Source organism: Rhinolophus ferrumequinum, chromosome 17 (assembly GCF_004115265.2).
Source record: "Rhinolophus ferrumequinum isolate MPI-CBG mRhiFer1 chromosome 17, mRhiFer1_v1.p, whole genome shotgun sequence".
NCBI classification, from domain to species: domain Eukaryota; kingdom Metazoa; phylum Chordata; class Mammalia; order Chiroptera; family Rhinolophidae; genus Rhinolophus; species Rhinolophus ferrumequinum.
The window spans coordinates 15414112-15702469 of NC_046300.1; the positions used below are offsets into that span (position 1 = coordinate 15414112).

A 288358-nucleotide genomic window follows, 5' to 3' on the forward strand; every position below is an offset into this window, starting at 1 on the left:
AGATATACAATTCTGTACATTATCTATATCTCATTTTTATAATAAAGTTTTTAAAAATGTTTTTGTTTTTTGGAAAAAGGATTCAGTTTTCTATCTTCAAAGTAGATAGACTATATATCGGTAAGGTCTTCTACTGCTCTATTTGGCTTTGGTCCAGCAGACTTCTGTTGGGTGATATGACTAGGACAGGACGAGACAGGGCTTTCTATAGCCTATGGCTTAGAGTAGGTTCCACTTTTGCCTGGGTCTAAGATGCCACTGTTATTATACATACATCAGAAGAGTTAGTATTAAAAAGACTGACAATAGCAAGTATGGGTGAGAAATAGGGCTTCTGGAACTCTTAAACACTACTGGTAGTAAATTGTGTGTAAATTAATATAAACACTTTGGAAAATTCTTTGGCAGTACTTTGTGACAAAATTTCTACTCTAGGTGTATACCCAACAGAAATGTGCACACATATGTACTAAAATCAGTGCAAAATATGTTTATAACAGTATTATTCATAGTAGCTCCAAGCTGCAAACAACTCAGAAGTCCATCCACATTAGAACGGATACATAAATTGTGACATATTCATTCATTCAGTGGAATACTACACAGAAATAAAAATGAATTATCAACACACAGCAATGTGGATAAATCTCACAATGTTGAGCTAAAGAAGCCAGACCCTAAAGAATATTTTCGGTGTAATTCCATTTACATGAAATTAAACCACAAGCAAACTAATGTCTGGGGGCAGAAGTCATGATATTTGTTGCTCTTGGTTGCAAAGAGGGATTTCTGACTGGGGGAGCCACGAGGGTGGTTTCTGCATGCTGGTAATGTATTTCTGAATCTGGGTGGTGAATAAATGGGTGTATTCTTTTCTGATGAGCCTGTATAAGCATAATTTTGAAGTCCTCTAGACATTTGCTATAGTTCATTTGAAAAGATTATTAAAAAAAAAATTGGCAGCTATATGTGTTGGGTTTTTGCTGACCTGAGATAATCAGCCTTCTTTGTCAAATCTTCTGACTCTTACCTTTTCCTTGCTTAAGGGACTGAGGAAGCAGAGGAATCTTTGTTCATAATCCAAGGTAGTTGAGAATGGATGATGTGGTCACATATATTAGGTTGGTCAAAAGTAATTGTGGTTTAAAAGGTTAAAAATTTCAAAAACTGCAACTGCGTTTGCACCAAGCTAATAAAATAAATGGCCCCTTCTCTCTTCTTGGTAGGTCTGGGAGGTACCATGTAACCCAGGCCAAGAGGGCCAGGTTGTGATCAGGTGGCCTGATTGACAATTGGATGGACCTACAGAACAAGTAGAAGCCTTTGTCTCAGGAGCAGCAAGACAGTCCAAAGGGGCGTGGCTGAAGGTCTACTTGGTGAGCACAGATCAGAAATGGGAGATGAAGCCAGCAAGTCAGGAGCCAGGCAGAGCAGGGATGGAGCTGGGCAAGGATGGAGGTGAAGCCTGAGAGTGAGGGGTACTGCCTCCTGTAGGTGCAAGGTTTGGTGAATGGAGAAGAGCTGAGTATAGGGAGCAGGGAACAAGAACCTGACCTAGTGAAACCTTCCATATTTTAATCCTGCAAATGGTCTTATGGATATTTGCTCCAAGCTCAAGCTTCAAAATGGATAAAAACAAGTGCATAAGAGTTGCAGCATGCATGTTGTCCATTAAATGGGACACCTGGAGGTTAGCTGTCTTCTTTCAGAAATGAAAATAAAGGTTTTCTGGCAAGGTGTTTATACTAACTGCTACCTATGGTGCAGTTAGAGCTTAAAATAGCACAAGGTACTATCGGGGGTTGTGGGGGTGTTGTGTTGAAGTTTATTGTCTTTGAATTATTGTTGGGGCCACAGTAAAACACAAGGAGGGAATGTTTTGCAAAAACTGGGAAGTTATAAAGTCTTTTTTATTTCAGAACAATTTGGTTGTGCTAAAATGTCAATTAAATCAGCAGATGGTTAGCTATTCTTTACAAGTTCAATGACATAATTAAAAAGACTGACAAATTCTACGTACATTTATTCCATTTCTTCATTTAGAGACACGTCTTTCAAGTCAATTTTATAACCTTTTACCTGCTGCTCCCCATACCCTCTCCCTCATAATCCTGGCAGTGAAATAGCCTTGGGGTCCGGGGTACTGGCACGATTTCATGTCGTTTCTTCTGGTTCATCTGGATTGTTATCTCAGCTTTTGAAACTGATGGATGATATATTTTTTAATAGTATTGAAAAGGAAAGATGTGAGAACAGTAAACTTGTCCAAAGCCACTCAGGTAGGGGTTGGGAAAGCTAGAACTGGAATTCAGATTTTCTTGTAGCCGCCAAGGGCTTACTCACTGCGTGGGATCGACATGAGGTCTTGCTCATGAGGTCTTGGTGCTTAAATCATTGAATCACAGAAAAGCATTCAACAGTCACGAGGCAAGTCAGACATGGACAGGACACACTAACAGGAGCCAGTGTGACGTATTTATTGGTGTTTAGACCTAATCTGGAGATAGCAAGAAAGCAATAGAAGCTCTTATCTCTGACAGAGGCACTGCAGGGCAGGCCAACAAATTATGATAGAGACAGAAACAACAAGGGACACTGGTCTGTCTGGGTCTCTTTTTATTTATTCTTGACAAATATGATTTATGAATTCTGGTTCTTTTGTCCCATTATAGAATGAAGCTATCTGCTTTCTGCCCTGACACCATAATTTTGTTCTAAGCCCTTCTGTGTATTTGTATGCATTTCCGGGCACATTTGTTAACCTGCTTGTCAGTTCCATAAATCATTATAGATAAGCAAATCCTTCTCCTAACCTTTTGAAAAGATAACATGACCAATCTTTTCTGAACATATTTGTGCCAGGCTTGCTCTGGGGAGATAAATGCGGCCTGCCTTGATGGTGCATCACTAAATAGTAGCATGATTTATGAGGGGGGTGGGGCTTGTTTGTTGTAGCTTACCCAAAAAGAATTTTCAAATGTCTTCTTGGAAGAACCATAGTGAGTTTTAAGGAGACAGTAAAGAGTTTTGACAAAGACCTGTATTCAGGATTTCTGCACTGATTTGTATACACCAAGGTGAGGCAGAATGTGAAATTTTTAGTACGGTACCTTCAATTATCTAGATATTCTTTTTGAGGGATATGAACCTTGTTTATGTTTTTTTCTGTATATTTACATAGATTCCACCATCGAGGTCTCAACCAAGAAGCCTCCTTCCAGCCTTCTTCCAGCTCCTAAAGATACATATATGCAGTCTGCTAGAACGAAGGGAATTTTACTAAGATACAGAGTAGCAATGGAATGTATACCAATGGATAGGGACCGTAGCATAACCATGATATTTCACAGCTAAAGAAAGGATGCATCAATAGAAAAGCACATCCAGCATACGCATCAGAGAAGGAAAATGTAGTATGATTGAGACACAGGAGTTAAGCAGGGATGAGTTTTAATCCCGGTTTGTCAATGGAGTGAACTTGGGCTCTATTGGGAACCGATATTAAGTTCACCTGTTTGGCTGTCTTGTAAAATGAGGATAAGGTGTACCTCAGAGTGTTGTCAGGATTAAAAGAGACATTATCCTGGCTTTCAGTGAAGCTTTTTTTTTCTCTGCGTGGTATGGAGAATTGGAATGATCATATCTACGCCTCAGTGTATAGTCCATGATTATCCTTATTCCCTGCACAGCCTCTCTTTTATTATTTTACTCATTGCCCAGTTTATCTCCTGTTCCCAATCCTGTTTTCTGCTATCAACATGTACCCGCTCCAGGGGAAAGTTGGAGGGGTCTGCAGCATGGTGTTCAATCATCTGACCCACTGCTCTGTGCTCATGAGCTGGAGAGCAGAGCTTCAGCTCCCAGGGCTGTCTTTTTATTTTAGCTCAATCTGCAGCATCTACAGAATTCCCAGATGCTATTCTTCACTGTTGGCAGAAAGAAGTTGAGACCTTGTTTCAGGAAAAACAATCAGTCAATCAATCAATCAATCAAACAAACAAACAGACAAACACATACATGCTTTTCTTTGTTTCCCTTTTCCTTTTCAGGGGACATCATGGGATTTTGTTTGTATATTTGGTAAGCATGCACTTATTCCATTCATGTAGATCTGCAATATATATACATATTTTTATTATGCCCATTTTTTTTTTCTTTTTGCTGTTGGAATAAGGAGAGCCCTATCTAACTTTGACCTTTACCCCTAGTTCTTGCTGTCCTTGGTCCTGTTCTAAATCCATGTAGGTTCTGCCTGAATTCTCTTTGGAGGCAGATGTGTCTAATTCCTAGCCCACTTCATCCTGGGTCCCTCAGCAGGGAAAACAATTTTTTTTTTTAAAAATCACCATTAACTTTTTTTTTCTTAAACAAATGGAGTTTATGACAATCTTTAGTTCCCATTATCTACTGCTGGTAAAGCAAACTGGGCTTTCCTTTTGGGGCCCCTTGCCTCACCAGACTGTCAGTAGCCCTTCTCTTCTTTTCTTTCATTTTTTTTGTCATTGAGGCATTTTATTTGTGCATATGCGTTACATCCCTAGAAAAAGAATCCCAGGATTTTCCCTCCTGTGTGTTTTCATCTTGCTTCTTCATGGTCCATGATGCCCGCTGAGGTTGTCAGTACAATGAAACCACATTGGCGGGATGGGAGCAGGTTGTTCCGCCATTTTTCTAGATCTTTGCGTTGCACATCAAATATGGGACTGATCACTCCACACTTGTTTAACTTGCCCGTGAGGTTCACAACGGTTTTCCCAGCTCTTTGATCACCAATGATTTCCAATTCGCCAATGTAACCATGTCTCATCATCACAATTAGAAAACCGGACGATGACCTTGGAACATGGCCTAATAAGAACCTGGCATTTGCCTCTCTTCTCGGCATTGTTGATGCTCTTGAGAGCATCAGCCAGGACATTCATGTGCACCATTATGGCCGCCCGGAAAGATGGCGGAAAGAGCCCCCTTCTCTTCTTCTAGGATTGTTTTCTTGGAGTTGCAAGATGCAATTTGATGTAGAAAGATCCTGAGGGAGTTGGGAGTTTTGAGGGCTGGAGGTACAGCATCCTGATTGCCATACCACCAGCAAGAACAGGAGCAGAGTTTTATTGTGTAAACCTTGAGGCTATTAACACCTCAAGTTTCATAATTTGGTTAATTTTAATTATAGCTTGTACCCTATAAAATGATCCTTGTTATAACTTTAATTCTGTTTAATTTGATTTTTATATTACCACCATGGGTTTTTTTTCCTTTATTAAATTTTTTTCTTGTCAATAGTTTAAGAAATCCTTATGTGCAAGATGCAGTTGGGTTTATTTTTTAATCCAAACAGAATTTTCCCCTTTTGATAGGGGAATTTAATTCACATTATTTTTGTTCTAATGGAAATATTTAGCCTTTTGACAACTTTCTCATCTATTTACTTGTCTACATATTTTCTTTCCTTTTAATTTTCCCAGTCACTCGTTAAATGTACATTATGCTTTCAGTTTTGCTCTTATTGTTTAATGTTTTCTGAAACATTAATCTCTATTTCTCAAATTTTTAAATTTGAAATCAACTTGATTAAAGGTTCTCCTTGTCATTCTTGGGATTAAGATGGTTTATATTGCCCTCTTCCATCACCATGCCATTTCCTGATCTTTGATACCCTAATTTGGGATTATAAATCTGGACTATTATTACCATTGAATATTTTTCTTTGTATTACATATCTGTAGGTTTGATTCTGTTCTTTCTGAACATCAAAACAGAATTCAATTCTGACCTTCTGTTTTTATTACTTGCACCATTTTTTTCAACGACTTCTTCATTTTTTCCAGTGAGTTTTTAATTTCAGCCCCCAACCTAACAACCCACTGGTTTCCCAACACAATACACTGGGAAGGGTCAATATTGCTGGGTGACCTGATCACTTTAGCCTCCCTCTTTGTAAAAAGAGAAAGATGGTGTATTTGCAGAGTCCTTTGCTTTGTTTGTACAGACTGCTTTTTCTCTCACTATTAAAAACACAGCTGGGCTGTGGGGTGAAGGACTGTTTTACCCTTAAAGCCCAGAACACGCCTGTGTTTGTTCTGGAGTCTCTTCCTGGGAACTATCAGAGTGGTGTCTGGGAGGCCACAGCACTTCTGGTTGTGATTAGACTTGCTATGCTAGAAACAAATCGAGGGCTGGGCCCAGGCTGGCTCTAAGAAGCTGCTGTTGGAGGAGGGAAAGTCTCGCATTCACACTCCTGGGATGACTCGTCAGAAACCTCATGCTCTGATCTCCCGTCTGGTATCCCAGGTCTACCTGATGATCGTCCTCCCAACCCTTAGGTTTCGGTCAGCTTTGCTCAGGCCTTTGTATTTTCCTTCAGATTTAGTGTCATCACACAGAGGAATTTGGATGGCTCCTGAAGTCTTGGGTCAAGATCATATTTAAACTGTAAGACTTGGCTTTAAGCCCCTTCAATGTGAGTCTATTCTGTCTGGAGCTGACTTTTCAAGCTGCTGTCCACCAGCCACCAAGTGGCTCAATGTCAGTCCTTCCTGTCTGAACAGAGTTCCTCTCTGCTTCCTGGTATGTGGTCATCCCGGCACCACCCCTCTTAGCCCGGAATTCTTTTCTGGGCATGAACGTTTAGCAATGGAAACAGAACAACCTTAACCAGTGGCTCAAACTTTCATTCTTCTTCTGTGTGTATGATCACATCATGCTTTTCTCCCACTGTAGATTAGTTCAGATCCCACCTATGAGTCAATATTTGGTGGCTGGGGAGTCAACATTTACAAACATGGTAATACCCAGGGGAATCATGTATACAGAGTGCTGGGAGGGAGGAGGGGAAGTTCGATGAAGAAGGGGAGTGGTCATTGTCATATCATCCTATCGATCATTATAGTGGGGATACTTAGGCAGGCAGGAGAACAGATGCTGGCTAGGTACTAGTCAGCTTTTGCTACAGTAGCAAACAACCTAATTCTCAACAGAGTAAAACCAAACACTTATTTCCTTTTGACATTAAATGAAGGCTATGAATTGGCTGTGATTCTGGAGGGCTTTCCTGGGTTCAAGACATTTTCTCATTCCAGACCTCAGGCTGAAGGAGCAGCCTCTATTTGCTGCTGTTCTGCTTGAAGAAGGCAAGAATGCAAGAGACCATAATGAAGGGAGTGAGCACGTTTAGGTTTTTGCTTACAAATGGCAAATACGTTTCTCCACATTCTACTGACCCACTCCAGTCATGTGGCCAGAGGGTCAGTGGGGTGGCCTGGAAAATGCTCAAAGTCACATAGCAAAAGCTGTGGATGAATGATTCACATCAATCATCGTAGGGGAGGGAGCAGGAGGTGAGAGTGAATGGGAGTGAGGGCAGGACATCACATGCAGACTCCGCTTTTAAGGAACTTAGCATTTAAGGAAATGGAGATGTGGTAAATTGTAAGGGGGAGTGGTAGATCAAGTTTTTTTTGTTTTTGTTTTTGTTTATTTTTTTAATGGAGGAGACACTTCTACATAGAAGTCTAAGAGAAAACACAAGGAGGATATTGTGAAATAATTTAATGCTTTTAGCCTACATTCTTTGAGAGGTTACTCTGTGTGGCCACTTTACATTTGCCATCTTATCAGTCTTCAACAGCTTATGAGTCAGGTACCAGTATTACCTTTGTTTTACCAATGAGGACAGCGATGCTGATGTTATATAACTTGCTTAGTCACGGAGCAAGCAGAGTAGTAGATGGACTATAGAGCCTTGGTTTGTATCTTATTTACTAAATGAAGATGATAAAAACATGTCCTTCTCTACTATGCTCTCCCCCTACAACCCTCCCCACCCCCGTCCCACTGCTCCACCATCCAAGAAATCCAATATGCATTTAGGTGGCATGTCCTGGAGTAGGTGGCAAATGTTTGAGTCACTGAGTGGCACAGGGCGAGATCATTCTGCTCATAGGGTACATTTCGCCCTCCTAACTGACTCCAGGTTTCCTATAAGTATCGGGCAGCTTTGCAATGAATGCACTGGGCCTTTGGTAAGGCTTTCTGCTTCTCTGCTAGATGTCTAGATGGGGCCAAAGCAGCCAGAACTCTTGACGATTGCATCCAGATGTTGCCTTTAGTTGGAAAATAAACAGAGTCTACCTCAGCCTGTCTCTGGATTCAACAAAAGAAGTTTTGCATTTAGTGTACTTCTTGGTGGATTTGCTGACAAATTTCTTTTTATTTAGGGCCAAATGTTCTGAAAGCAGAGCCTGCATTGTATTTGCCAAACATGCATAAGAACACAAACAAAACTCATGTTTGCAAGCCCCAAATAAGTGCTTCTTATGCCATAAGTGCCTTTAGGAAACCATCCAGCACCCCAGTGTGTAAGCTTTCTGAACAATTCTCCATAATTGTGTATGCAAAGGATGTATAGTCACAATCGTGTGAATGCCTTTAATTCCCTTTGATTACATGGTACTCTCTGTTCTACCTTCTTGAAGTGAGGGTTCTTTATATACCAATGGTTTCCTCAATTTCTTGTAGGTTCCTGTGGAGTGGAATTTTGTACAATGAAATTTTCTAATTGGAGCTGGGGTAAAAGGAAAGGGAGGAGAAATGGAAAAGGACACCAAGTTCTGAACAAATAAAAGAAAAATCCAAGTGTAAGTTGTTATATCCCACTGTTCTTCTCCCAAACAGCTCTGTGGGAAGAATAGCATTGGTACCTCAGCCAAATTCCCTCTGGGTGGTGGACAGGCTTAAACAGCATCTGGTACTTCTTGGAGTCTTGTTGGGTAAAGTTAAAACGGTCCAACCATAGGTAAGACAGAGGAACATGTGGGGGAAGCATAGTTCATACTTTTCATTCATGCCTCGTGGTTCCCAATATCCATCCTCACCATCTATGCTGGGGATGGAGGTGAACAAGACTTGTGAGGGAGTCTGGTCATCAGATGGTGGTTGTCCATATGGGACTGTGGATGGAGGCTGATGAGAATCTCCAGGATCAGACAACTGTTATTTCACACTAGCTGACAAGGAGATAGGTTGGCTGCTGGCAGTTTGTTGTCCTTATCACAAGAAAGTGACAAGGATAACAACTTAGCACCATTGTGGTTTATTCAAACCTCTTAATTCTGGTGTCACAAGGCTTAGCTGATTCAAACTCAGGCTGTAGTTTTCAAATTCTCCATTTCACTCTCTCTATTCTACCAGGGTTGTCTTCCTCTCTCCCCAGTGCTTGGTGTCTTTTAATATTATCTTTCAGACAGAGAAAGTTGCTCTACAAGAATGTATTTCTACCTTTCTGATCTGTGTTCTGGCCCATGGCTTCTTTTGATTAGTATTTGAGTGTTTGTATTTTTTGTTTGGGTTCTGCAGTGGATAAATCCAACCCAGCTGTTTGGACTTGGGGAATGAAGTTCAGAGTGTAGGAGTGAGGAACATAAATATATGCCATTTATTGAGATGCTCACACAATGAGACAAACACTGCATTTGGGGCCTCCTGAAACATTTTTTTCCCCTCCAACAGATATGCAAGGCACTAGTATTGTTTCATTTTAACCAATGGGAAGACTATGGTGAGAGTATCAGTAACTTCAAGACCTTGGAATGCAACAGGATATGTCTCCATATACTCCAAAAGATATACTCCAAAAGATGTATTTTTTTTTTTTGTATTGTAATAAAAGCCTAACTTATTGTGGATTGCCAGGGTCTGTTTTCCTGTCCCATTTTCCCTTGGATCCCCATTTTCCCTCGTCCCCATTGCTCAGTGACAAGTCTTAGTGCGGTCCTCTAGCATATCAAAAACAGATCTGAAACCTATGTAATTTTACCAATAGTTGTCACCCTAATAAACTTTAATTAAAAAAAGAAGAAACTGTATTATGCCTATTACTTGTGCATTCAAAATATCGAAGATTGAAAATAAGCAAAAAAAAAAGAAAAAAAAAAGGCAGATCTGATAGTGATAATTTTTACTGCTGCATTGTTGCTACTGTCTCTCCGGTTGGATGCATTTTGGAAATGTGGTTTTGGAGGCTGGTTCCAGAGATGCTGTTTCTAAAGGGCCTTTATAGGAGCGTAAAGGTGCTAGAACAAGGTTTGCCAGTGTTGCTGTTTACAGAATTTTTCTAGACAAAAATGAGGCCAACTAAGAGTACTCTGCAAAGGGACTGTGATCCACCCCGTCACCCCTGCCCCAACCCAGGGACCCTACTTTGGACTGGTGTATCCATCTGCCCAGCTTCTGTGAATTTCAGTGGTACTGGCTCACAGCTGGAAAGCTGGCCTTGGCTGAGGGAAGCTACTGGGCTTGAAGAGCTGCAGAAGTGACTAATACTGGAGTGAAAGATCCTTTACTTTCAGAAAGAACATCTCTAGGGTGTGGATTTTACCCCGTAGACCCTCTGTAGATCAGGACAAGGCCAGTCCATACCTGAGACCACATCCTTGTTCAGGCTCCACCCCTTGCCCTACCCTGCTACCTTCCTTCCTTCACAGGTTTCTCCTGAGAATACGTTCCCAGGAAACCATGTATACCAGATTCTTGTCTCAGGCTCTGCTTCTATGGACATTGACCTAACATAGGCTGCTTGCCTGTTTGGTCTACTCTGAGCACAATCTTGAATGCCATAGCTGAGCAAGGTCTCTTAATCCAACAGTCATGCCTAATAGTAGCCTCTGGAGGACTTATTTAATGGATTTTAGGAGACATTAAAAAGACTATTTGAGAACAACTGAAACCACTTATTGAATAAAAACCATACAAACTTTTCAAAAAAGTTCATTTGCACTTAAATTCATGCAACAGCTATGGATTCTTTGTAATGGGGCTCATATACTAATTTCTAAATCCCTTTTCACTTAAACTTTGGTTAGAATCCTTGACCAGATAGATCTTCCCAATGATAAATGCCGTATGGTTTCACTTATATGTGGAATCTAAGAAAACAAAACGAAGAGAATATTCTCTCTTGTCATCTAGTCTGGACTTTCTTTTCTTTCTTTGTCCATGTTCTCCTGAGGGTAAATTGCTCCTCTTGGCCCACACCATTTTTGTCCTTGGCAGGTATGCAAGGGAAGCAAAGTTTTTGTATCAGAATGTTGAGTCTCACTTTCTCCTTACATACTTGTTTGAAGTTCATTTTATATATCGTCAAGTTATTGGAAAAATGCTTAGCGCTAAATCCTTATTGTTGGGGACAAGTTTCCTTCTCTGCTTTGGGGACCTTTGCTGTCTATCTGAAGACTGCAGCCATGTGCTGCAGCGTTGTCGGTTTGTTCTGCATTACACCTGCCTTTTTTTCTGAAATGATCCTGGCGAGAGTCTGAGCTGCAAAGCATCCCTTTTAGGGTTGAATCAGGGCACCATGACCATCCTTGTTATGACATCACTAAACATCATTCTTATTGCACATTAGAGGGTCCAACTATTGAACTACTTCGTGTCTGATATACTTAGAGTAAATGATTTAGTCTGGTACATATTTTTTGAAGTTTGTAGGTTTCTGAGCATGTTGCCCTTTTATGTTTTAAGTCAGTTTTCTTTCTGGATTCGTCTTGCTGATTCTTCAAATACTTAAAGGAAGGGAAGAGATGAGGATAGGAAATTAATATCTATTCTATCTACTTTCCTGATATAGGAAAGCAATCACTGAGCTAGGCAATGGGCTGGTAAAGATTTTCTTATTTGCAAGATCTCTTCATCCTCCCAAACCCAATAAGCCTTTCCCACTGACATGCCTTCGCTCCCACCAATCCCTCTGCCTGAATGCTTTAAGCTCTTCTTTCTACTTAGCTGTGTCTCATCCATATTTTAAGTTCACGTCTCACTATCCTCAGGAAGTCTTTTCTAAGCGTTCTTGTATCACTTCAGCCTCTTTTGAACTCCTCCAGCATTATCTATATAAAAATAGCAAATAGATGTCATTGCATATGTCTACTCTGAGTGATTGGCGGTAGCTCCCAGGTCTAGTGTGTTGAGAAGATATTAAAATGAGGCTTCATCCAGGCTCATTGGGCAAAGGAGGTATGAATAGCAATGTCAGCCATGGATATCAGTAATGGGGTGGCCCGATGTTTGCCATACTTGTTCCATGCCCCTCATTGATAATTTTATACTTCCTGCTTTGTTTTTTTAGTTATCTCTTAGAAACATTATCTTTCCCTCCAGAGAGATTTTGCACTTACCTAAGAAGAGGACTGTATGCTTCTCGGTAGCCACAGAGTTTAGTTTCTGGCACATAGAATGTTTTCATTATAATGAACCATTAATGATCTGTGCTAGATTAATAACATCTGTAAACCCCTACGGCTTCACTGTCCCCCAGATAGATAAGACCTACTCCTGGGCATTCTCTTGACTATTTAACCCACAATAAGGTAGAAAGTATCAATTTAAGAATTACAGGCATGAAACATGGTTTTACAAAGTTGGAAGAATGAAGATGAGATTCCAATTGATCCAGAAACATCATTAACACATACTCATTTGCCAGTGGGGATGTTAAAAAACATATTGTTCCCATTGCAAAAAAAATGATTTGCGAAAGAAAACCGCTAATTGAAGTGAACTTAAAACTCAAACTGGATCCTTTCATGGAAAACTAATTATGAAGTACATCTTTATTAAATCCGTGGCTACAAACATGTAAAACTCACCAGACAAGGAACATATTTCCTCATTAAGTATAAATCCTAGGAGGGTTTCCATCATTGCTTCAGAGAAAAGACAAAGAGAAATATAGTCAAAATCTGAAGTTATTAAATAACATAGATCAAGGGTCAATCGTTTCCTTATTTAATTTTTCAGTTCCTGAAGTTTGTGAGGTAACATATAGGTGGTTGCTTCTTTGGGGGTGTATAAGTAGAGTGGGTCATATCACCGAGGCTTAGACAGTAAAGCTTGGTTTGTATGTAATTGACGAAATATCAGAGAATTGTGAGACAGCCACAAGCATTTGATCACCTAGTGGAAAGTATAGAAATTATCTGAGGGTAATTTTCAAACTCACTCAACAGCTCAAGAAGCTCAAGAAGGCATAAAGATTGCTTTTGAGAATGACACTCTCCAGTGAAGGAACTAGCAAACACTACAGTTTGATACAGTCCAAAAGGTACACATGTTAAGTGTGTCATAGTTGTCAAGCATTGTGCCCCACACTGCATGCCTTATGAAGATGAATAGATACAAAATAATTAGAGAGGGGATGAGTGTCACAATTACGTAATTATGGATTCAGGCTGGCACTGGGACTAATTGTAGGAGTCCAAGGAGGTTGCTGACCTTTTCTGAGCTTCAGCTTCATCATCTAATGATACTGATTTCAAGTGCTGTTGTATGAACTAGGTGAGATGACATGAGGTAGATCTAAAGATAGTTGAGAGAAAGAGAAGTTGCTTAAATAAGCCTTAGATGGGAAGCTATTGTTCACTGTGGGAAGCTAGACTATGAGATATGGTATGGCTATCCTTCTTGACACTAGTCAGGGTTCTCCAGGGTAACCAAACCAATAGGAGACATATCTATCTATCTATCTATCTATCTATCTATCTATCTATCTATCTATCTATCTATCTATCTATCTATCTATCATCTATCTACCTACCTATCTACCTACCTACCTATCATTTACCTCACACTGATACACCAGCGTACATACATACATACATACATACATACATACATACAACCTTAGTAAAATCTTATTTATGGATAGGAAAACAAGGCTCCAGTTTGTTAATGGTAGACGTGGAAAGGGAACTCGTTCTTTCTGCCCTTTCCTCCTCAATAACCTCCTTCTTTCCCCTCAACCCAGATTGTTCTCACTTCTGGCTTGGATATTCTATAATCTTAGTTCAAAGTTAAAGTAAATTAAACATGCAGCTATATTTCTGTTTATGGTAATATGGCAAATAAGTTACTTCTATTTTAGGAAGTCTAAATGAAGGCAAATACATACAAATAGGAACACAGAGTGATTTTACATCTATGGATACAGCCATCTTTTAAAGGCAAGAAAAGAGAAATCGTCACTTACAGCACAGAAAATGTTCTTAAATTGTATATTACAACTTCTAGGAAGGAAAACAGAAATGTGATCTGTTTACTGGATCTTAATTTCTATGTAGCTTTAAACTGTTTTGGAAAAGTAAACTTTCAAAAGCCAACAGCAGGAAAGACATTTTTCTGCGTTCACTACCTAGGTTATATGGTTACACCTTTTGGAAGAATCAGATGGTATTACAGTGGTGGGTGAGTTTTATCTGAATTGCTGAAAATTGTCATAAAGCTTTATTTTTAAAACACCCATTTTATTTCCTCTGAATATATATAATGTTGCATAGTAATCCTTGACAAAATGCTTATAGAAGACTAATTTTTTAAAAATTAAAATTTATTGGGGTGACGTCAACAAAACTACATAGGTTTCAAGTGTACAATTCTGTAATACATCATCTATATATTCCATTATATGTTCATCACCCAGAGTCAGTTCTCCTTCCATCACCATATATTTGACCCCCTTTACCCTCGTCTACCATCCCCCTCCCATCTTACCCTCTGGTAACCACTAAACTGTTGTCTGTGTCTATGAAGTTTTTGTTTCTTTATTTGTTTGTCTTGTTCCTTTGTTGCCTAGAAGATTCATTTTAAATGATTAATAATTATGTTATATGCATTGAACTTCTACTATGACATATATTTTGGAGTACCTTGGGGGAGATTCCAAATTAATAAAAAAGAGTTAGGTATTATTGTAAGTGTTATCATGATATGAATTCATACTTTTCCTTCATTGGTTACATTAGTAATGAAATAGAGGAAATCAGCCTTTTTCTAAGCATCTGGAATATTTTGTAATTCTTCCAAAGGAGCAGATAATTGACCCTTTTTAAGAGGAGTTAAGGATATTTCAGGAATGTAAGAAGAAAAAAAGGAAAAACACCTAAACGTTTTGAATTTTTGTCTTCACTACTGGACAAGCTCATGTGCATAATTGTAAGATGATAAAGTCATTCATAGTAGAGATGTATACTGCTGGGTTCCTTTAGGCCAGGGAGTGAGTTATGAGACACCTATTTTTTCCATTTCACCTGTTAGTTTTCATAATGATTGGTTAATTCTTAATGAAATTCTGGGTTGATTGGAGAGAAATGAGGATATGGGCAGTGGACAAAAATAACCCTTTAGCTGTGGTGATGCCGTTGTGGTGGTGGTGGGGTCAGTGAGGAGTCCTTACAACTTCAGAACAGGGTGATCCTCTGAGGGATACAAGTAAAACTAACTGGGTTTGTACGAGGTCAGACAATGAAGTTCACGAACTCATCCTAGAAAAAGTGCTGCATACCTCATTGCTCAATATCAGCATGGTCAACTTCGAAGTACTCCTCTTGGGAAGCTATGCACTGATGCCAGCACCTAGTCCACACTTCAAAGCAATTTTGGAACTCTTTTTCTGGAATGGCCATCAGAGCTGTCACCGCATTACCCTTGATGTCCTGAATATCATCAAAATGTCTTCCTTTCAATATTTCCTTTATCTTCGGGTAAAGAAAGAAGTCACTGGGGGCCAGATCAGGTGAGTAGGGAGGGTGTTCCAATACAGTGATTCATTTACTGGCTAAAAACTCCCTCACAGACAGTGCCCTGTGAGCTGGTGCATTGTCGTGATGCAAGAGCTATAAATTATTGGCGAAAAGTTCAGGTTGTTTTTGTCTGTCTTTTCCATGCAGCATTTTCAGCACTTCCAAATAGTAAACTTGGTTAACTATTTGTCCAGTTGGTTCAAATTCATAATGAATAATCCCTCTGATATCAAAATGCTTAGCAACATTGTTGCAACAACTTCATGAACTTGTCTGACGTCATACGTAGTGAGCTCTCCACAAGTGTCAGTTTAAATGTTGGCGGATCTGCCACTATTAACAGACTGAAAGAGACACTAAGGGAGCAGAAGAGTATCTGTGAAGTCTAGAAAGGGGGTCATAAGCAAAAATGTTTGTCATAAGCTTTGTCACAAGCACCAGTGTTCTAGTCCTCTTGGCCGCCATATTGGTCTTGGGGGACGGGAGCATCAGACATTTGGATCTGCCACAAACTCTTTTCCCTACTTTTTTGTGTGTACACAAGTTTATGATTATAATTTATACTGCCATGTGAATTTGCCTGTGTAGGAAGATGTGTCTATCTGTGAATATGAGCATTAATTTTTTTAGCAGTCACCATTTATAGAATGCCTACAATTGTGCCAGCAGTATGTCAAGCATTTAATATACATTATCCTAATTTATCTCACATTAGCCTTATGAGGTTGGTTTTTTGACTGTCCCCATTTCACAGATGTGGACCTCAACGTTCAGAGAAGTCAAATCACTGTCCAGAATCATACTTTTGTTAGGGGCAGGGCTAAAAGTTGAACTCAGGTCTGTTAATATTCAAAGTTACTTTCTGAGTTCTTCACAGAGGAAAGAGTACTTCTGATACTCTTGGTAGTCTGTTTTTTCATTGTAAAGTAATTATCCTAATTGTTTCTCAGATGCTAGACAAGTTGATTAGTCTGAGTGAGTCCATGAGAGACTGATCAACTCGAGGCTAGGACAAAGCTGATTTCTGGATCTGAAAAGCTAAGACATTGGGTCTAGACAGGTGATCCCACTAAACTCTTCACCTGCTCCAGCCTCCATCTTTACCAGAAGAAATCCCAGCCTCGCCCACTCTAGTTTTAACATCACACACCTCGAGAGGGGAGCTACAGCAGGCAAGGAAGAAAATCACCATGGGAGAGTGTCATGAGCAGGATGTGATTACCAAAAAAGCAGTCTCACACATGTTTGTGTCTTTCCACAATGTCAGACTTTATTAGAATAAAGCCATGGATCTATTGCTACTGACTTGGTTTACCACAGACATTAACCAAAGCTCCAGCCAGAGGATAGCCTCCAACAGTTGAAGTAGAGAGGTTTCACACAAGAAGATCACACATGCTTGCAAGCAATAGGGTTAGACAAAGGCAAACAAAGTCTTATGAGAAGAAGGATGAGAGAGGGAGAGTCCTGTGTTCAGTGAGAGTCCCTATGGCGCTGGGGTGCATAGCATAGTGTCAGGCATTAATCAGGCCGGGCTGTTGAGATGGTCAGGAGGCAGGGCTTCAAGTGCTTGGTCTGGGACAAGTGCAAATGTGGCTGTCAGCTGTCAGTGAAGGCCTGAGCAATAAGCTGTCAGAGAGCTCTGATTTTATGCTCAAGACTAGGTGCGGTGCACCCATCTGCAGTCTGATAAAGCTCATCTGCAGTCCGATGAAGCAGTCAAGATGGTCACACCGCACCCTGTGTCTGGAGTTATCTGGTTAGAGCGATCACTGGGTATTCCTTTCACGTGATGCTCTGGCATGACTGTCACTTTGTGACTGACGTAACTATCAGAGTCATAATTAATGCTCTATACAGAGAGTGTTTGTTTTGTAAGAAAAAATTTTTTATTTATCCTCAAATTCCCAAAAGCTTCAAGTTCGTAGTGTAACTATTTACTTTTAGAGATTTTACAATCCATGCCGCAAAGCAGAATACTTTTATTTTAAAATGGATAATGCTAAAGCATGTCCTTGCATAAGTTTCTGATGTCTAGGCTCTCTGTATTTAATGGGTGTAAATATAAATGGTTTATTTTGAGCAATTAGAGCACTGGTCAAAGGTTCTGGATTGTCAGCCTTCAGGTTTCAAAGTGCCCTGTTGAGCTGCATGGGAATTTGAATGGCCTCTCTTCTGCCTGGAGCACACTGCCTCTGTTCTGAGAGCTGGACTGCCTTGCAATTTTCCAAGCATTGTGCCCTTGCTGGTGAATGATCAGCTCAGCCAATTGTTGGTCTGAGGCAAAATTATTTTTCTTTTCACTGAGCAGTATTTGGCACACAGAGGGCACCCAATAAATACTGGTTTAAAGAATGAGAGACCAGAAGTCTCAGGAGAACAGAGAAAGTGGAGGAGAGGAAATAATATAAGAAATGAAAATAAAACATTTATTTGGCTGTAGAAAGGCACAGGTTTTCCGACTGTAATTTCCTACCTGGTGCTAAGAAATATAAATTTCATCTAGTCAGAGTCTGGTAAAATTTTATACCTTTAAGTGGAAAGAGAAAATCCTAAAACCTCTGAGAGAAAAAAAAATACTAAGGAATTAAAAAATTAGACTGACATCAGGTTTTGCACTAAGAACACTAAGTGCTAAAAAAAATTTCTGTAGTGGTCATTATTGGGACAAGTAGTGAAATTTAAATAACTGATGGTTAGATAATAGAATTATGTCAATGTTTAATTTCCTGATCTTGATAATAGTACAGTAATTATATAAGTTTTTTCAGGAAATCCACACTGAAATATCTAGGGATGAACTAACATATTATCTATAATTTATTCTCAAATGGATATAAAATAAAAATAAACAAATGCAACAAAATATTAACTGGTGAATATATGTAAAGGATGTATAGAAGTTTTCTGTATCATCATTGCAAATTTTTGTAATTTTAAAATATTATCAAAATTAAAAGTTAAAAATTCTGTTGAAAGAATGTATTTTGAATTCAAAATGCTGTTATCAGAAACTAATATCAATTAGTTGTGAGGGAAGATTAAGACATTGTCCAAAACCAAATCATAACATTTGCCATCCTCTATGAAATACTTAGTGATATTAGGTCAATGAAATTAAAATATCTAAGACAGAGACTTGAAAACTATACAACACTAGTGAAAGAAATCAAAGATGATATAAGTAAATGGAGAAACTTACTATGTTCATGGATTGGCAGAGTCAACATAGTAAAGATGTAAATTCTCTTGAAACTGATATACGGTTTTAATGAAATTCTTATCAAAATACCAGACATTTTTTTTTATAGATATAGACAAGCTTATTCTAAAATTTATATTGGTATGAACTAGAATGGCTGAAACAATTTTGAAAAAGCAGAATAGAGTGATAAAAACAAGTCTACCCAATTCCATGACTTATTCAATAGCTACATTAGTCAATACAGTGGAGTGTTGACCAAGGGATAAACAGATCAATGGAAGAGAACAGAGAACTCAGAACTAGAACCACACAAGTGTGCCCAACTACTTATAACAAAAGTAATTCAATGGAGCAAAGATAGTATTTCCAACAAACAATGCTGGAACATTTGTATAGAGAAAGAAATTAACCTCAACTTAAGTATTACATCTTATGTAAACATTAACTGAAAATGGAACATGCAAAATGTAAAATTATAAAACTTTTAGAAAAGCATGAAGAAAATCTTTGGGATCGAAGGCTGGGCAAAGAGTTCTTAGGGTTGACATCAATAGCATGATACAGAAAAGGAAAAACTGAAAAATTGGACATTATCAAAATTAAAAGCTTTACCTGTAAAGGACTATGTTAAGAGAATGAAAAGACAAGGTACAAGCTGGGAGAAAATATTTGCAAATCACATATCCAGTAAAGGACGAGGATCCAAAATATATAAAGAATTCTCAAAAACTCAGCAGTAAAAAAGCAAACAATTTAATTAGAATATGGGCAAAAGATTTGAAGAGGTATTTCATTGAAGAGGATATACAGATGGCAAATAAACACATGAAGAGATGTTCAACATCATTAGCTATTAGGGAAGTGACAATAAAAACCACAATGAAATATCACTAGATACCTATCAGGATGGTTAAAATAAAAATAGAGACTACACCAAATGATGACAAGGATACAGAGAAACTCTGTCACTCATATGTTGTGAATGGGACTGTAAATGGTACAACCACTCTGGGAAACAATTAGACAGTTTCTTAAAAAACTAAAAATGCAACTACCATATGACCCATCAATTACATTCCATGGTATTTATCCTAGAGAAATAAAAACATGGTCACAGAAAAGTCTGTACAAGGATGTTTATAAAGGTGTTATTCATGATAGACAAAAACTGGAAATAATTCACACGTCTTTCAACGGACGAATTGTAAACAAACTGCAGTACACCCATACCACAGAACACTACTCAGCAATGAAAAGGGACATTATTGACATTGACACACATAATAACTGGAATGGATCTCCAGTGGATTATGCTCATTGAAAAAAACTAGTCCCTAAAGGTTACATACTCTATGATTCCATTTATATAACATTATCTAGATGGCGAAATATGGAAATGGACAACAGATTAGTGGTTGCTAGGAGTTAAGGCAGCCATGGGGAGCTGGAGGGAAGTGAGTGTGGGATCCTTGTACGATAGAAATGTTTTCTCTCTTGACTCTTGTCTATGTCAACATTCTGGTTGTGATATTGTACTATGATTTTGTGAGCTATTACCACGGGGGAGAACTGGATAAAAAGTACATGGGACTTGTCTGCATTATTTCTCACAACTGCATGTGAGTCCATAGTTATCTCAAAATAAAAAGTTTAATTTAAAAAAACCCTCAAAAAAGTAATATTGGAAATTTTAGCTAGGCCAATCTAAGTTGGAAAAACAGACTCAAGGTAATGGCTCAAAGACAGCAGAAGTTAATGTCTCATTCATGTAACAGTCCCAGGTGGGTTCTTACCCACAGGATAATTTGGAAATGTAGTTCCATCTGTTTTTGATCACCATCCACCAGGGGCTTGTTAATGATTGAGAGTGGGTCACCATATCCAGGGGAATTCTAGTGGGAGGAGAAAGGATGCATGGAGGTGGCCCACCATTTCTCAAAAGCCTTGACCTGGAAGTGGCTCACATTTTTGCTAATATTCTGTAGCAAATATGGCCACATCTAGGTCTGCAGAGGACTGGGCAATGTAGTCTTTGTGGAGAGAGCAGCTTCTGAGATGCAAGGATGGATGGGATGAATATATTTTACTGCAAAGGTTTGTGCCCAAAATCTAAAAAAATCCAAGCAATTTGTAAGAATACAAAAGAAGAAAATGAATGTCCTGACGTTATGGTTCTGTTCTTCCTACCCCGAGAGGTCATCACGGCCAGTGGTTTCTAGTATTTCATTCCAGATTTTTTCTAGGGGTATGTAATCATAAGTAAATAGACCCCCACAGAGAGACTGACCAAAATGAGTGCATGTTCAATATAGCATCAGGCTTTCTCTTTTTACTTACTAATATTTCTTTCCATTGTTCTCTTTGTTTCTGTTTTTCCTCCCAGCCCTTGACACACACACAAACACACACACACACACACACACACACACACACACACACACACACGGTTTTGATTTTTTAAACATGCATTATATTTCATAGTAGAGATATACTGTATTGTTTATTTATATTGCTATAGAACCATTCCTTTTTGCCCTATAGATAGACTGTTTCCAATTTTATGCTATATATAGTAATACTTAAACAACTTTGGGGCAAAAGCTGTTTCTCCATTTAGTATGTTTCCATTTATCAGACTCAGAAATAGAGTTTCTAGGTCTAAGATCACTGGGTTCAAGGCCTTCAGATTTCATTTTTTCACTCTTGCCTCTTTTTAAGATGTCTTCATAAATTTCTCGTCAGCTAAGATTTTCTCTGCAATGGTTTACCGAATATACTGAGGCCAAAAGTCAAGTTTTATTCCTGTATCTGGTTTGAATTTTATTGTTTATTTCTTGGTGTTTGTGACTGTCATATTGGTATGTATGTGGAAAAATAGACACAAGACCTCATCTCATTCTTGGAAAATTGCAGGTTCCCATTCCCAGAGGAACATGGGATGGAGGGGGAGATTTTTCAGTAAAAGGCGGATCTCTGGATCTGTTATCCCTGATTCTGTTCTCAGGATTTGTTGAGGTCATTCATACATGCAGTTCATGTTTGTTGACTTAGCAAAAATTTTTTTATCCCCTTCACCTTTTCCCCCCTTTAAAAAAAAATTTCAATTACAAGTTGATATTCAATGTTATTTTATATTAAGTTCAGGTGTAGAGCATAATGGTTAGACATTTATGTAACTTAAGAAGTGATCCCCCTGACTAGTCTAGTACCCACCTAGCACTATACATAGTTATTACCATGTCATTGAACTTATTCTCTATACTTTACATCCCATCACTATGTTGTAACTACTAATGTGTACTTCTTAATCCCTTTACTCTTTTCACCCAGGCTCCAACCCCTCCCATCTATGTCCCCAACAAATCCAGTACTCATCTGATACCATACTAAGTTATTACAATATTATCGACTATATTCCTTTTGCTATACCCTACATCCCCATGATTATTGTGTAACAAACAATTTGTACTTCTTAATCCCTTTCCCTTTTTTCATCCACACCACCAACCATCCTCCCATCTGGCAGCCATCAAAATGTTCTCTGTATCTATGAGTTTGTTAATTTTGTTGTTTAGATTCCAAATATAAGTGAAATCACATCGCATATGTCTTTCTTTGTCTGATATACTCCACTCAACACAATGTTCTCCAGGTTCATCCATGCTGCCACAGATGGCAAGAACCCATTCCCTTCCATGGTTGAGCAATATTTAATTTTATATATATTGATGGACACCTAGACTACCTCCACACCTTGGCCATTGTAAACAATGCTGCAATGAACATATGAATGCCCATATCTCCTCGAAGTAGCACTCTTAATTACTTCAGATAAATACTTTGAAGTGGGATTACTGGGTACTTCATTGTCTCTTGTTATAGCCTTTGTTTTAAAGTTTGTTTTGTCTGGTATAAGTCTACCCCAGCATTTTTTTGTTTCCATTTTCATGAAATATCTTTTCCCCATCCTTTTATTTTCTGTCTGTGTGTGTCTTTCAATCTTAAATGAGTCTCTTGTAGGCAGCATATGTAAGGGTTTTGTTTTCTTATCCATTCAGCCCTTCTATGTCTTTTGAATAGAGCATTTAATCCATTTCCAGTGAAAATAGTTGTTGATAAATATGTAGCTTTTGCCATTTTATTATTCATAATTTTTTTTTTTTCGTCTTAAAGAAGTCTCTCTAAGATTCCTTGTAATACTGGTTTGGTGGTGATGAACTCTTTTAGCTTTTTCTTGTCTGGGAAGCTCTTTATCTGTCCTTTGATTTTAAATGATAGCTTCACTGGGTAGAGTAGTCTTGGTTGTAGGTCCTTGCTTTTCATAACATTGAATATTTTGTGCCAATGCCTTCTGGCCTGCAAAGCTTTTGTTGAGAAATCAGCTGACGGTCTTATGGGAGCTCCTTTATAAGTTACTAGTTGCCTTTCTCTTGCTACTTTCATGATTCTCTTTGTCTTTAACCTTTGCCATTTTAATTATAATGTGTCTTGGTGTGGGCCTGTTTGAGTTCATCTTGTTTGGGACTCTCTGCATTTCCTGGACTTGTATGTCTATTTCCTTTGCCACATTAAAATAGTTTTCAGTCATTATTTCTTCAAATAGGTTCCCAATTCCTTGTTTTCTCTCTTCTCCTTCTGGTACCCCTATAATGTGAATGCTGTTACACTATTGTCCCAGAGGTCTCTTAAACTCTCCTCATTTTTTTTGGATTCTTTTTTCTTTTATCTGTTCTGATTGTGTGTTTTTTCTGCTACCTTGTCTTCCAAATCACTGATTCAGTCCTCTGCTTCATCTAATTTGTTGGTGATTCCTTCTATTGCATTCTTCATCTCATTTATTGTATTCTTCACTTCTTACTGATTCTTTTATATGGTTTTGAGGTCCTTTTTTTATGCTTGCTATCTCTTTGTTGAAATTCTCATTAAGTTCCTTGAGCATCTTTATAACCATTGCTTTGAACTCTGTATTTGGTAGGTTGCTTGCCTCCATTTTGTTTAGTTCTTTTTCTGTAGTTTTCTCCTGTTCTTATATTTGGGACTCATTTTTTTTTCTGTTTTCTCATCTTGGCTGTCTCTCTTTGTTTGTTTCTATGTATTAGTTAGACTGCTCTGTCTCCCAGACTTGGCTAGGTGGCCTTATGCAGTGGGTGCCCTATGGGGCCCTGGCAGTCTCCCTGGTCACTTGCTCTGGGTGCTTCAGGAGTGTCCCTTATTGTAAGTTATAGACAAGCCTTGATTCCTATTGGCATTTCAGGGTGAGATTGATCCTCAGGCTGATTGGCTGTGGGGTTTGGCCACATCCACAGCTTATGAACAGCTGTGTGTGGGAGTTCACCACACAGAGCAGGATTTGCCTCAGAAGGCTCTGGTGTCTGCTGAGACCACTCTTTGGGTGTGCCACTTGTAGGGCTATTTGGGTGGTGCTCTGCTGTGGTCTGAAGCCAACCTCCAAGTATGTTGGTTCTGGGGCCTCCTGGGAGGGGCTGTGATGCAGGTCCAGGTCATCTGCTGCCTGTTACTCGCTGGGGGCTAACCTGGTAGGAGCTACAAAGTGATCTGCAGCTGTTTGTTGCTTGTTCTAAACCTGGAGGCATGTGGGAGAGGCCGTGCTTCAAACTGAAGACATCTGCCACCAGTACTGAGCTTGGGGTAACTCTACAAAAAGCCCAGACACCCCACAGCCTCCTCTTTTAAGGTTCAGCTGCTCATAAAGCCTCATTCAGTATGCAAGTTGGGTGAGGCAGGGTCTCAGGGAGTCACTAGAGTGGGAAGAGTTGTGGTCACCAGGTTAATGTAAATTCTGGTTTGGTGCCAGTGATGAGCCTGGAGTGACTCAGCAAAAGTCTCAGAGCACACCAAGTTGCTCTGAGTTGCTGCCCACCTGAAGCTTGCCAGACTCTGATAGTTTTCCAACAAAGAGTGCAATGTGGGCAGGGCTTGCTGCTTCTGGAGAAAGGAGAAAGTGCCCTCAGCATTGTGGGAGTTGTCTGGGGCAAGGTCCCAGCTGAGCTCACCAGACCAATTGAGATTCTATTTGGCCGGTGGAGGAGGGCTCAACACAGGAAAGATGGCACCTGCCTAGCAGTTTCATGGAGGAAGGACCCCACACAGGGAAAATGATGACTATCTTCCAGCCCTTGTCCTGAAGCCACTCACCTCAGTCTGCCCCCCATATGTCTCCAACACCCCTGAGTCAGAATCCCTCCACCAGAGCCCAAGGTGAGTGCCTACGAGTGAGTGAGTCTGTGCACAGGCCATTTAAGGGGACGTCTGGGTTTCCTGCAGCCTTCTGTTCCACTTGGATGGTCGGAATACCCATTGTTTTTCACAGCCAGATGGGCTCTTCTTCCTGGCACCAGTATTCCAGCCTGGAGAGTTTGGTGTGGGGCTGGGTCCCTTGCTTCTCCAGGGTGTGGGGGACCTCTGTGGCAGTGATATCCCTCCTGATTCTCTACAGTCACATGGAGCTTTAGGGTCCATTTCACACCTCTGCTTCTCCTACCAGTCTCAGTATGGCTTCTTCTTTATATTTTTAGTCATAGGACTTCTGTTCCGCTAGACTTCAGATGGTTCTTCAGGTTGATTGTTCTATAATTTAGTTGTAATTTTAATGTATTCACAGAAGGACACAGGCACAATGTTTACCTATTCTGCCATCTTGGATCTCTCTGTAGCCTTAGCAAACTTTCACAGAACTTAGCCGTTACTTTCTGGGTGACTACTTCTCTTGAGTTCACAGGTCCAGACACTATACCGAGTTTCTGGCTCTGCCCAGCTTCAGATGCTTGGCTTGGAGTTAGTAAGATCTTCTCCTCTCTTAGTTCTATACCTATCATTAGCTTCATATTAAAACTTTTTATTGCTCAGTCAATCCCACCAACAATCCTGATGCTCTCCTTCTGGTTCTTCTCTTGTGGGAAGTCTGTATATATTTTTCTCCCTTGTCTCCATGGTTTATGACCTGGCCACTTCTCTCTTTATAAAAGCATCTGGACTGTTTTTTTTTTTTTTTTTTTCCTGTGGGAGTTTACTTCTCTCTCAAAAGATTTCACAAGGTTCTGCTCTACTCCTCCAATACCCTTTCTTGGCTGATTTTCTTAGTTTCCCCTCTTGCCTTCCCTGTCTTGTCTCTTTCCCATCTGGTCTCTGTCCTCCTGTGTGCTTTATGCTTGGTTGCCTCTATTTTACTATTAGATGGTAGTAGGGTATGTTTTCTGGCAGCCCCCAATGGGAGATGGAAGAGGTCTGGTTAGCAAAAGGGGCTGATGAAGCACTGTTGGGAAGGCAGTCTAGAGAAATGAGCATACAGTCTGGAGCCAGAGTAGTATGGTCACACTTGTGTGTGTGTGTGGGTGCATACATGTGTAGTAGACAACAGAAAGCTAGTAAAGGAAACAGAAAAGAAAATCTTAGATAGTTAAAGGAAAGAAATCAAGAAAAATATAAGGCGCTTTAAAGAGGTCCAGAAGAAGAAGGAAGGAGGAAAGTTTTCTGAAGATATTAAAAAGTGTCGAGAACACTCTCTATTCTTACAAAAATAAGCGGTGAAGGCAGAAGCCAAACTACATTTAATTAAGGACAAAATTGGAAAAGAGTTGAAACTCAGGCTCTGGAATCAAATTGTCGGTGTTCAAATCCCAGCATCAACATACACTAGCTAAGTGACAAAGGACCGTCTCCTTGTTTCTCAAGTTTTTTAATCTGTGAAATAGGGATAATAATAGTGCCTATCTCCTAGGACTTTTGTGTGGATTAAATGAAACAATACATGTATTTTACTCGGTCGTCTATCAGAAAAGAAGAACTACTCTAAGTAATATAGAAAACCAAATTTATTATAAGGATTAGTCCCTGCAATTATAGAAACTGGAGGAGGAATTAATGCTGGATGTTGTCTCTTCATGTGCCATTGAGTCTAAAGCAACATTATGTTAACCAAGTCAGCAGTTAAATAAGAAAGCTGGGTGTGGTTGAGAGCAAAGACAAACTGGAACCCATGAGGATGAACTGACACACACATCTGTCTTGCTCCACCTGCAAACTCAGTGCTGTGGCTGACATGCAGGAGAAACTGGTGCCCTTCACCAAGATGCCATACCTGCACATGGAGTAGTTGCAGGTAGAGACAGATCAGGAGATGGAGGAACTGATAGTGACAATGTGAGCCAGCTGCCATAGTGCCTTGTGCCTCATGCTGACCTTCCAGATTTCAAGTCTCACTCAAAATTTCTCTTGTGACCTGCACTGACGTGGAGCCATTCGGGGAAGGGAATTCTGGGAGATGTAGTTCCAGTTTAGCTATGTTGTCACAGTGAAAATCCTACAAAACCACCATACCATGTTAAAGACAGGGTGAATAGTAAATGATGATAATAAATGTTAACTAATGGTATGCTTTAATTAAGGGTCCACTGGAGGTGTATGTTTGAGGTACAGGGAATTACTATGTGAGATAGAAATCCTTCTGCTTCTTCCTGTACTAGTTATTGACACTGTCTCAACTTGGCAGGTTGGTCCTTCGCCCTCTCGCAGCTGTGATAAGAGCACTTTTCCCCTCCTAATGCATAAAAGTCTCCCTTCTTAGCTCTTTTCGAGTAATATTTTCCTCCTGAGAAGAGGCTTATTGCAACTACAGGAACTTTGCTCAAAATGGGAAGTTGGTGTTTTCTATGACAAGTGCCGTAACTGCTCACCTTTGGAGTTCTGGCTTATCTGCTTGTGCTGACATCACTGACTCAGACTCTTTACCCGATTAGGGCAACCCTCTCCCTCAATACCTGCCCCACCAGGTCCCGTAACCTTCCCAGCCTTATTAGGAGAATAGTAGGCTGTTTTTTTTCAAGAAACCACAACCATACTCTGGAGATCCCTGCTGACACTCCATGCATTCCCAGGAAACACTGGTCTTCATGTATAAACTAAATGTGTACATAAGGAGTGAAGAATCTGTAACAAGCCCTCTGATTTATCCCTTCCATGCTTCAGTTTATTTGTATGGAAGATAAGGTTGTCAGCCACCTTCCTCAAAAGGATATTCTGAGGTTTCACATTGGTGACTTGACATTTATTAACCAGGGTCATATGAAAGCCTTGATTTAATCTCCGGAAAAATGCCTTGAGTGTTTCACACATAAGGACCATATAAGCATAAAGAATTTTTCCCATAGCTCTTAAAGGAGGTGGCGGTCAGTCAACATGGGTGTGGGCCAATCCTTGGTGTATTCTGTTTACAGTTGTGTTCAGACAATTTAAGTGGAGAATCAGGAGATCAGTATATACTACTCTGGTTTATTAGCTATTAACTATTCACATACTGAACAATATTTACCATATGATAGCATAGACTCCTTTTAATCAACAGCTTACAATAGGGCAACAGCCTCTTAATAGGATAATACCACTTTTGGGATACAAGAGTAAAAATTTTACAGCTTTCTATGTGCCAGTCACTACATCATGCCATTTCATATAAATATCTCCTTTAATTCTCTCGCAATTCTTCCAGTAGATAGTAATATCTCCAAGGCTCAGTAATTTGTTGAAGGCCACAGGCTAGTAAGGAACTAAATCAGGGTTTCCAACCTTGGTTGTTTATATTAAAAAAAAAATCCATGCTCTTTTTACTATATTATAAAACACTCATAGTTGCCTTCTAGGTCGACAGCTAGCTTGTTAAGCATTTACTTTTTATGTTCTTTTTGTGATAAGGTGGTAATATAAGTAAAGATAAAACAATCTTTTAAGGACAGTAGTTGTTATATTTTAGAGAACACAATTATATTAGTAGTATACCTAGATTTATAAAAGAGCAAATAATGCTGTCACGTTTTTTGTGCCTTTATGAAACAGATTATACTCCTTGGAAGAAGGTTGTATAAGTGGGATCAATAACAGCTGAATTCTTGTGAAGGGAAGGCCAAATACATCCAGTTCTGAAGGAAGCTCCAGGGAACTGAAGAATACAAATGTTGAAGAGAATCCAGAAGTATCATTAAAAAAAAAGCCTACTTGTGCAGTAAAATCATGGTGTCCCAGATCATTCCATTTCTGCTGTTCGGTTGGGGGTGTAATTTCTATTTCTCCAAGAGTCAACTATCACCAAGAATCCCTCATGATTCATTGTCTGTGATGTGATGGAAAAGTGACTTTCTAAAAGTAGTCTATTTGCTGTAATTATGGGAATCTCAAATCAGCAACCCAATAAAAATTATTTTGTGTTCAGCAGGAAAGGAAGATGTTAATAAACAAATGAACACGCATTTCACCCCACCAGTAGTCAGCTGAAGAGCTGAAATAGTGAAACTTTCAGAAGTAGGTATTAAAAAGATGACATGAATCCAGGGAAGAGACATTCTCAGCTCGGCCATGTTGCACAATTGAGAGTGTTTGAAGAAATGTCCTGAGATGCTGACAGTGGAGCTGTGTCCTCTAGGGAAGGAACCAGTGCAAGAGCCTGGAGGGAGAAAGAGAAAGAGGCTTGTTGCTGCTCAGATGTTTAGTTCTAGATGGAGGCTTTCCATGGTGACCAAAGGTTGTATTGTTATTATTTATAATTTTAATGGTCATCTAAATCCTTCTACAGAGAATGGGTCTTGTAAGAAGGAAGACCTTTTACCCTGTGGAGCATTTTGGTGCATTTGGATGTGCAAAGTGAGTGAAGAAGCTGGAGAGAAATACTTTTTTCCTTTAAAAGAATGAGGCAAGTTTAGAGCTCCTGGGGGTACGGTGGGAGGGAGAAGAGAGAGGCAGGGAAGAAGAGGGGGGTGGCAGTGTGTTGGTGGAAAGTCATATGCTAGGACTCCTCCTGGACTTCTTTCTGACATCGTCAGGGCAAGTCTACTAAACTCAGCACATGATTTACGGGAGCGGATTTCTCATAAACAATGGTGAGAAGGCCGAGTTTCGCATCCAGCCTGAGACAGTGCAGAAACAGAAACAGCTTGTGGGGGAATAAGAAGAGGGAGGCAAAGGGGTGCCAGGAGAACATAAGTCTTTGGAAATTTCTAGAGATTTGATGGAGGCTTAATTAATTAATTAGAGATTGGAGTTTATAAATAGATAACATGATTAAAACATAGTAACCAGAAGTGGCTACATAGTTTTATTTTTTTAAATTTATTTTTTCAGCTTTACTGAGATACAAATGACAAATAAAATTGTAAGATATTTCAAGTGTACATTGTGATGATTTGATATTCGTATACATTGTGAAAGGATTCTGCCCATCTAGTTAATGGACATATACATCACCTCACATATTTATCTTTTTTTTTCATAATCTTTTGGTGAGAACATTTAAGTTATACTCGCTTAGTATATTTCAATTATACGATAGTGTTATCAGCTATAGTCACCCAATTATATATTAGATCCTCAGACCTTACTTATCTTATAGCTGAAGGTTTGTACACTTATACCAACCTCTTCCTATTTTCCTCATCCCCCTAGCCCCTGGCAATAATTTTTCTACTAAGTGTTTGATTTATAAAAATATTCCACATATAAGAGATACCATGCAGTATTTGTCTTTCTCTGTTTGACTTATTTCACTTAGCATGCCTTCAAGATCCATCCATGTTGTTGCAAATGGCAGGATTTTCTTCTTTCTCATTGGTGAATAATAATATTCCATTGTATGTATGTGTGTAAAAAGCTCCTTTATCCATTCATTTGTTGACAGATCCTTAAGTTGTTTCCATATCTCAGCTATTTTGAATAATGCTTCAATGAACATGGGCGTGCACATATCTCTTTGATATCCTGTTTTCATTTTCTTTGGACATATACCCAGAAGTAGAATTGCTGGATCACATGGTAGTTCTATTTTTAAATTTTGAGGAACCTTCAACTGTTTATAATAGTGGCTTCACTAATTTACATGGAGGCTTTAGACTTTTTCAGGCCATGGACTAGACACTCCTAAGTAACCCTCTGTAGATTTCAAGGGTTAAAAAACAAACAAACCTAGATGGCACCTCTGTTTGGGAGAAGAATTCAGTTTAATCCCCAAACCAGTTATTGAACATTCACTGTTAGCAGAGAACTGTGCTGAGTACACACGGGAAATAGAGAGATTCAGCTGAACATTCCACAAATGTGTGTTGCTGAAACTATGAAAAAGATCAGTCCCTCCCTTTAAGTTGCTTATAATCAAGTAAGAGAGAAGGACAAGCAAGCACCTGGTTTACAAAGCAGAATGAGGTAGAAAGTCCTGGCAGGGCTTAGACAGCCAGAGAGCAGTCGGTTACAGTGAGAAGTAGGTTCAGAGAGGTTATTCTCACCTCGTGCATGATGTACACTTATAGAGATGTTTTATTGAGTGCTTATGATATATAACATGACTTATGCTAAGATCTTTCTATTTGATTCTCTAAACAACCCAGTGAAATGGGCATTATTTGGCATTTATTTTATGGCTGGGGAAATGGCCTGTAAGTTCACACCGGGGGGTGAGTGGTGAGTCAGACTGGAACCCAGCTAGCCTGAATGCAGAGCTCACACCTGTCACTACACTGCACGGGGGCTGGGACAATTTGTGGGAACATCTGGGCAAAAGGCTCACAGTGCCTCCTTCTTGATGCTAAGGCAAGTCTTATAGTTAATCTAAGTCAACAGACTTATCCAATGCAATTTATTTTTAACATCATTCATAGCTTGAGACTTAAAAGTCATAAAATGCAAACAATTCCCATTCTTTTCCCCCATACCCCACCTGACCTGAGCTGTCTCCAGAAACAAAGATGCAGAGGGGTAGATGCACAAAGGGGCCTTGTGGAGGTAGCCCTGTCATCAAATGCCCTTTAAGCTGTTTTTCTGGAGGTGGTGATGATGGATCTGTAACATCACACCCTCGCCTTGTGACTGGGATTGGAGCTGCATTCCCTGCCAAGGAACAGGACAAAACCATGTCTCTAGTCCAGGTCTTGACCTTGATCGCTATCTTGGTGGGCTTTGCTGATTGATTGAACCTGCTATAGGCAAAGGCCATGGTCATCTGTTGCCATGACCTGGATTTGCTAAGAGGTGGGAGAGTGTGCTGGTTATGACAGATGGGGCCGGGGAGTTTTCTGATGATGCCAGTACTCCGTGGTACTCTGAACTTATCCCAAAAGGTAGTGATTTCTTTCTGCATGGCAATCCAGCATGGCATTCTGGCCTCGAGGAGTTTAGAGGCTACTTACTGAAATAAATTTAAAAAATTACCTCCAGTTAAACATGAAATGTAGATGTCAGTTGAGTGGTTCTCAGGGCTATGTAGTTTTAGAGCCGCTGAGCTTGGTCTGGGGCCACCAGAGGAGACCTCCCTTGCAGGGGCTGGGCTGTCTTCTGTAGACCTGAGGAGCCACTGAGGGGTTTGAGAAAGGAGCCAACAGGAGCAAAGCGATGCTGTAGGAAGACGATTCTGGCTTTGAGGTGTGTGCCAAAGAGCCGCCTCCAAAAAAGGCTTTGCAACGGTGGAGGAGCTGTGAGCACACAGTGCCAGGGTAATGCTGCCAAGCAGGCTGGCAGACCTCGCTGTGCTGCCATGGGTCCCTTCTTGTTGCCCTATATGGCTGTAGACTCTGCCCCTCAGGCACAGGTCTCCCTCTTTTCTAGCAGGCTCCCTCTCTTGTTCCTAAGAGTGTCTTCCCTTCTGTTTCAGCTCTCCCAATGTCAACCGTTTCCTCTGCAACCCCTACAGAATATTGATTTCACCCACAGTGCATGCCATCCCATGAGCCTCTTCTTCGGTATTTTCATCTATCCGAATCACCCCAAGTGTGTTATAGTCTCCTTGTTTCTAACAGTCCTCTCTTGATTAGACCTCTTTTCCCCATGCTTTGTAAGTGACTTATTGCTGTGCAACGATTGATCTGTCTTGAAATAGAAGTATAAAGTGCATTTGAAAGATGAATTGCAGCCAGGGGTGGCAATGCTTATCATCTAACCATCTCCTTATCATTGCACCAGAGCTCATCTCTCAGTCTGTTCCCATATCACACAAAGCCAGAGGTCACTGAGACCCAAATTCACCCTTCCCCTCTAGAAGAAACAGAAATTGGGAGGAGGAAATAGATCATTTACATTATCTACTGAGGCTATGAAATGTACAAGATAGAAGAGAAGTGTTATTTCCTTAAGAGAGCTGGGTTATTTCTGTAGGGTCTGAGTTGCAGTCTTCAGTGGTGGTGGTGATAGGTCAGTGGAAGAGGAAAGGGTTAAAGAGAGCGGTGTATGGGAGACGCCTTCCTGAGACCTAGGCAATCAGACTTTGCTTCTTGTGTATAAAATGAGAAAGGAGTAGCTTTGAAATCACAGAACAAATAGCTTCTTAAATCTCTATCAGGGCCCAGTAGGAATTCCATCTGAGAATGTGGGTGTGCCTGCATGCACCCCTTGGATGCCGTCCTACGGACCAAACTGAGGCATCTTTTTTCACTTCCCTCATCCCCAGAAGCTGGCGCAGTCTATTATTTCCCAAGGAAGGAAATAATAGTTTTGCAGCTGGTTACACATCACTACCATGCTATTGGATATTTCCTATTCTCTTTGCTTAGCTTTTTCTGAGTTTTGGAGCTGAGTTTCTTTGTTCCTAGTCTATGTTTGCAGGCTTCTGTCCTTCTTGGCAATATTTTTAAGACACAACCACATGGTTCAGTTAGATTTCTCCTGTCATCTTTCCACCTTCCCAAGTGGCAGCGTGACGCTGTTTCCTATTGGTGCTGTAACAAATGATACAAACTTACTGGCTTAAACAAGACAAATTTATTGTCTTACAGTCATGGAGGTAAGAAGTCCTAAATGGGTCTCATTGGACTAGGTCCCATAGGCTCTCTTGCTGCGGTCAAGCTTGCAGACTCCATCAGCAACACAAAAATCCTGCAGGTAACAGGACACATCTTCCCTAAAAGTCACGTTAGCATCAATCTGTTGTTACTTCAGCTGGTCCTTTTGAGGGTCTCACATTCCAAACTAAAGTCTCTCAAAATATTTTGTCCTTCAGCGGACACAGATGTCTCCCGGAGGTTCTGAGAAATATAGCCTGCTCGGTATGGCTACTGTGCTAATGATTCTTCACTGACAGCTGCTGCCCCATCCCGCCCCCTACCCAGGGTTGCCCGGGAATCTCATCTGAGTCCAGCTCTGCTTCCCACGACTGCCCTCCTGGCCGAGTCCTTACACCCTCACTGTTCCACTCTCGTTTCCACAGAGTATATGGTACTACCCCTCAGATGGCTGTTCTTTCTGTGAGGACAAGTAAAATTTCTTGGGCCCGAAAGCCCACAGAGTCCTTTATTTCCATCACTGGCTCAAGAAGATTTGCCTTGTACTGCTTCATTGCATTAAATTTTATGGTTTTAGTATTACATGTCTGCAAGAGTTATGGATTCTATGGAACTGATTTCTGAATATGTAAGGTTTTAACTTTTTTCTCTATGATTGAAAGGAGAAGAAACAACTTTGCAGCACTCGGGGTAAGCAGTTTCATGTTTCTGATCTCTCTATAGCATAAAGTCTCTTGTGAGGTCCATCGTGAATATGACAGGAATCTGACCCAAATCATAAGATGTCTGTGATTTTTTTTAAACACTTGTTCCTTCTGCTGTGAAGAAGTCTGTGTATGTGTTTCCATTTTGATGATGTTTTAACTTTTATTAACCTATACATTTTTTTTTCTGGGTTCCTAAACTTCAGGATTGATGTGGGATAGACAAGGTCTTACCTGGATGGCTCACTGTCCTTGGGCAATTTCTCTGGAGATAAGATATGAACCTAAATCTTCTTTGAGATGAGATATAGCACAGATAAACAAGCAACCTCCTCCTTCTATCCCTACACCACGCCCTCAGCCAAACCCACCTCCTCCTCCTCACCAACTCCTCTACCTTCCACCTAATCTTTTACCAATACTGCTAATATTGCTCAAATATTCAACACTATAACATGAAGGGAATACACTGTTGGAAACATACTAAAAAATTAAAAAGAATTACCTCACTGCCACAAAATCTAACTCTACAGAAATATCCTCATCTCCACAAAATATTCTCCTTTATAATCCATAAATTCTAGTGAAACTAAAATGTTTCAGGTATTGGAGAAATTATAAAAGAGAGTTCTGAAAAGCTACCTGACACTTCCAATCTAAAATTGCCTTTTTGGAAAGTGAGAACATTTTGGGCATGAGACCTTTGAAGTTTAGTAGACCCAGTTCCTAGTGGAATCAGCATAGATACAATATATTCTTGAGGTTCATTGTTCTTTGTTGTAGCACTAATCATACATTTTCAGTATTCTTGTTTACAATCTTTCTCAATAGACTCCAACAAATATTTGTTGATTTCACTGCAAAAATAACAGCCATAGTAATGACCAAAGGAAAACCTGTGGTTTAAAACCAGAAGCTTATGGTGCACTGTGTCCAGATGTAGAGTCTTAGGTGTGAATACATTTCATCAGTTCATTGTGTAATTTTTTGGTCCTTACCAGTCTTGTAGGTAGCACACCCTGAAGTTGTGATGTGATTCCACCTAACAGTGATTGCTGATTTCATTGAAAATTTTCTCTCCGTCAAAATTCCTTGACCTAATGTTGAAAATTTCCAGGAATATTTTTGGAACCTCTTCACTTAAAAGTGGTTCCTTTACAGTTCTCTCCAGGGTATTATAGAGAATGTTGATTTAAGAAATGACCTTAGTGATTCATCCTAAATGTGAAAGGGGAACCTGTGGTGGACAGCATTGGATGTCATTTTCTTCCTCCAATGGCTTGCACTAAGGAAGTAATTGGAGGTCCTTGCAAAGTGTCTCTCATTTCAGGCCCTCTGTTGCTTGCTTTTGGCTTCCTTGTCTTTGAGAGAACACCTTAATAAAAATATTAAGGTGCAAAAATAAATGAGAACACAGATGACCTGAATACTTTAAACATTTATTTAGTAGATACATATTGAACTTTATACACTGCAGACATGACTTTTCCACCAGCATCCATTAAACATTTATAAAGATTACTTATATATTAGAGAAAAAAAATAAAATGACAATCCCTCAAAGCAAAAACCACATGGACCATATTTTCTGACTACAATACATAACAGTTTTAATCACACACACACACACACACACACACACACACACACACACACACAAATCTAAGAGAAAAATCAAAACAGTAATTACAGAGTATTTAGAAATGAACAAAAATAGGAACACTTTAATATGGTCAAAGCTGAACTCAGAAGAAAGGTCATAACCTTGGATGATTTTTTTACCCTTAAAAAGAATGAAAGTAAATGAATTAAGCACATAATTTTCAAAAACCTGGTTTAAAAGGAGAAGTTAGACAAAGAAAAATATTTTCATGCATAGAAAAAAATGGGATTAGGCGAGTAATCTGAGAGGCCGAGTAAATGAGGCCAGTGGAGGAAATCTAAAAATGATCTACCATTCTTCTTGGAAATAGGTATTGTACTTTTCCAGGGTATATACTTTTCCAGGATGTCAGTACATCCTGACTTCCATGAAGACATGGAAGATATTCAGTAGCTGTTTAAACTTGATGATGAGATAATAAAAAAAAAATCTGCCATTTTTTCATTTTAAAAGAGGAATATAAAATAAATTGCTATTATCTTAAAATTTCAAAGTATATTTAAAAGTTTCTACTACCCACAGGAAGATTGAGGATTATTTAAAACTCCTTATTGGAAACTGAGAAAAAAATAAAAATAAGGGTAAAAAACTACAGGTGTTGTACAAAACACACAAAGAATGGCAACTGAGCAGAATCTAAAAGGCAATTACAGGATGTCATCAAACTAGTTTTAGTTTTTTGTTTGAATTGTTTACAAGTTTTTGTTTTGGGATCAATCTGTTGAACACACCTGCTCATTCAGTTTTCTGGGGATGTTATTTTGGGCAATGCTGAACCTTCTTTTATTCCCAGATTTATACCAGCCTATGCCTTGCTGGTCAGTATCAGAGCAATATAAAGCTTCTCTTCCTCCTGAAACTTGGGGACCCAGATCCCACTTTCTCCTACTCCCTACAGACTCAGATTCCAGAGTAGATTGTCTTACAGCCTTAGTTTTTACTATAATTGTACAATTTTGTGCTTTTTAGTTTTTCATAGACATTTTAATGACAGAATTTTTTTGTATCATCTCATCAAACCTATTAGGGGGGTACAATATTATACGAAGTTTCTCTACTGCAGCATCCTCCAAACTATGTTCCTTGGAATGTTATAATTGATGTTCATAGGTGTTTCCTGGTTCTAAACCCCCCTTTACAGATTCACCATGAATATTAGGAAATTAAAGGCTTAGAGAAGTCCAGAGTGAAGAAGTATGGTTCACATTTAAAAATCTGAGTTTCTATTTAAGCACACAGCATTTTTTTCACAGCTGCCTGGGCCTGGCGCTAGGCTGGGGTTGACCAGTAGACTTCCTCCCTTGCTCTCTTCTCCTTGGAGCAGCCAGTGACCTGACCAACTTTTGGACTTCTGTGGTGTTTTTCTTGCCTTTTACCGGTACTTGGCACCAGGCTATTTACATATGTTGTGATCTTCCCACTGATTTTAATTTTCTCTCTAATAGCAAAGAGGATTAACTCTAATAAGCTCCTACCATGTGCCACCTCACTGGTTTGCTTTAAATATGTAACCCAGATGCTTGACTCTTCCTCTTGATGGAGGAGTGTGTGTGTGTGTGTGTGTGTGTGTGTGTGTGTGTGTGTGTGTGGTGTGTAGAGTTGAGGGCAAAAGTGGTCTGTGCAATCCACCTTACTATTAGCCCCTGGACATCTACACATTGGCTCTCTTTGCAGCCCCACTGCCCACACTAACGGTGCCTCAGATATCTGCTAGTGATGGAGGTGAAAGAAGTTCTATTCTTCACCTTCTGGAGCCCTGAGGAAGGTTCAAACAGTTCTTTATTTCAAATTCACCATGACAGAATCCAAGTCCTCCGGCCTTGGTGGTGAAGTGTCGGGCACAGCTCCCCTGGTTTAGTTACATATTCACTATCCCTCCGCTGGAGGCAGGGGCAGGTGGGAGGGGGTACAAGGCTGCTCCCTCACATGGACACTGTGCCACCCGACCCCTTTGTTCTCATATTGGCACTTTCCTTCTCTGTCCCCTCATCAGAGTCTGTCTCCAGAGGCCTTCATCTCATCCCCATTCTGAAACTGTGGCCCTTCTTCCAGCCATTTCTTGAGTCTTAGAAACCTTCAAGACTTTAGTAGGTCAGACTATCCTCATTCTTGCCATTTCTGTAGACAGGCAGGAGGAGAAGAAATGGTTGGTTTCTCTCTCTCTCTTTCTCTCAGCATCTGTGGCAATTTGCGCTCTGAGGAACAGTTGCCTTTTTCTCTGATATCTGGATGACTCCAGATCTTGAAGGCACGCTAGATATCTTTCATGTGGAGGGTCACTTGATGTTTGCAAAAATGTTTGGGTCTCATTGTGCAGAAAGAATATTTTTTCTCCTTTCTACCATTGGCTCAAATGACAAAGTTCCTGTTCCAGTTATCTATTTCTGTATAAGAAATCACTCCAAAACTTTGTGACTTAAAAATGAAACCGAACCATATTTATCTTGCTCATAAATCTATAACCTGGGCAGGGTTCTCAGCAGGACCCACTGCTTCTCTGTGATGTCAGCTGAAGAAATGGGTGGTCTCTCTACTGGGCCTCTCCTGCATGGTGGCTTCAGAATAGATCAATTTATGTGGTGGTGACTCAGGGTTCCAAAGGTCAGTGTTCCAAGAGATCAAAGCAGAAGCTGCAAGGACTCTTTTGACCTAGCCTCAGAGGTCACGCGGTATCACTTCTGCTGTATTCTATTGGTCACATAAGACCAGCCCTGATTCAATACGGCAGAGGGCTACACACAGGCAAGAATATCCAGAGGCGGGGATCACTGGGGGCCCTTGGAGGCTGGCTCCCACAGCCGCCCCCTATTCAACTGCAACAGACAAACTGATTTTTTAAAATGTAAATTCAATTTTCATAGCACGTGACAACACCGTACCTAAGAGCTTCAGTGGATATTCCACCAGGAAGAAGAAATCGGAACACATATTTTCTATGCTACTTCCAGCCACTGTGTTGTTTTTTTATTAAATGGAATATTGAATTAGAGGCAAAGAGCATCTGTAGTCCGGCATTCCGTTTTACAGAACGGCAGTCATGTCATGGTATCCCCCGTGGCTTTCAAAGAATCCTTCTGATTCTGTACACTCAGTTTTGCACATTATATCAGAGAGGGAGGAAATTCAGATGCTGGCTTTAAAATGAGAGTAAGGCATCCAAACTACTGTGAAACCAGCAGCCATCCCTTTCCAGCTCCCAACTTCCTGCTGAGCAGCAACAAAAGAAATAAACGAGACTAACGATGCTTTGGTTTGGGAAATGGTGCTCACATGCACAGGATGCATCCACTTAAGTCTTTTAAAAACCAATTGTTCTAATGAGTTTATTGCTCTGTAACAAAATAAATCAAACGGACACTGATTCCAAGGTCATCGTGACACTGATTCCAAGGTCATAGTGAATTGAAGTTTAACCACATTAAAGACTAATAGGATGCAAGTTTGAACAAGGAGAAAGGCATCACAGTATCTTGCATTCTTGTAAACATTAGTACAAGTACAGAATAATAGAGACTCCCCTAGTTAACGCTAAATAGGCCCCAAGTTCCTCCGCTTTCAGAGGCTGAAGCACAAAGGATTCTTTCCCATTTACATCTGCTATGGTAAAATATACTGCCCTAAAGAAGAATGGATTGCAATTTGGCTACGTTTCTCATAAGATGCTGTTGGTTCTCCTCCAGGTTTCTGGTTCTCTGGGAGGTGGACTCAGCCTACAAGAGGGAGTGCTGCAGGATGGCACGAGGGAAAAATGCGGGCCCTAGTACAGAAGATATAAAATGGAAGTGAAACATATCACTGAGGCTTTGGGCCACACTCTCTTCCCCAGCTCCATCTCCTTGGGAAAAGGACTGCATTACTGAAAGGGCTGTATATCCTTCAATAAGTAACGGGGTAAGTAACCTTACCCCTACTCTGTCCTTTGTCTCTATGCCTTGTGTCCTGCTCTGTCACCTCTGTTGGTCACTAGAGCAGTAGGGGGGAACTCCCTGTCGGCCACCTTTGGACAGACCAGGTCTTTGCAGTTGGTCTGCAAAGTGTCACCACATCAACTTAGCTCTCACATCTAATGTACATCACCAGGATTTCTTCGGAGGACAGAAGAGACAGCACAAACACAAAGTGAGGGGCCCCGAGGTGAGCCCTGGAATGTTGGGGACTAGGAAGTATGACTTCCTGATGCTCACAGAGAGACTGCTTGGGGTCTCAAATGTAACGATGCTCATTGGTTGGTACTGAGGACAAAGGTCTGGAACCAGAATCACATTTGTCTACATGGATCTGAACCTCACCCTGGGGCCACACTGCAAACTGGAGTCCACTCCAGCAGGTTAACTTAGGCCACATGGGCAGGGACGGAGTTGAGTCCTGGGAGACAGCTGTGGTTACCACCCTGCTGCTGCCACCAGGTAGGATTCTCGCTCGGCCAGAGACTCTTTCAGCCACATCCCCACCTTGGGCAGCCTGGATATGCTGTGCAATGGACCCTCTGTCTTGTGGCTATTTCTCCACAGCCTCAGGCCCTTGAGTCTTGTCTCACTGTTTCCTGGGTGGCTGGGTCAGTGTGACAGCTCCTCTTGGTTGACACAGTGTGAGATGAGGCATTGCAGCAGAGCTTGCTTATTGCAAGAGGAGGAGGGGCCAGCAATCAGACGTTTTCTAGGACATCCAGGGGGACGAGGCCTCTCTTCTTTCCACTGAGGACTCTGATAAAGCCATCTTGTTCTTCTTCAGAAGTCAGGCAGATCTGAATGCCAAGGAAGAAAAAAAACCAAAGTGTGAATAAGAAAGAAGCTAGAACCTGCAGCATGAATCCCTGCTGACTAAGGTCAGCAGAATATCAAATTGGAAAAGGGAGAGCAGTGTCAGGGTGGGAAATTTTGACTCTGTGAGAAAAAGTTTTGGTAAAAAGATAGGCAGAACCCTGGGTTTGGAAATAGGTCCAGTCATTGAATGTTTTCTGAGATCCAGCTTGACGAAAGAGGATCAAGGAAAGCTTGAGAATCTACCATCTCAGGAAGCCGTGGCAGAGTGGAAACTTTCCCTTTCATTTGGAGGTAGAATGGAAAGATCAGAAGATTAGTCTGGGTAGAAAAGGGTGGAAGTGAGGGAGAACCAGAGGAACTCCTTTGGGCAATGAAGGGGGTGACCAACTTGCATTAGTTTGCTTGGGACTTCCTCAATTTTGGCACTGCAAGTCCAACATCCTGGGAAATCCCTCATTCCCAAACAAACTGGATGTTTGATTATCCTAGCAAATATTTTACTCATCAGGCCAAGTCAGAGATAACTCAGTAGTCTATGGACCCTCAATTCCCTCCTTTTTGCTTTTACTCATTCATTCGGCACATTTTCATTGGGTGCCTACTACGTATGTGCTAGTAACCATTCCAGAAGCTGGGAAAGTAGTGGAAAAAAAAAAAAAAAGACAGATCGCTGTTCTCATACAGCTGATTGAGCAGACCTGGGAAGACATTTCATTGAGTAATTTTATGTGTGATGAATGCAAGGGTCATGGTATTTTGATCACTGATTATTCAGTGACCAACACTTAGCAACCTGACAATATACACAATTAATATTTTTTGAATGAATTAATGAGTGAAGAAAAGGGTGCCAATGTAACAATTATGGCAATCTTATCTAGCCTAGGGGGTAAGACAAATATCCCTGAAGAAGTGACATTTAAGCAAAGAGAGGGGAGTATTGTGGGAGGGAGGGAAAAGTGAGTAGAAAATGAACAAATTCCAGTGTCAAGAGATTGTGCCACTTTAGAGTGACTAGCTAGAGCAGTAGTTAGAACGGTGGATGGAGGTGGTGAATAGTGTCAGATAAAGCCAAAAATGCTGGCAGGGCTCAGAATGTGCAGGAAACCCATGGTAAGCCCTGCTAAGTCCCGTAGCTGATGTTCTAGACCTGTCTCATTGATTGGAACTGGGTCACAAGCCACGCAGCCAACCAGCAAGGAGAATAAGACCAATTCAATCAATTCAGTTAGGATTTACTTAAATTATGGAAAGCAGAGATGGACAAGAGAATGAAAATCAAGGCTCTGTAGTACGGGAAAAGCACAAAAATGACTATTGGTATCCACAAACAGTTGGGTGTTAAAGGATTTTAAGTGGAAGAAAGAGATCGATTTCTTTAAAGTAGTTCTTTATTCTTTCTTTTCTTCTTCCCTCATCTCCCCTCTTCTCTTCTTCTCTTGTTACCTATTGTCATTCTTTCCTTTCTCCTGTCTCCTCTCCTTTCCTTCCTTCCTTGCTCTCCTCCTCCCTCTCTCTTTTCAGACAGAAGACTTCCAAAGGCTGAACCAATTTTCTTCCCACTGCTGACCAGTCCTGACCTGTGCACTCAGCTTGCTAACAACAGTGTAGACCTGACTTGGGTGCATCACGTGTGTAGCAGTGGTGAGCTGAGCATTTCAATGCCAAGGTGGGTGCAGTCTATACAGAACAGAAGCACCCCACATATTCAGCACTCCATCTTCAGCCAGCCCAGTGCTTACCTGGCTATCAAGCCCAGCTACACTCAGCTCCTTAGCATTACTCAGAGACTTTGCTTTCCTAATAGGAAACATAAAAGTTATGGTTTTCTATCGTAAAAGCCTTACCCCATTTCTTGCCCTATGTCCCAGAGCCTAGACTCTTTGCTGGGTTGCAGGTTCAACTTGGTAGTTAAACACTCAGCTTTAAATTTTTGGTCTTTTCGTGTTAATTAGAGTTGTTGTTGTTGTTATTATTACTTTAATACCACTCATCCATATTTCTGCTCTGGTGTCTGCATTTATAGCTCTACCACCCTCCTGCTTTCACACCCCCTAGTGTTTAAAGACTATGGGAGCGGACTGGATTTTCCACACTCCTGTCTCTACTTGATATCTGGTTGCTGACCCACTCACTGGTACTCCCTTTCTTCTCCTGTATTGCTCCAAATTCTGCTACCTGACAGTGAAGTGCCCCTATTGTCTCAGTCCCATTTTGCTCCTATTTGGCTAAAGTCCTACAGTCTAACCAACTTGGGGGAGCACGTGTACTATTAACATCAAAGGTTGTCCTCTGCGTTGCCTCCAAACTCCTTAGCATTCCAATGTGCTGCCACTTATAAAAGATAAGCAATCATTTTATTTAAAAAATGATATATATTTTTCTTGCCTATCACTTCTGGACTGAGTCTTTCCCTCAAAATACCCATGAAAAGACAGGGGGTTGGAGGTGGAGAAGAAAGGTCATAACATTAATGCCGAGACTGAAGGCAATTCCACCAGCGGACTGGAATTTCCATAAGACCTTTGGAGTTGAACTCATTGATGACTGAAGCAAGTTGTGCTGCTAGATTAAGGATAAAAAGAAGAGAATTCCCCCTCTAAGGTCTGTCCCAGGCTCAGAGATTCAGCATCTGTCCAGATCAGAAAACCGGCCAGCCATTTCTCTTTTACTATGGGCTCTACTTTCTGATGTAGCCAAAATATACTTTTTCCTTCTCACACTACCCTCTTTCCAACCAATGCCTCTCTTTCTACATCTATTAGCAGACTGTTGTCCTCCAAGAAAGATAAATGACAGGAAGTAGGGCAAATTAGAAATGGCACAAATGTTTCCTGGAGGCAAGTCCCCAGCACATAAAACACAGTGGATGGGAATGGAGACAGAAAGACTGTGGGAGGTCTCGCAAGAAGGCGAAAGTAGTTTTTCATGAACTGCAGGAATTTAGAACGCTGGGGGCAAGAGCAATGATGATGAAAGGAAATCCTAACTCAGCCCAGCAGACCGAAGTATGATGAATGCCTCTTAGATTCCAGAAGTTACTATGAGCCAGGCATAACTACCTGTGCCTCCAACCAAGCACCTCTGAAGACACGGGAGTGGACCCTGAGCTGGACCCACCCTGATCCACTCATCTTTTCATCTGGGAAACCTCAGCTCTGCACCGATCACTCCTCGTCCTAGGATAAGTAAATCGCTTGAGGCAGACACTGTTGGTTGATATCAATAGTCATTTCTGCTCTTCTTCCCTTGCAGCAGAGCCCTGGCTTTGTTCTGTTGTCGATCCCTATGCTACATGACTCAGGAAAATCCTAATGGTCCCAGTCTGTTTCCATTCTTCTTGCTAGTGATTCTCTTAGTGCTTCCCATGGGACTTAGTTTCAGCCAATGAACCAGGATGGGAGGTGTGTTTTCCTCTTCAAAGAGATAGACTAGGAAGAAAATCTTTCCTTATCTGGAAGGGATTCTTGGTGTAGCTGCAGTCATCTGTGACCATGAAGGGAGGTGGCTAATATTTCAAAATGGCAGAGCTGAAGAGTGGAAGAATCTGGATCCCTGACTATGGGATCAAGCTGCTGAATTACAAATTGAAGAACTTGCTTGTAACCAGAACTTTTATTATAGGAGTAAAAAACTACCATTTGAAGTTGATTCAATTGGAAGATTAGTTCAAAGTGCATTAGTTCACTATTGCTGTTATAACAAATTACCACAAATGTAGTGATTGTAAACAACACAGTTCTATAGGTCTGATGTCTGGTGGGCTCAGCTAGTTTTCTCTGCTTTGGGTTTCACAAGATCAAAATCAAGAAGTCAACAAGGTACTATTATTATAATTATTATTTTTGCATTTCTCTAGGAGATAATTCAGTTCCAGGCTTATTTAGGTCATTGTCAAATTCAGTTCCTTGTGATTGTAGGACTAAGGTCCCTGTCTCCTTGCTGGCTGTCATCCAGGGATCATTTTCAGCTTCCAGAAGTCACCTGCATTCCCTAACTTGCGGTCCTTCCTGTACCTTCAAACCCAATAAGGGTGAGAGGAGTCCTTTTCACATTTAATCTCTCTGTGATCTACTCTTCTGCCTCATCTCTCTTCTACCCTCTTCTGCTGCATCTCTCTGACACCAGCCAGATACATTTACTGTTTTTAAGGGCTCAAGTGATTCGCTAGGCCAACCTTGACAATTTAGGATATTTCCTGTCACAGAGTCTATAACCGTAATCACATCTGTAAGTCCATTTTCCATGAAATCTGGATTTGTTTTCTTTGGCTGCTATAACAAATTAGCACAAATTTAGTGGCTTGAGACAGCGCAAATTTATTATCTTGCAGTTCTGAAGATCAGAAATTCTAAAATGAAGGTGTTGTCCAGGCTGCATTTCTTCTGGAGACTTTAAGAATCTGTTTCCTTGCCTTCAGCTTCTAGAGGCCACTTTCATTCCTTGGCTCCTGACACCTTCCTTCATCTTCGAGGCCAGCAGCATAACATCTTCAAATCTCTCTCTGATCTCTGCTTCCATCCTCACATTCATTTCTCTGACTCTGACCCTCTTGTCTTTCTCTTATAAGGACTCCTGTGATTACACTGGGCTCACCTGGATAATACAGGAGAATCTCCCATCTCAAGATCCTTAACCATATCTGCAGAATCCCTTTTGCCATGTAAGGTAACATATTCAAAGTTTGGGGATTAGATCATGAGGCTGTTATTCTGCTTGCCACAAGACGAATGGATCAAGACTATTAATATAAAACATTAAAAATATTGGAGAAAATATGTGCCTATAAGTGAAAGAATAATTTTCAGATATATTGAATGAAGTAGGTTAAAAGGAGGACTTGGCCTCAATGTTTTGAGAGAATTTCTTGAGGTGAAGAGTGATGTAATGAGATGCAAAGAGAACATGCTGCAGAGGAAAGGAGGCTGATCGAGAAGAAAACACTACAAGGCAATAAGTACTAAGTTAAAATAATTATTTCTTCACGTAGGTTGTTAATCTCTTTCTTTCTTTCTTCTTCTTTTGGTACCCCTATGACACAAATGTTATTATGCTTAATGTTGTCCTGGAGGTCTCTTAAACTCTCTCTTTTTTTTTTTTTTTTTGATTCTTTTTTCTTTTTGCTGTTCTAATCAGGTGTTTCTGCTACCTTATCTTACAAATTGCTGATTCAATCTAGTGCTTCATCTAGTCTCCTGGTGATTCCTTCTAGTGCATTCTTTGTTTCAGATATTGTATTCTTCACTTCTGACTGGTTCATTTTTATGGTTTCTATGTCCTTTTTTATGCTTGGTATCTCTTTGTTGAAATTCTCACTAAGTTCCTTGAGCATCTTTCCTTATAACTATTGTTTTGAATTCTGTATCTGGTAGGTTGCTTGCCTCCATTTTGTTTAGTTCTTTTTCTGGGGTTTTCTCCTGTTATTTCATTTGGGATGTATTTCTTTGTTTTCTTGTTTTGGATGCCTCTCTGTTTGTTTCTACGTATTAGCTAGATCTGCTATGTTCCCCATTCTTGGTCAGGTGGCCTTATGTAGTATGTGCCCAGTGGGGTCCAGAGGCACAGTCTACAGTCTCCCTGGTAACTTGTACCGGGTGTTCCAGGAGTATTCCTTGTGTGGGTTGTGTGTGCCTTCCTGTTATAATTGAGCCTTGGTTGCTATTAGCATGTCAGTGGGTGAGATTGACCCTCAGGTTGATTGGCTGTGGGGTTTGGCCACATCCACAGCTTACATGCTGCTATGCAGGGGGCTTACCCCACTGAATGGTATTTGCCCCCCAGGCTGTGGTGCTTGTTGAGACCACATTTTGGATGTGCCACTTGTGGGGCTAATCGGGCTATGCTCTGAAGCCAACCTCCAAGTATGTTGGTTCTGGGGCCTTTTGCTAGGGGCTCTGGTGCAGGCCCAGGTCACCCATTGCCTGTGACTGTTCATGGCTACCTGGTAGGAGCTGCAAAGTGACCTGCAGTTGTTTGCTGCCTGTGCTAAACCTGGAGGTGCATGGGAGAGGTCATGCTATGAACCGAGGACATTTGCCACCAGTACTGGGCCTGGGGTAGCTCTGCAAAGAGCCAGGAGACCCCAAGGCCTGCTGCCACCTGCCAGCTCCGTTAAGGTTCAGCCACTGATAGAGCCTTGTACGATATGAAAGTTGGATAAGTCAGGGTCTCAGGGAATCACTAGAGTGGGAAGAGTTGTGGTCAGCAGGTTAATATAAATTTTGGTTTGGTGCCAGTCTGAGCCTGGAGCTACTCAGCAAAAGTCTCAGAGCACACCAAGGCCAGTCGCTGCCTGTTGGGGGCCTGCCGGACTCTGACAGTTTTCCAAGAAAGAGTGCAATGTGGGCAGGGCTGGCTGCACCTGGAGAAAATGCCTCTGGCATTGGGGAAGTTGTGGGTGTCTCGGTTTCCGTGAGTCAGCAGGGTGGAGCCTAGGAGCTCACCAGGCCAATGAAATTCAGATTTGGCCATGGTGGGGGCGGACTCAACACAGAAAAGATGGCAGCCGCTGCTGGCTGCATGGGAGAAGGACCTCACACAGGGAAAAGGCCGACTGTATTCCAGTCCCTCCCTTGAAGCCACACACCTCAGTCTGCCCCTTGTATGTCTCCGACTCTTCCTGAGTCACCGTCCCTTCACTGGAGCCCAAGGTGAGTGCCTGCGAGCGAGTGAGTCTTGTGCATGGGCCGTTTAAGAGGACGTCTGGGTTTCCCGCGGTCTTCCATCCCACCCGGATGGTTGGAATCCCCGCTGTTTTTCACAGCCAGATGTTGTGGCTTGTTGTGGCTTGTCTTCTTGCCACCATACTCCGGGCTTGGGAGCCTGGTGTGTGGGGCTGGGGTTCCTTGCTCCTTTAGGGGTGCTGGAATCTTCATGACCAAGATATCCCTCCTGATTCCCAAATGCCAAATGGAGGTTTGGGGCCTGTTCTGTGTCTCCGCCCCTCCTACCAGTCTCGATGTGGCTTCTTTGTTATAGTTTTAGTCATAGGACTTCTGTTTGGCTTGACTTCAGGAGGTTCTCCAGGTTGATTGTTCTATAATTTAGTTGTAATTTTAATGTGTTCATGGAAGGATGCAGGCACAGTGTTTATCTACTCCACCATCTTGCATTTCTCTTAAAAACTGTGTTTTCATAAGCATTCAGTGATTAAGTTAAAAAAATAGTTTGGGAAACTAAATAGAATATGATATCAAAATATGAATTAGATGAAAGTTTAGTAGGAAATATGTTGATAATAGCTTGATGGTTGAATTACCTGTGATCTTTATTTACATTTTTCTACTTTTGGGGTTATTTTCCAATTTTCTCCACAATAAATGCAGTTCAATTTTATAATCTAAAAATAATTTATTTTTTTTCTTTAAAGATGGATAGAACACAAACGATAAATAAAAACAGTTCTATAGGGATGACATAACTCTAGGATGAAAAGTATTTAAAAATACTTTATGATATTTAAAGTTGATTTATAAAGACATTTTTAAAATTTCAAAAGTGCAGAAAACATACTCATGTCAGTGCAGACTCTAGTTGTGTTCACAACAAAAGGGTAACTTAATTCTATTTGGTGACAAGGCTTCTGTGAAAAAATAATACAATAACTGAGACAAATTAATCCCAAAGGCAGAAATGTGATTTAATCAAAGAGATGCATTGCATTTATTTTCAGAATCAAATTTCTTCTATTTCCTTGCTAACGACCATTTGTTTATATTTTTAGAGTTATAAATATCATATTGGCTATTTTCTTATGCTTACTAGGTAATTTTAGGTGGCATTGGCCATTGCAGATGAATTCTCCATTAGGCTTTACTCTGAACGGTGATGGCAGCAAGGGAAATGAGCTTGCTAAGCACCCGTGTTGGCCAGGCACTGTGGGGCTTTACACAGGTGATGACATTTGACTCTCACCTCCAAATCAAGAAGGAGATGCTGGGGCTTTACACAGATGATGACATTTTACCCTCATCTCCAAATCAAGGAGCTGCTACTACACAGATTTTACAGATGAGAATATTGATATTCACAGGTAACTTTGCCAAAATCCCACAGGCTAGAGATCCATTTCTGTGTGACACTAGAATCCATGTTCTTGCTACTACATTATACTTCCCTCAATTAACAAGCATGTTTTGAAATTTTACACTTAAAGTAATTTAGGATACTAAAGGGAAACAAATTTTGAATTTTTTTCTCAATAATAGATTTTTAAAATGTAAATGTTCTTTCAAGTGGGTGACATTTTTCAAAAATTGGTTATCACATAATGGCAAAGATTGAAAATAGAAATTTGTGTAGCAGTAAAGAGATTTTAGTGGCTTTTGTTGACCAGTATGCGATTGGAAATAAAAATGCCTTCAGTTCTTACAAAACTGTTAGGTTGGTGCAAAAGTAATTCCAGTTTAAAAGGTTAAAAATAATTGCAAAAACTGCAATTACTTTTGCATCAACCTTCTACTACAGGACTTCAAGTGAGGTAATAAAAGTGAAGGTCACTCTCAAAGTTTCACTTTGCTCACAACACCTGAGAGTTTGTAAAAGAGACTGATACTCTGCCTTTATCCTGAGGGGTTCTGTTTCAGCAGGTCTCAGGTGGAGTCAAGAATTTTCATTTTCAGCAAGACCCCAGGTGATTCTGATTCAGGGGGTCCAAAGATCATGCCTTAATATACATGAGGCTGGACAAATATCTGGGGTTATGGCACTTTCCTAAGGAATTCTGGTCAGATCACGTAGTTCCAAGTTCAGGCTGAAAAGCGATGTTGTGTCTTGAGCATGTCTAATTGAAGAGGCTGGGTTGTCTGGCTTTCCCCTCACCCTGCCGATTGTTAGTTCCACTGTGAGAGTGGAAAATGCAGGTGTAAACCCATTCCCAGAAAATGTTTATTTTGGGAAATATGGCCAAGAAATTGATAGAAGTCATTGAACAGATGTTTTGCTTCTGGAAATTGATCAACTTGAGCAGACTTTAATTTGCCTTCTGGTTTCATTGATTTGTATTTTAATAGCATAAAAACAATGTTTAATCTCAAACAGGAAGAGCAAGATTATTCTGAGAAAAAAAATCAAACATCCTGGCAAAATTATTTAATAACACTTTGCCAAAAAAAGATGAACATCCTTCCCAAACTTATTTCATTCCAAAGACTTTCCAAATTTTTGGAACAGGAAGGATACAGCTGGGTAAACTTGGAGAAGTTTGAAACACTGGCATGGAATCCAGCTGGGAAACATGCTCATTTGCTTTGTTGGCGTATGTGTGGCATTAGAGATGGGGTCTTAGTCTGATCAGGATGAGTCCATTGCCTGGAATCAAGAATGACTCAGGAGGGTGCCCACATGAGCAAGAACTCATTTTTAAGGCGCCCTCTGGTCCTAGGGCACTTGCCTTTATGACATGTGCCTTCCCTGGGAACCGAACTAAATAAATGGTGCTGTACTGTTCAGAGTTTGTTTCACATTGTCCAGGGCGCGTGGCTCAGTGAAAGGTATTGATTTGGAGCTTGCAGACCTATGTTTAAGTCTGGTCACTTAGCAGGTTTTTGCCTTCTTGAGCAAGGCACGTGACCTCTGTGAGCCTTTGTTTCCTCATTTATAAAATATAAATAGTGACTAACCTATAAAATTCATAGGGCATATATGGAACCTCGAATAAAATGTATATAAGCTTTATAAATATTGTATAATATATATGTATGACATTTAAAAATAATAGTAGTGGTAACACTGATAACAATTGTTAGTTATTGTGACAATGTCTAAGAGAATTTTAATCTGTTCTTTCATTCTGTGTGAACCAGAGATTGGAGATAAAAGGTTCTCTCTCATGAAGCAGATGTAAAAACAGGGCATCATAATCCAAAAAGGAATAGCTGTGAGAGTTTTGCACATATTATTGTGGGAGACAGCGTGGTTTATACAATCTGTCAGGGATACAGGGTGTGGTGGGGTCCCCCAGAGGTACTGTTGTTAAGGGGAGTCCCTCAGATGCCACTGGTCTTTATAGGCAGATGATGGCTTCTGTTATCTCTAGGGAGCACATGGGCAAGCAATGTGTTGGACAAACACCAGCTCTAGGGAAAATGAGCAATTTTGGGCAGAAAATGAAGGAGCAGGAGATCTTAAGCAAGGTGTATTTCATGCTGGCACATTGACGGCTTTTGATCTCTTTAAACATACTTGTACTTATATATTCTGTTCACAAGGGACCAGGTAAAGGAGAGGTTGTGTAATTTTTCAAAATGCAGTCTGTCCTAAAATCGGCATACCTTGTAAGCTGTTTTTATAAGTAGGAAGAATGCAGATTTCAAGTAAAACTGTGAAACCAGAGAGCCCCGTGACCCATTTTCCTAAGGATATAAGAGATTTTAATAACCCCAAACCACTAGATGGCATACACCTCTGGAGGATACTTGCATTTCTATAAGCAACAGCTACTGCAATTAGATGCAGTAACGGTGGGATGTGGTGGTGATGGTGGTGGTGGTGGTGTGTGTTTGTGTTTATGCCTGTGGGCATGTGCAAGATCGAGGCCCAGGAAAAATCGCAGCAATCCTGTGTACATTTCCACTAACTGATTCAAAAGACTGAGTATTTTTAACTTCGCTTCTTTTAAAATTTAGTTTTTAAAAATTTACACTATGAAAGTAATTTACATGGAAAGAAAAAAGCCATTAAACAAATCTTCCATTTTTTTTCTGTTTTCCTTCATGTTCGTATTAATTTTTTTACCACTATTGTATCATTAATGTTTAACTTACTCCTTTACTGTTTATAAAACCATCATGTAAGATGGTGATACAGTATTTGAAGATCTCTATCCTCTTGCCTAGGTCTGTCCTCAGTTCTCCAGAGAGAGGAGGTCTGACTGGACATGTCCCAGCAGGGCTTTATCATCATCTGTTAAAGCATCTCCTTTCTGGTCCTGCCTGGAAGGTCATCAGGCCATCTTGTCTCCTGTGCCAGTTTTGTCACATTCCTTCCTGATCTCTCGTTCTCCTATGGGCCATCTGGTGCTGTAGGATCCTGAGATTCAGACAGGCCTGTGGTGTGGTGGCAGTGGTGGGGTTGTGGTGAGGAGCCCATCTGGTTCCCTATGTTTCTAATAATAAAGGGCATCAGACCCCATTTTCCTCTCTCCCTTTGTATTTACCTTGGGAGAGTGGTGAGTGGGATCTGGGTCTGAATTCCAGCATTCTGTCCATAATACTGTCACAACACCATCAAAACTGCCCTGGTTCCTAACACTAGCCACTATAGAAAGTATCATGTTATTGTTGACTTACTCACCCCATTGTGCAAATTTTCTTATTCTCACCATATGGACACCACTGTGACAATTATTATCTGTTTTTGCATAAAGTTTCCCCCTCCCTGCCATATTTTAGATTATTTTCTTTGCTACATTATAGATAATGAAATTTATTCATTCATGAGGTGGAACAATTTCATGGCTCTTAATACATGGCAACAAATCACTAGACAAAATGAGTGAACTAATGTATCCTAGCATTTATAAACATGCCAATTTCACTGACTCCATCCCCAGCCTTTGTTGTAATGTATAGGAAAAATTATATTCCAAATTATTTATCTCTCATATTTCGTAACTTTTACTTACTTGAATGTAAAGGGAGGGGAAATTTAAGATTTTTAAAAGCTGTTCCTCTGCATTATAATTTTAAAAAAGATTTTTCTTTTAGAGATTCTTTTGAATAGCCATAAAAAGATAAATCATTATTTTTTGAGGATATATTTGTTAGTTTGAAAGCGATTAAGTCATTTGGAGCCAAGTGTGGCATATAAAATGGTTGATCAAGTTGGGTAAACAATTTTGAAAAAAGTTATAAATCAGATAAAATTATAAAGTAATGGCTGATTTTCTTGTGGGACTTGGAAACTGTCTTTGAAGGCAATTCCCAAACCGACAATCAAGATGTGTTTTGAGCAACTCTACTGAGGAAGGAGAGTATTAAAATCATTAGTGCAATTTTCATTTTGTATTTCTTTGTAGGGTGAGCCTCATCATTTTAAACCAGAGGTATTGATTGCCTCAGAAAATATCAGAATTGTTGTATTATGAATGCAGATAGAAGCAGTGGCAAGCTTTTGACTTCCAACATGGGAAATTTGAGTTAACTGAGACTTTATTAGGAGAGAAAATAAATTTCTAATGTCTAATTTCCTAAAACATCCCCAAGTATATTAACAGCAATCTTAGAGGTCTGAGTATCTGAGGGTATTTTAGTCTGAAGTGAGGATACTGGACATGACATGAAGGGAGTTGTAGTTCGAGACGGGGTAGGAGGAAAACCTCCCTCTGCTGGAAGAAGACAAAGAGAGGCAGAACAAGACAAAAGCTGAGCTGTGCGTGTCTTCTTACCTCTTTGCCTCTGTCAACATTCCAGGAGTGAGATGGGAGTGCCTAAAGCAAGGAAGTGAAGGCATATACTTACAGAGTGTTCATGCCTCACTTCTCAGGGAATTGACGTCACCATAATGAACTTCACATTTAACATGACAGTGGCACAAGATGGCACCAGACACCTCTACATGAGGTGTAGGGGGAATATCTAAGACATGGACCTGAGGTAGTTCCTAGTTATGGAGTGGTGTGAAGGTGTCATGGTTTCCAGTGTGCAGGCAGAAGCTTGGATAAGGAAACCTGAGAGGGGTCTTTGTGACTGAAGGCAAATGCAGTGAACTGTGGAACACAGTGTCAAATAGCAACAAAATATTCCCAAGAGACCAGGAAAAATTAACCATACATTAGTGGAGGTCAGCACAGAGCCCAAACTGGAGCAGCTGCTCACATCAGAGACCAGCAGTCCTCAGAGAAAAGGATGGAGACTAGATATCCTCACCCTCCTGCCATGATACGTACATTTCCTCTTGTAAACAGATATTACCAAGTGAGCTTCTTAACTTTTTAGTTTTACATGTTTAGATCCTACTACACTAATATTATTGGAGTAAGCATATCTTTTCTCAAAGTGAATACTTTGAATGTGACCCTACTCATTGAGAAATATATGTAGTGCTATGTTTGTTAAAATGACTCCTACCCTATTTTGGTCATACTTGGTATATGTTGTATACTTTACTCACCTGGTTCTCTTTCAGTGTTATCTGCCCCTGTTCCTTACACCCAATGAAGGTTCTAACACATCTAAAAATCTTCTCATTTTGTTGTACTCTCTGAACAAAGTTGGCTGGAAAGAAGCCAATCCTGTCTTGAATTTTCCCCTGAAAGGAAAAAGGAGGCATGCATCCACAATTGTAGCATTCATTGTAATTATAGTAACCAAATGATTTTTTTTCTTAAAGAAAGAGAAACACTTACTTTCCACCAGTCTTCATTGGAGTCCTCTAGAAGAGTAATCATGTCTCCCGGTCTAAAAAAGAGTGAATGAGTTGGGTGGGAAAGTCAAGAGGGGAGAAAAGAAAAAACGGTATTTAAAAGTTGGAAGTAATAGTTTTTCATTTATACAAACAGTACTAAAATAAATAGAAATAAAATTAGCATGACTACACCAGTTCTTCATGCCCAGAAAAAATAATTTTGTTAGATATTGAAACTAAGTGTGGTTTCTATGCTGTATTAAAAAAATAATCCTTAGTTTTATTTTTATACATAGATGATCATATTTGCATTGTAAAAAAACTCCAAAATTTGGAAGTTGATAAGTTTCAGGTGCTAGTTGCCCTTTGTAGTTTGCCCTACGATCCTCCTCCCATTGCTCAGAGGGGACCAGTGTTAATGGTTTCCTGTCTCTCCTTCTAGACCCTTTCAATGCGCTTACATGTAGATATATACAGGTAATTTGATTTTTCTTTTCTTAAATATTGACATCTAGAGTTAGTCATTATTTTTATCATTATCTATGTTTTCTCAGTATCTTTTTGAAAGCTGTATCCTTTTGCTTAGCTCCACTTTCCAGGCCTGCCACCTTTTGCGTTGCTATAATTTGGAACTTTACTCTAGACATGTGTGTGTGTGTGTGTGTGTGTGTGTGTGTGTGTGTGATCTTTCATCAAGAATTACTTGGGTTTAACTGAAGATTTACATGTTTTTGTTGATGTGGTGGTTATTTGCCACTTCTCGATTTTCACATCCACATGTGAAAATGAGTGTTTTGAGTGTTTGGATGTGCGTTTTAATTCCTTCTACTCAGCCCTTGCTGGAGCTTTTACAATCTGAAGACTCATGTTATTTTCAACCTAGGAAAATTTTTAACTATGGTTTTTACCGTTTTTTCCCACTCATTTTCTCTCTTCTTTCTTTCTAGAACTTTCAGTCAACACATGCTGGACTTTCTGAATCAATTATCCACACCTTTTGTCTTTCTTACACATTTCCTAACATTTTTCTCCATCGAAGTTCTTAAAATTTTTCTCAATGTTATCTTTCTGATCACTTATTTTGTGTTTAGGCTCGTCTCTTCTATCATTTAATACATCTAATAGATGCCCCTGGTTCCTTACTCCCAATGAAGGTTCTAACACTCCTTTTTAAGAATTTTTAAGAAAAAAATAAATTTCCAAGGGTTCTTTATTATTTTCTAAAGTTTCCTTTTCATATTTGCTGCTTTCTGTTATGGATGCAATATTATAATGGATTTTTTTCTTTTCTTTTTTTTTTGGGAGGGCACAGCTCACCGTGGCCCATGCGGGGCTCGAACCTGCAACGTTGGTGCTAACAGCACCACGCTCTAAACAACTGAGCTAACTGGCCATCCCCTTATAATGGATCCTTCTGAGGATATTATTATATTTTTTAAAACAATATTTCTTCTCTTTATTGAATTCTTTATTTCCTCTAGGATTAGTTGGCTTATTCTTTACCTTATCACTTCTCCTTCTTATCAATGGATTTTCTCCAACATCTGTGTTTCTTGGTTGTTTCTTTATAGTATTTACTGGAAATAGAGGTAGTTGTGGGTAGCTGGGTGAGTTTCTTTGTGATTACATACATCTGTGTCTGTAATGGCTCTCTCTCCCAAGTGTGAGGGCTAATTTCAGGCCCTGTTTAAGAGAGCAGGGTATGTCCGTCGATATATCTCATTTTTGGATGCATGAATAGGAGGCAAGCTGTCTGGGGGCCTCCTACCTCTACTCCAATGGCTAAAAGAATGAGGGCTTTCTTAACGTTGGTGAGGGAGAAGATAAGCTTGTTTTCCTGCTGAGTAGAGCCACCTTTCCCTTCCCCCAATGCTCTCAAGAAGGTCTGGAGGTCCAGAGTTATCTAAGCACAGTTCTTATTCTTGCTCAGACTTCTGTGCTCACACAGGAGCCCTCCTTAGGCATGGGTTCCCTTTCTTTCAAGTACAGGTATTGATTGAATTCTGGAGTCGAACAACATTGCTGCCAAACATCACTGCTCATTGTAAGCACTGATGTGATGCTATATCTACAGGTAGGACTCAGTATCAGCTATATATTGCTATGACAATGCTGTGTAACAAATAGCCACAAAACCTCAATGGCTCAATCCCATGCTTGGGTGCTGGCTTGCTGTTGGCTGAGATGACCGGGGTGACTTTGCTCTTTCCCATGGTTCTCATACCCCGGAAGGCTAGTTTGGATATTCATGGCAATGCCAGAGTTTCAAGAATAGCAAATGGAAACAGGCAACACAGAAAGCCCCTAAGCCCTTGGCTCAGAACTACATTGTCACTTCTGCCTCATTTTATTGGGCAAAGCCAGTCAAGAGGCCAGTCCAGACTCAAGGGATGGGGTAACAGGCACCACCTCTGTGGTGAGAGGAACTGCAAAGTCTCACGGCAAAGGGCATGAATACAGGGAAGGGCAAAGAATTGGGCTATAATGCAATCAAGCCATCAGAGACACCTCATGCTCTTCTATGAATCTGCTGTGAGTTCAGTATCTCTGTATGTGCTCTTACTTCTAAAGTTTTTTTTTTTTATTTTTCCCCTGAGTACTCTGGTCTCTGCTCATCTTCATTTTTCTCAACTCGATTCTATTTGTTGTAGTCTGCCAGGAAACTCTCAGGATTTGGGGGTCTCTGATAGTATTATTTCTTGTTTTCTGGTACTGTTATGGACGTATTCTTTAAAAAATATATGTATTTTCTGACATTTTAAGGGACTAAAGCAAGAGGGGAAGTAGATTTGTGTGCTCATTTTGCTCTTCTGATTCAATCTCCTCTGCTGTCATTTTCAATTCTCAGTTAATATCTATCTTCGTAGGGGATTCCAAATATAACAGGCTTGTTGCACCTGAAACATTAAACACAACTGGCATTTGGGTATTCCAGCAGTCACAGTTTCATGCTGATGCCACAGAAAGTGAGATGGCTGAAAATCACTCTTTTCCCAGGTGAGGGATTTAATTAAGCAGCAAGGATGAAAGTCAATGCAGAAAAATCTGTCTAGCTCCAGCAGATTTTATTTAACCTAATAACCTAACAAACCATGTGTTGGTATCAACTACAAAGACTTCACAGGTGGTTTGGTAGCAATCGTTCAGTAGGGAATAAAGCTGGAGATTAGGGGAGGCACCTTTTCCTAAGTGTGCAAAAGGCTGCTGCCTGAACCCAACCTCTATTTTTCTAGTCTAGATAGAGACTCACTTTTTCCTGTGCCCAGAAGTGGACAGTCCCTGAGTCCATGGCCCATGTTAACTAAACCACACAGTAGAATAAGGCAATCCCTGAAATACAAGCTATAATTTTATGAGAACCACCAGGCATACTCCTGACAGCGTGATAGAGATTCTGTTCCTGAAAAAGAGCTCCGCCAGCATCAGAAAGTGGTTTGGTGAGCAAGGGGAGTTACATTCATCCAATGTGTTCTTTTTATATTTTAAATGTACCTACTCATTTAACACATATTCTAGGATGCTGACTCTGAAAGAGCCATTTTTCCAGGCACTGGGTATGCTCTGGTGGATAAAGTCCTCACTGAGGCTAATATTCTAGTGAGAAAGTTGCATAATAAACAAGCAAGATTATAATAAAACAATAAATACATAATGTGTATATGTTGTGAATTGTCTTAAGGGCAATGAAGGAATTAAACCGGATGCAGTCATAAAGAAGAGTAGATGCCTGACAGTAGTCAATGCTCTAACCATCTTATGGAGACAGTGAATGTCTCCTTTTCACTGGAGGGAGGAACTTGCTCTAGGGCAGCCCTTGAATCCAAGACAGCAGCTGTCTAACATTTGGGTCAGCCTGTGGATTTGTGCTGCCCCACACCCCTGCCTGGCATCAGCCGTCAATCTCAGCATTCTTTCCCCCTGAGCCTGCACTCAGACTTAGAATGAGTCCTTTTTAACACTGGGCCCCAGGCGGTGGATCTGAGGAGGCATGCAAGATAAAACCACTCTGTGTAATACAATGTTTTACATTTATTTTTTTAAATGTGTTTTGACCCAGTTTTTAAATTCTGGCTAGAGGCTGCTCAGTTCCCCTTAAGCAGCTGGTTAAATCAATACCCCAACCCCTTCCCTTTGGGCTCTAAAACTCCAGGCCACTAGGCACCACCAGCTCCAGCCCTAACTGCTCCGAGGGCCAGGTACCAGACAACTAGGGACAGCCCTTATGCCCTGGAGCCAGGGAAATGATCCCAGTTAACTAATTCACGGGGAGCCTGGGAAACCCAGCTAAGCCCAGCTGTTGGCCACACCTGAGCTGCCCCTAGAGCTCCCGCTTGCTGTTATGTGACTCCCAGAGGCCCATGTGGCCTTGTGTGGCAGGCCTTCACTCTCAACTGGGAGTTCTCTTCTCAAACCAGTTCTCCACTTAGTTCTTTTCTCTCCCCCGTGGTGTTGGGGTGCTATGTCCTGCCATCAAAGAACTAAATCCAAACATTCTGCCCACCTGCTCTTCATAGGGAGTGCCTTGCCATTGCTTCCCAAGGAATGGAGGCCTAATGCCTACAATTCTCCTTCCTCTCATTGGTCCTAGGATGGACATTGCTGGTGTATTGACACCCTGCCTCCAATTGTTTCATACTTCTGGGCTGACCAGGACCCATTCCACGGAACAATTTTTTCTTAGTTCCGGTATCACACTCCAAATGTGTTCAGAGAAAGCCCTGCTCTGGTCTAACAGCTATTCTCTTTTTTACAGGTAACTTGATGATCCTGCTCCATTATGTGTAGATTTTATAATTTAACTCCTTATTTCTAAAGTCATGGGGATGAACTTGTCAGGCCCTCAAATACTTATAAAAGGTTCCCTTTGCTTAATTCAATCAGTGCGTCCTAAGTTCAGGTACAAATTCTGCTTGAACTGGAACTCAGAATTATATAGCATGATACAAAGAATAACACAATTCATAAACAATGGAAGCATCCGTTTCTTATTTGTTGCAGATAGATCAGAGTGCCACAGATGGCCTGTTTTTGTTTGCTCAGTAAAATTTGTATTGGGCCCAGAAGAAGATTTTCAGTTTGGTTATATCATGGTTTTACAGAAAGTCTTGAACTATTGAGGGAACTATGAGCTATCAACAAAAGTAGGAATAAAATAACGAAAGCTAACTACAGAATTGTGGTTTAATCTGTGAGCGTGCCTGTGTGTTTATGTGGTTCTGCATGTTGCTATCTGGGTTCATTTTCAGCACTCTTTTGCTTCTCTCATTTCTCAATTTTCCGCTTAGACATAAGAGCCCATCTCTTCTCCCACCAGGTGAACTGGTTTCAGGGACTCGGAGAGCACCGTGTGCACTGATGATATGAATGATGCAAGTGGAGCCGAGCCAGCTAGAGGGAACTCTTCTGCAAGGTGTTAGGAAGGTGCCTTGGTATTTTGTGGGTCGGAGCTCCGGGAGGGTGGAGTGTGAGTTGTCCGGAGGTCCCCCCTTGCCCAGCCTCTCTCCATTCCCCATGTAGAGCACAGAGTCCTAGGACTGGAGACCCTGACACCTCCTGATGAGGTCACTGCTTCTGAGAAATACCGTCCCCATTGTCTGGGATAACCTGAGACCTCACACTGGTCCTCTTTTGGAAGACATGGTCAAGGCAGGATGCCCTGGGCCTTCTATGCTTTCGTAATGGTTGGGATATACCGCATATTTTGGAAAACAAAGGATATTTGTCTTTCTTTACCCCTTCATCTCTGCCTATGGAGACGAAGAAAATTATATGACATTCAAGTATTTCTTGAATGCTTATGACATATTAGATTTTGAGTGTGCACCAAGTGTACAGAGATGAATAAATTTTTCTAAGCATCAGTTGTCTTATCTGAAGGTGAAGATAATAATTGAATCCACCTCATCAATAGTTTTGAGGACTAAGTGAGGTGATACTTATAAAGAAATGTAGATAAGCCCATAACAGATGGTGGCTATTGTGGTGAAAACATCATTACTGCCCTCAAGATGTTGATAATCTTAAAGGGGAAAGCCATGTAAACTGGTAATTTATAATAAGTGTCATCGTTGAATGAGAAGAAATAGGCCTGGGGGCACAAACAAGTGTGGACCTGAAACAAAAATCCCAAACATATGTGCCTTTTTAAGACTCAGCTACCTCATTTATATTTGTGTAATTATAAACCATGCACAACAAATACATAATGAACTATATTTACTTTGCAAAGCTGCTGTGTGGATTAAATGAGACTACATACGTGGAAGTCTTTAGCACTGTGACTGATATACAATAAGGGTTTACAAATTACATTTCCTCCTAAAAATATAAATCTTCATTTGGAAATTAGAAGATCTAGTGATTACTACCTTTTAATTGAGTGCCCTCTTAGGTGTTTGGAAGGGACAGTTAGTTAATGAAATAGTCTTGTAAGTGGCCCCTGACACTGTCCTTGGGTATGATTCAGAGCTTCTGGAAAGCTTTTTCCCTCTCTTTTACATTCCGCATCTCTCTTGCCCCTCCACTCCAGGTGTGGCAAGGCCTGGGGGCTGGAGCTAATATGCTACCACCCAGGGGCTGATTGCAATGTAGAGGCTGGAAGGATTGAGGAGGGCAGCCAAATAGCCTGGAGCAGAACAACAATGTTCACTGAGTGATGTGAGCATGACATGTTGCATTTTCATGCAAGAAAGAAGGTTCAGAGAGCCTTCACAGTAATACGCAGGGGTTAAATCCACTTCTAACACCCTTAGATCAAGCTGCCTCTTGTACTACCCAAGCCTTGTGAGAACTCATCAGAACTCGCCATTTTAATCTGCAAGTACTTTGAGATATCTTTAATATTTCTCACCCTTTCCCATTCATTAAGCAAAAAGAACCCCCAAGGAAGCTTACAGCAACCATCCTCACTCAGCCAAAATAGATGTCCTAGAAAAACCAGGCTAAGGGGAACAGAAGAAGCAGCCAGCCAAACTGGTCCATTAATTTTAAATCTACTGCTTAATTTTTCACTAGACCTATTTTTCAATTTCCGTAATCCTGGTATAGAGCCATTTAGTCTGAGAACATGGGTAGGTAACAAGGAACTCTTGAACTACACAATTTGATTTTGTCTTAAGCCTGGTATCCATAAGACTGCCAGCACTTTCCCACATTAAAAGACTAGCTCAGAGAAAAAGCATTCAGCTAAAGGGAAATTTGGATGGGATTTGGTAAATTTTCCTGAACTGTCGTGGATCACGCTCTCCAGGACCTAATTGAAAGAGGCATTTGAGTGAGAGGGAGGCTGCTAAACACATTAGTGACATTTGGGAAGATCTGGGTTCCTTGACACAGTGCAGCATCAGAACATAATATGCATCAGAGACTTCCCTCAAATAGCCTTAATTGCATTTTGATGTCCTGGTGACTGTGAAGATTATTTTTAAATCAAATTGGTGCATTAGAATTACATTTAGTTTTAATTAAGTTGATGCATTTGCCAAGCAGTAATGTACTTAGAGAATGGAAACAAGACACCCAGGGAGTCTTATTCTGGCTGACTCTGTCTCAAGGGCTCTTCTCTTCTTATTTTATGGAGGGTGTATAAAACCTTACAGAGTGAGGGACATCATCACGTAAGTTATAGCCAAAAATCCAGTGTGGACCATATACTGAGTATCGGCACTGCGAATCAGAACACTCGCATTCTGGTTGGGGCTATGCCACTGGCCCACTGAGTATCTTTGGATAAGTCACAGTTGTTCTCAAATCTGACAGATAGTCAGAATCCAGAGGAACATTTAACATATAGATTTCCAAATGGGATTTGACTCTCTAGACCTGAGTGGAGCCCAGGAATCTCTATTTTAATAATACTCTCCAGCAGATTCTTATGGCTTCTAACAAGTATTAACCATCTTCACCACAGTTTTCTCCTCTGTAAAATACTACTTGCTCGGATAACCCAACAGATTTGCCAAAAGAATTCAAGGGGATGTCAGAGAAAATTGTGAAAGACTTTGAAATGGGCAAATAAGATTATTGATCTGGGTTTCTAACTCACCTTTCCAGGTCACCTCCCCCTTTCAATGTCTGAGCTGTTATTTTACATTTCCACAAGTTGTAGAAAACTGATGATACGTACAAGTGACTCTTGTCCATAGAAATGCAAGTGAATTGTGTCTGGTGGAATCTAATGAATCATTACCTGGTGAATACTGACCACTTTTGCATGAATCTGTAAATTCATACCAGCACTCGTCATTACCTACATACACGCGGTGCTTGAATTCTCCTTTGAATCAAATGTGATACATTACTGATTCTCTCATTAATTAATGAGTCTAGTAAAATTCTGACATGTGTACATTTTATATTTGTATAAGAGTCATGATTTTACTTTAATTTTTAAAAATTATCCTTGAACGAGAGTGACTTTTCATTAACTCATTCTATAGGATACAAGCTTCCTGGTCTTACAAATACGCTTAACAATCTTAACAGACTTGTAAGAAGTGATGTGAGTGGCAACAGGGGATAAATTAATACATTGTCTGATCCTGCTGATTAAAATATAATTGTCAACCTTATCAGAGAGGAAACCTACCACAATCAAGGTAGGATAGAAAGTTTGGGGTAAGAGGAAGATAAGTGGACTTATAGCTTGCCTCCCTGGGTTACAGCCCTGAGTCTCTACTTTCTACCTGTGAGTTCTCAGTCCTGGTTCTTCTACCTTATCCCCTAAAGGGTAAAGAACCATAAATTTTCTCATTTGAATATGAACAAAACACTAGATGCTTTAAGTTTTACGGAATTTTAAGATAGTCTTTCCAGAATGAAGCTGGAGTGAATGTGGTTATCTCAATATGCTCCTGCTCCTGCAATGAATTTGCACCACCTCTTTTGTAATGGAGTTTGCATGTGCCCCCCATTTGGTACCTCTTAAAGTAATTCTCTTGTTCAGCTATTTTACCTATTCTTCCCTTATCCTTCCTTCATTGGAGAGAGAGAATGACTGCTCACTCACCAAGCTGCACAAGCACCCATGTCCCCTTTCCTGGCTTGGCTGTGACGTCACCTCCTTGCAAAGCCTTCTCTGACTTCCCAAGGCTGCTTGGACGCCCCCGTGAGGTGCTGTAGCAGCATCCTGGATTCTCTCCTGACCCCAAGATCTCACGCTGAAGTGTACCTTCTCGTTTCCTCTTATGCCAGCCCCCAGCCTATGACCACCTGAGCTTTTTGAGGACAGGCTCTATCCGTTGTTCACCCAGCAGAGAGTAGATGTTCATTCATGACATGATGAGCGGCGGATAGATGAAACACATCCTGGAAACAGCCATACAAGGGTTAAAATCAGTTTTAACTCGATTTCCAATGGTGCTTTGAAAAAATCAGAAAGAGATGAATTCAGCCCATCTCATCTGCAGAGGTTCTTGTGAATTTTAGCTAATGAGACAACTGGTTGCCTGGTTTCATTCAGACTCACCCATGGAAAGAATCTGAGACTCACTGCTTCCAAGAGAGAGTCTGGTGATTCAAGAATCTAAATCTTAATTTCGGGTTATAAAAGAAGACAGGTTTTTCTTTAAAGCCCCCCAAAATTATGTGTACTGACTCACATTGAAATAACAGTTGATATGTATCCTAGAATTTAATACATTGAAAAAGCAGTTCCGCTTTTCCTCTCTTGCCTCATAAGATTTGTGTCACTTCTCTCCCTCTTGTTCCTCCCCCGCCCTCCATAATGAAACATGGCTACTACATAAATCTGTTTGGGGAGGACTAATAAAAATGAAAATGTCTTAGATGTGGGAAACCAACGTAGATTCTTTGGAATAGGCATTATATGGTCACTAAAATATGCATTTGATCCTTTAAGTCTTTTATTTACCCTTTTTAAAGATTTTTATTAAAATATAGCTAACATACAATATTATATTAGTTTCAGTGTACATGGTAGTTATTCAACACTACCCACCTGGCCCTGCAGTTATTACCATATTATTGGTTTAATTCCCTATGCTAAAGAAATGATCACCATGATAAATTCAGCAACCATCTGACACCATACCACGCTATCATAATATTATTGACTGTATTCCCTATGCTGTATATTACATCCCCAAGACTTTTTTGTTTTATACCTGGAACTTTGAACCACTTATTCCTCTTTATCTTTTCCCCCATTAAAATTTTTTTCAATTACAGGTGACATTCAATATTATATTAATTTCAGGTGTACAGCATAGTAGTTAGACATTCATATAATTTATGAAGTGATCCCCCTGACTAGTACCCACCTGGCACTATACATAGTTATTACCATATTATTTACTATATTCCCTATGCTTTACTTTACATCCCCATGACTATTTTATAATTACCAATTTGTATTTCTTAATTCCTTCCCCTTTTTCACCCTTCCTCATCCCTCTCCCATCTGGCGATCATCAAAGTGTTCTCTGTATCTATGAGTCTGTTTCTGTTTCGTTTGTTTGTTTGTGTATTTTGTTCTTTAGATTCCACTTACACGTGAAATCATATGACATTTATCTTTCACTATCTGACTTCACTACACTCAGCACAATACCTTCTAGGTCCATCCATGTTGTCTCAGTTAGCAAGATTTCATTCTGTTTTATGGCGAAGTAATATTCCATTGTATATATGTACCACCTCTTCTTTATCCATTCATCCATTCAGGGACACCCAGGTTGCTTTCATATATTGGCTATTGTAAATAATGCTTCAATGAACATATGGATGAACATGTCCCCTCAAAGTAGTGTTTTGGGTTTCTTCAGATGAATACCCAGAAGTGGGATTGCTAGGTCTTTCTTTGTCTCTTGTTATAGTCTTTGCTTTAAAGTCTATTTTGTCTGGTATAAATCTTGCTACCCACACTTTTTGTTTGTTTGTTTCCATTTTCATGAAATATCTTTTTCATCCCTTTACTTTCATTCTGTGTTTGTCTTTCGATCTGAAGTGAGTCTCTTGTAGGCAGCGTATGTAAGAGTCTTGTTTTCTTGTCCATTCAGTTCCCCTATCTTTTGATTGGAGCATTTAATCCATTTACATTGAAAGTAATTATTGATAGGTATGTAGTTATTGCCATTTTATTATTCATATTCATTTTTTTTCCATCTTAAAGAAGTCCCTCTAAGATTCCTTGTAATACTGGTTTAGTGGTAATGAACTCCTTTAGCTTTTTCTTGTCTGGGAAGATTTTTATCTGTTCTTGGATTCTAAGCTTTGCTGGATAGAGCAATCCTGGTTGCAGGTCCTTGCTTTTCATCACTTTGAATATTTTGTGCAAATCCCTTCTGGCCTGGAAAGTTTCTGTTGAGAAATCAGCTGTCAGTCTCATGGGAGCTCCCTTGTAGGTAACTAATTGCTTTTCTTTTGCTGCTTTTTTAAGATTCTCTCTTTGTTTTTAACCTTTGGTATTTTAATTATAGTGTGTCTTGGTGTGGGCCTCTTTGGGTTCATCTTGTTTGGGACTCTGCACTTCTTGGGCTTCTATATCTATTTCCTTCACCAGGTTAGGGAAGTTTCCAGTCATTATTTCTTCACATAGGTTTTCATTTCCTTGCTCTTTTTCTTCTCCTTCTGGTACCCCTATAATGTGAATGTGAGTATATTTTATGTTGTTCCAGAAGCTCCTTAAACTGTCCTCATTTTTTTGGAATCTTTTTTCTTTTTGCTATTCTGATTGGGTTTTTCTGCTACCTTATCTTCTAAATCACTGATTCGATCCTCTGCTTCACCTAATCTGCTGTTGATACCCTGTAATGTATTCTTCATTTCAGTTATTGTATTGTTTATTTCTGACTGGTTCTTTTTTATGCTTTCTATCTCCATTTTTATGTCTTCTATCTCTTTGTTGATGTTTCCCCTGATATCATTGAGCATCCTTATAAACTGTTTTTGGAACTCTGCATTTGTTGGATTGCTTGTCTTCATTTTGTTTAGTTCTTTTTCTGGAGCTTTGTTCTGTTTTTTTATTTGAGATGTGTTTCTTTGTTGCTCCATTTTGGCTGCCTCCATGTGTTTGTTTCTACGTAATAGGTAGGGTTGCTATGTCTCCTGGTCTTAGTAGAGTGGTCTTATGTAGTAGGTGTCCTGGCGGGCCCAGTGTCACAGTCCCTTGGTCGCCAGAGCCAGGAGTTCCAGGTGTGTCCCTTGTGTGGGTTGTATATGTCCTCCTATTGTAGTTGAGCCTTAGTTGCTATTTGTACATCAATGGGATGAATTGACCCTTGGGCTCATTGGTTGTGAGGACTGGCTTTTACTATAGTGACAGAGCTGTTGTGCAGGGACTGACCTTATGGAGAAGGATTTGCTTTAGCAGGGCTCTGGTATCTGCTCAGTCAGCCCTTTGGGTGTGTCATCCTTGGATAAGGCTGGGTGATATTCTAGCTTGGTTCAAAGCTAGCCACAGGGCATGCCAGACTCAGGGTCACCTAGGAGACCTGCTGCTGGCCAAATTCAGCTGAAGTCTATGCCCTTCCCAGGGCCACCTGGCATGAGTCACAGAGCAATTTGCAGATGGCTGCTACCTGCTCTGTGCTTGGAGGTGCCTTGAGAGGGAAATCTGGGAACCTAGGCCAGCTGTCCTTAGTGCTGGGATTGGCGCTGCTCAGACTGAGATATGGGACATGCAGAAGCCAGATGCTGCTTGTTTGGGTTTTGTGAACCTTTGAGAGACTTTAGGAAAGTCTGTAGCATGAGCCAAGGCAGGTGGTTTGTATTAAAGCCACTGGAAGTCGCTTGGGTGGGCTCAAAAGTTAGGTGAGGCATGGTCTCAGAATCACCAGGGCTGAGCCAATTGTGCTAAGCTGGCTGATGGAGACTCAGATATGGCAGCTGCCTGTGACTGCACGCTGGGAAAGGGGAGAGCTTAACAAAAAAAACAATGGCTCCACCAGCTCCTCCGTCTAGGAGAAAACTGCCCCTCCAGCCCTTGTCTTGAAGCCAGACATCTCAGTTTCCCCCATATGTCCCTGTCACTTCTCCAGCTGCTGCCCCAGTGCTATCTCAGAGTCAGCAATTCTGTAAGCGAGTAAGTCCATGCTCAGTCCCTTTAAGAGGAACGCCTGGGACTCCAGCTGCCCTCTGTCTCACTCAGCCACAATCTCTGCTGGTTTTCACAACCAAAAATTATGGAGACTTCACTCCCTGGCACTGGAACCCTGGCTGGGGTGCCTGGTGTGGCTTTGGGACCCCTTGCTCCTTTGTGGGCAACCTCCTCAGCCGAGATATCCCTACGATTTTTAATGGTCACATGCGGGTGTGGGACCAGCCTGTTCTGCATCTCTGCCCCTCCTACCAGTCTCAAGGTGGCTTCTTCTGTATGTCCTTAGTTGTAAGGCTTCAGTTCAGCTAGACTTCAAGTGATTCTTAAAGATGGTTGCTTTGTAGTTTAGTTGTAATTTGATGTGGTCATGAGAGAAGGTAAGCACAGCATTTACCTGGTACATCATCTTGACCGGAACTCTTTCTTTTATTTACTCTTGATCCTATATTTCAGTCTCTCTGTGATGTTTTATGGGTTTGTGTTTACTTGGAGTTATTTACATCTGCTGATTATTTACATGATACATCAACTCAGCAAAAAGCCATAAAAAATTAGTCTTATTGATTTTTAAAAGATGTCTTGGTATGAATAATAAATGATGGCTCTGAGACTATTTGCAGACTACTGAACCCCAAAACAGTGAGGATAATGGGACTGGTTATATTGTTAATATGGAGGGCAGGATTTACTTTCTTCAAAAAGCTAAGCGTGTATTATTAAGTTCTTGTTAATAATTGTGTGTGTGTGTGTGTGTATGAATGAATGTGTACTTGAGTGTGCATGAGTATGTGTGTGTGTGCATGTGAGTGTGAGTGTGTGACTGTGTGGTCATGGAGCTCTGAGTGTGAGTGTGTGAGAGTGTATGTGCACATGTAAGTGCATCACACACACATACTCACCCACTTGGCCAAGAGGATGATTTGACACATGGCCAATGTGAATGCACACTGTGGTATATAATGATAATGATATCAGTGCTGATTATAGTGGGGTTCTCCAATTTACATGTCAAGTAGCGTTGTAAAGGGCCTTGCTTGTGAATTAAGCTGGCAGTCCAGAAAGTGTAATTTTCCAAACTCTTTAAAAAACAACTTGGTAATAAGGGTTATTGGTGGAAATTGTTAGAGACCCTTAATTACAGAAGGTCATCTACTTACTATACAAGCTCATTACACTCAGAGGAACCTGAGTGGCTCTCTAATGCTTCCAGACTGCAAATCATCAGTAATAATTAGAGATCCCACCCATGATGGCCTCACATACTTCATGTCAGTGGTAAAATTCCATGCCTATGGCGTGTCATGTCAGCAACTGCAAAACCTACTTAGAAGATTAAGGACAGAGTATCACAGCCTCCTTGCCTCTGAACCAATTAGATAAAATCTCATTGGATGTGCTCATAGGCCAAAGAGAGCCTTTGTGTTTTCTCTACTAAATATCCTTAGGGTAGTGTTAATGAGGTTGCTCGGAAGACTAGGAAATAAAACATATTGTGAAAGGATGCAAATTCTGAAGAGAAGGTATCTAAAATATACTGTGCACCTCGCTTTGTACAGGACATGAAATTCCACATTTCATTTACATTATCTTGTTAAATGAAATATTAAATGAAATATCCTCCCTAGGATTGAAAAAACTGAGGCTCCATGAGATCAGTTTGCTCAAATTGGTGCAGCTAGTGAGGATCAGAACTGGAAGGAAGGTCAGGTCTATGTGGCTCCCAGATATTGCTCTTTTCTGTCCTGCTACCTGTTCTTTCCTATCTCTGCCCGTGACGGTGGAAAGATAGGGCATTATCATGAGATGTGAGCTCCTGAAGTTTGGAAAGGTAACGGTTAATGAATTTACAAAGGAAGTTTATTTTGCACTGAAACTGTAGCAAAACAGACTGTGTGGAGCCTTTGTCGTTAGACAGCATTTGGAGACTAATGAGAACCACAGCACTTCTAAGAGGAGTACTTAGCGCCTTAAGAATAAGGGGGCAGCACCTGGCTTCTCATCTCTGCGGCTCATTCCTCCACCCTCAACAGTGAGTGCTCAGTAAAGAGGTACCGTAGCAGGGATTCTTGCAAATTGTCTTAAACCCTTTGTTCTTTATGAATACAACCATGGGCTAATTTGGTCTCCTTTTCTATAATTTCTTCTTGACCAATAGTTTCATCATGGGGAGAAGGTGCTTCTCTAGGAAACAGTTCCTGGCTAACCCCTCTGAGCTTGGTTTGCTTCCTCTGTTACAGTTTCCATTATATCATCATGTACTTGATGTGCCCACTAATTGTAGATGTCAGGCACAGCATTAGTTCCTTTCATCTCCACAATATTCATTTGTTCATTCATTAAATATCTATTAAGCATCTACTATATTTCGAGAACTGTACTACACAGATATCAAGGTTAGCAATTATGGATTTGTTCTCAGGAAGGTGAACCAAAGAATTCCAGAAATACATAAATCTAAGTTGAGAAAAGTGCTTTAAAGGAAAGAAACATGGCGTCATGAAAGTATATAACAGAGAAAACTCAGATTGTGGGTATCAGGAAAGGCTGCATCAAGAAAGCAAAACCTGAGCTGGGATATAGTGTGTTCATGATAATCACTGGAATTGTGTGTGTGTGTGTGTGTGTGTGTGTGTGTGAGTGTGTGTTGTGATGATAGTGGTGTTGGGTGGATAGGAGGGTGGGAGAAGGGAGGAGCAGACTGCAGGAAGAAAAATCCCTTGGCAGGTGGTAGTGGGGTCCTTCTGCGGAAGGAAAGAGGTTATTGTGGGTAGAGCAGAGAGGTGAGAACACAAAGTAGAGATGTCATCAGGGATGAGACCGTATGGATTCGGGAGGTCCCTGAAAATATTCTGGTCTTTACACATGGGAACTGGGAGGACACTGGATAGTTTTAAGCAAAGATATATTTGTCATGAGCAGACCTAAAGCAGGCATAATGATTATGTTCTTTTACAAGAGAACAAGCAAAGGCTCGGATGAGCTTCATAGGGGAGGGGTCGTACAGCTAGTAAGAGGCCTAACTTGGACTCAAACCCATGTCAAGTGATGCCCACACTTTTTTTCTTAAACATGTAGTGAACCCTTGTTGATATGATCATTCTCTTTCTCTCATTTCTCAAATCTGTAAAGGAAGCATCTACTTCTGGAGGATGAATAGAACTGATTGGACCTAACATTAGTAAGCTCCTACTCTGTACCAGATATTGTTATCTTATTTAATCACAGCCAACCTATCGGGGCAGGCCTTGTATTCCTATTTTCCAGATAAGAAAAAGGAGGTTCAGAAAGTGAGGTAATGTGCTCTATTGTTAGAAAGTAGAGTAGCTGGCATTTGAATCCATTTTATCTGACTCCATAGTGTAGACAACCCCCAGTACACCGTCCTGTCACCTTAGAGTCCTCTCCACTCAACATGGATGAGGAGGGAAGAGTGGGAGGCAAGAGTAGAAACACAGAGTCCAGGTAGGGCCTGCTATACCAACCCAGGAGAGAGGTGAAGGTTAGGATGGCTACAGTAGATTTGAGGCAAAGACAACCAGCAGGACTTGAACAGTAAATACCGTTTGAGCACAAGGCAAAGGGAAGCCTCTGGTGGCTGGCTTGAAGCCTGGGCAGATGGTGACTTCACCGTGGGGAGCAGGTTTGTGGGAGGGACTGTGGAGCTGCTGCGTGCCATGCACTCCTAGAGTAGGCAGGTAGGGATGTGTATCTGGAAGTCGATAGAGAGATCTGGACTGCTGGCTGTTGGCAGAAAATCTTTCCTGATTACTAAGCAGGTATGTAACAAATGCTTGCTGAAGCGGTGATTCATCTGCTCTGATCTCTGACGGTTGGTTTCGCCAGTGGGGCCTTCTTTGCCCTCAAGCTCACATTCCTAACACCCCCTGTACTCTCACGTTCTTTGTTCTCTTTCCTGAAGACAATGCCCAGCGGGCGCCCCTGGATCAGAATGCAGGTGGATAAGAATGGTATTTTGTTAAAAGGGATTCTTTTCTACCTTATGGTTTAAGGAGAAAACAATAATTCACAAAGTCCCAGTTCCTCATTCAAGGAATTTCACCAAATCCCCAAAGCACGGCCTTACACATTCTAAATCAAGTGCCTGGCTTTTAAAATGGGATCCTACAATCTCTTGGCAAAAGAAAAAAAAATGTAAGTACAATTTATCACTCCAATCTCGCAGTCTATGTAATGCAGACACTTCACTCCTGGGAACGAACAGTCCTGTGTGCTTTGCAGCAGCCTGTAAACGTTTGATGCGGGCCTGACAACTCGACTTTTAATGGCCTGCAACTGACTAAAATAAGCACAAAAAGTTACGACGGCCACCAGGCAGCTAGACATCATTCCTCAGCAGCCCAATAACATTCTATGTTTAGCTGGATTTTTTTTTTTTCACCTGATCACTTCAATATAAAATTCTCATATAAAATGGTGGGACTCACACACTAAGTAATTGTTACAATTTAAATTTGAGACTCCCAAATGATAATCTGAAGAAGGGAGAATATACTGTATTTATTGCAAAGTAAATACCGGGATTGCCAATAAATTACATACACATGACTTGTATTCATCTTTTGTTATCGGTATATCTTGAGTATTACAATTTTAATACAGTTTTTTTTCTTTCTTAAAATGTGTGTATTCATTTTTGGCATCCTCTGTACATGGCACCCTTGTCTTCGTCAACAGAGAGGTAATTGTGGCCCATCAGCTGAAGGCAGAGCACCACCCCAGTGAATTCTAGGTGGGCTCTAACCTTCAAGGCTTGTTACATCTCTGACCGACTCGGGCTTCACTTGGTAAACGCCTTCTCCTCCTGCACGGATGCCAGACTGTTCAGGTAGCATTTACAATTCCAACCAGTGACTTCAGCATGGCAATTCTTACACAATGATAGAGAAAACTCAGATGTACAAAAGCAGAAATGGAAGGAGATGTGGTGTAGACCCTGAACCCTGCTCTGGACAGGCCCAAGAGTCACTTGGAAGCAGACCCTAGAGGAATACTGAAGCACAGCTGCCCTTGGGTGTGAGCCAGGAGGAGATACCAGACTCTGGCAGGATACACACATCTGCCATCGAGGCTGCAGCATGATGGGCAGTGAGCTGCTGAAGTTGACCCAATGGCTATGGAACCAGGAAAAGAGGGTCTGACTGGAACTTTTTTGGTAGCTCTCTCTTTTTAATGGGTTTTGGGGAAAGTGGAAGAGGAGAGGCAGATTTCACTGAGGTGGGGAACCATATCCTAGCAAGTGTGAGAGGGGCCATGCCTGGGAAATATCACAAGCCTGAGGATGTGGAGAAGCCCAGGTAGCCCCAGGGTGGAGAGACAAGTCCTTCCGGAAATGATCTGAAGGGAATGACTGGTGACTGGTAACTCAGCCTGCATGGCATTCAGACAAGTGGAGTCCACCCCTAGATGGAGGGTATTTCACTAACGCTCTGACATTTCAGTAGTTTTCAGTGCTAATTTATCTTTCCACTCTCATCATATTTGGAAAGAACAAATCTCCAAGGGCCCATTTGACTGGAAAAGTAGCCCCTTCTATCTTGCGCTAGGACTGGAAAACACCAATGCCTTTTCCTCGGATTACTTATGTTTTGGGGAGATGACTCAAAGAAAGGAGTAAAGCCTTTTCTTCGAGATAGGCCAGTAAACACCATATTATAAAAATTGTAACAACTACCAGTTACTGACTGTTTGTAATGGCCAGGCACTGTGCTGTAGGCTTTATGAACATTATTCATTTCATCCTCACAAATACCCGAGAGGGGAGAGGTCATTATTATTCTTTTATGCATCAGGAAATCAGTGTAGTGAGATATTTCTAAATTGCTTAAGATCACACAAATGTGAATGCAGGATTGACTCCAGCTTAACTACCCTTGAAACATGAGGAACCTAAACTGTGGTCAAGAGAAAGGTTCAGATTTCCTAAGTATCCCAAAGCTCACCTAAACCTCCTCCTGTGTCATTTACCATCAGTGGGATGGGTCCTACCTCAGGGTGTGAGCCAGGAGGAGGTACCAGTCTCCAGCAGGAGAAGCAAACAGTTTTAGTTTGAGTCTTCAATCAATGTTAATTTGGGTATTCAATACATTTTTTGATTTTTATTAGACATCCGAGGATGCCAAGTGCATTTGATGCTCAACTTGCATGAAAACTCCCATTAGCAGTTCTGTAGACGATGTGCTGAAACAGTGCTTCTTAAAGCATGGCTCCAGATCAGCAGCATCAGAACCACCTGTAGACCAGTTAGAAATGCAAATTCTCAAGCCCCACCCCAGATCTGCTGAATCAGACACTCCAGGGATTGGTTCCAGCAACGTATGTGTTAACCAGCCCTGCAGGTGATTTGATGCACTCTAAAGCCCGAGAATCACTGCTCTGAAGCATGAGAAGGTAGTACAAATTGAATTTTTTTTTTCACATGGAAACACACAGACTTAAAATATTTCTTTCTTTCTTTCATTCATTCTTTTCTTTTTCTTTAAAACATGTTTTTACCTCATTTCCAAATCTTCATTCTCCTGTGGTACAAATTTATACAAGGCAACGTAGGTGTTCATCTGTAATGGGTCTTTGGAAAGAAGTCCCTGAAAGAGAAAATAAAAGAAAAATGAGAGAAGGAAGGAAGAAGAAATGGAGAGAAGCCAGGGCGAAAAAAAAAAGAAAAAAGGAAATGGAGAATTAAAGCAATGTAATCCAGTGTATGGCTCTTAAGTGTTAAAATATCTAACCATTATTAAACACTGTGTTTCAACCACAGGTTTATTTTTAATTTCTTAGCTGAGTTTGATTTCATTGCAAACCATTGGAAAACAATCATGTGGAAGTCTTTGCCAGAGATACTATAGTTTTCTTCAAATCACTTTTTTTTTTTTGATATAGTTGTTCATGAAAGGTTACATGGGGTTAGCCCCAGGAATGAGAATATTCTCTCTATACAAAGAGTGGTGTGTGAGTTGAAGTAAACAACTTCCTAATATTGACTTTTCATTACTTAGCCTAAAATTTGGTATCTAGCATATCACAGGGGACCAGGTATATTCATCTGGCAATTAGTTCATTCACATTGTGGAAAAAAAACGTAGATTTGGGCATCAGGCTTATTTAGTTTATATCATGGAATCATCATCTAACTGAAACCTTGCAATAATTATAATAAAAGTTACCATTTTTGATAGCAGTCTGTTACATGTATTAGCATACTCAAACCTCACAATTGCCCCATGAGGTAGATTCTATTGTCCCTAATTTGTAGACTATACAAAAGTCTTACAAGTATTATAGAAATACTAGCTATTATTGTGAACCAAATAAATGTAACTATATAAATGTCTATACTTTATAATACATGCAGTAAATTAAAAATTATGTAACATAACAAAATTATGGAATATTACGTATCATGTAAATTAGGTATTATACATTCCATACATTTGTATAATATGTAATATATGTATATATACATAATATACAATTATATGCATATATATTATATGATATATAATTGTATAATATTTTAAAATGCATAATGATAATAAATATATTATATACATGTATATATATATGTTTTATATATATATATATAAAACATAAACAAAAGTTGCACAGGACCATATCTTTTTTATCTATGATTCACTCTGCTATCCAAAGCTCACGTACCTTATGCTATATATTTTTATTCTATTCTACTCTATTCTATTCTATTCTGTTCTGTTCTACTCTTTATATAAATGAACATAAAATATATAACTATATACTTATATACTATAAAATAATTGTAACAGATTATGTAATTATATAATTTACACACTATAGGGTATATACCAACTTCTATGGCACTAATATAATGGAAACAAAAAGTGTACAATACAATACTTATCTTTTTTACCTTTGATATATCTTTTATATTAGATATTCCTATTTTACTCCATGTTATCTATTCTATGGCAAATCATGCTACATTACTGCATTCTATGCTCTAAAAATGCTGGCCTGGGACCCACTGCATTGATACATGACCCACGTGGATGGTGACCTGCAATATGATCTAAGGACCCTGTCTGGTTTGCCTTGTGTGACATCCATAAATACCTGGTGGTTTATGTTCTTTGCTTGGTCTCTGAAGTCGTCAGTGCCATTTTCTGGATACGTAAACACTGAAGGAGACAAGAGAAAGTGGGAGCTTTATGAATCCAGTCACTGTATTTTGTAAACATGCCTGAAAAATGTGGCTTTATTTATTCCCTGTCCCGTAGCTTCTACTTCATTTCTCACTGCCTTTTCCTTGTCCTCAGTGACCCAGCTGTCATGTCGCTTTCCACGTCATCCCTGCCTCCCCATGCAGCATTCTGAACCACCGTCTCTGCCTGCACACACCCTCTACATGCCTCCATCTAGCACACATCCTCTTGAATGCTTGGCAATTGTGTGTTCACAACTTTGTCTCCTTTGGCAGAGCTCTTCTCATGAGCAGAAACCACGTCATTCATCTTTGTTAAATGTATTGAATGCTTTGTTAATTGGATGGAAGGGGAGGTATGGCCCAATTTAATTGTATTTGAATTACTTTTTCTAAATACCAGATTCTTTTATCTATTTTCAATATGTTGATTCTAGTTTATTAATGGTATCTATATTCTAGTTTGCCGATTAGAGCTTTAGTTTTAAACTTCAAAATATTTCCTTGATCTCATATTATCAACCCATTGAGGCTGTTACTTGGAATAAAAAATAAAATCGTGTTTCTGATTTAGTTTGTTCTTGGGATGTATAATTCTCTTCCTTTTGCATTTAAGTAGCCGCTCTGTTGCTTTTGATAAAGAACACGGCTTCTCAAAATGGGCAGGAGTTTTCACTGTCCACACACAATGGTGGGAGGTCCCTGATGGGTATGAGAGCCCTGCCTTAGCTACTTTCATTAACCAAGTCTGCCCCAGTGACCAACGTCATGGCCTTATTCTCAACAGGTGTATCCTCCTTAAACACAAATGTGGCAAATGCGTCCAAGTTTATACAATACAGTTATGCTTTCTAAACTAACCTACCAGTTAGATGACTTGATATTTACAAATGACACATTGCAGCTTTATTCTCCCCTTCGGTCTCCCTTGAGATTATCGAGGATCTATCAGTCGAGGAAGAGGAACACACCACAGAAAGCTCTATAACCTATTTCAGTTAGTACATTGACAATCTTCCCTTGTCCTTAAAATGGACTCAATAACTGTGATGTAGAAAACACACTTCAGAACAAGAGCCCTTGTAAATGTACCGTTGCTTAGTACACATCAATTCTCCACAGGTAATAGTTCCAGAGCGTGTGGACGCAATTCCATTATCCCTAAGAAGTCAGTAAGCGGTCATTGGAGGAGCTCTGGTTTGCAAGTAAGTGGAAAATGCAAATCTGATCCCACGGACCTTGTCTGCTTCAATATTTGGCCACTCAACTTAAGAGTTTAAAATGAGCAAGGCCAGCAAAACTTTTCTCTGGTATTATGTGATTACCTGAAATCCTGGTGTAAATACTTGATTCCTTAGTTATAAAACTCTGTACTTCTAAAAGAACATTGAATATTTCAGTGAAAACACGCAAAGAGAATCTTCCTGGAAAATTCTTGATTGGAGCTAAAAAGGGGGATGACATAAGATGCATATAAAATGATTAGTTTGGACTGGTTTTACAATTTTGTAATTTCACATTATTTCAGCTTTTTGTTGAATATCCATTAGGCATCTGGTTCGAACTGTGTATCATTTTTGTGAACTCCACTAAAAATTATTTAAAGTGACCCCAAATGTGTTTTCAGCTATATGATTGCAAGCAGAAATGGAATAGTGCAAAAATGATTTTTAAAACCCATTCCTTTCAGAATCAAGTCTAAGACACTGATTTGAGGGAAAAGGAATAAAGAAAGGTAACTATTTTACTAAAATTATATCATGTACACCTTTTATGTTTGGTGTTTTAAATGCTTATTAAAAATAACTTGGTTGTTGATTTCATCCAAGACAAGTATTCAAAGAATATGCCCTTTACGTAGACATATTTTCTAATGTCACAGATGCAAAAAGAAGTTTTAGTTCTGGCCACAACCCCAAAGGACTTTCCTCTGCTCCTTTTTCATATTCTGTCTGTCTTTTTCGCTCTGCAGTTCTGCCAGGCCCATGTCCACCATTGTTTTCTAATGAGATGATTATTTGGTTTTTCTTCTTTATCCAGTTATATTACTGGCTTACCTGACATTGATGCAAATTTGCATCCCTGGAACAAGTCCAACTGAGTAATTATGCATTACCTTTCAAAAATACATTATTGGATTCAGCTTACTAAGATTTTGTTTGAGATTTCTGCGTCTATTTTCCAGAGGAAGAGTGGCCAGTGATATTTCTTTCTCATGCCGTCTTTGTTTGGTTTTGAGGTTAGTATTATACTGGCCTCAGAAACTAAGGGAATGCTGTTGCCCTTCCTCCTTGCCACTCTTTGTTGTCCTGAAAAAGCTTATATCATGTGGAAATACTTTATTCCTGAAATGTTTGGTAGAATTTACTTATAAAGTTGTCTGGGCCTGGTATTTTCATTGTGCAAAAATTTGAAATACTGATTCAGTTTTTATTATGATTAGAAGCAAATTCAAGTTCTCTATTACTTTTTGAGTCAGAATTTTGGTCATTGATAATTTTTCTTGGTACTGAAGATGCTAAGTGTGTGTTGCAGAAACACACCGTAAATATTTGCATCTGTAATGTGGGAATTGTCCACTGAGGGGGACCAGAACCAGGGGCATCTGCCAAAAGAACCATTAAAACATTTGCTTCCTTTTTTTGGTGACAACTCAAAATTTGAAATTTAGAAGCAGTGCATGCTAAAGGCAAGGATAAGTTTTCCAGATCTGAGCTTGGCATTTTTCCTTCTGGGTGCAATTTCTTTGCTTTAGTGCAACGTAAGGTACTATTGGGCTCCGTAATATCCTCAAGTGGATGTGATTAACCCTGTCCATTTTTGAAGAATATTTCTAGGAATCTGTCTTGCTTACGTTTCATTCCCTCTGCCTGTCTTCCAGGAAAGTTATGATCATATACAGTCAGACTGAAATGCAATTATTGAAGTTAGTCAATAACATAATTATTTGGCATTTCGAGCTGAAATAGGCAGCCTAGTTGTTACTTCTCCCTTTGCTCATGATCTTGGTTCTAGTGAAGTTTCTGGCATTTAAACCAAAGGTGAAAACGGATAACTCTCCCCATCCGTATTTTTGATGCTTCCAGGAACAATGTTGAAAACAGCCAGAAACACTCAGAGCTGCCTAAGATTTTCTATGAAAGAGATGGAAGAGAATACATTCTTAGCAGTAAAAAAATGAGCATGAATTGTCCTCTCTTCTAAGGTGGCTTTGGAAATGTTCCTCAAAGATTTGATGTGACACACTGGCAGAAATAATACCTGAGTGCACTGTGTATTTGTTAGAACATAAATGAAACATGGGCTTGGCAAGGGGGTCCATGGTGAACACTGATGCTTATTTAGCAAGGAGAATCGTGGGGGAAGCCAAGCGCTGCTTCTGAAAAGCCAGCACCCTCCTTGCCATGGCAGTGAGAAGACTAGTGGGAGCTGGGACCCCAGAAGCAGAATGTTTTCTCTGGGTTGTTTCTCAAACCGCATGGACGATGGATGAAATCCAATCAAAGGAAAATGTTTTGAAGCAAACTGCTGCATAATTAATCCCTCTAGCTTCCAAGGGTGTGTTATAAAGAAAGCTACTCCTGATCAAAGGAATAGCTAATAGATCTCCAAAGATTTTTAGAGCTTTATTGCTTGCTAAGGTCTTTTAACAGATTTCTTTGAATGAGGCTGTGAAAGTGTCCTTTAACATAAAAGAGATGGCAAATAATCAGCTTTGGGGCTGACTGTATTACTCCGTGCCTCAGTTTCCTTATCATACAGTATGTGGCGTGTGTGCCTGTGTGTGTGTGTGTGTGTGTGTGTGTGTGTGTGTACTGGGGGGAGGGGTGGACTCTATGACTTGTAATCCTGCTTCTCGAACTTAGTAAAATTCGTATCACAGATTCATAAGCAAATTCTGATTCTGCAGTTGTTCCGGGATGGCCTGAGAGTCTGCATTTCTAACAGGCTCTTCAAGTGGTGCCCGGGCTGCTGGTCGAGGAACCACACTTGGACTAGTGAGTCTCTAAGTTGCATCTGACACTTGATGACCTTATGATGACTCCATTAACAGCAAATATACTTCATATTGATGATTCCTAAATATAGCTCTTCACATTATAAAATCCTATGAAGATCACTTTGAGTAAAGAAACCCCCAGGGCAAATAGAGAACTTAACTACTAAAGGAATGTGCGAGCAATTGCATCCATAAGCTGGACCAGGATGGCTGCGGCAGCTGAGGTAAGAGGAGGGCCCAGGCTGGGCATGATTTTGAAGAGCTGGAGATAAGATCTGCTGACAGATGAGATATGAGAAGGGGTTGTCGAGGCTGATGCCAGAAGTTTGGCCCGATCAATTAGTAGAATGGACTTCCTATTTACTGAGCAGGGGCAACCATGGAAGAGCTGGTTTTTGGTGGGTGAGTGAAGGAATCCAGAGTCCAGTGTTAACTTAAAGATGCCTATTCCATACTCAGATGTCACATCCAGAACGCTTCAGGTGTCTGGGGCAGACAAGAAGCTTCGTGCTGGAAGTGGAGTTTCAGAATCATCTGAATGGGATTTACATTCATTATCTCATTTAATATCACAACACCCTATGGGGTCAGTGTTATTTTAGAGATGAGGGGATTGAGGCAGAGAAAAGCCAGGTCACTGCTTCACGGCCACACAGTCACCAAGTGAAGTCCAGGGCAAGCAGGGACCAAGGACCAAATATGCCCAGCACAATTAGGGAAGAGGAGGGCATCACACTGGTGAAAAGCGTCAGGTAAGGTGCAGGTAAAGTCAGACTCAGGGGACAGAGCAGTTGACCAGACGTGAAGCATTAAAATGCAGGCCTATCTGCTTTATACACCAGTCTCTGGTGAGTTGGTTCTTCAGATGCTCAAGAACTCCAAATTCTGCTGACCAAATTCAGTTGCTGGACCTTCAATGCTGGACAGACTTGGGCTGGGACGGTCCTGCTGTGTTACTGCCCACTGAGAGAGTCCCCTGGCAGTTGGCGCTCTTTAATTTGTCTCTCTAATGGCACTGCTAAGTGCTCAGTAAATGTTTGCATAGATCTAAAAGGACAGTTTTCCCCCTGTGATGCCAAAAAATCCTTACCCTTGCAGTGTGCTTTAGGAGATGTCATGGTCTTGGCAAAGGGGGCCATGGTGAATACCGATGCTTAATTAGCAAGAAGAGTTGTGGGGGAAGGCAAGCACATGCTGCCTTGGGACTCAGAGGCACAGTCCCAACTAGAGAAGGGACATACCGGTACATGGATTCCTAGAACTCAAGAAGTGGGAGTGATACCTTGTAAGATTGCTGCTGACAAAGCAGCTATGGGATATTGAATGCAGAACTTCTGCTTCCAGTCTGGAAAAGGCCGGGCAACTAGGCAAGTGGAAAACCTACCCAGGGTGGCACATCCCCATGCTTCACATCTGGGGTGAGAGTCAGGAGGGATGGCTTCTCCCTCCATGATGCACTCAGCCTGAATAAATGACATACGTCAGGACGTGCAACCTTGCGGGATTAGGAGTGACCTGCGGACACACTTTGTGATCTATATACCTTTGCTGGTGATAGTGGTTTGTAAATACGTTTTGAATAAAGAGTGGAGATGAAGCAGCTGTTTGCAGCAGAGAGGCTCGGCGAGATGCATCCAGAAGGTGCTGGTTATGTTTCCTTAAGCTCTGGTTTCAGAGGCCGTTTGTTGTTAATGTTAACAAGCAACAGGATGCAGTTAGCATTTAATCAATAGTTTAGAAATTATTGTAACACGAGTTTAAGCTATTAGGAAATTAAATAATAATAAAAAATGTTTGGCTCGATTGCACATATCAGAGCCTTAGTTATCTCTTCAGGGAAGGAGTCAAGTGTGAGGCACCACCACCCACCTGGTTTGAGGACTTCAGGTGCAGCATGGAGTACCTTCTCTGTGGCATAGTTTGCTAATCTCATGTAAGTCAGTGGGGGAAGTGACACATTAACAAGAAGACTCTTAAACCCCAGTATCACTAAGTCCATTCAGGAGACAGAACTCAGGGACCGTTATCGTCAAATCACTGAAATCCACTAGTAATTCTGCCCGGTTTCTCTCCAGAATGTTGAGCACTTCCCCAGATTGAATTCCAGGGCCAGCGGAGGAAACAGGGGACTGGAAGTCTACTTTCCCCGCCCACCGACTCACACGACTAACGTGATTGGCCTTTGTGCGGGGCAGTGCCTGATGCCCCATTCCCTCACTCACCGCTGTTGCTGCGTTTCCGTAGGTCGTACCCTCCTCCTGGCCCGTCAGTTTCTTCAGGAACCTCCACAAGATCTGAAGTCTTGGAAAAAAGAGGGAACAGCATGGAATGAGCAGTGTCATATCAGTGGACTAACTGAACAGATTTCGATGTCAGTAGAGGAACTAAGGTGGAATCACGATACTATCTTAAGAATCCAATCGCTGCTGTCTTGTCTGTTTGGCTAACTTCAGAGAGGCTGTGTTTTCCCTCGTGGCCACTGTCCCCCTTTTCAGGTGTCAGTGGCAGTCTCAGTCCTTGGCACATGATAGGTCCTCAATGAGTGTTGCATGAGATGCACAGGTCACAGTTAGGTTTCTTCCCAGGAAGCGACAACAGAGAGAAATCAGAATTTCTGCCCATTTCCTGTCACTTAAAACTTTCAATAAAACTATAGCTTTTTCCATAGGTGAGTTTTAAAGATTAATTATAGAGAATAAGATGCATCATTGAGGGATGCATTACTTAGGTACGAGTTAAATGCTGTTTCCATTGCTGCGAAAATCAATTGTTTTTGAAATACTTATTCTGTCCTTTTTAAAAAATAAGACAAGTCATAGTTGTTCTTCTACTTAGGTTACAGAACAACAACAACAACAACAACAATAATAATAGCAGCACTCTAGTAATGGCTCCCGATCATTTATCATAGAAGTACTTTATATGCATCATCTCATTTATTCTTCACAATAATCCTACAATAGGAACATGAAGCCCAGAATCAGTAACTCTACTTGAGGTCCCACAGCTAAGTAGAGGGCCCGGGGTTCGAACCTCAGGTTTTGTCTATAGAGCTCACACTCTTAAGCACTAAGCTTCATCCAGTGCTGTGCTAGAGTGACTCATGTGGGCTGCTGGGAGCCTTCAGTGTCCTCACTGTTGGTAGCTTGAAATTGGTCACAGTGGGAGTAGTGACACCATGGAAATTGGTAAATGCTACAAATTAGGGTCCAGCCCCAGATGATAGTTAAACATTTACTAGCATATCACTGATTTCAAATGGTCTCTTTCAAAGGGCCAGATGCCCCATTTGTATCTGCCTGGCTCCACCCACTTTACAAGAGGAATTTAGGGGGCCTCAAAGGAGAGTCCCATTTTAAAAACATTTTATTTATATCTTATCAAGAGAAGCACAAGTTTGCCTGTCTAGCTCTCCTAGTCAGCACTAGAACACTTTAGTACCACTCTCCAGAGACTAACTTTTATTACAAAAAATTTAAGTTTTTATTTTTTTCAGCCATTCTTACTTTCATGATGCATCAGAAATATGAAAAAAAAAATGTCACAGGGTCTCTAAGTCACTTTCACCCTGCTCCTTTGAACCTCACTGCTTCTGAACAAAAGTTATTATTCTATTAATTTCATCTCATGAGACTGAAGATTATTCATAAACTTGTTATGAATAATGTTGGCCAACCAACGCCTAAAAGTTTTTGAATTGAATTTCGGCAGGCCTTCCCAAAGCCATTAAACCTTTTATATTTTAGAACATTTGAAAGACCATTAAAGGAAACATAACGATTTAGAACAAGCCAGGTAGCAACTTCCCGACAATGTGAAGCAAATTGCCTCCACAGCCCTGGAAGAAAATCAACCTGCGGGACCGAGCTTTGCTGTGTGGAAATATGTTAGCATTAGGACATGAGACTGCAAGAATGGCAACAGGCTGAAGTTCATTATCATTTGACCCTGCAGGAAGGAAGCAAAATCGTTTTAAAGTACCAATCTATTGATTCTGTTTTCTTCCATGGAGGCAAGTTGGACTCTGGGGAAAGGGTAAAGTGACAGATATTTAAGCACAATTTGATTTGTTTTTGTCTCCCTGTGAGTCTCAGAACAATGCTTTCACAGAACAAAATTCCAAGAACTATTTACTGATGACACCAGGGGCAGGAAGCATGAGTGGACTGTAATGAACGAACACCTTTCTGACATTCAGAAAACTATGCTTTTTGTCCCTAAAACCAGTCTGTAGGGTCCGGATGTTGCTAGAAACAAAGCTATTTTAGACATGAAAGCAAATCTCCCTGATGGTCTTGCTGTTTCTTAGCATGAGTCCAAAGTGTGGAGGCTGATATGTTCATTGCCTGCTGTGAGTGTTCCTGACGCTGTCTCCTCGTCATGCGTTCAGCAGAGCCCAGAAGTGCAGGAACAGCCATCTGGGGCTGATGCGGACAGGTCAGGGCCATCCCTGGGGAATCCTCCTTTCTGCTCTTGCCTCCCTTGGCTGGCTGTCTGTTTGCTTTCCACCCATGCCGGCCTCAGACAAGCATGGGAGATGCATGAGCTGTGAGCACGATGAGCATATATTGGCTCCCCCCATAGATGTGAGAAAGGCCTGTTCAGCATGCAGCTCAAAGGAGACAGGTCTGCCTGCTCTGCCATTGCTGTTGGCAGTTTTCTTTTGGATTGCTGGGTTGTATTTACAAAAAGTCTTGACTTGTAAGGAAGGGGTGGCTGCAGGCTAAGAGCCAGCTAGCTCTATGTGGCTTTGGGGGAAGCGACTTGGCAGCAGTGGCCCTCCTCACTGTGATGAGAAAGGAACTATAACATGGTACATGGGGTTAGGGACATGGTAGCATTCTTGCATCTCTATTCCCGACTTCAGGTCCAGCCTGATGGCCACTGTAAATGTGTGATTCAAGAGCTGTTCACACAGAGGGGGAGCAAAACAAGTGCGAGCTAGTGAGAGAGAATCTGAAAGAGAAAGAGGAGGGGCCAGCAGGGGCTGGTTTCTTGGAAATGAACTTAAGTCCTCTATTTAATTCAGTGATTCTCAAACTTTACTGTGCATCAGAATCACCTGGAGGGTTTGTTAAAACACAGATTGTTGGGCTTCCCCCTCAGGTTTTCTGATTCTGTGGGTCTGAGAAGAAAACACACATTTGCCTTTCTGACAAGTTCCCAGGGAATGCTGCTGCGGCTGATCCAGAGGCCACACATTGAGAAGCACTGATTTAATGCCTGGCAGGCTTTAGGTCCTTCTTAGAAGTTCAGAGATTTTGACTGAGAAGGATGTTCGTTCATTCATTCATTCATTCACCACATATTTAGTGACACTCTACAATGGACTGACAATGTATTGATCAGAGGTTCCCAAACTTTGGTAGGTATCAGGATTAGCTAGAGATAATAATTAGCTAGAGATAATAATTTGGAAGAGCGCACAGATTCCAGGCTTGTTGAAGTAGCACATGGTCTTGGCCTTCATATTTTAGAATGCTCTTCAGTTATTTCTGATACCAGCCAAAGTTTGAGAATCATTGGCATTCAGTAATGGAAATAGAAGTGAGAAGAGTCCTTGCATTTAAGCAGCTTAAGACTAAGCTGGTTGAGGAGGGGACTGGAGAAGAGAGAGAGGGGAAAAAAAAAGTAAAAATTACCAAGCAATATTCAAATCACACGATTAATGACCTGGCTGCTATGGGAGCCCAGGGAAGGGCACCTAACCCAGACCAGGAAGAGAGATGTTGTTTGCAAGGAGGCAGAGACGAGGGGTGGGCAAGACCCAGTGACTGGAGAGGACCCGGCAAGCTGTGCCTGGGGCTGAGGGCATGAAAATGAGGTGTTGGCTGGATCCGCGAGGGTTCTGCGGTCAGTCTTCAAGACTCCCTTGTTAATTCTTCCTCATTCTTCAAGAATTTCTTGAGTGTCCCCTATGCACCAGACCTTGGTGTATTAAATGAATAAGAAATGAGGCCCTGATTTATAGCGGCTCAGTAGCTAGATCAGGAAAGAGATGCAAAAGCAGATCATTACAGTGCAGTAGCCTATATCGTATAAGAAATAATGTTTTTTTTTTAAAGAAAAATTCCTGGAGGCTTGGGGAGGAGCAAATCACCGTGTTTGGGGAGTCTGAGAACTCTTCACAGTGTTTGTAAAAACCAAGCTGGGTCTTAAAGAATTTCAGCTGGGGGGAACAGCATGTTCTAAGGTGTGCAGATGTTAAAGAGCTTGGTGAGTTTGGGGGAAGGAGGGTCTTTAGACAGGCCTCATTTGCCACACTAAAATGCTTGGGCATTGCCCTTTAGGCATAAGCTAGTCAACAGAGTGTTTTAATTAGGAAAATTGAGTCTTTAATTAGGAAAAAGAGTCTTTCTTTAAAAGATGATAAATCTGGAGATACTGCTAAGAGTAGACTCAAAAGGAAGAGGGCTGCACAGTTATTCCTTTATAATAATTTGGAAGACAGATGATGCGTTCAAACCTCTAGCATTGGTGATAGAGAGGAAGAGTACTTTTGATACACATTTCTGAGTTCTGAATTACAGGACCTAATCAGCAATGGAGCATGAATTAGTTTAGACATGCTCATTTTGAGAGAGCTGTAGGACGGGTGTGGAGCTTGGGAAAGAGGATAAGATGGGAAACCTCTAGGGGAGGCATCAGCTTAGACATGGTGGTTGGACAAAAGGAATGTGAGAAAGGTAACCAGGAAGAGCATGTAGAACACGAAGACCAAGCCAAAGCACATTCCTGGAGACCCCCAACCAAGGAGTGACTGGAGGACATGATAGAGGGGACAGGCTGACTAGAACCCTTGAGTGACTCAGGGGTTTCCTACAGAGCCAAGTATGGACCCTGTTAAAGGGTGGCTCTTCTCAAAGATATATTTACCTTCCAAATGGATTACAACCTTTTTTCAAGTTCATAACTCCAGGTCAGAGAAAACCTAGCTAAGGCCTAGATGCTTAATGAAATAAAACAGCATCATCTTCCACTTACTGAGCACCAGTTATGCCAGGTCCTGTGCTGGGAACTTTACTGATACTATTATTATCATCCAACCCCTGCAGCAATAATGTATTTTTATATAATATAAATCCTGTCCATGTGCACTTTGTATGTTTTTATAACATTTAGCACTATTTCTAGCCTTCTTTCAGTAAATGAATGAACATCATCATTGGGACTGCCAATTTGATTTATAGCGTCTTTAGGGAGGTCATCAGGATTAAATATCTTAAAGTGTCACAAATTATACCATTTTGAGGCAATGTCTACTAAAGCTAAATACTTTTCATCTTTACTGTGAAATCCTTCAACACTTGCATGACATAGTTATTATCATACCCTTAACACGTGTGTTATGTTCTTCTTCCTAATAAAGATAGGGTAAGACATATAAAACTGTATTTAAAAAATGCTAAATAAGCCACCATCCTCAGCTTTCTTCTCCATCAGTTTGGTCTTCAGAAATAAGTTGTGAATTCTGATGGTTAAGAGGCATATTTTCCAATTCTTTTGTGTCCCCTCCAGTGCTAGTAAACTGTAAGCACTCAATTCATGTTTGCTAACTAAGTAGTAAAAGAAAGAACTAATTGACATCAATTTTACATTGAGCAAAGAAAAAGAGTAAGAACTATTTTTGTTTCTTCCCTCTCAGATGTTAGTGGAATGTAGGAAGAGCAGGACTTTCAGGGAGTTTAAAGATGGCCTCTAGGATAACCATGTGGTGCTAGTCAGAGGACCTACAAACCTACCTACTCACCCAGCTGACCTACATACCTACCACAGACTAGAATCTGTTATCTTGTGTTGACCCACACCCAGTGAGGACGCTACCTCAACTCAGTTCCTGAGGACCTCTCCCAGGGGTCTGCCCACCCTTCTCCCACAATCCACCCTAATTACTGGATGTTGAGAGGACCCTTTGGGGAAGACCACTTGGAGGCTCATCTGTGTCTTGCCCAGAAGTCCCCAGTCCAGCAGAAGCTGCAATAATGGAACCAATAACTGGGTACAAGCTATCTTAATTGGAAATGTGAATTGGAAGGTCTTTGTCTTTTTGCAGGAGAGATGGTGGCCTTCCACATGAGCTGTTGAGTTGGGCGGCATCTTGGGGAATTTATAGAAATTCTGATTGGGACCGCTAGAGGCAGGATAGTAATAGTAGGTCACAGAGCTGCATGGTACACTCACTTTAGATCAGGTATAACAGGAGAGGTGCTTGGGGTGATGAGTGTCCTGTGGAGAGAAGGCTCACTGAGTCATAGGTCAAGTGCCTCTGGAGGGCAGTTTTTGTGTGAAACCAAGGGTGTACCTCGCCATAGAGAGAAAGGACTGAGAACACGTGAGAAATGGCTGGGTTCTTGAACTCAGATGTATCTGGAAGGAGAACTGAACACAGCTGAGACTCCTTGTTTTTGCTCATTGTTTGGGTCAAATCTTTCTATGTTCACTGACATGTTACCTAATATTGGTGGGAGGGTGAGGGAGAAGGAGGACATGGAAGAGGGAATCAGGGAGTCTGAAGCCAAAAGTGTGGCCTTTGAGGAAAAAAGTAAAAATGATTACTGGGTGTTGGCAACAGAAGGTTAACATTTAGTGCCCCTAAGCCCTTTGGGTTTCCCTTTGGAACCTGCCTGACTCCCAACACACCCACCCTTATGATGCATTTAGGTGGAACCCCTCACACTGCCCTGCCTGAGAGCACCCTTATGGACTGAAGGAGGCAGAGGACATTTACAGAGGTTCTGTGAGGTGAATCAGAGCCATTGCCGGAGCTGCTCTTCTTTGTTCTCTGAGCCAGGGAGGTGCCGAAGCGGAGGGTCTCGTAGACAGGGTCCACCTTATTGCCACAGGCTGCAAAGGAAGAGAAAGCTCATTTGAGACAAAGGTTTCCTCAACTCACTGTCAGGAATGCAGCCAACCACCTATCAAATCTCCTGGGTTGCATCTTGCATCACTTACCACATGCACCAGAGAAGCAGTTTCTGAGCAGCAGACACCCCTGGGAAAATGGAGCTTTTGTGGTCAGCTTTCCTCACAGATGTGCTTCACACGACATGTGCCCATTTGTCAGGTCCCTCCACTGCACCCGGCACTCTCTGCACCCAAAGGCTTCCTGGTGGATTGGTTTTCCACTTTGCTTACCCACCCCCAGGACTCTAATTTCAAGGTTCTTTCAAGAGATCACCTTTACTTCCCCTAAAGAGCTCGGCTCACCCACGTGTGAAGCCTTGAAACACCAAGTTTGCAGTAGGAAGCAAGTATATTTGAAATAATTGGACATTATCAGGCTTCATGTGTTTCTAATGCAAAGCTTTCTAGTGTATAAAATTTGCCCCACCCCCGCCAAAAGGCAAACATCGATGTAGAGATTTTCAGAAAGAGAGAAAGAAATAGAAGTACACTGAATGATATTGTTACAGGATAAATGCAAGCCAGAAATAGCTATAAATAGAAGGCATTATTTTTGTCCTCATTAAGGAATAACTGATATTCATGGAGTTCCTTCTCAGCATTGGTCTATAATTTATTTTTATTTTTACAACAAGTATCAAAGGCGACCATTGTTGTTCTCATTTTATAGGGTCCGACAGGTTGAGTAGCTTGTTCAGACACACAGTTAGTCAGTGGGGAGGCTGGGCTTTAAATCAGGTCTTTCAGGTCTGCCACACCCCCTTTCAGGTTTCCACTCCACCACGCAGCTGATGGGTGGTGTAGCATGTGAGCAGCCTTCAGGACTTGCGTGTTTTTTGAGCTCCATCAGGGAGAGGATGAATATTCCTACAGAATTTGGTCTACCTTATGTGTCCCTTCCAGCAAAATACACAAACAATCATAACCCCACTAAATGCACCAACCCACAAACAAATGCCCAAACACATCCCGCTGATTTTGCAGCCCTGGGAGAGCAGCAGCCATTAATGCTAACATTGCCGTTCAAAACCAAACCCACCTCAAACCATCAATGTCCCCACTCACCAATGGGCATAACTTCTTTAATGCATCCAAATTGTTCGTGAATGAGCAAGGGGGAGCTGTAGTAACGCCGAAACCCCTTTGGCTGGAGAGAGAGAAGGAGAAAGAGAAGGGCTTAATGTCACTGATGAGATGGAGAAAACCACATAAGAACTATAAAAATCAAACCAGTTGGTTTCTCTAAGGGCATCCCCTGTCTCCCTTTAAGTTGCTGACTTGTCCTATAATTTATCCCTGGAGAGCTGGGATATTCAGGTGGCAATAAGCAAGCTACCCTCCACCCAGGAAGCAAGCCCCAGTCCCGGCCGTCCCTGTCCTGCTTCTCCTTCCTCTGCAGCCCACAGCAGCCTCCCTCACATCCCAGCTCATTATCTCCCAGGATACAAATGGACCATTATGCCTTATTTTACCACAGCTTATTATTGTGGTTTATAAAATCATAAAAGGCTTGGGCATGGGAAAGCAGACCTCAGAAGTCAGCCTAAAGGCCCTTGTATGTCTGATGAGCTCTATCCAGAACCACTTGCTTTGTGTTCTAGATTCCCTTCTGTTTTTGTGACCTCTCATCCATGGCCTCTGCCTTAGCCTGTGGAAATCTCCATTGGAGGAGAAGAGGAACAGGTGAGGCAGAGGTTTTTGAGAAGAGGACTTTGCTGATCAGACTGAGCTCTAACAACCTCAACTTACTATTATATATCCTAGTATTGAAAGAGAACTTAGTGGCCCAGTGCCTACTAGAATTCCAGAATTGTATCCAACATTCCTGGCAGTGGTATCCTCCTTGGTTTGGCTACTGCCAGTGATAGGAGGTGGGTGGGAGGAGCTCTCACTAGCCCTCAAGGCAGGCCTTTGGTGACTTTATCTCCGATTGTTAAGACTTGGTACCTACTGATCCTAGGTCTTTTTCCTGGAACCACAGATGACAATAGGATCCTTCTTGTGCTTGTCTTAAAATGTTTTGAAGACAGCTGTTGTGGCCCAAGTTTCTCTAGGGTAGACATTCTTGGTCCCTTCTACAATTCTTTGGTCATCCTAGTTTCACATAAGCTTAAATGTGCTCTGGGTTGCTTTTTATCAATATGTGGCACACTCCTGAGACGGTATGATCAGCCCAGAATGGGCCAGGGTTACCCAACCTCCCTTGGTTTGACCACTATGATTCTATCAAAGTGCTGTAGATTTTTATTACTTTCTCCACTTTTGAGAACGTGGTTAATCTCTATCCCATCCATGACACGCACTGAGCTGTCAACCAATTCAGTACTGGGGTGGGTGACCAACCACCATAGTTTGTCTGGGGCTGGGGGTGTGGTTTCTGGGATGCTTGATTTTCACTTTTAAAACCTGGAAAGTCCCAGGAGGTGGGACTTCCTGTGCTAAAACTGAGACAGTCCCAACTGGGACAAGTTGGTCACCCTGGTAAGGACACAGAGTCTTTTTTCCATGTGGAACATCCATCTCTTAGGCTGACGAACCTCCACCACTGCTCTATTGTTTTGTCAACTAGGAAGCCAAGGTGGCAGGCCAGGGCTTCTGGGGCTGTCTTTCTGGTGTCCAGTTGTCAAGGGTGCTGTAGGGGAGGAGATTAAATGCAGTGACCTCACTGGGGCAGGCAAGTGCCTGTGCAGGGGGTTCTGGGGTTCGGTTCTGGCACAAGCCCTTACCAGCTTGCCCATGCACCGCTGGGGTGCAAGGCCATCCGTGCACTTGTGGTGAATGCTCATCTTACAGGCTTTGCAGCGCAGTCCATGCTTAGCATTTGTTCCTGTCAGACATACAGTGAGCTTTGGTTAGGATACAACCTACTCTTTTCTGGTGTGAAATCACTGAAAAGTGATTACTTCCATAGCCCAGGTAATTCTTCTTAATCTGTGACTTTTGCATGAACCTTTCAAAATGGGCAAAATATTATGCTCAATTCTTTTACCTTCTCTAGCATGTTCTACATAAGGTGTCAGTTCTGGTTTTCTCCACTCCTTTTCTATTCATTACTCCAGAAAATCTTAGCCGCTTCCACTTTCATTGTTCTCTCCATTCAAGCTGTCAAATTCCAGCTTTGTTGCTCTTCATATAAGTCACTTGTTTCTGCTGTTCTGTATGTATTGTTGAGTAGTGCAAGTCCTGAAATTTTGCCATTTTACCTGAATTCCTATCGCTGAGTCTGAGCTGTTGGATAAACTCTCTGAAAAGTGACCAGTAAAGGGGGGGACAGATATCACACTGTGTATCACAGCTGATTATAGATACAAAATGTGGATATCTCAAGATACATAAAATCCACCCTCTTCTCCACCATTGCCTCTTCATTTAAACCACCATCATTCCTTGTCTGGACTAATTCCCAGCTGAACTAGCTTTATCTGTTTTTGCCTTCCTCCAGTCTGTGCAGAGTGACCAGGGTAATCTTAAAAATGCACTTGAATCACCAACTTCTCTTGCTTAACAGTCTTTCAGTAGGTTCTCCTGGCTTTCTGATGTTATACAAAATGCTCATCATGGTGGTGAGCCTTTGTATGATTTGGTGGGAACCCATTTTTAACTTTCCCTCAGGCAACCCTTCTCGTTCACTCTGCTCTAGCCACAAGATCTTCTTCAAGTTCCCTGAATACACAAGCTCTTTAATGTTTCAGGGTCATCAAGCATGCTGCCTTATATGCCTGGAATGCTGTTTCTATCACTCTTCACTTGTCTCACTACTCCTCATCCTTCAAATCGTTTGTCATTTCTTCAATGAAGCTTTCTTGGAAACACTCCCCTTCCACTGTCTAAATTATCTTTCTCCTATTATTCTTTCTCATAGCACTCTGTCACAGTATTTTTTTTTTTATCACAGTTACTGTTTATTTGAGAATTTGTTTTTGTCTGCCTTTTCCTCTGGACTATAAATGTAATGTGGCTAAGGACTGAGTCTGTTCATTTGCTATTGTATACCCAGCTCTCAGTATGATGGCCAATAAATATATATTAAAGAAATTAATAAACAAATTCATAGTCACATATGTATTGAAAGTGGTGATTGATTTAGGTGATTAATTGAAGTTGATTCATCAATGGCGTAGAAATGGCATTCAGAGCTGAAGGAAAACTTGAAGATCATCTATATGTTTTATTTTATTTTACAGATGAGAGGCTGAGGGCTCAAAGAGTAGAATGATTTGCCTTACGTCTGAGGGGGTCCTGCCTAGTTTTACTGTTTCACTGCTTGACCCAAACATTTTCTCCCTTTATTTGGTTTGTTTAACCTACATTAAGATGCAGTTGGGGATAATTAGATGATAAAATAAGAGAGTACAAGAACCTAAAATTCAGCTGGAAAAAGCAATGGGAAAACCCTTGACTGAGCAATTACCTAGAAATCCTTCAGAAGGTATTACCTGAAAACTCCTTTTAGGAAGGATTCGTTTAACATAAAGCATGTCTGCTGTTATAACCACGGAATGTCTAAGAGACATATGAACACACCATAAATTACTGTATATGTGTGCTTGTTCATAAATATTAGCTGGAAAATCTCTTTTTCTTTTAGAGTAACAACTTAGCTGAAAGACAGCATGCCTTCAAAAGACTGGACTTTGAAAACAATTACTTATTTTTTTTTCAAGTTAGAGAATGCTATTTGTGCCCTATGTGAAAATGTAAGTAAGAGCTTCAAAGAAGAAAGTTATTTCATTGTGTGATGGACTCTGAAATAGCACCATTATATATTAAAATATATTTTCCTTCAGACCTGAACATCATAATTTCAGTTTTTCTTATCTGTTCTAATACAATCCACTATTTTGTACAAGTCAGACTACCAGCAATTATTTGGTTTTAGGTGTTCCAATTTTTACTGTGGGATAACAAGAGTGATTGAAGAGGAAAGCTTGTATGCTGTGGCTCAAAAATAGTTCAAAGGAATAATTCACATCACAGCAGTGTTGTTAGTTTACTGCAGCAAGATATGATGAAGCTATGGTCTTACTTGTGCTATTACTAGTGACCGCCATCACAAAATATCACTTGAATGTGACCGTTATGTCTCTAAATAGAATGAGAAAACCGTGATTTTAAATTCAAGTCTCTTTCATGCTGCCGCCTCTTTATTCTTAAGAAAACTACTAACAATCTTGAAGCCTCGGCTGTTTCTTCATCAAATGTAGATAGTATTACTCTCAGGGTTGCTAATATAGTAATAGTGTCAAAATATATGCAAAGGGGATTGCACAGGTTTAAATACTGGGAAACAGAAAGATGTCACTGGACTTTGTGCAAACATGGAAGATTGGCCACATGAGTTTCACACTTGTTCATACCAAGAGATAATATGCTTTGTAATTTTGACCCCATTAAAATTACAGTCAAAGAATAAAAACTTGGTACAGACCCCAAATAACAAGGTTACTGGAAGGAGAAGCAAGAGTAGAAGAGAGGTAAACATATATTTAGAAAATGGAAAGCAACTGGAAGAATGATTAGAAATTTCGCAAGAGAGAGGAAGACTGGCTCTACAAATAGCAGCTTGTAAACAAAAAGGCCATGGACCTTCAAAAACTGGAATTTCAAAATTCTGAGAGAAAATAATTTTCAATCTAGAATTTTATACCCAGCCAAATTACCAACAAGTATGAAGGCAGAACAAACACATATTCAGATCTTCAGGGACTCAAAATATTTACTTTCCATATACACTATCTTAGAAAACTACTGAAGGATGTGCCTTAGAAAGACGAGGTAATAAATCAAGGAAGAGGAAATTGTCAGATCCAGTCAGTGCATAAGAGAAGAACTGACACAGAGGAGAGGTAAATAATATGCTTGTATGAAAATACCGTAATAGCCCTAGACAGGTGCTGTAAGATGAAGTAAGGCAGTAGACTTAGGGAAAATGGAACTTAAACATTTATTGATGTTTTTGAGATTTTGATATTATAATAGATATGGCATTTCACAGATATATGTGAGCATTCATAAAACACAAATATAGGTGCATGAAAAGTCAAGAAAATGAAAAAGGTGACTTCTAATTTGAGGAAATTAAAACCTGTGTAAGGAAGCAAATGTAATTATCGTACAATGCTTGAATCAGAAGTTAGCACTAGCATATAAATTGATTATCTAATTAACACAATTATGATAAAACTACTTGGGAAGGAAGGAGCAAGGAAGGAAAGATTGTGATATAACATTTTTGGGAAGTTGAGAGCAAGGAAGAGGGGAACAAGTAGGGGGTGCTAGAGGGGTGAAAGCTGAATCTTCATCTTCTATAGCAGGAAGCTAATTAATATTTGATTAATCAATAAATAGTAGTAGAAGCAAAGCATTTAGAAATATTAAAATAATGCCAGGAACAATTAAACAGGTTAAAAGTGGCTGCCTTTCAGAGGATGAGACAGTTTCCATTGTAGAATTTTCAGTATCATAAGTATTATCTTTAAGCTAGTCTCATGTACTACTGTGACAAAAAAGCAAATAACAAAGTAAGTTGCTGGAAACTGGGTCACGTCAGCTCCTTGGAATGATCTGGTCCTTGGTATTGGAGATGCAGGAAAAACATGGGTCATGTCATCACATAAACCATCAGTTCTTCCTGAGATTTGAACTTCTGGGATAAATCTAAGACAGTTCTATGAGTTATAATACAACTGAAAATTGTTATGAAAGTTATGATATTCATATGGAATTTTGAACGGATCAATGTGCGCCAATACAACACTGATTAACTATCAGGCACTGGGTTATTTTAGGAGCATGGTCTCATACACCATTACGGATAAGTGAGCTGTCCGTAGAAAACCAAGTGTTGAAACTAGTGAATGAAGTCTATATATAGATATTGCGAGAAAATATTGAAGGGGTATTCTCAATGCAAGTGTCCAAATCAACTACATTGGATTGCAACCCCCCCTTTTTTTAAATGAAATAGATTACATATAACTTTAAAAAAAACTGGCCATAGTCATTTTGATAAGATTTTGCCATTGAGACATTGCTTAACCCTTAGTCAAATTTCATATAGTATCAGAATTAAAGGTAAAAGGATGATTTACAATTGAGATCACTTACCTAGAGAAGTAATATAAAGAATGAGTAAAAATGAACTTGTATAAAAAATGTCATCTTAGTATAGTACTTAAATAAGCAGTGAACAAACAATGGTTATAATTGTTACTAACAGTTAGTTTGTTTCCAGATTGTAGAACTGTGGAATTACTCCTACAATTTATTTGATTAAAATTAATGTAAATTAGACAATAAAATAGACTACTGTGATTTGGGAAAAAACTTTTCAAAAAAATCTAAAGCTATGTATATAAAAATATGAATACCTATAAACAGATCCATAAATATTTCTTGGAATACATAAACTATTTGTAAATGATTCAAAGGTAAATACAGACGAGATACTTCAAAGATGTTCCAGGCCCCTGTTCTTATAGGTTTAGTTACTGGACTCCCCTCAACCCCACCAGTATAGGCCATGGCTGGGAGAGGAGATTGCAAGGGATCAAGAGCGTGCAGAGTCTAGAGAGAGACCATGTCACAGAAGGGTCTCAAAGCCAGAGATATGAAAACAAAAGCAAGGGGTGAGTTTTCAGTGCCTGAGCAGACCAGAGGCATTTAAGGGCTAGGGATTATGAAAACAGTAGTAAAGATGACAGAGTTAGTATTTTTAAACTAAAGTTATAACAAAACCTCTGCTAGATAATAAAAACAGGCATTATAATGCAGCTAACATTATTCATGGTGGTTTACCCTGAATATACACCAGCGCAGGGAATGAAAAAAAATTATGTGGGAATCAGTTAAGAAGTCCTCCATGATGGGAACCCTGCCTACTTTTCTGGCTTTATTTTCAACACATGCCACTCGTCCTTTGTTTTACCACGTCATGTGTATTCCTGGCAAGGTGGCTGGATCATGCCTCTTGAGGGTTGCTCACACTGTGTCCTCTGCCTTTCCTGTTCTACTGCTAAACAGCTTCTCACCTTGAACTGCTAAATATTTTCCAAAGCTGCCTGCACACACACCATCCTTCCTTCCACAACTACAGGACCCACCTCTCTCCTCTCTTCTCTCACTGTTCTAGAGTACCTTTCACAACAGGACCTTGCCATGGAATGGTGGTTTATTCACTTCTGGAACCCCTGAGGCCAGGAAAGTGCTTGGCACAAAGTACACTACTGTCCATCGGGAATGACCAGCCTACTCAGGCCTGGGCCAGAGAGGTGCCCAGGCTAAGAGAAGGTTGGGGCTCCACTCCACTCACACTATGGAAAGAGCTAGATATCTTCTTGTGGCCCTCTGCCTCTGGGAGGCTTGTGTGCCTACTGGGCTCTAATCTTCCTGCAGCTCTTTGCTGTATGGGCTCCCACGTGACTGGTCTTGCCTTCCATACCAATGTTCCCGGGTGACTGCATCCTGATTTGTTGGGACCCAGAGCTCTGTAAGCTCCAGGTGACCCTACAGTCAAGGCCAGACACTGTTCCATCAGATGCCTACCTGGCCTAGGAAGCCAGCTGAAAGCTGATTCTGGGACTCCCTCCTTCTGTCTCTGACACGGTCTCTTCATACGTTCCTTGAAGCAGATGCTGACAACTCTCTGGACCAGAATCAACTTAGCTGTGCCCCTTGACTTTTGTCATTTTGCTTGTGGATTCCCCCTGGCTCACAGCTTACACTGGCCTCTGCTTCTTCCTTCTAGTATGAATTCCATCATGCCTCCCAGAGGAGCTATTACAGCTTCTGTGAATGCTCTGTCACCCCGACAGATGAGAGATGCCTCAGATTTCCGTTCCTGTGTTTACCTCATATGTATTATAGCCCAGAAGTGCCTGCCACTCTACACCTACACAAACCTATTTGTAGGCGTGTGTAAGCATAACTTCAGCCACGATTTCATGCACTGATGCAATGAAAACTGCCTGACTTCACACATATAAGCAATGGCCTGAATGATCTCAAGTAGAATTTTGATTTCTGGGACAGAAATGCATAAATTTTCTATCTTTAGTGCCATTATTAACAACATGAGGCTTCAAAATCTGAATAATCACAGAAAGATGTGAAGGAGCCAGTGCTCCACAGTGGAATTGGAAAGGACGCATACAGAACAGGGCTTGTATTCCCATTACTCTTACACACTACTTCTCTTTGATGCCGAGTAAGGAGTTGGATTTCTTCTGCTGAAACCAAAAGGGTAAAATTAGAAGGGCATTCATGGCCCTTTTAGCTGTGACTGTCTCTTATGATGATAAAATAAAAATACAAGGATGTAACCATGGTCAGTGAGGATGGGATTAGAGGGTCGGAGGAGAAGGAGCAAAGAGTTCTAGGCACCAAACGTTATCCTTAGAAGATTCTAGGTCTACAGCTGTTCTTGTCCCGCACCCCACTTTGGAATAAGCATTCAGATCACATCTGGGTTACAAATAGGCCCTTATAGTTGACAAATGTGAACAGGAATTTTCAGGTTGAGCTAGCTGGCCACTGGAGAGATGCGGATCCAGGTAACCGACACGTGTGAGGGATCTGCTCTAGTGCCCCGTGCAGGCCCTTGAAAGCACGCAGAAGGAAAGTGCAGGAAATAGAGTCCTGCCCATTGCAGACTTCATTGCCAAGCCCTCTAAGTGGGTGATTACCGACATGATCAATAATGTCATTAGGAGTCCAGGCTGCAAATGCATTAGCTGATGTAAATGTACACTCCTGTTTCGAGTTTTGATATGCATTTACTCAGGGACCTATTTTTCGTTTTGAAAATGGCATTGATGTCATAGATGCCTAAAAACAGTGTTCTCATCTTGGTTGATTCTTTTAAAAAGAAGAGTGAAGCCAGGGTGGAGAAGTACAAGTGGAACAATACAAAAGTACAAAAGCAGGGCAATTTTACAACTTATTAAAACTTCCGTGCATACATTGTACTATATTTGTATGTTCGTATCTGGATCTGTGTGCATGCACATGCATATATAATATGTAGATATCACGGTGGGATGGAAGAAGTTGGGCCCAAGGGATGAAAAGGTTTAGATATTAGTCCTTAGCTCTCAGACCTTGGACAGGGCACTCGATCTCTGAGCCTCAGTCTCCCAATCTGAGAAAAGATGTTTTGAACACAAAATGGGAAAATCAAGGGGCCCTCTCTTTGGTAAGCATAACTCATCATGAAAAAGTAAGCAGTGATATGGCTAGAAGATCTACCATCTGCAACTCTGAATAGTGACTTTCCAAGGGCATGACTTCCAGATTCCTTCAGGCTGAAATGGACATTGCAAAACTCAGGATTGGATCAGGTATGGCCCAGAGAGAGCATAGGCTACATTCTACACCGAAATCTCTCCCTTTATAACACAACTAACAAACAAGTAAGTTGATCCTTGTTTTGCAAAAGTTTATCTCAAATACATTTTGAACATGAAGATGACATAAAATATTAAAGAAATGTATCACTTATAGAATAACTCACTCCATGGTTCTTTTATAAATAAAATTCATCCTTATGTATCAACTAGATTAGTATTTTTATTCAAATACTATTCGAATATTTATATAACGATATAAAATAATTGTATTTCATTTATGTATTACTGTGATAAGTGAACTTTTCAGGGACTTCTAACAAACTGAAAGAGACCAAAAGGATGACTGTTCTAAGAGCCATGGCCAAACAAAGAGAATTAGAACTACTACTGGTTAAAGCCTGTGTGAACGGTCCGTGTGCACAGAATTGATTCTTCAGCTTTCTAAGAATATGTCTACCGTGTAAGGTTGGGTTTTCTTTCTTCTGGAGAGATCCTCCAGGGAACTTTATCAAAGAGCTATACCAGGAAAGGTTTGAGAATGAGGAGAGAATATTTTTAAAAAAGCAAGACAAAAATGAATGAGTATGCACTCTCATTACACTATAAATGACTATAGTGTCATTTACACTATAGACAAATGGGCTGCTGAGACATCCAACTTCACGTTTCAGATCAGACTAGGATTTGGGAAGCTTGGGCAAGGGTTGTGGGGAAGTGGTCAAAACTGAGAAGTGTCAGTTCTACCGACATTGGTGGTTCCTTTCCTTTTTTCATTTGCCGCTTTGATTTATATGGAAATGGGGGAGAAAAAAGAGGCTGAGGGCTGGAGAGGACCATGGAGGTTAGTCTTCTCTGGAGTTTACCCCTCAGGAGGGAGTGAGGATGGAATTACCTCGTGCTCACTCTCTGGTACTCATCTCTCCCACTGAGCAGGACACCATCGTGACACTCACCACAGCTTTAGAAATTGTCATCTAGTGTAGTATTTTAAAAATGTAGTTTGCAGGCTAATTAAGTGAAGACATCATTAACAGGAGGGAGGCAGATAGCTCCCAATTCCTTCTTTGAAAAACACCTACATTCCAAGAATCTGGAGATTTTGGCAGCCGAATGGATAACTTCTTCAGAAGAAAATCCTTCAACAATGACAAGCTTGGCCATAAAGTTAGGAGGTTTTTTCCTCCCCCCTTCTGAGGAGTTAGAATAGGGGCCAGAAAAGTTTCTCTGTAAAGGGCAAGAGAGTAAATATTTTGGATTTTGCAGGCCACATGGTTTCTATTGCCTCTATTCAACTCTGCTGTTGTAGCATGAAAACAGACATAAATAAAGGAATCAAAGATTTTCGCTGTTAGGAATGTAGGTCTTTCTTAAAAGCACAGTGGCACAAAGTGAACTTTCGGAAAGTGTGGGATACTCTTTGCTTTATCTCATTTTAGCTTAAGGAAGCTTTCATGGGAACATTCTTTTCGCAAACAGTGGGTGAAACCTGTAATAAGTAAACAAATGAGCATGGCTATTTCCGTAAAACTTTATTTATAAAGAAATTTATATTCCTATAATTTGAATTCTTAAAATTTTCACGTTTCATTAAATATTATTCTTTGTATTTTCTTCCAACCATTAAACATGTAAGAACCATTCTTAGCTCAGGGCTATATAAAAATAGACAGTGAGCCAGATTTGGCCTGTGGGCCATAGCTTCCCTCCCCCACAGTATTGTTTTTTTTTTAATTGAGGTGGAATTCACATAACATAAAATTAACCATTTTTCAAGTGAATAATTCAGTGGCATTTAGTACATTCACAATGTTGGTCAACCACCACCTCTGTCTAGTTCTAAAACATTTCATCACCACAAAAGGAAACCCCATACCCAATAAGCAATTACTTCCTATTCTTCCCTCCTCCCAGCTCCTGGAATCTGTCAGCCAGATTTCTGTCTCTATGGATTTAGCTATTCTTGATATTTCATATAAATGGAATCATACAACATGTGACCTTTTGTGTCTGGCTTCCTTCACTTAGTATGTTTTCAAGGTTTATCCACACTGTAGTATGTATCAGCATTTCATTCCTTTTTATGGCTCAATAATATTCCATTATATATATATATACATATATATATGTGTGTGTGTGTGTATATATATATATACACATATATGTATATATATATATTCTATATATTATAGCTTATTATTAGAAATAATTATTATTCTAATCCGTCATATAAGTAAATTACTCATTCTGATTTAAACTATTAGTGAATGTGGGATAGAAGGATACTCCATAGTATAATGAATACACATCTGAAGGATACACATCTGAAATGAGTCTCTATGATACTTAATGAAGAAACACTGGAAATTCTCTCTCACCAGTCCACCAAAACTGCTCTCATCAAGGTTAGCAGACACCATCACTTGGCTAAACCCCAATTCCTGGTCATAGTTCTTCCCATAATTGATCTACCAGTAGCATTTGACAAGGCTGCCCATTCTCTCCTCGTTAACGTATTTTCTGTCTTGGATTCTAAGGTACATAGTACATCGACTGCATGGTCACTGTTCCCCAGTCTCTTTGCCAGTTCTTCCTTTTCTATCCAACTTTTGAATGTTGGAGGGCCCCAGGGCTCAGTCCTTGGTCCTTTTCTCTTCTCTGTCTGTAATTACTCCCTTGGTCATAGCATCAGATCTTACTCCTTTATATACTACTTATATGCTGAGAACTCCAATATTTATATCTCTTATCTAGAAAAGACTCTCAAACTTCAGATCTGCTTATACACCTGACTACTGGACATTTTTCTATGTGGCTGTCAAATAAACATTTCAAGTTTCAGCATGTCTGAAATGGAATTAGTGATCTTTTTTCCTCAGCACATACTCCTGAACCTATTCTACCTAGAGTGTCCCTATTTCAGTTGATGGCAATACCATTCTTCTAGTTACTTGGGCCAGAAACCTTGGCAGCATCCCTGTCTCCTATTTTTCTCAGGTAGCCCATATGCAGGAAATCCAGCATGTGGGTACTTCCTTCAAAATATATCAAGAATCTGGGCTCTTCTTAATTCTTCCTGCTGTATGTTGATCTCTTACCTGAATTACTGTAATAATCTCCTAACTGTCTTCTCTGCTTCAATCCTTGCCCCTATCCCAGCAAAGTCTCTTCTTCACGTAGCAGCCAGAGTGACCCTTTGCAAATATAACTAGAGTCCTATACTTACTCTATAGAGTAAAAGCCAAAGTCCTTACGATGGCCTACAGAGTTGCACAAGACCTTGGCTCTCCTTTCCTCTTTGCTCCTCATTCATCCGTTTGCTCCACCCCACACTGGCTACCTGGCTGTTATTTACACAGTATGCTTCTACCTTAGGCTTTTGCTGTAGTTGTTTCCTTCACTTGGATGCTCTTTCCTCAGAGTTGTCTCACCTTCAAATCTTGCTCAGATCTGATCTCAATAATGCTTCCCCTGATCATCTCACATGATGCTGCAACCTGCCCCTTGGATCTACAATCCTGATCTTTCCCACTCTGCTTTATACTGTTCTTCTTTCCACAGTACCTCTCACCTTAGAAAACCCATCCATCCATCCATCCATCCATACATACATACATACATCCATCCATCCATCCATCTACTGTCTCCCCAATATTAACTTTACAGGGGCAAAGATCTTTGCCTAGTTTGTCCACTGATGCATTCTAAGTGCTTAGAACAAAACCTGGCACAGAGGAGATACCTCATAAATAATTGTTGAATGAATTCCTATTTAAGTTGGAAGGAAGACAAAGATGCCTGATGTTACTAATACTCAACATGCTACTTGAACCCCTTGAACCCCTCCTCAGTTGAGATCCTTAAGTAAGAAAATAATAAAAAAAAATGAATTGAAGGGATGCCAATTTTCTCCAAATCGTTCTACAGATTTACCAGAATTCCAGTTGAAATCTCGATGGGATTTGGATGGGGGACTTCCAAAATGATTCTAAAATTAATCTTGAGAAGTAAATACTTGGGAATAGCAAAACACATTTGAGAAAGAATCTATTGTAAATCATAATAATAAACCAGAGAGCTATTGGTGCTGAACAAACAAAATAACCAATAAAGTGAATCGGAAACCTAAAAATATACTTAAGTATCTTTAAGAATTTAATGTTTGATAATAGTGACTTTTAAATCAGCAGTGAAAACAAGGAATTATTCAACACATATTGGTGAGTCACCTGGCAAGTTATTTGTGGAAAACACCAGATGCGTAACCCATAGCATATTCCGAACCATAATTTGGATGGGTTAAAAAATTTTCATAAAAGTTGAAACTATTAAATTAATTGAAGAGATACAAATACTAGCTTATTAATTCTTGGCCCTGGTTCCCTGCTCGCCATGTGCTGCACACTCTGCACGTGCTGACATGAGCAGCAGGCTTTGTGTTCCTTTCTTGGAACAATGTCCTTCACGGTGTGGCCATCCCCTGGGTTCCTCAGAGCACGTTCTGTAGTAGAAAGTCAAGCTGCAGACTTCACAGACTATTCCACCTCAAGTGCCTCTGGTTGGAAACGAGAAAGTGCCCATTTCCCTTCAAAATTTAATGGACAGCTTTCAATGTTTTATAGATTTCAAAGCACTTTTTTTTTTTTTTTTAAATCCAAGTGTTCTGAGCAGAGTTTCTGAGCCTCTGCACTATGGATATTTGGGGCCTGATAATTCTTTGGTGTGTGTGTGTGTGAGAGAGAAAGAGAGAGAGAGAGAGAGAGAGAGAGAGAGAGAGAGAGAGAGAGAGAGAGAGAGAGAGAGAGATCCTGTGCGTTGTAGATGGTTAGCAGCATTTCTGGCCTCTGCATACTTAAGGCAGCAGCACCCCTGTCCTGAACTGTGACAACCCAAAACATCTGCAGATGTTGTCCAATGTCCTTAGGGGCAGGGTTGCTAAATAAATTACAGAAAGTCCAGTTAAATTTTAATTTAAGATAAATTAGTTTTTAGTATAGGAATATCTCAAATATTGTATGAGATAATTATATCCCAAATATTGCTTGTGACACACTAATGCTAAAAAATTATCGGTTGTTTTTCTGAAATTCAAACTTAACTGGCTGTCCTGTCTTTTTATTTGCTACATCTTGAACCCCTACCTAGGAACCTCTACCTTGAACCCCTCCCCAATTGAGATCCATAGATGTAGATAAACAATTATTTTCAGCCTTCTATTATAGCTGAGGAAACTGAGGCTTGAGGCGGGGAGTCCTTGGTCTAAGGCCAATGGAAAACAGGGTGCAGAGATGAGATTCGCACCTAGGTTTCTTGATGACAAATTCCCTCTTTGTTCCTGTACACAGAAGAACTGCTTGTCTTTATTCTTGAAATGCTGAAAACTGAGAGACTAGCAGCATCAGGACCACTCGATATGGGGACTGTGCTCAGGATCACCAAGGATTAGGAAGTTTCCATATGTTCTTTGAATTGTGTTGCTATTCCACTCTTGACAGATGGAAAATTGAAGATCAGGTAGCTTAAACAATTTGCCCAGGATTATATAGCTAGTAAGTGGGAGAGCTGCAATCCTCAGTCAGGTCTGACTTTATCCACACCTGACATTGCGTCACTGGCTGGTGTCCTTTAATTACTTATTTCTTCCCCTCAAACATCTAGGTTTGACTGAAACCGTTTAGCTATATTTTCTGGTTGCATCAAGGTACCAGATTTCCATCACATTTGGAAATTGGGGATAAAATGATGAACTGGTCAAGAACTCTTTTTAAATACCATTTCAAACCAAAGCCAAATAGTGTAACCACCTGATTTGCCTTTTGGATATGGTGCTTCCCATGTGAGGAGTCTATGAAAAGAATAGAGAGAGACAGTGGTTAATCTGGATAAATCTGTAGGCTATCTCTTCATCTCATGAGAAATTAAGAGTTGACTGCTATATTTTTCTTTTAAAGAAAACCTGGTATGTTTTGGTTCTTTGTACTCCACGGGAAGGTGCTTCTAAGAATTATAATGAGTTTGGTAGGGAGTGGTGAACTCTCATTCATCCTTCAGTTCCCCACTCAAATGCCACATTCCTTTATGGAACTTTCATTGACCTCTTCCTCCTCAGGTAGAACTATTGTTCTCTTACTTCAGTTCCCCTAGAACTTTAGGTTGGTGTAAAGGTAATTGCGATTTAAAAGGTTAAAAATAATCGCAAAAACCACAATTACTTTTGCATCAACCTAAATATTTCTTGGGTTACATATTTACATGTGTATCCCCAATTATTTATAAGCTCCCCATATTTATTAAGTATCTGTGGAAAGAATGAAATGAATATGTAAGAAACAAATTTATGAAAATTTAAAATTAGCTCTCTTCTCTGTTATTTCTGTACTTCATTTTCTGTTTCCCAAGTACCTAAGGCCTTCTACATAGCTCTTAGTGATGTGCTGAATTAAGAGGGTCATCGAATTTAGTTAGAAAGATACCTTAGTGCCTTGCAACATAAAGGGTGGCCTATGGACCAACATCATTGGCATCACCTGAGACCCTGTAAGGAATGTAGACTCTCAGGCCCCAACCCAGATCCACTAAATCAGGATACGCATCTCACCAAGATTTCCAAGCGATCTACACGCATATTCAATTTTTGAGAAGTCCCACCCTGGAGATCAGTAGCCTAGGGATAGCAAATACATATCGTATGTGTTGAAAAAAGCTTCATTTTGTGTACATGGCAGACATCACTAATCAATCACAATAATTATCTCATTGAGCTATCATGCAGGTTTAGAAGCTTCTTTGGGCAATCATTGGCAATCAATTAGTATGGAAACCAACTTGCCCTCCCAGATCTAGTCAGCCCTCTCATTTGACAGATAAAGAAACTCAGGCTCAGAGAAGCAAAGTGACTTGACAAACATTATACTACTCCTTCATGGCAGAGCTGGTATTAAAATACGTGTCCAGCCTCTTGGTCTAATGGTCTTCTTTTTGCACCATGCTGGTAAATTTAGCAGACATAGCTCAAACTAGGGTTTACAATGACCTCTTTCCTACTATCCCCAAAAGGAGCCCTAGGTTACTGTCACTGTCCTTATAATGTGGAGTATTAGAAAGAGCTTGAGCTTTTTAATCAGAGCAATACAGCTTAATCTGCTCCCAAACTCTACATATCACTCAATAGCGAGAAAGTTTTCTGTAAAAGAGCAAAAAGGGGAACATATTTCCCATCGCATTTGAACTTCAGTCATGGGAACTTGATTAAAAATAACCCATCCTATCTCTCCCGTACTATGAGTTCAATTGAACAAGATGGTTTCCAAGTTTTCCGGGAAATTCACTAATATAGTAATTCACCAGTAACTTGAAATGCCATCAAGCAAGCAGAAAGGACCACTAAAAATTGTGAAGACTGCTGGGCTATCTTTCCCTCCCTATATTCCCTATTCCTTGCTATACTACAACTTTTCCAACCCCTTCTTAGCTTAAAAAAATTAATGGCATTCATTGTTTATAAATGCCTCTGTTGATCTTTCCTATTTCGGTTCTTGACTACTAGTGGAAAAACTCTCCCTACTTCCCCCGCCCCTCACCCGCACTGAGCTTTAAAAATAGCAACAGAAGTTGGGTTGGCTCAGGGCTTTGAGTTTGGAGTCCATAGCCTTTGCCCTCTGGGTCATCAGTTCACATTGTGATACCAGGGTCGCCAAGCTTTCCTTCTGTTTCATGTGTTTGGCTTAAAATTCTGAGAGGCGATGTCGTCCTGGATGATCATTTTCTCATGACTATCTAGGCAATCTCTGAACTTGACACCCTTGACCCCGGTATTAATAATTTCTGCTGCTCTGTCTTCGCCTCTTCTCTAAGGTCTGCAATTTTCACACTCTCATTTGCTTTCTTCAGAATTGTTCTTCTAACTCAAGTCTTGAGAATTTGTATTTATCCTCAGACCTCCCAAGAATGGATTGACCAATCTATGCCCCACTCCTTCTCTACCCCCAAAGTGCTTTCCAAGGAAGTTGGCATAAGATTAATATTAACCTTTCATATGTAAAGATAGCTTTAATAATAGTCAATGGCTTTTAAGTTTTATAGTAGTTCACAAAGAACATTCATATATATCACTTTGTCAGTAAATTCCATGAAGTAGTTATTGTTATTTTCAATCTCATTTGAAAGACACTGGGATTGAGAGAAAGTAAGTCAGTTGTCTAAGGTCAGGTGATCCACTAAACGCAGAGCCAGAAGGCAAGTACCCAGCCCTGACCCCTCTGCACCATTCTGCCCCCTCTCCTGACTCTCTTTTGTAGGTCTGTATTTTGAGTTAGTTGGTAATGACCCGCTTGTAGATGTTCACCGGTACCATTGATGATGACTGTCAAGGGTAGTGAATGAAATTTCACCTTCTACAAATCTGATGGGACAAAGACCTTACTTTCCCCCCTTTGTCAGCTACTAAAAGTTTTAGAATAAGCATCAAGCTAATTCTTCAGGCAATGAGGTAGTGCAAGCACTCCTGAAAGAAGCAGTTATTCAATGTTAGTTTGCTTTCAGAAGAGGTCTGGAAGTATGTGTAAAGTTGTTGAGGAGGTAGAGATGGACAGAAAGAATACAATTGAGGAAGTTCTTGAAACACTTCATGTGAGATGTGTGAAGCCTGGACTGGGGTGGGAGCAGTGGGGATGGGAGGAGGGGCCTGATCTCAGGGGAATCACAGAAGTAGAATTGACAGTTTGCTCATGGATGGGCTTTCTGGAGAGAAGGGGCAGGGAGGAGTCAAAGATGGCCTTGAGGCCCTGGCCAGGTAGCTGAGAGCATGCAGGTGCCATCTGCAGGAGGAGACATCAGCCAAGCGGCAGGTTTTATGGGAGAAGGAGATACTTTGTTCCACTAGGGACATATTTATTTTTACATTGACAAGGCATCTGGGCCCCAAAGTTCTGGCAGTTGAAGTGAGAGACTAGATCTCAGGAGAGAGGGCAGCACATGCCCCCCATGGCAGTAGGACAGGAAAACAGGGAGAAACAAAGAGCCTTGAAAATTACTACTAACCGAACACTGCTGCTTTGGGGTACTGTCTCATTAATCTTTATACCAACTCTATCAGATAGGTATTTTTTTATTTTTCTTTTTAAAATGAGAAAATGAGTGCTCAGAAAACGTTCCTTGAAATCTCCTTTTCAAACAGAGATATCAGGCTGATCTCATGCAAAGGGATTTAGTCCTGTGTCAAACACAGGCTGGTCCATCGGCCCACCTCAGTTTTAATAACATGCAGTTCTTGTTACTTCTCTTTATGGCATTATAAACAGGGTGAAGATGGTACCTGGATCTCCTATTGTAAGGGGTGAGGCACAGGCTGAAGTAGGTATGAATTTTTTAAACCATGATCCGGCAATGTCAATGGAAACACATTTCCTGTGTGGTAGAAGGTGGGAGTGTGGGAGTGTGTGTATGGTGTATGCATGCACGCCCATGTGTAAGGGTGTGCACTCACGAACTTGTTTGTTGTCATGTTGTTGGGGCAGGGTGTGCAGGGTAGCTATAGGCTTCTGGATTTTCTTTCCAGATAAGCTTAGCATGTGAAAAAATAATCTATGCTTTGTTTTTCTGGTTGCACAAAAAGGCAGTATTTGATAAGTTACAAAAAGAATGCTTTCGTAGGATTTTGCCATGCATTTCTCTTGCCCCCATCCTCTGCCCTTAATGGCTGGGTCACAATGTACAGATATCTCCCATAGACACACACACACACACACACACACACACACACACACACACACACCTCTGCCTGGTGCTTTGAGCCTCAGACACATACAGGGGGCTGTCCCATTTTTTACTACTGGCCCAGTTCTATCATTTTATGATGTGCTGTCCACTGTGGCTGCACAACCAAGGTGACCATTCCAAAGTAGGTCAGTGGATCATTCCCTATTATGGCCACTGAATGGAAGTGCAGGCTGCACACTTTTCAACAGGTCTTTATCTCCCTGTATTTATAAATGGAGATCTTATTCCTGTAGATCTCTAGCCTCCAAAACACAGAGCTAATCGTGGGTCCAAAGGCAGGCAGCCTCTCTACATTCGTCTGTCATGGCTTGGGCTGAATCTCAAGCAGGAAGGCTTGAATCAGCAATAGCACAGTCAGGACAAAGTTTTTCAGTTTCAAGTTTAGGAACCCTCACAGTGTTTCCAGGACTCACCGTAGTGCCTACTCTCTGTCCACCCAAGCTCCACCTTCAATGATTTCTGCTTCTTCCTTCTGCCCTGGGCACCATTTTTATTTCTTGGTTGATGGGACAAGGAGAAAATATATGAAGCCCAGTGGGTCTTGTAAGAACATGGAAATATATATATATATATTCAGAATATATTTGCTATGATATTACTAAAGAGCATCTAGCTGGTGACTTGTAGGGAATAACTAAAAATTTAACAAAAACCCACCTTAAATGATCGTTATCTCCTTTCTGGTCAGTTATATATGCAGTGAAAATACTTTCCTGTATTGTCACTTCTTTCTGCTAAAATATGGTCTTAAAAGGCTCCCAAAATACAAATCTCTTCTTTGGGGCACAAAAAAACCCTCTTATTTTTCTGGAAGATCCCCTCTATGCCATGATTCAGGAAATCAACAAAGCACTTGCAAGCATCATGATCTGTAGTTTAATAAGAGGGGCAGTCTCTTTCCTTTGGCTGACTTTTATTTATTTTTTTTACAATTTTACCCAAATCTGACCATGTAAGACTTTAGTCAATTACTAGTAAAATAAACAGTTCACAGGAATGAAGTTCCGCATTTTCTTTCTGACATTGATAAGATAGCAGTAGTGTCTGGCAACTTGGGAAGATTTTTTCTAGAAAGCTGTACACATATAAGGATTCTCTTTTCAGAACTTGGTCCCTTTCTTATTATTAATAGTCATGAGACTTTTAATGATGGGGTGGAAGAGGGAGGCAGTGTCCATGTCTTCCTAACATCCCCATATGTGTGCATTAGGAAAAACAGAATTAGGAACATGTGCAGAAGTGCGACTGGCATCATTGAGACTAACCAGACTCTGACAGTTCCTTTGGCTTCCTGACTTCCCCAAACTGGTCCCCCAGATGGGGTTCAGATATTCTCCCATCAGTGATCTGGCTTCAGGACATCCCAGCCTGATCAACTGGATGAGGGTAGGGAATGGGATGCCCTTGGGAGGCCAGGGAGAGCATCCTGAGACCTATTAGACATACCTTGTCCTCTGAACACTGCAGAGTATTGTGGAGGGAGGCCCAACAGGTCTCAGCTTAAAGTGGCAGGAGCTCCTGCTTACCTCTTCCAGTTTCTATATAACTTCTGTTCCCTTTCCTTTTGCTACCTCTTAGTCTCCTCACTTGAATTTATGATCATGTTAGATATCGGCACAGGGCCTGGCACTCAGTGTTTAATGGATAATTTATTATTGAGATTATCCAGAGTTCCTCCTTCTTAATTCTGAATATTTTGCTTTGTGTATAATAAACATAATCAAAATCATAATTCTGATAAAATATTTCTCATTGGCTAAGTACTCGTTATCTATTCATTCACTCTACAAATTCATGTTGAACAACAATTACAGAATGGGTGCTGGCTTAGTGCTAAGGATACTACAGTGAACACGACACATCATAGCCTCTGCCCTCTGGACTCTATGCTGTCACATTTGCCATGTGACTATATTACATAACCCATCGTCTTTACTCATTTCAAAAATGCCATAAGAGAAGACATATTTTGAAGGGTTATGTACTATGTCGAAAAAGACAATTATAGACAACATCTGCTTTTGGCTGACAATAAAATACAAGAGAACCATATATAATGATAAATGAGTCAAAAGAAGAAATTTAAAAAAATATCTGGGTAAGTGGGGCGGGGGGTGGTAGAAGAGTGTAAAGGGGGTCAAATATATGCTGATGGAAGGAAAACTGACTCTGGGTGGTGAGCACACAACGTAATACACAGATGATGTGTTATAGAAATGTACACTTGGATTAAATTAAATAAATATAATTTTAAAAACCATGGGAGAATTCATGGGAAATATAGGGGAGCAAAAAATAAAATTTCACAATCAAAATGCCTTTTGGGGATAGTGGAGGGTATGACAGATGATTTAATTATTATCATAAAGCAGCAGTTCCCAATCTTTGGGTTTCATGGACTAATATGGAAGGGGAGAGTGTGCCACTAGCTTCAGTAAAAGCAAAGTGGGCAAGAACATAAAACCACAGAATATGGCTGAGGGACATTAAGTGGAAACTGCCAGAAGCCCTGAGTTGGATTCTGCACCAATCAGCCCCAATCTGTAAGAGATTAATTAGCCAAGCAAGTGTGGCCCATGGCAATTTACTCCCTATGCCTTTGGTGCTCGTGTTCACTTCTTAATGTTACTGCAAATATATACTGAATAACTGAGAAACAAGGCAAAAATAAGAGCTTAAGAATGGAGATGTTATGCAGTAGTAGAACAGGTGGTAAATATTGAAATCAGTTAGAACTAGAAATGTCTCAATAGATATATAAATCTTGTTATAAAATATACACATATCTTCAGATTTATTCTCAAAGGTCTGAATTGCAAAACATTGGAATAACAATAAAAATCTGGATTGACATGGGTGCCATATTTAATTTGCAAAAAAAGGAGTGGAAATACTATTGGTGGCGGGGTAGGAGTTGGGATTAAATGTTTTGTGAGTTTATCTGGAATAACAGAGGAGTCAAAATATAATATTTATTTTTACTTTTTTATAACTTGAGAAATGTAGAATAGTGTTTTTTGTAAACCTCATTAGGAGAAGAATATATTATACATCTTCCAAAACACAGGAGGTTAGAATAGGAAAGAACACATAAACCACACACTGCTGCCACACACACACACACACACACACACACACACACACACTGTAAAAAAACGAGAAATGTAAAATAGAAATCATGTAGTAATAGACAGAAGGAAAGCCAAATATTTCACTCATAGCAAAGAATGCAAATCTATAATCCTCTTCTGTTTAAGAGTAAAAATTCAGGTTAAGGAAAAGGAGGAATCTAAGATCCAATGAAGTATATTTTTAAAAGAAGTACTTAGATAACATGACAAGCAAAGGTGTCAAGTTAAAGGGTAGATAAAGTCATATCAGGCAAATATTTAAAAAACCAAGTTGGAAGTATTATCACAGTGGGATTCATGACAAAAATATTAAACAGGATAGGATGTCATTTTATTTGATAGGGATATAATTTACAATTAAGATACCCCTGTGATATCCCTTTGTACACTGAGTAATTCTGCATTAAATTATGCAACACAAATGAAGAGAAAGATGACAGATGAGAAAACTGAGCTTCTGTGTCAAGCTTTCTTTTGGGCAGACTTAGGTCTGCCCAAGGGTCGCCCTTGGGCAGCCTGGATATACTTGGGAGTGCCTTTCAGAAGAATTAAAGATTCTTCCATGTTTTCCTCCTATATTGCTTTTAATTCACTTCTATATCTGTTGGTTAGTATTTGAAGGCAGACTATGTTTTTTCCCCACTCACTAATTACTATTTTTAAATGCTCGCTAAGTGCCAGGTGTGTGCTGAGCTAGCTGCTGTGGGAATAGACACATAAATTAGAGCTGATTGTGTCTTCAAGTAGCTCACCAAAGTCTAATCTGTTTGGGAAGTGGCATGCAAGTTCAGAGAAAACAAGTGGTCACCCAAGAACTGGAGAAAGCATATTAATTTGGTATTTATACACGTGGGACTGGGATAGATGGAGAGATGGAGCAGGAAGGAAAGGTAACCCATATGTTCCAGAAGAAAGAGCAAAACACTAGGGCACAGAAAAATGGGCTCGGAAAATAATATTAGGACCTTCCACACGGAATAGGATGTCTGAGGGAGAGTGGGGAGAAATATAGTAACAGCGGCAGTCCGCTCCTCCTCCTCTCATCCTGTCTTCTCTTGTGGCAGCAGGTCAAGGATTTTTACATTTTCAAAGTGATGACATGCTGGTCCCATGTTCTGCCCCAGAGCATAACTAGCTCCTAACAGGCGTTGCTTCCATTTCTGTGTGAGACTTTAAGATACGTCTTTCCTTGGAGTTCACCAACATCCATTTCTATCCCATCTTTGCTGGAAGACATGTGGTTTACTTTTTCATTTATGTAATTTTCAGTGAGAGATTTCTTAAAATAAACATTACATGGCAGCAGGCATTATTTTTCAGGAAACTAATAGAAGATGGTGGCATAAAAGTATTTTGTGCCCCTTTAATTGAACGGTGAAGGGTATAATATTTTCTGGGAACACTGGGCCTGAATCAACATCTCAATAACTCTTTAATGAACTTGCTTTTGCAGGCATTGGAAAGGCTTTGTGAATGGCTTACATCAAAGAAATACCTGCCACATAGTGTTCAATGGCAGCCAAGCAGAATTAGGGACAAGTAGACATTAGGAGGGAGAACTCTTTAGTTATAATCCATTTGCTCCACAGCTTCTGTTCTCCATTGATAACACCTGGTTGTTTTCAGGACAGCAGGGCTTCGAAATGCTAATGTGTGCTATGAATAGCTAAAGGAGTAGAGTGCACAGCATTTTCTAAACATATATTTTACCGTGGAAAATCCCTCCTCCCCAAATCTAGGGAGCCTACTTCCAGAAGCGTTTAGAAGCTTTTTTCCTTTTAGAAGCTTTTCCTTTTATTGTCTTGAACTGTCTCACTGTATCATCCATCATTGCACCCTTGGGACCCTGGCTGAGTTCAAATCCTCTTCTAGATGAGCTCTCTTTAGCTATTTGAAGACAAAGATCATGTTCTCCCAAGTCTTCTCCAGGCCAAACGTCGCCACCTCCTGCAGACATTTCTCATCTGGTAGAGTCACCATCTCCTTAGGCCAACTGTACTCCATTTTCTTACTTTCACTTAACATTCTGTTTCTAGGATTAACACGATTCTCTCAAGGGGGTTGGATAAGCAAAGAAGATAAAGAAATGATGTTCTGTTGTACTGGGCATTGCATTGTATTTTTTTCCTCTAATAGAAAAACAGCAGATAAGTTATTGCTATTGTTCAACAGTGAAGACACCAGAGATTATTAACAACCCTTTTGGAAAAACCACTGGAGTTTGCACACTGCATTTTAAGATGGACACATAACATGGTTCCAAAGAAAGGATGTGAAATTTAAGAAACATTTCTAGAGAGCATTTGTATTTTCTTATTAAGCTATAAAGCTTCTAAAACAATTGCCCAGTTAAATGATTGATGGCACCTCAGAGTTTTAATTTCATTCTGTGAGTACACAGATTTCACATTTGCTTTTTAATATTCCCCTTGATTTCTGTTTGGCCTTTCCAACCAAGAGACGACTTCATTGGTGAGTGAACACTGCTTTGTCTGTTTACTTGTGTGTGTGTTTGTGTGTGTGTGTGTGTGTGTGTGTGTGTGTGTGTGTGTGTATTTTTTTCCATTCAAGGTTTGGTTGATCTGGCTTGTCTGAGCAATTGGATGAGGTCAGAATAGGTCAGGAAACAATTAAACTAATGGTTAAACAAGATTAGAGCAGAAAGGTCCTAGACTCAGTGTAATGTAAGATTTCCTCATGTTATATTATTCTTTATAATGGTAATGCAATGTTATAGGTACAACAATGCCAAAGGTCCATCTGCATTTTAAATTCACTCCTAGTGGCAGATGAATCTATGTTGTGTCTCGTAGCACTGGAGTATGTGCACAGACGCAGCGCGCTGTTGGTGCCGTTTCCTGGTCTTACTTGTCACACTGATGCTGTACGTGTTGGCTGCTAACGGCGCACAGGCGGCCTTTCTTTCAGAGAATTGTTCTCAGCCAAAAGGGGTCCTCCTTGCCTGAGATATCACACCCCACTTCCTCCTGCGGGCAGCCATGGCCAATGACTGAGTGACAGAAGTATACAAAGGCCAGCTCCTTTGTCTCAAGGTGGCACCACTAGGTGATATAATATCTGTGCTCCAGAGCTCCCTATGAATGGGACCAGTCTGAGGCCATGTCCTCAGCTCCTCCCCCTGCGCCCCCTGCTTCTCTGATTGCCCTTCTCCTGAGGGCACTCCCCACAGCAAACCACGTTCGCAAGTATCTCTATCTCACGCCCGTTTCAGGGATTTTTACCTAAGACAAAGCCATTATTTCCCCCAGTGCTTGCTACATGGACAGGTGGAATGTGAATGATTCTTTGAGTCTGCACTGACTGTACAAAGAAACTTGAAATTTTAGGCAATAAAATCTAACCATTTTGCTAAATATTTGTTTAGAAAATATGAGCCCATTTAATAAGCCATGCCTTCTAAGTGGACGACAACTATAAAGATTTTGTTAATTTAAAAATAGTTTTGGAAACAAGGTATCTGACAGTAAATAGAAGAATGGAGTGCCGTGGAAAAGCCTCCTTAATTGATGGAGTAGACTCATGCATTACTAACTAACACATGTTGAATTGTTCAAGTCTGAAATTTCAATGAGACGCAGATTACCACAAGGAAATACAAAGCTCTCTTGAAATGAGTCATCATAGACAGTTAATTCAATGTAATGACAGAGTGTCATAGATGGAATACATTTAGTTGATTCATAATGAAGATGAGTCCTCCACCCCTAATTTCCATTGCCAAGGCCTAAAGATGGCAAGAGTGGATATGCTTGGTGGAAGAAGTATGTTCATCTAAGGAAGTACAAGAGGATTCTCCTAGTCTAAAGCTAGGTCTTGGGTCCTGTTGACTTTAAGGCTGGGGCATCTAGCATTGGGATTGACAGGCACACTTGACTGTGTATTTCTCATGGGTCTCCATGAGAGCTTGGGTTGATCAACTTTGGCTTTCATAGGTGACCAAATTTTCTGCAAAGGAATAGTCTAAGGAGGTGATCATAAAGGGTAGCAATGTCCTGGAGGCAAGATTAGATGAGCAGGAAGGCATGCCGCAGTGCCTGCTGAACCCAAGAGGCCTGGGACCCGGGTCAACTGGGGAGGAGTAATCTCAGGTGTCAAGTCCAATAGGGAATGAGTTACAGAGTAAAGCAGCTAGAGAAATTATAAATGGGTAGGCAGGGAACGAGGCTGGGGTCCTGGTCTACCTTTAGTGGTCCCATTTTTGTGGCAAGTGTGTAGCCTTTCCAGCTTGCAGGCACAGGCAGTCAGGCAATGCCCAACGCGAGGCCTTGTAAATCCAACTCTGAGTGTCCATTTCAACTCCGAAATCCTAGACAGTGAGGATGCCAGTTTCCTTTTATTTTTAAACAATTATCCATCCACTGGAAAGTGCACCAGTGATATTTGATTTTTCTTGGCCATCATTATATAACCTTTGGTTCTTCATTGAAAGGAAAAAAAGAAACAACTGCTTTAATGTGTTTTCCAAAATGTCATTCTAAGAGGTTAATAGCAGGTGGTCTTTCCCTAGAATTTAGAATATGAAGATGACCTGTGGCTGGAAGAAACAAATCTTCAGGTGATATATGTAGAGACAGGCGACTAGATTTGAAGAGTAAAGAAAGTGAAAAGGGGGAGATCAACTGTTCTCCGTTATTACAGATTAGAAAGCCCTATGCACTGTTTCAGGAAGTTAAGACATTTATCAACCTCTACTTCACCTCACTTCTCTTCCTTTCCTCACCTCCTCCTTCCTGCCTTTTCTCTCTCCCCTTTCCCTCCTGCCTCACACTGCCTCTCTAATCCCTTTCTTCTTTCCTAGAAGGAGTCTACTATTTGGTTTACTTTGTTTTCATCTTTGAAAAGAGAAGCATGCCTTGGTGACTACTTTTTCCCTCTTTCTTTTTTAAGATAAAAAGGAAGCTGCAATATATATTTAATTGTGATGAAGAAACGTATAGTGTAATTCTCTGTAGCACAGGGCGTGTTTTGTGTGTGTGTCTGTGTGTGTGTGTGTGTGTGGGTGAGTTTTCAAAATAATCTTTCAAAATTGTTGCTGTACTTGAGGTGTACCTAGAATCCTCTTTAGAGTAATAGTTGTGACATTCATCAGATGTGAACTCATTTCATTAATCATTTAAAAACAACATGTTCTGTTTGTCTTTTCACACTGGTCACGATGAGATTGAAAACGCAGACTCTTCATCACCTACTTAAGCATCATCATTAGCCCTGCCTTGACAAGGCCTGGTGGAAATTTGTGTGGAAATTGAAAGGGATGCGTCAGACTCAGAAGCTAACAAGGCAGATACGAAAACTAAGTTGGAAACCAAATTCCCCAAGTTCTCTGAACATGGAACATGGTGAGAACCCCTCCCCACCATGCTCAGAGTCAGATGCCAGGCGTTACTTCCAGATGGGGAAGTGAAGTGCAAGGGTGGTATGGCTCCAGGCTTAGCGGAGTCTACCAAACAAAGAAAGTGAGTAATCCAGAGGCCCAGCTCAGCACTGTGGTAGACTGAATTGTTGACCCCATTCTTCACCCCTCCCTGTAACTGTGCCCTTTGCCAGACGGCTTTGAGTGTACACTTCTCCATCCCTTGACATGGGCTTGGCCCGTATCCTGGTGGAATGCTAGCAAAAGCGACAGTGTCATCTCTAATTGAAGGCCTTAAGAAGCTTTGTATGCTTCCACTTGTCCTTGCCATGAGAAGAGCATGATATGGCCAGCCCACTCGTCCAAGGAAAGAGTAAGAAATAAGGAACAGGAGAAGACGAAGTGACTAAGCTGAGTCTGGATCAGCCAAACCCCAGCTGATTTGAATATGCCTGAGTAAGAGTAAACGAAAGCTACTTAAAGTGCTGGAGTTTTAGACTATTTGTGATGTAGCATTGTTGTGAAAATCCTGACTAACCCAGCACTGTTCCTACATGGGGCCTGTTTGAAGGAAGAACATGAATAATAGTAACTAGAAAATGGGAATGTGAGTAGATAATGTTTTTCTGAAGATGAGGACAGGCCTTGTGTGTATGGTCGCAAAAGGGGCTGACATTGCACCCCACTTTGAATATCCCTCTCCTTAACTGGGTCTTGGTCAAGGGTGAAGGGAATTGCAGGACCTTGCCTTCCTGGCCATACTGGAAACCACTGATCTGTTCAAGTTCAATGATGACAGACACTGGCCTCTGGAGGAAGCAACAAACATTCCAAGTCTCATTTCAAAGAGTATCAGAAACATAAGTAAGAAAACACCTTTGAGATGACCTGTGCCTAACAGAAGTTAAACCACACACTGCTCACAAGGCAAGCCATTCATTACAGGTCAAGTGTCTCAGTTAGGCGGTTAGATTCTCAGTGAAATTTGCCTTTTAACTTTACCCCTTGTTCCTAACCCTTCGCTCTGTAGCCACACAGAATGAGTCTTTTGACTCTTCTAGTATTGTATTTTGAAACACAGCTGCACATCCTTAGACTTTCCCACACCAAAAATCTCCCAGGGTTTACTCACAATCTTATTTTGACATACCACTCAGCATTCTGATCACTCTCTTCTAAACACCCACTTGCTCATAAAGTATGAAATGCAGAATTAGAGATAATCCTTAAAGTGTATGCAAAACATTGCTATGTAGGTGAGGGACTAATCACTTATTTCAACATTACTTTTTGAAATAGTTATGCCTATTAAGTTTAAATTTTTTTTCTGTAAACTAATTTGGTTTACCCTCCGAATATCTCTCTTTGGTTCAAGGAGAGTAACGACTATTTTTTCCTTTAATAATAATGATAATAATACCAACCCCAATGGGCTCTCTTTACTGAGAGCCTACTCGGTGCCTGGTACTTCCCCTCTGCCAGTTCATTAATCCGTACAGAACCCGAGAGTGGTATTGTCATCTCCATATAAGATGAGGACACAGGTTCAGAGAAGGTGAGTCGCTGGCGCTAGGTCACCAACTGCATGGAAGGGGCTCCCTTCCAGGCCGTCTGATCCTATGCTCATGCTCTTTCTACCATCCTCACTCCCTCATCTTATTTTATGTGGCGAGAACAAGGGCTGATTATGGCACAGGAATAGCCAGGAGCAAAACATGGGTCATTGTCCTCCCACTCTGTGCATCAAACAGAAAGGTGTCTCTTTGCCCACCTTGAATGAAAAGGCCTCTCACTTGTAAGGTGACATTACAAAGCCATCAGCTGGAAGCCAACAGTCACATGATCGGCCTCAGAGCCAGGATGGGAAGGAATCAACAGAAGCCAGTCTTGTGATCAGCCAAAGTTTTCTTCTATTGTTGTCATGGACACTATTTATGCCCTGACCGGATACCCCTTCCTGGGTGTGCACAGGCAGAATGGCTTTGTTACAACGATAGCACAACCCTCTGCCTAGTCCTGCTTCCTTACCTATTCACAAATACTGTTCCCCCAAAACACTCCCAAACAATGCCCCTGCGTGTATGTCTCTGAGGTACAGAGTCTGTCTGCTGGTACTTGGACCCATGCTACACCACTCTCCCTTGGCTTTCCCGGGTTGTTCTGGGGCCTGGAGGAAGGGGTGGGGGAAAGCCTTACCCACAATCATGTGGTTGCAGACGTCACAGAAAGTGGGCTTCTTGAAGATGTATTCCTGAAAGGCATGGGCCTTGCCACTGCCTGGGTGCAGGCCAGCCCTGGTGGGCGTGGACGTCAGGCTTCCAGGGGCAGGGAGCGGGCTGGAGCTGGGGCTGACCTCGGCCAGCATGTCTGCTTGCAGCTTCACGTCGCTGTTGGTTCGCTGGAAGAAGTTGTCAGCACTTTTGCTCCGTAGACTCTTGGTCTTGAAAGAAAGTGATCGTTTTAGTTTCTGGAGCTGCAATGCAATGACAGAACAGACTCTCTTACAATCAATCGTGCAGACTGACGCTGTGGGCGTGAGGTCCGCTCCACGCACTTCTCTGTTCCCACTGGCACCCTCAGACCCCAGGAGGCTCATATGTGCCCCTGTGTTGGTGGGGTGATGTCAGTGCCTAGAGAGAATTCGGCTGCCGCCCACCCCACCCCTGCCAAGCCAGACTATAGAAAGAGCTTCCATGCTGCCTTTGCTTCTGCCCCTGCTTCTCCCCTGCCTCCTTGTGGTCCCAAGGAGGGTGTCAAAATATCCCATGACACTGAGTTTTTGACACCATTTTTCTTTTGAATTTGAATCATTGGAAATATTAAGTGTACAAACGCCTGGGCTCAAAGGCTGGGTCTGTAATGCAGGGACCTCTGCTGGCCTTTCTCTTTTATGGTCACTTAACAGTCAGATGTCTCTATACACAGCAAAGCAGGAGAAGCCACTGTCAAATTCAGGATCAATCTGGCTACACCAGCCACGGAACACAAACCAGAAACTGCCAAGCCTGTGTGGGTCTGAAGCACACGGCTAAGTAACCTGTGTGCACGCGTGTGTGTGTGTGTGTGTTTGAGGAGGACACAGCGTGGAATTATCCATTTGACTTTCTCTACTCTTCCCCCTGCCCTGCCGCTTGTTTTTGGCCATTTGGCGAATTGGACCGTTTCTCCTTTGCCTTGGGACTCATGAAGGGTCACCAAAATGGGTTTGGAAAAGTACTAACTTCCAAAAGTCTGGGTTTGGTTCAGTCTATGCCTCCAATCCAGCCCTCATGTTGGAGCAAGATGGATCTTTCTGAAACACAGATGTGAGTCATTGACACTGTTGTTTAAAACCCTTCATGAAGTTTCTTTTGCTCTTAAATTTATAGAAGAGCTCAGTGTCGTGAGCTCCAGGAAGGGGCAAATTCTGGATCCTGATGACAGTTTGCACCAATGTCCACCTTGCTCTGTCCGTCTGAGCCACAGTGGCCTTTTAAAAGTCTCTGGTATTTATTCTGTGTTTTTATCATCAGCCCCTCTGCCTAGATAAAAGATAGAAACCACTTAGTCTCTGTCTGGCCTTTAATAGGTCTCTTTGCCTTCATGGTGGATCCTTTTGGAATTGAATAACCATGGGGACACTCAGCAACCCCTGTTGCTGAGAATGAATGTCTGTGGCCTAAAGCTGCAGACAAAAAGGCGCTACACACATTATTCTCACGTGGGGTCAGACACCCCTCCAGGACATGCATGGTGAGTTGGTCTGGCCTTGCCAAGCCTAGCCACCTCTGCGTTACCACTGCCCCATCCCCGCCCCAAATTCTCTCTAAGAAGATCAGGCAGATGTTGTCTGTAGTGCTGGGGGGTGACTGGAAACATGCTGCAGTTCTCTACCTTCCCCTTCACCATGCCCCTTTGCAATGTGACTTTGCAGCTCCTCCCATCATAGATGGAGCCCGTTTCCTCACTCCTCGAATCTTATTGGTTTGGGGAATTGGACCAACAGAAAGTGGGAGGAGCAACTTTAAGCCAATTCCAAGCCCAGACTGCCAGCTGCCTTGCATGCTTCCACCGTCCCTCTTGGAAATGTGCCAAACTGCCATATGAACAAACCCAACTTAGCCTGAAGGATGATGAGACACACACATGCTCCAGTCACCTCCCGTCATTCAAGGGAGACCCCAGAAGCAAAGCCACCTGCTTTGCTTCCCTGCAGGGAATAAAAGAGTCTGGATGAGAACAGAAGAAGTGTCCAGCTGAGTCCTACTCAAATTGTCACCCACAGACCATCAGCTAAAGAGATGGCTGGTCTCGTAAACTGTTAAGTTGGGTATCTATTGTGCATATACAACACAATGCTGTTCTCCCCACCTTCCTTGCACGGGTTGTGATTGTACTTTGTTGCCCATCTGAAGCTGGCTATGGCTGTGTGAAGCCAGCTTTCTACTTCAGGAAGCCATATGGGGGGAGGCCTGCAGGGCCCTCTAGAGAAGCTCCCCTGGGACTAGCATTGGGATATCACCAGCCAGAAAGGGCTAGCGAGAGAAGCAACATCCTACGTGGAAAGGTAAAAAACGGTGGGCCAGCCAAGATTCTTCTCTGTCTCATTCCCTCTGCCCTACAGCCCAAACCCAGCAGAGGAGCTGGAGCTATTGAAGGAGGAGAAAGGAGTAATTTTGGAGTTGTTCGTTGCTGTACCATGATCTAGCGTATCCTGACTGATATAAGAGAATGGAGTCACGAGCCCCTGGAAGCACAGCATTTATTTTGAAGAGGACCTTCTGTCTCCAGCAAAGCTAAGTGAGAAGGAGATATGAAACAATCACTCTCTGAGACTGAGTCAATCCGAGGTAAGGACCTGAAAGCAGCAAAGAGCAGAACAGACTTTCTACACTTGAAGTCCTTCTGGCTCTCCACTGGACTGGGGCTGGAGGAGGGGAAACTTAAACAGGAGGGGAGATCAGAGTTTTATTTTAGACAGATTTTAATAAGTTCAAGTGACCAGGAAGTTAAGGAATCTGCCAAAATTTTGTTGTGGGCTGTGCAAACCAGGACGAGAAAGGTTTATCAAAACAGATAGCATCACATAGGATGAAGTAATTTTCTGTTTTTCCCCCATGGAGTTCAGATGGTTCAATAAATTGGCTACCTTTGTCTCAAAAATAGAACAGTGACACCTCCTCTGATTGTATCCGGGCACGTTCGTGAAGGTTGCAGAGGATAACGTATGAGAGAGCTGAGAATTCTACATGATAAACATGGAAGCAGGATGAGAAGGAAGAACAGGGAAGGAGGGAGCTGGGAGTGTGGAGCTAAGTCTTAGCTTTACCAGGTGATCCCTCTTCATCTTCCCAATCATTCAGTAAAGACTTTGTTATTTCCCCTGGACAAATGGAGACTGAGAGAGGTTAAGAAACTTGTCCAACATCATACAGCTTATGTGAGTAAAGACCAAGGTTCAAAATGAAACCTGCCTTCCTCTAAACCCCATGCTGGTACATTGACAGAGGATGGGTGTGGGATGGAGGAGACCTACCCCTCATCCCCAGGGGGATGGAAATACTTCTGGTGGTCAGTGAGGGTGAGAAGGGATGTGGAGTGGGAAAACACACCTGCTTTGGGGGAGCTATTGCCTTAATTTTGTATGTTTCAGATTTCTTAAAAATTATACAGGGGCATGCCTTCTTTATCAAAGGGGAGCATCAGACATCTCTGTATGGGCTTCTGCTGCCAATTCAGGGAAAGCAATGTGGTGACACCTCCATACACACACTCTGGTCTCTCTCCTGTGTTTGTGTGATTCATGTCACTCTTCTGTCACACGTGGTGTTCTGTGTTCCCCAGAAGTTTAGTATGATGCCAAGAAACCCGTAATATTTTTCTTGCCCTGAGGGATGTGGCTGGAAATTGTGTCAGAGACCTTTGGAGCCTGCCTGCTTCTAGAACTGGAGAATTGGCCTTGGAAGCCAATGTGGCATTTCTTATTCAAGTGGACAGCTTAAAAGAAATTCCTACAAGTTAAACAAAGTCTGAGCACTGAGCTCAAAGGAACATGCTTTCTCCAATTATCCCTAAAAGAGCAGAGGCCAGATGGGAACATATGAAACGCAGAAATAGAAGCAAATTCCTATAATAGCAGATGTCACAAAATGAATCGCTTCCACGCACCACTGCCACAGCCCAGCTCCATTCTATTTATAATAATAATGGTAAATGAAACAGATAGTTTTGAGTACTTTACCATGTTCTAGAAACCTCTCGAATTACTTTATTTCATGTAATCATCCCAGCAACCCTATGAGTAGCGGATCATTCATTCATTCACTTATTAAAATAACTCTTTCAGTAAATACTTATTGGACTACGACTATGAGCCAGACACAGCCCTTGGCTTTGGGGATACAGCAGTGGAAAAAGGAAAATCCTTCCCATTAAGGTTTTAACATCTAGTGAGTGGAGATAGAAAATAAACAATTAATGATATAAATTCTGGTAGGGATAAGGGCTATGAAGGAAATAAAAGCAGAGCCAGGCTGTTTTAGAAGGTGACAAGGAACGCTTCTCTGACAGGTAACATCGGAGCAGAGACATAAAGGAAGTGAGGGTTTAGTTCCTTTGGAGAAAAGCATTCTGGGTAGTGGGGAAACCAAGGACAAAAGCCTCTAAAAGAGAGCAAGAGGGTTGTATTTGAAGAAAACCAAGAAGTCTGTGTGTCTGGAGCAGAGAAATGAGGGAGAGAAATGGCAGAGAGATCAAGGGAGGGCAAGCTTCATGCTGGAACTTGCAGGTCATGGCAAGGGCTTTGGGCAGGGAAGTGACAGGGCCTGACCTTTTTAAAAGGGTTACTCTGGCTGTTGTATGGAAAATAGACTATAGGAGGAAAAGATGGAACAGGGAGACCAGTTGGGAGACTTTTGCAATTATCCTGGTGAGATTTTGGATTGACCAAATATAATTATAGTATGACATGGTTGAATTGGGGGCATGTTTTGAAGATAGAACCAATTGGGTTTATTGAGGGATTGAATGTGGAGTATGAGGCAAAGAAGGGAGTCAAGAATGATTTGAAGTGTTTTGGCTTGAGCAACTGGGTCAACGGAGGAACCACCTACTGAAAGAAAGAACACTGGAGAAGGAATAGGTTGGTGCAGGGAGTGGGGTAGAGAGCAGAATTGAGTTTTGGGTAAGTTAAGTTTGAAATGCTTACTTTGAATTCAAATGTTGCTGCCAAGTAGGCAGTTGGACGTTTGATTCTGGGATTCAGGGGACAGGTCCATGCTGCAGTAACACACCTGGCAGTCATGAGCATATAGATAGCATTTGAAGCCAAGAGACTAGATGAGATTACTAGATAGTGAGTGCAGACACTAAAGAAAAGTGATCTGAGGACACAGCCCTGGAACATGCCAATATTTAGAGCTCAGGGAGATTAAGAACAAATAAAGAAATCTGAGAAGGTGGGCCTAGTGAGAAAAGAGAAGGATGAAAAAGAGGGATGTTTTAGAATCTAAGGGAAGAAAATAATTCTGGGAAGAGAGAATAATCAGCAGCATCAAATGAAGCTTGTATGTCAAGTAATATGAGGTGTAGGGGTTGGCCACTACATGTCTTTAGGAGACCTTGACAGTAGCCTTAACAGGAACTTCCCAGATTCAGTGAAGAGGTGGAAGTGAAAACCTAACAAGATTTCAGGAAAGAATGGCTGGAGGGAAGTGAATGGAGGTAAAACATGGGCAGTTTTGCTATAAAGGGGATTAGTAGAAAGAGGCAGTTGCTGGATTGGGATGTAGCATCAGGAGAGGTTTTCTGTTTTGTATTGTTTAAATATGGAAGATTATTTCAGCATGTTTTCAATCCAGTGACACGAGAGAAAGGGAGGAAATGCAAGAGTGATGTCCTTGAGTAGAAGAGAGGGAGCGAGATGCAGTGGTATTGCAAGAAGGATGGACTTTAGGTTAATGAGGTCGTTTATCCATCAGGGAAGAGATGCATAGGGAGAGAGTTGGTGCTGCGTGGACGTGGATCTTCGTTTTTGATTGCTTCCGTTTTCTCAGTGAACACCAAAACAAGTCTATCTCCTGAGTGAGTGGAAAGGGGAGGTGGAGGGGGGAGATATTGGAAGTTGGAAGAGAGAGAAGATATGGAAGAGCTGTTTCAGAGAGCAAAGAATAAATGGACATGAGCAACGCACAGGAGAGGGATGCGAGGGTGGCACCAAGGGTCCATTTCAGGTTATTATCTCATTTTACAGACGCGTCAACTGAAACCCAAAGTTAAATGGCCAGTAAGTTGCAGACTGAAGATCTACAAGCGGGTCTCCTAACTCCAAAGGCCCCTTAAGCCAAACAGACTCTCATGAGAAGCTTTTCCACCCTGACCTCTTCTTAGTAAAATTTCTCTGCTTGGTGTGCTTTATCTTCCTGGTGCCAGCTGGAATTTTAGCAATAATCCATGTGGTTGCCATGTTCAGCACTACTTCGATGGCAATTAATTGGGGGAGAGCAGAAATCAGGCATCATTAGAGCGATGGAACACAGAGAATTACAGCCTGAAGGTGACTGTAGTGGCAAGCCTATTGATTTATCAGTCTGTTCTGCAGTGGCACATAAAGTTAATTAACCAGCTCACGCTTGATCGTTTCAGCCAGCATCTAAAGTCCGCACTATGTGGGAAAGGGGGGGGATTTGAAGGAAATGAGTCTCCGCCCACACAGGCATAAATCAGGAGGCATAGTCATCATGTCAGTTCAGTTTCCTGCCTGTTGTCATATTAACCATGCAGTAGCCCCTATGGACATCTCTTTTGCTATTTAAGACCACAATGATGCACTGGCTTTTGCTTCTGAATTGAAATGAGGTCATCAGAGAACATTCGGCAAGCAAATGTCTCATCCTGGATGCCCATATGTGATCTACATCTTTGATTTTAAGATGAACATTTTGTTTTCTTTTTCGCATTTTAGATTTTCAAGCATAAGGCTATGTCTTCAGTTGAAATGCTCCTTCTTTTCTCTTTGAAAAGTTATTATTAAATCAATCGATGACAAGGAAACAGGTTATTTGTCATACTGTAACATAATAGTCCCTGTGAATTGCTTCTGAAACCCAGCACCCTTCACACTCCATCAGCCATGCAGATTCACGTCATTTACTCCAAGCTCAGCGGATGCCGTGGTTTGTCAGAGTTCTTCCCACACTCGCCCCTATTATTTTACCCATGGCTCTACAGTCAGAGTGAGTATTGGGATCTTGAGAAATGTGATGTCTATGGTGAGGACTGACTTTCTCACCAACACTTTTACCCATCCACAGCCTGATTTCCTTTAAGGCAAACACAATATATTCCAGGTCCTGATTTGATTTAGTTTGGATGGTGACTTTAAGTCAGAAATCATCTCCTTGTATCTAGCTGGCTTTGTCACAACCACCTGCTAAAACCAGTTGTTAATGAATGTATCACTAAAGCAACAGCTAGTGAAAACAATCAATTGCATACTCTGTCACCAACGAGCTGTGTGGCCTGGGTAGGTCCCTCAATTTCCTTGTCTTGGGTTCCATCAGTTAATGGAGAGGATGGACTCAGTAGTTGCGAAGTTTTCTCCAGCTCTGGCAATTTGGCACAGTGAGGGAACACAAAAGACCTTTCACAGTCTCTGCTTATGGGAAGTTAAAGATCTAATTCTGGAGACAAGGAGCAATGCTTAAAACTATCCAATGGTGACATAAGACCCTCTAGTTATATTATCAAGTGATAGATAGAGTGTTTTGACTGTTGCCTGCTCTAATACGTCATAAAAGGGAGCCATCAATGGGGTCTGAAATAGTCAGAGACATTCTTTCAAACATCGAAGGATGAATTGACTTTAAAACAAATAATTCAACTGTTTTAGTGCTTTGATGACCCCCTCACTTCTAGGTTCTATCCAGGCACCTTATTGTGGAATACAAAACCCTTCCTGATGGATGGGGCCATCCACCTGTCCAGCATTATCTCTAGTCACCTCTCCTTTGCCCCAGGCACACAGACACACTAAGAGCAGCTCCCAGATTTTCAATGATGCCTAAGCCTTCAGTGCCTTTTTTTGTGCCCTAAGGGGCATTCCAATCTACCTGGAAAATGCCTGATTCTCCTTACTTCTCTCTGGAATTTTTCCCGATGTTCCCTGCAGGTACATTGGGACCTTCTTTCCTGTGTGACCCCAGTGTACAGCAGGCCAGTCTGCTGTGGGAAGGGTTGGAACACAGGGAGACAAATGAGTGTTTTCCTACTGACCCTAAACCCTGAAACCAATGGAAAAGTTCCATTCCTCAAGTTCAAAAGGAGAAGGGAGAGGTGGTGATACACAGTCAAGGTAGAAGAGCTGCAGTCGTGGCCAGCGAAGACCAATGAATGGGTGAAACTCAGAAAAGCAGGGGAGAGCCCTAAGATGGACTGAGGACAAGCAAGGGAAGGGAGCATCTTCTAGGGTACAAATGTCAGCTCTCAAAGAGAGAGAGAGAGAGGGAGAGAGAGAGAGAGAGAGAGCACTGTGAAGGCTCTGAGCAGGTTCTAACATGTCCCTACCACTCCCAGACCTCCTCCTGCTGGTGGACAAAGCCAGGGCATATGCATGTTGTGGCCCTGGCAGATCACAGGGGGCATATCTGTTTACTTTGGTCCTCTTTCATGTGTTTCATGGAGATGGCACTGGGACCTTAGGTTTATGGTGGGACCTTGGCAGGGCATATGGAAAAATTAGATTCTTATAGAGACCGGCATGGAATTGATAACCCTGTGTCCTAGAAGAGCATCAGGAAGCAGTCCTCCAGATCATTTCCTCATTTACAGACACCAAGTCAATAAATGGCATACCATTTCATCCAGTTTATCAGGCTCCAAATCTTGGAATCATCCTTGACTCCAATCTATCCCTCACATTTCATATCCAGTCCATTAGCCAATATAGTAGTGAACAAGACTTTCAAAATATATGCAGAACCCACCCACTTCACATCACCTCCACCACCATCATCCCAGTCCAATCTGACATCCTGTTTCACCTAGACAACTGCTTCCTCAAGCCAACAAATGTCAGTTGTATTCTATTTTCTTGCTCCATTGTACTCTACTTTCCGCAAAGTAGACAAAAGTGATTATTTAAGATAGAAGTCAGACTGTTTTAGTTCTCTGCTAAAAATCTTACACTAGTTTATCATTGCACATACAATAACATCTAACATCCTTTCGATGGCCTACAAGGTCCCACATGATCTCACCACTGACCATTCTTACTACCATCCTTCATCACTTACTCTGTTCCAGTCCCTCTAACCTCCTTCCTGCTCCAGAAACACACCAGAAACATGGCCATGTCAGGGCCTTTGCTCATGTTGTTCTGTCTTCCTGCAATGTTCTTTCCTTTTCACAGTTTGCTAACTTCTCACTTCCATCAGGTCTCTACTCAAAGGTCACCTCACAAGAGGCCTTCTCTGCCCCCAATGCTCTATCTCCCCAACCCTCTTCAGAACACTCATTACTATTTTTTTTTAAAAGATTTTTATTGGGGAAGGGGAACATGACTTTATTGGGAAACAGTGTGTACTTCCAGGACTTTTTTTCCAAGTCAAGTTGTTGTCCTTTCAGTCTGAGCTGGCAGGCACAGCTCAGCTCCAGGTCCAGTTGCTGTTGCTAGTTGCAGGGGGCGCAGCCCACCATCCCTTGGAGGGAGTCGAACTGGCAACCTTGCGGTTGAGAGGACACGCTCCAACCAACTGAGCCATCTGGGAGCTCAGTGGCAGCTCAGCTCAAGGTGCCGTGTTCAATCTTAGTTGCAGGGGGCGCTGCCCACCACCCTTGAGGGAGTCGAGGAATCGAACTGGCAACCTTCAGAGTTAGGAGCATGGAGCTCTAACCACCTGAGCCACTGGGCCAGCCCTCATTACTATTTTTTAAAGCTTTTTATTTTGAAAATTTTTTAACCCATAGAAAATTGGCAAAAGTTGTTCAAGGAATGCTGATTTCACCCAAATTTGACAATTATTAATGTTTCACAATATTTGCTTTTTATTGTTCTCTCTAAAATATAGATATTATTGCAATTATTATTGTCATTTGTATTATTATCATTACTGAATATATTATTATATATAATATATATATTATATTATATAATATATATATTATATTATATAATATATATAATATAATATATAATATATTATATAATACATATAATATATTATATATTCAGTATGTATTATCATTACTTTTTGGGAATTATTTGGGAATAAATAGACTTCATGACCCTTTATCTCTAAATACTTCACTGTGTATCTCCTAAGAACAAAAATATTTTTTATGTAAATACAATGCAAAAAATTAACAGTGATGCAACGCTATATCTACTATGCAACTCATATTCAAATTTTGAAATTAATATTCTTCATAGCATTAAAAATCTGCTGCAGACTTTTTAATTGCTTTTAATTTTCATGTATATTTAAGTCTCATTTTATTTGGAATAATGTCTCAGCTATCCTTTGTTTTTTGTGACATTTTTATTATAAAGAGTAAAGAACAATTGTCTTGTGCTATATCCCTCAATCTGGGCTTGTCTGATATTTCTTCACAATTAGATTCAGGTTACACATTTTTGCCAGAAATATCACAAAAGTGATGCTTTGAACTCAGTACATCATATCAGGAGCATATGTTATTTATTTCTGACTTTGTATTTTTATATTATATGCTCATTGACTTGTTTGTTGATTATCTGCCTCCAAAACTAGAATGTAGTCTCCATGAAGGCAGAGAGTTTTCACTGTTCTATTAACTTCTGTGTCTCAGGACCTCAAACAAAGCCTGGCATGTGATAGGTGTTCAACAAATATTGAAAGAAGGAATTCAGGTGTGGCTAATTCTAAAGGTCAGGTACACTTTAAAAAAATATTTTCATTAAAATGTAGCTACCTTACAATATAGTATTAGTTTCAGGTGTACACCATAGTTATTCAACATTTATATATCTAGAGAAGTGATCACCATGATAGGTCCAGCAACCATTGGACACTGTACCACGCTATCACAATGTTATTCCCCTATGCTGTACATTACATCCCCATGACTTGTTTTATTTATTTATTTTTTTATTAGGTTTAAGTGCACAAAACAATGTAATAGACATTTATCACTTATATACCTCACACAGTGACAACCCCCCTCTCCCCATCCACTATCCCTCTGACATCACACACAGCCATTCCCATGACTTGTTTTATATGTGGAACTTTGAACATCTTATTCCCTTTATCTTTTCCCCCCTTTTTTACTTTTTCAATTACAGTTGATATTCAATATTATTTTATATTAATTTCAGGTGTACATCACAGTGGTTAGACATTTATATAATTTAAGAAGTGATCCCCCTAACTAGTCTAGTACCCACCTGGTACTATACATAGTTATTATCTTATTATTGATTACATTCCCTATGCTTTACTTTATATCCCCATGACTATTTTGTAACTTCCCATTTGTATTTTCTAATCCCTTCACCTTTTTTAACTTCCCCCAACCCTCTTCCATCTATCACCCCAATAGATCTAGTACCCATCTGACATCATATATAGTAATTGCAATACTATTGACTATATTCCTTATACTATACCCTACATCCCCATGACTACTGTGTAACAACCAATTTGTATTTCTTAATCCTTTCCCCCCTTTCACCCACCCAAGACCCCCTCCCTGGCAACCATCGAAATGTTCTCTCTATCTTTGAATTTGTTTTTGTTTTGTTTGTTTATTTTGTTCTTTAGATTCCACTTATAAATGAAATTATATGACATCTGTCTTTCTCCATCTGACTTACTACACTCAGCACAATACCCTATGTTGTCATAGATGCCAAGATTTCATTGTTTTTAATGGCCAAGTAATATTCCATTGTACATATATACCACCTCTTCTTTATCCATTCCTCCAGTCAGGGACACCGCAATTGTCTTCATGTCTTGGCTATGGTAAATAACGCTGCAATGAATGTCCAAAAGAACACGTCCTTTCGAAGTAACATTTTTGGTTTATTTAGATATATACCAGAAGTGGGATTACGAGGTCCTTTTTTTTGTCAAAGCTATGGGCTTTGTTTTAAAGTGTATTTTGTCTGTATAAGTATTGCTACCCCAGCTTTTCTTTTTTTTGTTTCCATTTTCATTAAATAGCTTTTTACATTTCTTTACTTTCAGTCTGTGTGTGTCTTTTTTTCCTTTTTCTTTTTTATTTATTAATTTAATAAATAATGGTTGATTTATGGTGATAATGGTTAGTAATATTATATAGGTTTCAAGTGTACATTTCTGTAATACATTATCTATGTACTGCATTGTGTGTTCACTACCCAGAGTTAGTTCTCCTTCCATCTCCATAGTTTTGATCATAAGTGAGTTTCTTGTAGGCAGCATGTATATGGGTCTTGTTTTCCGATCCATTTAGCCACCCTATGTCTTTTGATTAGAGCATTTAATCCATTTACATTTAAAGTCATTGTAGATAGATATGTAGTTATTGCCATTTTATTATTTATTTATTTATTTGTCTTAAAGAAGTCCTTCTAAGAGTTCTTGTAATACTGGTTTGGTGGTGATGAACTCCTTTAACTTTTTCTTGTCTGGGAAGCACTTTATCTGTCCTTAGATTCTAAATGATAGCTTTGCTGGGTAGAGTAATCTTTGTAGGTCCTTCCTTTTCATCACTTTGAATATTTCCTGATAATCCCTTCTGGCCTGCAAAGTTTCTGTTGAGAAATTAGCTGTCAGTCTTACTGGAGTTCCCTTGTAGGTAATTATAGGTAATTAAATGCTTTTCTTTGGCTGCTTTTAAGATTCTCTTTTTGTCTTGAAATTTTGGCATTTTAATTATGATGTGTCTTGATGTGGGCCTCCTTGGGTTCATCTTGTTTGGGATTTTCTGTGCTTCTGAGCTTGAATATCCATTTCCTTTGCCAGGTTAGGGAAGTTCTACATCATTATTTCTTCAAATAGGTTTCCATTTCCTTGCTCTCTCTTCTCCTTGTGGTACCCCTACAATGCAAATCTTAGTACACTTGCTATTGTCCCAGAGGCCCCTTAAACTGTCCTCATTTTGAGGGGTTCTTTTTTCTTTTTGCTATTCTGATTGGGTGTTTTCTGCTACCTTATTTTCTAAATTGCTGATTTGGTTCTCTGCTTCATCTAATCTACTGTTGATTCCCTGTAATGAATTCTTCATTCTGTTATTGTATTCTTTATTTCTGACTTTTTAAAAATGTTTTCTATCTCCTTTTTATGTTTCCTATCTCTGATGGCTGTGCAGAACAGGGACCTGTGACATTCCTGGATTGGGGAAGATCTGTAAAGTGTGCAGGTGAGAAGTCATGCCAAATGATGCCCATTGGGATGTGGAGGAAAGCTGAGGTGTTTCACAAGTTCACAGATTTCTCAACGGAGTTACATTATCCTTGGGGCATTAGAAGTTTCCACCTGTCCAGAGTGGGGCATGATTGAGGCCTCCTAGAGCTCTTGTTTGTAAAATTCCCTATTGATTCAGAAGTGGGAGCCTGAGTGTGAAAGGTGAAGAGGAGAAGCAAGGTGGAGTCTGACTGAAAGAACAGGCCACAGTTCATTTTCCCAATGCAGTCTCTCAAGCCAGGAGAGGCCTGAGCTGGGGTGTTTGTGATAGAGGCAAGAAGGAGGTTGGTGGTGGGGATGAGGGAACAGCAGTGAATTAACTGTCAGGCTAACATTTTGCTTTTGATGGACTAAACTTTTAATACCTGGAAATGAGACTCTTATGACCAGCAATGAAAGCTATGACATACTCAAATGCTGTCAAGAGACAATGAACAGAATTCCAACAAACCTCACTAGAAGAGTATGAGAGGAAAAATATGAGGCTGATAGCTGAGGGCACCACAGTATGTCCAGGCCATTAATAAACTGGTTTCCTTATCTCTGTTTAAGAATTATTTTCATATACATTAGATAATTACTGGCAGGAGCAGAACTTGAACCCAAGGTCTGGAGACCTCTCCTATAGCCTGGTTCTAACATTCTGTAATTATGTTAATTCGATATAATATTGATGTCTTGAAAAAAGTAGCTAAGAAAGTCAATTTATATGCTGAATTTTTTGTGCATCTCCTACATTGTGTGTGATCCTTAACTTTTCATCTTCAAACCGCTGCAGAATAGCTCTAAAGCTTAGATTTATAGGAACCTAGTAAATGGCTTTCGATTAAATAGCTTTCAGCTCTAAAGGCAGCTTGGAGAATCAGAGTGGCAAGTAGAATCCTAACTCTGTTTAGAGCCTCATCCGGCATTTTTCTGGCTTTAACTACATAGCTAAAGATAAGATAGGGGGCAATTTCCTTTGCCAAATGAACAACAAAGATTTTGCTTCTTCTGGGTAATAAATGAAAAATCCCAGAGGTCGATTACACCAACTGAAGGAAAACACTACAGGTTTAAACATTAGCTATTAGGTGTTGGAGAATTATTCCGACCTTCTCAAGTCAGTGGGCTCCGGATTGCTTATCTATGAAAGGGCAACCCAGTGAGAAACTACACGACCTACTTCTTTTTGTAAGTTTTTATTTTAAAATAATTTGTCATAAAGAAAAAATATAAAATAGTAGAGTCCCCACATACCTTTCACCTATTTTCCCCTAATGTTAACATCTTACAAAACCATATTAAATTGATTGGAACCACGAAATGAATTCTGATATAAAACTCTTAACTAATCTATAGACCTTCTTAGAATTTTGCCATTTTTTCCATAATGTCTTTTCTCTGGTCCAGGATTCCATATGGAATTTATTTATGTTTCCTTAGTCTCTTCAATCTGTATCAGGTCCTCAGTCTTTCTCTGTCTTTCATAACCTTGACCCTTTTGAAGGCTTCTAGCCACTATTTTGTAGAATGCCCTTTAATTTGGGTTTGTCTGATGTTTTTGTGTCATTAAATTGAGGTTACATATTTTTGGTAAGGATGGAACAAACTGATGCATTCTTTTCAGTGCCGCATATTAGGAGATACGTGATGTCAGGATGTCTCATTAGTGGTGATATTCGCTTTGCTCACTGGGTTAAGGTGATATTTGCCAGGCTGCGCCACTATAAAATTACTCTTTTCTCTTTGTAATGAATGAGTTTCATGTAGGGGAAATACTCTGAGCCTATGCAAATATCCTGTTTCTCATCAAACATTTGCTCTCAAATTTCAACATCCATTGATGACTCTTGCCAACAGAACTTATGACCTGATGTTTGCCTAATGGTGCTCTTCTAGTTCCATTAGTTCTTTCATATTTATTTGTTTATTTTTGCTTTTGTTTTCCCTTGCCTTTCAAATCAAATCCACAAAAATATCTCTGAAAATAATATCCAGATGCTTGGCACCTGTCTTCTTCTATGAATTCTACGGTTTCAGGTCTTACATTCAAGTCTTAAATCCATTTTGAGTTAATTTTTTTGTATGGTGTAAGATATTGATCTAATTTTGTTCTTTTGCATGTCACTGTTCAGTTTTCCCAAGAGCATTTGTTGAAGAAACTTTCATTTCTCCACTGTATGTTTTTGGCTCTTTTGTCATAAATTAGTTGTCCATATATGTGTGGACTCTCAATTCTGTTCCATTTGTCTGTTTTTCTGCCAGTACCAGACTGTTTCGATTACTCTAGCTTCATAGTATAGTTTGACAACAAAATGAATAAAATTCCTAGGAATAAAGTAAAAAAAGGACGTGAAAGACCTATACTCTGAAAACTGTGAGACGTTGTTGAAACAAATTGAAGATTACACAAAGAAATGAAAAGATATTCTGTGCTCATGGATTGAAAAAATTAACATTGTTAAAATGTCCACATCACCTAATGCACTATACAGATTCCATGGAAACCCTATCAAAATCTCAATGGCATTTTTCACAGACGTAGGACAAAATGTCCTAAAATTTGTGCGGAACTCTAGAGACCCAAAATAGCCAAAGCATCCTGAGAAAAAAGAACAAAGCCAGAGGTATTCTCCTATATTTGTTAATTAGCATTCTACTATAGAATTCTCCAGTTATTCATTCATTCAGTTATTCATTTCAATAGTATGGACTAAGAAATATTTGCTTTATTCTAAGAGTTACAATTTACTACTCTCGTTATTTATTTTATTGCTCAAATTATCACAGGTTTGGTCATTGGAAGCTCCTTTAGGTTGGCATCTCTGTCCTTTTGGACATTCCCTAATTATTTTTTAACACTTCCTTATTTTCTAACACTACGGGATTCTCCAGGCTTATCTTATATTTTCCCTACATCAGTCTTACAGCCAACCATTTCTCTAAGCCTCCTTGGTTAGTTTTATTGAGAAATGGTACTTACAAACTGAGATCTGGGTACTAGATGCACCCATTGCTACTGGGGTGTCATTGATGTTAGGCTCTCTCAGTAGACAGAACTAGTAGATATATGAATGAGTATTCCTACATTTATTTTTGTATCAGTCTATATGTATAACTATTAAAAACCATGAGTTTATGCAGACCCTTTCCCTTATTTATTAAAACATTGTTTATTGTTCCCTGGTTGATATATGTGTGGTTGGATTCTAAGGTAGGGTCCTTTAAACTACACCAGAGGAAGAAGGGAAAGAAACTAGTTGGGAGTAAATACATAGGACATAAACAGAGAAATGGGAAAAAATTTGAGGAGTGGAGAAGCTACTTAAAAGAGGTATCATGCAGTCACTTAATAAATGTTGTTTAAGTGGATGGGAGGACGTTTTCACTTGTACAAATATTTACTGACTACCTGCTATTTGTCATCCATTCTGCTGATAGAATGGATGACGTGCCCTTTGTCCTCAAGGTTTCATCTCACTTGGGGGGAAATATTATGGCAGTAAACTTATGAGGAAAAAAAAAGAAATAATGTAAAATACCGGGTATCAGCATTGGAAGAGTGTTTGAGGCAGAAAGACTATGAACAAAGGAAGGAAAATGAGGAACAGCGCAGGAAGAAAGCTTCAAGTTCAAGGCCTAGGGGGATAGACAGGGACCTGAAGTAAAGGAGCTTGAAAAACGTGTCAATAAGCCTGCACATTATCCATAGCCACAGATAATTGCTGAAGGGTTTTAAGCAAAGAACTTATTCATATTTACATATATGTATATTTACATACTTACACATATACATATGCGTGCATTTGCATATATTTACATATATGTACATTTTATAATAATGATGATGTACATATATGTACATTTACATATTTACATACATATATGTACATTTTATAATATTAATAATGATAAATACATATGGTAAAAAAATTATACAATACAAAAAGGGAACTTACTAAAAATAAGTTTTCTTCTGACATCAGATCCCTAGCTCAACTCAGAGTTAAATCTCCATTAGTAGTTTCTTCTTGTAGAAATGCTCTGGGCATATATCTGCATGCCCAGATATATGCCCATTCTTTAAAAAGAATACCCTCTTTTTAAAAACACAAATGTGAATATGTAGCGCACATCTTTTTCTATATCTTCCTTTTCTGCTTCACTATATATATTGGGATCTTTCTATCATACGTATCTAACAGAATGGAAGATTTAACTCATTCTTTAATTGCACGCTAATATTCCATTGAATAGAGATACTGTGTTAACTAATTGTTCCTCTTTTGATGGACATTTGATTGTTTCCAGTATTTTCTTGAGGCAGAGACCTGCAGTTCATCAAAATCCGTTTTCATTTTATCCTGGGTACATGGTTTTCCCAAGGCTTTTGGCACATAAATGCAGAAATGGGACTGCATTCTTGCTAATGGAATATAATAAAATGAAATGTATCACTTCTGAAACTAGGCCTAAGGCTGTGTGCGTGCTTGCTCTATGCCTTCCCCTTTCACACCAGCTTCAATGGATGTGGTATTGATCCCACTTCAACCACGGATATTATGACAATGCCCTAGAAAGGTAGAGTAATATCTTTGAGGAAAATGGGTCCTTGAATAACCACAAGGAGTATAGCTGCCCCGCTAACCTAAACAGTTTAACTTGCGACAGAGAAATAAATGTCTACAAGGTGTGATAAAAAAATACAGTGAATGTTTAAATTTAAAAAAATTATTACAGTAAAAGACACATTGCCATTAATCCCGTCAAAATACTCCCCTTTGCTTCGAACACACTTATCCCATCATCCTTACTACTTTCTGAAGCAATTCTGGAAAGTCCTCTTTCGTGAGTGTCTTGACTTCATCCTCCGTCATGATGTATTCTCTGTGTCACGCATCGCTTCTGGTATGGCAATTTCTGTCAAATAAAAACATTACGGTGTGTCCTCATCCACCTTATTCACCAGATCTGGCACTGGGTGACTTCTGGCTGTTTCCCAAAGTCAAAATGACCATGAAAGGAAAATGTTTTGTAATGATTAAGGACATCGAGAAAGCCATGACAGTGCAACTAAAGACACTCACGAAAGAGGACTTTTCAGAACTGCTTCGGAAAGTGGCAAGGACAAAGGGATAAGAGTGTTTGAAGCAAGGGGGAGATTTTGAGGGGGAATTAATGGCAATGCGTCTTTTGTTGTAATAATTATTGTTATTTAAACATTCACTGTATTTTATTTTACCACACTTCATGTATTTTTTGAGCCATTGAATATTTGTTGGGTTTCTTTTTTAGCAGCATAGCCTTCCACTTAATGATATGAGTATATTTCTATTACAAGCAGTACTGGAATAAACATTTTTTACATACATCATTGCAGACAGATGAAAAGATATCTAAGAGCTACAGTGCTGAGTGCAAATTTGCTTGGCCAAAAATGTATTTTTAAATTCACAGACCCATTGGTTCATACAAGAGAATGTCTTTTTCTCTACACCTTGGGCAATGCTTGTTATAATTAATTTTAGGTAATGGGTTAAAAAAAAGTAGATGAACTGTAAAACCTTTCAATTTCTTATCTATCAGTAGGGCCAAATGTAATTGTATGTGTTTATAAGCCATTTTATGTGGCTTACATGGACTTAAATGCTCAAAACTTAATATATTTTTTTTAGTCAGTTATAGATCTTTTTGTTGATATGCAAATATTTTATAGATTTATAAAAACTGCCTGCCATTTGTGTGGCAAATATTTTTCTCAGTTTGTCATTCATCTTTGACTTTATTCATTGACTATGTTTACAGTGGATAGATTTAAATTTTTTCTGGAGTCAAATTTATCAACGACGCTGCTGCTGCGGCTGATAATGGCCAACATTTATTGAGGATTTACTATTTGCTTATTTTATGTGATCCTGAGGCTGTTGCAACTCAACTAATGTTATAAACTCACATGGACCTCCCGACTCACTTAAGATATAAGGATTCTAACAACATCCACATGAATACTAAAGAGATCATGGGAAACTTTTCTCACTACATTTAGGCACAAATTCCAGATCTTGAAAATCTCTTTTCATTTAGAAATGAGGGAACATAAAACACAAAGCAATAATATGGGGTCTGTAAAAACTTCTGAAACATAAAATGAGTAAAGATTATAACGCTCAGGTTCTAAAAGAAGGACATAATTATGAAACTACTGACTACCGGAGTAAAAAGTCAATTTTATGTACTCTCTACGCTCTCTATAAACTTGAAGACATATAATCTCTGCATAGTAAGATATGAAAGCTAAGATGATCAAAGCAGATTAGAAAGGGAGGGTTCTGGAGGCATTAAGGAAAGAAATTGTAGCAACTAGTAATACCACAGTAAAATTTAAAACAATAGAAAAAGGTAAAAGCAAGAAAGACTAGCTCTGGAGAAAGGTTCTTCAGTAATGGGAGGGCTATGTTTGAGAAGCTCTCATGGAATACCAAGCAAAAATACAAGCTGAAAATCGTTTGAGAAGATACTATTAGAGAAAAGTATAAGTAAATATTTGGGTCCTGAAGAAGACTTCAGAATGATGAGAGCAGAAACATTTATTTATTTATTTATTTAATAAAATTCCTGAATTTTATTTCAGCTGTTAATTTCACTTTCTTTTTTTTAAAAAAACTTTTTAAAATTAGTTTCAGGTGCACAAAACTATGTAATAGACGTTTATCATTTATATCCCTCACACAGTGACAACCCCCCTCCCCCATCCACTACCCCTCTGACATCGCACACAGCCATTGATTACATTTCCACTATCTCTATTCCTAATGCTGTGCTCCGCTTCTTATAAATATATATATATAATTGTAGTTGACATTCACTATTATTCAGCTTCAGCTTCAAGTGTACAGTGCAGTGATCAGGCATCTACATCATCCCTGAGGTGGTCTCCCTAATGGGACAAGTGTCCATCGGATACCCTACAAAATCTTTACAACATTATTGATTACTTTCCCCAAATTGACTTTCATATCCCCGTGTCAATCCTGTGGTTACCGACTGTGCTTTCTAATCCCCTCACCTTCCCCTTTATCCCCACCCCCCTCCCATCTAGCAACCCTCAGTTTTTCCTCTAGTCTCTGAGACTGAGAAACATTATTTAAATATGAGAGTTCCTGGCGAAATGAGGAAAGAAGACCCAATTTGTCAACGAGGGAATCATCATGTGCCTGGTCAGCCTAGTGACAAGAAACATCTCTTTTCCTGCCAGCATATTAATGCCCCCTGTTAGAACCTGAAGGTGTCAAAAATTAAGAAGGACATTGAAACATATAGGTAGGAAAATGGGTCATCTGTGAAGAAAGAAACCTTAGACTTCAGATTTCTCTTCTATAACATGAAACAATGTAAGACAAATTATGACCCAAGTGTTCTTAATCTAGACAAATTACCATTCAGGAGCAGAGAAAACAAAAGACTGGAAAATATGGAAAACATGAAGCATAAAAGGACTTGTGCTTGAAATAATTTAAACACGGTTAAGTTAAAATGACTGGTATAAACAGTTCACAAAGAAAATTCACCTGTTATAAATACTTAATGAAACAGATGACACATAACTTAGAAGTGTTTCAACAGTAATGACAATAACATGACTTGCAGTAATAAAACATAAGCAGTGTGTGTGTGTGTGTGTGTGTGTGTGTGTGGCGGGGGCAGATTGGGGAATGGAGGAGAACATCAGGTTGTGCTAATTCCCTCATTTTATATGGAGGAAAAGTAACAAGGACAGCAAAAAACAACAGTATTAGTTAGAGCTGACATTTGAGTCTTTTACTATGTGTTGCATACTGTTTGGAGAACTTTAGATGTATCACCTCTTTTAATTCTCCAATCCACCCTATTAGATAGGTCCTATTATTACGACCCTCATTTAAGATACAAGAGGACATTATGTGCTAGTCCACTCTCAATATTAGAAATCAGAAGCACATAGTTGCATAAGAGTTAGTAAAAATGTAAAAGTAGCCATTACTGTATTAAAAAATTTGGGTGATCTTCAACTTACTGGAAAGAAAAGTTCAGATAGCAGAGAATAGTTTAAAAAAAGAAAGTAAAAAAGCAAGGAGCATGAAAACCTCCAGAAACAGAAAATAAAACGACAGAGATGAAAGCAAACATACGACAGTAAGTATTAATGATTATGTTCCTCCTGAAATACATTTTAAAAATAAGTAGCTTAGAAGATTCCCCACTAAAACCAAAGTAACTCCTAGAGATTAAATAAAGGAATGAGCAAAGAGGAGGACAAATGCAGGTAAAAGAGAAGGCTTTGCAGTGTTAATATTATAAAGAGTAGAATGTAAGTTAAAAAAAGTTAGTGGGGGGAGTGGGAAGTTAGTCATTAGGGTGCGATCCATAATGAAGTTGGAACAGTTGTGAGTGGTTATGCACCAAATAACAGGACATTAAGAATGTATAAGCTACAAAACTTTTAAACTGTAAAAATGAAATAGAAATGAATCAGTAATGAAATACTTTAACTGATTTCCTCCAGTCTGTCATAAATCTAACATTGTAAAAGAAAGTATAATATATCTGAACCGTTGAATTTATAATATATATTTAATCAAGAGTATTAAGCTCTTTACACTTCAGTAAATACATTTTTTTTTCCAAGGGCCTATGGAACACCCATTAAAAATTACCTTATAAGCACAAGGCAATACTTAATGAGTTCCTCAAAATAGATGATCAGACAGGATGTAGGTGATGAGCACAGAGCGGAAGGACTAGAATTTAATAGCCAAAAGGTACACAACATAAAAACACCTAACCAACTGGAAATTAACCCCACTTTCTCATTAGCTTGCATGTACACACACACACATACACACACACACACCTGCTTCTATTTTAGAGTACTCAGAAAATAATGATGAGAATAGCAATCATAAAAATTTAGGAGCTATAATCACAGTTGTATTCAGGAATGATTCCAAAGCCATAAAAGCTTTCATTGCTACCAATGAAAGAATGAAAATTGGTGAACTAAGAATGTAACTAAAATAAATTATAAAAAGAACCATAAAACAAGTACAAGTGAACCAGGAGACAGGGCTTAATAGATTAAAAACAAATTAAAGGAAATTATAGAATAGATAAATTCCAGAACTAGTTTATTGAAAGACAATATTAAAATAGGATAAGCTTAACTTAGTCTAACAAGAGGAAAAGAAAATATCTCCACTAAATACACAAAATTTAGAATGAGAAAGGATGTATGATCACACACGCAAGTGATTTGAGATCCTTTACTGACATATGTGAAAATTTGGTTTAAAAAGATAACTTTCTAAAAAAAATATAAATTGCTAGGATTAATTTAGAAATGGTAGAATAGCTGATCAGCTCAATTACTATAAAAATGAGAAATTATTTCTAAATAATTACCTGCAAAAAAGTGGCTGGATCCAATGCTTCATGGGCAAGTTCACCCCAAAATTTAAGTAACACATAAGTTCTATGCCTTATAAGCTGTTCCATAGCATAGATACAAGTGGACGATGTTCCAAATCCATGCTTTGTTAATCTAAAATAAACAATGCTAGAACTCAACAAAGAGAATGTGCTCAAAAGTGTATAAACATCCACATTCTACAAACCATTTCATTTTTGAACATGGAGGAAAACATTCTAAATACTATACTAGGAAATCAAATAAATCTATGTATTGAAATAATTATATTTTGTGGCCAACTAGGGTTTATTCTAGGAATAAAGACTTATTTACATTGTTCTGTTCCCCCCGCCCCATGGCGGACTCTGCTGTGTACCCAACTTTCAGTCCTTCCTTCTCTTTTTCTTACAAAACCCCATTTTGTTTGGAATAGCACTGTGTGAAGCTTTCCTAATAGCTGGAAATGCCCATATGACACAGTTCTGGCCAATGAAATGTGTATCCAACGTAGATTTCTCCCCAGAGTTGATTTTCTGATAAAAGAGAGAGACTGAGTTGGTCCTGCCTTTCTCTTTCTCCTTCTTGTCTTGAACATAGACACGATGTCTAAAGGTACAGCATCCCTCTTGCCATCTCAAGACAAGAAATAAAAGGACATAAGCCAACAGGGCAAAGTGGCAGAGCAGAGAGAAGGAATTACCTGACGGTTTTGCTGAGGAGTGAGCTAAGGCCAACCACTTTCTACCTCCAGATCTCTTGCTTTGTGAGAACACCAAACCAATATGTGCTTAACTTACTGTACGTTAGATTTTTTTGGGTCACTTTTAGCTAAAATCATCTTTAATTCATATAGCAGATATCTTTAACTAGTATAGCACATATATGCTATGCTCCCAGGGGAAATGCAACTTTTTGACAAAGCCAAAATGCTATTGCAGCAAAGTAAATCACTGCAAAATTTTGAAATATGAGGAGACTGGGACTCAGAGAGACTAAGTGTTTGCCCACCGTCATGCTGATAGTAAATGGTGAGGTCAGAAGTCAAATCCAGGTCTCTCAAGATTCCAAAATCCACGCTTGGGCCCCATTCATGCTGCCTCATCACAGGGTGAGTGTGCTGCCTGCTGGAGATATAGGGGCCTCTCCCCCCTCAGACACCTCACCCTAGAGGAATGCTTTCTCCTGGGCTTAGCTGCTATGGTCTCACTTCCTATAATGGGGGTGCAACTTTGTTGGCAAAATATTGCCTGTCTTTCTTGGATGCTTCTTCAAGAGCCACTTTAGAATATCCCCTACCAGCACCCTTTGATCTTGGTCATTCTCCTGACCTGAGATGAGAATATGTTTTGGGTATTTGAGGAATGCCAAGGTGTGTGGCTGTTCAATGACAGAGAGAGAGAGAGAGAGAGAGAGAGAGAGAGAGAGAGAGAGAGAGAGAGAGAGAGAGAGAGAGAGAGAGAATCTCAGAGACCTTGGGAAAAGACTTCGGATTCATTCTCTGTGTGATGTCAGTCATTGCCTGACGTTGAGTAATCTGTATATTAATAAAGGATTGCGCTGGCTTATGTGTGGAGAAAGGACCAGCATTTCTACAGACAGATGATGGCTGGAGCCAGGGCCATGGCTATGGAATGGTAAAAAGCTGCATGTTTCGGACATATTTTGAAGTAGACGCAACATGATTTCTTAACTGGTTGGATGTGAGGTGTGAGGAAAAGAGGATAATCAAGGATGAGACCAGAGTTTCTGGCCTGAGCAGTTGCGGTTGGAGAAGCAGTGATTTACTGAGATGATGGACAGTGGGAAGATGCATGTCTGATGTGGGGAGGGATGAATACTGAGCAATTGTTTCTGATGGGTTAATTTTGAGATGACAGTTAGCTATCCATGTGAAGATGTTCAAATCCCCTAAATTTACAGTCCCAAACACCATACCATACTGTTTTTGTAAGCCAGAGGCCAGATGGCAAGTCACCAGAGTGAACTGTATGAATTATGAGATATGTTTCAGACGAACCCAAAGATCAATCAGGAATTACAAACAAACACCGTGAGATTTTAGCTTTTTAATTTCAATTTGCTGGGGAACCCATCAATATGTTACCAAGAAGAGGGGGGTGTTTATTTGTTTGGTTAATTGTCTCAGCCCGAGATACATAGTGATTCTATTTTAATGCAGACAATAGAGACAACTGTTCCCCTTAAAGATTTTTTTTTTTGAAAACAAACAAAAAAACATATACAAATACACATATAAACATTGTTGTTATGTGGCATGGTAATGTAATCTGTGGCAAGGGTTCTGGGGAGCTGATTGCCCCAAATGGTCATGCTGCCTGGGTCTGAATCCTGGTTTTGATTCCTAATAACTCTATTAACCTTTCCAAGAATGGAAAATATAGGCTGTTGAAATAATTCAAAGAGACAATCCCAATAAGCTCTTAGCACAGAAACTGGGACACAGTTTCAATCCAGTAAATATTAGCTGTTATTTCTTAGTCACAGAAACACGCAATACAGACACACGTAACCCACGGATCACGTATCTTCACACCCAAACACACAGCAGTAAATCTACACTTAGGGTACACGCACTCATATGCTCTACAGAAAATGCCTTCCATTTTCTCATTCCCTCACTGCCTGCCTCCTGCCTTTGACTTGGTAACATTCCTTCTTAATGCTTTTCAAGAATAGAAAGATTATTTTCTTTTTCTTCCAAAAGAGCTGGCTGTTGCCTGCCATGGCTCACGGCTGGCTGTCCTCCTGAATGAATGACAAATACTCTCAGTAAATCACTTTCTCTAAAAATAGACCACCCCAGATAATCTTTAGCTTCAATTCTCATTTCCATACACCTTGAAAAGGAAAGGAAAATTACATTCTTTATAGAGACTAGCTGTTAATCTACTCCAAGCAATGTGACTCAATGAAAATAAACAAATCTCCTCTCCAGTTTCGCAAAATGCCCTAGTTTTGCATCATCTGTTTATTGGATTTATATAAAATAGAAATGGAAGGACGACAGATTTCTCCCAATTCTGCCAGTTGGATGTTCATTCTGCCTGGCTTTATAGATCCGTTTACCTGGAGTATTTTGCCTTGATAATTTAATGTGTGACTTGCCTTCTCTATTTCTTCCTCCAGATGATGTGAATGGATTGAATGGGTACCTTCCAAGTCCGAGTGACTGTGTGGAAGCCGATTTTGCTCTCAGCACTATAAGACAACTGAACTTTGGAGGAACACGATTCCCCAAGAGTTCACTTGGCTTTCTGGGGCAAGGACCATTTGATTCAGTTCACATCATTGATACTGCTGGAATGCATGTTTATGGCAAAAATAATAAAATAAAAAAATAAAAATACAGCACTTAGAATGCATTTTGTATTGGAAAAATTAACACTGTTGGCTGAATGCTAATGGAGCCTGAGTAGGAATTCTATTTGTCTTCTTATAACCTTAATATGCATCAACCAACTAAATTCTGAGTTGGACGACCCTGCTCCCCTCATTTGGATTGATTGAAAAGAGGCAGTCAATCGAAGTCTTAATACTAGATCATTAACAGCTCCTCCAAAGTCTGTTTTGGCACACTCACTTTGGATCTTCACATGGGGAATACTGAATCTGGAAGACTACAGGAAACATGCCAAATCTATATTGATATCCTAGATGCCATTCAGTAAAATCAGGGTCAATGGATTTTTGCAAATTTCATACCTTGACATCATTTTTCATGACTTTGACATCATTCCCTGGACAGAGGTAGCTCCTCTGTACATTAATGCTGCCATTATCTTTATTGTCATCAACCGCTTTATTATTATTATTTCCAGCTACAGTATGTGAAGTAAGAAATCACAATATTTTGCACTGAGACACACACACACACACACACACGCATACACACAATCACTTAGGTACCTACAACTGCAAGTATTAGAAAATCCATATTCAACATAGCTTAAACAGTAAGGATATAGCCTCATATAACAAGATATTGTAATGCAGGGAGACATAGCGGTGGCTAATTCAGCAGCAGAATGACATCACGAAGGACTTGAGTTCTTTCCATCATTTTACTTTGCCTTCCTCATCCCAGCCTTACAGAGGGCTTCCCTGATGGTCTAAAATAGCTACTTGTTCGCAATTATTCAGCAGCAGAAGAGTGACGGCATCTTCCCTTATGTCGGTTCTTATCAGCCTGGAAATCTTTTCCCAGAAGGTGGCCATCACACTTTCCTCCTCTCATTGGCCAAAACCATAACACATGTCCTTCCTAAGCCAATCACTGGCAAGAAAAATGAAACCACCAGGCTTAGCTTAGACCAATTTACCTCATTGGTGCATAAACTGAGAACAGTGTTTCCTGAAGAACATGACTATACAGACACGGGTGGAAATCAGAGCAGTATTAGTATTTTATAAGAAAGGAGAAAGGAGTAAATGGCTCTGGGGTAGGCAACCAATAGTGTCTCCTAAACATACAGAGACCCTGGTAGAGAATGACTGGACTAGTGGTAGGCAAAGGAGGGGGAGTAGGAGGAATCAGGAGGGAAGAAGAAGTGCAAGAATAAGACAAGATGGACGACGGACTTGGGGAACAAGAGCACACAATTCCCTCCCCTAGAGTGTGGGCAGGACCTGGGCATCTCAGGTCACTCCCTTGGATAGGTTCTACTAAATGAGACAGGCGCAGGAAAATCACTCTGCTGATTACTATGTTATATAAAACTCCATCTAGCAGACTGGAGTGAGACTGTCCTGTTGGCCTTGAAGAAATAAGCCGTGTTACGGTACGAGAGGAGGGAGCCGTGTGGCAAGGACCTGACGTGGCTTCTAGTTACTGAGAGCATCCCTGGCCTGCAGTTATTATAGCAAGAAAATGGGGACCTTAGCTATACAGCTGCAAAGAACTGAGTTCTTCAAACAACCGGTGAGCTTGAAAGAGGACCCCACACCTCAGATGAGATTGCAGTGCTGGCCAACACCTCAGTTTCATCCTAAAAATATGTCAAGCCCAGCAGCCCGTTGGCCTGGACCTAGACTCCTGACCCATAGAAACTGTGAGAGAATAAATATGTGTTGTTTTAAGATGCTAAATTTGTGGTATTTTATTATGCAGCAATAGAAACCGATACACCCACGATGGACTATTGGATGAGTGAGAAATAAATGTATTCTTTGGTGTTAAGTCATAAACTTTGGTGGTTCGTAGCAGCTAGTGTTACCTTAACTAAATATAATGGTTAACAAAGTTGATCTTATTAAGGCAGTAAATGCCCCACCAAATGTGCAGGGACTGTCTCCTGTGGAAGTCTTGTCCTAGAGATGGTCTCCTGGGGCTGGCCCACATCCTGGCTGTACCTGCTAATGAAATGGAATTTGAACAGCAATGACATATTAGTTGTCACCTCCAAATTACAGCACTTTTCATTTATGGGATCTGGCTTGTTCCAATTAATTAGAATCTGGGCCAGATACATAAAGCATGATACCTCTGAGAACCATCAGGACTGTCTGTCACATTTATGCAGTAGGAAAGGCCTTGTGTTTCTGCCAGGTGCTAAGACCTTTTTTTTTTTTTTTTAGCAAAAACAAAAACAAGCATATTAACATATAGTCTACTAGAGAAGTATAAGTCCAGTGTTTTTCAACCTTAAAATGTCATATAACTTTTTGAAAAGACCCACTGGCTCTCATGCAAATGAACATATAGTAACTACCATGTACTGTGATTGCAATCCATCTGTGCTTTCTCATTTAATGTTTACCACATTAAAGTGTGATCAAAAAAGAGGCTACGTATAAGTTCAGTGACCCAAAGTAACCTCACAGGGTGGTCCGATCATCAATCCTAACTGGGCAGGTCATGGTGGGTAGTCATGCTCCAGGCCTATAACTTTTTAGTGAAAGGTTTTTAAGCAAACCCTGTCCACTGTTCTTGTGCATGTAGGTGAACATACCTTTGAAATGCCAGAAGTAATACCCCTGGAAGGGGTATTAATTCTCAAGGGACACGTAATCTTGTTAACTATTCTGCAGTCCAATCATAGAGATTTCCCCTCCTTCCTTCCTCCCACCATCATGTAAACATCTTTACTTCTCTCTTTAATTCCCAATGTATAAAAGGAACTGCAAAACTTATTCTCTGGAACATTTGAGATCTTGCTTCCCAGCATGTTGTCAGTTTGGCTCAAATAAACATAAAAATTCTCTACAGGTTTGGACATTCTTACGTCGAAAAAAAATATGAATCCCACTTTATTGATGAGGAACTTGAGGCTTAGAGAGGTTAAATCATCTGCCTAGCATCTTAGCTTTTGAATGGCACAGCCAAGAATCAAACCTAAGCCCATGCGACTCATTCATCCGGACATGAATTCATTTATCATTCATCCAAAATTCCAATTCCAGGCCCCAGTTATGGACTGATAGCTACTAGCACAGCAGTTGGTAAACTTTTTCTGTAAAAAGCCAGATAGCAACTATTTCAGGTTCTGAGGGCCATATGATCTCTGTCACAACTACTCAACTCTGCATTATAGTGTGAAAATGGCCATAGACAATATATAAATAAATGAAGGTGGCTATGTTCCAATAAAACTTTATTTACAAAAACAGGCCGTGGGCTGGACTTGGCTTGCAGGCTGTAGTTTGCTGATCCCTGGTCTACAGGGAAGTCTGCCACATTGTAACACATCCTGGTAAGTGCAGAGAGATGTGTGCAAAAGGAGAAGTGTCCCACCTGTTGGATGTGAAGCTGTGCTGCCTCACACCCCTGCTGCTGGAACCATAGTAGCCACAGGCTCTCAGTGAAGGGATCTGCTTCATCTAGGGTCATGCCTTCTCCCTGGAAGCATGGCTGGTGGATGTGAGGGTATAGGCGTGGAAGCGTGGCTGATGGGTGTGAGGGTTCCCCCAGTTTGGAACAACTCTTATGGGCCACCTTAGCTGCAGAGCCCCCCATAGAAATGGCTGAGGCCTTCGCTGTGGCTGCACTGAAATTTAACATCTCCCTGGGCTCACTTCTCCTTTTTCTCAGTCCCTTCCAGGGTTTGTTCTCCAGGGTGCCTCTTAGTAGACTCCCTGTATGTGATTCTCTACCTCAGAGTCTGTGCAGCGAAGCAGATGTAAGCGGGCCATTTAACCCAGCCTGCAGGTGGGGGGAGGGGGAGTGGGGGGGCTGCAGGAGGGAAGGAGCTGAGGGTTGAGAAGGAAGTTTCCTGAACAAAGTTGTGTCTTAAAGAACCACTAGAACTCTGCCAGTGGGAGGGGCAAGAAGTGGGAGAAGTGGAAGAGTCTCCCGGTTAGAAGGAAGAGCAAAGGCAAAGCTACGGAAGCAAGAAACACATGATGGGTTCAGGGAACCACACGTGGTTCGGAGCTGCTGGAGTGTGATGTGTGGCTAAGGAATGAGCTAAATGTGAGGCTGAGAGGGAGGCAAGGGCCCCATCATGCCAGGCCTTGACAGAGCAAGCTGTTCTACATCTGCGGACGGAGTAACAGCCCAGAGGGAGCTGTGGGTGATGGAGGGAGCCTTCTTCACCTTGTGGCCGTGAGGTAGGGGGTACAGAGGCTGGAGCAGCCTGCGCTGGAGAGGGCTGCGAGGAGTTCTGTGTCTTGGGGAGAGTCTGGCCTCAGGGAGTCCCCCAGATGGTGGAACTGTGCAGACCCTCAAAATATAAGAATATGGTTATCATGCCTCAAGGTTTCAGAGGACACAGGGAAGGCTGGGGCCTTGGAGAGTCTGGTGCAGTCAGTCAGGGAGGGCAAGACCGGATCAGAATGGAGACAAGCTAGAAGGGAGATGGGTGTCTGGATGGGCTGGCACTTGGGGTTAAACAAAAGGAGGTGAGGCCTATAGATCAGGGTGAGGTTGCTTCTCCAGTGAGAATTGGGGAACTGGCAGTTCTCTCTGTTGGTGGCTTGACGTGTGGGCACTGTGGCTTCACCAGGGCAGTCACAATTAAAGGCACAGGGGCTTTAAGAGCCAAATGAGAGGAGAGTGAAGGTTGGAAGGTGTGGGTAGGGACATATCAGGAAGGAAAGGACCTTCGTGAGCTGCTCTCCTGGCACCAGGACCTCCTGAAGCCCAACTAGCTCCTTAAAACACTGTCTAGGCTTTACTATTTCATAGTTATACAAATAAACAAGTGTTATATGACCTTTCAAAAATTTCAAATAATATAGACGTATTTGTAATAAAGAAAATTACTTTATATCTTTCCTATCACCGACCTTAGTATTCTGTATACAAACAACAATTGGTAACAAATTGGTGTGTATAGTTCCAGATCAATTTCTGTGAATTTACTAACCTATACTTTTAATTAAAATTTTCTTTCTATCTATCTATCATCTATCTATCTATTATTACAATACTTCTTGCATAAATGAATTATCTTACACATTTTGTTCTGTGACTTGCTTTTTCCATCTCGGATTATAGACATATACATAACAAATTATACTGATATTTTTCTATGCTATGAATATGGTATATTGTACTTAATCATTGTAATATTGATGGAAATATAAGGCTAGCCTAAGTTTTGCTTTTGTAAGCAATGCTGTAATGAACATTGCCATTCATGTATTTATATGCACAGGTACATTTAATCAGAGTAATATAATAAAAATTAATGTGTGTTGGTGCTATGGATTTGGCATTGTGTTAAGTGTTACTCATTTAATTTTCACAATTACCCTTTGAAGTAGGTTTCATTATGATCCCAAAACAATTGAAGAGACTATGAGTTAGAGAGTTTACGTGACCTGCCACTAATTCCCCAAGAAGAATGGTGGAATGGACTTGCAAATTTTCCTTTTTAAAAAATGTTCTGTTGTTAGATGGCTGGAATTCACTTGAGTTTATGTATTTATTTAGAGTGGATTGACATCAAAATACTGAATCTTTGCACCTAAAAAATGTCATGTCTTTCCATTCATTTAGATCTCCTTATCTGTCTTTCAAATGTCTGCATGTTTCTTTACATTGGATGTTCGTATTTCTTTTTAAAGATATTCCTAGGTATGTTGTTGTTGCTGGTGTAAAGAAAATGAATGGATTTTGTGTTTTGCTTTTTTGAGCTTGTAGCATATTGTCTTGTTAGTCATAAGAGTTTCAACTGACTATTTGAAACAGATGGACTTACACATAAACTGCTAGTAATGGCAACTGTGTCTCCTCGTTTCTAATAGTTATTCTTCTTGCTTGTATTTCCCATCCTGGAACTTCTAGAGCGATGCTGAGTAACACAGGCAAGAGTGTGTTTTTTTGGCTTGCTCCTTACTATAAGGGGACTCGTAATTCATTGCTACGTGGGGTGGTAACTGCAATTTTCTAGCAGATACTCTTCAACAAGTAAATAAATCCTAGTTTATAGGCATCTTTTTGATAATCAGGAATTCCAATTGATTCTGCATCACTGGAGTCAGAGCAATTTTCTTCTGTTTTCTATCAAAGAAGATTGCATAGTTTTTGCATGTTTTGCTTTTTCAGGGTATATTCTCCTTGGTTGTGAGAAATTCATGTTTTCATATACTGATGGCTTTGTGAATGCTTTATCCAGGATTTAATTTGTATCTATGCTCTTTCAGGAGATATGTTGATGACTTTCTTTTCCAGAGTCATCCTAACAACTTAACATTGGATTCCAGTCAAATGTACTTTTCTGTCAGAATCTGAAGCTATGGCAACCTTCAATTCTGCTCAGTCTAACACCCCTCTGGTTCTCATTTTGAGAAGTTCACCTGTTTCTTTAATTTCTGGGGTTATGTATGGATTCTTCTCTATTCTTAAAGTTGAGGAGTATCATTGTGATTCTGAGAGTTCTGTATCTATGTTTCAGTTTTTTTCATATCATTTCATATTTTTGCTTTTCCTGATTGACACTTTCTTATATTTGACTTTCATTGCTCAGCACTTTTCGGGGCCCTTCGTATGAACATATAAATCTAAGTTTCTCTATTTAATTTTCTATTTTATTCATTTTCATTTTAATATTTTATTATTTTTTTCTTTAATTATCTCCTCACCTTTCTTTTAGCTGTTCTCTCCTAGTGGAGATGACTGGTTGGTTTCCTGTTTCTACTTTCAATATCTCCTCAGTCCTTTCTCTTAAAACTTACCTTGCTTTTATTATCTCTTTTTCTATTTTATCTTCCATTTTACCGATTCAGTCTTGGAATTTGTCCACCCTATTTTTCAAACCTTGCATTGATTTTTTTTTTTTAAACTTGTTTTTCCAAAAATTCATTCCTGTGCATTGATTGTTCCTTAAAAAAAAAAAAAAAAAAAAAAAAAAGAAAAGAAAAGAAAAAAAAGAAAAGGAAGAAAAGAAACCAATTCTTTTGATATGGTCACAATACTTCTTGCATCTCTCTGATGATACTCATTAGCAAGTTTTAAAATTTTTGAAGTCTGGAATTACCATGGGCTCTGCTCCTCTGTCTGGTTCCTTAATCCTTTCTGGATGACATCCTAGGCTAATGCCTTAGGTAGTTTAGACAGAAATCCCGAGGCATTAACCTAGGACAAAAGCCTGTGTTTCCAGCTCTTTGCATGCATGGGGAATGAGAAGGAACAACGACCTCTGTACTGGGAACAGCTCTTGGTCACTCTTGTGGGTTTATGTTGGGACCACTCTTTGCTCTGCATTTGCTGACTCTTAGCCTGGACTCTGGAGCTCTGTTGGGAGCATCTGCTCTCATGTCTGTAACTAGTATCTCCAGAACCTTTGACAACAGTTTTCTCTCATTTGGTTTCTCCATCACTTCAGTGTTCTCTGCTTCAAATCTTCCACGATTTCCTCACAAATTCTGCTGATGATATCTTTTCTTGTTTTCCCACTCTGTTACTGATGTACTCTTTCATCATATAGTTTCTGTTTTATCAATGGAACTTTGTGAGGGAAGACGATTAAATACCTATACCTTGTCTGGATTTTGAATGACGAGTCTTTAAGGATCTTTACAGCAGGGCTGACAGTTCCCCTGAACAAGTTACCTTCTCAGCCTCAGTATACTTAGCTGTTTTTAGGATCGAATATTAACTTTCCACAAAGGGATTGTTGGAAGGATAAGAAATGGGATTTAAAGGGCCTAGGAGAATTGAGTCCTAGGAGAATTGAGTCCCTGTTTAGGCAATCAGTAAACAGGGACTCAGTAAATGGCACCTGCTATTACTTATTTGCACTAAAGTGACTTTACTGGGCCGTGTGGAGGGAAATACTATCCATGTCACTAGACAGACTATGAGACTCACCTTGACACAGGACACACAGGTTGCATCACTTTGTTACAGAGGAGCAAGCCCCAGCTATACACAGACTGGGTTTGGGGGGCACGTTAACCAACTGCTGTAAGCTTCTGACTCGTCATCTGTAAAGTGGGCATAAAAACAAGATCTGGGAAGGTTGGTGTGAGGACTAAATATCATAAGGCATGGAAAATGGTATGTACGGGAGGGACCAGGCAGTACATGCTAGCTTTCCTCCTTCCTCCCCCTTTCTCCCCTCTTCTTCCTCACTCTTACCCTCCATCTTCCTCCTTTCCTTCTTTTTCTCTTGCCGTGTTCCCACTATTCTTCTTCTTGGTATTGAACCAGGATCTGGACTATTTATTAATCCTTATTATTTATTAAAAACCCTTATTAAATGTTTATTCCTTCTTCGAGCTTGTAGGGAATAAAAATTAAAAACAGATGTAAGTTCTTCCCTACAAGCTTTACTGCTTTAGGAATGTGGAAAAGTTTAAACCACTCACCCACCCATCCACCCACCCACCCAACCAACCAATAGGGACTGAGAGTCAGAAATGGATAGAATTTCAGTGTAGACCCCTGTCAGCCACATGCCCCAGGCAAGCCACTTCCCTTTCCTGATCTCCACCTCCACAGCTCCCTCATCTGTAAAATGAGGGTTAAGTGAAATGATTTGCATGGATCACCTGGCACAGCAAGTCTGAGGGAAACGGCTGTCCTGCCTCCCATGCCCGGTCTCTTGCTCTGCCAAACTCTGCAGTGGCTTGTTCCCACAATGCAGGGCTTGTTCATGGGTGCAGGCCCTGTGTGGTGACACAGGGCCCTACACTTAGAAGGGCCCTGCATTTGCTTTAACTCTCTGCGGTTGCTGGCTTGAAATTCTTAATAATGTTTGAACAAGGCGCCCCTTTTCATTTCATACTAGACCCCATAAATGAAGTAGCTGGCTTTGCTTAGTGTGACACAATGCATGGCAGGATCCATATTTTTGTCTTCCCAGTAGACAGAGAGGCTCTCAGGTGCCTGAACGCAGCAGCTCTGGAATCCCACAGCTGTCTGTGGCTGTAGCTCTCCCAGTGTCACTGCTATCCAGGTTCTTCAAACAGCCAGTGCAGTCTTCTTTGGGCTCCCTGCAGCCCTTCTAACTATAGCTCTAATGTGGCACACTTGCTATTTATTCTCCAGGTCTTTAAGGTAGCTCTCTGCAAGGTTTTGGAAAGAATATGACTTACTGCCTTTCAGTTAATGACTTTGAAAGGAATGAGCCTTTTTTGAGCATAAGAAAACCTCTAGGAATATGCTGGGAAAGGCAGGCTCACGCTGTGCTTAGGCTAGTATGTGTCCTCGAATATGAAATCCCAAAGAAATGCAGACCTAGGAGCTTCCCGTGCTTCCTTCATGAAACTCAGTTAGCCATCTGCTCCTTTATTTCCAGAGGGACAGAGACTAGTTTTCACAAGCCAATAGGAGTCCAAAATGTAGGCACAGCACCCTTTTTAGAGGCTTGATTTCTATGGTAGTTGTTTCACAATGAACACAGAAGGTTGTTAGGAGGTTTGAGCAAGTAAATCTCAGCCATACGAAGCCAACCTCCTTTGCCTTCTTTCTCCAAGTCCACAGCTGGGGAAGGAGGCAGGGGTGTGGGAGAAGGGCAGAGAGGCTGAGCCAAACCAGCGTGGCCCTGGTGCTTCCCTCCTTGCCAGCTGAATTCATTCTAGCAAGCTGTGGGTTGACAGAGGCCATGGCCAGGGCCCTTACATACATGTAGACCATCTGGAGTCAAGAGGAGGCCTGTTTGTAATTATAGCCAAAGTCATAAATTAAGAGGGTGGGCATTAAGAGGGTAAAATGCAGAGTAGGCAGTTACCTCATTGGCAGTGGTGCTCAAAGTGTGGTCTCTGTACAAGCAGTTCAGCATCACCTGAACCTTTCTAGAACTGCAAAATCTCAGGCCTCACCCCTGACTTACCAGATCAGAGACTCTGGGGCCAGGGCCTAGTCATCTGCATTTTAACAGACCCCCTAGATGATTCTGATGCCCACTCACGTCGGCAACCAATGGCTCTACGGCATTCTTTGAAGGTCATCATAACGCTTCCCAACCCAACATTAATGCCTAAATGGCCCGTCCTGTGGCTTTGAGTTATGGCGCTTGTTGTATAATTGGGAGAAGAACTCAAATTCTCCGCACCTCAGTTTCCTGAACTCTAAAATCAAGGATTGTCTGTGATGCTCTCCAATGTCCCTTCTGCATTATATTTTCTATGCACTGGGATTCAAAAATATATTTTATACACACTCTCAAATAGTTACATGGACAAATGATCATGGGACAGTAGATGAGCCGTTATTTATTGCAATGTATCTATTTATATAGTTCTAGCTCTATGTCAGTTTACATATGTATTATCTGTCTGAAGCTGGAACATGGTAGCCCAGGTTTTGGAGTCAGACTACCTGAATTTGACACCAGCTAGTTATCATCTGTCGAATTGGGAAAGCGCCTATGTTGCAGGAGATGTGACAATTAAAGTGTTCAGTGTCGGCTCTGGCACATAAAAGCTTCCAAAGGGCTGTCACTCTTACTTTATTGCTTTACTCCCTTAGACCTCAGCATTATCGCCACCCACTTTTAAGCACATTAACCCCTTTCTTTCCCTTGTCCATTTCCCCCAATATTTCTCAAAGCACTTGAGCATGAGCACCCCCATTTTGTGTGGGGTTGTGTGAAGCACAGAACTGTCAGTGGCTGTCGGAGCCCACGAAGCCTGCAAACATATTCATACAGGCTGATCACTCCAGGCAACGATTCCAGGTATGGCCTTTGGTTCCTCCATGACTTCAAAGTCAGTCGGGGGAACTTTTGTAAAAACCTGTGAATGTATGTGAATCAGTTTAGCCCAAATCTTTCCAAGAGTCCTGAGTTAGTTAACCCACAGCAGTAGGTTTCTTGGGCGTCTTTATCCTAAGGTTAAAGGATGGCCATATGGGAGGATGAGGTCACGAAGGGTGTCCTGAAGGAGCAAGGCAGTTGAGCCACCTGTCCTGCAGCCATTTCTGTACGACGTACAAATTGGCCAACCGAAATCTCTCCAAGTGCTGTCCCTCTCCTTCAAAGGTTGTTTTTCATGGGGTGGGGTGTAGAAGGTGCCATCCGTGCTCCCTTCCCCAAGATCCCTAGTTTCCTCTCCTTCTGCTCTATGATGCCGTGGTGTGTTAGGGGGTATGCAGCCACTTCCCGTGGCTACAGCTCTCATATGCTTTCATCAGGTGTCTGTTAACCTTTTTTCAAATGTAGCACTCCTTTGCTGACCAAAAATTTTAGCAAAATTCCTAACTGGAGAGTGTGGAAAAGGGAAGTGACTGCCCTGGTTGAAGCACACCTGAGGTAGGGGGCGCTGTTGGTGCCTCACTCATGTCCTCTCTACTGGGACCCTGGTACCCATCCCCCAGCTGCTTTAGTTTGCAGATTGCTCTTTCTTCTGACAAGTGCCCTCAGCTAATGGGAACTGTCTCCCCTGGGAGAGTATGCAACCACAACTCCCTTCCCCCACCCCCGGGGCCCAAAGACTGAGGGATACAGAGTAAAACAGTCCTGCCACATTGCCTAAGGCAGGGACAACTCTGATGCACCTTGTGCTCCAGAGTCCACTGTGGATCAGGCCAAGGCTTCACCAGGGACCACATTCTTGTTCAGCCACGGTTCCTGTTCTGTCCTGCTTCCCTTCCTCCTGGTGGATTTCTTCTGAGAATACACCCTCAATGCACTACTTGCTTCTGAACTTCTGGCTCTGTTTCTAGAGACCCTAACTTATGGTGAAGGATAAGGGAATAAAAAATATAAGTCAGTAACTTCTGCCGCTACAGCAACTTTATATGTGGGAAGCAGGCTTCCTCAAAGTTCCTCTAATATGGCCATATGATTTAATGAGCGTGATTCTGTTTCTCTTTCTTCCCCTTCCTTTCTCTCTTTCTCTCCTTCCTTCCTAACTCCTTTCTTCCTTCCAACATATCTTCATACATGGTAGTAGAATAGTCTTATTACAAAGCTTAAACTGGCAGGTGGCATTTTAGTCTGACCACTAAATGCGGTCAAAACTGTTGCTTTCCATATGGGCCTCTGTCTGTCTCCCAGCTGCTGTCCAGAGCCTGGGAATCAGGTTCATGGGCTGTAAGTGCTAGATTTAGGCTCTCTGTGCAGCTGTCCAACCAGGCTGTGGGCAAACTGACAAGTGAAGTTCCAATTAAGAACCAGAAAGGGTCCTGCCACGAAGCTAGATGGCTTGGCATTTTGCTCTTGGCTCCTGATATACAAGTGTAAACTGTCTCCCATCTTCAAATCCATGATTTATTACAAATTAGAATATCATGTGCTCGCTTCGGCAGCACATATACAAATTAGAATATCAGGTTTTTTTACTTCCTGCTGTCTGCAAAAGGCACCTTATAGGCAATCTAAGAAAAGAACTTTGCCAAAATAATTCTGACCACAAGAACAAAAAAACAAATCACATATGAAACAATGTATGTTGCTTTCTCAGACAAGTTCATAAAATTCATGAAATTCTAGAGCACTTGGGTTATCAGAAACAGACTGAAGTTATTCCTTCTGGAAGAGAGACTAATACCAGTAATTAAGAATCTGCACATTTGCGAGGCTTTAGTGGGTTGAGTTGTGGTTTGACATGAAGTCTCCTGGCTTTACATCCTGTTCTTTCTTGTATTCATCAGAAGAACCATAAACTACATATTTTAATTTTGTAAGCTGGATGTTTTTTTTCCTTTTGCTCCTTTTCTTTTGCCCTGTGCAACTTATTCATGGAACATCTATTTTGATCATTTCACTTACAGGATATATATCTGAGAGAGAGTCCAATGTAACAGTTAGAAAAAAATCCACTCCATAGAAAATGACAATAATGAAACCTTCTATTTAGGAATTTATCTTTTTAAATGTTGTTTGGAAGGTCAGGTCCATTGGGGATGATCACCTGCAAACTGATCAACACATTAAGCTTCCAGTAAAACCGTATTAATGAAACAAATGGAACCAGCAACTTCAGCTTAATCAACTAGCCTTTTAAACAAGAATTAAGAAATATCAAACCTATCAGGAAAACCTAGCAACTGACATATAGAAAATGCAGCCATGAACCAGAAAATGTAAGCAAAAAGTTTGATGAATCACTACCAGACCAATCACTAAATAAAAATAAAAAATGAAAAACAAAACACTGAAAAACAAAAATCCTCTATTTACTCCCCTGATAGTAGGTTTAATTTCTATTTCGTTTTAAGGAATATGAAATTCCAACTACTGTGTTTCCCCGAAAATAAGACCTATCCGGACCATCAGCTCTAATGTGTCTTTTGGAGCAAAAATTAATATAAGACCCGGTATTACATTATATTATATTATATTATATTATATTATATTATATTATACCGAGTCTTATATTAATATTTGCTCCAAAAGATGCATTAGAGCTGATGGTCCTGCTAGGTCTTATTTACAGGGAAATACGGTAGTTTAACGATTTGCTTTCCAATACAAAAGCAAATTAGAAGAAGCCAATTAGAAGTCTCAAAGGAGCCCACAGAGAGGGATGGCCTTTGTCTAGGAAGAGTTAGAAAAATGTTAGAATCAGGCACAAGAACTGGGAGAGTACATCCGTATGGAGTCATTAGCACGAGGGGAAAAAAACTCTACATGCAAAAGATTCGATAACTGGTGTTTAAAATGGTGATCCTGAGTAATCAGGAAAAGGAGATTACAAAAACAATGTAATTGCTTTGAAATTTACAAAGCATTTGTAGCTCTGTTATAGATGAATGAAATTCCATGTGCCATATTCTGCTTTTGAAAGCAGGGAAATGTAAACCAGATTATAGACAGATTTTTAAGCAAAATTCCCAACAGGCAAATGCTTGAAACATAAAAGGACATGTTCTCTGTTATCAGGAAGGCTTGAGTCTCCAAGATGGCTCCTTTTCTGAGCATTCTTGACTGATAAGGTTTCCCTGTACTTCTTTGCAATGGAAAGAACTCATTTCCCTCAAAATGTGGAACTCCAAGAAAATGATTCTGGAAGAAAAATTAGCAACTAACTTTGCATAGTAGTAATCATGTGTTATCAGAAAATGATCCCTAACAATTTTCAATCAAATCCAATTTATAAGATTCATTGCATTTGCATGATGTGATTTTTATTTTTATTTTCTCAAGGAACTTTATCTCAAATTTCTTAATGAAACTCAGTAGGAAAATACCGTTCAATGAACAGAGATCCAATTTATAATTGACTTTATATATATATATATATATATATATATATATATATATATATATGTGGAGTATATGTGACTTGGATATAAATATGTAGTTAAAGAAATTAATCTAAAAATTTCATTAAGCTTATGAAACTCCAGGATGGGGATTTACATTGTACTTTTAGAATAAGATTAATCAGGAAAGGAAGACTCAGACTTCTGCCAGAACTATGATCAAGGGGGATTTTCTATTATAGAGATAGAAACTATTATTTACCAGAAAGATTCCCTGACTGAAGGAAATTATTCCAATCCAAGGTCTTTCACCTTGATCCTTACCTGGTTTTTAATTTCGTAGAGTGATGGCCTATGCTTATGGAAGCCAAAAATCAAAGATGGCTCTGGCCCTTGTTGCCTTTTTCTTACCATGTGAAGAAATATGAATGTAGAGTATTATGACTAACAACCAAGCCTTCTAACTAAGGGTTGTCTGACAACCTACATGGACCAAACAACATAGCAAAGAAGCGCTACAGTACAGCAGTGACATTCACAATCTGAAATCTTGATGACTTTGCACCTCATTCCGTCCTGCATCTTATTTTCTTTACTGCTAAGACTAGTTCTTATTCTCTCTTTCCTTCTTATTCCACCCTTCGAGATCTTGCCTGTCTCCATGTTTTTGACTCTGATCTTGCTATTCAGGTATTCGGCCTTTGACTAACTGTGTAGTCTCTGGCCAGATAAGCGTCCTCCTGAATAAAACCAGCGTCCACTCCTTGTGCAGTCTCTGAAGATGGCTCTCTGAGGAGGAAACAGTCACTTTACTTGTCTTTGAAAATCCTTTCATGCATGATCTTTTCTCTTCCTTCCCATTTCCTCTCTGTCATTTTCTTAAGACTGATTGTTCACCTCCCAGGCTTTAGGTTCTCTCCATGACAATCCATCCTTCACTTCACCATTACAATATTTATGGCTTCTCTTATCCTCACCCTTCTAATCTAAGTCCCTGTGCCTGGCTTCTAAGACCTGCCTCTGACCTATTCACCTATCTTGACTGTTTCTCCCCCATATGCAATATTAGTCAAGCCAATTATATTGTTTCCATCTTTGAAAAGCTACCGATAAAATTAAGTTTATATCCCATCTTCTTAAAGTGTACAATAACCGCTACCAATTTACATATGTACAGAGCTTCATGGATCATAAAAAATTTCGATATGTGCATCCCTTTTAATCCTCCCTTTAACTCTTTAGGAATCATCCTTGGTTTCTCTTTCTCCCTCACACCTCACATCACATTCATAGTAAATCTCATTGATTTTACTTTCAAAATATATCCTAAGACTTAATCACTTCCCAAATATTTTACCAACTAATACCTGGTCTCACATGTCATTCTCCCTCATCTGGACTACTACAGCCTTCTAAATGTTCTCCTTACGTCCACTCTTGCTATGCCATAGCCTACTGTATACAGCTGCCAGGGTAATCTTTGTAAAATATAAATCATGTATGTCCAAATCCTCTTTCTCCATGCCTTTCTTAAATGGTGATCCTCAAACTGAGAACAGAAATCCAGATTCCTCAGCATGTCCATTAAGACCTATAGAATCTAGGTAGCACTGTCCATAAGAATGTTCTACAATGATGGAAATGTTCCGTAATAAGTGGTGTCCAAAGCAGTAACTACTAGCCACAGGTGATTAGCAAGTACTTGAAATGTGGGTAGTGTGACTAAGGAACTGAATTTTTAATTTCAATCAAGTTTAAATTTGACTAGCTGCCCGTGGTTAATGACTACCATATTGGACAGCACAGATCTAGCTCTTAGACTCATCTCTGAAGGTGAGTCTAGCTTTCTGGACTCCCATCCTGACATTTTTTTCTCTTGTTCACTTAGAAGCAAGCACCCAAGATTTCTCTCTGCTTCTCAAAAATGCAAGCTATTCCCACCTCAGGGTCTTTGTCCAGATCTCTCCCCCACTCCCGTCTTACTCTAGATCTTCAAATGGCAGCTCATGCCTTCACTTCATTCCAGTCTCTGTATCAAAAATCATGTTTATAGATTCCTTCCCTGGTCACTCAAAGTAAAATAGCTCTTTACCCCTTTCTACACTGTAGACTTCTACATAGCTTTATCATCGCCTAAAATAATATTACGCATTTTCCACCTTGTTTACGGTCTGTCTTGTCTACACTCTCCAGAAGTGTGGGTACAGAGGAGGTTGAAAATTGGCTTATGCAGAGCTGAGGATTTTCTAAGTGATTCTGAACAAAGGGACACAGAGGCAAGGGAGTTCAGGGTGTTTGCAGGGGAGAAATCACAGTGATGATGAAAAGGAACCTGAGAACTTAAAATGGATGGGGGACAGAGAAAAGGGAGTCGGCTTACCAGTTTAAAGGGTTTTTGCTCTGGTGGGGTTGAAATATTATTCAAAGAGAGGTGTTAGAGGGCATGAGATGGAAAGATACAAGTTGATGGTCACAGAACAGGAAGCTTGACACGGAGATTCTGGAAAAGGTGCAATCATTGTGCAGACAAAGTCTCGGGAACAGTTACAGAAGTGGATGATGAGGTGGAGGAGAGTGGAAGACAAGATCTTAGGAGGAAAGATTAAGGACTAAAGAAGTCAGGATATTTGGAAGAGTCATCTGCAGTATATGACAATCACCAAAGACTACGACAGGAGTTAGGTTGAAACGAGTTAGAGTGAGCCTGGCTCTACCATCATGGAGGATGGAGAGACCTACTTGGGGTTGGTAAGTGACTGCTGATGTTGAGTGGGTAGATGAGCCTGAGCACACGGACTTTAAAGCTACAATTTTAGAGGAGGAAAGATAAGCGTCTGGAAGGCGTAGTGAGAGTGCCTTCCCAACTACCTGGCCTGATAAAGGAGAAAGGAGCCACCACTTGAGACGCCTACAGGGTAAGGACTGGGTGTCAGAGTAGGAAGCGCAGGGAATATCAGACAAGAAGTTAAGAAGAAAGAGGAGTTTGCTGAAGAGTGAATTCCAGAGGGTGAGAGTGGAGGGTACACATAGTTGGGGAGGGTGGTAGATGAGGGTGGATTAGCAGGTGTGCAGATTCGTATGGAGATTAAACTGTGAGAGAGAAAGAGGGCTCTGAAGTTTTGTGTTTCTTCTGGTGATTGACATCATTGGGAAAAGGAGTATGATAAGATTCCTTTTCCAGCTCTCCAAATTACCTTGTTCTGATAAAACTGAGAATGTTAGAGGTGGAGGGAGGGAATGTGGGACACTTTCCAGGGGCACATAGTTCCCAGAGGAACTCCAGCACCTCTTTTCACTACTCTCGCTTATGTTAGTTTGGAAGGCAAGGAAGCAGGGGCACACTTGGGAGCCCAGGGTGTTTTGGATTCCTCCTCTTGACTTTCTTTTGTGTCTGACCTCAGTCTTTCATGCTGTGGTCAAAGCTGCTCCCAGGACTGGGGAAAACATGCTGACTGAAACTTTAGCTATGCGGACCTTTAGGAACAGGCAACAGGTCCAACTTTCAGGTTCAAGTGAATGAAGCATCTCTGGGGCCAACACATATCTTGTCTCTTGTTTATCTGCTGCCAAACAACCTCTCTGTTCAGGTGCCCTAAGGGTCATGGAGGATGACTTCTGGTGTCCTGGCTTGTTACTCTATGGATGATGAGAACACAAGAAGAGCAAACAAGAAGAAGCAGGCTGGCATCTGAGTTGAAAATGATGAGTTTAGTTGAGGGTAGGATGAATTTAAAATGTATGGAGGGCATCTAGACAGGTTGTCCAAGAAGTAGCTAGATATATCGGTTTGGAACTCTGAAGAGTGATGTCTGTGTTGGATTCTGATATGGGAGTTGTCAGATGGAGGCTGAAATAAAAAGACGAGGTAAAATTTCCCAGTATAGACCCAGAGAGATTATGGAGAATGAGGAGGGCTGAGAATAGAATGCTGGGGAAAACCAACATTTGAATGTGGTTAGAGGAGGGAGTGACAGCCAGTAGGACCAGAGAGGAATGGTTATAGCAGTAGGAAGAGAGTCTAAGGATTGGAGAGATTTAAGGAGAGAGCAAAGGGTTCTTTCTCTCAGTAAGGTGCAAGTATGAGCCCTGCTGTTTAATGCTCCTGATTCCAAATCCATAGTAAAGGAACTGATGTTGTATAAACACAAAGAACTGCAAAAAAGTGTGTTCACAGGATAGGAGCACATAGAAATCCTGCTAAGAGAGTGATGATGAAGTGAGATTGAAGGAAGATCCCAGGGCTGTCCTACAATAACTCATTCAGAGATGTTACAAAGATTTAAAGGAACTGGATGATTTCCTAGAAAAATACAAGTTAACAAACCTGATTCAAGCCAATTTAGAAAAAAGAAAATAGAATAAAAATTTGGAAAAAAAAAGTTTTCAAACTTTATTTTAAAATAGGTGCGAAGTTTAGATATTATTGGCAGATGTTTTCAAACATCCAAAGAGGATATCTGGGTTTTATAAACTGTTCCATAGAAAAACAAACAAAACAAAAACATTCATGGAATCTTCCCAAGTCATTTTTAAAACTTGGCATATCCTTAAAAATAAAAGCTGACCAAGGACACAAAGTTACAGTTACAGGACAATCTTCCTTATGTGTATAGATGTAAAAATAATAAAGTATTGGCAATCAAAACCCAGCAGTTTATTAAAAGAAAATCCCCATGGCCAAGTAGGACCTTTTCCAAGAATGTAAGAAGCGTTTAATATTAGGCTATCTATTAATATAATCCATCACATAAAGAGGCCAAAGGCCAAAAAAAAAAAAAATCACATGATTACCTTGATACTTGCCAAAAAGTCATTTGAAACAATTTTATATTCCATTCCTGATGGAAATTCTTAGTAAGTTAAGAACATTACCTATCTTTCACACCAAGAAAACTGTCTCAGTTTAACTGTGACACAAGTGGGAAGCCTGGATTTTATGTAGAAGGGGGTATCAAGGAATGGTTTAGTTGGAAATGGATTTGTCTTGAAGTTAAATTTGCAAAGCACCACCTTATATTTCTCAGGCTGACTATGTAAAGTTGCAGTGGATTCCAGAGTAGCTCCAGATGCAAGAGAGTTGAGGAGACCCCTTAGCACCAACACTGTACAATGTACACTTATAGACAATGTACCCTTACAGCAAAACATCAGTGACATTTAAAGTGAGTCAAGTACCAGCTCAATACTTCTACTAATATTTACCGTATTTTGGGAGTTCTAACACAATAAATCCCTGTTCTTACCTACCCTACTCCCCCCCAACCCTCCAAAAAGAGAGAATTAGAGAGGTAAAATTATTATTGTAGATATTATGATAATCTAATAATAATAGCTAACATTTACTTACTATGTGTCAGGCACTGTGTTTAGCACTCAGCATACACTGATTAATTTAACCCTAAAGATGAGGTTGCGGACGGCATGATTATGTTCACTTTATCGAAAGAACAGTGACCCTCAGGGAAGTAAAGGACAGGGAAGCTTGTTAAGTGGCACCCCAACATGGCAGAGAGGGATTTGAACACAGCTGTGTCTGACTCCGGAGTGTGTGCTCGGAACCAGTAAGCCACACTGTATTTCTTTATTAATGAAAGAAAAAAAAGTTATCTGAATGATCTCAGATTACAAAATTAAAATAAAATAAATATCCTATAAGTCAGCTCTTACCAGTTAGAAAATATAAGCGGTATAGTTCTTAATAGTAACCCGGAGTATAAAATACCCAGGAAAGAGCTATTGGGCTACCCAGGGAATGGAGCAGGAAATATCTGAAGAAAATTCCCAAGCATTTAAGAATGGCATAAAAGACATTTCAGTAACTAACTAAACATAGATACTATATTCCTGGATGAGCAAGCTCATTTTTTGTAAAGATTTCACTAAAATGATCTTAAAAGTTTCATGCAATTACTTTCAAAATAAGATTTTTATAACTCGATGGGGAAACAAAAAGGTGAGTGCTGTTAAATAAATAAATAATAAAACTCTCAGAAGGATATTTGTATTATCAATTATCAGTCTATTATAAAGCTACAATAATTAAAACATTATGATGACAATGCCAAAGTATAGTAATAAATGCAAAATCATTAACATATTAACAGATGACTCTAAAAGAGAACCTAGGACATATTACCATTTATTACATAGTAAGTGTAACATTTCAAATCAGTGAAAAAAAGAATGAATTATTCATCAAATGGTTTTAGAAATGCTTATTAATATTTGGAAAAAATTAGATTTCTACCATACCACATACCACATAAATTCCAGATGTATTAAAATGATAGAAGTAAAAAGTATATATTAAGGATCTAGAAAAACATATAGGTTAATAGGTAATCTGCTCCCAACATGGGGATGACCTTTCTAAATATCAATGGAAAGAAGAAACCATCGCTAAATAAATTTGTAATATTTAACATAGAAAAAAGAAATCTATGTTGAAAATATAATAACATTGAAAAAAATTTTAGTTTGGGAAAATGTTAGCAACATATCTGAAAGATCATGGTTTTAATATTTATAAAGAATTCTGAAAGAGCAATAGGAAATGAATTAATACTCTGTTAAAATATACAAGGACATGAATAGAAGAAAATTCACAAAAGAAAAAAGACAATTTTTAAAATGTGAAAAATATTCCTCTCTAGAGAATAAATGTAATTAAAACAATACATCTTTCTCCTTTAAATTTGCTGATTTGCTATGACACTACAATTCAATAATAAAAAAACAAACAACCTGATTTAAAAAATGGGCAAAGGTCTTGAACGGACATTTCTCCAAAGAAGATATACGAATGGCAAATAAGCACATGAAATGATGCTCAACATCACTAATAATTAGGAAAATGCAAATCAAAATCAAGAGATACCATTTCATACCTATTAGGATCTAAAAAACAAAATATAATAAGTGTGGGTGAGGATGTGGAGAAATTGGAACCCTTGTGCATTGCTGGTGAGAATCTAAAATGATGCAACCATTATGAAAAATAATACGATTCCTCAAAAAATTAAACACAGAATTACCATATAATCCAGCAATCCCACTTCTTGCTGTACACCTCCTACCCCCCAAAAAATGGAAGCAGGGACTTGAATAGATATATGCACGCTCAAGTTCATAGCAACATTATTCACAATAGCCAAAATGTAGAAGCAACTCAAGAGTCCATTGGTGGATGAATGGATAAACGAAAGGTGGTATACACATACAATAGAATATTATTCAGCCTTAAAAAAGAAGAAAATTCTGATGCATACCACAACATGGATGGACCTTGAAGATTTCTGTTAAGTGAAATAAGCCAGTCACAAAGAGCCAAATATTATATGATTCCTCTTCTATGAGGCATTTAGAGTAATCAAATTCATAGATGCTGAAAATAAAATGGTGGTTACCAAGGGCTGGAGAGAGAGGGGGATGGAAAATTAGTGTTTAATGGGTACAGAGTTTCAGTTTGGAAAGAAGTTCTGGAGACGGATAGTGGTGACAATTGCACAACAATGTGAATGTATTTAATGTCATAGAACTGTACACTTAAAAATGGTTAAAATAGTACATTTTATGTTATGTATATTTTACCACAAACAACAATAAATGTAGAGTGATTGCATGTTGATGCCTACATGGAGTGGAGACCTGAAAAAGAACGAACTAGAAACAAATTTCTCACAAATCCAGGTTGATGATAAGGAAATCTTAGCATAGACACAGGGTAAATAAGTAAGTAAACATGTAAATAAACAAACAAACAAACAAACAAACATTTCCCTTGGAATTCATAATCACAGACCTGCCTTCTCATAAATTTGGGGCTCAAATTTTAGTCTGGGTAGCCCCCAAATGTAAAAGTAACACAAAATTTGGTTCTCAGCTAATCATATCCTTGACTACTTGGCAGAGGCAAAATTCTGGAGTGGGACACATTATTGGAAGACGTTATGGTATAAACAGCCCATTCTCTTCAAATGGATTTATAGATTTAGTGCCACCCCAATCAATACCCTAGCAGTTATTTTTTTGGAAATTGGTTAGCTGATGCTAAAATAACCCAAACAGTTGCAAAAGCGGAGCAAAACTAGAAGGCTTACTCTGTCAGATATCAAAAATTTTTAATAAAGACTTTACATTTAAGACAGTGCTGTGTTGGTACAAGCATAGACAAATAGACCAGTGGGGCAGAATAGAAACGTTCACATAAGTCAGATGTATAGTCACTTGATTAGCAAAGTTAGTGGTGCCGTGCAACAATGAATCTTCACCCCTACCTAATACTATACCAACAAACCAATTCCAAATGGATTATAGACCTTTGTGTGAAAGGTGAAACAATAAGATTTCTAGGAAATAATATAGGAGAATACCACCATGCCTTTGGGGTAGACAAAGACTTATTAAGCAGAACACAAAAGCACTGACAACTATACGGGGGTAAATTATTCTGCTGACTATATTAAATTAAGAATTTCTGTTAAGAAGAGGTAAACCACAGAGTAGAAGATATTTGCAATACACTTAAGTCTTAGTTCAGTTGTATCCAGAATATGTAAAGAATTCCTACAAATTAAGAAGAACAGATAGTCTAATAGAAAAATAGATAAACTGCTTCACAAAAGAAAATATGCAAATGACAATAAGTATAAAAGCTGCTAAACTCATTAGTCCCTGGGGAAGTACAAGTTAGAGCCCCAGTGTGATGCCGCGAATCACCTATGAGAATGGTTAAAATGAGAAGGACAGACACTAATAAGTGTTTGGAGGATGAGGAGCAGATGGAACTCTCAGGTATTGCTGTTGGGAGTATGAATGAAATTGGTACAGCTACTTCAGAAAGTTGACAGTACCTACTAAATCTGAATGTATGTGTACCCTATAACCTAGCAGTGTCGCCCCCAAGGTATGCAACCCATAAAAGTGCTTCATGTGTGCCACAATGGATACGTACAAAAATGTTCAGAGCAGTCCTGTTTATAGCAGCCAAAACCAAGAAACAATCCAAATATCTATCATCAGTAGAGTGCATAGGTAAATTGTGGTCTATTCATACAGTGGAATGCTGTATAGCTATGAAAATGAAAACTATTGCCGCATGCAACGGTAAAGATGAATCTCACAACATTATGCTAAGCGAAAAAGCCAGGCTAGGCTTTAAAGAGTATACATTATATGATTCCATTTATAAAAAGTTCAAAACTAAACAAAATTAATCTACGTTGTTAGACTTCAGGATATTGCTACTGTTAGAGGACAGTGACAGAAGAAGGTATGAGGGAAATTCTGGGATGTTGGTAACATTCTGTTTCTTGATTTATGTAGTAGTTATCTACAGATCAAGAGTTTGTTTTTTGAAAACTCATTTTGGTATGATGTCATACTTCAATAAAAGGTTTACTAAGGAAAAAAAAAACAACCCAATGGTATAACCTTTCTTGAGGGCACCATGTCAATGAGAATAAAAGACCTTAGGGGTGTTTATATTCGGAACTAGCAATTCTACTTCCCATGAAAGTAAGCAGAAATACATAAAAATGTTCATGTATCAGAATGTACATTTTAATATTTTTACTTTGTGAAAACTGAGAAAGAACCTAAACATGCAATCAGAAGAGATTGACAAACAAGGTGGTATAATAATGATATGGAATACTATACCATATTTAATATTCATGTCATTGATTATCTAAGAGAATGGGAAAACTTCATAACATTAGGTGGAAGAAAAAGCACGCTGCGCATTTATGTATGCACTATTCCAATTCTGTTACAAGTGTGTGTGTGTAAAAGTGGAAATGTGTACCAAAGAAATACAGCAACATTTTTAACCATCCTTATGGTGGTTGTGTGATACGTGATTTTTTCTTTGCATTTTAATGTGTTTTCCAGTGTTCTACATTGAGTACTTATTACTTTTATAATCATGAAGACGAGACATAGTTAATCTTGTAAATTCAGCTGCATCTCAGTCATGCTCAAGATTCTTTGGCAACGTGGAGGACAACAGCAGGTCACTTTCATCAGAGTCATTTCTTTGAATTGAAGTATAAATAGGAAATGAAGAAGTGTAAATGGGAAATGATTCCTTCAAGTACCTAGGTTAGTAGGGAAAGGATCTTGCCTTCTTTGTTATCCTACAATCTTTATAGTCTAGACCAGTGTTTCTGAAATTTGGCTGTGCAATGACATCACTAAGGAAGCGGTAAACAAACAAACAACAAACAAACAAAAAACCAAAAACAACTAACTGATGCCTGGGTCTTTCACTCAGTGACTTCAATTTAGCAGGTCTAGCCTATGGCCTGGACTCCCCAGGCAAAGCCAAGGTTACAGTTTCTTTCATTACCTTTGCTGAGTAGAAGTCAAATTCTTTATCGATAGGAGCAGCTTCACATATGTATGGGATGCACTGGGCACAAAATAGGCACTCGACACATAACTACTGATTGATGTCACTTTCTGGGAGATGCAGGAGGGCATATCCTAATGATTAGGGATTTCTTCTCCCTAGCTGGATGATGGTGCAGGTTCAGAGAGGACCATCCAGAAATGAGGGAGCATCTTGCTCCATGGTTCCAATAGGGCACTGGGTGGCTTATATCACCCTTTCAAAATTGAAGTCACATGTTGGTGCACTGTGATTTATCTTCCTTGGGGATGCAAAATAGCTAAGGTGAAATCTCACGGCAATCAATAGCATAACTAAAAATCCAAAGGGAGGAAAACTCAGTTATACTATTGGAATGTCAATTTTGATTACTGAAATTCTTCCAGTGATGACATTTGGGACTGGCTAGTGACAGAAATCATCTAATTTGAAGCAGGAAGAGAAAGTAATCAATGTTTTATGCTTACAAATGCTGACAGCATATTGGGTGTTTTACATATTCTCAGGCCTTACAAAAAATCATGCCAATTGGTATTAGTATCCCGACATTCTAGCGATTAGAAAGCTGAGGCTCAGAGAGGTTTGACAACATACCCATGGTTGCAAAGGTGGCCATTGGTGAGAAGAGTTTGAATTCTTGTCTATTTGACTTCAAAACCTATAATCCCTTCATAGCATCAAAATGTGACCCTGGGTCATATAAGTGACGGCAAAGGACATCCATACTAAACCTTCATATTACACTCTAGTAAGATTTCTATGTTGTCAATAAGTCAGCAGGAGACAAGACATTCATTAAACTAAGGGATGCTGAAATGTGATTTTTTTTCTTTGTATTCAGTGGTCTCTGTCAAACATTTAGAAAAGAACTTAGGTTGTGGTCTTTCTGGAATAGTTACTGGAAAGATAGAGGGGCGAGGTTCATCAGTGGTTTTCCAACCCATTCAACTCAACTGATTTTATGAAAAAGAAAACCATAAGGTAGTGGTAGACCACATGACTGCTTGTGCTTACAGGAATTTGCTCTGAGGAATTGTACTAGGGTACATACACCAAGTTCAAGACGAGGTTCTTACCCAGGATATTGCCAGTAACTATCTGTATGATCTTAGGCAAAACACTGCCTTTCTCTGGGCCTGGATTTACTCCAGAGAGAGAAAAAAAATGGGTGGATATTTAAATGAACTTTAAAGGCTACAGACACTTTATTGATCTGATATAAGCTAACAACCCTTTCCCCAGATGATGCATGATTTTGAATGTTCTGGTTGTTTATAAATCTTCCAAAGACCATTCGTGGACCTCCAAAGAATATACTGACACTTGATTTAAACAATCTGAATATATGATCATGGGATGATAGTCATGTTTACAAAAAGAGCCCTTCTTATCTTTTAGAGGTACAACCTGAAATGGTTAGGGATGAAAGAACTCGATGTGTGGGGGGAGGGGTGGGTAGTGGTGGTAGGTAACAGGTAAAAGAATTTATTATTGGTGAAGCCAGGTGATGAGGTAACATGATGGTTCTTCTACGCTTTCTCTACTTTTGGGTACGTTGAAATTTTCCATCATTAAATAAACTCACACAATAACAATTATCCATAATTTAAGAAAATACCTGGAATAGATGAACTCTAGTGTCCCCAATTCTAACACTCTACGATTTTGCAATTTATGGAATCTGCAAAAAAATGAACTTCTGGAAACACTTTATATGCTCAGGGAATTAAATCATTATCATTCTTCTTCTAATGGACCCTCTGGACTAAAGGGTTTGTTGTGGTCCCCTTTACCATATGATTCTGTGATATTCCATTGAATTACTTCCATAAATATACTTTGGGGGAAAGGGCAGCAGAACCAGGTGCAAAGAAGCTGGACAAGGATTGGTTTTTAATCATTTCACATGATAATGTGGCTCAAGTTATTTTCGAATAATTCTTAAGATGAGAAGACCAAAATAATGTTGCAAATGACTTTTAGTGGCATGAAAAATACTCAGTTAGGATGTCAGGTGACACAGGACATATAAAACAGTATGCAAGCATGAGAGACAGGTGCATGGTAGTTGAGAACTGGTGTTCCACAGTCATGCCACCTGGGTCGCTGCCACCCACCTAACTATGTGTTCCTGGGTAAGTCACCTAACTTTTCTGAGCTTCTGCTTCCTTATCTATAAAATGGAAATAATAGTACAATCTCCCTCAAAGGGTTATTGTGAAGAGTCAAGTCGTGCCCGACGTATAGCAAGCATTCAGTAAATGCTCACCAGTGTTCTCTCAACTGTGTAAATGTAAAAACAGATGAAGAAAGACATAAAATGTAGGTCAAAATATTATCAGTAGTTGCCTTTGGATTATGACCATTGGGTGATGTTTTTCTTTATTTTTGTATGGACTTTTCAAATTTCTACAAAGAGTGTTTGTTACTTTTACAATCAGAAAAAAAAAGTTTTTCTAAAATGTACTTTTCAAAGTCTTTCTTGAAGTTTAATGCTCAGAGGAGCCGGAACCAGGCTTGTCCCATGCGGTATTTTGACAAACAGACCGCTTCAGAAGAGAGTAAGATGGAACGATTACTAATGTCTTGCTCACATTTTCCTCACCAGGCTCTCATCTGCAGGAAGATTCTTGTAAATGCCAAAGAGCCTTCAAACGTGGTGTTCCTGGTGTGGAACGAACACAGCTTTCCTCTGTTCCTTTTTCATGCCACCCCACCTCCTTACCAAATAGTCCTCCACACCAGCAGATTAGCTTTTTGGAGGGGCACAGGCCCCTTGGAGAATATCACAAATGCTATGCCAAGAAAAATTCATTTAGGCACACTATTTTGTATTCAGTTGACTGGGGGTCATGCTCCTAGCCCCCACTTTTCCACTGACTAAGAACACCTCAGCCATGACAGCAAATTCAGGAATGTATAAACACACGTCAGGCATGTAGACCACTCTGAGAACAAGGGCCGTGTACCAATCTGAAACTATAAGCCAGATAAATTGGTGGATAATTACGGGTATTACATATGCAGTTTTGGCTTTGCCAAAGAATTTACATTAGGATATCTATAAATAGCAAACGCACATGGTGTGTTAGAACCATGCTGCTGTATATCCAAATGCTAAGCCCTTTCCAGAACCCACCTACTGCAGAGCAACAGGCCCAATTCAAAAAGTTTGATGCCAGTTTCACTCCTGAGTTAAGCTACATTCATTTGTAGTATTCTAGAGCACCTGTGAAACAGCCACTAATCTGTATTACCTAAGTGCCTGACAGTCAAGGATGGACAAAGATGAGACACCCAGAAACTTCTGGCCGGCAGAGAAGTGGTACGTGTGTGTGGGTTGTGAGGCTGCTTTGGACTGGATCATTTATGGTGAGATGGAGTCCATCTCCTTTTCTCAGGCACAAAAAGGAGAAACATTAATTGATTCCTTAGACTATTCTGGGTGGACTTTTAAGTCATCTCATCATGTGTTCTTCACAATGACTATGGAAAGTGAGGCTTTGCCCCCATTTCCAACTGAGTTTTAAAAAAGTTGACATACATGCCCCAGGCCAGACATTTATCAGAAAAATGTTAAAACAAAATAAAAGTAATGCAAAGCTCTCTGTCTTGGGTTCCCATCTTTGATGGTTACCTTCCGGAGGCTACGCTATGTACCGTGCTCAGCAGCATCAATTACACTGAGAGACACTTAGCTATGATTTTGATCCTGCTGTCGTGTCAGTGGCTTCTGTGGGTGTGTGGGAACCGAGACAAGAAGGGGACTCTCCTTTGCCTCATCTGACGTGCCCTCCACACTGGCACCCCACTTTCCTTCACTCCTACACAGAGACTGCGCCCTCCTCCCATTCCAAAGACGCTCGGGGCACTCACAAGGAAATCAGTGTAAAGAGCTAGGAATCTTGCACTTACAAAACAGCAAATCCATATAACTACAAACTCCGCGTTTCGATTTTCAGTCCAGGCTGTGATACCATTTGGCATCTCACTGCTAGCAGCGGCATTTTACTTGATCCTCTTCCAAATTTCCAAACACGTGCCTGGCACCCACGAGAGTTTCAGAGGAAGCATAAAAGTGACAAGAGAAATGCTGCGGGGTTGGTTTTGTGTATGTGTGTTAGTGTAACTCCCACAAAAACAAAGGAAAGTTCTTGAGTATCAACTTCACCAGAAGAGCATCGACTTTTCCGCGAACGCGACTTGTCCCTTTGCCTAGTTTTTCTGAAACGAGCGGTATCTGAAGTTCAGGATGAGCCCCGTCAAGCAGAGGGTCTGAGACCTTCGGGATACAGACAACCCTTTGCTGGCCCTCAAATGCCCTGGCTTTTCTGGAGACTATCCCTGGGCTGTCTGTTGCTCACCGTTCAGAAGCCGCCTAATACCTATACGCGTTTTGGGTACAAACAGGCACAACCAAGCCACCACCACCCAAGGAAGCGATCTCTGAACCCGGAGTCCAGCGAAGCCTCGGGTCTGTGTGGGCGAGGAGGCTGGGTCCACCTGAACGTGGTCCATCCTCGCCAGCAGCCAGTCCTACCGGACATTCAAGTCTCAAGGGAGGTACAGTCCTTGAACCCTGGTTGAACTAGGGACACATCTCAGCCCCCCGCGCCAGCGCCAGTTGGGAGGAAACAAAGGTGGACAGAGAGAGGGAGAGAGTTTGTGTTCTCTTGGGGCAAGTGCGCGCGGTACCTTGGATTCCTGGCTGCTGGTGGATGCAGGAGACGGTGGCTGCTCGGCGCTTGCCGCCTCCTTGGGCAGCCCATCCACGCCGTCCTCGCGGGCGCCGCTCGGAGGGATCATTGTGGCGGCGCGGGAACGGTGTTGGGCTCCGGGAGGAACAGCGAGGCTCGCCGTCCTCCGGCGCGCCCTCTCCACCGCGCGCTGGGTGGCTCAGTTCAGGGTCCCGGGGACTCCCATCCTCGCTCGCCCAGGCGCAGACGCGCCCTCCGCCGGCTTTGCCCCCGCCCTGGCCCTGCCCACCTCCCCCGCACTCCCGCGGGCAGGGGAGAGCGCGCCCCGCCCCGCCGCGCCTGCTGCCACCTCGCCGGGGACCGCACAGTCGTGACTGCCACCTGGCAGCGGGCTAGTGGGCTCGGGCTGGGGCTCACTCGCCCGGGAGATGAAGGAGGAGGGAGGTGGCTCCGGGGCGGGGCTGCGCGGCCTATACCGAGGTAGCCAGGGCAGGCCGGGGACGCGCGGCTGAGAGCTCTGGGAGCGCACAGCACCGGGTCCGGGGTGGTTCCTTAACAGGGATAGTGAAAATTCAGACCAAACCTCGAATGAATATGCACCCTGTGAGTGATTCAGCCCAGAGGGACCACCTGCAACAATTCCCTTATTCCTCACCCTAAGAAACAGCGACTCTAAGGGAGATGGTGACTTTGCCAAGTTATTTATAGGGTTTGGTGACGGAGATCAGGCACCAGAGCTGGGGTTCCCTGGCTGGAGGGCACTCCGCTTTCCCCCATTCAGCTTTGGACTAAAACAGAGAGAGAATGCAATGTGTTCATGTCCTCATTTTGCTGTGCATTTATGTGCTAAGCCCTCTTCATCTTATTTAATCGCCAGAACAAGCTCTAGTACTATCACTTCCGTTTTATAAACGAAAAAACTGAGGTTTTAGGGAGGCTAAGTAATTTGCTTTAAGTCACTGAACTATAAATGGTAGAGCTGGGATAGGAATCCATTTTGTCTTCAAAATCCATGCTTTTTGGACTGTGGAGCCTCATATCTAGGCCAGAGCTTCATAGCCTTAGAGCAACTGGGTGGTGCAACAAAGCAAGGAATTCATGGCTGGTAACCCAGGCAAACCCTTCTGCCTTAGTAGATCTTTTGGAAACACAGAGCTGGCCCCATTGGATAAAGAGGCAGAAGGATCCAGTATTTTTTTGAAGACACAACTTCAGTATGTAGAGAAAGGAAATATTAAGACATCTGGATATTTAAAAGACTTCTTTATTTTTTTTCATGCATACAAAACTACCTCCTTAATTTTCTAGCAGAAAATTGTAAACTGAAGTGCAGATTTTGTTTATTAACAGTAAATGTTTGCAGATTCCTGGGTATGCAGCCTGTGCAAATCACACAGGGTCCTGCACTTGGTTTAATGCAATTCTGTTGCTGTGTTGAAATTCTTAATAATGTTTGAATTATTAAGGGGCCCTGCATTTTCATTTTGCACTGGACCCTGTGAATTATGTATCTGGTCCTGCAAGTTTGCCTTAGCGCATGTCCTTTGAAAAGAACCTATTCCTCTTTCCATCCTGGACATCAATTGGAAACTCTGATCTGAATGACAGCCTCTTGCTCAGCACTTGGCTCTCAGAGTGCTCTACCGTAGTGACCAGTAGCTTCTCAGTTGACCAGGCCAGAATGGCTAACCCAAATGGCCACAGCCTTTTTCTTTTCAAAACACAATTCCTGGTTGTTCTATAGAGACAAAATTCTAACAGCCAAAGTTACAACAGTAGCAAACAGAACACACAATGACAGGAGCAACAGTACCAATACATCTTTATCAAGCATCTATTCTGTACCAGAGAATGTGCTCGAAACTGATGATACAACAGAGAGAAAAACATAGATTAAGTCTGTATTCCTGGAATTTAGAGTCTGGTGAGAAAGACAGACATTAAGTAAATCACACATGCACTTGTATACACACACACACACACACACACACACACACACACACATATACACATTTTTCATGAACTGTGATAAGGAAAAGTACAGGACTCTAATGAGTGTGTACAGATGCAAAGTCTGAACCTAGTGTGAGGACAGAGAAGGGTTTTCTGAGGAAGTGAAGCCCCCAGGGCTTACAGGCAATGCCAATCATGGTGGGCAAGCTCATTGTGGCTTTCAACAAGGATGTTTCCATTTTGGATTTTATTTATTTATTTATTTTTAAGAATTAAAGAGCAGCTATATACGCCACCCTTCATTTCAGTAAAGGCTTAGCTCTGATTATCTATAGTCATTAGCCAATAACATAGATTGAAATGTTATTTAAATTTTAAAGAAGTTAGTACCTCCTTCCTTCTTACCCCACCCCTGTCCTAGTACCAGACATCCTTGGTCTAATAAATAATAGCTGCCTTTCCTAGGAAATTGTGGAATTAACTGTAGTTTCCCAAACTGATCAAGACCTTGTTCATGTGTTCCTTTCACATAAATTCTTTTCCATTCCTTTTTTGTTGTTGTTATCTAGCTAACTTTTCTTATTGTTCAAAACACATCTCCAAACATTTGCTATTGTTGAGATCTCCTTCCCTGACCTCTGTAGTATGATTTAAATTCTGAAACCAATGCCATGTCTTCATGGCATCATCCCCTAAATAATCAATGATGAAGCTGCCTGTCCTCCTACTGGCCTATGAGCTCCATTAGGGCAAGAACCACGTCGTGTTCATCTTGTTTCCTGAGCCTCTGGCACACAGGTTGTTACGAAATGGTGAAAGGAGGCTGCCTATGTAGACTCCTGTGCCAAAAGGTGGCCTCGGCGTTAGCTACTCCAAGTGCCTTTCATACACTGAATGGAGAAAGACTCTGGATGTTTCTAGAAAACAGTGGGATTTAAAGTTACACAAGCTCCTTGACATTAAGAGTTTTGATTTTATGGCTTACGAGAAGATCTTAAACTGAGAGTCATGGCTGTCTGTGAATGTGGAGTTCGTTGGTTTGCACCGAGGTAAGGGGTCGCAATAAGGACACGAGGGTCACAGCTCATCTCTAGAAATATCTGCGGAGATGGACAGGATGCTGCTTTGTCTGAGTCTGTGGGGAGAGGGCTGCCAGCAGAAATGGATGGCTGTATATTTGTGTAGGACGCCTTGAGTCTTGGGTCACATGCACTGCTGCTTTGGGACTAGATGACCATCCTGATTCCAAGTCCTGGACGGATGAGAGTCCTCCCATGTTGTCGTGAAAGTCAGCCCTGAGCTGGTATTGAGGGGACATTGGTATATTGATAGAGATGTCCAGAGGACAGTGGAGAGGACGGATGGTCTCCAGGTATGGAAAGTCAGTGGATGGGAGACCAGCAAAGTGATTCTCAGAGGACACCTGATAAAGCACTGGTACCCCTGAGCAGATGTATACTTTTTCATGGCCCTGTGTGAGATAGCCCTCAGATCTCCCAGTTGTACTGGGGATGAGACCTCACGGAAGACTGGAAGTCCTGCAATGAGCAGCTGCAATGACATTTTAGCTATGGCTGTCAAGATGACCTCATTTCTCCTGTAGGCAGGTGAAGCCTGGGGAAATTCGCATTGTAAATATCCTAAATCTCGAGTCTGTATCAGGACCCTGTGATTTTTGTAGCTGCCTTTCATGGTCCATTTCACTCTGGTTTCTGGTTAAATATCAAGCCAACAGAAGTGTGATGTGTGCAGGAAATTATCTTCATAAACTTAAAGTGGAAGCGCATACTCTTGGTTCATTTACTCATCTATTAAGGTGTAAGGAGGACAAAACCTTCCTTCTGATCACACGCAAATGCCTTTTGCAGTAACACTGCTGAGCAGAAGAGTGTATAATGCATTCAATCTTCTCCCATTGCTCTGCTTCAAGTGTGGATAAAGAGACTGCACTTTCATTCTGTGGACTTTGACTTTTTCTAGAGCCATTTGGCAAAGAGATACTATTAAGACTGCTTAAATAAGTCATACTTACGGAGGGTACCAAAAGAACAGCAAGAAGAGGGAAGATGTAAGATAATCAGAATGTCCAGGGGATGGAGAGCTGGCAAGGATAAAGGAGAGAGGGTCTCAGGGAAGGAATGGTTCTCAATGTCTGATGCATCAGAGTTATCATGGGGATGAGATATCTGAGAAGGGCATAGGGCTTGGCGATTAGGTTTGTTGATAATAAGAAGAGCTTACACGTATTGGCGATTATACAATGTTATAAATATTTCCTATATGTTATTTCATTTAATCATTATAAAACCTTAACAAGATAAAGAAAATTAACCTAGGTTCTATAGTAAATGTGGAAACAAGTATCTGAACTCAGATATATCCTGCTTCTGGGCCAAGTTTTGGCCACTTGACTCTACCGTGCCCCAGACAATGGAAGAACCCTGATCTGATAAAAGAGGCAGCAGACTAAATGGAAGGAGTGATGGAAACTCAGAGCCAGAGACATCACAGAAGACACAGGGAGAGTCTTCAAAGAATGAAGGGTGCCAACATCATTCTTTTATCTTAAAAGTTAATAATAACCAGATCTACAATTTGAAGGTGATAGCCAACAAGCTGAGGCAAACGAGGCAGGAGGCCCCAACCATGCCATCCAGCCTGTAAAGAACACGAGGAATCCAGCATTCGTTGTCAGCCTCTGGCTACCTTGCCTGATGCACCTGCTTGTAAGCCCTGAGAAACCAAATGCTTTGCCCAAAGTCTTAGCACCACAACAACAGCCCCTACTTTGGGTAGCTGTTAAAGCCAGACTGCAGGCCTTGCCACAACTCGTGATTGATCTCTCCTCTGCACCAAAGGTAATAATTTAATTTGCAGACTCTTATGATCAGGGTGAATGAGATCCAGCTGAAGCATCCTTATCTTGGTTTTCTAAGTTCCAATCGGTAATAATAACAGCAATAATAATAGAGAGTCATATCTGAATAACACTGTTTGCATGGAATTATCTCCCACAGGAAATTCCTAGAAAAAAGCAGCAAAGTCCAAGCCTCCTACAGCTAGCTGCTTCCTGGTTAAGATCTGGCTCTCTCCTCTAAAGAGAGAATGGCTGGGCTGCTTCTAGTTGGCTATTACCTCTGTGGAATAGGGGGGCTTGAATCTTTATTCTCCATTTACTGGAAAGACCATGAACCTAAAGTCCAAATATCTCAGCTCTTCTGTGTAAAAGTAAGGAGATTTTAAGTGATTTGATCTCTCTCAGCCTTGGTTTCCTCAAGGCCCAAATGGGATAATAATCCCTACTTCATAGAATTTCTGTAAGGATTAGAGGATTCAATGCCTGCATCTTGTATTGTCGTTGTTGTTTTGTGATTATCATTAGTCATATGATTTTGGTCAAATATATTTTATTTGAGTTGGATTTTCTGTTTATTATAGACAAATGCATATACAATATCAAAAGTAGATCTCTTCCACATTTCTAAAATTGTTAATAGTTCCTCACTAGATCGTTTAGAAACAGCAACTACCTGAAGTTTCTTATATATTTTGGTCCTTTGACTAGTAATGAGCATTTAACTTTACATGAGTTCAGGGGAATAGTTTAAGAGGCACAAGGTCCAGCCCACCGTTGCATTTTTGCTCCTCAGAAATGCCTGGGCTTTTCTCTCTCCCAGCTTTGGTGTTTGTCACCATTTCCTGCATCTGAGACTCCCCCACCATTATTCCCATGGACAGCGCTACTCCGGTTTTGGATCTCAGTGCCTACCATCTGGATATGCCCTGTTTCCTTCTTTTCTTGTTGGGTGTCCTTTAGAATGTAAGCTTCATGAGGTCAAGGGCCTTATGTCTTCTCTCCTTTCCTCTTCATCATATATCTCTGATGCTCTAGGTGCTCATATAATAGCTGCTCAGTGAATGTTTGTTAAATGAATGAAAGATAAAATGTCAGTGCTGGAGTGGAATATATAGGTCCAGTGAAAAACTGTTTTGTAGAAGGGAAAATGGAAACTCACATAGGTTAAATACTTGTGTAAAGTCAATATATGGCACAATGACCCAATGTCTATGTGCTCACTAATGCCAATGGTCATTGCTTTATTCAGATTTGGAACATATGACCAAACTACCAGCTGCCCAAGTTTCTCTTCTGAGTTTTCAAATTTATTTTGATATTAGGAATAGTATTTTGAAATACTCTTTTCCAAAGCAATAGCGTATCATTATTCAAGTAGTATTCAAAAAGAATACTAAAGAAATTAAAAACCTTCCCAAATTCCACCACCTATTGGTAATAACTATTAGCAGTATGCTAAGCCTTCTTTAGAAGCACATGCAAATATGGGTATGTTTTAAATTTACATATATTTACATAAAAATGATCTGAGGACACTCACTGTTTTTGTAACTTCCTTTCCTTTGAATAATATGTCCCAGAGACAGTTTTATGTCAGTAAATATGCATACATTATCCTTTTTTTTAATTAATGTGTTTTCCACTGTATAGATGCACCATAATTTTATTTATGAAGTATTGTTTCTGTTTTTTGTTAGGAACTATTAGAACACGATTAAAAACTCGTTATCTCTTTATCCCTAAACATGAACCTGGCAGGGTAGGTAGTATTAAACCCATTTTGTGGATGATGTCACCGGAAGCCTGAAAAACTTTCTGACTTCCCAAATGGGATACGGTAAGTGCAGAGATAGAGTCCAGCTCACATCTTCTGACTTGAAACCTCAGACTCCTCACAACATGTAAGCGGACAGCAAAACTCTGTGATCACTGCTGTGTAAGAAGCCTGCACAGCCTGAGTTGAGAGCCAGCAGGGGAAGAAAGAGGTCCACCAAGAGGAAAGGATGTTGGAGAAGGTTCCTGTGGAATTTGAAAGGTGACTATGATTTTTCTGAAAGGAATCTGGAGCAGAATGTACAGTGTCAACACAGACATAGAAGTGTGCTTGTGCAGGGGTTGTTCAGGTTTGGTTCTTAGAACACCACAGTGTCTTTTCTTTGTAACTTTACTGATATGTAGGCAATGTTCAAAAAAAGGGGCAGTTGGGGGGAAGGCTGGAGCTGGACAAACTCTTTGATTAATAGTTTTAAGTACTTTTACAAATGGCCCATGGGGAAAGCTGTGTCTCAGTCAGCCTGGAAGGAACGATATTGATTAGTAACAGAGGGAGGGGGAAAAAAGCATCATAAGGATTTCTGGAGTGAGAAATGGGTCACAGAGTAGGGAAGGACCAGCATTCAGTGACTTCTGAGAGACACACAGAATCTTCCCACCTGGCAGCCAGACCCAAAGAGCTCTGGTTCTCTAAGAGGCAGGAACCCATTCCTTATATAGGGCCCTAAAATTCAAACACACGTGTCATTTGCAGATTTACAACTTCTAAAGGATTATAAACATTCAACCTGTTCGTCATCATGTATCTTAAATGGCATCCTTAGAAGTGAGTTGTAGGACTGACTTTCAAAACAAAGAACAGGAACTCCAGTAAAAACAGGTATAGTTCTTGCTCTTTATCCAAAAAGCTTTGCACTCACTTTGAAATAAGTTCCAAAAGCTTGCAGAGTCATGCTGGGGGCAAACACATCTCAAAAATTCTCTTTATAACATTTTCCAGGGAGGGGTTATATCACTGCTTTGTCCTTCTGCCTTCTGTAACCCTCTGTGTTCCTCCAATAACTGACTTGGCAGCCTTGAGCCATCCATCAGGCACTTGACGACGGGCCTGGAAAAGATGACTCAGGCATTAAGAGTTTTCTTCCTTCCATAGCTGAAGCGAACTTACCCATAAAGCCTGGACTTAGGAAACATACCTGCGTTTCATCTGTCTTTATTCTTGCAGAGCTGCCCAGAAAATGGGGATTTTGTTTCCTCAGTTAATGATGTTAATTTATATCAGATGCAGGGTACAGTGGGAGGCAGTATCAATGGGGTTGTTATTCTGACAGACCAGAGGTGGTTGTTGACTGCATCTTAGTCCCTCTACTTTTGGGACTGCTGTAGGGACCAGTGATAGCTCTGAGTGTGAAGAAAGGGCTGTAGGAACTGGGGGAGGAAAGAGCTAATTCCACTGAGGAGCTAGGGGGAGAGTCACCAAAGGGAATATATATGGAGAGAGAGAAAGAGAGAGAGAGAGAGAGAGAGAGAGAGAGAGAGAGAGAGAGAGAGAGAGAGAGAGAGAGAGAGAGAAAGGTAAGTACTAGAAGTATTCTAGAAGAAGAAGAGGAAGGTCATTCTTGGCACCTTAAGATGAGTACACTTCTCTGCTTGTAATTTCTGTGGTATTTTATTATTGTTACTTTAGGGATAGGGAAGGGACCTAGAATTGTCACCATCATTCCTTGCAATTCCTTTTTCTCATTTTAATTCATTTTCTCAATTGTCCCAAATGTGACGCAATTCTCACTCGAAATTCCCTTCACTCAATGGCACTCACTATAATGTTTTTGAAATATATATCTTAGACATGCATGATATTTGAAATATGTTTTTAAGAGTTTTAAGTTGCATAAAACACATTGCACTATAGCATATTTCCTCTTTCTAATTTATTTCAAGAAACACAGTTTGATTTTTTAAACTGCATTAAAAGTAAAGTATGCAGAGATCATTTAAAATGGATGAAGACCCATGTTGTTGAATGCATTCTCTTTCATTGTTGTATACAATTTGACTGTATGAATCTGCCATAATTTATTGAATCCAACGTCTGTTGATGAACTGTTAGGTCGTTTTCATTTTTTGCCTATCGTGAATAGTGCTGCTTTGACTATTATCGTATATGACTTTTGGTGCTAACGTGTAAGCATGAATTATGGGTTCCAGTTGTTTTCTCCCACATGGACACTGCATTATTTTAATTTTATCACTGTGGCTTTATTTGCATTCCCCTGACAACTAACAAAGTTGAGCACCATTAGGTGATTTAACTCCTACTAAAAAAGGAAATCTCATTTTTTAGATAATCTGACGGGGTAGCCTCTTTCTAAGCACATGAGCAATTTCTACTACTTTTGCTTTCTTGTAATATTGAAAATAACTCCCAGACTCCTGCATCTACCCTTAGAATCCTTAGGAACCTGGAGAAGCCGATCCTCTGTTTCCATATCTGTTTGTTTTCTCCTGTTTCTTCTTCCTTCTTGGGACTTACTTTCCCGATTCCACATCACACAGTCCCAAACTTTTGGGGTTGGAAGAGATCTTAGAAAGGGATATCAGTCCATTATTCATACTTCACAAATGAGAAAATTGAGCAGGTGATTTACCTCTCCAATGTCATCTTACCCTCTAACCCCAGTTATTCCACTAAGTGACATCCCTGTCTTTTTTTGAACATTCTCTTCTCAAGAGCCAGCCTTTAGTTCCTCAGTCTTCCAGGCCTCTATTGTAAGAAATAAAAGAAGAACCATGAAACTAAGATCTATTGAGAGGGTGAAAAATTAAGAAAGTCTGCTTTTCATGGGTTTTTAGAGAAAAAAATTTCACTATGTATGCATCTTGCTTCATAAAATATCTACTTAGCAGTGACATTGCTACTTTTTTACAAGTTGTACAGGGACACTCTTCATGGGAAGTCCTATTGGGAGTGCTGGGCTACTCGCATATTTTGTGGGAGACGTACATGACTGGATTATTCTTAATTGTCATGATAGATAACAAAGAAATTATGAGCCAAAAAGAGAAATTATTACATAACAACAAACTTTTAAAGGATAATTTTAAATTAAAGTTATTTTTGTTGAGCATCCCTATACTGTGGACCAACTCCTGATTCCCAAACTCAGGAAATCAGACTAATTATACGAGGTTTGACAATTAAGTTCACAAACTCATCCTAGAAAAAGTGCTATATACCTTATTGCTGAATATCACTATACCTTTGGGACCATATCACTCCCCTTGGGCACCGACGCCAGCATCTAGTCCACCCTTCAAAGCAATTTTAGAACTCTTTTTCTGGAATGGCCATCACAGCTGTTGTCATATTACCTTTGATTCTTGAATGTCATCAAAATGTCTTCCTTTCAGTATTTTCTTTATCTTCGGGTAAAGAAAGAGGTCACTGGGGGCCAGATCAGGTGAGTAGGGAGGGTGTTCCAATACAGTTATTTGGCTAAGAACTGCCTCACAGACAGTGCCGTGTGAGTTGGTGCCTTGTTGTGATGCAAAAGCCGTGAATTGTTGGTGAAAAGTTCAGGTCATCTAACTTTTTCATGCAGCCTTTTCAGCACTTCCAAATAGTAAACTTGGTTAACTGTTTGTCCAGTTGGTACAAATTCATAATGAATAATCCCTCTGATATCAAATAAGGTTAGCAACATCGTTGCAACAAGTTCACAAACTTAATTGTCAGAGCTTCGTAGCGCAATCACTGACAATGGATAATGACCAACCTTGAAAATCAAAGTTGTTTTCATCACAGCATCTAACAGAAGAACACTAAAACCTCCTGCAGTTCCTCAGCAGGCCAAAGGCCATGAAAGTTGTCTTGGAGGTATTGTGAGAGGCTCTTGGGGCTGCTCCTGTTTTCTAGAAAGTGAACGCTCAGAAATAGGATCATTGTGAAAAATCAACGAGAGAAAAGTACTATCTCACACAAAAACATTACAGTTGAAAATGATGTGCAATACGAAAAAAAGAATGTGTATTTCATCATATGGGGAATATTTGACTAAAGCCACCCAGGTATCTAACTAAAGAAAAAGTCGGCTGCTCAGAAAAGAGGGATAATTTATAAACCTTGCTTATCAGAAATTGTAGTATGATGGTACTGTAAAGCTGCCATACACTAAGAGAGGCCTCCATTGTTTAAACATTTCTGTTGCCATTAACGACAGCAACATGCTATAGCATTTTTAAAGAATGCTTTAGTATAATTCCTCAATGCCTTGCTCTCCTTTTTTTTTATAATATACACTCTCTCTCTAGTTAATGGTTTCCGGTCAATACTCTCCCACCTTTTATATGCGTCTTTCTAAATTATTTTCCTCTCCAAAATTGTTAGTTCTCCCCTACCATACACACATATCTAATGTTATTTTACCTTTTCAACGGAACACTGGTAGAATATCAATATCTCATATTATAATTCCCCATCCTAAACCACACAAAGTATGGACTAGCCAAGTCTTATCTCCACAGGTGACCACCGTTTAACCAGACCTAACTGCTGACTATAGAAGCACTATATTTTTGACCTACTCCTTGGTTCTATCCTTCTCTGTTGTCATAACCGTCTATGACTTAATACATTTTAAAATTGCTGCTTCATCTCCTCTAATTAAAAATTTTGTTGACACTTACTTGGTGGTTGAATGGCCTATTTCCTTGTTTCCATTGCATTTCAATGCGTTCTGTAATGTTATGAGTAAATTCTGACTAGGATCATTACAAACAGTCTAGACTACTAGATAGGACAGACACAACCAGTGATTGGACAATCTGTGACTCACTGGTTTCTCTAATGGTAATCTTCCACTGTTCCTGTGATTGGCACCACCACACTCTAATTCCCACATGTGCAATATTTCTTCCATAATCAGTCACTCTTTACTTTCCATTGGTAATCAGACATGGGGTTGACCCATGCAAAGGAACCAGTTCTAGACGTCACTTTAAATAGAAGATGCTTGTGTGTTACATTTTGCAGATGTCTTGAAGCACATGAATTAACCACATTTCCCTGGCAATTGTACTCAAATCCAGGCTGCATCTCATCTTAGCTTTTCCTTTCTTTCTAGAACGTTTTTTTTACCTGATTCCACATCACACAGTCCCAGACTATATGTGATGTCACGTAATAGTGTTTGGTCCTCGACAACCTGACCTGAGATTTCCTCAGTATTGTCAACCTCTGTCTTAGACAGGGGTCCTACTACATCTATTATTGTGGCTTATCCATAAGCAGTGGTCTGAGCCATCCCTCTCAATCACAGGACACATTTAGCCAAGGTCAAATGCACTACCCAACAGCAACAAGCTTGTACTGAGGGCTGATTTTGTGCCAGCCACTGTTTAAAGTGCTTTCATGTTCATTATCTCGCTTAAGTCTGGGAGGTAACATCATCCTTTGCAGAGGAGGACCCTGTAACTCAGAGACATGACACCTCTTGCCCAAGGGAACAAAGCTCTTAAGTGAAGGCATTCTGATTACCGGAGTCATGCTCTTGGATGTTATACTGCCTCCAAATTGAGAACCCTACTAGAATTCCAAATAACAGTGGGAAATTCAGAAGTAGTCTCGTGGTTTAAGTACCTTATCTCTCATTTACAGGCACGTAGAATTAAAGTCTATGGTATAAATTAGTTCAAACAAATTGCAGGAACTGATGCTATGAACATAAGCAAGGCTCTTTTTGAAAAGCTCCCTTATTAATTTTCTTCGTGGCTGGCAATTCGGTTTTGTGGCCCTTATGTGTATGCATGTTCTTACACACATTCATGTTTTAGGTTCAGATGGAACTCAGACTGAAGATATAATAGTGCTGTTGCCTACCAGGGACAAGCCATTTGTAAATACATTACTGAAGATCTTTTCATTGTTCTACTGTGAAGGATAAACATGTTACCTTGATCAAAGTTTTGCATTTCAGAATTATTGCAAATGAGGGGAGCACTGAGGGACAGGTGGCACCCAGCTCAAAGGTGTGAAATATTAGCATACAACAAATTTTCAAAAGGGAAGATTTCAAAATGTATTATAAGGTAATTTGCAACTGCTTTATATTTACAGCAATTTTTGACTTTAGCTGGAATAGAAACACTCATGGTTATGAGACTATTGATGTTACTTAAAAGAAATTAAATCTACATTATCGAAAAGGGGACATTCACATGTTTTCCTAATTGTGTTCCATTAGGGCAGAATTTTAATTCTTAGGAAATTAATTCTGTTAGCCTTGATGTTTAAGATAGAGAAGTGGAAAGAATCGAACCACTTAGCACTTAATTTTTTCAGGAGGCCATTAGCAAACCCACATATCCTTCCTGTGATGTAGTCAAGTATTATATTCCTCCCCACGCTTCCCCCATGGGAGATGAATCAGGAAGACATTATGTACCACTGAAGTCACAGAATACAGAAAATTCAGCTGCTCAGACTTTGTTGTGCAGAGGCAATGGTTAAAAAAAAAAAAAAAGAAAGTTGAATTTAGGAAAAAAACACAAAAAAACATAGCACTTCACCAAATAGCATTTTCATACCTATTAACTGATATATGAAACATCCAAATAAATGGAAAAAATAAAGCAAACAAACAAATGATCCCCATTGTTTACTTTTAAAACATGTCCCTGGAAATTATATGGCTCTAGTAGTCACAGAGCATACAGCACCCCATAGGGCCACTCCTGATTTCTGGAAAAAATTAAATTCTGGGTATAAGCATGTGATTGTATCATTAGTCACAATTTTTCTAGTCACTATTTATCACGTGCTAGGCACTATAAGTACTTTCTATGTATTATCTTATTTAATACTCTCAACAACCTCAGGAGACAATTGCTATTATTATTTCCAGGTTATAGTTGAGGAAGCCCAAGTTTAAAGAGTGAAGTAAATTACCCAGAGCCACTGCACGTACCAATTAGATTTTATTCTATAACAAACCACATCCAAATTTAGTGCTTAGAACAGCAATCACTTTTCTCAGAAGTCTGTAGGTAAGCAACTGGGGTGGGCTCTGCTGGGTGGTTCTACTCCTGGTCTCCCTGGGCTCACTCACACAACTGAGGTCACCTGCCACGTCTCAGTTTGCTGTCCAACAACAGGCTCTCGGGCTGTGCACATAGTGGTCTCGGTGTTCCCAGAACCCAGAGGACAAGCTGCAATGCTCAAGTGTTTGTCAAGCGTCTGCTTGTGTCACAAAGCAAATGACAGAGCAAAGCCAGATTGTAGTGGGTAAGGACTCCTTGATTGGAGAAGCTGTAAAGTCACGTTGTGAAGAGGAGTAGAAGGATTTGGGCTGCTTTTTGAAACCGAACACAATCAGTTAGTAGGTGACAGAGCACATTCCAAAGTCCATGTCCCTAATGCTAATCCTAAGTGCCTCTCAGAAACAGATCCCTATAGTTTTCAAGAATACTGTCCCACTTATTGGAGGGACCTTTGCCTTCTCTTTATTTTATAAGCCATTGCTGCCTTCCAACTCCCAACAAAAATGAGTTCTCTCTGTGCACCCCTGTTGTGTGTATTCACCCACCAGAGCATTTATCACATTATAATGAAGCATTTATCATAATACAGTGTTCACTCTCTAGGCTCCGCAGGGATTATGTCTCATTATTACCTATATCCCTGATGCTTGCCCCAGTCTTGCGTTGGTACTCAAAAATGACTTGCTGAAGAAAGTCAAGATAATTTGCTTACTTGTAGTAAGCTGTTTCAGTCATAATTGACAATGTCATTGAATAGTTAGCAGTGTTTACTCTCACGTTCAGTTAAACAGCGTCTACTCCTTTGAAAAAAGCAATGATACACATTTTATTTTTGATCCCCAGATTTTAGAAAAGTACTCCATTTCTTTGTTATTTTAGGTAGCTCCTATAATATCAGCAACATTAATTAAAAAAGAAAAAAAGAAAATTAGGTGCACAGAGCAATAAATTACTTCAGAACCAACTTCACATCCAGTTTAGCCATATCAAGGGTGGGGTATGGCTGGGGTTCCCTAGACTGTCTGTGCTTTTTAAGAAGGGCACTTTCTGCACCCCCAGTGAAACACGTTCTTGGAAGCAGGAACCCCCTCCTTCCTTTCTGGAAATTAAGCTGTGCTGTTGTGAGTACTGCCTGGACGGCTCCATGGCTAAATTTAGAATCATGGCTTTACCTGTGTTTTCCTTCTTTCCAATTGCTGATGTAGACTACAGCATGCTTCCTTGGTTATTTCAGTTCTTGTCTCTCCCCACACTTAGTGAACTCCTGCATGTCTCTCTGGGCCTTACCCTTCATCTGTAGGCTACTGTTAGAATCGTCCTTGCACACTCTACACGCATGTGCAGGCCATTGGGCGAGGACACCTGCAAGCACGAAGAAACTAAAGTTGGCACAATTCACAGTAGGTGAAGGAGTGAATGAGACCTAAGTGAAAAATACTCATTGATCAGAGACCTAACTTTTTCTTTAATGTTCCCAATACCACCAAAGAGTTGGTACAACGCTGACCTATTTATGTTCCCCAGACTTAATGGAACAATATTTATCCTGAACTGTTACACAAAGCACTTCTGTAATTCTACACTTACCAACTGGGAGATCTTGGCAAGTTATTAATCTGTGAGCTACAGTTTCCTCATTTGTACCCTATGGTTTACAGTATTGTTGGAAAAATTAGCCAGATCGACGTATGCAAAGTACTTAGGACAATGCCTAACCCTTGGGAAATGATCAATGAAATGACCTACTGTTATTGCCGTGACTAGTCTTATACAGGACCTCCGTGTTTCCTGATGTAAGTCCCAGTTCTTAGCTTAACTTACTGTGTTCTGTTATTTTTGAATTAAAACTATTTTAATTTAAAATACATAGTAATAAAATACATAGAAATAAAAAAAAGTAACCCACATTTCTACTACCATTAGCAAATCCAATTATTTTCATTTTTTCGTGTTCCCATTTGGTCCTTATCCATACACATAGGTAGTTTTTTTCCTAGTTGCAATCATTGTCAAGGAAGCTATTTTGGTGTGCATTTAAAAAAAAATTTCACTTAGTGTTATACCTTGAAAAATATTTCAATCACTTGAATTTTAAAGGTGCAAGTAGCAATAGTGAGATAGGGTACAAGTGTTGTCATCTATAGTAAATAACATTGTTCCTTATGTTTCCATAATGCTTTGCAATTTTTCATATATGCATTTTTATTTAACATAGTAATGTTAGAGTATTATACTAATAAAATACTAATTATTATAAATAACACTTTGAGTGCCTGTTCTAACCATCATCATCCCTATTTGACACTCATGGAAACCTAGTGCCTTACTCAATCTCACAAATCCGATGAAATGTTAAAATGAGTCTAAAACTCCAGGTCTCCCAGCAATTGCTCCAGTCTTTTTACCACTTTACCACCCCCTTCCAGAAAACCACCATTGGTGGGTTCTGGTCCTTCGCAGCATACATTTCCATTGGGCACACATGTATGGCCATATAATTTTGTCTCATTTATTCACGTGTATGCTTTTCAAGCTTGCTTTGGCCACATGTCTGGGGCACACCTCTTATGTTAGCAGGATCAGCTGGTATAACCTTTAAACACTTTTAGGCATTTATTATCCTGAATCTTCTATACAAGCCTGACCTCAGTGATTAAACCAAGAGCAGGACAAACACGCATGTTAGTAGGAAATCTATGAGGAAACTTCTACCTTTTACTTTAAAGATGAATGCTTTTTCTATTGGTGTCACTTCCGTAAGAACATTTTTCTTCCTCCTGGAGCACAAGTCAAGGTATCGCCAGGTCAAGGTGATTCTTCTTTCACATGCAGTATTTTCCTCTGGCATTATTAAAACCTCACCAATCAGAGCATTTATCACTCTTGTTTAGAAGGTTCTAGACAAGAACTTAGAATTGAGATGGCAATTACCACAAAGCCAAAGATAATTGCCGTTGTATAGTAAAAGTCACATAACAAATTTATTCATCGCCTTAGTTCTCTGTTTCCTTTTTGATCAAATCAGGACCCTCAGTGAGATGCTCCTTACTATTCTACCTGCATCCTTCCTGTACTATGATTCTAGTCCTATTTCCTGATGTATGAGTATTTACCCACCCACAAGTACCTACTTTGTTAATTGTCTAGTTGAAACTTTTTTACATTCCATAAGTGCCATCACAAAAATATTCTCTTGTGAGCTCCTGTGTGTCCATTTTCTTATTAATATAGCTACATTCAAGTGCTATTAAAGTTTTTAAAAACTTTTTCTGTGTGGGTTCCTGAATTATGTTATTTATTCATTGAACACATAAATATTAGCATGGCTAAAATTATAGACACAATGTCTAATGCCTACAAGAAGACTATAAAATAGCATAAATTCAAAAAAGTAGACCTAACTTCTAAAACTGAAACCAAAATGCTGACAAGTATTTGGCCTTGTAATTCCTATTTTATGATCCTTGGAGACTGGCAATTTTAGAATTTATCTTCTGTTTGCAAGACCATGAGACCAAGAGAGATTGTACTATTAAATTCACCAGACATTTTAAGCTTATTAATTTGAAAAATTACATGTGGTATAATTGTGTTATAGCAATAGAACATAGTGTATTTAAATGACACGCTGGTAGGTAAGAACTCTCTTAATATTGCTAATAAGCAATTATTTTATGTTTCAAACATGTGTTAGTTTCTATATAATCTTTGTCTCTGAACTTACCCAGAATTCTGTACTTCACGTGCCATGAATTTAATTCTAAAATTTATGAAATTGAGATCTAGTGAGTGACTAAAACATTGTTCTTGGAATTGATATCAAAGAGTAAGTCAATTTTCCATTACTAATTAGTATACAGAAAACAACCACTTGCTTAATTGACTGGTCATATTTTGTTTTCTTGGGTATATTTTTCAGATCTTTGCCATTTCCTTTCCTTTCCTTTCCTTCCTCCCTCCCTCCCTCCCTTCTTTCCTTCCTTCTTTCCTTCTTGTTTGCATAAATATGAATATGATATATAACATAAATGGAAATTATAAATAAAATATTAATTACAAACACTCATGTACAAATGATCCAACTTAAAAATGAACACGGTTCTCTCCCTCAACCCACAGCTATGGCTTCATGGGGAGTTTCTAGGACCAATTAATAGAAAAGGAAAATGTTGGTGTCCTAGTCTGTTTGGACTGCTATAACAAAATACCACAGACTGGGTAGCTTTAAAACAACAGATATTAATTTCTCACAGTTCTGGAGGTGGTTTCTCTGCTCTGACTTAACTGACATCATGCAATGATGATGTGACAACTCTTGTGATCTCATGTATTCCCTGTGTCAGGATTTCAAACTTTTCTAGACAAGAGAAAATACTGGATGTGCTAGTATGAGCTAATGGGTATGTCAGCCTATCTTGCATTTGCCTCTCAAAATCCACTTTCCACCCCTCTTTTGAACTTTCCATCCTGCTGTTTTTTTCATGAAGGGTGACCTATATAGAATTCATCAATAATCTCTCATCCAGGATTGCCAGATAAAATAGAGGAGGCAGAGTTAAAATATGGATTTCAGAAAAATAACATCAAATTTTAGTATAAGTATGTCCTGTGAAATATTTGGGATTTACTTATACTAAACGTTTATTTGTTGTTTATCTGAAATTTGAATTTCCCTGTGTGTCCTGCATTTTTAATTTGCTCAATATGGCAACCCAACTTTCATCCCATCTGGTTTTTGGCTGAGATCCACTACCAGGCAGCTGTAGTAGGAAACTGACAGGAGATAGGGGAGAGAGTTTAAAATATTGATTTTCCTGCCTCCCTTTGTGCCGGGACACCTTGGACTGGCTTTGTTCTTTGATTGTAGCTCACTCTCTCTTCCAGGGTCCTGCTACCAGTCCTTCTTCTTGACCCTGTAGGCCGAAGGCTGGAAACAGCTCTACTGTTAATATTAGCCCTGTGTCACTGTAATTTCCTTGTGATCTTTTCAGATCTTGTTATAGCTTTATAAATAGTCTCTTTGTAAATCAACCCTCCTTAAATTATCCTGTTGGAGGAATACTGACAAGATCAAAGTCAAGGTACTTCCAGAAAATTGATTCTGTTGCCGAGTGAAAGATGAATGGAATTGAATCCTACAATTTCTTATTTAGTCCGATACGTTGCTTTCTCTTTGGATCTATTTGAGTCCCTGGTGTGTGTAGGCATAGGAATGAGTCTCCATACTCACGGACTTATGATCCAATAAAAATGAATGGAAAGAAAACCAACGTTAGTTCGTCACCATCTTAGCTGTTTTATATACATTTGCTTAAATAATTCTCCTAACAGTTCAATGAAGAAGGTGTTTTTACCTCCATAGAGGAGGGAAGTGAGGCTGAGAAAGGTTAATAGGAAATTTTAAGCATCTTTTCTGAAGTCTTATCACCAGAGCATGCCAGAACCCTCGTTCTAATGAGGCCTGCTTGTCTGGAAGTCGTCTAGCCAATAGTTTTGAGCACATACTATAAGCCAGGTATTGTTCTCAGCATTTTACAGATATTTGCAAATTTAGTCCTCCATAAGGCTCTGTAAGGTAGGTACAAATATTCACACCATTTTACAACTAAGGAAATTAGGTACAGTAAGGTAATTTTCTCAGTGGTCTCATAGGCAGGAAGTAGTGGGCCCAGGGTTTGAGCCCACTCAGATGAAGCCCAGCTCATGTGCCTACCCATCTTGCCAAAGTGTCATGTCCCAGGGCTGTTCTTGATCTTGTGGGCCAACCCCAAAAACACATGAGATAAGGCAACTGACGTGGACATCTGGAGAAGTGGTCATATGGTGCTGGGCAAAGGGTCTTCTTCCTGCCTACTGAGATGCTGGGCAATCCTCATCTGGTTGTTCCTACATTGAGGAATGGATGGTCTCTGGTTCTGGATTTAGCAGCAATAGCTAAGGATCTCAGTTTTCTCTGGTCCATCAGAACCTTGAACAGAATAGGCCATTGCCTCCAGCTGTCCCAGAAAGACCTCAATGTCTAAGCTTAATTTTCAGAATCTGGCTATAGCAGCTTTTATGGTTCCCCTCAATTCTTGAAAACCACTGAGGTATGGAAACGTTGAATTTTTCTCTGACCCTGAACTATCTTCATTCCAACATAGAAAGAGCATTTTCTTTCTAGCAATATGAGATAGTTCAATTAAGGAAGGTAGTTAGGGCACATAAAAAGAGAAGGATGTAAGAGGGAAGCAAAAAAGACAATTTTTAAATTAATAGTATTGTTATTTTCAGATAGCAAAGCTGTCTACCCGAAAAGCACAAGGGAACTAATTTAAAGACTATTAAAACTCATTAGAGGGTTCAATTGGGTGGATGGTTAGAAAATTGAAGTGGAAATGGCAACAGCTTTCCTCTCTACCTGGAATAAATGAGAAATATAATGCAAACAAGGCCTCATTCAAACAACAAAAATACTTTTTGAAATATTAAGAAATAGACTTTATAAACTTATGCAGAACCTATATATAATACATGAAATAAAACTAAATAACAAGAGCTAGTATATGCATGACGCACACATTAGGCATTTTGTCTGTAACTGCTGAACCAGTAAACGGAGGACAGAACTTGATATTTTAACATCTTATTTCTGGATGGGAAGACATATTACCAAATAGATGTTGAGTGTCACTAAAATAACTATCCATTTTATTTCCAGTAGTCTGACGCTGGGGCCAGCTTGGGGCAAGTCTGAACTTGAACAAGTTGCTTAACTCTCCCGTGTTTTAATTTCCTCACCTTTAGAATTTAAGTCATCCAATGAAGTTGTCAAAATGGCTAAATAATAAAATTGTCTTTGAAAGATATTTCTATAATGTGACAGGTCATGCACACGCTCTTTGATAATAGAAGTCAGGCCTGTCAGTATTCATGCTGCCTTGGACAGGGCCACCACTGACAGCTTATTATTTAATGACAGGGGCTCAGGTACTTCTCAAGCATGGCAGTCAGGTTCCACAACCAAACAGGCAGCTGTGAAAGCAGATTTCAGGCTCAGGCTCCCTGACACTGCTCAGAATGACCTGAATATGACACGCCACTCAATCTGAGGACTCAATTTGAGGGCTGTCTCCAGGACCTTTGTGCTCTAATATAAGTGCTCTTTCAGCCTCTGTAGTGACAACTGCAGGATAGTCTCCAGCAGACTTGTTACTTCATCCACATTAAAAGGCGACTGTGACCCCACAAAACTACTGAGTTAGTAGGAAGCTTACAGGAGTATAATTATGTGGGCAGACACTTTTAAACCTTACCATAGGAGAAAAATGGGCAGAAGCATTTGATAGCCTTGTGCGGGGAATCCGACTGGAGTTTACCTGGCACCTGAACTATGCCAGCCCTGCCCCACACCTCCTGTCCTAATTCTTGGCTCAACGTTTGAGATGGCTGTGGTAAACATTTCCTTGGAGTCTGTTGTGAAAAAGCAGCCACCCCTGAAATCAAATCAAATCAAATCAAATCAAAACAAAACAAAACAAAACAAAACAAAAAACAAAAAACTGGAGTGCATCAACTACAGGAGTTTTCCAAATTAGTTTTGAAGCTCAGAGCTGATAATGTAAATTGCCTTGGTAGGACCACCTAAAGGGAGCTTTCTTTGGGAAGTTTATTTTTAGCTTAGAGCAACAAAGACCCAGCAAAAAGACTGCTCCTGTTTGGCAAATGATGGAATGCACACACGCTGGAGTGGGCTTCCCTTCCTTTTTCTCTCTCCATCACTACTCTCCTAAGAATTAAGATGGAACCTAAGGATTAAGCATCCCAGGAAAAGACTGTACAGCCCCTTGTCTTTCATGCTTGTGATCCCAATTTTCTTAATTTCACTGGCAGATTTCTCCATTTGAAGGGATTGGAAAGGAGTGGGAACTTCTTAGCTGAAGCACCTTCTGAAAGATAGCACCCCCTTCCCCTGACATGTATCTGCACAGCAGCTGCCCCTTTCCATGCCTCTGTCGCTTTATTTATTGGTAGGTGAAAGACAATTGCTTTCTTTTCTGGGTAGTTGTGCTTCTCCAACTCCTTCACCCTTTCTATTACCAACTCTCCTCCCACCTTCTGTCCCCATACAAAGATAGAAAGGAAGAAAAAGCTGTGAAGGAAAACAATTTAGGACTCCATTTTTTGCTTGGACTGCTAAAATCAACTCCCAGATGCATTTTTCGTTCTCTTGTCCTGACCACTCTTTGAAAACTGCTGAAGGGATATTTCCAAAACAAACTGGTCATGAGTCCCTTGCAAGTCTACAGGCTCTTCAAAGTAAGCCATCATCTTTGTGTCCTTGGCTCTGGACACGTCCCTGGCACATAGTACATGCTGAACAATTGTTTGCTTAATTGGGATAGAACTGAAGGTCTGTCATTCATTAACATGCGTGACAACACTTTCTCATAAGAGTAAATAGAGCTCAGTGTGTGAGTACAGCCCTCGTCCCCCAACTTTCGACAGGTTGCATAGCCTCACGGTTAGTCCATAAACACTTTGTTCTATGAGTGTTTCCCTGGCAAGGAGTTGAATTACTTACCAAGTGAAAAGAAGTAACCTGGAAAACCATTGTAGATTTCCACCAACATGTGAGAGATGTTCTGTTAACCAACTCATTCATTAAAGCTGTGCCTTAAAGGTTCTTTGAAACTGCTGATATTAAATATTTTATGACAAATAAAACAGCAATTTCACATAATTCAATGTAATATTTACTGAGAGCCTATTATGTGCCAGGCTGACAAAAAATATAGTGGGGAATAGGCAGACCCAGTTTCTGCCTTCATAGACTTTGTAAGTCTCGTATGTAACATATGTGTTGGGCTTTGCAACAGAGAAATGTCAGGTGCTATAGAAACATATAATGGACAGGGAGGAGAAGGGAGCCTTGCAGCAGAATCTGCTACCTTTTTGCCAGAATCCAAACTCTCTTTCTCTTCCTGGGAAATGTAGCTGTATTACGTTTCCCAGTCACCCTTGCAGTTAGTCATGGCCATATGACTGACATCTAGACAATGAAATGTGAGAAGATGAGATATGTACTAATTTGGGGTTTGGCCCATAAAATCTCCCATCTGTGCTCCTCGCGACCCTTGCCCTGGCCCACTTGACTGGGAAGGAGATAACCACGATGATCCTGGAAGCCATATGTTGAAGACGTTGGAGACCACATCAGTTTTTGTCCTTGAATGATTCTGCCTTAGATTGCTACATGAGTGAGACACATGCTTCTATTAGCTTCCCATCATTTTGTGTTGAAGTCTATTTGTTGCAGAGCTAGCTTTACCCTAACTAACGTGGGGGACTATGTAGTTTAAGGTCAGAAGAGGCCTGGTGGAAGTACCACTTGAGTTGAGCCCTGAAATAAGAATAAGGTTATCGAGGCCATGCCTGAAAGAGAATGTTCGCAGCGTGCAGGAATACTTACACTGGGAAGCTGTGGCCGAGAGGGTCTTTTAATCACGTTAAGGATCTGATTGAATAAGGCCTGAGAAGCTTATGTAAAACATGAAAAAAAAACCCCACAAAAAATACGGGTCTTTTTCTTCTGGCGGAAGTCAAGGAATGTTCAAAGGATTTGAAACAGAGGAGCGACCCAACTGCATAGAGCAATACGTAAGCCTTTTGGGGAAACGTAAATGCCACATTTCCCCTAAAGTGGCTGTGGTCCTTCACCCTTGTCACGTATTTCCTTAACTGTGGGAAAGGAGTGTGCTTGTGACAATTAAGCACAAATTACTTTCTCCTCCTGTACCAGCTCCTCCTCTTTCCTGCCTTATAGTTTGGGGTTTGTGAGATTTTAGAGCAAAAGAATAAGGCAGGTAAGCCTTCTGAGTAAGAGTATTTCCCAAGACCCACAGCAAGCCCAAGAAGGCAGAGGTGGGAAGGTTACCTTTGGTATCTCTGCACCCGCATTTTTCTCTTTCTTAGTCTTCTTCATACAGCATACTTCCCCCACTTTTAATGACTAGTAAAGGGAGACAGTATGTATTCTTCTTCCCCCATCTATTTATAATAACAAATATTTGGTGAGTGCCCATTATGTGCCAAGAACTGTTTTAGGCTATAGAAATGATACAACAATGAATGTGACAGGACAAGCTTATGCTTTGTGAATCTTACGTTTTAGTGTATGAGATGGACGATTAAAAAAATCATGTAATCATACCAGTCAGTATAAATATTGTGGGGAAAAATAAAACTAGGAAGGAACCCAAGAGGGATTGCTATTTCATATAGGTTTGCCAGGGGAGAGTTATCTGTGGAAATAACATTTGACCCAAGACCTGAATGAAATGAGAAAGTAAGCCCTCATAATATCTGGAAGAAGAGCCTTAGATAAGATGGAGAGGCAACAATGAATTTCCCTGGGATGAGAGTGTGTTCGGCATACACGAGGATCATAAGTATGGTCAGGGAAGGAGACAAAAAGAGCGTATGGAAGCCACTCTTATTCTAGAGTGACTGTGGGTATACCGAATTCTGCACCCCACTGAAAACCAAAATCAGAGGCTTAACACTGCAGAATGGACGGGGTGGGGGGGATAAACTTCACCAAATAATCCAGTCAGTTGCTTAGCAAATAAAAAAGCTAAAAAAGCAAGTAACAATAACAAGCCCCAGAAGGGGAGTACTGGCACCCAGAATTGTTCCAATATATTATATAAAATGTCCAGTTTCCAAGAAAAATTTTAAGAGAAATGCAAAGAAACAGGAAAGTGTGACCAATACACCGTAAAAGTGCAGGCAACAGATACTTGCCTGTGAGAGAGACCAGATGTCAGATATAACAGGAAAAAAAGCCTTCAAAATAGCCGTTATAAATATGCTAAAGAACTAAAGAAAATCATGATTCAAGAAGTAAAGAAAGGTATAATGATAATGTCTCATTAAATAGAAAAAAATCAATGACAATATAGAGATCATATTGAAAAACAAATAAAATTTCTTGAGTTGAAAAGTAGAATAAATGAAATAAAAAAATACCAGAGGGGTTTAACAGTAGATTTGAACTGGCAGAAGAAAGAGTTAGCAGACAGAAAGATAGATCAATGAAAATTATGTAATCTGAAGAAGTGAGAGAGAGAAAATAATGAAGAACAATGAACAAAACCTCAGAGAAAGGTTGGGATGTCAAGTGTGTCAACATTCATGAAATGAAAATACTAGAAAGAGAGGAGAGAGAGAGAGAAAGGAGAAAACTATTGAAGAAATAATGGATGAAAATATCCCAAATTTATGGAAAAACAGTAATCCACACATCCAGGAACCTCAAAAAACTTCAAGTAGAATTAACGTGCAAAAAGATCCACAGATAAACACATCATAACAAATGTGCTGAAAGCCAAAGACAAGGAGAAAATCTGGGACAACAGTAGGAGAAAAATGATTCATCATTAACAAGGAAACTCCAGTAAACTAACATCTTCTCAGTAGAAATAATGGAGGTCAGAGGCAGTGGAATAACATTTAAAGTGGTGGAGGAAAAAAACTGTCAATCAAAAATCCTATAAAAATAGTAAAGCTATTTTTGAAAAAAAAAAATTCAAAATAAAGACATTCCCAGATAAACACAAACTGAGAGAATGTGTTTAGAACCGACTCATATTATAGAAATACTGAAAGAGCTCTGACTGAAAGTGAGTGATCCCAGGTGGTAATTGAAATCAATGATCACTGATACAGGTCACTATGTAATTGTAAAAGATAATATAGATGCATATTTTCTCCTCTATTCTCTTGACTCATTTAAAAAGTAATTGTGGACAACAAAATGTATATAATGTAGTGTATTTACCAATAACAGCACAAATGAGGTGAGTGGAAGCAAAGCTGTATTGGACTAAAGTAATGACTCCAGATGGGAACCCAAATCTACAGAAACAAGTGAAGGGAACCAGAAAGGACAAATAAGAACATTAATATAGCAAAAGCTACAAATATATATTTTCTCTTTGTTCTCTCAGCATCTTGAAAAACGTAAAATTATTCATAGTAATAGTTATAACAATGTATGTTGGGTTAGTAACATACATAGATGATATATATAACAATAATACACAAAAAGCTGTATGGGAGTAGCTTCTATACTAACTATAATCGAGTCAGAATAAATCTGAAGCTGATTTTCATAAGTTAAAATGCATATGGTATACCCTAAAGCAACCACTAAGGAAATAGCTTTAAAAAAATAGCTAAAACTCATTAAAAAAAACTTAAATACTACATTAGAGAATTATCCACTTAATGCAAAAGAAAGCAGTAAAGGAGGAATGGAATAATAAAAAATGTATGAGACACACAGAAAACAAAAAGTAAAATGATAGACATAAAGCCAGCTATCTCAGTAACAATATTATATGTATATGCAAATCTCCATCTCAGAGTGTGTTCCCAGGGAACCCAACCTGAGCCAGCTACTCTGGGGGTCTGAGCAACTTTCTCCAGGCACACCTGACCGCACATCTCGTGCCAGTACAAGGCAGCCACTTGCCTGCTGGCCCTGATTCCCATTTTTTGTGGAGACATGAGACTCACTGGACCCCATGTGGCAACCACACATACAGAAGCTGGAATTGCAGGGGAGTTTATGCCCTATAGGTTAAACCTTTTATCAAAAGGAAATGGGAATTGGAAAACAAATTCTCCTCTCCTCTCTCATGGTCCATTGTGAAGCACAGCAATCATACGGTCTCTCAAAGAAGGTCCTTTGAAAGTAAACAGTTGGCTGGGCTTGATAATAAATGGAGCCATCTCTGTAACTGTTGCTTGTCCTGTCCTTTCCTCCCTTTCTCCATTTTCTTTTTAACTAGTACCACTATTAATTTTTAAAAGCTTCTATTGCAGACTGTTTCATGTTGAATTTCAATTTCTTAGAGAACCAGAGATACATAGACTAACTACTACCTAAGCTTTAACTATGCCAAATTCTCCAAATTTGAACCTATCAGAAAATAAGAACTACAGTATTATTATCCCACTCTCAGAGAAATGCAGCCTACATTAAAATTAGAAGGCTTTGACTGGGAATACTTTTGTAATACAACTTAGAATTCTTTGTGATCTTGACAATATTGACTGTGTAATGTTCCACCAAAAACATGTCACTAACGTTGCAAGTACAAGTGGGTTATGGCATATTTCAGGTTCTATTTTTATGTTTGCCTAGTATCTAGATGCTCCCCAGTACTGTGATGTGAGATTCCCAGTCATCTTTGGTATGTTTCAGAAGTTTTTTACCCCCTTCTTCCCATCTGTGATAGATAATTTTATGAGTCAACTTGGATGGGACACAGTACTGAAATATTAGCTCAAAACTTATTCTGTGTTTCTGTAAATGTACATTTATTTACAAGATCAATATTTAAATCAGTAGACTTTGAGTAAAGCAGATTCCCCTCCATAATGTGGGTGGGCCTTACCTAGACAGTCGAAGGGCTTAATAGAAAAAGACTGACTTTTCTGAGTAAGAGGAAATTCTTCCAGCAGACCAACTTTGGACTTAAAGTGCAACTTTTTCCTGAGTCTCCAGCGTGCTGGCCTACTCTAAAGATTTTGGACTTTCCAAGTCTCCATAATCGCCTAAGTCAATTCTTTAAAATAAATTTCTATCTCTATCTCTATCTCTTTATCTATCTATCTATCTATCTATCTATCTATCTATCTATATCTATCCTGTTGGTTCTCTGGAGAACCCTGACTAATACACCACCTAAAAACAAAATAATTTAAAGTAAAAGTCAAATAAAATTTAAGGCACTACAATTTTATACTCTGTAGTAACTTTAACACATTAATATCTACAAAATTGAAAACATGCCAAAAATATTTTTTCCCATTCCATATTGGAGCATATGATAAGGAATTTCTTAATATTAGCTCTCCAAGCTTTATTATACACATTTTCCAACACCTTTTAATTTGTTGGTTTCTAGGAAAAGATTTTAACATTAAGTCTCCAAATAGAAAAATTTCCAATTTGTATTTGTAAACCTTTTGATTTTTAAAAATCACCTTTTCCTAGAGAAGCCACAGAATTTGTGACCTCAATATGAAGTTCTAAAGCAGGCCAAAAGATGGAAAAATTTCTGTCCAAAATTCAGCTAGGGGAACATCATGTTGGCAACCATTGTTCTAAACATAATGCCTTTTATTAATGCCTGATCTACACCTTCTTTCCATCTCTTTTAGCTTTGGTCCAACACATCTTCTCTTTCTAAAACAAATTTATGCCTGAAGTACAAGAAATAATTATTGAAAACACACAGAACTCATAATTTAACAAAAATACAATGTGACTAATAAGATGGTCTAGTTAATTCCATTGTACTCAATGCCATTTTGTATATGTGAGGACTGTAAGCCATCCTGGAAATAATAAAAACTTAGTTTTCAAAATTCTCATACATCTAGTTCAAACACTGCAACCTATTTATCCAGCCATCTCACATATACACATTTGTTTCACTGAGAAGTTTCAGAAAAAAATGTAACTTATGACAAAAAAATGGAAATGGTACATTTTCACTCAAGTAAACGCTAATATGTTTCAAATTATTTTTTTTAAACTTAATTAGCTACCAAAGTAATTCACCCATTTCTAGTGCACAGGTTGATAACTTATATAACCAGCACTACAATTCAGACATTAAACCTCCCCAGAAAGTTCTTTCATGCCCCTTTGCAGTCTATTGTATAAACTTGTACGTAGAATGACTTTGACAGATTTAATCGGTAACCAGCATTACACCTGATGCCATACCAAGTTCCATAATTTTTCTGGTAAGCTGGCCCTTCCTCCTCTGCAGTGAAACCAGAGGACTCCTTAAATCTATTTGTTTCCCCTTCTCCCATCTAAATCCTTTGTCACTGATTCAGTTTCCATTGCTATAGAGTCCCTGTATGTTTCACAGAAATATTTCCTACTTGCCTTTGAAGGCATAATTCCTTTTACTATGACAGACTATTTCCTTAGCTTCCCTTTAAATTTCATCCTCTTTAAATTTCCTCCATTCCTTGACTGCTTGATCAGCCTTAAGCACTGAAGCAAAACCCATTTAATCTGGCAGAAAGTCTAACCTTCAGGCTTATAAATTACCTTGGCAGACCAGGTGACCGCTGCCTTTCCTGACACCCCAAAGGAGGCTGTGATTGAGTGCATGTGGCACTGACATGATGACATGATATCTACTCCCAGCCATGGTGGTCTCCACAATGTTCCCCATCATTCTCCCTCTGATGAAGGGAAAAGGGAGGAGAATGCCCTCTCCTGTCGGTCCTCTCATGCTTCCCATGGACTTGGCATAGCTCCCTCATTCATCAGGTTAGTGCTACATTTCAGGCTGAAGAGTATCGTGGTTAATCGTGGGTTAAGCTAAATCTCTAAGCTTTCATCTCTTTCTGGGGCTGTTTGAAATTTCCTGCTATCCTGGCTCTCATCTTGGCCTCGCCTTGCAAAAGGGTCATATTTCCCTTTATGCCAGCTTGCAAGCCGCTGCCACCCCTTCAGGCGGTCAAGATTATAATTTCATAGAATAGTCCTTGAATTGCTTCCCTTGAGGCTCCTTTGCTTGTTTCCAACACTCATGTTGAAACCTGGCCCTGTAATCAATCAAATGTACACTGACTGTTGACGGAAGCATTTCTCTGAGAAACTTCATCTCTGGTAGGGTGGAGTCCGTTCTGCTGGTTTCAGTGCTGGGCACAGGTCCTGGCCAGCCTCATCCTCTGAGATGAGCATTGGTGGAGCGTCCGTGGAGAGTTGGGCTCCCTCCCTGCTCCCAGTCTCTTCTCTTGGGCCTCTCCTCAGGTGGGTCCAGCTTTCACCTCCGTTAGGATAACCGGTGGCCACATTTAATCTGATGCAGGAGGAACATGCCCCTGTCAGACCTAGGACAGTCCTGTGCTCGTTGGGTGACTCCAGATGTCTTAGGTTAAGCTTCTTAGAAGCAGAGACTGAGACAGGGATTTATGACTTAAAGAGGGCGTGCTTTTCCAAAACATCTGTAAGGGAAGAAACTGAAGCAGTAAGACAGGAAACGGGGAGGAACTGAGCAAAGATGTGTTGTCAGAAGAAATCTAGCCTTGGCCTAATCCTCTGGGGGTGATGGAGGGCAGCCCTGGAGCACAAAAAGTCGTGCAGCTGTTCTGCCTTGAAGCAAGGGGACAGCCGCTCGTGCCCCTGTACTAGTCATTCATTGACTCTGGGCTGCTCCTGGGCAAAGAGAATAGGACACATAACCACAACGTTTTGGTCAAGGGCACGTCTCCTGAGCAGGGACATCACTCACAGAAGTTTGGGGATGGGTACCTCAGCCAGCCACAGAGGCAGAGGCACCTCAGTATCCAGTGCATTTATGTTTCCCGGCCCTGCAGGAAGACAGCCATGAACAATACGGCTGGGTGAGGCATACGAACACTTGAGCCGAGCAACCAGGCAAACAAAGCCTGCCTGTGCTCTTCGTGTTTTCAGCACTGAGCAGTTAGGGCAGTGACACGGGCTCACCTCATCATTTGGCTTGAGTTAGCAGTAAGAAGGCCAGCTCTCTAGCTGTGCTCCACCTACCACCTCTCCCCCACTTGTAGGGGTGCTGCACCAATGTTCACCAGGGTTCTTCCTCTGAGCTGGGCAAGTGAAGGTGCTGGCTGGAGGTCTAGCATTTAAGCACATTTCCAGTGAGAAGCACATGCAACTAGGTGATTGTTTACAAGAAAGAAAGGCCAAACCAAATGATCTGCCTGAAATACATTATTTTTCAGTCAGCTAGACCTGACTGTGAAAAAAGTGCTATGAAGAAGCTGCTGGAAGCAGGCTGGGCCTGTTCCTTACTTTTCAGTTGTTTTGTGGTCTAGACTACAAGATGAATTGCTGGAGTCTATTTGTAATTCATTCCCCATGGTCCTAGCTGGGATGTGGAGAGAGGAAACTGACATTTATCAGAAGACTGCTTTGTGGTAGCTATTGGGCTGGGTGACGAGCATTGTCTGTGGTTGGAAAACCATTTCTCATATTTCATGTTCAAAGAGCTGAATTAATGATAATAACACCTAGTATTTGTGTAATATTTCATTATTTACAAGAAAGCTTCCTTGTATAACATCGTTTTGAATTCATGCACAACTTTGCAAAGGTAGTTGTTCCACTAATTTAATAATGAAAACCAAGGCTCATAAAGTATAAGCAATTTTCAAGTGATATGTTTAGTAACTTAGGTTTAGAAATAGAACTCAAATACTTTCTGACTCAGCCTAGTATTCTGTTCCCCATACTTTGGAATGTTGCCAGTCGTTACATGAAAAAGGAAGTTCTATAACCAAAATGTTTGAAAAATGCTGGGATATACTGGAGTCTTTGCCCCAGAACTCCCAGAGCTTTACATAAGTTAATGCAAAATGCAAATTGCCAACAGAATATAGGATGTGGTGTTTTCCAAATTTATTTGGTTCTAGAATCATTTCTAGAAATTAGTGGTCAAGAGCTTGTGTTTCACGTAGCCCTAGATAAGAGTTAAGACTGGGCAAAATACTTAAACCTCTCTAAGCACTTGTGTCCTGTCTGTAAAAAAAATTATAATAATTTTGCATAGGATGGTTCTGAGGGTTCAATGAGTTGATGATCTTAGCCCAGTGTCTGCTACACGTAATTGTTTAATTACATGTAATTCCTGAATTACACATAATTGTTTTATAGCTACATATATATCAAGCACAACACTGCTGAATTCAGTCTCCTGAAAGATGAAGGAACAATTCAGGGAAGTGAAATGATTTTCTCAAGCTCATGTGTTCAGCAAAAGAGCTGGAACAGACGCCTAGGTCTTCTAAACCCAAAGGCACAATTTTATTTATCAGAACTAGAAAAAGGAAACCAGATATTTGTTCTGATATAAAGGTCTGAATGACAACTGGAAGATTGTGATCCTTACCTAAATTTTTTTAAAGAGGTACTGTAAGCATCTGATAATTTGGCAAGAGTGAGATGTGTTATGCTTTTTGATGAAATTGATTTGTAACTCCCTGCATTGCTAACCCACTAATTTCAATTTAACTATACAATTTGGGAGAGTTGGAGCTGTGCCATTTTGCCAGAAAATGATTAAGACAAACTGTAGGAATATTGTGAACTTTATCAGGAAAATCAATTCTTCTAACAAGGAAGTGAATCACTATTGACTTTTTTCCCTCTCTAATTGGACTCGGAGCCCTGATAGCTTTTCCTAAGTGGTGGCAGTTTGCTTTCAGCAAATGCATTTTTCACTTTGCAGCGGCATATAACATGCTCTCAAAAGCCTGGGCACTCTCTTTCTTTCTCTAATTTGTCCCATTGTTGAAGGTGAACATGGAAGCTTCTAGACATCTGCTGTTCACAGTGACAAGATGTTCATTAGGCTTTTTCGTTGCCCTAAATGGACAGTCTCCGTGTTTTTGTAATAGGTAGGTACAAGGCAGTGGAGAGGGGTTGGATTCACAGAACAGATGATGCACGATGAGAAAATGGCTAAGATGTACCTAAGGTGATTAGTGAGGCGGCAGGCCGTACACTTGCAATCCCAGATGCCTACTGTGCATGTGCTACATGGTTTATGAGCATGACAGAGCCAGTAACCTTCCTAGAGAAAGGCAGGCACCTGAGCCTATGAAAAGACCGAAGGCCTAGGCTGTTGACTGCTGCCTGAGGCTTCTGGAAGGGGTGGCTTCTCTAAGCAGGTGGAGCTCCTCTTGAGAAGTGCTAGAACTGAGGACACTGCTGGGTCTGTGAAGTTTGGAGAGAGGTGGAGTCAAGAGAGCATCAGTCCCTGAGCCTCCAACACCAGAGTCTCAGCTGGGAGCCTTCTTTGCTTGCCTACAACTAATTTCCCTCACTTCTTTCCCTTCTTTTATTTCCCTGTATTATTATTTCAATTGAGAATCTTGATTTAATAGATTTAGTGACTGAGATGTATGTTTGTTTGTTTTTTTTTTTTTTTTAATATCTATCACTTAATTCTTTGTCTTGTTCTTTCCCATTTTCTTGTATATTTTTCCTACCCTACTCTGCTGGAGAGGGTTAATTCAACAGGCCTGGGATACTTCAACCCACACATTCCCAAGAAAGGTGTGTTTAGGACTGGCAGGTGGCTGGCTCCTGGGAGAATGAGCTCTGAACCCTTGGGATATTCTGCCGGATACAAGTATTGTGTGCTTGAGGCCTTGGGCCATGTGATACCAGTACTAGTACAATGTGATTTATGGAGAGTTTCTAATTATAATAACTTTTGGTTTTACAAATATATTCTGCCTTTTTTACTGTTGGAGGAAGTCATGGAGCAACCAGAGACTCCTCATTCCCTCCCGTCCTGAGAATGCGTGTTCTGCCCTCCAGTCCCCAGCTAGGAACCATTTCAAGGTCGGAACCTTGGGAGAGTAGGTGTTGTTGAAACCATCTGGATGGAATACGTGACTGAACCATGTTGGGGCCTCTCTATAAGCTTCTAAGATTCTGGCAGGTGGTGTGGAGGGATAGTCGTCTTGTGGCCGCCAGAGAGGAAGGAGCCTCGTAAGTAACTTCCCTTGTTTGTTAAACCTGCCACATACCAGTCAGGACTGGCCTGACTCTCTATTTGGTCTTCCTTGCCCTGTGTAGGGGGCCAGTTTGTGAACCAACAATTAAATATAAATTCTTATTTTTAAGGTTTTTAAGAATTTTTATCATTTTTTTATTGTGGTTTGCGTTTTTTTTTATATCATCTTAGATCATTTTCTACCTATATAAGTTTAACGTATTTTACTTCCATATTTATGTATTTAAGCCACTTGGAACTGTGTGATTAAGATCCATTTTCTAGTTTGGACATACATAACTAATGATTCCATGGCCATTATTAAGTACTCAATCAGTGTTCCATTGATCAGAAATGCCCACGGTGTAATAATGGAAGCTTCCACATATGTGAGAGTGTATGTACATGCTTTTAATTCTCTTCTGTTGTTTTTCTGTTATTTTGTTCTATTTGTTCATCTTTGTGCTTTTAGCATATTGTGTTCATTATTATAGGTTTAAAACATCTTGCTATTTAATAGGGTAAGTCTTCCTCTTGTTCTTCTGCAGACTGTCTTGGCTGTTCTTGCTTTTGTTTTTTCCTTACAAATTTTACAATAGCTTATTGAGTACCTGGGGAGTGGGGAGCAGGGGGAGGGGGGCCTTTGGGATTTTGATCAAAATTGTATCAACTCTATTAACTGGTTTGGAGAATTGACACCTTTATGGCATTGACTTGTCACATCCAGAAACTGCGTATGTCTGCTGTTTATTTAGGTCTTCTTTAATGACTTTCATTAAAGCTTTATACTTTTCTATGAAAATTATTTAAACAACTTTAATAGTATTTTTCCTATATACATGCTGTTTTTGATCCATTTGTGAAAGTTCTAAAATTACATTTTCTAATTGTTAATGGAAATGTGATACTGTTTTCATAGGTAATAGTTTTGCTAAACTCTCTTATTCTAATAACTTATTGGAGTTTGAATTTTTCACATATGCAATTCTTGTCATGTGCAATTGTGTCAAAACTGTGTCTTCTATTCATTGCTCATTTAGTTTCTTTTCTTTCTTTATGACACTGACGAAGAGTATGAGCAAAATACTAAGTAAAAGGGGTGATGGCAGTTATCCTTGCCTTGTTCCTAATCTTAGAGGAAATACTTTTGACATTTGAACATAAAGTAAGATATTTGCCCTATTTAAAATATATATATATATATATGTATATATACACATATATATGTGTGTGTCTATATATATACATATATATATATCGTCTGTGTGTATATATATATACACACATATATATGTGTATGTGTGTGTGTGTGTGTGTGTGTGTGTGTGTGTATATATATATATATCTTGTGTGTTCATTTACTAGGGCTGCCATCACAAAATACCGCAGACTGGGTAGCTTAAATAACAGAAATTTGCTTTCTCTTAGGCTAGAAGTCTTTGATCAAGGTGTCAGCAAGGCTGGTTTCTGCTGAGGTGTCTCTCTTTGGCTTGCAGATGGCTTGGCTGCCTTCTCACTGTGTCCCTGTGTGGACTTTCTCTGTGGCATACATCCTTGGTGTCTCCTTTTGTGTCCATGTTTCTTCTTATAAAGACACCAAGCAGATTGGCTTAGGCCCACCCTAATGGCCTCATTTTAATTTAATCACCTCCTAAAGGTCGTATCTCTAAATACAGTCACATTCTGCGGTACTGTGGGTTAGGGATTCATTGTGTATTTTGGAGGAGACACTTCAGCCCATAGCATATGGTTTCTTTTCTTTTATTCTAATGCTTCAAAAAAATTTAAATCAGTCATGTTTGTTTAATTCTAGAAATGCTTTTCTTGCATCTATTAAAATGGTCTATATTCTCTTTTTTCTTTAGTACATTGCTAATTACACAAGTAAATTTCTAATAGTCATACTTTCTTCTTTTCTAATGTAAGTTTTACGTCTGTTCACATGTTTTGATATGTAATATTTGAATTATATTTCAGATCTAAACATTTTCTAATTTTGATATTAATTTATTTGCACCATTATTTATTTAGAAATGTTTTTTTTTAGTTTCAAAAATATACATATTTTTCATAACTTTTATATATAGTTTTCTGGTGTAATTGTTTGCTGATCATAGAACACACCAGTTCCAATCCTATACATTTTCACTGAGACTTGTTTTGGCATAAAGCATGGCTAATCATTGTAAATTATATATGAAAACAATGTGTAGTATCAATTTTTTTATGTCTATTTCATCAATCTTATTAACATCGCTGTTCACATTGTCTGCTTATTTAAAGTTTTTAAAATTTGGTTTTCTTAATCTGCTATTTATTGAGAAACTTATGTCGAAATCTCCCATTATGATAGTGAAGCTGTTGATTTTCATATATTTTGAGTCTATGTCATCGGATAAAACTAGACTAGCTAAATAAATAAATAATATATCTATCAAAATAGGGAGGGCAAAAATTCAGCAAAATTACCTTTAGCTATTTAACATATAAATATGTTAAAAATTAGGTTTCACCTATTAAATTTCAAATTAGAATTTCATTTGCAAAACTGTAACTTTATGTATAGTGTTCAAATGTTCAAATCCACATTTAATACTAAAACAAGATTATACCTTCTGTATAAAATAGTAATATATCTATCTATATATAAAACAAAAGTCATCAGTATTAAAATGATAAATTAACAAAACCACCATTGTAATTTTGGACATTAGCACAAATCTCTGTCTATGCTTGAAAGAGAAGAAAAGCAATAAGGCTTATATAATTTTTTTGAAGATATAAATATACATATAATGCAAACACAAAATTCTGCTGCCTGCTGACAAAAATCTACTTTTTCCAATTATTCATAGGACATTAATTTAAAAAATGGGTTGTAGACTGAATAACAAAGAAAACCCCAATTAATTATATAATCCAGAAATTATATGGGAACACCATAATGCAAACCTTACTGCCATGTGCAAAGCATAGCGAAAATTGGGGAAATCCTAAGATCAAACATATATTTCCTATGAACTATTGTAAAGCGGCTAAGAACTTGGACGTATAAGTAAGGCATTCATAAATAATATTTGTTCCAATATGGAATTAAAAGTTCAATTACATAAAATTAAGGAGATAATGGTAATGCCAAAATGAAATCGCAAAACTTTCAGAATGAAGTCAAAATTGTATTTCCAAGATTCTACGTATTCACTTACAGCCCTTTACATTTAAGCACAAATAGTGGTGCTTTTCAATCACTGCCATTAGGCATTTAGCCACATAATTATATACATTGATCTTGCTTTATAGTCTGTATCTTCTCAGTCTTCTCCGTGTTGAGTAGAAGGTAGATGTAACTTGGGACTGTGGAGGCAGCGAGGTGGGTGTGATCACAGTAGTTCTGGGGAACCAAGGTGGGACAACTGGGGCATAGCCCTGGGGGCAGCTGAGAGTCAGTGAAGGACCAGAATGCCTCCTCATTAAAACCACCTCCTGAATCCAAAATAGCCTAGTCAAAATATGTATGGCTTCATTTAAAAGTTTGTTTGAAAACAAAGTCATTATTTTTTTGCCCTCAGTCAGCCATAGGAAGAATTTAATGTGTAATGCTTCTTTCATATTTTTAGATTTAAATCTTTTGCTCACAACACCCTCTGTGACACTTGGACATCAGCTGTGTTGGTTTTGTCTGTGTTTACATAGCAGATAAGGCACGTTCTCTTTGATTTAGCACAGCTGTGTAGCAGCAAGCTCTTGCAGAGCCTAAGCGAGAGAATAAACTATCCATAAAACTAAAAAAAAAAAAAATTCATATTAAAGTTACAGGACTTCCTGGGGGTGGCTTGTAGAATGAGGAGAGATCATGTAGCTACAGAGATTATAGGGGAAATGTTGCCTTTTCCAAGCAACACCCACAAATCTATGTAGCATGAAAGATAAAATCTGTCGTCTTGTACTTGAAAAACTGAAAATACAGTCACAATTCAATAGAGAAAATCTGAAACTGAAGAAGGATTTGCAAATTCTACCATTTTAAAACTTTTTATTGAACAGTTGCATGTATACCAAAAAAATGTATGCATGTATCCTAAGTGTACAGCTAATCAAATTTTCATAAAATGAACACACCGATCTAGCTAGCACCCAGATTAAGAAGTAGAATCTTTCCAGCACCCTAGGAACCCCTCTTGTGCTTGTTTCCAGGTAGTACTCCGTGACTGGCAAGTATAACACTGTCCTGATTCCTAACGGCACAGGTTCGTATTGGCTGTGTTTGCACTTTTATAAATCGAACCATGCCTCACATAACTTTTTTATGTCTATTTTCTTTCGTAAATTTGTTTGTTGGACTTAATAGTATTGTTGCATATCATTGTAGATCCCCCATTTTCATTGCTGTATAATATGCCATTCTGTAAATATATCACAATTATTGACAGCCGATTGGCATTTGGATAGTTACTCGTTTTGGGCTCTTAAGAATAGTGCGTTTATGAACATTTTTGTGCATGTCTTCTAAAACATACATTATGCATTTTGGTTAGGAGTATGTATGTGTGCATAGTTTCATCTCTGAGGTTAATTTGCATTTCCTGTATGGCCAATGAAATTCAGTGGCTTTTTATATGGTCCTTGGTCATTTGCATATTTTCTATTGAGAAACGTCTCTGTCTATTTTTGTTTTAGGTTGTCTTTTTTTAAAAGAGTTCTTTATTTAGGATATTTGGAGTTATTTGTTGTGTGTGTGTATATTGCAAGGGTCTGTCTCTCTCCCTGTCTCTCTTTCCGTCCCTCCCTCCCTCTATTCTTCTCTCCCATTGTGGTTTGCATTTTAAGTCTCTTAATGGGGAATTTTGGCAAATGGAAGTTTATAATTTTAATAAAGTACAATTTATCATATGGTCAGTGTTTTTGGTGTTCTGTTTAAGGAATCCATTCTCAAGATAAGGAAGATATTCTCTTATGTTGTTTTAAGAAAGTTTTTTATGTGGCCTTTCACATTTGGATGTATTTTTCAACATGCATTTCTTTTGAGTGTGGATATGGTGTGAGAAGAGGGCCAAATAATATTCTTTGTTTTATATGTATAATCAAGTGATACAGCATCATTTATAGAAAGGTCCATCTTCTTCATTGACTAGAGTGTCATATCTAACATAAATCAGGTGATTATATACTATATTTGAGCCTGTTTATGGACTCTGATTTTAGTTCTATTTGTCACATTTTTTAGCCTTATTTCAATACTATGTTGTCTAATTGTAGCTTCATAATATGTCATATCTTTATTCTTCTTTAATATTGTGTTGGATACATTCTACCTTTAGCATTTCCATTTACCTTTTAGAAACTGTGTCAACAAGAGTAAAAAAATACTTAGAATTTGCTTGGGATTGCATTGAAGTGTTAGACCAATTTAGGGGACATTTGAAATATTTCTAATATTGAGCCTTTCAATCCATAAATATAGCATATAGTTTCATTTATGTTGGTCTTATTTAAATTACCTCAATATTGTTTTGTAGTTTTAATATAGAGATCTTCCTTTTTTTTTTTTTCAGGAGAACTTACTTTAACAATTTTGTAACACAGGTATGTTCAAGGTGAATTCCTACAGCAATTGCATATCTAAAGTAGACCTTATTTCATCTTCATTTTTGAAACGTTTTTGTTGGGTATTTCATTCCACCTTGACAGGTTTTTTTTTTTCTCCCTTTTATTACTTTAAACATAAGGCTCCCTTGTCTTCTCACCTGAATTGTTTCTGTATCAGCTTTCTATTGCTGTCATAATAAATACCATAAACTCTGGGATTCAAGCAACAAAAACGTGTTATTTTATGGTTCTGTCAGTCAGTCGTAAGTCTGGTATGGGTCTCACTGGGCTAAAATCAAGATTTCGGCAAATCGAGTTACTCTCTGGCGGCTCCAGGAAAGAGTTTCCTCCTCATTTGAGTTGCTTGTTGAATTAAGTTCCTTGTGGTAGTGGGATCAAAGTTACTGTTTTCTTGCTGTTTATAAATTGAGAGCTGTTTTCTTAGCTTAGGAGTCACTATCCTCCTTTTTGTGGACTTCTTCCTCCATCTTCAAAGCCAGCGATGGCAGGTAAAGTCTTTCTCAGTTCACATCTCTCTGACTACAGCCAGGAAAGGTTCCCTGCTTTTAAGGATTCATGTGATTAGATTGGACAAGCTGGATAAACCAGGATAAACTCACCATCTGGAGATTAAACCTTAATCCCATCTGAAGTCTCTTTTGTCACTGTAAAGGAATATACCAGGGGCGCCAAAAAGTATATATACATATGACTTGTATTCATCTTTTGTTATCAGTATATATCGAGTATTACAATTTTAATACAGTTTTTTTTTCCTTTCTTAATATGTATATGTTTTTTTGGCACCCTCTATATTCATAGGTTCAGGAAATAAGGGCATGGAAATCTTCTGGGAACTATTATTCTTCCTACTAGTTTCCAACAAGAAATCTACTGTCATTCTTATCTTTGTTCTTCTGTGTACAATGTGTCTTTTTGTTCTTGCTTCTTTTAAGATTTTCTCTTTATCACTGGTTCTCAGAAATTTGATTATGATGTGCTTTGATATAGTTTTTTCATGTTTTTTTGTACTTGGAGCTTATTGAACTTCTTGGAGTTTTTAATTTTATAGTTTTCATCAAACTTAGAAAAATGAGTTATTATTTCTTCAAATAATTCTTTATTTCCTTTGTCCTTTCAGTGTATATATATCATAATACTTGAAGTGGCCACAGAAGTTACTGAAGTCATTTCCTTTTTTTTGATGTTTGAACTCTCCATATTTCCTTTGGAAAGTTTCTATTGCTGTCTCTTAGAGTTCACTAATCTTTTTCCCCCCTGCAATATCTAATCGGCCATTAAACTCATCCAGTGTATTTTTCATCTCAGTCACTGTATTTTTTTATTTCTAAAAGTTTGATTTGGATCTTTCTATATTTTTCATGTAACTTACCTTTTTGAACATCTGCAATTCAGTTATGCAATTCAGCTTTACTGTTCTTGTCTGCTATTTTTAATATCTCTGTTAGTTCTAAGGTAGTTGTGATTGGTTGATTTCTCTCCTCATTATGAAGAGGAGATGTTTTCCTGTTTCTTCGCATGCCTGGTAATCTTAGAATAGATGGCTTTGCAAGCCATTCTGTATTTTACTTTGCTGGTTGCTGTAAAATTTTGTATTTCTATAAATATTCTTAAGCTTTGTCCTGGGATACAGTTATCTTACTTAGAAACAGTTTGATCCTTATGTGTCTTGTTTTTATGATTTGTTAGGTGGGACCAGAGCAGCACTTAGTCTAATTATTTCACACCATTGAGTCAAAGACCCTTCTGAGTACTCTACCTACTGCTCTGTGAATTATGAGCTTTTCCAGTCTGTGTCATGGTCAACTAGTCTCAGCCTTGGGTACCTTGGGTGGGAGCCTGGTTCTCATACAGTCCTCTCTGATGGTTCTTCCCCAGCCTCTGGTAGTTTACTCACATGCATGTGTTTATCTCTGAACAGGTGGCAAGGACCTTCGCAAGATTCCCAGGTTCTCTCTGGGCAACTCTCTCTCCCCGTGTCTGACCTGAAAACTGTAGCTTCCTTAATCTCCCTAGAATATAAGGTCTATCTCTTCAACTCAGGAAGTCTGATGGGCTCTTCCTGGATTCTCCTACACCATGGACTAGAAATTTTCTCAAAGTAGTAAATAAGTAGTAAACTGGGGCAATTGCAGGGCTCAACTAACATGTTTCCTATCCTGCAAGGATTACTGTTTTATGCTCCTTGAAAAGTGTCTTGAAAACTGTTGTTTTATTTTTATTTTGTCTATTTATTTTTAATTTTTGGTTGTTTCAGGCAGCATTCCTTATTATTCTATTAATCTTACCTATTTAAGAAAAAGAAACAAAACATTGTCCACACTTCATTTACAGAGCTCTTTGATCTGGTATATTTATGCATTCATCATGTATCTACATTTTATTATGAAATGGAATAAAATTTCATGTTTTAAATGCAATGTAAACACAATATGGAGGAAAGATTGAATGGTAGGTCACATGCTTAAAGTAGTTAGACTGTGAGAGGTTGGAGTATTTCAAAGATGAAGGGACAATTATCTTTCAGGAATTCTACTATGAAAGAAGTTCACAGAAGCGTTTCCTATTATAGAAGTAATATTTATGTCAGACACATTACTGTCTTTATTGGAATATGTTAGGTCCTAGCTAGCATTGATATCTTTTTAACAGTAAATATGCATGTTTTAAAGGGTATTACATGTGAAAATATACTCTGTACCATGATCTAAATACCATACAAGGGAAAAAAATGCAAATTCTAATGTTCTAGGAGCATGGCATTTCTTTTTTTTCCTTTCCATTCTCCAGTCCCCACATTAAAGTGTCCCTTAAATTGAAAATTGAGCGACGAAGACCTACCGTCGGTCGTCGTCCTACTCCACAAGTTATTATTGAATTGACACCATTACCGACAGTTTCTTCACTGGTCATTACTTTGTCTTTATTCTTCATGTGCCTCCTTGTAAATGCTACCAAGATGAAATTTTGACTCCATCGCTCATTTTTAACCACTGATGGGCTTCTGGTTTGAGAACAATAATGTAAGGTTTATACTTTCTGTTTCTTTATTTTATAGTCATAAAATGAGGACAATAATAGCAGAAAGATAGCTCACTCTTTGGTGAAGTTAAGATACATCTGAAAACTTCTATCACCAATAGGCTGAACAATTATAGTATAGCAGACGTGTGGGAAGACTTACTCACTCAAAATAAGCCATATAAGCACTTCCCTATGTGTGTGTCATGACTTCAAGTACAAAACTACCACTTCCTCGTTTGTAACAGCAGACAGTTGAGTGCATGATCTGGCAACAAGAACGTCCGTAGATCTCTTTTGGTACAGAATCTGAACCAATTGAGCACTTGTGCAGTATATAGTCTGTTCACAAGGCAATTTTGAAAAGAAAGACTTACAATGTGAATCACACAGATGCTTATCTTGGTGGGCTGGGAAGAAGTTAAGGCTAAAAATTCACATTTGCATATACAAAATCCTGTCTCACAAGAACTCCTGAAAGTCAGTCATATGGCCTTTTCAATGAACTGTCTGTTTCTAGCTGATGTAGGAAAAACTAATTTCATTCAAATGTGAACAATAAATAAAAAAGGCCAAAAACAAGTCTTTCACAAAATACTACCAATGAAATAAAAACAACTACAACAGATAATTGAAGACATGGAAAAAAATTGCAAATAAAAATATTTATATTACCATGGCAGAAATGAAAATTGCCATTAATTTATCTCCATGAATTAAAAAAAAACAACCAACATTAATGAAGCAACTGTCTCTCTAAAACATGAGCGCAAGACAGAATCCAAAGATATGAGAAATATAGGGCGAGACAACAGAAAAAGACAAAATGCCAGTTACATAAATGTGAGGAAAAATAAATTAGAAAAAGACAATCTAGTTTAAAAAAGTGCAAATGATCTCCAAAGACACTTGAGAAAACAGGATATCCAAATGGCTAATACTCATATGAAAAGAAAATTTAAAGCAATTTGAATGACCAAAATGAAGAAAACGTCAACATTCTAAGTGTATTGAGGATAGTGCCAGATAAATTTTCATACAGTAATTGTGGGAATGTCATTAATAAACTTCTTGGGAAACATGAGGATTATATATAATAAAGTTGAAGATACATATAGTCTGATAGTCAATAATGCTGTTTACCAACACTTTCAGTGTTTCTTCTTTTGGACACTTGATAGAATTCTTGTTTCCACCCCCTTTAACTATGGCTATGTAGTTTACTTTGGCCAATTCAATGTTAGCAAAAGCAAAATGTATTACTCATTTCTGCCTGGATGCCTTTAAGAGCCAATGCATAATTTGCAATATTCCATTTCTGTTGACATGGCAACCAGTCACCCTTCAGATGATGGGAACTCTAGCATCCTACCTTGCTGAGTGAGCTCCCCTAGCTCCTCCACTAACCCAAGATAGACACATGGAGATGTAGAATAGGTGAGAAAATAAACCTTTTTAACCACTGAGATTTGGGGATTGTTTGTTACCAGAATTTAGCCTAGCTCATCTCTGACTGATACATAAACTCTAGGTATATGCCCTGGAGCAGCAAACTATTTTTGTGCCACGTACCTTTTGACAGTGTGGTGGTTTCCCATACAAACTGAAATTATTTTAAATTCATAGAATATACATAGTTTACAAAGGAAAACAATTGTGTCATAATACAGCTGTCAAATATTAAAGCAATAAATTTGAACTATAGTAACAATTGTCCATCTTTATTAACATATTAAGTAACAACAGCTAATGGTCTAATAGCTACCATAATTTCGAAATAATGATAAACACAAATGATATTTCTAGATATCTGCAACCATAATGTGATTTAAAATATCTATTATTTCTATCAATGACGAAATTACAAAGCTACCTGTGACAATGTTACAGGTGCAGATATTGCTTTTTGTTTGTCTACATTTGTAATGAAAGGAAAATGTTGCATTTCAGGTGGAAGTTAGTGAAAATTAAAATGTAATATTTTTCCCATTCAAGTTCATAGACACTCTAAATTCTGTCTAGTAAAAAATTGGAAATATTGCCAATCTTGTTAAAAGATAAAATAAGAAAGCAATAGTGTTCCTTCATACAATGAAATGTTATTTAGCACGAAATTAACAGTTTTCAGTTGTACACAGCTACATGAAATAATCTAAGCATATATGCTCTGTGATTCCATATATAAAATTCCAAATTAGGTAAATTAAAAATATAAGGTCTAGGTTGCCAACATCGGTGCTAAATTTATAAAGAAAAGCAATGAATGATTATGCCCAAAGTCAGTTTACCTCTAAGGGAGAAGGATGATGTTCTAATTGGAAAGGTCATGTCTAGGGGCTCAGGGTTTCCGGAAATGTCTTATTTATTGACTTGAGTTCTGGTTACCCAAGTTTTAACTATATAATAATTCGTGAAGTTATACATTTATATTTCATTTCCCCTTTACCTTTCTACATGACTATTATATTTTATAATTAAATGTTTTATTGAATACAAAATTACATTAAAAAGTAGAAATGTGGAAAACCTGGTATGTAAATGCAAAATTTGATTCTTCTGGGTAAATAATAAAATTGAGAAGAAAAATAATCTTGAGAACCATTAGCTAATTAAATTTAGAATAAAGAAGTGGGAGGAAATTCACAAATGTCCAAAATCAGCAATAATAATGGGGAAATCAACATAGACGTAGGGGAAATAAATTAAAAGCATCATTGGAGACTATTATACTCAAATATATGCAATAAATTTGAGGGCCTGGAAGGAGGAGATGATTGTCTAGGAAAATAAATATTGCTAGAACTAACCCCAGTAAATACAGAAAATTTAAACAAGTTCATTATTAGAGCAAAATAAAGGAGTCAAACACTACCTCACTATAAAGACATAGGTGGTTTCAGAGAACAATTTTACTATACTTTTAAGGAAGAAGTAATTCCAGTGATATTTAAATTATTTCATGGTACAGAAAAGAAGGAAACTTTCCAGATTATTTTTACAGAGTAGATACGCATTCTGTAAAAAGTCTGACAAAGAGAACACAGTAGAAGAAAAACTACAAAACAGTAACCAAATAGTTACAACTATTAACACAAATGTCTTAAAGGGCAGCAGATGTATTCCAGTGTGTTTGCTGTGCTTGATGCTTTAGGAGATGTAGTGATTGACAAGTTGCAGTGCCTGCCCTCAGGAAGCCTACATTTAGAATAGGGGATCAAAGTAGAAACGTGACTTTATGACATAGCAGGGTAAGATAAGGACTATCATAGATGACCCGTGTATTGCTATGGAGGCTCAAAGGAAGGCGCTTGGATGTATTTGTTTTGAGTATATGCATAACAACTTGGAAGAGCTGCTCTTTAAGTTGAGTGGTGAAGAATCATAGCTAACAGCCTGTTCTGGCCTTGTTCTGCCCAAGTCCAAATCCTAAGCCTGGGGCTCAGTTACCATTAGCTCTTTATGTGGCTCCACCTCATATCCAGGCTCATCTTTAGAGTCTTGGTGCCCTGAAGAACACAGGATCATGCTAGGTTATTCCTGTTGGAAAACGGATTGCTTCCCTTACATACATGTACTAGATTGCAAAAATGGCCAGTTATTTGTAGCTCCTCCCATCAGGAAGCAGAATCTATTTCCTTGTCCCTTGAATCTGGACTGGCGTTGGGATTTGCTTTGACTAAGAGACTATGGTGAAAATGGCAGTGTACCGGTTCCACACCTACTCTTCAGGAGGTCTTGCGGTTTCCACTCTCTGTTTTGGGAACCTAATGGACAAGTCTGGACTATCCTGCTGGAGAATGAGAGGCTGTGTGGGGAGGGGATCCTGTCATCCCATCCATCCCAGTCCAATCCCAGATGTCACCCTACCCCTACCAAGCCAAATCTGGCTGATGCCAGGAATTTCCAAAATTTTTCAACATTTTATTTGTGAGTAGTGACTGCATTTAAAAATTATTCTGTATTCTCATTGACACAGACAATAGTTTAGTGGTTACCAGAGGGTAAGGGGGGAGGGAGGTGGTAAACGAGGGTAAAGGGGATCAAATATATGGTGATGGAAGGAGAACTGACTCTGGGTGGCAAACACACAGTGTGATATATAGATGATGTATTACAGAATTGTACGCCTGAAATCTATGTAACTTTACTAACAATTGTCACTCCAACAAACTTTAATTGAAAAAAAATTATTCTGTATTCTTTATAGTGTCCAGCTGGGTGTGAAACACAAAGTTGATGGACTTAAGTAAACAGTTCTCCTTAAGACTGTGAGGCATGTGAAAGCTTCTCAAAAGTGAGTCAGAAAACCCAGTTACTACAGTACTAATGAACTGTATGGTTCAGAGCAAGACATTTTGTTTCTAGGGTTTTAGTTCCTTCACCATGAAATGAGGGAGAACAGTTGGGTCTCCAGGGTCCCATTGGGTCTGATGTGCTCTAATTTCAGCACCTCCTGCCGTGTTGAGTCACTTTCCAGGTCCACTGGGCACTAGTCAGTAGCAATTCTCTGCTGTAACAGAAGCTAATTTCTATTTTCAAATGTATATTGTATTATTTAGTTTTAATTTGCTAGTTACTCATATACCAGTAATTCACCAGTATTCAGAAACTAGAGAATTCAGATATCAAAAAAACGTATTCCCATAATTCAGACATAAATAATGTTAACACTGTTCACACTCCATTCTTATTTCTGTAATCACAGATGTATTAAAAAATAGGATTCTAATAACATACTGTCCTTCCAGTTGTTTTTTTCTGTGTCAGGATTATGCACAGGTCTATATGTTGAATGGTTGCAATATATCCCATAGATGAACCACCCGTCTATGGTTTCACACTGGGCTATTGCCAGATTTTACTCTTATCAACAATATTGTGAAAAAAACAGGACAGAATTTCCTAAATTTAGAAAATACATATTTGGAAAGCAGAACATCAAGCAGAGCTTCAATAAGGATATTGTCCAAATGATGAAAAATAAGTCTATATTTTTATATGCTTCATTTTGGAGTCACATGTTAGCCACAGTTTCCTAAATTCATGCCTGAAGTGGGACACTGAAAAATTCTGAAGACAATAAAAGTGTCTGGACCCCCTACTGAATCTAATTAAAGTGAGGGTCTCTGGGGCAATCTTTAGATGCACAGCCAGCCAAAGCTTGCAAAGATAGCATTTCTTTACCATATTTGTTTATTGACCTAATTAGAAAAGTGCAAGAGAACAAACCTCTTTTAAAACCTTCTCCCCATTGACTATAGATGAGCAGATGTCCCCAAACCCTGAAACACATTCAGAGGTCAATAAAATGAGCATCTAGAGAAACAACTTCGTCTTTTATTTGCAGACAGGCAGCAGAATTTTATTTTAGCCACAAAAGAAGATTTAGAAGTCCATCAGAAATGATGAAAGCAGGAGCTAGGCCTGAGAAGAAATCACAAAACCCGAATATACACAGACTGAGCAGAATACTGCTTCAGAGATGGTGCAAGTGGTCTCTTCCCATAGCCTGCCCATCTCTTGCCTTCTTCTATTATTTTTCCTTGACACCAAAAAAATTTTGTCCTCGTCACACATACCAGGCCAGATAAAAGTTTTTAATACCTTCACTCAGGTCTAACTTAAAATATATACACACATCTCTTTTCTTGCCTCTCTTTACTAGAACGTGAGGCCATTGAGGGCAATATCCATGTGTTATTTTGCTTTGACTACACCTGGCACACAGGGATAATAATAATAATAATTGTTACTGTTGACTATGTGTTGGGGATTGGGCTAAATTTGTATATATGCCAGGGCAATTAGTTAGACTATTTTTCTTCCTGTAGTTTCCCTCCTTGGTCGGTTATCGGTTATTTGGGTTCTCTGCCTCCATCTTTGGAGGGCAACAAGCAGATTATCACTAGCTCGTCTTACTGGTTATGACTGGAGAGCTTGTGCTTGATGTCCTGGTTGGTGAGGTAAGAGAGTGAAGTAATTATGAGGGTAGAAAAGAGTCACATGTTAGCCACAACCCACGACACTTCCCCAGCCCACGACAATTGAAGATAAATGAGAGGTTCAAGTTCCTGGAATATGGAATGTTTAGTTTTAGAACCACAGAAATCTCTGGCAACCTTGGCTGGTTCGTCACCCTAGATGGAGTGACGGTGCCCTTTGGTGGGAGAGCCTGTGATGTTCACCTGGAGGGACAGGATGACTCCAGGTATACGTGCACCTAAATTTGCCAAAGATTGTCTTGCCCCAAGTGCAACCCAGCAATAACAGAGAGGCTGGACCTGAAGACCCCATTGAGTCTGTGATAATGGGAATCTCAGCACAAACCAGTGGAGAAGATTAGAGACTTAAATGTATTGGGTTCCTGGGCCAGGTATGGTGTGGAGAACTGGGGATATAGGGATGGCTAACAAGTCACTGCCTTTGAAAGACTGAAGAATACAAAATAAAATTTACTTTATACTATGGTAAAAGCTGGAACAACAAAAGAGGGAAGCAGCCTAGGGTATATTCACTAGGAGAATGGGGTACTGGGATGCCGTTCTTGGTATAATGATGTCCTTGGGTGGATGGTCAACCACTACCTCAGCAAGTTTATAGGTGAGGGGATAAAGGGAGCAAGGGTACATTTAAGACCTCCTCGAGAAGCTTGCAAGTTAATGGGGTTTATACGACACTTCTGTATCAATGACTAAGGGCAACTCCAAGGCAGCAGATGCAGTGCAAATTGATGTAACAAGAAGAGCGGAAGTCCTTGGGGGCCGCATTGGAATAACTGTGTCTCCAGAGAATGAAGTTTTGAATCCAGGAGTCATACATGGCTAGAAAGCGATTACAAAGAAAAGTGAAAATAGAGTAACATTTCTAACGTAAAAGGTGACAGTAAGTTGAATGGACAGCTTTCATATGTCCATGGACAACTTTCAGAGCAGCCCCCCTTCTCTGTAGGTGTAGTTGGACAGAAGAGACAATATCTGGAGAAAGGATTGTCGGGGGGTGAGACCTACTTGATTATTTCCTGTCAACACAGGAGGACTCTTCCAATTTTGTTCCAAACTTCAGGCAAACATCTTCATCCTCACTTACCAGACTTGTTGCCTTCAAATTTTGCTCTGAAGAGGGTGGCTCCAGGCCTTGTTTCCTTGCTTCAATAAAAGCCACTATTCTTTGTTACGTTTTGTATATACTGTTTAAATCAGTTTTATGGCGATTCCAAGTAAGATGTTTGAAATCTACCAAAAATGAAACCCACCACACTGTACGATGACTATATAGTCCTAGAGGGCAGCAGTAGCATCTGGTCACCGTCTGTGCCTCACACAGAACCTGTCCCAGGGGAGGCCCACAGTAACCACCCTAGGAGTGAATGGGGCAAGCCGAGGCCCCTTGAACTCTGTGAGCAGTCAGATGAATAGAAAGACATAGGGTTTGCAGCAATCCCTTTAAAACACTGGTCACGCTTCTCAAAATGTTTAATAAAGTCGAGAGAGTGGTACTGTCCTCAGTCGGAGAGAGAACTCCTCGTACACACGGCTGCCACTGATAAATGCATTTCTTCCTCACGAATTCCTGGCAGAGAAGGGCTTCCTGCAGCGCAGCTCCCAGGATCTGAGAGGCACTAACAGTTGTGTCAGGAGAGCTCTTCCTCTACTAGTAAGCTGCTTTAATCACATTATGTTTGTTCAAAGAAAGTATGCTGAGACTCACTGGACTGACTCATATGAAAACTCCCTACAAATCTTAGAACGACAGTCTTTTCTTCCCTTTCCCCAAATTCTCTCTTAAATGCAAATAAATCAACCGTGCATAGGTATCATAGCGCAGGGATATAAAAATAAAAATATGTAACCAAGCACCCGCCTGGGATGCCCTCGTGGAACTGCCCTGGGCAGAGTGAGTGGGCTCCCATCGCTGTGGTCCTCCTTCTAAGATGCACTTCTCATACTGTGGTGTTTGTTTGGTAAGCTCTGTCTCCCACATTAGCTGGTGGGTTCCTCCAGAGCAAGAGCAGGTGGAAATGTTTAATAATTACCTGCGATGTTAGGCCGCTTCCTATGCTGTCTCATTTAACTGGATCCATTCCAAGTACCCGTAAGAGGTCAGCATTACCCATAACCACTCTCCAGTTCAAACTCGTTAAGGAGCTGGAGTGAGGCAAGCAGCAGAGCAGAGACTGACTCCACGCCTACCCACTGCAAGACCCCACATCCATCCACACCCCCAGGGTCCTGCTTTACTTCCTTCTATTCTCAGTGACCACCTCAGTGCTTGCCTATGTTCACAGGGGGTTTGGCAGGGAGTGAAAGTGCTTCATATCTGAATTTCTGTGAGAAGTAGGTGGGTAGTAAGAAAGTACGTGTGAAGGTAGGAGATTTGATAGTGGAAAAGGTTAGAGAAGCTGCCATTGAGAAGAGAAAATGGAGTGGGGTAGGGAATCATGGAAACAGGTCGGTATCCTTGATGTGGTGAATTTGAATTTAGAAACACCAGTCTGAGTGGGTGTGTGATTTTTTGTAACAGCACTCCACAGTCTGTGTGTAGGCAAGGAGAGGGAGATGAGGATTGTGTGGGGAGATGTGACCGAAGGGCAGAGGCTCAGGGAAATAATGACCCATACATGTAAGGTGGTTGAAAGGGTGGAGCCTGAGATCTAGTCTTGATAGGAAGTGAGTGAAGGCAGAGAGGACTTGAGAGAGAAAAAACGATTAGTGCAGTGAGTTTCAGGAACTCCTGAAGGCTTAAGAACTAAGTGATAGACGGGGGTATCATAACTCAAGAGCGAAAGATTGAGTTGAGGGAATGATGAGGTCCAGCCTGTGGGGAAGGGAAGGTGAGCCTGAAGCGGACGTCAGGAGGGGGGCACTGGAGTGGAGTTGTTCGAGGGACTGAGGAGTCAGGCTGTTGATTGTGTGTCAGCCTCTTGCAGAAGTTTCTGGAAGTCTGCTTCTGGAAACAGCTGCCTGTGTGCAAGTACTACCTCTGTGGGCCTGAAGTCCAGGACCCTGCGGTGGGCTTGGTGCCACTGATTGTTTGTCGGGCTCATTGGGAAGACAAGCTGGACAGAAAGCAGGTGGAGAGCAAGGATAAAGTGGTCCACCAGGTCCCTCTTGTTTGTTCATCACCTTGTCCGACTGGCACAAACTTCTCAGAGCAGGGCCTTCAGCTCTGGACAATGAGATAAAATTATCTGGAATTTAGGGAGGAAATTGCCATGAGAAGAATAGCTGGGTGTGAATCAGCAGGAAATTGATCCAAGATGACTCATGAAAGGGAGAGAAAGAGAAAGCTGAGGATAGAGGAAAAGGAACTGAATGTCTAGAAAAGTAAGAGGGACCCTTTCGGCACAGCACCAAGGTACAGCTTCTGGTACAGCACCAGAAACCAAGGAGAGCGCTTTGAGGGGGAGCAATGTTCAGCACAGCCAGGCTCAGAGAGGTGTAGCAGCAGCGAGGTAAGGCTCAGGCAGGGCGTCTGAGAGAACATCATCAGCCAGTCCACACCTCTGCCTGGAGCTAACAGAGTTCTCTGGATCCCAGTCTAGTGTTCTCAAGAGACCCCATCCAGAATTCAACATGCAGCATAATCTTGCTAAGAGAAGGCAGCAATATGAGATGTTTGCGTTTGACCCACTGAATTTCACTGTGAATCTCTGCTTCTGATAAAGGCATTGGAAGACATGGCCTGATCTTTTTGTTTCTAGTAAGTCAGTCCATTGCTGTTTGCTATGCTAAACCTCCACGTACAGAGTCTCCAATCCACACTTTCTGAATGTTTTCTCAGAAATGCTGTTTCTTGCACCCAGAAACTCACTTACTGGTCTTACACTCTATGTAGACAAGTACAACGTCAGTACATAATTGTTCTGCCTGCTATTTCTAATCCTTGGACCTCTGAGTTCTAAATTCTAACTTAACTAAATTAAATACACACACATATACATATGTCTATGAATATATTATACATACGCACACATATAAATGTAGAGAATGTGATTTTTTCATGCCCATAATATTTTTCTGCTTCACTATGCCGTTAAGATTATTTGGTTCTAAAATAAGAAATCACTAAGTATCTAGTTGAGTGCTTTTTCACAGACTTTAAGAATCTCCGTCTCATTTAGGGTGTATTTTAAAATGTGCCCAATCATGTAATTGCATCCACAAATGATCTCTTTTCCCGCTTGATGCCAAGTTGAACTTTTGCGTTCCTATGTACATTGTTCCATAATTTTTTTTTTTTTAAATCACATTCAAGCTCTGCAATTCAGTTTTTCGAGTTGTTTAAAAAAATCTTATAAATAGAAGAGACCTTAAAATAAAAACCAAGCATGAAGCTTATGGTGCTAAAACTGCTTTTTTGGGCTTTACAGAAATTTATGCCTAATCCTCCAGAACAGGGTTTCTTAATCCAAAACGACACTCTTTGAAATATTATGCTCTGCTCTCTTCTGCCTTTGGTATCAGGACTCTTGTGCCTCACCGACGTCCAGGAAACTTCCTCCAACCTAGTCGTAACACCTGCATAGTCCCAGGAATATGCAGATCTTAATACATGTTAGCTCTTCTCCATATAGTAACTCTTATTTATTTCATGCATTCAGTTAATTGGTCTACAGATCTTCCCACCTTCCCACTTTACTTGGAGTGAACATATTAACACTTTTCTCTACAGAATTTTATTGCTTTTTTATTTGGAAAAATTAAATGAAAAACATATCTATATACCTACTGTCTTAGAATTAAAAAATCCAACTTTCTGTTATATTTTGCTTATTTTCAAAATACAAGACATAAAACATGACGAATAAAACGAAAGTTCCTTTGATACCCCCTCAGTCCTATGGCCCCATCTGTGATATGCCTGTTATATGCCCAATTCCCATAATGAGTTATTCTGTTACTAAGATATCAGTTTTGACCTACTTATCCAGATCCATTTAATTATTCCTATATCAGGACCATAATGCTTTAATTACTATACCTTTATTATAAGTTGTGATATTTTGACTTTCTTGCTTTTTGTTACATTTCTTAGTATTGAATTGTTATTTCTGGACTCTTCTGTCTTATAACTTTCAGAATCAGTGATGTTGAATCAATACATGAATTTGGGGAGAACTTATATCTTTACAATATCAAGTCATTTCATTCATGAACACAGCATACCTCTTCATTTATTCATGTATCTTCACGCATCCTTTATCTCCTACATAGCGGTGGACAATTTCGCCATAAAGGTCATGTTTATCTTTTCTTAGATATGTTCCCAAGTAGCTTATGCTTTTAGTTTTTATTGTGAACAGAAACCTTAAAAAACTCACATTTGATTATTGTTGGTTGGGTGATAGAAATGGTATGTTTATGAATTGTCTTACACCCAGAAATTTTCTTATTGGTTCTTACACTCTGTGTAGACAACCACAGCATCTGTAAATAATTGTTCTGCCTGTTTCTTTTTAATCTTTATACTTCTCACTGCCCCCCCCCCCACTGTCCCCATCTTACTGACTGAGTAGTGTCCTTTCAAATTGTACTATTTTCTAATCTCTAAGTATGATGCCTTCCATGTTGATGTATCTGATGGCTATTGCTCGTGCATTTTATCGTTCTTGTTAGTGAGCTCGTTTTCAACAGGAATCCTCTCCTGTGCAGGCCTCATATTGTTTAAGTTTATGGAAACATTCCTATCGGAAGTTTGTGAGTTATTTCTCCTCCGGCTTTTGTGGTTCATATATTCTGGAGTAGTTTTTGCATGTTTCACATCACAAAAGTATTGTGTATTTTGGGTCCCAGGCCACAGCCTAGAAGTGTTGCTTTCTTGCAGCTTGTTTGGTTTCTACCCATGTCCTAGGGCTCTGACCCACCCCTTGGTCCTATCCTTGGGCTGATCATGTGAGCTTTTTAAATGGGGACATACTGTCATCTTTCCCTGGTTTATTTGTGCAGGAAGCTGAGGTAGTTAGGGCCTTGACTACCATATCCCTACTGCCTCTCTGAGGATTTTTGTTTGTTTGTTTAAATAAAAGCCCAGCCTCTAGGGCCTATCTACGGTTTGGTTACTCTGACAGGCTGCACGATTTTAGTTTCACTCATGACTGAAAGTTTTCCCTTTAACTTTCCGGTCCTAGCAAATTGTCTTAATTTTGAGCTTGGCTTCCTACTTTGAGTTTTAAAAATGTATTTCATTTGCATTTGTGTGTATATGTGTATGTGTGCATGTGCGCACATGTGCATGTTGTTTTGGAGAAAGATATTCATCAAATATTAATTTTTTTTCAGAAAAGGAAGTAATCTAGTGCAAAGGAAAAAAAGAAAGCCCAATGGCAATAACACAGGTACTTCATAAAAGCATTGCAGTCTTTCTCTTTGGGTGGAGGTGGGGAAGGAAAAGAAAAAGACCAGGATATTTAAAGACCTGATGTATAATTTATGTGCAGGGTTATTTTTACAGGCTGTTGTAATAGCAAAGGAGATGGGGAGGCATCAGCAAAAAGCAAATGAAAGTGGAGCTTTGATTAATCTCAAAATAAGTCCCTAAGAAAGAAACTCTGTGAATTCCATAGTTCCTCCCTCAACAATTATGGGAAGGTGTGGCTATTTAAAAGCCTCACAGAATTGGGGAGGAAAAAATCAGGCAAAACCCATTTCCCCTTCAGATAAGGTCACTGTCAATGTCAGCATTCTCTCCAGCACCAGTAATCTGTTCTGTGGAGTTGGAGCATCTTAAAAGAGAAAACTAGAATGTTTTGCTCCAAGAGCTAAAGTTTGACCATTGCTGTACACTTATATGCAGTGCCATATATAATTTGTTGGTGATTAGTGAAAAAAAAATTCAGCAAGGTTGAAAAAATAGTCAATAATTTTTGTCCCTTGTGATGCAATTAAATGAGTTACGACTGGGTCCCCAAACAAATACCTATGGAATGCCTGATGTATGCCAGGTACTGCTTTAGGCTCTGGGCATTAGTAGTAAACAAAGTTTCTGTCCTTTGGAGCTTATAGTCTAGCTGTGGAGGACAGATGATAAGCACGTAAACAACACTATGAATAACATAAGCGATAAGTTCTATGAAGACATTAAAATTAGGTCACTAGGTGGAGAGTGCCTAGGTAAGGAGAGCGATTTAGAGACGGCTGATGAGAAGAGGTGATATTTGATCTGAGTGTTGTATTATACGAAGAAGGGAGGTGGGGAGTAGGAAGAATTCTACACAGAAGGTAGAAAGTGCGAAGACCACCAGCCCAGGGTAAAGCACCACGTTCTAGGCACTGAGAACAGACCAGTGCAGCTGGAGCAGGTGGGAGGAAAGAGTGGGAGCAGCAGACGAGGTCAGGGGGACACACACATGCTGGTCTAAGAAAGACGTGTGTATACCAATCTGGATTTTAATAGTAAAGCATGGAGTTTATTTATTAAATAACTGTGGGGCGGGCAACTAAAAGATGTTACGTATGTTCCTTTAAATAGGGACATACCCTGCCCAACTAGAGGGGAGGATTATAATCGATTGTGTCTATTTGATCATAATTTCTTGTTTGAGTTTCCAAATCACTTTTATTTTCCAGGGTACAGCATTGAGGATCAGTGAGGTTGAAAGGTGCATTGGTCATAGAGCCAGGGCTGGGTTACACCACGCTGGCAGGTGTTACTGCCCTCATAGAGAGTAGCTGTGGCGTGGGGAGGAGCTCCCCCTGCACCCTTCTCGTGGATGGCAGAGCCATCCCACTAGCATGGCTGCATAGCCCTTTCATGTTTTGTAAAGGAAGGATATTTGCCTTCTGGGTCTAAAGGCAGAAATACACCATCGGTCCCCATGACATTTCCAGGGCAAATTGTCCTTATAACAGGATCATTGCAAAAAATTGAAAAGATGAATAGTAGTAGTTGTCCAAACAAGTAATGCATGAAACGTGGGGCTAAGGACAAAGAAGGTATGTCTCTTTAAAAATGTACTCATGAAAAAATAGACATTTGGTATTAGCTGAAAGGACCCCGCAATGCTTGAGAACAAAAGCAGTGCTAGAAAGCGATTTGACAATCCATTTTAATAGTTATAAAAGTATTCCGTCCTTTGACCTAAGAATTTTGCTTCTGGGAACTTAAAATATTTTTTTTAAACTGTAAGAATGTTACTTAAACATGAGTATATATCACTTATGGCAGTATTTATAATGCATGAAAAGAAAACAAAATTGAATATCTCCAAACAAGGACAGCAGGCTCTTGATGAATTGGCGTGCTGACATTTAAATTAATCCTTAGGAACTTGCTATGGCTTCATGAAAAATTGCCTAAAGTGTAACATTGAAGTGAACAAGGCAGAATAGAAAAGATGAGCTCACCTTAATAGCACTCTAAAAATTATATCAGCACATTTAGAAGGACTGAAAATGAGTAAGAACATATTGAAACTGGCAGTCTGTACCTATGTTGCCATTTCAAGAATTTTCTTTCTATGCTTTGCCTCCTATTTTATTTAATAAATTAACACACATTCTAGCAAATAATTTGTTTGGAGACCTGTTTTCATCTTGGAGGTTGGAAAATGGCATCCTGCTAGTCCAGTTCTGCCTTCTGTCTACTGTGCATCCTTCCTCTGAGCTGTGGGGAAAGAGAGGAGCAGACAACTGACAAGGGACTCGGGGCCCTTTTGCATGTCAGCTCTCGCTCAGAATCATGGGTGGATGCTGGTGACAGAAAATAGTCAATTCCTTCCGATGGGTGCCCTCATCTAAGTCCGGAGGAACATTCCTCCCTGAAATACATACACAGGAGATGCTGTCATGACAAAGGATTGCACATGGCCCGAACTGGAAAAGCTTCCATTTGCAGCATTTGGAGAAAAAAAAAAACCCACAACAACTCAGTACCAGAAGAATTATCAGAGAAAATTCAATGAGCCAACTGAAAGGCCATGGGAGAGGTTTGTTCCTTCAGCATGAAGGCACCAAAAATAATTGTGCTTCCTCTTTTTATCTAGTTCATAGTTATTGGCCTCAGTGGGAACCATAAAAAACAACAACACATGATCCCTAAAGCTCCAAATGCCTCACTTGCAATCTTTAGCAGATTTAGCTTCCTAATGATCTTCCCATTGAAATATCCATGAAAACACACATATACACACAAATGAAACATAAGCATGGCACTGATAATGAAGGATATTGTTCAGCAATGGGCTATTTTCTTGTAAAAGTTTCTTAAAGGAATTGAGAAATGTTGGAAGTTCACTCATTCCCAAACATCTCTCAATAAGCAACATGTCAAGGCAAGAGAAAATGAGGAAGGCCTTTTACCTCAGTCCCTGGGATATCCTTACGTTAGAAACGCAGGGTCTGTGCTGCTGCTGAACAGATGTCCTGACTGAATATCCTCCCGCTCCCCAAGCAGCATTTGGTCCTTCTCCACTCTCCTCCCCAGCCCAGCAATACCACTCTACGATATATTCCAGAGACTGCAACGCTCAGGAGTGCTGTACAGCTGAGGGTAAAATGGAAAAGGAGACTACTAGTGCCTTCTGGGACAGGAAGTCACCAGCGGCTGGGGTTGGGGGTGGGATGGGGGTGGGGTGACAAGGAGCCCATTGGAAACAGAGGCAAGGGACTGTATCTCCCTATACCCTATCTTGCATATGATTTGCATATTATTTTAAAAGTCATCTTAAAATCAATCACCTCTCTAATAACCAGAGGCCATGGAGGAGAAGACGTGCCCAGTAGAGCTGCCCTCGATATGGGTTGACTTGATGCTGGGCATTTGTCAGAACCTGTGCACAGCACTTTCCCTCAGCTCCTTGTATGCGACTTGGATTCTGACAACAGGAGGGTGATGACAGGAGCAGGAAGCACTGGCACCCCACGTGTTGGAAAATGCAGGGCCTGCTTAGGGCTCTTCCTTCACTCTGAGGACACAGAGATCAAGTCAGCATGAGGCTTAGAGGGAAAGTCTCTTGCATAACAGAAGGGAGTGTGTTCCCTAGATGTGCGGAGGAAATGTGAACCTGTGAAAACCATTTACTGCAAGTCCCCCCCAAAAATTTGGCTAATATTTACTCTTTGCCCTCAATAACGTGTGAAATAAAATGGTTTACGAAAGTAGAGATTCGGAGGGGAAAGCTACGGATAGAAGTTGAAGAATCAGTACAACCCTAACGTCATGTTAGCATGACTGGAAAAGAGATTACAATGGAACAATACCTTTAATATATTGAGAGAAAAGGATTCCCCACAAAGAATTCTATATCCAATCATAAAGGCATTTTTACACGTGCGGGGTCCCAGATAATGAACTTCCCATACATCATTTTTGAGGAGGTTTCTGTAAAAGTCCGAATAGAGGAGAACTGTAAAAACAAATTCTCCCGGATGTCTTGCATGGCGGGAGTTGGGGGCTGGAGTTTTCTCTTGCCTCTGGCTCTGTCTACTGTTCTTTACCTCTAAAGTTTATATCCATCAGATGAAACATGCCACTGCCACTTTTATTGCTCCATTTCCCGCACATTAGTTTTTGGAGAGTTTTAGTCTCTATAAAAAGGGGGAGGGGACATTTAAAAAAGCTGCAACCCCTCTGGCTCAGCAATTCTGCTGAGAGAAGTACGTAGACAAGGATGTATGAAGACTGACACAGCAGCATTGTTTGAGCTGGTGAAATGCTGGGAACCCAGTGTCCATCACAAGTGACGGCTGGCACAAGTCCACACATGGTGGAATTCTATGTAACAATGAAAAAAGAAGGAGGTGAAGTCATCGAACTGACATGGCAAAATGTCCACTGTTTGTCAATCAGTGAGAAATAAGAGTTGCAGAATAGTAAAACAAACGTGTAGGAACTCTTACTTCCACTGGCTCTGTCCTTCTCCATCCTGCTCTAGGGCCCTGGGGGCTCACCTATTCAGGTGACACTGAATTGCATTCTTGCCCTTTGGTGCTGGGTTGAGCTCAGAGGAGACTGGAGGGAAGGAGCTGACTCAGGCCCCCATGGGGTGGCTCTCTCTGTGTACCCTCTGGTTTCAATGTGGAACCGCTCCCTCAGTCCTAGGGAGGTAGGTGACGGCACCACTGTAAAGCCCTTGAGTTCTCCCTGCATCCATACTGCTACAGCTTTATGTCTAATTCGGCCATGAAACTCTCCTCACTTTACGTACTTTAATTTGCGGGTGCTATCTGTTTCGTGCTGTGACCCAAGTGGTCACGATCTCATTTTACAACAGTGATTTCTGTATGGAAATCCAGTTGTTTGGAAAGATAAAACCAAACTGAATAGTGGTAAACTCTAGAAAGTGGAATCAGGAGAAGAAAAAGAAGGGACTGTAACTTTCACATTTTCTCCTCCTGTATTATTTGAATGTTTGTGATGAATATAGGTCACATTACATGAAATATAAATTTACTATAATAGGCTACTAATTTAAACAGTGAAAAAGGATCCAAAAAACAAAAAAGCAAAAGTAAAATCAGTACTTAAATTTCTGATCAACAGACCTAGGATTTCGAGCCAGAATCAAGTTAGTGAGAGCTTGTTTATGCTAGTTTATTTCATGTCAGCTGGTTTATATGAGTATAGAGGGAGTGGCAGTCTTCTGATTTCATTAAAACATGTGTTTCAAAGTATTTCTCATATCTCAAGATATAATGGGGGTAACTTTCGAATTTTTGTAATTACAAAAATTTATTCAAAATTCCTCAGTGAAACTTGATGAATAGGACTATTGCATCTCATCATTTGCGTTTTACTACTTATGTTACATATCAGCTTCCTTAAGATTTTAGTAACTAATAGTTGTATTTCACTTTCTGGATTTTTTTTTTTTTTTTAGCATATTCCATTACAGCATGATATCTGAGATTTTAAAGTTATTTTTATGCTGTGCCTGTACTTAATTGGTGGGTTTCAGTTCTCCACATGGAAATTTCATTTTGTGTCAGGACTTTGGAATCAGCGGTTTCGCGCTATCAAAATATAGCACTTCCTTTGGGAGTTGGGGCCATTATAATAAAGCCAAGTGGGACACAAGTTCAAGTTATTTTGCGGAAAAACCAAAGCAAGCAAGAATGTATCTTTTTATTTTCAGAATTTTACTCCCATGAAATCAATAGTTGTGGCCAATTAGACTTTTTAATTAGTAAGTTTTCCATCGAGGACAAACTTAACTGATAAAAAAGGCCACACAACACTTTTGAGATAATTTATTCTGAATTTTGTCTCACCTCCACATTTGCTAAGACAAGCATATATGTTCCTACTGGTGGGACATGATGGAAGGGTATATTCCCACAGGGGTATAAGTTTGGGTTCCAGAAAGCAGCGTTCAGGTGCATAAGAACATAAAACAACCTTTTAAGAACATGTTTCGTTCATCCTTGGTAATTTAACAAGCATGTGCACAATTTTTGACCTGGGGAATATCAAGGCAGCGACAAGGGTTTGTCCTTGAGAAGCTCAAAATCTAATTAAAGTAACAAGGCACATCTAGAGAATGTACAGGGCATCTAAGCCTGAGGAGTGTAGTGACCCCTTTGAAGGAATACAAAGTACTTCAGACCCTTCAGGTTGATTTAAAATGGTTTTATTATGTTACCTGCGTAAGTATAAACAAGGATAACAAGTATAAATGTTTAAAGTTTTATATACTCCTTAAAATTATGGCTTTGTTCATATAAAAGTCAAATTCAATTTGCAAATTAAATAAAAAAGAAACTACAGATTAAAATACATACATGAAGTTAACAACATTAATTTAAAGTGATAGGAAACATGGTTATGTAGAAACCACATGGACACACACAGAATGAACTTGGACCACCTTGCTATGGTTGGTTTTTCTTTTTCCCAGCTCAGGACTCTTTGATTCTGTGGCTGGGTGATGACTCAGTTCTCTTGCAGGTACCATGGACCTTTCCCCCCCAAAGGTCACTCTTTTTTCCCCCCCATCTCACTCTTTGCCTTCACGAAGCTTGAATGCATCTTTTAAGAATGAAGACTGCCTCCACTCTTGCTTTGAGAGATCACTATTAAGATAGTGCTCAAACATCAACTTAGGCACAGAAATGATGTATGGATAGTTAGATCAAAGGTGACCCACATATGAAATACTTTAATATTTACTAATGCTTATAAAACATAACTTAAAGTTATGTTTTGAGATATTTAAGGACTGAGTATATATCCAAAGTTGTCTTCAGGAATGAATAGACCCCTATTTAGGAAACTCATGTAAAGGATATAACTTAAACAAAATATAATCATATAACTCCCAATAAAATAAGCAGTGAGAAAAATATAGTAATAGTCAGATTAGTTAGGAAAGTAAAAATCTTCTGGGTGAACTCTGGAAATGTTTTAAGAAGAATTTAATCAATCAATACTTTTTACTTTATTGTCAGACAAGGCTCTCAGGTGGTTTTGAGGACTCAGTGTTCTTTGGTGGACACTCTTTGTCAGAAATATTGCAGTTTCCTCCATGAATTATATGTGCTTCTAAAATACTGTATTGAAAACAGCACTCTATTCATCAATGGGAGCTCGATGTGCTCCTCAGAGCTGAATTCCAGTTTGCAAGTCTTCAGTTTTTCTAATTCCTCACCTGCAGAATTTAGGTTGCTATTTCCATTAGGGCACAGCAGGTTCTTGAGGCCACAGGTTAAAACTCATTAAGGTTCTAGAACAAAATGCTTAGTTTCTTGTTTTCTAATTGCCAATTTCAACTTCTTTATTACAGTTACTTGGAGCCCATGTTTTAATTCCAGAATGGTCTTTTAAATCACCTGTTTTCCAAACACTGGGACATCCCTGAACAAAAAATGCTGTCATATAAAGAACCAGCAAATATAACCTGACAAATGTCTGTGCAACCTAGCCTAAAAAAATCTGCTATGCCTAACTGTACTTACTTGAAATAATTATGGCAACTGGCTGATGTAAACCTCAGTGCATTAAAGAATGAACACGGAGCTGACTCCGTATTTACATTTATATACTGGTATCTGCATATATACAGAGGGTGCCAAAAAAATGTATACGCATTTTAAGAAAGGAAAAAACTACAGTTTTTTATGATGTATGTAAAATTATGCTGATGGTAACCACTTTGAGCACCTCTTTTAATTGCAGAAGTCAAATGTGACTTGTATTTATCTTTTGTTATCGGTATATATTATTACAATTTTAATACAGTTTTTTTTGTCTTTCTTAAAATGTGTATGCATTTTTTGGCATTCTGTGATATATATATATAATATATATATATTATATATATTATATATATGGTGTAAATTATTTATTGAGGAAGAGCTTTCAAAAGAAATCTGTGAGAAAAAGAAGGAAGAAGGATAATGGAGGGAGGGAAAGGAACTGAGTACAGATGTACTCACTACTTTCTTTACTATCTGACTTAGAGTATTGCCATTAGCCAGGGGTAGAAGGCACAATGACTTATTCATTTTTGTAATCTTGGCACTAAACAAAGACCTGGCACAGATAGGGGATCATTGCATTTTGTCGAATCAGTAATGCTTTCTCTTTTATGGACAGGAAGCCAAGGAGTGATCAAGTCTCCAGAACAGTTGTAGTAGATACTGTTGGTGCCCAGCCAAGCTTCCCTTAAACACAACCCATTCCTTCAACTTCCATTAGTGTTGGCTGTTAAAAGCTTACAGCTGCCTCTTCTTGGAAGACTGGGAGCACCTTGAACAGATTATGTATCTCTTCTCCTGGGCTGACCATCGTCAGTGTCTGACTGACATGGATGTGCCAAAGGCCCGCCCTCTTGTCACTAGGCAGGGATACTGCTGCAGTGTGGTTTATGCTCACAGCCCCCTGCGGAACAGGGAGAATGTAGCGTTCCCTGAGACGACATCTGTACTCTATTCATTTCCCTCCCCTCCATTGTCCTTCTTCCTTCTTTTTCTTACAGATTTCTTTGAAAGCTCTTCCTCAATAAATAATTTACATCTGAGTCTCTGTCTCAGACTCTCTAGAGAGCCCAACTGAAAACAGCGATGTTCCTTGGTGGAATGTAAGACCAAGAATCTATGTCTTTATTTAAAAGGTTGACGGAAAGTAGAGAGCTAGCCATAGACACATGAGGAAGGCTATCAATTGATGAAACAATCACAGATTTAAGAATGGATGTTATTCATGTCCTGTTGGCCAAACTCCCTAATGTGAAATAAAGCAAATCTGATTCACACAGTTATAACCCTGGCCTCCAGTTCAATTGCCAGACTGATGGGCTATTTTCTATGTGCTAAAGACCTTGAGAAAGCACATTAATTCATTAGCTAATTCAATAAACACTACATGTCTGGCTCTGCATTTGATGATGGAGTTTCAATAGTGAATAGGTGACAGTGTAGAGGCCCTACCCTGATAGATTATCATGCCATCAGGAATACTCCACCCTGTGACGGTGACCAGACAGCTCGGGGACCAGACAGCTCGGCTCAGGCACTTCAGGAAATGTGACTCTAGACATGTCATTGAACTTCCTGATCCTCAGTGTTTCACCTGCAATATATACCTGCTTTCTAGGGCTAACGTGGGCATTCTACCACTCATCCTGGCATTTAATGTGTTCTAACTGGGAGCTAGCAACTAGTGCTAGCATAAAAGAGTATTTGTCTCTACAAAATGTGATTTGTCTGTTAGTATGTTAACCTCTTCTGATTCCTAACACACTGAGGAATCTACATTTGATTGGGGGACAGAACATCTGGGAGCTCTTTGAGGTATAACATGAAATATTAATTGATTAAATTTAATATAACTAAATATATAAATTTACTCAAAAGCAGACACCATTGTACATTCATTATCGTACTGATTATGGTATCAGCTATCAACATTTAAAGAAAATTTATAACAGAAAATTAATTAAAATTAAAAAATAATTATCTGTTTCTTCTGCAAATTTGAAAAAAACAAACAAACCCAAACCCCCCAAAAAATCTTATATTTTATTTCCTCTGGGAGGGTCATTTGTAAGTCTCTGATCTGAGGTCTATCTTGGCTGTCGTCTGCAAAGTAAACAACTTGAACCTTTTTTTCCTCTTGTTTCTTTCCGCAATGGAAATGAAGGATAGGGATTACGTCACTGGCTCAGATAAATCTTACTTTTCAAATTAGCTAAGGCCCGGAAATGTTGCTGTGAATCAATGCTTTGCCTATCAATTTCTATGTTAATTGCATGAGGGAGCTAGAATGTAAAGACAATAAAAATGTCTTGTTGAAGTTTAGATAAATCAACAGTTTTTTTGTTTGCTTGTTTTCAGTGAGAACGACCTTTTGTCACTCCTTTCATTTTGACTTATGATTTGTCATTTGTGGATTATCTAAATGTGTGCCCTAAAGATGATCCAGCTGGAATCTGCCCTAGAAATAGGGAGAAGCAGTTTTTCAGAGGCAATTTGACCTGGGCAGGCCTGGGGACCTATTGGTTCTAGATTATGTGCAGCACGCAACCTGTTTCCTGCATATGATGCCCTAACTTGTTTTTCATTCCTACACAATTCCACAGAAAGTTATGCTTTTTCGTAAGGGGGAATGGTGTAAAGTGAGAGAATTCTGCTCTCAAAAAACAAAACACTCTGTTCAGACTCAACATATCTTTTTTCCAGTCCTCATTTCCAGATTCAAGAGTTCTGTCCTAATTTGTGAGGCATAATTTGTTTCCTCAGAGGTCTGCTCTCCATGCACTGTCCCCCTGCAGACGTCCGTACCAGTTAGTTATCTTGGACACAGTGGCTGCTGTGTCACTATAGTGAGTTCTGCGCTCTCAGCACCTACAAGGGAGCCATCTGCAGATCTCCTTTTTTCCCCGGAAAAGGGCAGCATATTGCGTCTCTGGTGTCATCTGACCTGTGTTTTCCTTGAGGGCTCCTGTCTGAGGGAACAGCTGCTTTTCCTGCCCCCCTGGGCTTTGCATGCAAGTTAAAAGCTGAGTAGTTATGGAATGAAGACTGTAATAACCAGAACAGGTGAATTATTTAACACAGGAGGCCAACTGAACTACTTTTGAGTTGGGATAAATACCAGGAACTTTTCACAGGTTCTGCTGCCTTTGGTCCTACCTGTTATAACATCTTTGAAGTTAAAAATAGTAGATTTGCATTTCATTCTGGGGAAGTTAGAGTCCTGAGGTTTCCGTTTTATGATTTCCTTTTTTTTTCCTCCTTCCTCTCTGTGATGAAGCCTCTCCAGAAGTTAGGCTCGTATTCCTTTGAATTAATTGCAAATTTCTGTTTATTCAGTCAATCTCATCGCGTGAAAAGATCTCTTTCATATCTGCCTTCCATTCCTCCCCCTCAAGGTTGTAAGGTATTTGAAGACGGGTCAGACCTGTCTTTTTGTTCACCTCTTTTAATCCCTAAACCCTAGCAGGCTGCTTTGGACAGAACAGATGCTTATTCTTTATTGTTGAATGAGCATATGAATGTTTATAAAGGAAGAAAGCAGGGAAGGAAGGAAGGAAGGAAGGAAGGAAGGAAGGAAGGAAGGAAGGAAGGAAGGAAGGAAGGAAGGAAGGAAGGAAGGAGGGCGAAATCAGTTTTTGGGTAATTACTACATGCTAGCTCTGAAAAACACAAAAGAAGTCAACATAAAAATAGCTTCACATATCATTCATGAGGGCTTACTCTATTTCTGGCTCATATTTTAAATGATTTACATGCAGTGTATCCATTTTCCCATACAACACCCTGTGAATAAAGTTCTATTATCATCCCCATTTTATAGATGAGGAAGCTGAGGCTTTGAGCTAAGATATGAGAGTCTGGGGGGGAACACTGGCCATCTGTTTCCAGAGCTCATGCTCTTAAATGTTATAGTCTAGAATTTTAGTCTAAATTCCTTTGTCTGATTTTCAAGAGTTTTTATTGTTGAGACAAAAATCTTAAAAAGAAAGTAATAAAGGATAATTTGGGGGATTTACTGAGTCTCTGATCAGGAAAGTATAAAGAACTGTTGCGATGGAAAGACCGCTGTGTGGCCTCTGCTGGTGGCTTGAGAGTAGTGGCAGGGGGATTCTGTGAAGGTGCTAAGGAGGAAACAAGGATGAAGATAAGGGAAAATTGAAACAATTCCTTCTACTTCCATAGACGCTTGTTAATTCCCCGGAGGATAGGAGAGGTGGGTACGTAAGCATGTAGAGAATGAAGAACGCCAGGCCGGGAACCAGAGTCAAAAGGAAAAAAAATCTTCTAATCCCAAGGGGGAATGGCTGAATCAAAATATAGCAACTGTTGACTTCACGAGCTAGTGAAACCTTTTCATGCTGGAGCCTGGCTTCTGGGTGCCCACAAATATTCCCTGAGCAAGGCAGTGGCAAGAGAGTTGTTTCCAGAGAGGCTGTGGGTACCAGAGCTTTGAATTCTAATGAATGTGCTGGATGTGAGGTGGGAGGGGACCACAGGGCCATCAACCGAACCACAAACTGAGGCTCTAATTCTAGGTGTTGGCATGGCTAGCAAATAGTAAGGCTGAGGACTCTGAGTGTGGCCCTGCCAGCGCACAAAGGCCCTTTGTTTATAGTCAAGGCATTGGGGCTGTAGCTTAGCTGTAGGATGGAGGAATGGCAACAGTGAGAGACTTAGACCAAGGCTTGAGGAGAAAAAAACATGTTAAAGCCCTTATTTGGGCCAGCTGGAAATTGAGACCTCTGAGCTAGGATAAAGGTTACATATTCGAAGAGCTATCTGAAGATAGAGAATATGAAGCCAACGTGGGTTAGTAACCCAAGAGGCAACCCTAGCAAAGATGTCACAACTAAGGGTGGAGAATGCATGAGAACTGGGCCCAGACTTAAGGGATACAGAGAGACCTCTGGGAACGTGACCAGGACATGGAGTCTGTGCCCAGGGATGATTTTACCAGGAGCCTGAGAGATTGTCCATGAGTGGTGAGGGAGCCGTTAAGGACGGATTAGGATACCATCAGCTATGATTTGGCCATGATAATATTTAACAGGTCAGGATACTTTGTGAAATTCTCGATTTTCACATGGAAGCACCCCATTGTTTATAAAATGTGTATCTATATGTCTTAGGTTGGGTTCTCGAGAAGAAGAAACTGATAAGGAGATTCATCTGCAAGTGATTTGTTGGGAGAAACCTTACAGAAGAAACAGATAAGGCAGTGAGGGAAGCAGGATAGGGCAGGAGAAAGAGCTGAGCTAGGATGTAGTCTTGGCGAGGGACCAGCGGCAGACGGATCCCTCAGGGAGTCTTGGAGCACAAAGTGTACCCCAGAGTAGGTTCAATGTGAGACAAGGGAGCCTGACTTTGGTATCCCCTAGTTAGTCATTGGCCTCTGGCTGCCTAAGGCAGAAGGAAGAGGGTATGGGTGCAACCCCCTGGGAAGGCAGTTTTTTCCAATCAACCCAGCAGAATTCTCCTGACAAAGGGACAGCTGGGAGCCATTATCAGGCAACACTCACACAGCTGGCAGTGTGCCCAAGCCAGGTAAGAGGCTCTAGAAGGGTACCACCTGCATCCACTGTCACACACGTGCAAGTACACGCATAGGTATGGGAAGGGCACTGCCTCTATTTTCTGCAAAGTTCTAGGTGGGGACAGTGCCAATGAAAGATAGGCTAGAAAATTAATGATCTGACTTCGTGTGTTGGTGCATGGCTGCCCTTGGAGGAGTACATTTCCTTCCCATTGCGTGCTCTCCAACATAGGCCCTCAGCCTCATCCCGGGGAGGCCTTGCAATCTCCCCAAGATGTGAAGTACGTAGACCCCCCCTTCAGACTTCACTCACACCTCCTTTATCTCCTTCTGTCAGCCCGGGTTTTCCACGCATGTGTCTCTGAGATCCAGCTACCACCCATACCCATTTGGTCGTCATTGCTCAGCCTGTTTACTTCCTTTAATGAACTGTTAGACTTACATTCAGCACTTAGGGCTACCAGTCAATTATTTTTCCTCCCAGTCTGGTTTAACATCCTTGCTAGGGTCTAGGCCACTGGAGTGAAGGGAATGGGTGAGTTATTTGTCTGATACAGTGCTAGACGCAGAGGGAGCAGTCGACCAAAGCCTGTAGATGGATTTGTGATAGGTAGCTCTTTCATCCTCAAAGGCTTGGTCATGATTTCCTGCATATACTCCATGAGATGCAAATTGCAGATTTCAGTGTGGGGTCGGGTAGAGGAGGGAGGCCAAGGTACATCCCTACTGCAGACTCATCACAGCCCCCTTCGTTATACAAAGTGAGTCAAGGGCTGCTTCATGTGCTAGGCTACACTTCCAAACCGACAGAAAAACTTCATATTTTGCTAAACTGTAATGCTGTATGATTTCTGAAATATCAACTGAAACATTCATCAAAAGAAAAAATACCTTAAAATAATTTTAAAATACTACATTTAAACTTCTGCTTTCAGCAAATCAAAAAAAAAAAAATAGAAATTGGACTTACCCCTCCTGCCTGAAACAACTGAAAGCTCAAAAAAAAAAAAAAAAAAAAAAAAAAAAAAAAAAAAGAAGAAGAAGAAAAAGAAACGAAACGAAAAGGGAAAAAAAACAAAGTAGTGTTTTCAGGCACTCTTTGTTGTTGAATAGAATGGGCAAAGCAGGACAGTGATTGCTGAGATTCAATGGGTATTGGAAACAAGTAAGGGGAGCACTTTGAACAGAATTTCCAGGCCATCATTCAGGGGGAGGAAACCCACATGGGGCCCAGAAATCTTTCTGATTGAGGTGATGTAATGATCCCCTCATCTATAGTCGACATTTGGAGTCCAGTGAGGACAAAGCATTGTATCTAGAGTTTGCAGAACAGAAAGAAAGCCCAGGGAAATAGTTACAGAAATCTATACAGGGATTCCCTTGAGTCTTCAGCTGACTACTCCTCAGCACATAAATGTGAGGCAGCCGCCCAAAGTCAAGGAAAAACCACATGAAAGAAGCAGGAGGGATAAAATCTGAGGAATTCACACAGGGCCAGCATGGTCCAAGTTCCTACCCAGGAACCTCATAATTTGTGTAAGTACTAGAGTAAGTGCTACAGTAAGTACTCAGGAGGCTGTTGCCTCAGTAATGCTGAAACATTCACCCCAGAATAAAGGCCATTCTGATCCTGCCTAACAAAGATGAAAAGTTAGTTTTGAAGAATCAAAATATTTTCAAATAACTATGTCCGTGGATGAAGATCTAGAAGATTTACAGGAATTCAAAAACGTCTAGTACCCAGCACAATAAAATTTACAATGTCTGGTATCCAATAAAAAATTACTAGGCATGTCAAGAAGCAGGAAAGAAATGATTTATAATGAGGAGAAAATTAATCTATAGAAACGACACCATTGATTTAAAATAGTAGACAAGTACATTAACACAGTTATTATATTTAATATGTTCAGGAAGGTAGAGAAATGATTGAACTTGTTAAGAAGAGACAGGGAAGATATAAAAGAGATGATGTCAAATTTCTATTGATAAGAAAGACAATGCCAGTGATGAAAAATAGACTGAATGGGGAAAACGGCAGATTAGACGTCGCAGAAGACAATGTTATTGAAATGGAAGACACAGCAATAAACACTTCCCAAAATGAAACAGAGAGTACAATACTAGAAAAAAATGAACAGAACTTGACCAGTAAGCTGTGGGAAAACTTCAAGTAGATTTAAATGCATTTAATTGGAGTTCTGAAGGATGGGGAGGAGGGAGTAGAAAAGAATTACGGAAGAAATAATTGCCAATTTTTTTCTTCCAAATTTGATGGATACCATAAACCCATATCACCTCAAATAACCCAAAGATCAAGAAAACAGCACTAAGATACTTCTTAATTTAATTTCTTAATACCAGTATTAAAGTGAAAATCTTAAAAGCACGTAGAGGACAAAAGGTCTCTAGCTACCATCATATTTAATGGTGGGAAACTTGAAGCTTTCCTTCCAGGATAAAGAACAAAGCAGGAATGTCTCCTTTCGTCGCTTTTATTCAACTTTGTACTGGAGATTTTAGACTGTGCAATTTGCAGGAGAAATTAAATGAAAAGCATCCAGATTGGAAAGGGAGAAGTAAAATTATTTTTATTTGGAGTCAACACAATTGTCTGGATAGAAAATCCTACAGGATCTACTAAAAAGCTCCTAGAACAAATGGGTAGGTTTAGTAAGTTTGCAGGAGATAAGATCAATTATACAAAAGTTAACTATTTCTTTGTCCTAGCAACACACAATCTTAAAGTAAAATTTAAAAATGCCATTTATCATAGCATCAACAATTCGAAATTATTAGGGAAAGTCTTGTAGCTACTATCCTATCATTCTCATAATCAAGTACCCTGGAAAGTGACCTATTTTCAGCCCTGTGTTTCCTTGTTTCCCATCCAGAGGGCACACATTCCTGCCTTGACAATTCCACCAATATAATGCTTATCCACATCACCAGTGCCTTCTTTGCTGACATATATATTTTTCCATTAAAAAAAAATTACTGTTCTTTCTTGATCTCTTTATGGTCGCTCTCTTCTGGTTCTTTTAATACTCTGAGAAAAAAATTTCAATAAATTTCCTGGATTCCAGAATGATCTCATAATTATAATGTTTCCTTTACTCATTCAATAAACATGTACAGATTTAGTCATTGAATTATATATATCACATTAAAAATAAACTTATATTGTAGGGAGGATATAACAAAAAGAATTCATATTCTAGGGGAAATATCTGTGTTCTCCATGGAAATATGGTAGGGCACTGTGGAGTAGGGATGGCATTTCACTAAGTGGGAAGGGCATGCGTAAACTATGAACACAAAATGCTAAGTGGGTAACATATTTGGCCTTCTGCTTTTGAAGAATTTGGCATCTTAATTCATAGTGTTCCTAACTGTCTTCCTGTTATGATCTTACATGTCACATGTCTGAATGAATGACTCAAACAACATCTTGAGTTCAAATTCAACGACCTCCCATAGCCACATCCTAAACCTCACAGTCACTAGAATCTGCCCCTTCCCTCTAAATCATAAATTTAGATTTTTCCAGTTTCCAGTCATTTCAGCCTGCTGACTGAGTTTCTTCCATATCCTCTGCCTGTTGACCTCACCTAACCCCCTGACCTCTCTAACTTCTCTCTATTTTACGTCTTCTCCTGTCTTTCTTACCTGTCCATCCTGAAATCCTTCAGTCATTGCTTCGATCACTCTTTTGACAGTATTCTCAGGTCTGTCACCTCTTTGGCTTTTTGGTACATTCTTATGTATGTGCTCAGGCTTTGTAGTGCCTTGGAAATTATCTGACTTCTGAAGAGATAAACACCAAGAGGTACACACCAAGAAAACACAGGATGTGTGTATATAAACTAGCATGCCATCTTATTCTGTGTGCATATGGGTATATACGTGCCTGTGTGTGACGTTGTGCATTGTTGGGATTACAGGTAACCCCTGTATAACACGGCACCTCTATAGCACGGTTTCACTCTAACACAGTTCTAGAATTGGGGAAAATCCTCATATAGCATGGCATCCTAGAACACGGTTTCACTCTTACATGGTTTGAGAATTAGAGAAATCCCCGAACAGCATGGAGCATAATAAGAGCAAAAAATATCTTTCGAAATTAGGGAAATCCTGGGACAACACGGAACATAATAAAAGCTTTTAAGAGCAAAAGATAACTCATTTGAAATTTTTCATTCGAGCGTGGAAGTTGTATCAGATTTGACTGCAGAATTTTAAAATTTATTAGAATTTTAAATCCATTTTGTTCGTGGAGTATTAAGTTCAGAGGATGAAGATATCTTGTTAAAAAGAAAATGCCCTTGGTTAATGGTGCTTAGTAGTTATGATGAAGAAAACAGTCTTTAATACATATTAATACGTTATGCTTTTGGTGAAAATTGCTTTAATAAAGATATTCCTCTTAATTATAAAAATATAATAGTATGTTTTTAAAATTTTTGGAACCTAACCCCCTCTTTTGTACTAGTGCTTTGTTTCACATAACACGGATTTGCATAACACAGAATTTTTTAGGCACCTAAGAACTGTGATTTACGGGGTGGTGGTGGTGGGGTTACCTGTACTTATGTCCTCAGTCCAGGTTATGTTTCTTCCTGCTGTGGAGGTACCTAGGAAAACAACTTTGTGACTGGAAAATTGTGTTGTTAGTATGGTGTATGAGCAAGGGTTATGGTCTTTGTGACTTTGTGAAGTATTTTGTGCCAAGCTGATTCATTTTTGTCATCATTTCTTCAGAGTACCCACTTGACATAGAGAGAGCTGGATAGACACTGACAGTATTTGTCTCCCTAACTTTCCCGTTCTTCCCCGTGTTTCTTAGTCTAGCCAGTTGCTTCTTCTTGAGTCGTTCACATTTAGATGTATTTCTACCTTTGCTTGGGATGATGTCAAACCTTGCTAGCCTTGGAATCATTTTATCTCTTTAAGGCAATTTTGCATATTTCTGCTTTGATCCATTACACATTGATTTTTTATTTTGGTACTTATTTCCAAATTCTTGGGGTTCTCCTTATGGATGCTTCCCTGTACTGACTCATGCAGGCAAATATAAGCACTTGTGTGCGCATGTGCGTGCGTGCACACACACATGCACACATACACAGAACATTCACAAACAATTACACAGACAACTATGTTAAGTCCAGAGGATGATGGGTATCACCAACTACATATTTTATGGCAGCACAGACACAGATGTCACCAACTTAGTTAAATGACATAGTGAGTCACAAGGAACCAGTGGCTCTAAAGGAAGGAGGGGATATTTCATACTTTTTGACAAGCGATGATTGCCGCTGATGCTCAGATGCAGAAGGATAATGACAGTAATGTGCATAAACTGGAGGGAATGGATGCTCCCCTCTTCCCTCATGGTCTCTGAGCTGTTTTATGTGCAGCTGTCACTATCCATCACACAGCCAATTAGAAGCAAAAGCCTGTTGCAAATGAATGCCTGAAGAATGTAGATAAAGCTGGGGACATGGACCTCTATCCCTTAGAAGTTTTCATGCAAAAAACATCCCACAAAAACCAGAAACTTCCTAGATTCCTGGTTCACAGGAGGTTTTGTGGATCAATTCAAACCCACGACTGCTGAGAACAAAGTAGGTGCCGTGGTGGACACTGAAAGGGGGACTCATATAAGTAAAGTTGGTCACTGATTGAAAAAATGCTCATAAAGAAGTAGTTGATAGGTAAATCATTTAGGAAAAGAAATATGCCATATGCATATAACTCTCATAATCCTAGAAGATCTGCATTTGTAGATGGATTGACAGGAGATTCCAGTTGTTTTTTTCAGGATTTGGTCTCCAAATCTTCACCTTTATAAGTTACCAAGAAAAGAGAACCTTAAGTCATCTCTCAATGGGTTACACAGATGTATCTCACTTCAAGTTTGTGTGTGTGCGTGTGTGTGTGTGTGTGTGTGTGTGTGTTTGGTGAATTTATATTACATGAGCTAATCTTCAAGTACATAAGCCCTAAAATAGAACTTTCATGCAGCAAGAGAAGTGAAGTGCTCCAGCCTCCCCAAAGAAGCAATGGGACCATGTATAATGTGTATTTCACAACCACTTACAAAGGAATACAGATTGTTTTCCTTCAACTCCATAGCCTTGATTTAAGAGATGTTTGAAAGTTGAAAGGATGAATCATTCTTGTGAGAATAATAACACAGAACTGCCCCAAATAATATATTCTTCAAATGCCCTTAAGTTCGGACATTTGAATTCCTGTCAGAACTGGCCATATGAATTAAACACTAGTCTGTTTCCTATTATATGATTATCATCTATCTATCTATCTATCTATCTATCTATCTATCTATCTATCTATCTATCTATCTATCTATCTATCTATCTATCATCTATTCATCTAATCTATCAATCATCCAGAAAATACATGTTTCTGAATTTTATAGCGGGTAGAATTTACTATAATTTGTCTCTTCTTTCCAGAAAATGCAATCCTAACTTGACTTTTATTCAGTTCCTATTAAAATCTTCCTGAGAATGTTGCTGAGAAGCATTACATGAGAAGCAGTCCAATTTTATGCTCTTTCGTTTGTTTACTTATTCACTTATTTATACAGAACTCTTCAGGCTCAGGGGACAATGAAAAAAGATAGTGTTTTTCCCTTAGTAGATCCTAGAGTATGAGTTGCACAGGTAAATGAGTAAATGATCCAAGTGAAATCATGCAAGTGATGGGATGAGACTATGAAAATTTATAGGACGATGAGGTGAATTAGAACCCCAGTGTCAGGGAGAAGAAAACCTCCCAGAGAAGATGGTGTGTGAGATGCATTTGGAGGAAGGAAAAGAGCCAAAGAGAAGGGGGTGCCATATGCTAGGTCCTATGACATCAATATCATGAATCATTTAGTAAACAGCTAACCGATTCTTAGAACCTTTGAATCATAAAAGGCCAATTGGGGACTGTTAAGAGATGATGCTTGAGAGGAAAAGTAGGGTTCAGATGATGATTGTCTTTTGTGATCTGATAAAGTGAATAGAATCCATGCCAAGGGAAACTGGGGGCTTGGTATGACCCATCTGGCAGCAGGAAGTTGAACTGATTGGGGCATAACAAGAGGGAGGCAGAGAGACTAATTAGGAAACCATTATAGTATCCAGGAAGGAAAGATGAAGACCTGAATGCAGATAGTGATGGTGGGGATGGAAAAGAAAAAACCATCCCGAGGGGTGTTGAGGAGCGGAAGCCAGCAGAATGAAGTGACGAATGGAAAAGGGAGGAATGGAGATTCATGATTCTTTGACAGCTGACCAGCATACTGGTTTCATGGCCAAAGTAGTCTTTTTTCTTCCTCTCCTTCCTTCCTTCCTTCCTTCCTTCCTTCCTTCCTTCCTTCCTTCCTTCCTTCCTTCCTTCCTTCCTTCCTTCCTTCTTTCTTTCCTGCCTTTCTTATGTCTAGCATGAGTCTTACATATAACAGGTGCTCAAATTTGTGAAAAATGGGAAAAAAAATTTGTGGTATACATGCCACCTAGATACTTATGTAGTGATTAGTAAGTAACCTTTTCAGAATTGTTGATGTTATTTATTATCCAGTTTCTCTGATGAGGAAGGTGGAGCTTGAGGTAATAAATAACTTTCCCAAGGTCACACAGAACTCATAACCATACACACAGTGTAAGCCCTTAATTCTATTACTGCATGAAGAACCTTATCACCATCTTAATCATCTTCATCATCATAAATGTATACACCATAAAGAAAATATTGAGCAAAGGGATGAACAGTTTGGAAAAAATATAAATGACAAACTAACATGTAAAAAGGTTCAATCTCACTGTTCAAAGTAGTACAAACTCAAAATATTTTAGTACTTTAGTGCAGTATTCACAAAAGTGCAAATTCAAAGAACAGGATGTATGCATCCTTTTTGGGGGGTGGGGTTTATCAAGTAAGCAAGTATTTGTTTTATAAAATGATACATGTAACATTTAAAAAATCTGGGAATATATATATTTGGGAGGTAATACTGTTTTTTAAAGTCAATTTTTGAAGTATAACAAATACGTTGACTGGTATATGAATCATAGATATATGGCTTGATGGATTTTCCTAAATAGAACACATCTTTCTAGCCACTACTGACAATGAAAGAGAATGTTGACAGCATTCCAGAAGCTTCCCACCTAACACCATCTTCCTATCCAAAAGCTACCTCTGTCCTTACATTTGCATCATAAATTCATGTTGCCTCTTTGTAGACTTTGCATAAATGGAATCAGATAGTATTGTTTCTTTCCTTCAAGATTGTGTTTATGGGATTTATCCATGTTGTTGCATGTGGCAATATTTTGTTTCATTGTCATTGCTGTATAATGTTTGTTTATAGGAATATATCATCATTGATGTATCATTCTACTGATGATGACACTTAGGTCATTCAAGATGTTTGAGGATATACTGAATAACATGTTTTCGGTGACTAATGTTGATTATAAACATAGAAATTGAATTCAGGGACTTAGATGCAGTAATTAGTAGATATCGACAATTATTCAGTGTGATTGTACCAATTACAATCCTGCCTGGAGTGACTAGTTACACCATAGTATTGCCAAACCTTCAGATTTTAGATATAAATCTAGTGGGTGTATGGGGATATAAAATTGTGGTTTTAATTTGCATTTTTTGTGACTAGTGAAATTGAACACCACTTCATATGCGATATTCGATATCCTCTTTTGCAAATGTCAGTTCAAATCTTTCAACTATTTTGGATTATGGATCCTTTATTTTACTGATTTTCAGCATGTATATGAGTTCCTTTTTGGGTATGTCTATTCTAAATATCTTCTCCCACTCCTTGGGTTGCCTTTCCAATCTGGAATCGTCTGATGTACAAAAGTTCTTCATTTTAATGTACTCTAATTTATCAATTTTATTTCCTTTTTGGAAAGTGCTCTTTGTTTCCTGTTCAAGAAAATTTCACCTATCCCAAAGTCGTGGATATATTCCTATAATTTTCTTTTAAAGCTATTATTATTTTACCTTTTATATTTAGATCAGTGATCTTTCTAGTATTGATTTTTGTGTACATTGTAAGTTGAGCATCAAAATTCATTTTTTCCAGAGGGTAAGGGGGGAAAGGAGTGGTAGATGAGGGCAAAGAGGATCAAATATATGGAAAGAGAACTGACTCTGGGTGGTGAACACACAATGTGACATATAGGTGATGTAATACAGAATTGTACACCTGAAATCTATGTAACTTTGCTAACAATTGTCACCCCAAAAAATTTTAATAAAAAAATTTTTTTAAAGTTAATTTTTTCTATATGGATGTGTGCAATTGACTCAGCACCATTGTTTTTGAAAAGACTACCCTTCCCTCACTGTTCTGAAGTAATATTATTTTTTACTTAAATCAAATGTTCTTGTATTTGACTGCTTCTAGAATATTCTGTTCCATTGGCCTTTTTGTCTATCCTTGCACCAACATCATACTATTAATTATTGTAGCTTTAGAGTAAGTACTGATGTATGGTAATGTAAGTCCTCTAATTTACTTTTATGTCTTCATCTTAAATATTGTTTTAGAAATGTTTTGTTCTTTGCATTTTCATTTATTTATTAAAATCTGCTTGTCAACTGAAAGGAACTAGCTGAGATTTTGACTGGGACTACTTAGAGTCTCTAGATAAAATTGAGGATAATTTATATCTTGGCAACATGAGTTTTCATATCCATGAACTTGTATATCCCTCTATTTATTTAGGTATTCTGTAATTCCTATGAGAAATGTTTTATAGCTGTCAGTGTAATGATGTTACACATATATTAGATTGATGTCTAGATATGTGCTGTGTTTTGAATTATATTGAATTATATCATTTATTGAATTTTATTTTCAAATTTTTTATTTAGAAATACAATTGATTTGATTCATTCATCTTGTATCCAATGATTTGCTGAATTTATTTTTTAATTCTAATAAGCTATAGAGTCTTTTGAATTTTCTGAGCTTTATCTTTTGCTTTCCAGTTGTTTTGTCTGTTGTTCTGAAGACATTTGGGGAGTTTCAAAAATGACTTTTGCTCTTGCCCTTTTAATTTCATTCTTTTTCTATTATCTCTATTTTGAATATTTGTGTATCCTCTTTGAGATCTCATTTCTTAAAGGCCAGGTTTATTTTTTTATTTAAATAATTTTATGAAGATGTGTTATCCATCAAGTTTCATGGCATACTGTTTTTGACATAAATAATTCATTTGCTTTGAGTTCAGGGAAAGTCTTCCTGGCTTTCATATGGTACGCCACAGGTATTTTTGAGTAATTACACAGCGTTTATTTCTCTAAAGCATTTGTACAGCTGTTCAACACCAACTTTTTCTTCCTTCCACTCCTTTGTCTCCTTCCTTCTTTCACACATCAATACCTGGCATATGTCTCATATTCCTGGTTCATCTTTCTGCCTTGAGGAGGTTTGGTAAGACTTCTGCTTCCTTTGCCAGATGTAATCAATGCATCCTCCTTTCAGCTTTTGTTTTCCCAGATCCAATATTTATGACATTATTAAGCCCTTCTTCATAGAGAAGTTCAGAGGTGTAGCTGCATTCTAAGCTTATCAAATATCTTCTTTTCTGCTTTGTATTTTCCTGTTTCATTGGTTTCAGGGAAGACAGGAGGACAGAGGCATCTTGACGGTTTCTAAATATAACTTGATTATTTAATTGTATACAATATATTACACAGCAATTTCATCCTGTATGCATAGTACAAAGTCATTAACACTTGAAATGATTTTAAATATTGAAAGGGATTAAAAAAGCTGTAGGTTGGAGGCTTAAAATAGTGAAATTTACATGACTTATTTGGGACCCTATTAAATGTGTTTTTCACTATTGCTTTACAGTCTTCCATGAAACACAAATGAAATGTTTCTGTGAGATTCAAAAAGGCATTTGAAAGTTTATATTGCTTTGTTCTACTGACTGATCTCTTTTTATTTGTTCACTGTGTGCAATTTGTGGTTGCATTAAACATGCTGAAATTTGAGACAATTCCTTTTTCTTTAAATCCTAGTTGATCTATTATACAGGAAGAAGGATTTTATCTTTTCATGAACAGATGGGGAACAAGATGATCTGGTTGAAACTAACATTAACTCTTGCTACAGCAAATGCTACATGCCATTTCTCAGAACAGTACAAAACTTACTATCCTTTTGCTTTCTTGAGTCATTAAATCTATAGTGCTGATAAAATCCTAAGTACTGACCAACAATTACAACCCGAGATTTTGACTGTCAATTTTTAGCCTATGTCTGTGGTTTTACTCACAGTAATACATTCTGTCTTTTCAAAAGATTGACACAGGCTAGCATCCCAAATTTTTGACTAAAGTTCAATTTTTCTCTCAATTACCCCTTTTGATTCCCGAGGTGTACCTGGAAGAAAAGGACAAGCAGGTAAGAGAATGAACGTCACCTTTATTGAATACTTACACCACCTAGTCACTGAGCCAAACACATTACAGATTTTTATTTCATTTCATCCTCACTTTCAAATTCAGATTCTTGTTCCTTATTTAAATATGAGAAAACTGAGCTCAAAGACACCTCTTCAGGGTTTTACAGGCAGTAAGTGGAAATTCTGGAATTTGAACTCAGGTTTGCCTGATCCCAGAGTCCATAGCTGGTCTTCTTGAGGAGCTTTCTCAAGTCACAGTTACTCAGTGACTGTGTAATGCCTGGTCAGTCTGATTCCAGAATTTGTTCTTTCAGCTATTTTCTTTACCGCCTTCTTAGAGAGAGGAGTCATTTATCCTTGTCAAGTACTGGCACAGTGCCTGGTATGTAGTAGAGACTCATGATATGTTTGTCCGAGTGTGAAAAAACGGAAGTTGGCTTGCTGATTTACATTTGCCCAGCATGCTTTGCTACTCAAAGCAGCAAAAAAGCTCATGGATATTCTAAGATTGTTTATTCCTTTTATTTTTCCATGTTTGTCTTTTCTATTTTGTTTTCTGTATAGTAAAAAAATCTAAAAGTCTATGTAGCAGCGACACCACTTAGGGGAAATGTTCAAAATGACCTCCACACACACCGCTCCTCCCCCCCCAATCACTGAAATACAAGAGAGAAGAGGCTGCATGGTGAAATAATGGGAATTTACCGAAAAAGCTACTTTTTATAGACTTTTCTGAATTTAAGCATATTACACTACTTAAACACTTCTCAGATTTTAGAAGTGGCTTTGGTTTAGAAAGTTAAGATGACATAATCTGAAGATACACTATGGTCTAATTAAAATCATTTCTATTTTGGAATAACTTTATGGGTGACATCACCTTTGAATGATTTATCATCAGTTATACTTCATGGCCGAGTTTATGAATGCACATAATATGAGCTTTACTCTTTTGGAAAGTTAGGACTGTGTTCTAGTGACAATGTTTTCTACATCCTGGATTATGCTTGGCACATTTATTCCCTCAATAAATCCTTGATGACTGAGTATTAATTAAACGGAAATTTTAAAGAAGAATGGTACATTTAATTTAAATTGTGTGTGATCAGAATACTAGGGAACAATCAGCCTATAATAAATAAGCAGCTAATATTTATTGAACATGCCACGTATCAGGTTAAGGACTTCACAGACATTGTTTTATTTACTCCTCACAATATTTCTATGAAGTCAGAGTGATTTTACTTTTATTTTACAAATGTGGAAATCATGGTTTAGAGAAGATAATTCTCCATGATCACACTGCTAGTAAGTAGATGAGCCAGCATTTAAACCCAAGATTCAAAGCCCAAGGTGTTATGCAAGTTTCTATTTTTTTCAATCTTCGAAAGCTTTTCTCACATGAGAAGCTGACAAACAATAAAAGAGCCAAGAAGGATGTGGTCTCATTGATATGACCATCTATCACTTAGACCAAAAAGAGCCATCTGTGTGCAAATAACGACTGGAGGAGGTTAGCATCGGGTTTGCAATGTAACCAATTACACGAATGAGTCATACTGAGGGATACTGGGGTTTAAATATAAATCCATCTCTATAGCTCATCCTGAGAGGTTTCCATGGAGAACCACATCAATCTGACTCGATCAATGAATTCACCAAATCGGTTACCAATATTCACTCCCATGAACGTATTCATCCTAGAGTCAAAGTACTCCTACTGCTTGCTTCTGAGAAAGCTGCTTAGAAAACATATACATTATCTTTCTCCCTGTGTTAAATTACCAAATCCTAATCATTGTCATGCTTTAGGTCTTCATTTATTTATTTCAATAATATTTATTGGGTGCTCTATGTATTCTATGTGCTAGGTATACATTGGTGAACGACCCATCCATGGGTCCTACCATTACAGAATTTACAACCTAGTAAGGAAAATAGATAATAAACAAGGAAACAAATATGTAATTACAAATGTAGTAACTGTGGAGAAAGAAAGGATCAGAATTCTGTGCTTTCAAAGAGTGGCTTTAAAACAACTATTCTATGAAGACGTCAGTAGTTTTGTTATATACCTGTGTTTGTATATATATATATATATATATATATATATACCTGTATTGTACACGGAGACTCAAATACCTAACAGTGTTTAGTTTTACAGTACATTAGGACAAATGCCTTTAGCAAGGTGTTACTAGGAATATACGGTATTTGTCTTGTTTCTGGTCCAGGCTCTCTCCCTGTTCTTTTGTTTTTAATCATCCTGGCTCCACTCTTTCAATTCTGCTGCCCCAAACAGTCCATATCCAATAGGGCTTCATCCTGGCCCATTGCTTGCTTCGGATATTCTTATTATGTCTTCAAAATTATGTGAATACAGTTGCACAAAGCCAGGTCTTTAAACTACAGAGTCTACCGTTAGTCGTACTTAACTAGGGAGAATTTGTTGAAGGCTCTGTGGGCCATTTTCAACTCTTACTAAAAAATTTTGTCGGTGCCTAACCACTGCACTGTACACCTGAAAGTAACATAAAATAATATTGAATATCAATTATAAGATGCAAAGTACAGCATGGGGAATATAGTCAATGGTATTGCAATAGCTATGTACAATGTCAGAGGGGTAGGAGACTTGTTGGGGTTGTCACTTTGTGAGGGGGGTAAATGTCTAATCACTATATTGTTTTGTACACCTGAAACTAGTAAAAAAAAATTTGTCGGGTATGTACTGTTGGCCCACTATTAAAACAAGACAGCTCAATATCAGTGAGGCTAAGGAGCTTGCCCAAGGTCACAAAGTTCAGATGTGGCTAAGGTGATGACTAATGTTGGTAAGTCTGACTCTACAGCCCATGTCACCACTACTATGGCAACAGGCTGTCTCCAATGTACGTGACAATCATCAGTGCATATGGTCTCATAAAGGAATTGCATCACAGCTATGTGGAGAGATTTCTGGGATAAATACAAATGTTTCTTCATATCAAAAATAAAAATAAGCTCTCAAAAATTATTACTACCATATTACCTCAGATAAATGCTCTAATATGAGACATTAGTGCCTTATTTGCACTGTGATTTGGCAGAATCTTTTCTTTTCCATATAAAGATGAGCATAGTTTAATAGTCCAAATAGATCTTTGAAACACATCAGAACTATAATCCACAGGCGTTTGTGCTTGTCATCTATTTTGGTTTTGGAAACAACTTCAGAATCATATAGCACCATGGGTCATATCCGTTGCCCCGGAAAAAAGTAATTTTGTCTCTTACAAGTTATTTATTTCACGAGTTATTTCCCTAGGAATAAGAAATAAATTCTGTCTAGTCAATTGTGTTTCTTTCCCAATTTCCAATCATTTCTGCGGGGGGCTGCGCTGAGAGATAGGGTCTCAGAAACCTAGAGGTCCCAGAGAGACTCTGCCCAGGATAGAGGCATGGCCAGGCAGGGGCACTAAGGTAAGAGCCAGGAGAGTAATGTCAGGAGTGAAGAAGGCTGAGGCACGTCCACAGAGAAAGCAGAAAGGTCCAAAGACAGGTACGTGTGAAGGGCAGGTCAAGGGAAGCAGTTCAGGACTGATGCTACAAGAAAGGAAACATCTGTGCCATCTTGGAAATGGTGCCTGTGGCAAAACCAGGGACAGGTCTGTTGGATTGGATATGTGCAGCTCCAGGGAGCCTCTCCTTCTGTACAGTATTTCCTGCATCCTCTTTTGAACTGTTGCTCAGTATTTGTGGACAGAACAGGGGAAGATTATCCCAGCAGGTTCTTCTATGTCCTGTACATGGCAACTACAGTCTGCCTAACGTAGATTATTACCATTTTTGCAAAGGATGAAACAGATGGGACGAGTCAAAAGAGAAAACGTTACTTCCCATTAATACTGTTTGTTTCACGTGGACACCTACCCAGCTCACAGATCTCTGAGGGAATACACAGTAACTACCGCTCAGCACATCGGACTCGCTCTAAAGGTGCAAACACCTCCCGTGTTTGGCAGAAATTGTAAGTCTGGCTGCGGCCCACCTAATTAAGTTTCTAGGAACCTCCAGCCTACCCATTCACTCCTTAGAGACTGGACCATGAACAGGTGTTTACTTGACCCCTCCCACCGTGGACATACGAGTAAACCTTATTCATGTGGCCTGTGATGGAGTAGATGCTCAATAATATTTGATGGATGAATAAAAGAATAAATGAATGGTTTTGTAAATTTGGCCAAAGAAAATTACTCAGGACACTTGTAAGGAAGTGAGGAACAAGAAGGTGAAGGTCGAGGTAGGGAGATCCACCTACGTTTCCTGTACTGTGCAGATGAATTTTACTTTCTTTAAAAGACAGCTGATATCAACTAATGTCAAACAAAAATGAAAGAAATTGGCAAATCTTCTGTTGAGACTCTCACATCTTGTGAAAATCTCTGCTGATATTAGCAGCGCTTCTGTCCCATAAACATGTTTGTTTTATTTTGTTTCATTAAAGCCCAAATCAAGTTTGTTTTTCTGAACAAATCAATCCGAATTTCTCTGAATCCTTGTAAAGAGTGACTAGTTGCTGGTTTTATGATCACAGACTCTCAGTTATTATTATTATTTATTGTCTTTTAAGAACAAGTGAAATTTTACTGTTGAAAATTGGGCATTATTTTTATAGTGAGAAAGTAGATATTTTTCTCTGTAAGGTTAAAAATGTTTCAATTAAAATACAAGCAAACTTTAGAGTGGGTCTTGAATGTGTCTTTCTGCTTTAATCCCTGGGTGGTGAACACGTTCGTGGGAGCCCACAGATTGCTTTTGTCTGATTTGGAGAGGCATTTGTGGATATGAGTGTACCTAAGGGTACAGACAATACGTATATTGCCACCTACAATGGCTGTGCCACGTGAAAGTTTCCCTTATAATGCATGCTCTGTTTTGTGCTAGTCTTCCAGATCCTGTCCTCTTTAAGTCTGTCGGATTTTCTGTAACCACTTGGTAGAGCGGCCCAATCTTTAAAGAGAGGTTCCCGATGTTACTATGGTCCTTCCATCAGCAGCTTTTTGAGGTCCTGTCTTCTTAGGATCTCAGATCCTGATTCCCCCTGGTGGAGACATTTCATTCTGCTTTGGTAATTTGTCTCCCACCTCCATGAAATTCCTCTGCTCTCTGGTTACTGTTTAAAACCTTTTAACAGTTAAGACAGTGTCCTTTTCTCCTGATTCCCTCTTGAAGGGTAGTTAAACCTGGGCACATCTCCTTTTTTTCTCTTATTTCAATCTATTCTGGTCTTTAACATCTAATTTCCCCTTTTATATCTTTCTAGATTATAACATTTTAACCTTTCCTTTAAGAATAACTCTTTCTCCTTCTACCTTAACATGCCGTTCTTTATTTTTTTCATGAGAGTAAGTATAATTTTCAAAGCATTTGTCATTGCTTATTTTATTTATCACTTGTTCTTAAAAGACAATAAATAATAATAATAACTGAGAGTATGATCTTATGGTGTCAGGTGTAAGCTTTTAAAATACTCAGAATCTTTTAGTTTGCAAGAATTTCCTTAACATGTTTCTTTGTCTTATCTCTAGAAGATGGCACATTATCTTTATAATAAGTACCCTCATTTGATTTTTTTTTTTTCGGATAAAACTAACCATTTTTCTATGGGTGAAGTCTCAGTCTGGGTGTCTGAAATCCAAAGGTGTTGTAAACCTATGCAAATCTGAAGTCACCTTGAATACATGCAGTGGGCAGTTTCTTTGAACCCATGGACAAGTCACATAAATTCCAGCCATAATTCTCTCTCTGGTTCTAAATCCAGGGTGTCTGGCAATTCGAAAGCAGCAAATATTGTCCGCTCACCAATGCCTAAAATTATAAACCTGCCTCCAACTCCTTTGTAATTACCGATGAAGCTATGACTCTCTGGTTCAAAGTCAAGCTGAAGCAGCAGCTGTATGCTAAGACCCTTGTCCGGCCGATCTTTTGCGAAGGCTTCCCACTCAGCCCTGCGAGTTTGCTTAAGACCTGTGTGGGTTGTGCTTTTCATGTGTCCCGACTTACCTACTCTCTACAGGACAAAACAGTCATCAGCTGCAGTGACTGACTGAGGCCAGCACTTATTAAAGATAATTTACAGCTCCTATCTAGACTGTATGAGATAAAAACTGGCCATGTGCAATGTGAGCCCCTATTAGCCATCAAGATCAGAAACCCACAAGGTCAGCTCCACAAAATGTCTTAATGTTCCTTTATTTCGCAAATGACACTCATTGTCTATTTTCTTTTTTTTTAAGATTCACAGTCAATGCTTACATTTGGGGATTTCAGAGGAGCCCCTAATGACATTCTTTTCTAAACAGAAAGGAGTCAAACAGATGGCGATCAAAATGACACTATTTTTTTTTTAAGGCTGATAAAGCCAATTCAGAATGTGGCTTATCTTTGTAAGCAGCTGAGCTTCCTAATACAAACCCGAGAATTAGATATTTTTGCCCACGCAGTTACAACCATTATTGGGCAACCCAAGGATTTCCCATATGGAAGCCTGTTTTTGTCCCTGTGAAACTCTTCCATGGAGGAGCAAGCCAGAGCCTTTATCTTCCTCTGTGTGGCCTAACTCCCAAGAGAGAAGCAGAGTGGGCTCAGCTCAATGAAGTTACAATCCATTGAACAGTACAGAAATATTGCTTTTATTTACATGTATCTGATAACTAATGAGGTTTAGCATCACTGCTCAAAACTAAGAACAGCTGAGAGGATGCTTTGACCTTGGAGAATGTCCATTTTTCTACCTGCCTATGCTTCTACTAGGGCCACAAATATGATTCACAGGAACACTGTGTACTCTATATTCCTTGAACATACAGACAACTTTAATTGGTGGCAATGTTAGAATGGTGATATCAGCATAATTGTGTTTAATTCCTGACCCTTTTAGAATTGCAATGTTAATGAGTGGCAAGAGCTTACATTTATTAAGAGCTGCATGATTTACAAATATCTGTTACATGTATTACCTCATCCCTTGCAGTGACCTCTAGGTAAGAGATGTTACTCTTTATTTTATATAGAGAAAACATATTTCAGAACATTAACTGATATTTTTCTTAATGCTATAACAGCTAATTAAGTACAGGTGCAAAGACTGGAATCAAGATATTTTGACTGTAAGCTCATTTCTTTTTTCTAAGAAATGAAATGACTTAAAAAGTATGTTTATTGGTGTGTGATCACAACAAGGAAAAGGAAATGCAGAGAAGAACATAGAAATCCTTCCCCCCTCCAAAAAAGTGCTCACCTCTTATCTATGCAAAAAATAGCTTCCCCTAGGTTGCTGAAAGGTCAATTCCTGGGTGATTTATGGGGATAATGATCAGGAGTCTTGCTCTCTTCCTCTTAAATTCAGGTGATAGTTAACACAGCTATCTAAGTTTACTAAATCATCCCATCGCATTGTTTTCCTGGCCAGCAGAACTACTGCAGTAAACAAGTGACCTTTAATGAAGTCCAACATGCTGGAGTATTTCCACTTGACATAATAGGGATAATATTAACTCATCCCTTCAGAGACTAATTTGCCAAGTATGAAGAATACCTCTATCTGACTTTAGCCCAAATAATGGTTTGTTAGGCTAGGAGGCATCAAATTTTAAAGGAAGAAATTGATCTATTTACAGAGATGCTGTCAAAGTGATTCAGAATGCCTGAAAGAGCCACATTAAGGCTGTTCATAAATCAATAATCATCCTAATGAAAAGCAGAGAGAACAAAGATAATACAAAGTTTGTAAATTACAGGGGATGGAGCACGTGATCAGAAAAGCTAAAAAATTATGAAACTCTGCTACTTGTTATTTACTCCTTTTGTAACAGATTTGGAGAACGTGCATGAAAACCCGCAACCACATTTTAAAAAGTAAGAGAAATAAGAAATAAAGAATACATTCCAAACTCTTCCTTGTAGCATTTTAGTCCAAGGCCACCATAGATATTCTAAAGTTCTAGGCACACAACTCCTTGCAGTACTCCAAGTTTAATATTTAGTGACGCTCCTAGACAGTTTCATAGTCCTGCAGCCTTTCTCAAAATATTCTCTCTGGCAGGAATACTTTGCTTAGACTTGTATTTATAAAAGCTTTACTTTTCTCTCACAGTCCAGGTCAAATGTCACTTCCTCGTTGAAACCATCTTTGATTCACTTCTTTCAGAGAGAGTCAGTCTTCGGAACTTTTTCCTGCAGCGTTCTAGAGACATCTCTATTGCAGCACTTGCCATCTTGGGTCACGTTGCATCCTCCCCTAGCTTCCTGTGAAGTTCATGGGTCACAAGGAAGGAGTGGCATTCTTAGTGCTGGTAATAATAAGGGGTCTCAACTAGTAAATGTTTATTGAATCATATCGACTACATATTAATAAACTTCTATCACTGAAACCACCTTTAAATGTGTTGGACTCTTGTACACTTTTTTATGAGAAATAATTCAGCTGTTAACGGTCTCTCCTGTAGAAAAAAGTAGAAGTTTTGAAGAAGTTCCTCTCTCCTTAGGATTTTAATTCTAAACTTGCCACACAACATTAATTCAGGAGTTGTTGCAGTTTTTAAGAGGAGAAATTAAGAGTTTTGAATCCATAATTTTTACATTTGTATGTATGTCAACTGAAATATGAAATGAGCTCTGTTTTTAAAACAACATAATTTGGGGTCACTACATTGAATTAAAGCAATATGAAGAAACTAAAGTCCTCTATTTTAAGAAGAGTCAACTTTCACAATTTTACATTTAATATTCACATGCTATCAAAAATATAACAGGCTATGCCAAAATTATATTTCTTGGAGCAAATTTTTATGTCATAAGGAATATATCCTAATCATTTCAGTATTAGAAATTTCCAAAGCATTTTGTTTTGACTTCATCTCATTTAGAAAAGCAGGAAGAATATCACTTCAACAATATTTTCCCCTAAAAATTCTTTAAAACTCTTACATGTTTTCCATGACAAGATAAAATCATTTCAGAATCACCGAAGAGAAAATAAACAAGCTGTTGTGGATGTGTTTAAGGCACATTCTAGTAATTTGCACTTTTTTCTTCTTACTATGAGCACAGCAGTTCTGTCTCCTTTACGTAAACTTTAGTTTTCCACGTAGTTTGGACATTATTGGCTGAAGTGAAAGTCTGACTGTTATTCAAGGAAAGAAAAAAAATTGTTTTCTCAGTTAACCCTCAAATATGACCTTTTTTTTTCATAGAGGTCAACTCTATGTATGTACCACGTTAGATGTCTGTAGTCCAAAGGAATTTTATGTTAAGTTCACCACTTTGTGGTCTTAAGACCATTTACTGAATACTAATATAACCAGACAGCTAAGCAATTCACAGATGCTTTTTCCTATCATCTGATATTCCTCTGGCCTGGAATACCCTTAAAACTTTTCAAAATCACCCTCTCATAACCCCCTTCAAGATATTTCCATGATTCTCTCCCTGTCCCAGTCTTTGAGGTTTAAAGACATTTCTTCAGAGTCATCTTTGCTGATTTAAGTCCCTCTTAGTCGTCTACTCTGTTATTCCCTCCTTGTATTTAAAACAAATGGTACCATCTCATTACTGCCTGTTACACCACTGGACTGTCAACATCATGACAGCAGAGACCAAGTTTCCCTTGGTCACTGCAGCATTCCTAACACCTAGCATAGTATCAGATATTCTCAACAAGCGCTGTTTAATACAAATGTAATATGAGTCACATATGTAATTTAAAATTTACTGGAAGCCTCATTAAAAATGTAAAGGGGCTCTGGGTGGTGAACACATAATGCAGCATATACTCATCGATGATGTATTATAGAAATGTACACTTAAAGTCTATATAATTTTAGCGGAGTGACATTAGTCACCCTGGTAAATTTAATAAAAATTAATTTAAAAAATAAAAATAAAAAAGTAAAGGAAAACAGGTAAACTTAATTTTAATGTATTTTATTTGTTGTATAATACGCATTTAATATTATCATTTCAGCAAGTAATCCATATAAAATATTGTTAGCGAGATGTTCTTTCTCTTACTAAGTTTTCAAAATCAGTATTTATTTCACACTTACTTGAAGTATAACCTCTTTTAGGACTAACCACTTTTCAAACGATCGATAGCTGCGTTTGGCTAATGGATACCACGTTCAACAGCACAATTCTAGATTCTCCCTAAATAACTGTGGAATGCACGGAAGCTACAGTCTGTTGACTGTGGATATGTGGTTGGTGACCCATCTAGCTCCCCTGAGATCCTTTTTATCCTCTCTGTGCACACATCCCTACCTTGTGTGTGCTTTGCTGCCAACACCCATACCTCCACCTGCAGAAGACTGGCCCCAGGACACTGGAGTCACCTGCCTGGTACAGAGAGCCAGAAGTGTCTAGGAGTTTTATGTCCCCTGCAGCCCCCAGACAACAGGGGGCCTGGATAGCCTACCAGTGACGGGTGTGGAAAGACAAAAGCCAAGCTCTTTTGCCTCCACGCAAGGCACTGTGAGGTTGTGATTGGCTTCCAGAGCTCCCTGTGGGATCAGGCTGAGCCGAGGAGTTTGCCTGAAATCACTTCTGGCTTTGCTTATTCCCTTTCTCTACCTTGACTCTCCTGCTGCCTTGCTGATTTCTCCTGGGAAGGAAGCACTTTCATGATAATGCACTTGGTTCTAAATCCTTGGCTCAAAGTCTGCTTCTGGGAAAACGTGAAGTGCTCAAATGGCAGGATGATGTTCTTAATGCACAGTTGTTGGGGTTGCAATTGCTTCAGCAAGAGCTTAGGTTCCGTGTGTATCAGGAACAGTTATCATGGCTATTGTGGCCCCCCGTGTCTTAGATACAGCATACTCTTGATAAAAACTCAAGCCATATAAAAAAAGGTGAAAAATGTAAGTGTGCTGCTCCTTCTCTCTGTTATAATAACTGCTCTAAATCTTGTTGTGTGTCCTTGAATGAATTTCTTAGGTGAATTTAACATACATGTATAAATGTTATTGTACATGCATAAATATTAAGTATATTTGTAAAATATACTTAATGCTTTCTCTTTACACAATGAGGTCAGAGATATTCTTTTGCTCATTACTTATTCCCCAATATGTTCATATTTTTATGACTGCCTGTTTCACTTTATAAATGTATCTCAATTTATTTTACCACTTTTCTTCTTCTTTGCCCATCTTAACTCTTGATTTGCATCTAGTCCCTGACACATTCAGATATCTTTCGGTCTGTGCTATGACCATCTATTTAGATATGCATTCCTGCCAGCTGATTTGGACCAACAATATTCAAATGTAAAGTAAATGCAACTTCTGAGTGCAAACACATCTGTTCACTCTGAGGCAGTAGTTCTGAATCTGGGCTCCAGTGAGGTCCTGACCCTAAATACTGTATATGTGTGTTATTATGCACAGGTATGCATTTCTGGGAAGAGGGATCAGAGCTTTCATGAGAATCTCAAAGACATCTGTGGCATTCAAGTGTCAGGATTAAATGTACAAATACACACTGTGTGATGTACTTTATGTAAATCTCCCGCAATTTTATCTTACCCGTCTCTCCTCATTATATTAGCAGTTAATTAATAGCAGCTTCTCAATTAGCATACAGATTCTTCAGAGGCTGGGATCCAGCCTCACCCACATTTATATCCCTCTGCTGCCTAGTTCAATAATACAGAGAATGCAGTCATTAATCGTTTCTTGAAAAAGGACAATGTTTTCTCTTCATGAATTTTCAGTGGAACACCTTCCTTCTGCATCTGCCTTTTACCTTGCTTTGCTTTGATCTCGGGGTTGGGGGTCTATGGACAGAACATCCTTTTCTGTAGAGATGGCACCTAAGTCATTTTGAACGAAATGTACAACCTTGAAGGCATTGAGCAGGACTTAGACTGATGCAAACGTTTCCTAATCCTTTGTCCTCATCAGGACATGGCTTTAGCTGCTTGGAGTTGTACCATTATCACGGCCACTTGGAGTCCAGGATGGTAGGCACATGTCTGGTTTTCCCTGTTTCTTTGATCAGTGATATTTTGTTGTGTTGAATTACAAATTAATTTAGAAGTTTCTTTAAGTAGTGAGTGGCCAAGCCATTTACTAGGGTCTGAATGTTTGTGTCTCCTCAAAATCTATATGCTGAAATCCTAACCACCAAGGGGATGATATTAGTATTTCAACATATGAATTTTGGGGAGACATACGCATTCAGACCATAAGCAAATGGCTTGGCCACTCACTATTTAAAGATACTCTGAATTAATTTGGCCTTTGGGAGGTGATTAGGTCATCACGGTAGAGCCATCACGAATGAGATTAGTGTCCTTGTGGAAACAGAGCCTGGAGAGATCCCTCTCCCCTTCCGTCATGTGAGGACAGAGCCAAAAGATGCCTATCTATGAACTTGTAAGCAGGCTCTCACCAGTCACTGAATCGGTTGGCACCATTGTCTTGTACTTCTCAGCTTCCATAACTGAGAGAGAAAAGAAAAATTCTGCTGTTTATAAGCCACCCAGTTTATGGCAATTTGCCATAGCTGGCATAATGGACTAAGACGCCATTTTCTTTAATCAGTTTGTCCCCATGACCAACGTGCCACCAGAGACATGAGAGCTGCCTTCCTTCTCCACTGTCCAGAAAACTGTGAGAAGTTCCTTGTGGTAGGTGAGATGCCAACGGCAGTGTCCCTGACAGTGCTGGGTCACCATGTCAGTGAACAGTGGTCAGTGTTACTCACCAAAGTGCCGCCTTAAAGTGGACACACTGGCAGGGGAAGCCTCAGTGTGGAAGAAGGGAACAGAGAACAGAAGGTGATAAGTACATGTTAATATGAAACTTGGGGATGTTAGGCTGAATGCATCATGTCTTACTCTCTTTTTATGTGAAGTCTGTAAACTTAAGGAAAGTAATAGCCATCTGACCTTAAACTCTTTCCCTTCTTCTGTATCTTAGACATTGGACTAGCTCATTGCTTTTTAAATATTGGGACATAAATCAAAGATATATGGATGTGTGTCAGGTGTGCTTTGTACATAGTATGCATGTAATAAATATTTGGGGATTAATAGGACAAATAAATGGTAATGATGATAATTATAATGACACTAAAATAGTGATAACTAAGCCCATGAAAGAACCTTTGCACTGTATACCAGCTCATTTAATATAAAACCCCATTTTACAGATATGAAAACTGAGATACACAAAATTAGTGAGTAAATAGGGTAACACGTAAAACTGGGACCAGGGATCATTTAGGCACTTTGCATAGATGGCATTAATAGCATTGCATCGAGTAGAGTTTCTTGTATTTTAGTCTCTTTTGATCATTCTGATTGCAGAGAGGAGAATGCCTACTAGTCTGTCTTGAACATCATGCTAGCACTTGCTTTTCTCCTTTTTTAAATAATCAAAGCGAGATCGGTCTTCAGGTTCAAAGCCTTTTTAGTTAAACTTTAATAAAATCATTTTGCTTTTTATTGTGTGCATTTTTTCAATTATATTCTATTTGATAATGGGATAATGGGATGGGATGTTTGTTTTCAATTTTGATTAATGATACAATACTTCCTTTTGAAATCAATTAACTTAAGTAAGAATTAATCAATGTAAAGCCAATTATTTATAAGTAATATTATTGGTGTCATGACTCAGACAAAAGTAGTGAGATAGAAAGGGGCCTGAAATTTGGGTGACATTTGACTCCCTCACCTTTGGTGTCCTTGAAACTTTCTACAGTTCTAGAATTCTATGTACATTAACAACGTAAAAGCAGAAGCCTACAAAGTCATTAGAGAGCTCTGGTCCTTCCTATTAGAAATAGATTATTTGTCAAAAAGTAAGAAATTATTATCATCATCGCATGGATGTGCTGTTAGAGAAAGTACAGTGATGATTCTGCTGCATCCTGAATGACATCCTGCCTAGTACATGCAAGCCTGAACCTTGACCCGCCTCCAGATTGTAAGCGAGGGAGAGGAGACTTGGTGCACTTGTGAGCTTCTGGGCTTGAAGGCTACCTCTGATTCTCTTAATAAGCCAAGCGAGGGCGTCTAGTGCACCCAGCTCTCCTTTGCCCTCCATGGTGAAAATTCACCAGCAGGTGCATAGCTTCCCCTAAAATCAGGCACACAGCGGTCCTCACAGTCTGAGGTTTGCTCAGTCATTTTTAGACAAAGCAGGTGCCCAGGCATCTTCCTGCTACAACCTTGCATCACTGCCACCCTCCCAAGTGCATCTTCATTGACCATGTGCCTGTATCAGTTGGAAAGGGAGCAAATAATCAAAATGCCATGAGCTTGAACATACATACAAGAAGTTGCGACTACAGAGTGTTGGATTTGTGTGAAGTTTGGCAGCTAAGGATAGAATCATTGCTGTACAATTATTTTCAAGTTGGAAAAAAACACCTGTAAACACATTCTTAAGATTATACTGAGTTTAAATCCCATTAATGGCTCCTAGGCTAACAGCGTATATTCTCCAAAATGATTTCCCAGAAGCAGAAAAAAAGAAAAAAGAAGCATACTTAATGGATCATATAACTAACTCCAAAGATGTTAAAGAAAAAGAAGTGGATGTTACTGCTATGAGCCGAATTGTGGTCTCCTGAAAGATATGTTTTGTAGCCCCTGTGTGACTGTATTTGGAGACAGGATCTTTAGGGACATAATTAAGGCTAAATGGGGGTATTAGGGTGGAGCCCTGATCTGATTGGATTGGTGTCCTTATAAGAAGAGGAAGAGATACCCTAGAGCTTTCTGTCTCTCCGTGGCTGCACAGAAAAAAAGGCCGTGTGAAGACATAGCCAGAAGGATATGGCCGACAATCCAGGAAGTGATGTTTCAGCAAAAACCAACCCTGACAGAACCTCGATCTTAGACAGCTAGCCTCCAGAAGTGTGAGAAAATTAATTTCTGTTATGTAAGCCACCCAATTCGTGGTATTCTGTTATGGCAGACCAAGCAGGCTAGTACAGTGACATACCGAGAAAGTAACCCAAAGCTTCTCCCATAGTCCGTGGGAACATTTCAACATGGAAGTAGTGGGGCTCTAAGAAGAAGAAAGTTATGCAGAATTTGGAGGTCTGTGGCAAGGGGAAGAGCATGAAAATGAATGAACCCAGGTTACCAGGGGATAGAACAAGACCTAGATAGACAAGCTTTACATAGGAGACTGATTGGAGCTAAGAGTCAGGGACACAGGAGGAAGAATTTGAATTGAATCTAAGCATAAAACTGAATGAGATATTAGATAGCTGGGCTCTGGCTCAGAAAAATCCAGAACTTCTTGTTTATTTCTCTTTATGTACATATATGCACAAGAAGAAAGAGACACGTTAGATTTGATGAAATATGCTAGAACAATGCCTGGCTTTTACCACTCTAATGTGAACAGGGCAATTCAGAGAAAACCCATCAATGCAAAGAAGGGATCTTCAGAAGTGGTGATTCCCCAATGGTTTTACCCTCCAGAGCATTAAGTTCTGGCCCAGTGTTTTCTCAGCTGATAAGGTGTGATAACCTGCAAGAAGAAACAAAGGGAGATGGAGGTATCAGTGGGCTTTTTCTCCAGAGGGCAACCCTAGGAACTTCAATATGAGCTTCAACCATTGGGATCCATTGGGATAATGATTCTCTATCACATTCTGAAATTTGAGAAATGAGAAATAAATCTCGTATTTGGGAAGGAAGAAAGGAACTTCTTTTAGCCAATAGCAGGCCTCCCTTTCTTTAAACGAAGATTATATACCTACACACAAAAAAAATGTCCCTTAGTGTGTATCACGCTGAAATTTCATAAACAGAACAAATCCCTGCAACCAGAACCCAGATCAAGAAACAGAATGTTGCCGGCACAGAGCTTTCATCCCTTCCATTCCTCATCTCTCTGTAAAAGGGAAACTGCTATCCTGACTTCAACAGAATAGCCTGACTTTGCTTTTGTAGTTTGCATAAACGGAATAATATGAGTCACACTTTTGTGCCTGCTGCTTTAGCTCAGTGTTGTCTGTAGAGTTCATTCACTTGGATGGACACACTTTTAATGCTACCTTCTGCCTGCCTCACCTGCCCCTCTTTCCCTATGATCCTGGGGTCATCCTTAGCATCTTACCTACATTAGTGGGTGTGCATTCATTCTGGCCCTACTCCATTCTCTCCTTCAGGTATAATGACCCCAGCATGTCCAGAGGCATCTGAGATGGACAGCTATTTGTACCATTCCTCATGAGTTGTCCAGGAATGTAATTTCTCTGTGAAAAAGGAAGTAATTTTTTTGTTATGTTTATAAACAAATACATACTGAGTGATTTAATGATGACACATCAATGACTGTCATGGCACATCATAACTTCTTCAGCACCATCTTCGTTTTGCAAGGTGCATGTGTCTAATTCCATGAAGACAAAGGGGAGAAAGCCTAACAGGAGAACATTCTGGTCTTTACATGTTCTTTGGACTCAATTCTTGAATCTCTTTCATTCTTCCCATTCTTTCCTTAGTCTGTAATATTTTATGCCAACAATAGACCTTGTTATGTTTTTACTTAATATGTATTTTAGACATCACTGTGAAAATGATTCCCTGTTTGGCACTAAAGAAAAAGAGACAAGTGAGGCAGTGCCAGCCCTCAAGATGTTCAGGTAAGCACTGGAAACTGTCTCTTACAATCAGTGGCTCCCAACAGCTCCAGCAAGGGGTTGTGGGGACACAGAAGAGGAAACAATCTTGTTTCTGTTTGGGGAAGACTTAGAGAGTAATGACCCTTGCACAAAGACAGACGTTAAATCCAGAGAGAGGCTCTGCTTCGCCGAATGTCCCACAGTTTTCAGATGCTTTTCCTCTTTGCCTTGTCACTGCATCCCGTGATGACCTTGATCAAGTCTTGCTTTTCGCATCCCTCTTTTCTAGCTTCTAGTGGGAGATCACCATCACTTCTCTAACCCCACCATGTCATGATTTCACTGCCATAGAGCATAACTATTTGTGAAAAATAAAGTGTTACAGTCCTTTGAGAATCAAGGTCACTGGCAGAACAATGAATGCTTCCCCCCTGCCCCCCCAGATATCTTGGCAATTTAAGAGTGAAGAATAATAAAATTCGGGTATCTTGTTATAAATATATAGCAGTAAAATGACAGGTAATCAATGTTCCAAGAGCAAATCTCAAATAGCAGAGTCAATAGCACTCCTCCAATACTAATAATGTTTGGAGAAAAGCGCAGCATTCCACTAGGGAAGAGCTTGCTACCTGTGTGGAGATTAACACGGACTTTCAAGGCCTCTGTGTCTCCTGTTAAAAGAGAAGAGCCCAAGCTGTGGATTAGAAGCTGCTCTTGTATCTTCTGGCTCACCAAACCCTTGAAGCAGGATGGAAATACCTTGATTTATGACTAAACCAGCCACTTTGGGCAAATCAATACCAGGGAATTCTAGACTTGGTTCCTACTCTATGCCAAGAAGGTAACATGTGACCATCCAAGTATGGAGGAGGTGAGGGGCCTTAGTTTGCATTCCCTTGAAGCAGAACCCAAGGAAGGATTTGCGTGGAAATGATTCATTAAGGAAGTGCTTCTAGAGGACACCAGTAAGGTAGTGAGGAAGAAAACGGGGAAAGAAACCAAGCAAAGTCTTACAGAGGGTAGTTCTTACCTTGATCTGGTGGGGGAATTCTGGAGTGTAAACTATGCCCCAAGGATGTTTTGCCACAAGGAAATCCCAAAGGAAGAGAGATTCAGTTTACATATACTTGCACCTGATAGGATGCCCTGATAAGGGGAATATATGTTCTTAGATACTCTGGCTTCTCTTTGTGTGAAAAAATGGAGTACAAAAGCCTGAGGACTATCCTCCTTGAAATGGATGTTAGCTGCTAGAAGCAAAAGGTCATTGAAGAGGTGTATGTGCTTGAAAATGGTAAAAGGGGTTCAAATGCATCTAGGTGGAGTGACCTCATTCTGTACTAAAAGAGTGGTACTCAAAGAGGGTGACAAAATATTGTGACTAATAACTAGTGCAGGGAAATAGGGAGTACTGTTGCCTGTATATGGCACATGTCTTCATGGTTCAGAGTTTTGTATTCATTGTTCCAAATTCGTTTTTACTATGTCCTTTCCTTTTATCTTATTTTGATTTCTGTTTATTTTGTGTCCACTTCTAAAATGCTATCTTTATCATTGATTTTACCACAATATATAAATAAGGTTAAGTCTGTCTTAACTCTAGGCAATTCACTCAACATACATTTGCTGAATACTTTTTTCTATGTAAAACATTTCCTGCCCAGTACTGACTGGGGATTCAGAAATTATTCAGATATGCTCATTCCCCTTAAGGAGGACATTGGCAGGGGTAGTTTTGTAGCTCTATCTAAAATGGAGAACCAGGGTGTCTCCTGGGAATACAGTGCATAAGGTATGTGAATAAAAATCCTCCTTGAAATAGTCTTGACAGAAAAAATACAGAACACAAATATTGATCAGGAAATACTTATACTAAAAAATTACTCATTAATTATCCTGTATTTTTGTTTGCTAAATCTGACTACCTACTTGAAAAGTTTGATCAAGTCTGATTTCATCTCCAGGAAGTAGAGCTCATCAGAGATCAGGCAGGGGAGAGAGGCATTACCGTGCAATGGAGGAAACCGAGGCAAGGAAACTAGATAGACCTGTCCAGACTCAGATGCTAGCTCCGCCCACCTGTGGGTTCCTGAGCCAGGAATGAAACTCTCTGAGCTATTTAATGGGGGACAAAACAGCTATCTTGTCAAAGCGATTGTTAGATATTTAGGGGAAAATAATCTTAAACCTCTAAAAAAGTGACAATAAGCATGTATTCTTCACTGAAAATATAATTTCCTTCAAACGAGAAGAGAAGGGGGAAAAGCACCAGGCAGAATTTTTAAGCTTCCTTGGATTGCAATTCAATAGGACATAGCATTTGCCAAGGGTGGATGAGTCTGTTTTATATTTCACAGGTGACAAACTGCAGAGCTCCGCAGGGTAAGGGAGGGTTACGCATGTGCACAAGTAATATGATACGTGAGGGCCAAGTCACATTTTGGATTGGTGAGAGGCAGTAAACAGCCAAATCCCCTCCTAACTAGAATAATTTGTTCCTACAGTTCTTATTATTTCAAACTCTGTCTTGCTGCCCTCAGCAGCTTTGATGTCTGGGCTCTTCTATCTTTGTTCTTTGGCAATGAGTGTCATACATCTGTCCTATTTGGATGAGGAGCCAGAAGCTGGTTCTCCACAAAGCATTCCCATACCCACCTGTCACATGCGTCACCTGTTTTCATGTACCTGGCCCACATTGCCTGATGGACTGACCCATGACAGAGCAATTGCCAATCAGCATACTTGCTTCTTACCTTGTGATATACGAATAGATCCCTAATTTAAACATAAAATGTTATTTTTATGAGTGAAGATGCAATGAAATGCACTGATTCATTACAGCAGAGCATGTAAATAGTCTCTTAGCAAGATTCTTGTTTTCCTAGTTCAATCAATAATGCACCTTCCTGACAGCTGCCAATTCTCAGATGGCCCTTTGTGGACATTCAGAGAAATTAGTCACTTGTTTTTTCCACTGCGAAGTGGAATTAGTAATGACAAGGAATGCTAGATAGATTCTACTTGCTCTGGGACCCTAGAGAGAAGATACTCCTGTTTCAATGAGAAATAAAGCAGAATGTGGAGTAGCTGTAACTGGATTTATTGATTTATTACGAGAACTTAGTAAATCTCAGGTAATATTGCAAAAGAATAAACAGAAATGGATGTGACAGAGCCTCTGTCCTAAGAAAGCTTATAGTCTGAAGTAGAAACTACGCTATAAGAAGTAAAAGGCACTCAAGAAGGGGACACTTGGAACATAGTAAAGTTCAGAGATGCAAGAGATTGTCCCCAGCTAGAAGGACTCAGTGAAAGTCTCTGTGGAGATGGCATTGAGGTACAGCACGTAGAATTTGTACATGCCATTATAGGAAAGGAGGAAGAGAATATTTAAGGTGAGTAAATATTAACAGAGGCATGGATTTAGGTGAATGAATTTAATGTATGAGAAACAGAGTAATTATGTATCTCTTGATTGAAAAGAAGGTTGGGACCATACTGTAGAGGCCTTACATGCTAAGGTAAGGAGCTTGATCTTTATTTATAAATGATTGACAATGACTGAGGCTTTGAACCTGAGAGTGAATATGAAAAGTATTCATCGTGTATTGAGAAGATGAATCTGGTGGCATCAGTGGGTAGGAGAAGTCGGGCAGTTGGGGAAGAGGTAAGAGCTGGCCAGATGACTGAGGACTGTTCTTCATTCACAGTCATGTTCAAGACTGATTAGACTTGGGAAACCCCTCAGTACAATTGAAAGAAAAAAACAGAATCTAGAGCTGGTGGGAAGGGTCAGTGAGTTAGTGTCAGTACTGAATCCTGCCGCAGGTGTGTTGTTACATTTTGGGAAAACGAGGTCACTGCGTGGAATGTCACCTGCTGCCATAAACTGGATTAGCAGCTGACAAAGATGGATTATTGAATTTGGAAGAATAATTTTGGAGTTTTCAGATCAGTCTTATCTTCCCCCATGAGAAGAACAGATTAAAATTTGGAATTAAAATGTTTATTGCCTATATAAAATATACATTTACTTGCTAAGTTACGTGTACGGGGGACATGAAGGGCGTCAAAGGGAATTTTACCTTGGTTGATTTGTTGAGGTTCTTTTGACCTAGGAGACATTTTTGACTCAGCCATTTAAAAATGTGTCATAATGGTGATACCAAAATGTAAAATCATTATATTAATTTCCAAGCAACATGTGCATGGGACATCCTTAAACTTCAGTACGTCTAGGACCCTAGGTCATCTTCAGAACCTCAACCCTTGTCAACTCAGGTGTTGATATCCATCTTGTCTTCCTCCCTAATTGTTGTGAATTCAAAAAGGGAATTTAAGATAACTTGCTCCATACCCTATAAAGAGCCATACAGTAGGGAGTGCAATTACGTACAATTTTCTTTATTTCAATGATTTATTTGGTAAAGACATTGCAGCAATAAATGAGAATCTGTACAGGAGAGAAAGAGTGATGGGGCACATTATGTGATGGAACTCCTCTCCTGAGCTTCCTGGGCACGGACGGGCCTTGCGGTTCATCAAGAGCAGGGAAGGAATCTTGCTTATCTTTCTTTCACCAGTGCAAACTTCAATGAGGATACGTGAGATACAATTCATATTAATGGATGAGTGAGGTAAAATAGTTACCTGATTTGCCAAGCATGGCTCTTTTTGACAATTAGAGAAAAGCATCCCTTGTTCAGGGCAAGCATCCTGAGTTCGGGTGTCCTGATAGGTAGGCAAATACAGGATGGATTTTAATCCCAATTGTCTCCTTGGTCAGGGAACCACGTGCCAGGTGCACCTTTCACAATAGCTGTGAATTTAGGATAGTTAGCTGAGGGAGCACTTTCTGCCATTGTTCTCCCTGAGTGTAGACACACGGGACACTTGCCACCCACTGCTACTTTGCGTCAGGAGCTGTCTTCCCAGGAGTGTCTGGTCTCCACATTTGGCATCAGGCCCTGCATTTACTGGAGGCTCAGTGCCTGTTCATTGTCAGTACTCAGTAAGTGCTCAGTGTGCTTTCCTCTGGGGCCTGCGTTTTTACTGATGCAGTGAAAGTGAATATTGTAAAGGTTCTTGTAAGGTATTCCCCCTTACTCCTTCTTTTGCTCCCTATCAACGGTGAAGACAATTCATGACAAGATTGCTTCAGCTTAGACAGCTAGACTCTGCTCATTGCACACTCTGCTCATTTTGATAAAGTGGCACTAGGAGGTCACCGAGGCGAAGCCACCGTTCGCAGATGGTGAGAGGTGTCTGGCTTGATAATGAGAAGGCTGGTAGGAAGAGCCTTGGCTTCTGGGACATCCAAGTTTTTTGAGCGCATCTGGAAATCACCTTAGAGGGCAGACCCTTTTCCTGTTATCGGCCCCTGACATTGAACCAGAGCAAAGAGCAGATGCCGCGTTCTCTGCAGAGCAAGAGGTAATGACTCGCAAATAGGCAGGAGACAGAGCAATAGCCACACCAGAGAACATCATTTTTGGCCTAAAGAAAGCCTGTTGGGTGGGGATTTGATTCTTTGACACTGTGGCGTCTGCTGAATAGATTGCCCTGGAAGCTGCACTTTGTAGCCACTGGCAGAATGCTCCTGAGTCTCAAACACAGTGGTTGAGAACCTAGAAGAGGACTTTTCATTCATGATTATCTGTATATAGAGCAAGAATAATGTAGTAATTCCCATTCTTGGAGTTCAAATTGGATGCCAGGCTTTTAAAATTATTGGTCTTTAACATAGCATCAATCTAAAAGGTAGATTCTATGATCTCCACTTAAAGAATTGAGCCAACTGAGTCTTAAAAACCTATCTTGATTTAAACCCCATCTATAGGGATCAAATATGCTGTTCTCTTCATGACACCCCACTGCCTCTTAGTGGACGCGTGGCCATTTGGATTCTGTAAAGTCACTTTCTCTGTCTGTATAAGATCACTGATTTAATTGCCCCTTTAGTACTTTTGGTATTTCTGAGAAAAAGTTTCAGGTTTGCTGCATGGCCTACCTATTGTCCAGAGATACACCCAAATGTTGACTTTCTCTTTAATCAATGACGCTATCAAGCATCCAGTATTTGAAGTTACACATACAACTCTGATGGCCTTCCATGTTCATTGATAATCTTTCAAATCTACTCTGAATTTCTTATTCTGCTAGAACCTTTGAGAAATACACAGAACTTTACATGTCCCAAATTCAATTTTGCGTAGGTGTTGATGAAATAACAGTAATGCTAAACATCCTAGAATACACAGATAGCCCCACCCAACAAAGAATTATCTGGCTCGAAATGCAAATAGTGCTAAGTTTGAGAAAATTGGGTATAGGCAATTTTTTCAAATCATTAAGAAGATGGTAATCAGTGCAGTAGTTCTGTCAATTCACAGAGGGAAACCCAAAAATGACCAATATACATGTAAAAAGAGGGTCAAACTCACTAGTAGGTAGGTAAATGCAAATCATCTCAAGCCTCATCTTTGCAAAAACAAACAAACAAACAAACAAACAAACAAACAAACAAAGAAACCAAATATTGAGTCTTATAACATTATGTGTAGCAGTTTTCTATTGCTGCTATAAAAAATTATCAAAAACTTAGTGGCTTACCACCACAGATGTATTATTTTTCAGTTCTGGAAGACAGAAGCCCAAGATCAGCCCCACTAGGTGGAAGTGAAGGGATTGGCAGGGCTGCTTCCTTCTGTTGGCTCAAGAGGACAATCTACTTCCTTGCTTTTCTCAGTTTCTGGATGTGGCCTGCATTCCTTGGCGAGTGGCCCCTTCTTCCATCTTTAAAATCAGCAGCATAGAATCATGGGATCTTAAATCGCTGACTCTCTGACCTCTGCTCCCATCTTCACACTCCTTCTCTGACTCTCCTGACTCCTTATTATAAAGACTCCTGTGATGGCATTGGAGCCTGTAAATAATGCAGAGTCATCTCCCATTCTCAAACCTACCTCTGCAAAGTCCTTTGACAGTTATAGGTATTCACAGGTATTCACAGGTTCCAGTTTGGAAGGGGACATCTTTGGAGGTCCGTTATTCAGCCTGCTAAATCATGGAGGATGTGGGGAAATACCACGCTGACTCTGGAAATGTAAATTGGCGCCACTACTTTGGCGCGCCATTGGCATATTTAGTAATGTTAAAGACCATCTAACAAGAGCGCTTTTTAGTGGTTATGTCTGAAGAACACTTGCACGTGAGCAGAAGAAAAAGATATGCCCCAGAAGACAAAGACATTAGTTGTAACTGGGGGTAGTGAAAAAGTAGGAAATAACCCCAGTTATCTCTTAGTCATTCCTTTTTAGCCTAGGGCATTAAATATTGGGGCACTATAGCACGTTATACCTGACAAAGGCTTCCCATCTTTCTTAGGAATGTGTATAAATTTTATGTAAACAGGTGGTAGGTTTAACAGATGAGAACATCCTGCCAAAGACAGAGGACAAAAAGTAATCCTCAACCGTATTCTCGGAGTTTACATTGCTATTTCAATTTACCCTCTCAAGTAACTTTATAAAGTTAAAAATTATTATCCTCATTTTACTGATGAGAAAACTGAGGCTTATAATGAGAGGCTAGTAGGCATCTTGCCCAGGGTTGTGTAATTGGAAGAGCCAAGATTTAAATTTCAAATTCACATGTTTTTTTTCCTACTTCTAGGATGGTAATACCTCTCCTAGAAGTAAACATGAAATATAATAGTAAGCAGAATCTTGATAAATTAAAGAAATTACAAAATGGAGAGAGATTTAAGTCAGTTATCATTTTTTTACAGCAAATTTCCTATTTGGAGCTTCTTCAGGGATGTTGGGAAAAAAATATACCAATTAACTAACTAACAAAGATGTGTTTACCTAGAGTCAGCAGCTTTACTTTAATTAATTTATTAAAAATGTACTGACAGTACCATTCTACTATATGTTTAATACAATCAAAGAATTATTCAAATACTTTTAGAAAGTTATTTTGCATGCTCTTTAGCTGTTTACGTGGAAATTATTTACTCACATTTGAGGAGGTCAGTTGTAGTTTGAATGAGAAACAAAGTCTAAATCAGGATTAATAAGAGAATAGTGAGAGGAGAAAAGGCAAAATTCAGACAATGAAACTTGTTTGTCCTTTTTATTTTTATTTTTATAAACTGATTAGCTGGCAGCTGGCAGAGAAGGCAGATTGGGCACTCTATCCTTGTGCAGACTGATGGATGCACTTTTTTAAAAAGTCATTTTCAGCTGTGTATGGAGTCCCACTGTGAAGTTTTATCTGAGGAGCATGCCGGGGAAGCCTTCCCCTGAACAGCGCCACCTGGAGCCGCTTCAGTGGCGTCTCCACTGAGGTTAGGGCTCCCCTGCGCCATTCCCTGCCTGAGTAATTCTCAGTACGGTCCTGGACTCTGTCTACCCAGGAGAAGCGTGAGAGGGAGCTTCCTAGATGATTTTTCACTTAGGAATATTTGAGATTAGTGTTAAAAACAGGTAGAATGGGAAGAATGGGGTGGTAGGCTAGGTCACCATTTCAAAAACGTGAGGAACATGACAGATCAACTGAATGCACGTACAAGTGAGAAGGAACACAGTGCTTTGGTTACTTCAGAATTAGGGGACAGCAGAGATGAAGCTGGAAATGTCACAGGGGTCCAATTGGGGAAGACCCTGTAGACCTCACCAACATGTTAAGATTGGCTCCTGGAGGCTATGTGCAGCCATCAGAGATTTTTCCAGCAGGGGTCCAGCATGAGTAGGTTGGTATTTCAGGAAGTCTCTGGCTGCAGGAAGGGTTAGGGGTCTGGAGCCAGAGGCCAGGGGTGAGCTGTTGCAGGCGCTCAGGAGTGGGGTGTTTTTGTCTGTATCAGATACTGCCTGGTGACAGCACACATTTCCTTTGACTTTAAATACACAAAATTTTAAGTAATTGAAAAAATCACAACCTCAAACTTTAGAAATCAATCTTGTGAGAACTGAGGATGAATTATTCTCAACCACCTAAGATTGTAAAAATTTACCTACATAGCTCTATTTTATTTGATTTTTTAATTCAGTATTTGAAAATTAAATTTGGTGTTTTAAAGGCAATGTTCTTAAGCCCCTCAAAATTAACAAAGATGTTTCATTTAGGAAACCCTATTTAGAAGTCTTCCATGTGACACCAAAAGATGTATTTCCAAAGATACTAGAAACCCTAGGATCTCCTTTGCCACATTCTCCATCCAGAGTGTATATTTCATTTCAAATTAGAGTTAGAAGGTGATACAATATCTTTTCCATGCAAATTCTCTCATATGTATTGCTGCAATATCTTCTAATTGGTCTTCCTGTCCGAAGTCCTACCCTATCTCCTTCACATAGTCTTCATGATTCGGCCCGTGTGACTTACTGCTCGAAATACTTCAAAATCTTCCCACGGTCTTTAGGAGAAAGCCTGAGTTCCTTAATATTCCCTCATACTTTTTAATGATATGAGTGTAATGTACTTTTTTCATATCCCTCACTATAAAAATCACTTGCATTTTATTTTTCTAGCCATACCTACCAAACATTGCATGATGTTTTGTCTGTAAGCATTTCCAAATGCTCTTCCCTCAACCTTGAACTATATCTAAAAATATTTCCTCCATTCTCTCTATGCTCAATCCCACTTATAATCGACCATACAGAGAAAATTCTTTTATCAGGTAGCTTTTTTTGCAGCTATTTAGCAAACCCCCCCCCCCCAAAGTAGGCTGAGACCTTGAATAAGGGCACAGTGAAAAGACTAGATGTGTTTTGGATGGGGAATAGCCAAAGATAACCGACTGTACAAATATGTCCTCAATAAAATTATAATGAAAATGTTTATTATTATAAAAAAATAGGTCCTGAGGGAAGCAATGAAGAAAAAATTCCTTTGCAACACTATTCATGTGATGCATTCAAAGTACTCCTGCCAAAACACTATGTACATATTTTTTTAAATAAATCTATATAGTTTTATTAAAGCAAAAACTGACAGTGTGGTATAAAGTTTACATTTAAACAAAGTTTTCACAGAAATCTAACACATGCCTAAAAAGATTTTACAATGGAGTTCTAAATACAGGTCTAGATGATGTCAAGAATTGATGGATTTCATAATTCAAGACAGTATTTTGGGTATTAGTTAATTATTAGGATTAAAAAACTTTTGTGTTTTAAAGTGAACCACCGCCCCAGTATGAAAGTTTAGTCTTCTCCTGAGACCAGGTCTTTTGAAATTATCCAACTCTTGAAGTGATTTGATAAACTTGTGCTGTCAGTGACTGAACCCTGCCACCAATGGTTTCAGAGTGCAAGATTCAAAAAACATAGAAATTCCAAGAGCATGGGCCCTTCCCTTTACTCTCACACCTCCTATGCCCTCTCTTCTTCCTCTCCCTAAATACTTCAGCCAGTGGCTTAGATGGACAAGCTAATATTTATAACTTAACAATTGCAAGAGGGACTTCTTGTCAATTTTAATAATTAGCACCTCGAAGATAGAATGATCTGCCTTTGTACACGCTCCAATAAAAGACTTTCCCTCCTTAACCAGTTTCCATTCCCAAAATGGCAGCTTTGTTAGTCTTTTGTTGGGAACAGCATTAAGCTCAGGCAGGGAACACCATGGCTTATAAGTTTCAGGCATTCACAGCTTCTAAACAGTCTCACAGTCCTCATTTAGATTGCCAGTGACGTTTTGTGAAAAGATAAAATATTTTGGACACAGAACCAAATCATTAGTTGTTTGTTCTTTCCATTGTTTCATTTCCCTGATCAGGCCCAATTTTAACAAAAACGATCCTACCCAACTCCCTTCCTTCCCACTCCATCCCTCCCACACCCAAATAATACACCAGTAATAGCCAAAAACTACACACACACTACGCTGTAAAAATGCAGAGTGAACACTATTGGGAAGAAGGCTGTGGATTGTGGAGATACTCTTTGAAGATCTGCAGTACCTTTTTGCTCTCCCATACACCCATTCTGCAAGTTTTGTCCTTCATAGAAGGCCCTTTGCTTTTCTCAGCGAAGGGCAGAACGGGCTACCTTGAAACACTTCTCCTCCTTCCCCTCCACTGGGATGAGTGTGCAAACAATACAGCATAGAGCAGCTTTAAAGCACTTGGACTGCTGTAGGGCACAGAAACTATACTGGCTCTTCAAAGGACATCTTCTCAAGCCACCTCTATGGTGTCAACACAAGTAGAACTCCTTCCTCTCCCCACTTGAAACCCACAGTCAGATGTGACAGGGGCTGGTACTCAAGAGAATTAATTCTTGTCATCTTTTTTTGTCATCACCCTCCGCGGGGTAGGAATGCCACGTCAGCCTTTCGTCATAGAAGGATGTGACAACCTGGGGGCCCTTGACATTGGCTTCCTTGGCAGGGACCAGGTCAGCCTCATCAGAGTTCTTCCATTTCATCAGGACCATGAGTTCTCCACTGGAGTCTGTAGCTCCAATAATCCGCCCTGGCTCCAAACCCCGGGCAAAGCCTCGTGGCTTTTCTGACTCCTTTTTTCTTTGGTTTGCTCTCCCCTCCCTTATCTTCAGAATCAGCCTCCCTCTGATTTATCCGTCTCACGTGCTGTTTTCTGTGGCTGTAGAAACTCAGCAACGAGGTCGGGGCCATCCAGGTTCTCTTCTGGCTCCCACGTGTTGTCCGCATCCGAGAACCCCTTCCACTTTAGGAGGTACTTACTCCACTTTGCCTTTTGCCACTCGACGGTCGGGAACTGTTTCCACCACATATTCCGCTTCCTCCTCTTCTAGCACCTCCTCCACTTTCTTCTTGTTTTTTTCCCATAGTGCCCGCCAGTTTCCTGGTATAAAGGGTGACGCTGCTCAGAGCAGCGCCCAGTAGCCCAGAGGAATCGGTGCCGCGCTCCTGGCGCGTCGCGTCGGGCGGGCGGGAGGAGTGGCGCCCAGAAAAGCAACAGGCCGGGTGGCCGCCGTCGAGCCCCTCCCTGACGCCCACGATGTACATATTGATGAGATCCCCAATCAGCCAAGCTGGCAGGTGGGACAGGCACATGATCCCTTTGGCCTCCCTTGACCCAGTCCTACAGTTCATTTGGAGGGATTCAAAATACAGTATGGCCGTTGTTAACACTGAGAAGAGCATAAATGGCCTAGGAAAACAAGAACTTGAGATGCCAATGTATACTAAATGCAGTCTCATTCCCAAGAGCCTGGACCCCTACATCCTGGTTCTGGTACCACTGGATAGTACCCGTTTAATTAGCTTCAGCTTCTTTATTCATTACTTAATGGGAGTAATATTTTTCCTATTAACTTTCCTAAGTTCCCTTTAGGAAGAGAAGCCCACTGGGATCCTTCAGTAGCTCCTCCCAGAATTTATTTAGGGAATCGGATTTGAGGGCTACAAGGAGTGGACTACAGTGGACACCCAGATCGTCTTTCAGAACTGAAGGACTTATTTTTGAGGTGCTGGGAGTGCTTCCAGCAGATAGCTCCTAGCTGGTAGCCTTCTTTGGGAAATGCTTAAACAGAAAAGAGCTGCTTGGGCCAAGGTTATTCTTCTTTTCTGGTTCAGCCCGTATTTAATGACAGAAGCAGGGCTATAAAGACCCCAACTTGAAAGACTGTGAAGAGCTAAGCTATTTTCAGGAATGCTTTGAATCTCAGACTAGCACTTGGTTGAAACTGCATCATAATCCACCTTTTCCCTCTGTGTATTCCGCCTGCTTCCTTTCCTTTCCACAGATATTTTCCCCATGAGTATCCTGAATAAAATTTCTGTATGCTAATCTTCATCATTGCTTACCGGTGAATCCAACCTGCAACACAAACTCAGTCTAGTGACTGGACCCTTATGTTATTTCTCTGAGTCTTTGTCCTTGTTTGGTGCTGTGGCTTGACTTTTTGAACTTGAAAAGTTGGGAATCTATATTTCTCTGGTCAGCCCCAGTGATGAATAGCTGGATTTTTTGTTTGACCACAGCTCTTAAATTTTGACTTTTACATCTGTCAAATGTACATGTCTTCCCACCATGCTCCACCATCCTCAAACACTATCCTTCATCCTCTTTAACTCATCACTGATCCCCCCAGATCAGTCCTCTCCAGGTCTCAGCCTAGTCACCTACTTCTGGGATCTCCTTTGTAGTTCAGCCTGCTTCACTTACCTTCTGTTATCACTTTGATCTTAGAGTTTGAGGCTTCAGTACAAGTCGAGTGAAGACTGACTTCTTTCCGCTCACAGCCCATATAGATTCTGGTATCTAGGATGAAGTTGGGGAAATGTCACCACATAAAAATAAAGCAATGTCTTCCTCAGAAATTAGCCATCTGCAGGAACCTCCACATAATTAGCCTTTACTACATGGTGATTTGCAGACTGACAGTGCTAAGGAAATAGGAAACAACCTTCTATGTTGCAATTATCACAAAACAAGCTATAATTTTGGAAATTGACACTTGGAAAGGTGTTATATGCTAACAGTTACAATCAGGAAATGGATGGTCAAAATGGAATGACAACAAAGACGAGTTAGTCAGAAGAAAGTCTCTTTACACAGGATTTGGTACCTGCATAAAATCGCATGGCTGACAGATCCAGCTAGAAAAATCTCATTATCAATGTTTAACCTATTTTTTAATGCCAGCATTTGTACCGCAGTCTCCTTTGTAATCATACCCTGAAGAAAAAGTGCCCTGCTCAGGTCATCAGGCACATCTTCCAGGGTAGACACATATAATATAATATGAATATATTGTAATTTTATGGAGTTAAAGTTGACTTCAAAATGAAAATTTGATGTACTAAACTAAAAAGTAAATTTTCTTTCTTTGGACTTCATAGAACAAACAAACAAAAAAACAACACACAAGTAATCTTCATGCTGTTTCTGCAGCATCTAGAAAGTGCCTGGTGCATAGTAGGAACTGAACAACTACACTGGCATTTGGATCTTTTCCAAAATCTATGTTGACTATAAGAATCCTACTTTAAACATAACATTAATAGATTTAAAGTAAGAGGATGGAAATGATATACCATGCATACACTAATGATAAAAAAGCTGGAATAGATATATTAATATCAGACTTCAGAGCTTAGAAAATTAGCAAAAATAAAACAGTATATTACATAATAAAAAAAGAGTCAATTACCAGAAAGACGTAACATTTCTGAATGTATATGCACCTTATAAGGGTACTTCACAATACATGAAGCAAAAGATGATAGAACTCGAAGACAAAATGGACAAATCAGATTCACAATTAGAGATGGAGATGTCCATCCTATTTTCTAAATAATCAATAGAACAAGTAGCAAGGAGGTAAAAGGCACACCACTAACAATCTTGGATATAATTGAGATTTATAGAACACCCCACCCAACAAGAGCAGAATACACATTCTTTTCAAGTTCAAATGGGACACTTGCCAAGAGTTACCATATCTTGCAACATAAAAGTAATCTTTAAAAATTTGAAGAATTGAACTCTTATAAATTTTGTTCTCCAAATTTAATGGAATTAATCATTAAATAACAGAAAGTTAAATGGAAGTCAACTAACATTTGGAAATTAAAGAGTGTCCTTCTAACTAATTCAAGGATCAAAGAGGAAATTTCAAGGAAAATCGTAAAATATATTAATGGAACAAAAATGAAAATACCGGAGCAGCCGGATGGCTCAGTTGGTTAGAGCACAAGCTCTGGGTTGCCAGTTCGATTCCCACGTGGGCCAGTGAGCTGCACCCTCCACTACTAGTAGATTGAAGACAATGTGCTGTTGCTGAGCTTCTGGAGGGGAGGCCGGATGGCTCAGTTGTTTAGAGCTCGAGCTCTCAACAAGGCTGCTGGTTCAATTCCCGCATGGGATGGTGGGCTGCACCCCCTGCAACTAAAGATTGAAAATGGCAACTGGACTTGGAGCTGAGCTGCGCCCTCCACAACTAGATTGGAGGACAACGACTTGATGCTGATGGGCCCTGGAGAAATATACTGTTCTCCAATATTTCCCAATAAAATTAAAAAAAAAAATTAAAAAAATGAAAATACCAAATAACAAAATTTGTGAAATACAGTTAATGCAGTAATTTAGAGGGAAATTAATAGCATTAAAATGTTCTGGTTTGCTAGTGTCACCATACCAAAGTACCACAAACCAAGTGACTTAAACAATAGAAATTTATTTTATCACAATTCTGAAGGCTAAAAGTATAAAATCATGGTGTTAGCAAGGTTGGTTCTTTCTGAAGGCTGTGAGGGAAAGATCTGTTCCAGGCTTTTCTCATTGGCTTATAGATAGTCATCTTTATGTTTATATGGCATTCTTCCTGTATGCATGTGTACAAATTTCCCCTTTTTATAAGGACACCATCATATTGGATTAGGGACCCAACATACACCAGAATAATCTTATCCTAACATAACTAATTACAACTATAGAGACCCTATTTCCAAATAAGACATTCTAAGTTACTGGGGATTAGAACTTCAATATATGAATTTTGGGGGGATATAATTCTAACCATGACAACTTATAAAAGAAGATCTCAAATCAACAACTTAATTTTTTACCTTAAGAAGTTAGAAAAAAAAAGACAAAAGGGAAGGAAGACAATAATATAATAAGAGCAGAAGTCAATTAAATTAGAAACAATAACAATAGAGAAAATCAATGAAATCAAAAGCTTATTTTTGAAGAGATCAATAAAATTGATGTACTTCTAGCCAGACTCAGAAAGCAAAGAAGAGAATATGCAAATTACCATTTGTCAGGAAAGATAAGGGATATCACTACAGACCTCATAGACATTAAAAGGATAATAAGAAAATATTATAATTCTAAGTATATAAATTCAGAAATTTGAATGAAATGCAGTAATTACTTGAAAGTCACAAACTACCCAACCTCTCCAAGAATAAATAGATAACCTGAACAAAACTATATCTAGTGAAGAAACTGAATTTATGGTAAAACAAACAAACAAACAAACAAATAAACCCTCCCCAAAGGGAAAACTCCAAGCTCAGGTGTTTTCACTGGCAGAGAAGAAAAGCTAAAGTTTACAAGATTGGTAAGGAGGGTCCTGTAGGGTAGGATACCCTCTTTATTAATTGGTCCGCCCCCATGGTTTACCCAGTCAGGCTCTGCAGCACTGGAGTTACAGGAGAAGGCCTGAAATGCTGATTCTAGGGGAAAAGGGAAGTTCTGCTCACCTAGAGAACTAAGCCTCTTTCTACACCACCGTGGGCAACAAGGACCTTAGAATTCTTCTGCTCAATGATTCTGAACTTGCTTCCAGAGTCTACATGGGCCGCTTTCTGAGTGTACCCCTATGCTCCAGAGTTGTTTTCAGAAAATGTAGACTGAGCTTGGACAGGCTTAGAGGATTCCTAGAAGATTCCACACAAGTTGCAGAAAGACTTTTACAGGGCAGCAGGCTGAGGTGGGGGGAGGGGTGAGAGAGAGGAAAGGGCAGGCTTCTTTGGGGAGCCAGAAGCTGAGGGGCTGGTTCTCCTCTTTGCAATACCATGTTCTAGTAGGGAATTTCAAGGAGTTTGAGAATTCTCAATTTGAACCTGAAGGCGCATTTTTTAGGGAAGTAGGGTAAAGACCCATGTTATTCAGGCATTTGTTAACTTGATGTATAACTGGTTTAATATCTAGGAGTATGGCAAATAGGATTCTCTTGTACTCTTATTCTGAGCCCTTCAGTATTAGCATCAGAGTGAGGGGAGAGGAGGAGAAGTTTTGCTGACTGTTGTATTCTGAGCACCCAGAACAATGCCTGACACAGAGGAGGCACTCAATAATAATTTTTGAATTAATGAATGTATGGACAAATGGATGACTTTAGTCCTCACAAGATACCTGGAAAGATAGATCCTACATAGAAAGAAAGTGGTAATGGTAAATGGTTGACACAGTAGTGGATAGTTCGAGGATGATTGGAGAAGAAAAATTCTTTAGGCCATTAGACAAGCAATATCATGGCCTGGGCATATAGAACTCAAGTAGATGAGCACATCTCTGATCAGTGTTCTGATCTCCAGTGGACTGTCGCTTGCTGTGTTTCCAGAAAAGTCGTCTTAGTCATTTTGTTGGGACTCACTAAATCTCCCCATCCGTGAGACGATGGCACAGTGACTCAGCTGGCTTCCCTGACCGCCAGGACTTTACTCCATATCTGTCCTGGTTGCCAAGAAGAGGTTGATTCTCAGAAGAAACTTTGGTTCAAGAATGATATCTGAACTTTTAAGAATCTCAGCTTTGAAATAGCTGATGGTATCCTTAGAAGAAAATAAATTTGAGAACAGAGTGTGGGGAAATTGTATTAGTAGAACACGTTTGCCCCACAACTATAAAAATTCTCCATTCACCATTTGAGTTTAATTGAGAGAGAATTTAAAACATTTTCCAAGCTAGTTATGTTTCTGTAACACAAAGTCATGGTTATTACTCAACTTCAAGATGAATTATTTTCAGCCATTCTTTATATCGGGGGAAAATACAGCAAACAAGCAATTTAATTATTTAAAAGAACATTGGAGCAATTAAACTTTTCCGACAAATACCACATGAGTAAAACAGAAGGACAGAAAGTAATATATTAACTGTTTGCCATTCAAATGGCTCATTGAGCCTCCAGCAATCATATGCTACAAATAGGATGTTTATATCACATGCAAATTTAGTGCCTAGAAAAGCATTAATGGCAAACTTTCACACAGCTCACTGGCTATGGTTTTTAATGATTCAGACACAAGAGAGCAATTGCTTCACCAATACCTCATTTATCTTCTCTGTAATTTCCTCCGTAGTTCTCTTAATTCTGTTATTAAGTAAATGACAATACCCACAATTTCTTTTAAAATGCAACTAACTACTAGATGGACAATAGTAAGTTAATAAAATATGTTTATAAATAAATATTTGTTTACATTGTTTTTGAATTGACATCTGTCTCTAAAATAAGATAGATGCAAGATATTGAACTCTGACATACAAATAACACTTAATTTATATATTTCCTCCAGTGTGTACAGAGCTATAGAGTTGTTATTATTTGACTGATTAAAGCCTTTTGCTTCAATTAGACATATACAAAGGGAAATTGAAAAACTCATTTGAATTTCAAATCCATCACCTTAACCATTCTACTATCAACATGGAAATATGAAGAACACAATTTACAAAGTGTTAAGTGCACTAGTATACAAATAAACCAGTATATTTGTACTGAAGGTCACTGGAGAAAAAGAGAAAAAATTCTTATAAAATTGGCTTTTAATATTTAAATATAATCAGTAGCATAATTAATGATTGAGTTACTTTCCTACTGTAATTTTTATTCAGAGTTTGCTCTTTAGTTCATTATATGGTGTGTGTATGTGTGTGTGTGTGGTGTATGTATGCATTGATTACTATATCCTTAAGAGACATAGAGATACTAAACACATCTTTAGTTTTTTTCTCCAAATGTTGATTAAAGAGATTATCGTTTTATTTATGTTGTGTTCCCTTATCTTTAAATATGCCTATTGTATTTCTAATTTATACTATTGTAATTTTTATCTCTAACACTTCTTTTTCTTCAGTCTTCCTTTTATCCTTTTGCATCCACTTGTAATAGAAGCAATATTTTTCCTATTTATCATTTTGGGATATTAATTAATTCTTATGTTTTCTTCTACTCATAGTATTATCAATGTTTCTTCGGTTTTCCCTTTTCTGATTTTGAAT

The 288358-nt window shown here is 39.8% G+C and overlaps 1 protein-coding gene and 2 pseudogenes across 2 annotated transcripts; all 3 read right to left on the reverse strand.

Moving 5' to 3' along the window:
• Window positions 1–4537: 4537 nt before the first annotated feature.
• Window positions 4538–4955, reverse strand: LOC117037232 (40S ribosomal protein S15a-like; annotated as a pseudogene).
• Window positions 4956–35885: 30930 nt separating this feature from the next.
• On the reverse strand, window positions 35886–174712 carry STAC (SH3 and cysteine rich domain). Of its 2 annotated transcripts, XM_033131451.1 has the most exons (11): window positions 174264–174712; window positions 118987–119263; window positions 90892–90992; window positions 89231–89312; window positions 87990–88105; window positions 81484–81562; window positions 75174–75238; window positions 73581–73669; window positions 54012–54063; window positions 53777–53914; window positions 35886–40647 (listed from the first exon to the last, which is right to left on the reverse strand). In XM_033131451.1, exons 1-11 carry the CDS (start codon window positions 174372–174374, stop codon window positions 40549–40551), a joined length of 1209 nt encoding a protein of 402 aa, XP_032987342.1. In that variant the 5' UTR covers window positions 174375–174712; the 3' UTR covers window positions 35886–40548. The 2 variants fall into 2 exon arrangements, with proteins under 2 accessions (XP_032987342.1, XP_032987343.1); XM_033131452.1 differs by lacking the exon at window positions 53777–53914.
• A 106057-nt stretch (window positions 174713–280769) lies between these two features.
• Window positions 280770–288358, reverse strand: part of LOC117037143 (chromobox protein homolog 1-like) — a 20788-nt pseudogene continuing 13199 nt past the window's right edge.

Coding starts and splice junctions, on each gene's coding strand:
- STAC (XM_033131451.1), bottom strand. CDS start 174,374: ATGATCCCTCCGAGCGGCGCCCGCGAGGACGGCGTGGATGGGCTGCCC. Junction 54,064..73,580: donor AATGAAGATTTGGAAATGAG/GTAAAAACATGT, acceptor ACTCTTTTTTAG/ACCGGGAGACATGATTACTC. Junction 53,915..54,011: donor CCAATGAAGACTGGTGGAAA/GTAAGTGTTTCT, acceptor TTTTCCTTTCAG/GGGAAAATTCAAGACAGGAT.